At 37.0% G+C, this 288,358-nt stretch overlaps 4 protein-coding genes and 1 non-coding gene across 15 annotated transcripts; 3 read left to right on the top strand and 2 right to left on the bottom strand.

Annotated features, from left to right (window-relative positions):
* Positions 1 to 54,019: 54,019 nt before the first annotated feature.
* On the bottom strand, positions 54,020 to 144,892 carry LOC131155210 (uncharacterized). The gene is made up of 5 exons (XM_058108186.1): positions 144,882 to 144,892; positions 98,327 to 98,476; positions 72,520 to 72,677; positions 61,555 to 61,621; positions 54,020 to 54,329 (listed from the first exon to the last, which is right to left on the bottom strand). The coding sequence occupies exons 2-5, from the start codon at positions 98,456 to 98,458 to the stop codon at positions 54,231 to 54,233; spliced, it is 456 nt and encodes a 151-aa protein (XP_057964169.1). The 5' UTR covers positions 98,459 to 98,476; positions 144,882 to 144,892; the 3' UTR covers positions 54,020 to 54,230.
* On the bottom strand, positions 92,686 to 92,792 carry LOC131156934 (small nucleolar RNA R71). The gene has a single exon (XR_009137194.1). It is a non-coding gene; the product is annotated as a small nucleolar RNA R71 (small nucleolar RNA).
* Positions 144,893 to 182,192: 37,300 nt separating the features above from the next.
* Positions 182,193 to 210,950, top strand: LOC131155655 (uncharacterized). Of its 7 annotated transcripts, none has more exons than XM_058108927.1 (3): positions 182,246 to 182,704; positions 205,948 to 207,227; positions 209,221 to 210,950. In XM_058108927.1, exon 3 carries the CDS (start codon positions 209,231 to 209,233, stop codon positions 210,395 to 210,397), a length of 1,167 nt encoding a protein of 388 aa, XP_057964910.1. In that variant the 5' UTR covers positions 182,246 to 182,704; positions 205,948 to 207,227; positions 209,221 to 209,230; the 3' UTR covers positions 210,398 to 210,950. The 7 variants fall into 7 exon arrangements, with proteins under 7 accessions (XP_057964907.1, XP_057964910.1, XP_057964909.1 ...); XM_058108926.1 differs by lacking the exon at positions 205,948 to 207,227 and adding an exon at positions 191,520 to 191,677; XM_058108923.1 differs by lacking the exon at positions 205,948 to 207,227 and adding an exon at positions 182,915 to 183,002.
* A 2,762-nt stretch (positions 210,951 to 213,712) lies between these two features.
* On the top strand, positions 213,713 to 215,403 carry LOC131155654 (uncharacterized). Of its 4 annotated transcripts, none has more exons than XM_058108922.1 (5): positions 213,713 to 213,965; positions 214,082 to 214,172; positions 214,298 to 214,746; positions 214,859 to 215,117; positions 215,203 to 215,403. In XM_058108922.1, the coding sequence occupies exons 1-5, from the start codon at positions 213,960 to 213,962 to the stop codon at positions 215,220 to 215,222; spliced, it is 825 nt and encodes a 274-aa protein (XP_057964905.1). In that variant the 5' UTR covers positions 213,713 to 213,959; the 3' UTR covers positions 215,223 to 215,403. The 4 variants fall into 4 exon arrangements, with proteins under 4 accessions (XP_057964905.1, XP_057964903.1, XP_057964904.1 ...); XM_058108920.1 differs by having other exon boundaries at positions 214,292 to 214,746; XM_058108921.1 differs by having other exon boundaries at positions 214,079 to 214,172.
* A 40,023-nt stretch (positions 215,404 to 255,426) lies between these two features.
* Positions 255,427 to 284,696, top strand: LOC131155710 (F-box/kelch-repeat protein At3g24760). 2 transcript variants are annotated; one of them, XM_058109053.1, is made up of 2 exons: positions 255,427 to 256,729; positions 284,340 to 284,696. In XM_058109053.1, exon 1 carries the CDS (start codon positions 255,572 to 255,574, stop codon positions 256,706 to 256,708), a length of 1,137 nt encoding a protein of 378 aa, XP_057965036.1. In that variant the 5' UTR covers positions 255,427 to 255,571; the 3' UTR covers positions 256,709 to 256,729; positions 284,340 to 284,696. The 2 variants fall into 2 exon arrangements, with proteins under 2 accessions (XP_057965036.1, XP_057965037.1); XM_058109054.1 differs by lacking the exon at positions 284,340 to 284,696 and adding an exon at positions 256,923 to 257,380.
* Positions 284,697 to 288,358: the final 3,662 nt, after the last annotated feature.

Below are 288,358 nucleotides of genomic sequence, written 5' to 3'. Positions count from 1 at the left end.
GTGAGAATCATGTTATAGAAAGATACAATGAGTGATCTGACTTCATATTTATTTTTGAGTAAGAAAACCCAAGTTGCTCTAGAAGCATCATCAACAATAGTGAGAAAATATCTGTGATCATTGGAGGTTGAAATAGAAAAAGGACCCCAAACATCCATATGAACAAGATCAAAAGGATAAGCACATTTATTGTTATTGAAAGGAAAATGAATTCTCTTCTGTTTTGCCAAAGGACAAACAGTACAAGTTTTATTACAACAATGCTTAAGAAAAGGTAAAACACTGCTCAAAGAATGAATTTTTACATCAGAAGGATGTCCAAGTCTTGAATGCCAAAGTGAAAATACATTCGAAAAGAGAGAAGAAGAGCAAGCAGCAGAGAAAGCCTTAAGATTCTGCTTAGAAAAAAATGCAGTGGCTTAAGAAAGGCTCGAATCTTGTAATAAGTACAAACCATCATGCATTTTGCCCATTCCAATCATGTTCCAACATGTAAGGTCCTGTAGAAAACAGAATTGTGACAAAAAAACGAAACATATAGGTTGAGATTGATAAAAGATTAAAATCAAAAGAAAGTACACAAAGAACATTGTGAAGAATTATGTGGAAAGAAAGTTGAATGTTGCCAATGTGTGTAACAATAGATGCTTCTCCATTAGGCATCTTCACCGTAGTATGTGAGACCTCAGTATAAGAAGTTTACAACTGAATGGAACACACTATATGATCACTTGCACCAGTATCAATAACCCATGTATGAAGATCATATGCTTTTTCGTTAACAGCTTTAGCAAAAAAAACAGAATGCTTGTAATTACCTACAACAACATTTGATGGACAAGCCACAACATTAGCAGCATGGAGGTTTTGATCTTTAGGCAATTGTGAAGTGAACAAGAACCAATTAATGTCAAAAGTTGTTGATATTGGTCATGAGTGAAAGCTAGAGCTTGAGAAACAGACTTTGATGAAGCAGAATCAATAAATCCAGCAGAATTATTCCTTTGAATGAGGTCAATATTAGATGAAACTTGATGAGCAGTGGCATATTTATTGTTCTTGAACTTGAAACCTGGTGGAAAACCATGCAACTTATAGCATTTGTCTATGGTGTGACCTAACTTTCCATAGTGAGTGCATAAGGGCCTTTCTTTGCCTTTAAAATTGGTTCCAAAATTCTTGGTTGCTAGAGCAGTGGATTCAACTCTAACAACATTATGCACAGACCTCTGCATTTCTTCTTGAATGAACAAAGAATGTACCTTATTGATAGAAGGCAAAGGATCCATCAATAAAATTTGAGTTCTTACTTGAGAGAAAACATCATTTACTCCCATGAGAAATTTCATAGTGGACTCCTTAGCTTGAAGATTCTGTAATTTTTTATTAATCCCACACATGCACTGACCACAAGAACACTGAGGAAATGGATTCAAATTCTGCAATTGATCCCACAAAATCTTGAGCTGAATAATCTGTGAGTGACAGCTCTCCCTGATGAATCTCAGCAATTTGCTTCTGAATATTAAAGATCTTGGTCCCATTTCCTTGACTGAAAGTGTCTCGAAGATCAGTCCAGATTTCTAAAGCAGTATCTCTATAGATAATACTACCTTGAAGCTTTGGTGAAACAGAATTAATGATCCATGTACCTACCATATTATCAGCATGAACCCATGCTTGAATAGCATTTGGAGAATTCACTAATGGTGAAGATATGGTTAAAGATCCATCAATAAATCCTAACTTGTTTTTGGCAATTAGAGATTTCCTCACTGATCTTGCCCAGGCAGGATAATTTTCTCCCCCAATCAATGGTTGAGAAGTGAGAATTGCTCTTGGATTTTCACCAAGATGCAAGAACAGATCACTAAGATTATATGAATCTTGTAAAGAAGATGAAGTCTCTGTGTTGGAAGTATTAGCTGATGTTTCCTCCATTGAAGAAACTCATAGAACACAGTAACTGAAGAAAAGAAAACTCGAAGAAGATAACAATGGAGAACAAGAAGCTCTGATACCATATAAGAAATCAATCTTGATGAAAAAAACTGATTTCATTCAATGAATAAAAAATAACAATACAAAATGTATATATACATTCAGCTTAACAAATTCATGTATGAATCTGGTGAAAGAAGAAAAACTAATTAACTAACTAACAAAAAATATAAGCAGATTTTCTATTGCTGCTATACAAATTTAACTGATGAAGTTGTTTGGTGACTTTTCTGTTGGGCTGCTGCTACATCGGGTATACTGTTGTTGCTACTGCTGTTGTTAAACTGAAGCTGGCTTTTCATAGCATCACCAAATGGGGATGCAGAGAAGGATGCCACAGAAAATCTCTCACTTGTCAGAGATGGGTTCGATACGATAATCAAGACAAAGCAAGCAGTGGAGGTAGTATGCCCTAGCGTAGTCTCCTGTGCTGATATTTTGGCCATTGCTACCAATTATAGTCGCATGATATGGTGTTTTGATGCATAACATTTCTTAGGCAGGTGGTCCTTCATTTAGTGTGGAATTGGGGTGCTGCGGTGGCATGGTCTCCTAGGCATCTCATGTGGCTGCAAATTTGCCAAAACCCTCCTTTGATCTTAACCAACTCAATCCCATATTTGCCAAGAACAACCTTAGCCAAATAGAGATGATCGCCCTATCTGGGGCACACACAGTGGGCTTCTCCCACTACGATGTCTTTGCAAGCTGGCTATACTATTTCTCCTCCATTCAAGTTGATCCTTCTCTGGATCCAAACTATGCCCAATAGCTAATGTCGGCCTGTCCTAAGAACCTGGATCCCAGCATAGCCATCGACATGGATCCCATAACCCCACGAACTTTTGACAATGTATACTACCAAAATCTGGTTACCGGCCGGGCTTGTTCACTTCTGATGAGGTGCATCTCAGCCTACGGTTCGTGACTTTGCCAGCAACCCAGTTGACTTTAATGCTCTCTTCATTATGGCAATTGGAGTTCCATTGAATCATCTATCTCATGTTTAGTAAGGTTTTATGAGGTCCAATGATTGATTAACGCAAGTAGAAAGGCCAACCAAAGAATGTTTTCGGCTGTAAATTGCAGTTGGATCATCATAAATAAACTCAGTCTCTTCAGGTACAGACAATGAGTTCACTGGATCGCCAAATTGTGCTTCTACAGAAGCCTGAACTAGCAGAGGGCCAAATGCATCAGAAAAATCAAAATCATCATGATCTGAGTGGACAACTTTAGGGGGGTTTAGTGGAAAAAGTAACTATCTCTAGAATGCTTCGTTCAGATGGGTATTTTCCAGACCAGTTAGCTGAGAAGAAACCATGTTGCAGCAAGTAGAGAGGGATGGGTACAACAAATGACCAAATTAATCACTATGGATAAACCTCATAATACTCAGAGATGCGAACTCCTGAGGGTTTCCTATCAATGGCCTTAATCAGTAAGAAGTTCATGCATACAATTGGATTTATAAATAATTTTGGCAATGAGAAAAAAAAATCTAGAAGAAGAAGTCGTTCTTGTTTCCCGATTTATAGGAAACGATAGATGCTTCAGTAGTTCTTGAATTCATGAAGATTAAGTCGTCAAACCTAGGGAGTTTGGTGGATTCGATGACAAGAATCATGCATGCTCTGAGGGGGACTGAATATGGAAAGATCCTTAAAAACCAGTGTTGTGTAAAGCAATAGCCATCCCTTTGGATGACTATGCAATACTAGGCCGTAGTGGAAGTTTAAATAAAGATTCAATCCCAGATTTCTCCACAAATAATTGGCATGTTTTAGAATTTTCCATAGTTTTGTAAAGCAGTGCCATCATTCATTGCTCTTATATATTTCTTTGTCGTGAAGATGTCAACAGGAAACCGCAATGCTGAAGTTTATTTTACTGCCTTTAAGCCTTTGGCACTGAGGAAAGCGGCATCAAGACCATTGGAAACACAAGTGAGAGCATTTGAAGAAGGAAGAATTCTAGCTACCATATAGAAAAAATGCATCCGGAAGAGCCAATTTATGTAAGGTAGGCAAGAAAACAAGTTGGGTCTTTATGTATAGTTTAATTTATAACTGTCACAGCTAAGAAAAAAATATCACTTCCATTGAAAAGCTAGAAATTCATTTGGAGGCACGCTCGGTAACGAACTATTTGCCAGAGTAGAATGAATTGACTGGTGTGATTGGTCCCATAGTGGGTTTTGATTTGGAGTTAAGTGACATGACCATGGTCAAAGATGGAAAACCTCCTAGTTTCCCACACACGATGCCAACCATTTTTTTAAAAAGTTGAATGGCTTTCGAGGATCGACCTTCAACCGCGGTCACCTAAAAGGAATCAAACAAAAATAGCTTGAAGGACCCGAGGTGTGTATCAGGGGATCACTCCAATTCTTAAATTAGGAATTGATGGAGGTTTAGCTTGCAACAGTAAAGAAGAATGGATGAGAATTGTGAGAATGAGATGTTTACATCCTCTTGGATGTTGAGAATTCCACTTGTGAGCTTATCCCACATTGGAAAATTAAAGTGGATAATGGGTGCTTATATACATGAATGGACCCAAGACCCATTTAGCTTGAGCTTTTGGGTCAAATTGGTGTTCATCTATGTGTATCAAGCTCACCCATAGGCTCCTCCAGTCCTAGCAAGTGGTATTAGAGCCGACGGTTCATAACTCTGGGTGAGCGACATTATAAAAGTCGAGACGGGAAGCTAATTCTCCTAACGTGCTAACAGTTGGAGGACCAAGTGTGTGACTGAGGCCAATAAGGACCATCTAGGCTGCTGATGGATCCGAATAGGGTCAAGAAGTGAGAGGTAAGATTGGTTTGGAGACACGTGGAATACAATCTGAGCCACGTAAGACGCCAGTGGTAAGGCCCACTTGAGCAACTGTTGTAGAATTGTCCCATAAGGGAAACGGTTTCCGTTCAAGGGGGAGCAAGAACTCACAAGTGAGGGGGAAATTGTTGAGAATTCCACTTGTGAGCTTGTCCCACATTAGAAAATTAAAGTGGATAATGGGTGTTTATATACATGGATGGACCCAAGACCTAATTAGCTTAAGCTTTTGGGTCAAATTGGTGTTCACCTATGTATATCAAGCCCACCCATGGGTTCCTCCAGTCCTAGCAAGTATTGTTAGAGATAGAGCTAGAAGATAGCTAGGAGACAGCTGGAGACGCGTTGCAAGCTAGGAGCTTAGTCAGAAATGCGGTGAAATTTATCTCTCCATTAAACCTCTCCGTTGTAACTTCCATTTTTATTAATTTTATTTAATTATGATTTAACTTCCAAGCCCTATAAATAGAGGGCTGTGGAAGATGTAAAGTACAGTGCAAAGAGAGCACAGAGAAGCTCAGAGAGAGCACAGAGGAAGAAGGGAGGAAGAGAGAGAGAGAGAGAGAATTGTAATATTTTTTGACGATAGTGAATACTTGGTGTGTGCTCTGTGGACGTAGGTCGTTATTGACCGAACCACATTAAATCTTTGGTGTCACTTTGATCTGGATGTTCACAGGTTCCTAACAAGTGGTATCAAAGCTCGGTTGGAGTAGAATAGCTAGATTGGAAGTGATCCCGAAATTCAGAGCTCTGTCTAGTGGATAGAAACCAAGTTTTGAGGCGAAGAGAACCGTGCAAGCCGGAGCTCGAACGGAGCTGAGATGAAGGTTCACGTGCCCTCACGTGCCTTGCCAAAGCAATACGTCTCTCCACGCGCCAGTGACCAGTCCCTCACACGCCCAACGCGTTGCACGCGTCTTCTTCGCCCAATCCGTCTCGACCCGACTCAGTTCACTCCCATACCCGACCCTACAGGTGACTTAGACCCGGGTGAACCTGAGATCCAATCCCTGACCCGGATCTGACCCGTCACTTAGAATCAGCCACGTCAGCGCTGCTACGTCAACTGCCACGCCAGCTAGGCCACGTCAGCCTGAGGTGCCACGTCAGCATAGGTGACACGTCAGTAGGTGGGCCCACCCTGCCACATCATCAGTGTCCCACCTCTACCACGTCAACACCACATCATCAATGGGCCCCAACTCTACCACGTCGGCAAGGTGCCACGTCAGCGCCATGTCATCGGTGCCACGTTAGCAAGCTTGCCCAAGTTTGACCAAACTTTGACTGAGCTTTTCGAAGTCGTTTTGGGTCTGTTTTTCAAGCGACTTGAACCATTTCTAGGGTTTTTGACCATTCTAGATCCAACCAAACTATCCATTTAAGCTAATTCCATCTCTAAATCAGTGAATCGAGATGTCAAATGAAAAGAGCTCAAAAATCAAAATGTTCAATGGAAACAATTTTGGTTTCTAGAAGATGCAGATAGAAGATTATTTGTTTAGGAAGGAATTGCACTTACCGTTGAAGGGTAAGCCAACATCCATGAATGAGGACGAGTGGAAGTTGCTTGATCGAAAAGCCCTCAGAGCCATTAGAATGACGTTGTCGAAATCTGTGGCGTTCAATATCGAGCATATAAGATCCACCAAGTCTTTTATGGATGCGCTCTCTAATATGTACAAGTAGCCTTTAGCCGCAAATAAGGTCCATCTCATGAAAAGACTATTTACGATGAACATGTCTATAGGTGAGAGTTTCAGCAGGCATTTGAATAGCTTCAATGAGTTGTCTGATCAACTCGCCTCAGTCGGGATAACGTTTGATAATGAGATTCAGGCCCTATTGATTCTCAGTCAGCTGCCTGAAAGTTGGAATGGTGTCGTTACTGCCATCAGTAGCTCCGTAGGAAAATCGAAGCTTGTATATGATGAGGTCGTCAGCATGATTTTGACTGAAGAAATAAGAATGCAATCGAACCATGGCTCCACTTTGAGTTCAGCCTTGAATATGGAGAGTCGAGGCAGAGGAAACAGACATGGATGATCAAACAATCGAGGCAGATCTAGGCCCAGACGGTCTAAATCTGGAAATCCCAGAGGTACTCAAGACACAGGTTCCCAGAGCACAAAAGTTATTGAGTGTTGGAATTATGGAAAGACTGATCATTACAAGAACCACTACAGGAGTCAGAAGAAAGAATTCGAGACAAGGGCAAAGACAGAAGCAAATATTGCTTCTGAGAATGATAAGATGTTGATCTGCTCTTTGGAAAGCAAGCAGGAGTCTTGGGTCTTAGACTCTGGAGCCTCATTTTATGCCACATGATGCAAAGATAGCCTAGAGGAGTACACACCGGGTAATTTTGGTAAGGTGTACCTTGGCAACGATCAACCTTACCACGTAACCGGCAAGGGAGTTATGAATATCAATATAAACAGGTCAGTATGGAAGCTGAAGGATGTCAAGTATATTCCAGACCTGAGAAAGAATTTAATCTCAGTTGGTCAGCTGGCATATGAGGGATACATGACGAAATTCATTGGTGATGAATGGAAAGTTTCAAAGGGTGTACTAACGATTGCGCGAGGTAAGAAAATCGAAACACTTTTTCTAACCTCCAATGCCTCCATGTCTATTTCAGTTGCTGCAGGAAATGACGACAGCAATATCTGGCACCAACGACTTGGTCACATGAGCGAGAAGGGACTCAGGGTGATGCACTCAAAGGAAAAATTTAGTGGTCTACAGTCAGTGTAGATTGACATGTGTGAGGATTGTATAGTCGAGTAACAGAAGAGGATTAGTTTCCAGATAAACACCCATACCCCAAAGAAGAAGGGACTAGAACTGGTCCACTCAGAATGTGTCGGGACACAACAGCAGAATACCTAGAATCCTTAAGTGGAGGAACCAGTGGAGCAAATTGTCGCACCACCGTCTCCTACTTTAGCACCGGAGTTTAGAAGATCTACTCGGTCCCATATACCAAACAAAAGGTATATTGATTACTTAGTTCCTACAGATGGAGGAGAGCTCGAAAGCTATGATGAAGCATGTCAGGTGACAGATATGAGCAAGTGGGAGTTTGCAATGAAGGATGAGATGAAGTTCCTTACCTCCAACAGAATAGGGAAGTTGCCCAAAGGCCTTCACAACAAATGGGTGTAAAAAATTGAAGAAGAGCATGACGGCTCCAGAAGGTACAAGCCTCAATTGGTAATCAAAGGCTTTGAACAGAAGGAAAGGATTAACTACACCGGTATTTTTACACCAGTCGTGAAGATGACAGCCATCAGATTAGTCCGCAGGGATCGAGCTGACAGGAAGATGGTGACTACAGAGAAGCTGAAGTTGTGTTCAACTTCAGTCGATCTTCATACTTGAAGACACATATTTTGAGCACATCATTCATTCATGATACTAGTTGAGGAGACGTCTATGTCTCCAAGTGGGATATTGTTAGAGATGGAGCCAGAAGACAGCTAGAAACGCGTTGCAAGCTAGGAGCTGAGTCAGAAACGCGGTGAAATTTATCTCTCCATTAAACCTCTCCATTGTAACTTCCATTTGTATTGATTTTATTTAATTATGATTTAACTTCCAAGCCCTATAAATAGAGGGTTGTGGAAGATGTAAAGTACAGTGCAGAGAGAGCACAGAGAAGCTCAGAGAGAGCAGAGAGGAAGAAGGGAGGAAGAGAGAGAGAGAGAGAGAATTGTAATATTTTCCAACGATAGTGAATACTTGGTGTGTGCTCTGTGAACGTAGGTCATTATTGACCGAACCACATTAAATCTTTGGTGTCACTTTGATTTGAATGCTCACAGGTTCCTAACATCGGAGTATTTTTATAGTGATTGGAGGCATGCCCTATTTTAATTTAGTAATTATGGGTGCATTATTATGTTTATGGTGGGTTACTGATTAAGGGTATTATGTCGGGGTGTAATAGTGGTTTCCTAATTGCGGTCCCTTATGAATATGCCTCTTAATTTCGGGTATTTCAATGGTAATTACCCACACTAAGCTACAAATGACTCTACCCATGTGAGGAGTACAATTGTCTCAGAAAAAAAAAATATATATATATAAAGCAGAATAAAGGATTTCTAAAACTGTAAAGAATGTTTGCAACTTCTTACCAAACTAATTTTGAGATCTTAAAGGTGCTTTGTATTTTTATTTTATTTTTTATCAAATCTCTAAAAAGTCATTGTCCTTTGTCTTAGAAAATAATTACTAAATGTAAAAATATTAGGGTATCATCATATTTTATTTTTAAAATAAAATTAAAAATAGAACTTTTCGTTAACGACCAAACCCTCCTCACATGGGATGGGAAGTACTCTGCCTAAAAAAAACTTAATGGAAGTGCAAGAAGAATGATAAAAGGAAAGGGTAGAATGATGAAAGGGTAAGCAGCGTGGACCGCGGAAGGGGAAAAGCAACAGGGAAACGGTTGGTTTTGGTGGGATCTCTTTGCATGCCCAACGAAATAGGGAATAATACGGTCACTTTCAAATGGAAAATGCTTTTGGCGGAGGGTGGCTGATGATACCTTCGTGAGTTTTGGCCTTTGGGCGTCGAGTTTGCCACTGCGGAATCCACGACAAATCAGCTCAGCCAACAAACCTGTCAGCTCCCCCATCAATTTCCGAAATGTGTGCCCTGTTATGGAATGCCACATTGACAAGTTGCATCACAGGCGGGTCTGTGCAATTTCGTGTTATGATGACATTGCGACGCAAACGGGTCTGTGCGACACCATGACATGATGAATTAACTTATGAGGGTAACTAAAAGAAGTTACGAGTTGAATGAGCTAAACTGTAATAAATTACCGGTTAAGGTTTTAAGATATCCAATAATAGAATTGAAATGTGAATCGAAATCAATATAAATACCAAGCTTACGTTGATAATTCATTTGAATTTTTTGAAGAGGGGCAATAAAAATACAATAGAAACATATATTGTACATCTAAAAGTTCTTAACTAAAAAAATATCAGGTTGTTATCAAGAAACTAATTACATGGGTAAAATTTTTTTATAAGTAGTTGGCCTTATACGAACTAAATATATAACATAAAGAATAGCACGTCCCCAAACAGATAAAAGCAATTTGGTTCTCGTAATCATTGATCTAACAATGAGTTGAAGTTTCTTTATAAAAGATTCAGCTATACTATTTTGTATATGGGTATGAGTAATGGGATGTTCAAGATCTATTCCAAGTGACATATAATAGTTATTAAAAGTTTGAGATGTAAATTCACCAGCATTATCCAAACGAATTAATTTAATTAGATAATTGGGGAAATGAGCTCGTAATCTAATCAGTTGAGAAACAAGTCTAGCAAATGCACTATTACGAGTAGAAAGTAGAGAAATGTATGACCATCTAATAGATGTATCAATTAAGATCACGAAATGTCTAAATAGTCTAGATGGTGAATGTATTTGTTGACTCTATGAGTCCAATCCAGTTTTGATAATGACAAATCACTTGATATTTGACATGTGCATTGAGTTTGTGAACATAAACAATATTAAGCATGCACGGAAGGATAATAAATCATGGAAGCATTAAAGTAGAGCACACATATTTTGGCAAGATCCATGGAACTCAGAGAGTACGAGAATCAAGATGCAAGCAGCAAAACTCAAGCATATCTTGGGAATGGGTACTTAGATCTCATGTATTTACATTTTCGTATAATTTAATTTGAGGCTCAACATATACCTTAGTATGAATTTAGGACTCATGCATTTCATGAACATCATCAGAGGACATTCATGGACTTAGAATTAATGTCAAAACCCTGGAAAATGTTTTTATAAAAAAGTCAAAAAAGAAAGCAAAACAGATTTTTGAACTGGAAAATAAATATGCAAAAATTGGGGACTTCAGTTGACTAAACTTTAAGTTCGGTTGACTGAAGAATTTCCTCAGACGTCTGAAAATAAGTTCTGTCGTCTGAAAATTTTTGGGTGAAAAACAGAAACTGACAGAAGCACCTCAGATGACTGAACCTTGACCTCCGTCGTCTGAAGTCGACACTTTGGTCGTCTAACCCTTGACCTCGGTCGTTTGATCCTATGTCCAGGTTATTTTTTTCAAAGGATAAAAAGGACTTTGGTCGTCTGAACCCTTGACCTCAGTCGTATGAACTTGCTGGAAAGATTAAAAATTTAATTTTTATTGTGTAAACACACAAGTTATCTTTTGATCCAACGGTTGAGATCAATTCTAAGGGTAAGACACTATAAATACTGATTATCTAAACCCTAGTACGAAAGCTAAACACAAGAAGATCAACGTAAAGTGAAGAACACATCTTGTTGAAAAGAAAACTGAGATACTTAAGCTGATTGTTGTACGTTTGCCTATGCTCTGGTTTCTACATATCATCTTTGGGCAAATCACCTCAATAAATCTAAAGGGATCTCTATTATACATCTTGTGCTTCAACTTAATTTGAGATTTGGTTATTACATTTAATTTTGTTAGAGAATCTCATATTACCATCTGTTTTGATATCTTTAGAGAAACTTGATCTCAGTACTTGAGAAAGTTTTGTATTTGACCATTGATTAAAGTTTTTTTATTCAAGTGTATTCTTAGTTTAAAGCTGATATTTTTTAATACATCTAAACTATTTGAATATACTTATATCCTTATAAGTGCATAACTATCTATATACCTATTGAAGGATATTTTTCTGAAAATCAAATATTAAGTTTGTTGATCTTTGACATTATCATCTTAGAGATACATATATATTCATTAAGTCAATATTATCAAGATCACATTGAGTTTGAAATATTTAGAGAAATATTGTTTGTTTGACAAAGTGTGTTTGGCATCTTTGCAATCTACAAAGTTATTTTTATATTCAAAGATCTAACCTAAGATCTCCAAAGTATTGTTTTATACAAACATTTTTGAGAGATTTGATAAAAAAGGATTTGTGTGTTAAAGCGTATCATACGTAAACGATTATATCGTTTCATACATTCTGAGCTTCAAGTTATATCATATTTTAATGTATTAGAAATTTGAATTGTACTCACGAGCTTTTGTTTGGAAGCATTTTTGAGTGTTTACAGTTAGATTATATTCATGGTTTGGTGTGTAAACCGGGGTTTGAGGAGAAAGTTGTATCTTTTGTAAGCAGTGGAGTAGGAGGAGTTAGTTATACCTCTTGTGAGTAGCAGATTGTAAGGGAAGTTCCGTACCAATTTAAGGAGTAGGGATTTTAGTGAAATCCTTGAGTGGTTGCTCAAGGCGAGGATGTAGGCCGAGTTGGCTGAACCTCGTAAAAATTGTGTTTGTCTTCTCTCTTCCCTTTACTCTTTACTTTCAGCACTACATTTAAATTGTCCATATTGCATGTGTAGGTTGAATAACATTGCACACAATTAATTAGGTAATAAGAACACTTTGGTAAATTGAATTTGTTTTGTTATAAATCCCTGAGATTTGGATAGAGTCAAAGAATTTGAAAATACCCAATTCACCGCCCTCTTGGGATTACACCTAATTCAAAAGTATTGGTCTGCATATACCACCATGAATTCTTTATAAGAAACTAGGAGATTCAAAACTTACCTTTGAAATGGATGGTTTGACAATTAATTTCCTTTAAGAGCAAGCAATAATATGAAATCACTTGATAAAAGAATATTTTGGTTCAGTGGCTGACCATATGAATTATCAATGATTTTTTGCATCATTACATCTCCAAGATGTCCAAGATGATCATGCCAAAGTATAAATAACTTTGAGTCATTACACTTTTGGTGCAAGACATTATATGATTCAACTACTTCAGTCTTTGTATAATACAATCCAAAAGATAAAGTTAATAGTTTTTCTAAAATTTGTTTTTTCCCAAAAACAATAGAAGTAATATAAAGGAGTTATTTATTGCATTCATTTGTAATTTCAGTGTGATATCCATTGAATCTTAAATCTTTAAAGCTTAACATATTTCTTCTACTTCTACTAGAATATAAAGTTTCATCAATTTGTGAAAAAGTACCATTGTGTAACTTTATATTAGTTCTTCCGGAGCCTTCAATCAAATTTGTAGAATCATATATTGTATTAACATTTGTTGAAGATATATTCAAATAATGAAAATATTTCCTAACTTGAAGAATTGTGTATGTTTTAGCACTGTCAATTAAACAAACTTCTTCCAAAGACATCTTAGAATTAATCAAAATTTTAAGACAATTCACACTATAACGCATATTTTAAAAACTCATCATTATAATTGATCATAGCAACAATAAATACGATAATTTATTAATTGAAAATTCAAATACAATATTGCTTACTTTATATTTTAAAATAGTACATCATTATTTTCGTCTTTATTTACAAGGAAATCAGTATAACATCAAGATAAACAAAGTTGGATGGTCCAGCATCAAGGTCTATTGGAACAATATTATCAGCAAAATTTATTTCTACTTCTTTATTCTTTTCCTTTTCTTTTACAGAGGCTTATATAGATCTACCAAATGTCTGAGCGTACGACATGTACGCGACCAATGAATTTTTCCTTCACACTTGTAGCATTTATTTTCATGATGCCTTGATTGTTGATCCTGATCATTATCCCGCTTCTGGAGTTCATCCCTCTTCTAGGGGATTACAGCCTCACGTCAATGTTAATGATTATTTCGATCACGACCACGATCACGCCGGCAGTCTTGTCCTCGACCATGAGATATATTTATATTCACTTCAGGGAACAGGGTTGAAACAATTGGACAAATTTGGTGATTTTTCATCAAAAACTTGTTATTTTGCTCAGCAACTAAAAGACATGAAAGTCTAGAAAATTTAATAAATTTCCTCTCCCTAAATTGCTGCTGCAAGAACACATTAGTGTGATGGAAAGTAGTAAATGTCTTTTCAAGCATATCTTCATCAGTAATATTTTCACCATATAAATTTACTTTTGAGCTAATCTTATGCAGAGTTGAGTTATATTCACTAACTGTTTTAAAATCATGCAACCTTAGGTGCAACCATTCATGTCGAGCATTTGGTAAAATCACAGTATTTAGATGGTCAAATCTTCCTTTAAATTTTTATATAAGATAAGTGGTCGTGTCTTTGATAGTGAGGTATTCAGTTTTTAATTCTTCATCTAAATGATGACGATGAAAGATCATAATCTTTGTGCGATCCTGCAGGGATGCAATATTATCATCTAAAATAGTGTTTTCTAAGTTCATTACATTTAAATGAATATCAACATTTAGAATTTATGATAAATAATTATTGTTTTTTATTTTAAGGGGAACAAATTCAACTTTTCTTATGTTTGACATCTAAGTAAATTAATAATAATAATAATAATAATAATAATAATAATAATAATAAGACAATTTAGAAAAATGAAATATAAAAACTAAAATAAAACTGATTTTAATTTATACTCTTTAAGAGTATGATTTTAATTACAATATGAAAATGGGTAATAATTTACCACCTCTTTTGGAGATTAAATGTATTACATCATCTGGAGGATTAACATCTCACCTCTTCAGGAGGTTGATTTTAACCTCTCTTTAGGAGGTTAAAAATATGCTCTCTTCAAGAGGTAAATATTTACTATCTCTTCTAGAAACTAGATACGTAGCCTACTTAGGAGATCTATTTTTTCGAGAGATTAAATATATAAGCAGGAGATTTAAATATATAGCCTCTTCAAGAAGACTATCTTACTATCTCTTTTGAAGATTGATATTTTTAAAATTTTAAAAAACATATTCTCTTCTAAAAAATATTATACTATTGTGAAGTAAAAGTTATAATAAATAAATTGAATAAGATTTAAAGAAATATTTCAGATAGTTAGAGTCTCGTATGTTATAAAAGATGCAGAATAATAAATAGAGATGAGACAAAAATTTACGTGGTTTGACTATGTCTACTTCACGAGCGGATGAGATCAAAGTTCACTATCTTAGGAGAAATTATAAAATGATTTGGAACCAGATTTGTACAAAATATCTTTTTTCTCTTTATCTTTTTTTTTTCTCTAGTCCTTTTTATATGTTTACTATCTTCAAGTATTTTTCTATACATTGCAAAATGAGAGAGAGAACCCTTTTATAGGGCAATACATGATGGTGGAAGATAAACGATTGAAAGATGAAGGGTTGACCATTCATATCTTTAATAACACTTTATATATTTTTTTTTATCGAATATCTAAAAGGGTAATTGTCCCTTGTCTAAAAAATTAATTTCTAAACGTAAAAATAATGGGATATTTTCATAATTTATTTTTAAAATAAAATTAAAAATTTAACTTTTCGTTAACAACCAAACCCTCCCTCACATGGGATGGGAAGTACCCGGCCTGAAAAACAATAATGGAAGTGCAAGCAGAATGATGAGAGGAAAGGGTAGAATGATGAAAGGGTAAGCAGCGTGGACCGCGGAAGGGGAAAAGCAGTGGGGAATCGGTTGGTTTCGGTGGGATCTCTTTGCATGCCCAACGAAATAGGGAATAATACAATCACTTTTCAAGCTGCAAATGGAAAATGCTTTTGGTGGAGAATGGCTGATGATTCCTTCCTGACTTTTGGCCTCTGGGCGTCGAGTTGGCCACCGCCGGGATCCACGACAAATCAGCTCGGCCAATACACCTGTCAGCTCTGCCGTCCATTTCCAAAATGTGTGCCCTCTTATGGAATGGCACATCGACAATTTGCATCGCAGGCGGGTCTGTGCAAGTTCGTGCTATGATGACATTGCGACGCAAGCGGGTTTGACGACTCCATGTCATGACGAATTTAACTCATGAGTGCAACTAAAAAGATGTAATTTATGAGCTGGATGAATTCTTACCCTCACATGATTTTGTTCTTTTTTGTTTTTGGGTACGTCATCCCCCACAATTCCCAACTGCCCCTCCAGAGTTTTTCTTTTTTTGATCAATGTTGATATTATTTTATTAGAAATTATTTAAAAATAATATGAACCAAACTTCTTTTTTTTTCTTTCTAAATTGATGTGATCTAAAAGTCGATCATTGGACCGAGACGTGTTTAAAGAAAGCTCTCTAAATGAAATAGCATTTTTTAGTATCTCGTACATGATCATGTGGCCTCTTGACATAGTGTATTTGACTAAAACACTTTGGAAGAACCAGCAATTATTAGATGACATGATTTTGTTTTGATGAGAGAGCCACTTAGAGGATGCTATTTAGTATAGCGATTCTTTAAAAAAAAAAAAAATACACTAAATGGACTAGCGATTTTTGTATGGTCATGCATGTAACACTTTTTCATGGCCCATGCATGTAATGTTTTATATTACAAGGTCGGATCGGTTTAATTGTTTTTGACTCAATCAAATATAATGCTTTATATTATATATTCACATTTATTTTAAATGAATTGATAAAAAAAAAAAAATCATGGCAAAAAGCATAAATAAATAGAATTATTTGTAGAGAGACTGGTAAGATACATTTACATTGAATATAAAAGTATAAATTTCACTTTTTCATTTGTATATGCGTATATTTAGACAAAATTCAATATGATTTTGTATTTTATTTTAACCAAATTCACATAGAAGAATTCATTTTTTTAAAGATAAATTACCTAGAAAGTCATTTGCAAACTTGGACTCCACTCTGGCAAAACCTATGTGAACTATCAATTAGTTGGCTCAAAGTAGAATAAATCTAAAAAACTTATCCCCGTTAAAAAGGAAAAGCAAAATAATTTACAAATAATGACTTGATCATTCATATCTTTATATCAATGCTAATGAATATGTCCAACATCTAGAAAAAAAAAATAAGAATTAAAAAAACTAGGTACGTAATGGTTGCAGTACTTTCGCATAAACATTCCGTTTCTCTTTATTTCTATTCTTTTGTATTTTAAATAAACATAATAACAATTAATTAGTTGTAATTATTCATTTTGTTATTTATTTAAAATCTATTTTTAAGCTTCTTATTCTATAGGAATCATGATGTTGCCTCTCAACACTTAGGCACATGGATACTATTTTTCCAATGGATCATGTGACTCAATTCATAGAGCTATTAATTTGAATCTAGTAGGAGTCTAAGAACAAAGTAGTGTGTGCCTTTAGCATTATTTTTCTTCTTTTCATTTTCCTAAATTATGTCATATATTCGCAAGGTCTTTCAAAATTCTTGAAAGGAAAAAAAATTATCAAGTAACCCATGGCCCAATCATTACAAGAGTTTGGTCATAAAACATGGATATGCTGAAAGCAAGTCAACTTGAAGAGTCTCCACTAGACAAAAGAATTAAGGCTTTGTAAAAATATGTAGCGGATCTACTCTAACTCATCAAGGAAAAGACACGACTTGTTGATGACATTCAACCTACTCAAGAAGTTTCATAGAAACTAATTTTCATCAACATAATAGGGCAAGGAACTAACACTAAATCAGCAAATTTATCATTTTAATCTATGCTTAGTCTTAATTTCATGCAGATGTAATTAACTTACTTTTTGACCTTGTGACATGCAAGCTCATTTTGCCTATGTAAAATAGGGATTTTAAGAATACTTTTGGTCTCATTTTAGAAGATAGGGTGTCTCCTCTTTAACATTTGTGATTTCACATTGGCTTATGATAGGATTGGCAAGAGAATCCCACCGTGGCGTTTTCCTTTCTTCCTCTCTAGACATGGTGAAGTACTCTTTCTAATTCTAGATGGACAAATGGAAGTGGGTGCTCATTCATTTATTAGTCGATAATGAAACCTAGTTGCCTTTTCAAAACTTTTCCTTTTTATAAAGATATTTCAAAAATCTTCCATCTTGGTGGATTTTATATCAAATAAAATTCCCATTTCAATTCGTCATCCACTTTATTTTAATTACAAAAGAAATCTTTCCATTACTTCATTCTTTCCAAAACAAGTCGACTTTCGAATCCGATCTTCTTTAAAACCTTTTATTTCAATCAAATCAAATGTCATCTTTCCATCTTTTTAAATTCCAAATTTAGGGTTTCCTGAGGGTACCCCTTTTTCAAGCAAAAGTATACTTTCTAATCTTATTGTTTGGACTCTTGGACAATGATCTTTTATCGGAAGACCAAAAAGGGGATTCTTTCTTCCTTCTTTTCTTTCTTTTTGTTTAAGGCGTGCACGCACACACACACACACACATACATTTTCAGTGGTAGCCATTCTTAGAACGAGTGTTGATAGGGGTGATGGTTAATTGATTTCCCTTAGAATGGTTAGTAAACCATCTTGTGTATGCATAAATGTACTGCTAAAACTTTTTCTCTAATTCATAGAACTCATAGGGTTTTTTCTTTTATTTTCATTTCCAAAAAATAAGGGTAGTGACTCTACTTTTCAATAATTTCTATCTTGTCATTAGAGTCATTCATTTTCATGGATGTTCTTGTTTGGGGATTGCCATGCAACTCTCATTTGTCAGCACCCTCTAATAGAATCTAATGTCAGCATGCCCAATCATTACATCAACATCAAGGTTTATTAAGAATAGAGAGAAAAATGGCACAAAGATGATCCATTCACATCAATAAATCTTAAAAAAGAAAATATATATATATATATTTTCAAGTAACACTGGCAACTTAAGAAATACATTTGTAGGATGAATATGAAGAAAACTTACAAATTTTGATTATGCTATTTTTTGTAATGAAAATAAGAGGAATCACAAACTAGAACCAAATGTTGTCAAAAATAAAATCAGATGATATAAGAATTTTTAGGAAAACAATAAAAGGGATTAGGTTAAAATATTCAGTAAGAGTGAAGCCCTCTTGCCTTTATGTAGTAGATTTATGTACAAAGGAGCAAATTCCTTGAGCTATTATGGATCATAGAGAGAGAGAGAGAGAGAGAGAGAGAGAGAGAGATCACCAAGATGAGGGTGAAGTAAGGGGCCAACGAGGGGTGGCGATGGTGAGGAGAGACACAGTGAGGTAGCAATATGTAGTTTAGAGAGAGCGCGCCTAGGGCTTTGGGGATTTTAGTTGTCATAGAAGAGCTGGAATGAGGGGAAGGGGTTTATTTCAAAAATATTTAGATAATATTTAGCAATGTCAAAGCTTAGACGTTGCCAAGAATTAAAACTTTCAGTAGTATTTAGGCTAACCTTGCTTTTTAAATGTTACTAAAGACCAAATATTTAGTAGTGATAGTAAAAATTTAAAATTCACACTTAGGTCTAAATATTATTTTTACAGCTCACAAGGTATATATATATATTGTTTGACTCGTTGGAGGCTTATTACATCTAGGATATCTAATCAAAAGTAACATCTCCCATTTTGATAATATTTTTCTAGATATCTTGACTTTGAAATCATAACATATTCTAAAGTCCTAGTAATGCCTAAGAATTTGAATTTTTCAAGTTCTAATTTCTATTAATGTCCCATTGGGACAATTCGAACACGTTATATGTATTATGTATTATAAAAATGTAATTTCAAAGGGTGACAATATTTTAGAATTTTGTATTTATCCTCTTTTTAATTTAAAATTTTGAAATAGTTAACTCAATATCCTCTTTGAGGCCTAGTATAGGTAGCCACATATACACAAAAAAAAAAAAAGGGAGCATGCATTTGGGAACATGAATTTTTATATGACACGTGTCTTCTAAATGCGGGTATTTAATTTGAATTATTAGTTTCAAAACACACATGCTTATAAATTTTAGTTAGACAAATATTTAAGATATCATATAAATCTAATATTTTTCATAAATTGCGTACAAAGATGGATTTGTTTGCACCCCTAGGGTGTGGTTCAGGTGGTAGTGCAGCCTGCGGGAGTGTCTCTCACGAGGTCAAGTGTTCAAACCCTTCCAGACTCGTTTCCGCCACTGGACTCCTGAATTTACCCTTCCTTTAAAGTTATGGGGTTAACTTCAAGGGACGCAGAATTAGTCACGTGGACCATAAAACGGACGCGTGGTCTAAAAAAAAGAAGAAGATGGATTTGTTTGTGAAAAATTTATTGCTAGCTCTCCGTTGGGCATGCAGTGGACCAAAGGGAGTGGTCAATAAATACTATTACTTTTCTGCAAGATTTATTTATTTATTTTGAATTACGCATCGGGTTTCCATGTGTCTGTTTTACGGTTCACGTGACTAATTTCGTGCTCCTTGAAGCCGACCCCACAATTCCAAAGGGAGATAAATTTTAGAAATCTAGGGGCGGAAACGAATTCAGGAGGGTTTGAACATCTAATCTCGTGAGAAGCACTCCCACAATCCGCACTATCACCTAAACGGTACCTTGGGGTAACAAGATTTATTTCATCTAATGAAATATAGAGTACATCAGATACAAACAAAAAGTCATACAAGTATATACCAGCTCATCTATAAGAAGCTTTGGTTATAATGCATTCAATGTTCCTCCATGTATACCAGAGGCGGTAGAAGTATAAAAAGCCAAGGAGAGAAAAATAGGCAGAGGAAGAAAGGAAAAGGCATCTCAGGTCCTTTTCAGCTTCTGGTGGCCGGCCAGCCTTGCTTTTTGGGCGATAAGACGACGCAGAGTGACAAATTAACCACACGGAGCTTTTGTGTGATGGCGCATGTGAAGTGATTACGGACACAACCGCGAATCACCAGGTGCAAAGAATATGCTAGTCGTCGATCAAACGCAACCTCCATACAAATTTTCAAATTACTAAATGATCTTTCAATTGTGTCTAAAAATAAAGAGTCAAATAAAGTATTTAAAATTTTCCCTAGTCAATGATTGGTTGAGTGAAATTAAAGTGAAACTAAAGGATTAAAATATTTTTTATGTTATGAAAAATAGGCTATGGGAAATGCGGATGTCACGGTGTCTTCCACCCCAATAAATACATTGATATCCATAGTACCCTATAAAAGGGCACCCTATCCCTCACATTTGAAACACATATTTTTGCATGTTTGAATACTCACTTGCATGCTTGAAGTAAGTAGGGTATATAAAAAGAAGGTGAGAGATAAAAAGAAGATAAAGATACTTTATACAAGGTCGGTTCTATATCATATTATAATTCCTCCAATGATAGTAAAGTTTTAATCTTATACGCCCATGGAGTAGGCATAGCTGAACCACGTAAATTTCTGTCTCGTCTCTATTTATTTATTTTCTACATCTTTTATAATATGTTATCAATACGAAACTCTAACTAACTGACATATTTCTTTAATTCTTATTTAATTCACAAGACTCTAACCAACTAATATATTTCTGTATATTTATGCGGCCTTAATGGACGGTTTTATTTCTGTATTACATATATATATAAAGTACTAATCTGTAGAAGAGATGGTAAAATAGTCATCCTGAAGAGTTTTATATATATATATATATATCTCGAAGAGATAGTCCTCTTGAACAGACAATATATTTAAATTTCTCCTGAAAAGATAAACCTCCTGAAGAGGTATCCAATTTTCGGAACAGATGGTAAATATTTACCTCCTGAAGAGGGTATATTTTTAACCTCTCGAAGAGATGTTATGTTGACTTTGGTGCAATCCCAAGAGAGGGGGGTGAATTGGTATTTTAAAAAATTTATCCCTTAGGTCAATTATCCAGCACAAGTATTTCACAATCCTAGGGTCAATCTAGTACAGATAATAAGGTAAACTAATAAATGTAGCTATAATTTAAATTACTTAATTAAATCAACCAAGCATGCACAAGAAAGTGAGTAAAGTAAAAATAATACCAGATACGTTATCAAGGTTCAACAAAAGTGCCTACGTCCCCACCTCAACTCGCAAGCCCGAGGATTACCATTATTGCCCACTTAATGGGTGGAACGACATCGTTTACAATCAGGTCAAATTTTTAGGACTGACCTCAACCTTTACAAACTCTCTTTATTAGGCGAAGAAGGCCCTACCGATCCTTATGGGTTAGATCAAACCCCTTCATGCCACGCCTTAAATACAATCGATGAATATAAAATTTTGTGTACAATTTAAGCGCTTTTACACAGACATATATGTACCACAATACAATCCAAATAAATATGCACTCACGAATGATATGAATTTAATTGCTCAAGTGAGATTTGCTAAAACACTATTGGAGCTCTCAATAACAATGTATATATGTGTGTATACGTAAGAGAGACTACCTTTGATTCAAGACAAATAAAATCAGTATATATCAAAGGAACTTTGAATCTCAAAGTGAAAATCTCAACACAATATTTTCACTATAAGCACAACCGAGATTTAGGGATCAAGCTTGCTCAAAATTAATTTATCAAATAGTACAAGCAAGCTTTCGAATCTGGAAATGAAGATGCCAAGACTCAGAAGTTAACAAGAGTTCTTCTCAAATAATATTTATCAATCAAATATATTGAGAAAAATCCTAACTTTACTCTCCAAAAAAATTATCAGACAATGAGAGTAAAAAGCTTCAAGAGCAATATAGGTAACCTCACACAAGTGAGAATCAAACTCACTTTAACTTGCAATTAGTTTGCAAGAAGGAGCTCAAGAAAAAAATATAACTCTCTATTTTGAAAAAGATTTAGGAAGAATAAAATGAGAGAGTATTAAAAAATTTGGCATGGAAATATGAAGTATAAGCAATATGGGCTCAAGAAAAATCAGAGACAATTTTTGCTAATTATATTTCCAATTAGTTGCTAATCTCTCCAAATGAATGGGTGTATATAGATATCCTCAAAAATATTACCATTGGGGACATAGGATGAATTTTGTAAAATATTTAATGAAGGTTAATTAAAATTAACCTTGGTTTATCGTGGTAAAAATTATGACAACCCGAGAGTTTTGGACGACTGTACTAAGGGTTCGGTCGACCACTTTAGGAGCTTCATTCAACTGTGGAGTTTTTCAACAGAGAATATGGTCGACCGTATTCAAGCGATTTTGAACCGTTCGCAATTCGGTCGACCAAGGTAGGTTCGATTGACCATTTTCCAAGGTTCAGTCGACTAAGTCAGTTTTGAACTAGTGGTTTGGTCGACTAGGTTGTTGGGAGTCACCCACGTGTCAGCTCGGTCGACCGTAAGTGTCAAGTTCATTTTCGGACAATCGATCAAGTAGTCAACATGTTGACTCTAGTAAGTTCGGTCAACCAAAGCTTATGTATAGCTTGGGTTTGGTCAACCGAAACCACTTAAAGTGTGCATTTAAGTCTTGATTTTCATTTGAAGTCAACCTTATTTACATAAGTATAACTTCTGAGTTATAGTGTCACTCTCCGAACCAAGAAATGGGACCCAGGGGTGAAAATGTAATCTAACATGTCCCTGTATCATACAAACCATCCACAGATACAGTACAAAGGATGAGGATCCGACCTCGTGGGGTTCCCAGACACCCTATACATATCCAAACACAACAGAATATACGTAGCAGAAATACGATCATTCTATATACATACAATACCATACCAGAGTCTACACAAAGACAGAATTAAGGTTACATCAATAACGTTCAAATGGGTGCCCAACAAATCTCAAACGACAACCCACAAAATACAAGTCCTAGCATTTACCCAAGTGCTACTCGCAAGTACACCGGCCACTACACTCCCTACACTAGGATGCTAGTTCCGGTTACTCGAAGGACCTATAAAAATATATGTACAGTAAGGATGAGACACCTCTCAGTAAGGAAGAACACAGGTTATATCGGTGTGTGGCATTTGAGTGTTATCATGATACAACATACACACAGTTAAATGCAGTCCAGTACTAATTTTACACAGTGCATACAAGCACACACACATATGATCAGCAATCCCAGTATCGTCACACCCATCGGCCCGAAGCTGACCCGCAACATACAGCGTTGGCCTATAGCCAACCCGTGAACACAGCGCCACCAGCACATGGCTAGTCCCCGACTCCCATGGCATCGTACCGACGCTCAACTGGTGGATCCACACCCTTCGACCTGATATGCCAGAATAGGCTCACGCCCACGGATATAGAGTCGGACCTCTGCCAATCTATGGTCAGCGATTTCATATGCCCTCGGATATAGAGTCGGACACTCTCAGTACTTGGAACAATTCGGAACTGCGTTCTTACTAGCATTCAATCGATCATACACACACATGCATGCTCATATAACCAAACAAACCACACCCATTTGGTAATCTAAAATCATGGTTTTCCATACAATACAGTCTAAAACAAGTCAAGGGACAACCATCCGTATAACACAATATAAATCAACATATACGTTCGGTTTTCAACAAAACCAGGGATGCAGCCCGTCGCCCCCTTTTTCCCAAACTATAATCATAAAAAACCCATAGGTTTTTTCCATTAGATCCCCCCAAATGAGTAGCCAAAATACACATAGGACCGTGAACCACAGTTCTACCGAGTCCGATTTCAAAAATAACCGATATAAACACAATTCCCCTTACCTTTCCCCCAAATAGTAAATCCCGAACTCTAAGGCCCCTAAACAGCAAACCGAGTTCCAAAACCTACAACCAACAGTACAGAAGATACTCACAAGACTGTTTCCTATAAAACTACTAGATCAAAACTGAAAATCGAGCCTAACCTTGATTTTTCGCCAAAACCCAAAAATCTCCGAAACGGGATTCCAATTCGTATAACTTGTAGAGAATCCTTCCACGATCCTCATGGTAACATCAGATTTACGATTCTTGAGACGAATGGTGAAGAAATCTAGAGAGATAGAGAGTAGGGAGAGTTTTAGAGAGAGAGAGAGAAGATATTTGAGTTTTCTTAGCTTGGAAGTAATGAAACTTCTATTTATAGTCCTTTGACCCGGGCATCTTCGTCAATGAAATGGCGTCCTCATCTACGAATCTGTCATTACCTTCGTCGACGAAGCGGTGGCCTCGTCGGTGAGCCTGAGATCCCCGGTTTCCCAAAATCTCTCAGCTTCTCTTCGTCGACGAGCCTCTGAACTTCGTCGACGAGAGATACAAGGCCTTCGTCGACGAACTCTAGCTTCGTCGACGAAGCCTATTCAAATACCAATTTTACCCCTATCTTATTTACGAAGCCTATTCAAATACCAATTTTACCCCTATCTTATTTATTTAAACTCATATATCACGATTTGGATTCTTACAATCTCCCCTCCTTACAAAAATTTCGTCCTCGAAATTTGCCATCTCTCATCCACAAACTTGTACAACTGAATACATATACCCAATCCTAAGAAGAAAACTGGCGACTACTACAACACAGCCCCATCATACACATACACATATATATCCTGACTTATGACAGAGGAATACCATGGTTGATTTACAACCGTCACATGAGTTCACAATACACACACTCCTGACGACTAACCACTTATCCCAACCCAAAGTAGGATAACATACAAGTACTCAAAACAACTGCAGATACTTCCAGCGTATTTCCGTTTCCAGTTCCCAAGAAGCTTCCTCCACCTTATGATTTCACCACAATACCTTTACTAACGGTATCTCTTTGGTACAAAGCTTCTGAACTTTACGGTCCAGAACCTGAACAGGTATCTCCTCATATGCTAAAGTATCCCTAATTTCCAACTCATCATAGCTGATAACATGTGAGGGATCCAACACGTACCTTCTCAACATGGATACGTGAAACACATCATGGACCCTCGAGAGTACTGGGGGTAGTGCAATCCTGTAGGCTACTAGACCCACTCGCTTAAGAATCTCGAATGGTCCAATATACCTCAAGCTCGGCATGCCCTTCCTTCCAAATCTCATCACCCCTTTCATCGAAGCGATATGCAGAAATACCTTACCCCCCACCTCGAACTCTAAATCATGGCGCGAACATCTGCGTAACTCTTCTGCCGACTCTGAGCCGATCTAATCCTCTCTCGGATCAAACCCACCTTCTCAGACGCCTGCTGCACAAGTTCAGGTCCTAACACCTAACGTTCACCAACCTTATCCCAGCATAAAGGAGATCGACACCTCCAACCATACAAAGTCTCGAACGGTGCCATCCCAATACTAGCCTAGAAACTGTTATTATAAGCGAACTCTACCAGTGACATAAACTGTATCTAGCTACCACCAAAGTCTAACACACATGCTCGCAACATATCTTCCAAGATCTGTATCGTCCTCTTCGACTGTCCATCAGTCTGGGGGTGGAATGTTGTATTGAAAGTAAGCTTCATCCCCAATGCCTCCTACTAGACCATCCAGAATCGAGAAGTAAACCTCGGATCCCAATCTGAAACTATGGACATCGGTACTCCATGCATTCTCACAATCTCCTGCACGTACATATCTTCCAACCTACTCAGAGGATAGCCAACCTTCATTGGTATGAAATGAGCAGATTTCGTCAATCTATCTACGATCACCCAAATAGCATTCTGCCCATGAAGTCCTGGTGGCAATCCGGTCACAAAATTCATGGAAATATGCTCCCATTTCCACACCGAAATAGGCAAAGGCTGCAACGGCCCTGCCGGCCTTTGATGTCCAGTTTTCATCAACTGACACGTTAGACACTGCTCCATAAACTGAGCAATCTACCTCTTCATATCGGACCACCATAACGTCTCGCACAAGTCTCGATACATCTTCGTACTATTAGGATGTACTGTATATAAAGAACGATGTGCCTTCTCCAAAATCGTCCTTCTAATCTCATCAACGTTCGGAACACATAACCTGGTCCCAAACCTCAGCACACCTCCCTCAAAGATGTTAAACTCTATAGCCAGTCCCTACTGTACCTTTTCCACAACCTCCGCCAACTCTGCATCACTAGCCTGCGCGGCCTTTACACACTCAAACAAAGTCGGCTGGATCACCAAACTAGCAAAGAAAACCTTATGTTCACCAGACACCAACTCTATACCTGAGCTCTCCAAATCCCATCTAATGTGACACTGAGTTACAGCCGCAGGTCCTAACTTTCGACTCAATGCATCAGCCACCACATTAGCTTTCCCTCGGTGATAACTAATCGTGTAATTGTAGGTCTTAATCAACTCAAGCCACCGTCTCTACCTCATATTCAACTCCTTTTGTGTAAAGAAATACCTAAGGCTCTTATGATCAATGAAGATCTCACACTGCACACCATACAAATAGTGTCGCTAGATCTTCAGTGCATATACAACAGCAGCCAACTCTAGATCATACATAGGGTAATTCTTCTCATACTCCTTAAGCTGCCGAGAAGCATAAGCTACTACCTTACCTTGCTGTATAAGCACACATCTCAAACCTTTCAGAGACACGTCGCTATAAATCACAAATCAACCATCTCCTGAAGGGATGGTCAAAACTGGAGCAGTAACCAGTCGGTGCTTCAACTCCCGAAAGCACTGCTCGCAATCACTAGTCTATTCAAACTGCAGCCCCTTCCTGGTCAAACAAGTCAGAAGTCGAGATAGTTTAGAAAAACCTTCCATGAACCGATGATAATAACCTGCTAGTCTTAGAAAACTCCGAACCTCTTGCACATTCTCCGGCCTTACCCAGTCGACCACAGCTTCAATCTTGCTAGGATCAACTGATATACCATCACCAGTCACCACATGACCTAAAAATGCAATTTGACTCAACCAGAATTCATATTTCTTCAGCTTAGCATACAACTTCTTCTCTCACAGAATCTGTAATACTAACCTCAAATGATCCTCATGCTCTTTCGAACTCCTCGAGTATACTAGAATATCGTCAATGAACACCACCACGAACCGGTCCAAGTGCTCATGAAAAAATTTGTTCATCAAATCCATAAACACCACCGGAGCATTCGTCAACCCAAAAGGCATGACCAAAAACTCGTAGTGGCCACATCTGGTTCGGAAAGCTATCTTTGCTACATCCTCAACTCTAACTCTCACCTAATGATATCCTAACCACAAGTCGATCTTCGAAAAGACCCACGTCCCCTGCAACTATTCAAAGAGATCATCTATACAAGGAAAAGAATAGCGATTCTTCACAGTTACCTTGTTAACCTCACGGTAATCAATGCACATCCGCATCGATCTATCCTTCTTCTTTACAAACAATACCAGAGCTCGCCAGGGCGAAACACTAGGTCGAATGAAATTCCTGTCCAGTAATTCTTGCAACTGCTCCTTCAATTCCTGAAATTTTGCTGGAGCCATCCGGTGCGGAGCTTTAAAGATCGGTGCCTTGCAGGCAGCAACTCTATTGCAAACTCCACCTCATGATCTGGAGGTAAACCGGGTAAATCATCTAGAAACACCTCCGGGAACTCGTTGACTACCCAAATATTCTCGATTCTCAACTCATCCCGTGGCGGTTCCTCCACACAAGCTAGGTACCCTTGACATCCGTCCAAGAGTAGCCTATTTTCCTGTAGTGCCAATATAATATGTGGCGCTAAATGCACACATGATCCCACGAATTCATACTCCTGCTCCCCAAGAGGTCTGAAAACTACCACCTTCCTACGACAGTCGATCACAACATAACTGGAGAACAACCAATCCATCCCCAGAATGACATCGAACCCCAACATGTCATATACCACAAGATTCGCCAGTAGCAACTTTCCCTGAATTACTACTAGGCAGTCTACCAACATCGTCCCACAGAAAGATACACTCCCAGATGGCGTAGTAACAGATAACACCTCATTCATGACTTAGGTCTCAACCCCACACTGTCCAACAAAATTCACAGATATAAAGGAATGGGTTGCACCTGAATAAAAAAAAAACAGAAGCTTTATTTGAAAACAATAATAAGGTACCTGTCACTACGTTCCCTGCATGCTCAGCATCTGCTAGAGTAAGAGAGTATACTCTAGCCAGAGTTGTATTCATCTGAACAGTTCCCTGAGGTATCTGATTGCTCCCTCAGTTCACAATAGATGCAGGCACATCTCGCTTCGGTGCACGACAATCACGAAACATGTGACCTGGCTGGCCACAGTTGTAGCTGTTACCCCCAAATGACCGGCACTCACCATTGTGCCATCTGTGGCATCTGGTACAATGACCACTAGTCTGGCTCATCTGAGAATCCTGGCACTCGGTATGCCGATGGTAGCCTGAGCCCTTGTTCCTCTTTTTCGACGATCCCTAAAGAAATCCTGTCTGAGAACCAGAAGGTACTATCTTTTTCCTCAATTCCTGATCCACTTCATCCTCTCAGATACAGGTCTCAATCACCGTGGCTTTATCCACCAACACCGAGAACTCGCGAATCTGAAGCATACCCACCAATCTGCGGATATCCTTCCTCAGGCCCTTCTTAAATCTCCGAGTCTTTTCATACTCGCTTGAGATCAAACATGATGCAAACCGAGACAACTCTATGTACCGAGCCGCATACCCCTGCACCGTCAAACTCCCCTGAGTTAGAGCAAAAAACTCATTTGCCTTTGCATCACTTACAGCAGCCAGGAAGTATCTGTCAAAGAATACCTCCTTAAAACGGCTCCATGTCATCTCCTCAGGATCGGCTCTCTACTTCTCCAGCAGACTCACCGCAGTCCACCATCAACCCGCCTCCCCAAATAGCTGGAAGGTGGCATAAAGGACTCGCTACCTATCTGTGCTGTGCAGGACCTCCAAGATCCTCTCAATCTTCTCCACCCAGTCCTTTGGTATCATTGGGTTAGGTCCTCCAAAGAACGTCGGAGGATGCATGTGTGTGAACCTCTCAATGGTGCACCCCGCAGTAGTAGGAGAGCGCTCTTGTCTTCTCACACTCCGCCCGATCTCCCGTAACACCTGCATCATCAAACCTCGAGGCACAAAAGAAGACTCATCACTCACAGTCTCCTCAGAGCCACTTCCTAGGTTATTATTCTTAGGCTCCATTCTGCAGCATAATAGGAATCTATCAGTATCCCTCGACACATATAGTTAGCATAATGATCTACACTAATTGTGTTAACTACTCTCTGCTAGGTCCAGGTCTGTCCTATCACACCAGACGAAAGTCATCAATGATCTGCCCTGCTTTTACTAGAATCGTCATCCTAGTAAAAACACGAAATACAGTCGACAAATCCTGGTTTAGCAACCGAAGAACCCTCAACCAACTCTACCCATATCCAACATCCTATACTCTGGTATGTACTCACAGCTAAATCTAACCAAGTCTACAAGACCTAACAACCTGGTTAGCTCTGATACCAAGCTGTCACGCCCTGAACCCTGAAATCGGACCTAGGGGTGAAAATGTAATCTAACATGTCCCTATATCATACAAACCATCCACAGATATAGTACAAAGGATGAGGGTCCAACCCCGTAGGGTTCCCAGGCACCTTATACACATCCAAACACAACAGAATATATGCAGCGAAAATACAGTCATTCTATATACATACACCATACCAGAGTCTACACAAAGACAAAATCAAGGTTCCATCAATAACGTGTAAACGGGTGCCCAACATATCTCAAACGACAACCCACAAAATACAAGTCCTAGCACTTACCCAAGCGCTACCCGCAGTACACTAGCCACTACGCTCCCTACACCAGGACGCTAGTTCCGGTTACTCAAAGGACCTGTAAAAATGTACGTATAGTAAGGGTGAGACACCTCTCAGTAAGGAAGAACACAGGTTATATTAGTGTGTTTCATTTAAGTATTATCATGATACAACATACACGCAGTTAAATACAATCCAGTACTAATTTTACACAGTGCATACAAGCACACGCACACATGATTAGCAATCCCAATGTCGTCACACCCATCGGCCCGAAGCTAGCCCTCGACATATAGCGTTGGCCCGTAGCCAACCCGTGAACATGGTGCCACCAGCTAAGGGCTTGTTCAACGATCCAAACACCTTGAATCGTCCAAGAACTACAAGAAATATGAAATAAACGTTACGTGCAAGAACACTCTCAAATAGAGCAAATTAGTACCAATTCAGCATCATGTACTTCAAGAATTTAAATATCAAGATGAAATAAAATTGAAGCTGAAGATAAGATATCACCAATTCTTGTTCTAGATGAATATCAGCCGTAGTTTAGTAGAATTCTCCCAGCAAGAGTATGAGCAAGAGTGAGCTTTGTGAGAGATTGAAGGTAGAATGCTTGATTTATTGATTGTATGCTTGGTTATTTGATTTCTTGGGTTTAAAGGTGTATTTATAGACTTTTTAGGATGAGTTTCCTTATTTTCCAAATTAATTGGAGTTTTCACCAAGTTTTTATAACGTTCACATTTGAAAAACTAATTTTTAGAATTTTCCCGTTGAAGTTCAAAATTTGAATTCTCGTAGGGTCAGTAGGCTAGATAAGCAGCTGAGACCTTTCTGTCTGTAAAAAATTAATTCCATTAAGTTGTTAGTCAGCTGACTGAACACAGTTCAAAAAGTGTCAGTCGGTTGACTGATCTTAGTTCAAAATGGTTAGTGGGCTGGACAGTCCTCTTGTCAGTCGACTGACTAAACTCAAGTCAATTTTTTCAATCGACTGGACAGTTCAGTTTAAAGGTTTTAAAATGTTATGGAAGGTAAGTCGGCTGAGGAACCATAGAGCAATTTAGTCAGTCAGCTGACCAGTCATTTTTTTTTTTTTCAAAACTTCTATTTTTTTAAGCTTTTAAACTTTTTGTTATTTGAAAAACTTAAATGTGACTTTTCAAAAACATTTTCCAGGGTTTTAAAAAATTGGTCTCTAAGTCTTTGTTGCATCCTAATAAGCTTCAACATATTTCAAAAGATATTTAAAATATGAAGTACTTACATAAAGACTTCTTAGGAAATTTGACATTCTTAAGTGCTTGAGTTTTCATGCTTGTTTTCCTTTGAGCTTTCTTGCTTTGCTTCCAGCTTTGATATACTTTAAGCTCTTTGCTATCCATGCTCTTATACTCTTCAAACTTTGATAATTCATCTTGCTTTGGAGTATAAGCTTCCAATGATTCTTGTGAGCACTTGACCTTACTTTCTCATGGTTGTGTCTTGAAATGTCATCACTTAACCAAATATGTTAAGTTCCACTTGTTTGTTAGCATCAAAAAAGGATGTTAAGCCTTGTAAGATGAACATAATGTTTATAATAATACATTATCCTGACTTCTCCAATACCATACTTTTACATTCCTTTTTTTATTCCTTTCATTCTCATCACAACATATATATATATATATATATATATATATATATATATATATATATACATATACATTTATATGATAATATAAATATTACATCTGCCCATCCACTGCCTACGGAAGCAAAAGTAGACCTATCCAAAACTGTACACACCAGAATTCTACCTCTCAACCATCACTACATCATCTCCTCAGACATAACTATAATCCAAAACTCTAAACATTTATATACACAGATCCAGACTAACACTTACTCTATCTGTAATATCTATACCTCGTCTCTGACCTCCTAGGCCTAGTTATATTAACGGGGTGAGACACCTCTCAGTAAGACGGAATAAATTAGTGTCAGTGTGTGGCAATGAGTTTATATATATATATATACATACATATGATTCATTCCTTAATTAACTTAAATGAAATATCAATTTAAACTATACTCATACCTATACAATTTCATAGCACATATTCTTTTTGAGTTCATAACTCGGCTCAAAAGCCTTATTCATATAAATTGCAAGTTACATGATTTGTACACATATAAATCATTTGCTGAGATTGAGGCATTTAGTACCGTCGTCCCACAATCCAGCCATTCACAATCAGTTCACAATTCGCCTTAACAACCCTATGCATATAAAACCACAAGTCATATGATCTGTACACATATAATTCATTCGCTGAGATTGAGGCATTGTGTACCGTTGTCCCTTAATCTAGCCAATCATAATCAGTTCACAATTCGGCTCTTAAGCCCTATGCATAATTCCACAAGTTACATAATCTACACACATATTAACAATCACTGCATGATTGAGGCGTTTCGTGCTGCCGTCCCTCAACCAGCTATTCATACATTCATTTATCATGATTGAGGCATTTTGTACCACCATCCCTCAATCATACATTCATTTATCATGATTGAGGCATTTCGTACCGTTGTCCCTCAATCAGCTAATCATACATTCATTTATCATGATTGAGTTGTTTCTTACCATCATCCCTCAATTAGCTAATCATACATTACACTCGTTGAGTTTGAGGCATTTCATACCGCCGTCCCTCAAATCTGCCATTCATACACATACCTTAACAAACAAAAATATGTTTAGGTGAGCGTTTTCATCGTGTGGTTTTATTCGCAAGTTTCAGTTATCCTAAGCGTAATTTGTGTGTTATCATTAAATATATGTTTGATGGTTTAAGATTATATGTTTCATGTTCTATAAATTTTCTGATTTGCGTTTTACAATTCGCGTATAAGGTGAGGGTTTCTAAATGTATTCGTAAGTGGTAGAGGTACAGTGCCCAAGCAATCACATGAATACATCATACTATCATACTATAACTCTGTATGTAACAACATTGTCTTACTCTAGTTCTTTATAAAACACCATCAGACTGTAACTTTGCATTATACACTCTCATTCTATAATTTTGCATACAAACACAGTCATATCATTACTCTGTATTAAACAATGGCATATCATAACAAGCTACCACAACTACGATACTGCCAACATTCCCTAAGTTTGGTATAAAACATGCCTTGCTCTATATCATCATAAAATGTACTATCAAGCTTACTTATACTGTAACACAGTTATTTCTCATGCCCCACAATTTAGATGATAATTCATATTACAACTTATGCACCATCATATCGTTATTATTCTTTATCAATCTCATGCCACACAATTTGAGTATTATTTTATAATATAAAAATATGCCTGCGATAACATTATTTTTCTATTGAAAATAATCTTATAACAAATTGTAGGGCTTTACTCAATTTCAAAAAACCTATTTCCCAAAAATATACCTATAACAATATTAATCCAAAATTATCATATGCCTAACCATTTATAAAATCACGTATAACATTTATGTAATTAAAATCTTAATTTTAAAAGGTTTAATCTCAGAAAATAAGCTGACCTAATTTATTCCCCTTACCTGTTTACTAAAGAAATGCCTACATGGATCCTGAAACGATGCCTGCAGCGATCGCACAAAACCCTGTATCCAAATACCCTAACTTAATTAGCTCAACTCTGGAATAATAATCATTTAATATTTCCTAGGCCCACACATTCCCAATAACTGATTAAGCTTTAAAAACATCTTCCTTACCCTAGTTTTGGAGTGGTGCCTAGGATCCCCAAATAGCTAATCTGCTCCGATTAAACTGTAGAGAAATATCGCCAAGATCCCAAAATGACATTTGTTAGTCGATTCAGGCTAAATTCGAGGTAGAAATTGAAGAGAGAGAAAAGGAGAGCCACGGCCCTAGAGAGAGAGAGAGAGAGAGAGTTTATCATTTTTTCCTAAAAAAATGAGTTGTTGCCCTATTTATAAGCCCCTATCATAGACAAAACCGTCGACGGTTTTCCTGAAATCTTCAACAGTTTGGCTTTTAACCCAGCCAATTATTTACCGTTTTACCTTTACTGAGCCGCGATAACTCAAAACCGTCGACGATTTTCTGAGCTCATCCCAAACCGTCAACGGTTTGGCCTGTGCCAAACCAAATTTCCTCTTTTCTTTATTATTTTTATTATTACTATTTTCTGGGTCTCTACAAGAACAATCAAACCTATAATTATATCATACATCATGGTTGAAATTTATATTCTTTCTGACATGGCAGAAATAACATCTCCTATAATTGAAGGATTCAATGAGTTGGTTTTTAAACCCAAATTTATGGAAATAGGTATGATGACTTGGAGACAAATGTTGAAACATGAATATGAACTTGGAAAAGGATTGGGAAAACATCTACAAAAAATTACAGAGCCAATCACACTAAAGAGTCAACAAGATACATTTGGATAGGGTTTCCATCCAACTGGGAAAGATAAGACAGAAGCATACTTTCAACACAAAGAAAGAAAATTGGCTACAATTAAAGGAAGGGATCCTAATAAGCCTGGACTAGTGGTTCCTCACATCTGCTACATATTTCTAAAGCCCTAATTTATGATGCACCACAAATTGGAGACAATACTAGAAGAAGAGACTAATAGAACTATTCCATGATCAAATATACATCATCGTGGTTGATTAAAAGAAGCATTAGCTAGATGCTTCCGATTTTAAATCAGGGTTATGTGATAATTGGACTGCTAAGGTTTTGTATACCTAATTTTCTAAACAAAACTTATCTTAGGTTTTACCTATGCCCAAAGATAGATAATTCATTAACAGACTGGTCTTTCTTGCTTTTTTGTTTAGTAGTTCATTTTATCCTTGTAGAAAACCCATCTTGAGCCTAGAAAACATAGTTGATTGCAATGAAAAAACCTTACCAAACCTTAGTGAAGGAGTTGAGGAGTTAGGAACTTTAAAAAAGCTTTTAAGGTTGAATAGAATAAAAAACATATCAAGCCACACTCAAATGGAATAGAGGTGGTGAACTTGGGAACAAAATAGGCTCTACAAGAAGTAAAATTTGGTACTTTGATGATTCCACAAATCATATTGGAAGTAATGAAAATTTTCCATGAGTAAAGGATATATTCTCATGGTCTTACCAACACATGCTAGGATTAGAAACTGATATGGTAACTCGTCAGATACTAGTATAGCCAAATTATAAACCATTGAAACAGAAGCTCAGAAGAATGCGTCTAGATTAACAAGTGGAAATTAAAGAGGAGTCTAAAAATAGTATGATGAAGGTCTCCTAGAGTTATGCAATTATTTGGAATGGGTATACAACATCGTGCTAGTTCCCAAAAAGGATGGAAAAGTTAGAATGTATGTTGACTATCATGATTCGAACAAAGCTAGCCTAGAGGACGATTTTCCATTATTTCATATTGACATGTTTGTAGATAACACAAGAAAACAACTATTATCATTCATGGATGGTTTCTCTGGATATAACCAAATCAAGATAGTAAAAGAGGACAAAGTGAAAACTACATTTACTCAATGGGGCATATTCTGTTAAAAAGGGATGCCTTTTGGGTTAAAGAGTGTTGGCGTTACATATTAGAGTGATACACAAGGAACTTGAAGTGTATGCAAATGATATGATTTAAAAATCAAAGATAGATGAAAAACATCCACAAGTGCTAAAAAAAATTATTTGAAAGATTGAGAAAATGCAAGCTGAGATTAAACCCAGCTAAGTGCACTTTTAAGACAATGTCTGACAAACAGTTGGGAATCATAGTAAGTCAAAGAGAAATTAAGGTTGATACAACTAAAATCTCAGTCATAGAGACGACCTCCACCCATAAATTTAAAAAAAATAAAAGAAAATAAAAAAAATTACGAGGATTCTTAGGAAGATTAAACTACATAGCCTGGTTGGTAGCTCAGCTAACAGCTACTTATGAACTGATCTTCTTATTATTGAATAAGGATCATCCTTGTATTTTGGAATGAATATTTCCACCAAAATTTGAAAAAATTAAATAATATTTGAAGAATCCACTAGTGTTGATGCCACCAATATTAAGAGAGACATTGATCCTCTACTTAACTATGCTAGAGGAATATATGGGTTGCATGCCATATCAAAATGATGAAATAGAAAGGAAAGTAAAAAATATCTACTGTCTTAGCAATAAATTTAATCAATGTGAGTCTAGATACCTAGTAGTGGAAAAAACATGTTATGCTTTAACCTACATCGTTCATAAGTTAAGACAATGCATTTTGTATCACATAACTCACTTGATTTCTCGAATAGATCCATTGAAGTATATCATTGAAAAGTTGGCATAGTCAAGAAGAATAGCTTAGTGGAGTATGTTATTATCCGAGTATGGGATTGTCTACAAAGTAGCTAAGGCACACACGATTCTGGTCTGGTGCGTATGCCAATGGATGGGAATTGTAAGCATGGCAATCCCCCACACAAGATAGTTAAATTAGAGGTGGAAAATACTCTGAGAAGATGTAAAGATGAAAATGTAGAGTCTTCACATTTATTTTTATTTATTTTTGTTTAAAGAAACAAAAGAAGAAACCTAAAAAGGTCTACGATACACAGAACAAAGGTTCAAAAGTACATTTATGTGTAGGAAAGGTGGTAAACTAGCCATTCTAAGGGGGATTAGTTAAGTAGCACCCTACCAACGCCCGTTCCATGAACAGTTACCGCTATGTGTGTGTGTGTGTGTCCTAACTAAAAAATGAAGAAGGAACATAAAGAAAATAAGTTCCCCTTTTGGGGCATTCAATGAAGTACCACTATCCAAGAGTCCGAACAAGAAAGCTAAAAGCCCGGACATCCTCTTGTTTGAAAAGTGAATTTGGCCTCAAGCAACCCTAAATTTTGAAATCAGAGAAAAAGTTATATAAAAGGTTTTGATTTACTATCGTGATTAAATTCAAATATGACTCTTTCCTTTGAAATTGAGATTTAGGAAATGTCAACATCAAAATATCTAATTTCAATCAGGGAGTGGATGAGGTAGATGGGATTACTGATGAATTTTGAATTGATGGAAATTGTGGTCTCAATCCCCTGATTGGAGTTAGAGAATTTAATTCTAACAAGGTTGGAAAACACCTAATTGGCATTAGGTTTTAATAGAGATTTGAAGTCAATCAATCATTAAGATGTTTGCAAGTCTTTGGATTGGCAATCGAGATGAATGCGGTTAAAGTTAATCACTAATAGAGGTTTAACAATTAGATTTTTAATGACCAAAGTCAACTATTATATAGGAGATTTGAAAATTCTTTGATTATCAATCAGGATTTTTAATGAATGAGTCAACTCTTTAAGGAAGAGTGTTTGTCCCTTGACTAGGGTTAAGAAGGGAGAGGTCACCATACGGTGAGATCTCCCATATCATCATATCATCAACCGGGTTGAGATGCCCCGAACTAATCTTGAAGACATGCCAAATAAATACCAAATACTATAGTCAAACAGGGCACACATGCATTCAATGATGCAAACCTAAGCAAGATCTTCATAAGCTAAACTAACATACAATGCAAGCACAAAATTAGTATTCCAAATTAAACATGAAATGTAATCACTAATTTAATACGCACTCCCCATCATGATAAAGCATTAAATTAGACAAGGCAAAGATAGGACAACATCAACCCTAAGATATAGGTAGAAGTCCCACCATGATATCAAGCATGTGAGTGACTTGTACCTTCATCAAAATTACCCTTTTGCCAATTTTAAAAGGGGCCACCTTTTTCTTAAGCTATGGGTTATATGAAATGATCAAAGATTTCTCCCCCATCTTGCAAAACTAGAAACGTGAAAGCAACACATAGCCAGTTCTTTGTTTACTCCTTTAGAAGTCGTAGTTGCAGCATAAGGCTTAATTCCCTTGCTAAACTATACCATTACTAAGAGACATTATTCAAACAGCCAATACAAGCAAACATTTCCTCCTTTTTAATGCTGAATGAAGAGGTTACTAGAAAGGAGGTGGAAGAAAATATTAAAGTAGTAGTTAATGAGGAGAAAAGGGGATTAAGCGTGACACTTTTTAGCAAAGAGTCGGTATTAGTAGAATTCTCACAAAGTTCAATCCAAGGCTTAGGCTTTTTTACACAACGATAAGCCTTGTGTTGGTCAGTGGCTTGGTGGCTTACAAAGGCGGAGCATGTCAATAATGATAGATTGTGGGGTTTATAATTGCTTAGAGGTTGGGTAGAGACAGGCCATATGGATGCAGATTTGTTAGTAGGCATATTTATGAACAATCCTATAAACATATATATATATATATATAAAATATTTAAACACAAGGCCTATATTATTTTTAGCAGATTTAAATAGGTGACAAGATATACAAATATTAATCTTGTGTTTAAGCAATGAATATTTTACTATCAAACAATCCCAAGAAATTTAACCAAGAAAATACTCTTCTTGTATTAAAATAATTAATTAATCAATATCAATTGATATTAAACTATCTCAGCCGATTAGCTTAATTCTGAATTCATAATTTTAGCAGCGTTTGATTTACAATGGAAAGTTAAATCATTCAAAGCATCCACAAATCTATCTAAGCATTCATAATATCCTCAAGTCAATCTCAACATTGAACAATTTTGAAATCAATTTTAATTCATACACAGTAGTTAATAATCAATTTATAATTGCAGAAAAGTAAACAGATTAAGGGAAAGAAGAACACCCAGATTTTTTACAAGGTTTGGCGATCTGCCTACATCTTGCCTCAAGTAACCCGCTGTGAGGATTTTCCTTATACTCTCCGTTCAATAGGTGGAGTTTCCTCTCTCTTTTCAGTAGATAGAGATACCTCTCTAGCAAGAACACCCCTTTTGCTGGGCAACAATTCTATCCCTGAATCGCCAAATTACAATACGCAACACAACAAATTTTTGTATAAGCATAATACTCTCTAAGAATAGCATATTTGTACAATATAAAATCACTATCAACCTCTCAATAAGAAGATGTAATGAAGCTCAAGAGAAAGCTAGGGTTTTTTGGATTGGGATGATTGAAAAACGAAGAGCAAAACTAGAGTTTGATTTTTCAACAAATAAGAACGGCGCACAATAACTTTAGTAAGATGAAAACGATATGATTTTTGTGAGTCAATTAATTAGTATTACCCTAATGTGATTAGGGTTGCTTGGCTCATTCTAAAAATGAAGAGCGCAAAGGCTATCCCAAATATAAGAGTTCTGTCATGTAATATTTGGACCAAATGTCAGATCGTCTTCTTGGAAAATATAATTTAATTCCAAACTTTGTGTAAAACCCAAAAGAAAATAAGTAAAGAAATTTTTACTGAACATAATTCAGATTTGATTTCTTGGATTTTTGTAAAGAAAGTTAAACTCTGACTAAAAATTAAACATGCACGGGATAACTAAACAAATGTCAAACTCAATACCAGAACAACAAGATAATTAAACATTGCAATCATCCAAATAAAAACAAACTAAACTCATTAATAAATAAAGTTCAACCAAATAAAAGAACTAAATTTAATAACAAGTCCAAACTGGATTAAACAAAATAAAAAAACTAACTTTAATAGTAAAAACACCTAAAGAAATATTTATATTCCAACGAAAACTTTAAATAAAATAAAGACAAACTAAAATTAAAATAACAATGCTCAAACAAGAGTCTAAATGGAAGAGAGAAATAAAAAAAGATCAAACTAACACCAGTTAACAACTTAAAATAACAAAAAATAAACTGACTTTTTAATAAGAAAAATAGATCCAGATAATTATTCAAGATTCAAATTTAAAAAAAAAAAAAAAAAAGACTAAAGAGAGAAGGAGATATGAGAGAAAGATAGCTTGCTGCGCACGGCCTCGAAAAGAAAGACCTAAAGAAAAACTTTAAAACCCTACTTTAGTCTACTCTAAAAGCTGCCCCTAAAAGCATACCTACCCCCCTTTTTATCATCAATTTACAGCAGCCCTCGGAAGACTCCGGCGCCTAGCCCATCCGTAAGCATGGGTTCATGCATGCTCCCTTCACGTTGCATGGCTGGGTCAAATCGTGGGCCTATGACCCAGCTCATGGGCTCCTCTTCCAGCGCATCTCCACGCACGCTTAGTCTTGTCAAGCCCAGCTTCTTCACGGCCCGCTCTTGTTGGCAGCCCATGAACCTGAGGCCCTTCACGCATGCATGGTACTGTTCGCGTGGATGCTTTTAAGTTTGAAGCCCAGCACCCCACGGTTTTGCCATTTAATTCCCAGCTCACATATTGAAGCCCACGGCTGCCTCCTTGTGCAATCCGAGCCCCCTTAAGGCTCCAGCACAGCCCACGGCCTCGCTTCATTTAACCCAGCACACCTCTCTTTTGAACTTGTACGCGGCCGGGCTTTGTTCATCCTTCACACTACTAGTCTTTGTACACTCGTGGTCAAGTCACGCATGGCTTCACACGGCTTCCCACAAGCAGGATCTGCGTGCATTTTAATATCAACATTAATGTCTAAAATTTATCCTACAATGATTAAATACTTAAAATTCATAAATTATCGAATAAAAATTTAAATATTATAAATTAAGGGCAATGTTAAAATATTGAACATAATTAGGCATTTAATTAAAATTATAATCTTTAATATATGAATTTAAACGCCTAATTACGCAACTTTGACGCGTAATCATTGCTCTTAAATAGTAGGCTTTGAAATCTGACTATTTTCCTAGAGTTTGGAAACAATATATTCTTAAAATGGTAAGAAATCGCGCTGTTTAAAAACTTAGCTGCGAGACTTCAGTCACCCGAGCTTATGCATCAGTCGCCCAAACCATTTAGAAATAGAATATCAAAAACAAGAAGTAGCACTTCAGTCGCTCGAGCCTATGGCTTTGGTTGCTCGAACCTGTTTGGTAGCCCAGACTATCTGTCCAGTTGCCCGAACTTACACTGTCTGGACATTTTCACTGGCAGTATTAGTTTGGTCGCCTGACCCTAGAGTCTGATCGCCCGAACATACTAATTCTAGAGCAGATTGTTCAGTTTGTTGTGAAATTCAATGTTCTTTATTTCAAAACTTATTTGTGTTCTTTAAAACATATTTCAACTTTGAAAAGATATTTTTTGAGTTTTAGAAATAGGTTTCTAAGTCCAATTGTATCCTAAGAGCTTCATACGCAGTCTTAATATAAAGGAGTACTTACATGAGACTCTTAAAACAATACATATCAAATAAAAGTGAAGTCCTCATGTCCTTGAAGCTTTATCTTCATCCCATCTTCAGCCAATCCTCATTTAGCTTTTGTTCCTCATGTCTTTTAAGCTTTAAGTATGATTCAATGTGCTCGTGAGTTATGATACCTATAAATTAGAATCCTTAGTTTTTTATCATCAAAACAAAAATGAAGCCTTGTTAGGCCCATAGATAAGTCCAAGTTCATGTTGTTAACCCTAAAGTAAGGTGGACACGTCACTTTTGGAGACAATGCTAAAGGTAAAATTATCGTCATTGGAAAAGTCGGTAAGGAACCCTCTTTAATAATTAAGAATGTATTATTAGTTGAAGGTTTAAAGCAAAACTTGCTTAGCATTAGTTGACTCAGTGATAAAGGATTTGACATAATATTTAAAAAGGATAAATGCATAGTTAAAAATATAGAAAAACACGAGATACTCTTCATAGAAAATTGGGGTGAGAACGTATATTGCATAAACTTTGAAAACCTAGTATCTCAAGATGTAAAATTCTTTACGGCCTTAAATGAATCTAGTTGGCTATGGCATAGGATATTAGAACACGCTAGCATGGACCTCTTATCCAAGTTAGTTGGGAAGAAAATAGTTAAGGGCTTACCCAGCACAAAGTTCACAAAAGACAAAGTCTATGATGCATGCCAACTTAAGAAGCAAATCAAGACAAGCTTTAAAAAGAAGCAACTGATATTCACTAGAAAGTCATTAGAGTTAATTCATCTACATTTGTTTGGCCCCACTAAAACACAAAGTTTAGGAGGAAAGCAATATGCATTCGTCATAGTAGATGACTACTCCGGGTTCACCCGGGTGTTAAGAATTATTCTTATCCTCCAAAGACAAAGTGTGTAAAATGCTTACTGTTAACTTTGGTGTATTCCCAAGAAGGGGGTGAATTGGGTATTTAAAAATGCTTCCTAGGTTTAGCTAATCCAATAACTGTATTTCACAACTTAGGGTCTTTCTAAGCACATACCAATTGCGCAGATAATATGCAGAAATTAAATCATGCACAACATTCACAATATATCAAATGTGCCATACACGTGCAGGAATATAAAGTGCTAGAAATATAAAGTACACGCATGATATGTTATCAGAGTTCAGCCAATACTTCCTACATCCCCGCCTCAGCTCGCAAACCCTAGGATTACCATTATTGCTCACTTAACGGGTGGAAAGGCACCTTAATACGACCAGGTCAAATTACCAAGGCTGACCTCAACCTTTACACACTCTCCTTGCGGGGCAGAGAAGGCTCTACCGATCCTTACGGGCTAAATCAACGCTCCCTCAGGCCACGCCCTGAATACAATAGTGAATTAAAAATTTGTGTACAATTTAAGTGTTTCTAAACAAGCAGATTATGTGCCAATACGCACATGTAATAATCAATGCACATCAATATGATAAGAACTATAAGCTCAGAACAATGTGTGCTAACACTCAATCTTAGGTCAATATTCAATCAAGTATAGGAGTGTATTATCAAGCCTATCTTTGAAACAATATATAGATGTATATCTCAATCACAATTTAGGGTTTGAAAGATTTCCAACAACAATAATCAATATATCTCTAAAATTAACTTCTCAAGATTCTAGCACAATAGATATTTGAAAAATGAGTTTGTGAAAATAATTTTAGCGCAATCAAAAACACAAGCCTCGGAGTCTTAGACTCACAAACCTCAAAGTTTTCCCCATACAATGAAGTTATTAAATAAATTGGGGGGGGGGGGGGGAATTTTTCAAAAAACTCTCAATACAAAATCAATCAAGTAATAAATCAATGAGACTTTAAGCTAGTATATGACAATGTAAAATCACTCAAGGCACTCTCACCAAGCTAGATTTAGCAAAGGAATAACAAAGGATGCGTGTATAGGCTTTGTTTTTGGAAAAATGAGCTTTGGAAATTTTAGAGAATTCTCACTTAATCAAAATGCTAATCACTGACTAATCTAAGCAAATGAGGCCATATATATAGACATGGCACAAATTATGACCATTGGGGACACCAGGGGTATTATTAAATTTGTTTTAAAAGAGTTTAAGAAAATTAACCCCATTTAACCTCGGTAAAAATTAGGCCAACCCGAGAGTTTCGGTCTACCGAGCCATAAGTTCGATCGCCCGAATAGACACATAAGCAAAAAGGCGTTTTTAAAGCTTGGGTGCCCGTGGACAGGTTCAGGTGGCTGAACAAGGTGATTTTCCAAAATGTCCAAGGTTCGGTCGCCCATCCTCAAGTTCGATCTGCCGAACTTGCATGTTCAGTCACCCGAGGTTATTTTGAATGTGAAGTTCGGGCTGCTGAGTTGGTGAAAGGGTAAGCGTGCAAGTTCGATTAATCGAGGATGGTGAAATCCTTTTTGGTTCGGTCACTCGAAGTCAGGTCAACTGTTTGACCTTTCAACGGTTCGGTCGACTGAGGTGTTTTGAACACCAAGGTTCGGTCACCCGAAACCCTATTCATTTAGCACTTTAATTCTTGTTTTAATTCAATTGATTTCCTTGATATTATATGTGATTTTGGGGACAATATTACATGTAAGTGCAAGGACCTAAGGTTATTCTAAGGTCTTTGAAAGTACACCTAAAAACCTGGCATCAGTCGACCGATCCCTAAGATCACTCTACGGTCTTGAGCTTATAATCCTTACATGCATGATGCACATCAATTATTACAAATCATTCCTATTATACTATTACAAACCCGAATTAGACATAATATAAATTAAAATAAAAAACTATTCTGGGTTGTTATTCTTCAAATCACCACGTGCCACCATATGATTTTTCTACTTTGATCCTGCACACAAATTCGACAAACATTAAATACCTTATATTTGTCATTATCAAAAACGAGATATGATTCAAAAAGTCAACACTCACCAACTTGTGTAAGAAACTTCAAAATGAAAAAGGGTATGGTGTTTTACACATAAGAAGCGAAAGAGGTGGAGAGTTCAAAATAAAGATGTTGAAAACTTCTGTGATGTAAATGAAATATCACAACTTTTTAGCACCACGAACACCTCAACAAAATGGAGTTGTTGAAGGAAAGAATAGATCCCTACAAGAAATGGCTAGGACTATGTTAAATGAGCATAACATGCCTAAATACTTTTGAGTTGAAGCGGTAAACACTGCCTGTTATACAATGAACAGAGTCTCCATTAGGGTTAACCAGAATAAAACCCTCCACGACCTTTGGAAAGGAAAAAGACCAAATATTTCATACTTCCATGTATTTGGATGTAAATGATTTGTTCTAAATGATAAAGGGAACCGAGGAAAATTTTATGCAAAGTTAGATGAAGGAATTTTTCTAGGATATGCTTTAAATAGCAAAGTATTGATAGTCTACAACAAAAGAACATTATCTGTTGTAGAATCCATTCACGTCGTATTTGATGAAGCTAATCCATTTTCTTCTAAAACTGCTAATAATGATGATCTAGATATAAGAAAGAGTTTAGAAGAACTAGCAATTCATGAAATCAAATATGAGAGCATTGAAACCAAAGAACCATCTAATGATGACTCTCTAGAACAAAATGATTTTCCTGAGGAATGGAAATTCGTGAAGAACCACCCTAAGTACCAAATAATTGGCGAACCGTTATGAGGGTTGTCCACTAGATCTTCCCTTAAGAACCTGTGTAATCATTGTTCATTCCTGTCTCAAGAGGAACCTATGAACATTAATGATGCAATCACCGATGATTTGTGGGTACTAGCCATGAAAGAAGAATTAAACCAATTCGAGAGAAATAAAGTTGGGAAGTTAGTTCCTAGGCCCAATGATCATTTAGTGATTGGCACTAAATGGATTTATAAGAATAAAAAGGATGAAAATGGCGTCGTTGTCCATAACAAGGCTAGATTGGTAGCACAAGGTTATAATCAAGAAGAGGGTACTGATTTTGAGGGGACCTATGCTCTTGTAGCTAGAATTGAAGCAATTCGTATGCTACTAGCCTACACATCCCATAAAAACTTCATATTATATCAAATGAATGTGAAAAGTGCATTCTTAAATGGCTACATAAATGAAGAAGTATATATAGCACAACCCCCTAGTTTTGAAGACTACCATTTTATAAAGCATGCATTTAAATTGACAAAAGCCTTATACAGATTAAAACAAGCTCCTATAGCTTGGTATGAGAGATTGAGCGAATTTCTGTTAGAAAATGGTTTCTCAAGAGGAAAAGTGGACAGTACCATGTTTATTAGAACTAAGACTGATGATATACTTATCATTCAAATCTGTGTTGATGATATCATATTCAGTGCTCAAGATGAGTTTGAGATGAGTATAATGGGCGAACTAGCATATTTTCGTAGTCTACAAATCAAACAAGCCAAAAATGGAAATTTCTTAAACAATCCAAGTATATAAAAGAAGGTGGCAAGGCATTGGGAACCCCAATAAGAACCTCTATTAGTCTTGATAGAGATAAGTAAAGAAAACCAGTAGATTTCAAATACTACCGAGGTATGATTGGTAGTTTGCTCTACTTAATAGCTAGTAGACCAGACATTATGTGTAGCATTTGTATGTATTCTAGATTTCAAGCATCGCCTAAGGTATCACATCAAATTGTTGTTAAAAGGATTTTAAGGTATTTGATAGGTACTATAGACTTAGGTTTATGGTATCTTAAGGATACATCTGTTGAAATGATCAGCTGCTCTAATGCGTACTATGCCAGGTAAAAGATTGACCACAAGAGTACAAGTGGTACATGTCACTTCTTAGGGCAATCGCTGGTATCTTGGTTTTGCAAGAAACAAAGTTTCATGGCATTATCTACTGCTAAGGCTGAGTATGTTGCAGCTAGTAGTTGTTGTGCACAAGCGTTGTATATGAAGCAACAACTCAAAGATTACAATTTGAAATATGAAGTTGTACCTATAAAGTGTGAGTTAACACCAGCACTATTAACATATCCCAAAATCCTATATCTTACTTAAGTACTAAGCATATTGACATAAGACATCATTTCCTTAAAGATCATGTGCAAAAGGAACATATCACTCTTGAATTCATGAGCACGGATGAACAATGGGCTGTTATATTCACGAAACTTCTTCAAGAGGACCGTTTGATATCTATAAGAAGTGAATTAGGCTTATTGCATTCTTAAGAAATAATTTAAGAAGAAAGAGCTCATTAATTTGAGAGTTATGGACTAAATTTTAAGTTAACTCAAAACATTCAGAACTTCGGACGACCAAAGGGTATAGGTAAATTAGCATTAAGAGTGTTTAGAAGACTTCGGATGACTGAACTTACTGTATGATTGACCAACGCTTACTATGTTAAAGATTTCTGATTTCCAAAGTCAATTCGGGCAACCGAACGAAACGTCCAGGTGACTGAACTACACAGATATAAAAGTTGTTTTTCGCAAAAACCCCTAATTTTTTAGCACTCTAGCCACCTGGACCCTCTTTCTCTCTCACCCGAAGTTGTGTCCTTCCCTCTTCAAGCCTTCTCCCACTTGTTTTTGCCTCAAAACTTCATATCTAAGCCTAGATCTTGTTGTTTTCACTCGGATTTCTCAGTTTTCTCTTATCTTTTCTTTTAAAACCATGCCAAAGACGAAGCAAACTGCTAACAAGAACAAATCTTTAGGCCAAGACGATGCGAAGCACATTCATCGCTGGCTTTTGACTCCAGGGGCAAGGAAGATTTAAAACGAACACCTTTGCTCCATAAAACCTATACTTGGTAAGGTTTTAGATATGAACTTTATGGAAGCAAATTTTCCTAATATTCTTAGGATGTTCGCTGCTCTAGGTTGTGATCGTTTCATTACTTATCAACCCAAAGGGGTTTTCCTTAACCTAATTTGTTTATTTTACATGAATTTAGGAAGACAATGGAATATATATATATATAACCCAAATAATGTGTTGATTCTATGAGTCCAATCCTATTTTGATAATGACAAATCGCTTGGTATTTGATCTGTGCATTGAGGTTGTTGACAAGAACATTATTTAGCATGCACGGAAGGTGAGGAAGTCATGGAAGCCACGAGGATTAAAGCATATACAACCTGGCACAATCCATGGAACTAAAAGAGTAGAAGAATGAAGATGCAAGCGTCAAGTTCAAGATCGTCATAGGAATGAGTATTTAGAATTGATTGCATTTGCATATTTTATATGATATAACTAGAAGCTCAAAATATACCCTAGCCTAATCTTAGGGCACATGCATCTCATGAAAATTTTCTAGGGTTAGATATGGACTTAGAGACCTTATTTTGAATCCCAGAAAATGTTTTATAAAAGATCAAAGTAAGAGAGCAAAATTGATTTTGAAAACAAAACTGAAAATTCTGAAGCTGGTCTACCCAAACGATTGAGGTGTACCCTCATAATTCTGAAGATTCAACCTCAGACAACTGAAGTTTTACTTAAGATGTCTGAAGTATTTCCTCATAAGATTTAAGATTTAGTTCAGTCGTTTGAAGATTTATCTGATGAAACACGAAACAAGTAGAACACCCTTAGAAGACTGAACCTTCAGTTTAGTCGTCTGAGCTGGGACTTCAGAAAACTGAACCTACAGTTTAGTCATCTGACCCTGTGTCCATACTATAATTTTCAGTGCTTTAAGGAACATTAGAAGACTGAACCCAAAAGCTTAGTCGACTGAACTTGCAGAAACTTTAAAATTATGAACTTTAGCGAGAAAACACGCGGATTGTTTACTTATTCTAATTGATCCAAAGGTCAATACATAACCTAAGGCCGAGATTACTTATAAAAACAACTTCTAAACCCTAGTGCCTCACTTTTGGCATATGCTTGGGAAGCTTTGAACACTTTGTGATTGATCTTGAGAGCGTTAAACAAAAATACACTTCTTGCCTACACTCCAACTTATACACATCAAGTTTTGGGCAAATCATCTCAGCTTTTCTAAAGGAAATTCATTTACAAACCTTGTAAACATTATGTGGTGATTGAGGTTTGATAAATAAGTGATTGGTTTGTGATTTCAATATACACATATTCAAAGATTTTTCATCTCTCATACTCATAGTTCTACTACTTTTATTGAGAAGAAAAATCTTTGTGTTATTACTTGAAAAAATTTCTTTGAGAAAGTTTTTTACTAAAGGTTGAATATCTGTTGAGATTCAAGTATTTATTTTTCATTCAAGGACTTGATATTTTGGTATTGAAAATTAATTATTTGATTGAAAATCCTGAGAGCTTCTAAATACATATTCTTGAGGAATAATTTTTTGTGAAAAGTATTGCTTAAATCTTTGCAATATTTCAAGTCATATTTTTATTCAAATATTTATTCTTACAAATTACTTGATTGCTAGAACCAAAATCTAAGTGTTATTAAAGATTATTTTTACAAGGATCATATCTTTATATTCTTGCATCAAGTGGATTGTTTTAAAATCCTAAAATCTCCAAAGCATTTATTTATAAGAAATTATTTTTTCAGAGATATTAACTTGAAGGTAAATTTTGTGAAGCATATCATTCATATAACGATTTCATCGTTATATTCATACTGAATTTCAAGTTTTATCATATGGATATGGGTTAGGATTTTCTATTGTACTCACTAACTTGGTTAGAAGCAATATTGAGTTTTGTAGAATTGTAATACTGTAATCACAGTTCAGACTATGAACCGAATTTGAGTAAAAAGTTGTATCTCTTGTAAGCAACGGAGTAGGAGGAAATTGTACCTCTTGTAAGTAGTGGATTGTAAAGGAAGCTCCGCTCTAGTTAAAGGAGCAAGGATTTAGTGAAATCCTTAAGTGGGTTGCTCAAGGAGAGGACGTAGGCTGGGTTGGCTGAACCTTGTAAAACTGTGTTTGCATCTCTCTTACCCTTAACTCCTTTTTAATTTCCGCATTGTATTTAAATTACTTGTGTATTGTGTATGTGTTGAACACTTGTTACAACTATAAGTAATTGGGTAAAAGTGTATGCTTGACAAAGATACATATTAGATTGATTAATAGTGAAACATTAACCTCGTTGTTAGCTAACCTAAAAATTTGTAGTTAAAGGTTTTTTGAAATTAGATCTTAAAGGTCATAATCTTTTAAAAATACCCAATTCACCCCCTCCCCTCTTAGGATAACACTGTAATTCACATTTGATATCAGAGCGAGGTTACATACACTTAACCGTTATTTTTGTAAAAAGATCACATGGCACACATTAGTGTAACCCCATTCGGTGAGGGACACTCGTCTACTAGACCACCTATTTTTTTGCAGTGTAAATTACACCTACTGGAAAAGAAGAATGAGTATATATATTTTAAATGTTGATTGGAAAGTGTGGAAAATTGTATCTAAAGGATATCACGTTCCTATGAAAGTAGTTGACAAGGTAAATGTTCCTAAGACTGAAGATGAGTATACAAAGGAAGACTAGAAATCTGTGCAAATAAATGCTACTGTAATGAACTTGCTATTCTGTGCACTAGATGTAAATGAGTTTAATAGGGTGATGGCTTGTAACACTGCTAAAGAGATTTGGTAAAAATTAGAAGTCACATATAAAGGTACTAAGTAAAAGATAGTAGGATAGACATGCTTCTAGTGAATATAAGACATTTAAAATGGCTGCTGATAAATCTATTTAATCCATATACACTAGATTCACACACATTACGAATTCTTTAAATGCTCTTGATAAATCTTACCCTACTTATAAGTTGATCAGGAAAATACTTAGGGGATTACCGCCAATTTAGGAAGCTAAGGCTACTGCAATAGCAGAAGGAAGGAATCTGAAGGAGATGTCAGTTGATGAACTGATCGGATCACTCATTACTTATGAACCAGCAATAATTGAAAGGAAGAATGAGCAAAATAAAGCAAAAAAATTTACAGCACTTAAGGCATCATCTAACAGTTCCAGTGAAGGAAGTGATTCAGAATCAGATGATAACATGGCTATTCTCACTAAGAAATTTGGAAAGTTCATGAGAAAGAACAAGAAATACACCAGAAAATCCAAGGGCTCAAAAACAGAAAAGGGGAAGTCAAACAGAAGGAAGCAAAAGGATGATCTTCCTACGTGTTATAACTATAGAGAAGTTGGTCATATCAAGTCAGATTGTCCCCAACTGAAGAAAGCGTCTAAGAAGAAGAAGAATACACTAAAGGTTGGTTGGGATACTCACAGTACCAATAGTTCAAAATTTGAATCTAGTGATGATGAAATTGCAAATCTGTGTCCGATGGCTCACGAAGACCACTTAGGAAAGTTTGATATGAAATCGGATGAAGGTATCTTTCTAAGGTATGCCTTAGATAGTAAAGCCTACAGCGTATATAGTAAATGATCATTAACTGTAGTAGAATCTATCCATGTAGTATTAGATGAGTTAAATCTTTTCTCTAAAAAGACTAATGAGGATGAAATTGAGATAAATAAGGAGTTTGAAAACTTGTCTAATGAAAATGATTCAGATAAGAGAAATGAAATTAAGGAGCCATTTGCTGAAAACAATCAAATTGAAAATGAGATTAATCAACTAACTTGAGGATGAAAGTACATAAGGAATCACCTCATTGATCAAATAATAGGTGAACCATCATATGGAGTAGTCACACAATCCTCACTTAGAAATACAATTAGTCATTGTGCATTCCTATCTCAAGAAGAACCTAAGAATGTGAGTGAAGCAATCGAGAATGAATCTTGGGTGATGTCCATGCAAGAAGAGTTAAACCAGTTTGAGAGAAATAAAGTATGGACATTAATTCTTAGACCTGAGGATAAGACAGTTATTGGAGCAAAATGGATATATAATAACAAGAAAGATGAACATGTGATAGTTGTTAGAAATAAGGCAAGACTAGTAGCTTAGGGATATAACTAGGAAGAAGGAATAGACTTTTAGGAAACCTTTACACATGTAGCGAGAATGGAAGTCATTCGTATGTTTGTTAACTTATGCTACTTTTAAAGATTTCAAACTATATCAAATGAATGTCAAAAGCACATTTTTAAATGACTACGTAAGTGAAGAGGTATATGTAAAACAACCCACAGGTTTTGAAAACCATAAGTATCCCAAACATGTTTATAGACTAAATAAAGCATTGTATGGTTTAAAGCAAAGGAAGATCAAAGGGCGGGCCAACATAAAAAAATGAACAACCCGCCAAAGAACTTCACTTCCCAATCGCACGAACCATATCAAACTCTATCACACTAAGCCATTCTAATTTAAAGTCCAAAATTTTCTCAAAAAATTATGAAAAGTAAAAGCACTTTTAAAATCTCACAAGTCACAACAGCATCCTCCAAGAAAAAGTTGTATCTACAAACTGAACATAGGACAATTCCACACTACTCCTGCTAAACTTGAAACCCATAATCATGCCTTGCCCCTAATTAAGCTTGTTAACTCATTCCACTCAAATCACCTTTGTAAACAAGAAAGGACAAAGACGGTCCCCCTGCAGGCAGCCCAAGAGAGGCTATAAGCTATTCATTAGGCTGTCCATAAACAAAATCACACTTGTTCGCATAATAGAAGCAATTTTGACCCATTTCCACCAAAACCCTTCTAACAACAAATTATCCAACATATCCCAACATGCCCGACTGTAAGCTTTTTCAAAGTTCAATTTACAAGGAACACCTCTATTGCCCTTCTCTAAGCATCACTTACCACCACAGCATTAAGAACCAATAACCAACCCATCCTTAATAAAACCATTCTACACTAGTCTAAAACTCTCAGTTAACACCTTGTTCGAGATTTTATAAAATATATAGACTAAATACCAAATTAATGAGCCTATAGTCTCTGCCTTATAAGAGATATATTTCTTTGAAATAAGGACAATAAAAGTAGGATTCAAACTCCTCCCAAACACCCTATTACAATGAAATTCACCAAAGAATCTCACCATCACCCTTTTTTGTTGGGATAGAAGGGGTGGAGAGGAGAGAAACCATAAAGACCTAGAACCTTATTTCTCTCCATCTCCAACACATTTTCTTTGACCTCTTTAATGTCAAAAAGTTCTCCTGGATAAATCTTCGTAAAATAAAGTGATCTTCTCATCTAAGTTGCCAGTGATCTCTTAACAAAACACTAAGGTCGTCTGGCTCCTTAATGAAACTCCTCCATCTTTTCCCTTTAGTAACTCAATAAAACAATTGAGAAAAACAATCTCCCTCCTTATTCCATTTAGTATGGACAATTCTCTCTATCTAATATCCTTCCTCACAAAAATATCCTTCAAATAATTGCTTGACTGAATTCTAGCCCTCTCTTCATCATCCAACAAGCCATACCCCAGTGGAATATCAATTTTCCTTTCTTTTTGATAACCAAGAGTTTTTTTGTTCCAAATTTTCAACTTACGCTTCACAAACTTCAGCCTTTTCATGAATTTAAAACCTTCCCAACCCAGAATCTGAAAGCACTTCCACCAAGTCTCAACATTAGTCCCGAAAGAGTAATAATTGAACAAATATTGAACACAACAGTACCCAAAGGTTCAAGGGGCTAAATATTTATTCCAAGAAGGGCTTATTCAATCCAATCATACCACGTAATCCTTTAAAATGTGCATTCTGCACGATTTTTTCAGTTGCACACTTTCTTTCCTTCAAATCAACATTCATTCATGAGTTCGTCAGAAATTCTCAAATCTAACAGCACCAGGTAATAATAAGCATTACAAACCTATGCAAAACTTCTTGAGCAAGATTTGGGAATTGAGGCCTCTTTATCCACTGATGCCATCCAACAGACCATTACAAAGAGATATGTCCCCAAGATCAACTGAGATCAAAAAATCAAAGCTCCTCACACCCCTTTAAAAAAAAAATGACTTAGAGACTCGAATAATATTGAAATCACCCCCAAACAGCCAAACATCACCTCAGGCTACAGAACCAAAACACCAGCTAACCACTATCTTTAAAATGAAGCTCCTTTCTCTTTCCTTTTGTGAATAGGAATGCTTTTACAGCTAAAGATAACTGACCAAACAGAAAATGGCTACCCAACACCCCTAGTTGTGATTGAAAACTTAAAGAGGGTGAAGGACTTGCTCCTTCTACAACTGCAATCATTTATCTCAATTACAGTTCATTGACACGCAGCATATTATCCAGTGAAATGTTGTGCTTATTTTTACTGGGATATTTGTCACGCAACCTCAAATTATGTACGATACCTCAGATATTTTGAAACTGTTTCAACACTTTTCTGGTGTGTTTTTTGAGGTTCATTCCAAGCGTTTCATGTTTCTTCCATTAATAATAAACAAATTCTGCAACAGCTTGGATCAATATCAGATGAAAAGCAGTATTTAAGATGCTGAGACAAGATAAATATTTAAGAATTCATGCAGATGCTCTAGAAATCAAAATAGTTAATTTCAAACGGTCAATTTATAGTACATCAGCTGATATTCCAAATAGTGGAATTTAGGAATAGTCCATCAAAATTTTCAGTTACATGTCAATTCTATGCAAATGTGTAGGGGTTCTTTAAATGTGGTAGTTACAAATTATTATACACTGTATCCTAAGATCTGAATCAGGATAAAAGCCATAATTCGCTTTACAGGTCTTTGTACAACAACTGGAATTTGGGTATTCGCTCAGGAGGCAGTGGACAACTCACAATCAACTTGCCTTTCATAGCACCTCTAAATATTGCCTGCAAGAAAAATAGAGGAATTTTATGCACAATACACACACACAACACACACATATATTTTACTATAATTATCAAAACATAATGCAAAATTATTTATCAGATATCCATGGTTAAATCCAGTTTTTTCTCAGCTAACTAAGAAAAATATACAAAAAATGGTTTATGGTTTAAAAAAAACAAATGTTTTCACCCATTTTTCCAAATCCTAAAAAATTTATAGCAAAAGACAAGATTTAACTAATAGGAGAAGAATTTACCAAAAAAAAAGGAAAAAAACTAAATAACAACAAAGAAAGAAAAGGAAAAATCAAGTCAACAAATTCCTCCAATCTCACTGAACTTCTGGAAAGCTTACTCCCCCAAAAAACCTAAACCCAGCACATCACAAAGAGGCCATATAGTGAATATTTTCCCAAACCGGCATCCAATTCAACTTCTTCCCTGAAAAAGTCCATGGATTATGCTCCAACCAGAACCCCCAGAACACTACAAAGATACCACATTTCCATAATACAGCCCTATCCTTCCTCCTCCTAAAACCCACAATGAAGTATCCAAAAATTCCTCCACTAATACATGACAAACCCAACTATCTCCCAAACTATCAAATAACTTGTTCCAAGCCCTCCAAGTGAAATCACAATACAAAAAATGATAAGATGCTGTATCAAAATTGTTATAACAGAGCACACAAACATCTGGAGAAAGAGCCTTCAAAGGTCTCCTGATCTGCAACAGGTTATTGGTATTGATTCTATTAAGCATGACCAACCAAATAAAAGCCATAATTTTGGGGGGTACTTTAGCCTTCCAAAGGGGAAAATGGGAAATTGGAACGAGTCAAGAACTTATAAGGACATCCCTTCTCGAAGAAATATGACAATTATTCAATAAAGTCAATAAGGAATATAGCTCCACCAACTTTCTATTGTTAAGAGATCTTCTAAAATGAAAATTCCTAGAAGCCAAAGGACTAACCGAATCACCAGCAAAGAAAGAAATAACACTATTCTACCCTGAGCTCAATCAGAAGAGACAAGAAAAAGTTGTGGATAAGACACCATTCCTTAACCAAGGGTCTATCCAAAAATGAATTTAAGAACCCCCATCCCCACCTCAAATTTGGTGGGAGGAGTGAATAAGGGATAAATATAAGAAATAGATCTCCATGGACTTTACAAAGAACATCTTAAACTAGCACTTGTATCCCACCCATTTTCACTCAACCCAAACTTATTTCTAACTCCACGCCAAAGGGAAGAATCTTCTAGGAGAAAACGCCAAAGCCATTTAGCTAATTGGTGTTTTCAGACACCAACTTTACAAGACCCTTAGCCCACCCTCCAATTTAGACCTGCACACCTCTCCCCAACTCACTACATGGTCCCTATGACCCTTGACTCTAGACCACAAGAAATCTCTCATAATTCTCGCAATCTAACTAGAAATCCCCACCAGAATCTTAAAAATAGACAAATAATATAACAGGATACTAGACAGAAAAGCCTGAATATTAGTGATTCTATCCCCAAGAGAGAAAGAAGGCCCCTGCCAGCCATCTAAACGCCTCACCATCCTTTCCACTACCAACATCCAAAAGTACATAGATTTAGGGTTACCCTCCAAAGGGACCCCTAAATAAGTCAAAGGCTAATCCAATAAAACTACACCCCACATCAGATGATCACTCACTAGCACGCTTAATAGGAACATTAATAGTTGCTAAACCACTTTGCCCCATGTTGATTTTAAGCCCCTGAATCCTCTTAAACACATGGAGAAACACCCAAAATTCTCATATAAAACTAGCTATAAGCATCTAAAAATAAAATGGTATCATCAGCAAACTGAAGATGAAAAACCACCACTCCCTCTCTCTCCACTACCAACCCAACAACACGCGATCCACTGCCCTATCCACCACTATACTCAAAACGTCAGCTACTAGGACAAACAAAAAGGGTAAAGTGGGTCTCCTTGTCTAATACATCTCAAGGCACTAAACCAAGATTTAGGTTCACCATTCACAATTACCACGAACCACACATTAGACAGATAGTCCCTTATCCACCAATGCCTTTGCTCACCAAAAAACCCCTTTCTCACAAAGATTTTATCCAAGAAACTCCAACAATGTCATAAGCTTTCTCAAAATCCAATCTGAAAATGAAAACTATTCTTTCTCCTACGAATATCCTCCACACCCTCATTAGCCACCAAAATAGCATCCACAATTTTTAACCCCCCCCCCCCCCTCCTCCCCAAAAATCGCACTTTAAACACTAGACATAGTCTTATCAAGCACCGCACTCAACCTATTAGCCACTACTTTGGCGTTAATCTCATATACACTAGAAATAGGTCTAAAGTCCTCTATCTTAATAGATCTAGACTTCTTAGGCACCAAAGCAATCAAATTGGAAAAAATACTCTTGCTCAAAATCCCATTCCCATAAATTCAGTAGACTTTAAAAAAACATCCCTTAATTACATCACAGAAAATATGAAATATATATATATATATATATATATATATATATATTAAAGCAATCCGAACCCAGAGCCTTATCCCTCTTCATCCTAAAAACTACCCCCCTCATTTCCTCCTCATCAAAAGGTCTCACTAATCATCGAATTGAATCTCCAAAAATGGGAGTCCACTCTAACCCCTTAATCATCAGTCTACGAACAGCCTCCTCAGTATACAGGTTAATAATAGAAATTAGTGATCTTAGAGGTGATCTGACAAGGGTCAATAATAATCCTTCCTCTCCCCCCCCCCCCCCCCCACCATCCTACTCCCTAATCAAATTCTTTCTCATTTTCACATTTGCTAACCTGTGAAAGAAACTAGAATTACAATCACCATCTTTGACCCATTTAAATTGGGTCTTTCGCCTCCAACTCCTCATCTCCTCAAAAAGCACCCCTTTCAACTCATTCTTCAAAAAAATCTTTTTTGCCTCCTCACTTTCCGAGAGATTGACCTCCTCTTCCTTCCTATCCAAAGAGTCCAACACACCTAGGATGTTGGATTTTCTAATTCTAGCATCACCAAACACCCTCCTTATTCCAATCTTTTAATTTCTCCTTTATAAGCTTCAATTTCCTCGTAAATCCAAACCCTTCCCATCCCATCTTCATGTCCTCTCCAAAGGAGCTCCTCACCAACGGCTTGAAAGTCGCATGATCCAACCAAATATTCTCAAACCTAAAATGAGTAGGAGCCCAAGACAACCTACTAGATTCCAACATAATAGGGAAATGATTAGAAGCAGGGCTCAGGAGAACAGTTTGGGAGAGATTATAAAATTCGTCCTCCTACTCACTACAAAACAAGAACCTATAGCCACCACCCTAGCCCCCTCTCCCTCAATAGAGCAAGTAAAAGTAGCATTCCCCAAAGGGTGATCTCTCAAACCACACTCCCCAATAAGCAAGTCAAACTGCTGCATGAAAGCAGTTAATCAATCCCCACCTCCTCCCCCCCCCCCCCCCCCCAGCTTTTCTCCCCCGGAAACCTCATTGCATTAAAACCACCACCCATGATCCACATAGGGGAGCAAAATCCATAAACAGAGTAAAGCTCATCCCAAAAAGAACTCCTAAGGGTTGGTCCAAAGGGGTACGGAGGAAACCCACCACTAACCCCTCCCTCCCACTTCAACTAAAACAGAGGGAAAAAAACCCTACCAAATTCCCAAGTAACAAGATACCCCCTAAGTGCCCCGAGAGTGTAGAAAGCCCCAATTCCTACAACGACCATCCAAAATACTCCTAACACCCCCCCCCCCCCCAAACCCGAGACTCCTCTTCCAAACACCCCTACCTCGCACATTCCAACTAGTAATCTTCATATCTTAAAATGCTTACCACCCTTCCCAGTCCCCTTACAACCCTTATAATTAATCGACGAAGCCAGATTTTTTAACTCATTCTTAATTTTCTTCTTCTTCCTCACAAAATTTCTAGGGCTTAAACCCAACCTCACCTCATTAACTTAGGGCTCTACAAATTTCAGGCCTAGATCCCCAAGGATTTTTTTGGGTCTGTACAGTCTCTCTCACCTCCCCCCAACAGCTAAACCCATAGGTCTCCCTTCGGCAATAAGTATCAAAAGAGAAAAAGCTCTAGGCAGGGAGGGGAAGGATACCTTTATTAGTTTTAAAGGAACACAGATCCTCCATTTGAAAGTCTGTCTTTACAGAATTAAATCAACCCCACCCCCCGGGGGGGGCGGACACCAAAAGAAGGTACAGCTGAGTTGTCCACTTGAATGATATTAAGCTCAGGGTCAGAAGGCAAAGACCCCTCACCATGTAAAGCTATCATCTGGTCAACACTGTGACTAAAAACAGCTTTACCTGCTTTTGCAAATTCAGAATTCAAATGTTGACACTCTTTCTCCAGCAGCCAGCTGCTGCATTTTCTTTTATAGCATTACATTCTGACCCAAACCCTCCTCTTGCTCATCTATGATCTTCCCTTCAAAAATTTTTAACAAGCCACCCTGCTCTGCAAGTTCAAAATCAGCTCTCAGTTGGTCGACCAGCAGTTCCTTCTCAGACTCACAAATGCAGCTCAATATCGTCATCCAAATTGAAAGATGAACCATCTTCTAAATCCCCTTCTGACATAACCCACTTCTCCGTAGAAATTAAGCGCAAGGGGGAGAATTGGATTAATTTCCTTCAGAGGCCAAGAATCCCTTCATGAAAAATTGTTTTCCACCCTACTGTTCGAGGAAGCAGCATTTAATGGACACTTAGTAACTAATCTATCTCCAATCTTGATGGTTTGAGAACTTTGCCCAGCATTTTTATCCAATGCATCGTGCTCAAAATTCCCAAATCTCCCTCTTCAGCTCTACCATGTGCCTTCACGTTAGGTGGGCTTGAATGTCCAGCCACATTTAGAATAGAATACCTCCTTTTTACAACCCATATAAGCTTAGATTTCTTTAGCCAATATGAAATGGACATCTGAGCTAAAAGCCCATAGTGACCCAATCCTTTAGGCCCTCCGGGGGATTAAACTTTGAAAACCCTCCTTTGCCTGTATGTCGCATTGAACCAGAAGTCGCATCTCTTTGCATGTACCAACTTTGTTGCTGAAACAACTCTAAGCACGTCGGCAAAAGAGACACCTGTCCAGAGCCTCTGCAACATGCTTACCCCATCGCTAATCTCCACTGACCTTTGTATATTCATGGAACCACACTTGGAGCATCGCAATTTGACATTGTCAGCATCTACAGCTTTGTTCCAAACCATCAACATGTCCAAAAAGCAGCAAGGAAAGCTCACTACCCAGTGATCTGATCTCCCTCAGGGATGCACACATCATGACTCCTCCCTCCTATTATATCCTTCTTCAGTCGCAGACATCTGCCCCTGCCATTCGATAAGCTTCAAACTGAATAAGCCTCCCTCTTCTCAGAGATCAAAAACCCCTCGACCCACCTCAAGGCCTTGGTTTCCTTTGCCTAATACACCCAACATCCTCAAGACCCAAACAATCATTCTTCTTCAGCACAACGAAGGATACATGCTTACCTGCAAATTCCAAGATGCAAAATGTTGAAAAATCGATAGAATTCACATTGAACACCTTCCTTTCAACTTTAAAGTTTGAGTGACCGCCCATTACGCTTCTGCAATATCATTCACAATGCAGTAACCAAGTATAGAACTGTGAAGCGACAGGTGACGAGAAACGATTTCTGTGAATGGGTGGTAAAGTGACGGGAAAATGTTGGAAAAAAAGGTCCCTAGGGATAGGGCTTTAGAATAGGGAGAGCAAAGAAGACCAACATGCTTGCAAGCTTGAAGGAAGGAGACGTCGGGGAGGAGACCATTGCAACTCTCACATCCACCAAATAAAATAAATTGCACTGCAAAACGGATTTTTTTTTTTTTAAATACAGCCAACAAGGATGAATTTTTTCTTATCTTTTCTTTGTCATTTTACGTTCTTTATTGTTTTTTTGGGCATGTGGTGGAGGGGGGTTGAGGTATTTGGGGTGGGGAGGTAGGGGAAGTAAATAGTCATTGGAATTGGCACCTATTAGATGATTAACAAAGCATGCAACTATCGAGTAAAATGATTGAATGGAGACCTCCTCTATCAATTGTTCTTTTTCTCTGAAAATAATCATAAAAATAAATGTTCTTATTATTGGCCTTCTAGAAATGGTATTGCCTTCATCAGAGTTTGGTGGTCTATGCATATCCTAAAACTTGATTGAGATCCCAACCAAGCAACATAAACAATAAAAATAGTGAATACCAAAATTTGCTATGTACAAATTCATGGGCATTTTTAAGAGTCTCTGCCCATTAGTTTGTAATTATTTCCACAAAATTCCTTCTTTATTAAAACGCTAATGAGTTTAAAGCTCTACCAGACCCACAGCTATTTCAAAAATATAAACCTTTTTTATAAAAAATTCATAAATAGAGACACAAAGCTTTATTCCCAGAAATAACATTGGCAATCCCCAAGCCATCTTCTGTTGTGCAACACAACATGTGCATATAACTTGCAAATTTGTATTCCCAGACCCTAATCCATATCACAGAAAACCTTTCGAAACTCAGCAATAAAATGACCACTCTAACTGGAAGTTAAAACATTTGAGATGACAAACATTTAAAAATCAGAGACTTAACAAACTGCTACCTTCTATGGATCAATAGAGTTCACTCAATATAACAACTAACAAGGCTTCCCAATGTAATGAATGTACCAAGCATAAAAGTTTTAAAAAAACAAACAAACAGACTTACTAACCTTCTCAACCACCAGATTCTGTCACTCTTAATGTAAAGGGTTACCAAGAAGAGAACAACCAACAAATAACTCTTCAAACAGGACACTAGGTTAAAAGAGTGTCCAAATTCATAACGTCACCAGATCTAAAAGCTTGAAAAGCCCACTATTAGAGCAATATTAAGATGACCCAACTACTACTACAATGATATTGAGAGTTTATTCACTACGATTATATCAAAGTGGTCAAAAAAGACTCTAGCATGCGTTTTATTATGGCCAAATTTAACAGCAACTTATTCCATTTTGAAATCTGAGATTCAAAAAAGTAATTCAAAATTCAAACTCCTCAAAGAAAATTTGGAATTTATATAACAGGAAATGGCCAGATCAATAATCTATATAAATGCCAATCCTGGTCTCACTAATTCCTGCACAATCAGGAATAACATACCTCGACGACATCAATGAAGTCCTGTTTTCCATGAAATGCACCCACCCATTTAGTGTGATCTGCACTCCTGCATGCCAAGTGAAAAAAATGAAAATAAGAACTTGCGGATTCTCAAAAACATTTGCTGCATATATATGATAAGTTTCAATATATAAGAATCATGGCATGAGGGACAAGACCTAAATTCTTTATGGTGCATTATGAAAGTCAAGAGTGTTATACCGTATAAGCATAAAGCGCATGAGGAAATTCACAATATTATATTGCACACGCATAAAAAGAATCCAAAGGAGATTCCAAGTGCCAAATTCTGTCAAAATTTTTGTTTATCCAACAATTTCTTCAATCTCTGTGCTCCACATCTCATTTCTTATTGACTAAGTTAATTCAAAAGCGCTGATCCTACTGATAAAATTTTACAACGACTATACCTCTTTCATTTAGAGGGGTTGTTTATAGGGCAGAAACAGTGAAAACATATTTTATGTCAAAAGAAAATTGACCAATAAAGGAAGGAACACAAAAGTGTCCAGACAACCTTGAGACATAAAAAAATTAATCACTTACTACAGAAACCCCACTATAAAGCCCATACTTCATAACCGATTGAGCTCCTCAAATTGTTCAATAATCTTTGCCAATTCCTTTTCACTGTGCATGTTGTTGCCAGTTTATCAATTCTATTTACCAGCCCAATGGCCCACCAGGAAAAATCAATTTTAAAATGGAGAAGAACATGTATATCCTGAGAGAAACTAATTTCAACTCCTCTCTCTCTACAAGACCTAAATTCTTTAGAGTGCACGATGAAAGTCAGAGTGTTATACTGTAGAAGCATAAAGAGCACAAGGAAATCCTTTATTAAATGCCCATTGTGCTTGTGTGGGCTGCCTGATTCTCCATAGTTTATGTGTTATTCATTCCCAACATTGGCGTGCAATGGTTGTAGTGCATAGTGGGTGGTTTTGACGGTCTCTACAAAAAGAGCGATACTATTAATGTACAGATCACAGCCATCAAATTGGTAGGATCCTCCAACTAACTGTTGTGGTCTCAGGCCATGTATATTAACGCAAAAGGGAAGTTCAGGTATTTGTTGCATTCTCCTCCGTTTCTAGACTCAAAGGATTATGGAGATTGAATGAAAGAGAATGATATATAGCTTGTGTGTTTGTGGAATAGCATGGAGCCACAAATTTCTGTGAATATGATGTTTCATAGAACAGCCCAGGCTGCATGGAATGATCTTTGTGAAAGCTTCTCTCAAGATAAAATCCAAACTTGTACTTTTGACCTATATGAGAAATTTTTCAAATATGACAAAGAAATTAGGTCCATTAGCGAGTATTATAGTACTTTGAAGGGTATGTGGAAGGAACTAAACATCCATCAATGATCAACCAGTTAGTTCTAACAATGACGTGATTAAGAGGCAAAGGGCAAAATTTTTGGCTGCCAAGTTTTTGTCCGAGTTGAGTTCTGATATTCAACCTATTTGGAATCGGATTCTTTCCAGAGAATCCAAATCATCCATGAATGAAGCAGATGGTAGAATCCAACAGATCACCAAAGATGGCTCTCAATCCCTTGATAGTTCAACCATGTTTAGCACCACCTCCAACCATAGCAATGGAAGCATAGGAAGACGAGGACAGGGTTTGGAAAGTAGAGATAGTGTATCTAAACTAGGAGCTTTTCATGGAAATTTTCTCGCATTTGCACACATTGTTGCAAGCAAAACCATACTGCTGATCACTGCTAGGATCTCCATATGAAACCAACTTGGGCTAAAAAGTTAGTTGCTAAGGGTGACTTCATTGTTGAAAGTCCAACTGCACCTAGTCAGTCCACTGGGGACTTAAGTACATCATCTACCATGTCCCAAAAAGAGCATAACAATATTGTCACATGGTTCAACAACTCCAAACTCATTCTTCTACATCTGATGCTACTGTGGCCCATTCAGGTACAATCGAGCTTCTTGTCTCTTCATCGTCTTCACCCAGGGTTATTGATTCTGGTGCTTCCTCCCATATGATAGGTAGACGTAATTTATTTCAATCTTTGAAACCCACTACTTTACACTCTAAGATTACTCCTGTTGATGGTTCAGTAACACCAATTTCTGATTGTGGCAATATTCTCTCGTTTCCATATATGCTTCTTTCCTCTATCTTATATGTGCCTAAATTTCCCTTGAACCTATTATCAATTAGACAACTAACAAAACGTCACAACAATTTTGTGACCTTCTTTCCTTCTCATTGTGTTATTTAGGATCTCCAAACAAAGAAGAGGATTGGTGGAGGATTTGAGAAGGATGGCTTGTACTATTTCAGTGGTGATGGCGTTTGATCCAATTCTTGTCATACCACTTCCTCAATTTCTACTCATGGTGTTTTTCTTGATTAGTGGCATGCTCGTTTGGGTCATCCATCCCTTTAAAAACTACAAATTTTTCCAATCTAAAGTATGTTTCTCGCTTTTGGTGTACAATGTGTTAGTTGGGAAAGCATGTTAGGACTTATTTTCTATCTAGAATCGAGTCTCGCAATAAATCATTATTTATCTTATTCATTCAAATATTTGGAGTCTCATATGGAGTCAAGAATCTAACTATTCATCATTATTTTGTTTCCTTTGAGGATGATTTTCTATGTATGACATAGATTTTTTTGTTAAAACATAGTTCTAGTTTTTCAATGTATTTACACAATTCTACTAAGAAACAAAAACTCAGCTTGGCATTGGTATTCAAATTTTTCAATCTAATAAAGCACTTGAATTTGTTCAAAATAAGCTTGAATCTTTTTGTTCTACTAGGAAACAAAAACTCAGTTTGGCATTGGTATTCAAATTTTTCAATCTAATAATGCACTTGAATTTGTTCAAAATAAGCTTGAATCTTTTTTCTAGGCCAAAGGGATTATTCATTTAAAATCATGTATACATAACCCTCAGTAAAATGGAGTAGCTAAAACAAAAAATTGACATTTATTTGGCCAAATGAAATCCCTAAGTGCATGTTGTTTGCAGATGACATTGTGTTGATTGATGATAGGAGAAGCAGAGTGGAATCTAAGTTAAAACTTTGAAGAACCACATTAGAGTCTAAAAGTTTTAGAACAAGTAGGAATAAAACAGAATATATGAAATGTAATTTCAAAAATGTAAGGAATAGTAGTGGAGAGAAGATTAAACTTGATAATCAAGAAATTAATAGCACAAATAGATTTCAATATCTTGGATCTATTATGCAAGTGAAAGGAGAAATTAAGGAAAATGTAATACATAGAATTAAAACAAGTTGGGTAAAATGGAGAAGTGCGTCAACCGTGTTGTGTGACTGTAGAATACCCTTAAAATTAAAAGGAAAGTTTCGTAAGATAGATATAAGGCAAGCTATGCTTTATGGTTCAAAATGTTGGGCAACTAAGAAACAACATGTACAAAAAGTAAAAGTTGTTGAAATGCGAATGATAAGGTGGATGATTGGTATAACAATAAAAGATAAAATAAGAAACAAGTATATACACAAGAATTTAGGCATAGCATTAGTCGAAGACGAGATAAGGAAGGGGTGACTTAGATGGTTTGGGCATTTGAAACACAGACCCGGTATAGCACCTATAAAATTGAGTAAGTTATTATTTCTGGCATGAAAATGGGTAGGGGTGGACCTAAAATAACTTGGAATAAGGTTGTGAGGAAGGATTTAATAGCCCTTTGCCTAATAGAGGAAAATGTTGGTTGTTGTTGTTGTTGTTGTATTTGACATAGTATGCTCTCTCCTTCTTATGCATGTTTCTAAAACTTTTCAGACTAATGCTCTTCTTACAGCTTGTTTCTAGCACAAAATGATGCCCTCCTATGTTCTATCATGCCTCGTGTCTTAGATGGATCTATTTTGAGTCCATCAATGATTATTGATTCCCCCTCATGTGTTGATCCTTTCATTCCTTCTATTATCTCTCTCCAAAAATTTTTTTCTCCTCTTCCAAATCCATCAAATACTGGCAAAAATAAACAATTGAGGGTTTATGAACAACGAAACGCAAGCACAGACATCAGCTACCTCTTCTACCCATCACTATTTCAACTTTTGGTTCTAGGGATCCATCCTAGTGTAACTTGGATTTGTCCATTGCACACCAAAATGGTACTCGAACATGTACACGGTCCTTAGTTACTTATCCTAATACTCGTTATGTTTTAGCTATTCACCTTCCTACTCCTATGTATTCTTTTGCCTTGCCTATTTCCTCTGCTTCTATTCCTTCCTCGCATCTTGAAGCGCTTCCAACCATGGTGGAAGCATGCAATGGATGTAGAAATTGATGCTTTGACCACTCAAGGGACATAGGATTTGGTGGATCTTCCTCTGGGTAAGGAGTTGGTTAGGTGTAATTGAGTCTACATTATTAAATATCTTCCTGACGGCTCTATTGAACGGCTTAAGGCTCGATTGGTTGCCAAGGGGTACGCCCAAACATAAGGTATTGATTATTTTGGGACCTTCTCTCTTGTCGCTTTACTAAATTTTGCTCACGTGTTGATCTTGTTGGCAAGTAACTTTGATTGGCCCTTATACCAATTAGATGTGAGGAATGCCATTTTATACAGAGATTGCAGGAAGAGGTATACATGGAGCAGCCTCTTGGGTATGTTGCTCAGGGGGAGGATCGTAAAGTATATAAGTTGCATAAGGCTATTTATGGTCTTAAGAAATCTTCTTAAGCCTGGTTTGAAAATTTTAGTGCGGCAGTCTCTACATTTGGCTTCATCCAGTGTTGTTCTGATCATTCGGTGTTTGTCCAGTAAATAGAGACAAGTGTGGTACTTGTAGTAGTTTATGTTGATGATATGATCATCACTAGCAGTGACCAAAGTGGGACTGCAGATCTTAAGCTATGGCTTCAAGCTAAATTTCAATCAAGAACTAGGGTACTCTATGTTACTTTCTTGATATTGAGATTGTATGGTGTAGGAAAGGGTTGAGTCTATCTCAACGAAAATATACCTTGGTCTTGCTAAGTGAGACTGGTTCATTAGGAGCTAAACCAACTGATACTCTTGTGAATCCTAACATGAAGCTATCTGGGAATGTTGGACCAGAATTTGAGGACATGTGTCAATATATAAAGTTCATTGGCAAGACAATCTACTTGACTGTCACTAGATCTAACATATCTTTTGCAGTAGGAGTGGTGAGTCAATTTGTGGAAAACCCCAAACAACCACATCGGGATGTTGTTTGTAGGATTTTGCGATATCTCAAATGCTCTCCCAAAAAGGTTTGATATGTAAATGTAATTAAAAAAAAGTGAGATCATAGGATACTCTAATGCAAATTGGGTTGGCTCAATTGATGATTGAAGGACTACTACGGGATATTGTACATTCATAGGAAGTAATCTTGTTACCTTACGTAGCAAGAAGCAAACTACTTTAGCCAAATCTAGTGCTGAAGCCGAATACCGAGTTATGGCTCATACATAAGTAAGCTTATGTGGCTAAATTCACTTACGTCAAAGATGGGGTGCTTGGTAACAACGCCAATGGATATGTTTCACAGTGTTACTCAAGCTGCCATTATATTGCTAGCAATACAGTATTCCATGAGAGGCTAAAGCACATTGAGGTTGATTGTCATTTTGTGAGGGATGTAAAGTCTGTAGATCAGTAGCCAGTGAGGTAATGTTTTCACAAAGCCTTTATTTTTAAGCCTACCTTGTCTAATGGTTGTGACAAGCTAGGGTTGGGTGATATTTATCACCTCCAGCTTGAGGGGGAGTGTTAGAAGCAAGGTCTTAAATTTTGATTTCGACTCAAATTTTGAAGCTCCAAAAGTACGGAAATTTTGACGGAAATTTCAATTTCGATGTCAATTTCGAATTCGATTTGAAAAAATAACGGAAATTAGTAATAAAGCATGGAATTCTTTGTGAAACTTTAGAAATGGCTAACAAACATAATAATATAAGTTTTAGGACTAATATATTACAATTAAATACATCTATGTTTTGTAGGAGGTGGAAAACTTGTAAAATAGTATTTGTATCAAACATATTTGTAAGATGTACATTAAACATATTCAGTTAATACAAATAAAATTCATAAATCGTTTAAATATTATTTAGTATACAAATAATGATAGTTTAGACATGAATGGTTAAATAAAATGTTACTATAAGTTTATTTTTTCATATAATTTCAAAAGCACTTGTAATAATCTTTTGTTTCGATAAAATGAATAAAATAAATTAAGATAGAAATTTCACTTCACTCCTAAATTTCTCATTTGAATTCTGACGAAATTTCATCATATAGTTAAAATTTCGACAAGTTTCGCTAAAATTTCAAGATTTCGATAAATTTCGGATGATTCGTTGAGATTTCGACGAAAATTATGCAAGACTAAAATCGACAGCCATTTCGATTTCAAAGGTGATGGAAATCGGAAATTTCGACGGAAATTTCGACAATTTCGTGGAAATTTAAGACCATGGTTAGAAGAGAATAGGTTATTTCAGCAAATAGGATGCATGTGTGAGTATTTTTGTCCTCAATACTTTTATTTATTATTAATATATAAGACAGCAGACCGGGAGCTGTACATAAGTCTCCAGGAAACTGCCACCTCCTTTTTTCTTTTGCTTTCTTCTTTTTCTTTTCTTTTCTTTTTCTGTTCTTTTCTTCTTCTCTCCTTCTTCTCTAACTTTACAAAAAATTACTTATATCAAGTACGTACATACAATTAAGTGCAGTTTTGCTGAGCTCTAAACAAGTACTTACAAGGAGAACTTCTCAACCACCTCTTATTTAAGAGGTTTTGCACATGTAGGATGGCTTTTGCCACTTTTAAATGGTTATTACTGCAACACGGAACCTAAATGAGCCCTGTTGCTCGACAGATAGCGCCCCTTATAAAAAAACTCCTTCAATCTTCTAAAGACCTCCTCTCCCAACCTCATTCTAGAGACATACTCTTTCTTTATGGTACAGAAAAAAAAAAAAAACCTTAAATCTTCACAAGACAACCAACTTGACTGCCTTTTTTACATCTTTTATAAAATTTTTGGATATAAAGATTTATTATGAAAGAAGAGCAGATTAAGAGAAAGCATATATATGAGGAAGATGCTTCCTCCAAACAAACAGAGAAAGCAAAGTACTATAGCCCAACCAGAACACCAAGGGAAAACGAAAACAAGATTACAATTGAAGGTGGGGCATGTAATTTCATCTGACTAAAATGGGAGGAGGAGAACCCAATTCCAGAAAATCAACATTTCCAGCAAAGCCCACTTGAACAAGATGACTGAATCTTCCACTGAGCTCCCCTAGTTCCTACAGTGTTATCTAGAGATGACTGCATTTATTTATTAAAAGAAGTCAAATGGGTCATTTTTAATACTAATCTGCATTTTTCTCTTCTAGATCTGCTATGATATATTTTTTGGGTGGGCCACTCTGCTCAAATGCAGTGTTATCTTTTAGATTAAAAAACAAAATTAATAGAAGAAACGAGCAATTCAAAGGAGCAAAAATAATAATACTAATTATAACAAAATAAAGAATACAATTAAAATAACAATGTGCTTCAATCTTACCACGCTTACAACTGACCACCATTAAGACGACAAACAAAGAACCTTACTCCACATGAAATCAGGCATCAACACTAGTTACATTGCAACCAAATACATCACACAACTAATAAACTTCCAAAGCATTTTTCGCTTCCTTTTAACCTCCAAATCACAATTAAATCTTTGAAAGGGAAAAAAAAATTTCCAAAATGCCTGCTTCAAATGCTCCAAGAAAAAGGACAATGCAGAAACAAATGTGAATTCATTTCACCGCTTTGGAAACAAAGACTACAAGCATCAGGTGGCAAAGCTTTCGAAGGCCTTCAAACCTGAAGCCAATCATTTGATCTGATGAAGAACAGCAGACCAAATAAAAGCCTTTATTTTGGATGGAGTTTAACCTTTCCAGACTGTGGACTGCAAAGGAAACTGCCAAGTGTCAACCAGTAGTCACTGGAAATATGATCAAAAAAATATCTACAGGAAAACTCTCTTGAACCATCCAAAGCCTAAACTCTATGATCACAACGAAAAAGAATAAAAGAATCATCTGTAAAGTTGGGCAAGATCAGTTGCTTCCCCCTCAATTAGCTTCCTCCAGAAATAAAAATTCTAGGAAAAGATATCCCCCTCAAAAACCAAGAAATTATATTGGAGGATTATGGCTATTTGAAAAACAATAAAAACAAGGATACACCAGTAAAGAATGCAAAAAGGATTCACCCCAATCTGAAGATCTTCCCAGAAACAAAAAAAAAAGATGAAAAATCAGAGAAAAAAACTTCCAGGGAGATCATATTTGCTGCCGATCACCCTATTTCACAAGGGAATCACTGGGGATTAAAGCTCAAAAGAACAACTTCATGCCCTTTTACCCACCAGGACAATGTACTTGGAAACTAGACTTCCCAGCCCTAAACCAACCACACACCTTAGCTTACAACCCCTATCCCAACTAACCAAATTGTCCTTCTCATCCTCACCCACCCCTTGTTCAAAATCTCTCATCAACTTCTTTAACTTTAGAGCAATTGTCAGACCTGACAACAAATTAAAGGTAGAAGAAGAGGCATGGCTCGAAGGAATACACCCATTCAAGTTCTCTCATCAACTTCTTTAACTTTAGAGCAACAGTCAGACCTGACAACAAATTAAAAGTAGAAGAAGACAGATAGGCATGGCTCAAAGGAATACACCCATTCAAGTTAAAAATAATGTCCCTCTTCATGCATCCAATTTCCTAGCTACATACTCAACAACTAGATTCCAAAATGACTCAGCCCTAGGAACTAGGATTACCACCTAAAGGAAAACATAAATAAAAAAATGGGCCAACTTTAAGTAATGCACCCCCATTAAATTTACAAATGTGGATAAAAACCCTCTATCTAAATTAATACCCATCAAACCACTTTTAAAAAGATTAATCAGAACCATAGCCATATTATTCCCAAAATTTGTCCAGGAGCAAACCAGCATAGCAATCAAACCGACTAGCATCATAACTATCACTCTCTGATACATCACCCCTTTTTTCCTTCTCCCTCCCTTTGATAACTGACACATCTCTATCCCCCTTCTGACCACTCAGAGATTCCACAATACAGAATCTCCCTTCAGAAATTCTTAAGATTTTTTTCATTCCCCCATCAGAATCACCTAGCTTGGAATCAGAATATTTTGCTTAACCACATCAGCCTCCCGAAACTGCCTACGGCCATAAACCTTATTACAACTAGCATTTTCACACACCCTTCCCTTCCCACTAATCTTATCCCCCACATCATCTCCTTTAATCTGACAATAAAGTTAATAAAGTGGAGGCTTTTAGAGGAATGAGCCCAATTTGCTTTGTAATTTGATGGACGTCTTAATGAGGCTCAAGGTTCTATTTATTATATACAAGAATGCCGGGCATGTGAATAGGGTTAGTAAGGGGAAAGGAGCGCAGGTACAGCACAGGGGTCAAGGATCATTTTTGGAAGCATTCATTCTTGTAGCCTCAATAGGTCTGTTTGCCAGTTGGAGGAGAAGAATTCGAGCACTTCATTATTGTAGGCTAGGGTTAATGATGAATACACTCCTACAGGGCAGAAGAAAGTTCAGAATAGTAATGGTTCAGGTGTGTTTGGTAAGGTCTGAAGTCTTTGTGTACCCGGTGGAAGAGGGCTGCTGTCATGGCTAGATCAGTAAACATCCATTAGAAGATAGAAAGGATTTGAAAAAATAAAATAGGAAAAGAAACTATGTCCAGACTCAGATGAAGTGAAGGGCCAATACCACAAGGTTGCTGAACTTTACAGAAGACCCAGATGAACTACTGCAACTCCAATCAACCAAGTCATTTCCAGTATTCATACCATGATTTTAAAAACCAGACCACACCAGGCAGCTGGACTGGTTTCGATGGATCCTGTGGCTTGGCCGGTGTGGACACAGGACAAGAACCACATTGAAACAAACCAGTTCAGATCAGCCAACTCAGTGCAAACTGGTCCAACCTGGCCACATCCAGTGGGCCAGCCCAGTTGAGCTGGTAGCAAAATTGCCAAGGATTGGGCGCAGGCAGAAATTGAACCCTGGTCCTTCAGTTCCAATAAAGGGCATACTACCAAGGGGCCAACCTTCAGTTTAAGTTAAATGGAGAATATAATATATTTAAATAATTCTTCATATGGCTTAGATGTCTTATTTTTTATTTTTTTTACAAAAACCACTAAATTATTATTTTTAAATTATTTTTATTTAAACATAAATGTATATAATATTAAAATTATGTCACATTTTATGATGATGTCGCTGCTCCAAGTCTCCAACCACCAGGTTAAGTGGTTGACCCACTGGTCTGACAGCCTTATGAGCTCGCCAGGCTGGTCGCTGATCCGGGTTTTAAAACCATGATCGCACAAATTAACACTGGGCAAGTTTGCATAATCTAATAAACAAATAATAAATTATGCATAATTAAAAAATTATTACGCAATAAATTTATTGTATTCCTAAAGATTACGATGTTGCAAAGTGCTGCAATTAACGAAGAAGAAGAGGAGAAGGATGCCAAACAGAGGACTTCCTTAGAATCATCTGTTCATGCTGACTACTTTTGATAATAGGGTGTGCTGAACACCAGACAATTGTTTTCTTAATAAGAAAAAAAATTATATTAATGGCAAGAATTATATTAACAGCTGAACCAGACAGTACACAATGTAAATAATAAACCATGTACTATCAGAGCTATAGTAACAATACAGCAGAGCAGATCATGTTTCTGCAACGAATTAAAACAATAAACAGAAGAACAAAGAAGGCACTATAAGACGAAAACAGAAACCCAACACACAATACTAATTTCAGAAAAAAAGATTCAAACCCTGAATCCATCTTCATGTGATGAGCGTTGAAGAAAAAAACTGTTGCAGGTGTGAGAGTGACATCAAAGTACTTGACATAAACTTGAATGTCTTCTGAATCAACATCTACTAATGCTACAGTTGCAAATTTTGACACCTCCCGTGCTGCTTTGGAAAGCTGTATTTGTGAAAGAATAATATAAAATAAGATGAAGTGTTAATAATGACAACGGTAAAAAGTAAAGAAGAGAATGAATAACTGCAGAGATGAACCTATCACTCTGTTAAGTTAAAGCAATCAAGAAACATAGAAAAACAAATTTTAAAAAAATTGATTTTTCTTATATGCAAAACTAGCTAATGCATCTCCGCCTCTGATGCACTTAATGTACTAATATTTTCACACATAGTCGTTCCCAAGCATAGGTAAAGGAGGAGGGTTGTATTAGGCAGTTGACAGCTAGCGTAAAACTTGTCAGATCATTATGATATGAATGCTAACAGATTATTCTCCGGGGCATCTCCTACGAGCAACGCATAGCACTTATACCACCCAGGTATAGCAAAAACTGGGCGTGGGTAAGTTGCCCTGAAGCGATGCACCATGTCAACGCCTAGGTACAGTGTCAAATATACGAAGTTTCCCGCATCATTCTAGACATTGGCCAGTAAAGAAGTTAGTTCAGGAGACTAGGATTAGATTAGCAACTTGGAATATAGGGACACTTGTAGAGTTGTGGGTAAAAGCATGGAAATTATGGACGCAATGATTAAAAGAAAAATTAATATAATCTGCCTTCAAGAAATTAAGCGGGTAAGGGAGAAAGCTAGAGAAATTGAAAGATCAGGATTTAAACTTTGGTACACTAGAAAAGAAAAACAAAATATGGGGAAGGAATTATTGTAGATAAAAACTTAAAAGATAGCATTGTAGATGTCAAAAGAGTAGGGGATAGAATTATAAAAATTAAGATAGTTTTAGGCCAAGAGATAATAAATATCATTAGTGCTTATGCTCCTTAAGTAAGTAGGCTTAGCAGAAAACCTTAAGAGGCAATGTTGGGAAGATATGGATAGTATTATACAAGGCATATCGAAGACTAAGAAAATATTCGTAGAAGCAAATCTGAATGGACAGGTTGGAAGGGATAATAAAGGTTATGAGAGGATACATGGAGGCTATGGATATGGAGACAAAAATGAGTCTAGGGAGATGATCTTAGACTTCGCCATGTCATATGATTTTATTACAAGAATACTTGCTTTAAGAAGAGAGAACACTTAATAACCTTCAAAAGTGGACAAAATAAAGTCAAATATATTTTCTCTGAACTAAGAGGGTAGATGGTTTATCGTGTAAGGATTGCAAAGTTATCCCAGGTGAAAGCTTAACCACACAACATAGAGTTTTATTGTTAGATATGTGTATTAAAAAATGGACGAGAAAGTATAAAATAAACCAGTGTAAGAGAATTAGGTGGTAGAACCTAAAGGGAGAAAATATAATAAAATTTGAAGATAAAATTATCAAAGATGGAGATTGGACTATAGAGGATGAGGTAAACACAAACACTCATTGGAGTAGGATAGCTAGCTCTATTAAAAAGATAGCAAAAGAGATTTTGGGTGAATCAAGAGGAAGAATCTCGAATAGCAAAGAAAGTTGGTGGTGGGATCAAGATGTCCAAAAAAATGTAATAAAACATGGCAAAAATGTAGAAACGGGGAAAACTTTGAAAAGTATAAAGAAGCAAGAAAAGAAGCAAAAAAAGCCGTTAGTGAAACTAAATATAGATAATTTAATAATTTGTATGCTAGATTAGATACAAAAGTAGGGGAAAGAGACATATTTAAACTTGCTAGAGCTAGAGAATGAAAGAGTAAGGACTTAGGTAATGTAAAATGTATAAAAAGTGAGGATGATATTGTCTTGGTTAAGGAAGAAAACAATGAAAACATAAAAGAAATATGGCGAAGTCAGTAAGCTATTTAATGAAAACCAAGTAAAGGCTTAAACTTAGAATTGACAAATGAAGAAAAGACTAAAAATATGATATTTATTCACAAGATTAGAGTTAAGGAAGTTAAGTTTGCACTAAAAAAAATGAAAAATGGAAAAACTGTAAGATCAGATAACATCCCAATTGAAGTTTGGAAATGCTTAGGTAATAACGGGATTATATGGTTAACTAATTTATTTAATACAATTATAAAAATTAAGAAAATGTCAAACGAATGGAGAAAAAGCACTTTAATACCTACGTACACAAAAATAAAGGAGATAATCAAAATTGTAAAAACTATTGTGGAATTAAATTTATGAGTCATACAATGAAACTATGGGAAAGGGTAGTTGAACAAAGATTAAGGCTAGAAACAAAGGTCTTAGAAAATCAATTTGGCTTTATGCCTAGGAGATCTACTGTAGAAATTGTATACCTTATAAGAAGATTTATAGAAAAGTTTAGGGAAAAGAAGAGGGACTTGCATATGGTATTTATTGACTCAGAGAAAGTGTATGATAGGGTACCTAGCGAAATTCTGCGGTGGGTTTTTGAAAAAAAGGATGTATGTAGTCGGTATACTATTGTTATTAAGGATATGTACGATGAAGTAATGACTAGTGTTAGGACTACAGGTGAAGAGACTAGAAAATTTCCAATCATAATAGGTGTACATCAAGGATCTGCTTTGAGCCCTTATCTTTTTGCTTAAGTGATGGATGAACTAACTAGGAGTATCCAAAATGAGGTTCCATGGTGTTTGTTTTTTGAAGATAATATCGTCTTGATTGATGAAAATAGGGTGGATTAGAATCTAAGTTTGAATTATGGAGAGAAGCATTACAATCTAGAGACTTTAGGATAAATAGAAATAAGACAGAATATATGAAATATAATTTCAGTAATAGTAGGAAGAATATTAAAGACAAAGTTAAACTTGACGATGAAGAAATCAATAGCACTAGTCAATTTCGATACCTTGGATCTATTAAGTAAGTTGGAGAAATTGAACAAGATGTAATACATAGAGTTAAAGCAAGTTAGGTAAAATGGAGAAGTGCTTCGACTATGCTTTGTGATCGTAGAATACCCTTAAAATTAATAAATAAGTTTTATAAGGCGGCTATAAGACCAGCTATGCTATATGGATTAGGACGTTGGACGACTTAGAAACAACATATCCAAAAAGTAAAAGTTGTAAGATGAGAATGCTTAGATGGATGAATGGTATAACATTAAAAGATAAATTACGAAATGAACATTCGTGGTAAGTTAGGCGTAGCTACTATAAAAGATAAGTTAACAAGGGATGACTCGGATGGTTTGGGGGCACCTGCAACGTAAGCTACATAGTGTGCCAGTGAGGAAGAGTGAATTATTTACTGTTAGAGGTAGTAGAAGGGGTAGGGGTAGATCTAAAATAACGTAGAATGAGATAGTAAGGATTTAATAGTCCTGAATTTGTCGAAGGAAATTGTCCTTGATATCATAAATTGGCGGAAAAAGATTGATATAGTCGACCCCACTTAGTGTGACTTAAGGTTTGGTTTGTTGTTGTTGTTGCAAAAGTAGCTTAAGCATATCTGTCCATGATAACTAGCAGAATGCTTGTTGGCCATCATATCATTACTGATAGTGAAAACACTCACCCAAGATAGCATAATTAATTAAAAAACAAAAAAAGGGATGCCAACCTCTTGATAATTATTGTACCTTAATGGTTGTAAGAAAATGAACAAAGAATTCAACTATGATCCACAAACAGCCACGGATGCTTGGTCTGAACATGGATACAGGCAGACAAATACAACTCAAATCTACAAAAACAAAAAAAAAAAAAACAAAACAAAACAAAACAAAAACAAAACAAAACAAAAAAAACAAAAAAACAAACAAACAAACAAACATGGTTCTAGGCTTGTTTAATGGATTTATTACACTAGAAATATGTTTACATGTGTTTGTTTACTAGATTAATCATAGAAAAAGAAGAATTATTATAGATAATCAGTTCCTTGACAAGGAAACCACCAATATATTTTTATGCACTTTCCAAATGAATGAAGACTGACAATTTTTTTCAAATACCCAGGCATGGAAAGAGATAGTGCATTGATACAACAATTTTCAATAGGAAGATAACAGACAGCAGCAACCCGGAGAACAGTACGCAAATGAGAATGAGTTGGATCAAACTAATCTAACATAATATAAGCCAGGTCTGGAGATTAATTTGTCTAAAATGGAGTTTTAGGTATTCTTTATGCTCAGATGTTCATATCTATTATGCTTTGGTTGCAAGATGTGGTCTCTTGAGCAGCCCCTTCCCTTCTGGAGTATTCCCTTAGGAGAAAATCCTACAACCCATTCTTTTTGGGATCCAGTGCATAAGAAAGTACCTAGGAATATGGATGGAAAGGAGAATTTTTCACATTAGTGGGTCAGCTGACCCTCATTCAGGCCTGTCTCAATTCTATCCTCTTGAATTATTTGTCTTTAATTAGATTTCCAATGAGGGTGGCCCATGAGTTAGAAAAGATAACAAGGGACTTTATGGCCAGGTTGGGGAATAGGAATAGAACTCATCTTGCGAGCTTGGGCATGGTTTTCTAGGAGAATTAGAGAAAGGGAGGTTTGGTCTCCATAATTTAGTGCCTAAGAACATTCCTTGGTGACGGCATGGTTATCACTGTTTCTTCTAGAAGATGAGCCCCTCCTGAACAAAATGGGGGCATGCTGGAGTTGGGGTTAACATTACTGTGCAAGTCCTTGGAAGTTTGTGTCACAGGTTTCTTATCCACTTGCTCTTTCTCCCCATGTTTGCTATAGGATGGAAAATGGGAAGAGGGTGCACTTTAGGTCAGACCATTGGGTTGAAGGCTCCTTTTTCCGAGCATTTCATCGTCTTTTTCATTTGTCCAACCTGCATAATGTCCAATTTCTTTCTCTTTCTTTTCTAAATGAAAAGAAGAAGGTTTATTTAATCCATTTGCTGGCGATGTTGAGTTTTTCTCCTTGCTCTTTGGAGAGGGATAAAGGAGTTAGGTTTTGGACACTTTTGAAACTTTCCTTGCAAGTTTTTTTTTTCCACTCATTCAATGTATGTTCCTAATACTAATCCTTTTCTCCTTTACCCTTTGATTTGAAAAACTAGGGGTCTGTTTGGTATCATTTCTGTTTTCTGTTTTCATTTCTTTACAGTGAAGAAACGTATTATGAAAACATGTTTGTTTACACTGCTAGTTTTCTGTTTCTGTATATTGTGTCTTTTCTTAGTATTTGGAATAACTTGTTCGGTGATTTTGGAGACATTGAGTGTGTCCATCTTCTTTCGGGAAGTGTTTGTCTTCTTTGGCTTAGGGATTTCGGGAAAAAGAAGGAAAGAAGGCTCTTTGAAGATGCATGATCTTTGTAATTATTTGGTGTATCTAGTAGAAGGGCAATGCAGAATCTTCAAGCTTGTAATGGGATGGTTTTTCCTGCTATGTTGTGGTGTTCTATTGATGACTTCTAAGACAGATCTCTCTAATCGATTTGTAGATAGATTTGAGAACTTTTTTTGCATTGTGGTGTTGTAAAGTTTGTTCCTATCCCATTCGCTTTTTTTAGGATGTCCCATACTCATTGTAATTCCTTTATTCTCTCTTAATGTCTTGTTTATTTTTTTATTTTTTTAAAAAAGAAGAAAAAAAAAGGGGGTAAACTTGACCAAAACAGTCTTTGTAGATGATAGACATTTATACTCTCTCTCAGCTTTAATACATATTGATTGGAAACCAAGACTTTTGACAGTGCATCTACACAGTAATATTCAATAGGAAAAAGCAAACCAGCTTGGGGGCAGTATGGGAATGAGAATGAATTAGATATAATCTGACCAAAAATTATCTCTACGTAGTACAAATTTTAACAGTGATTTCTAATGCATGTTTTCTGTAACCGTGAGTCTTGATTGAGTTTCGAAAAGAAAAGCAGGTTGGCTTTATAAAAAGTAAAAAAACACAATGGCCAAAACAAACATGTTATCACTGCAAGTGCACAATATAATGCAAAAATTGCATTTTTTTTTTTTTTTTGATAAAAAAGAACATACATACATACATATATAAATATATATATATATATATATACAGAGAGAGAGAGAGAGAGAGAGAGAATATACAAACTAGTCAAGAATACGAAATCCTCAACAACGAAAAACCCAAAACAAAACCACAATGCAAGATTGCAATTGACTGGGGAAAAAAAAGAAAAAAAAAACCTTTTGTCCATCCATTTTCTTTTGTAGAAATAATAAACACCACATTGCAGTCTTCACCCACTATTTCTTCAAGAAAAAAGGCAATTTAAAACAGCTCCAGCCTCATTAGTCACTCAAATTTCTCCATTTACATTGATATTTTCACACTACAGGTGAATTTCATATATGTAATTTCAAAATCCCATAGTAAATACCCTCTCCATCATGTCCTGCCTTCTTTTAAGTTGTTGAAGGCAATTTGAGTTTCTTTGGGTTTATTTTATACTGAAAAGGAGGGATCATATGGGTTGGCAAAATTTCTGGTTGAGGGAAAGTCAATAATGTCCAAGATTTATCAGACGTAAGGGCAGAAGGGCATGGATAGAAGACATCTTATGCTGAATACAATTCAGACAGGCAGGTAAGAAAGTTGTCGAAAAGAGATAGTGATGGCTATTTTTATATTGAGGAGCATTTTAATAGGTCAAAGTTCGATTCAGGAAAGAAGATTAGCAAGAAACTATTAAGAAATTGGGTGATGAAAGTGTGATGAATTGCTTTGTTTGTGATGGAGGTCATCTTTTAGAAGAGTTTGTGATAGAAGTCCATCCCCTCTGGATGGTTTAGAGGGTGTTTCTGTATCCAAGGATGACGGAACAGGTAAGGAAAGATGGATGAAGGAGCAGACTGAAGCTAGTTTTTGCCTCTCTCCTGGTTCTTGTGGAGGACTCTAATGAGAAGGATTTGGAAGCTCAACTATCAGATGAAATGGATTTGTGGTTGTCAAACCAGGCAGGCAAAGGACGTTTGGATGGCAGTAAAAGTAACGCAAAGAAGGGAGAGCAGGAATTAGTGTGTTTGCACTTTGCAGTGCTCTATTAATTATGTTGACAAGGGGTTAAAAGGGAGATTTCTTCATTAGCTCATGTTAGATTTATTTTTTCCCCTTTTGTTGTGGTTTTGTTTTTCCAGTTTTCTGGCGGAAGATTACTTTTTCTTAATATATTTCTTTTTTATCAAAATTATATTGTATTTGTTTCCAATTAGTATAAATGAACGGTTGAAGTTTACTATTGCTGGGACTCTTAAGGGGTCTTTTTATAAATAGAAGCCGCTCATTTATGCAGCTCAACTTTCATTATCAATAAAATTTCAGCATTTGGCTTCCAAGTTATCTTAGGATGGGGTTTGCAAAAGTTGAAAAATATTGAATTAAAAATGCAGTTACTTTTGTGGCTTGCTTAATTGGAAGCTCATAGAAAGGCAATATTAAGTGACTTAAACCCTTCAACATACAATAGAATGATTCATATATAAACAATATGATTTAATGCCTTAACAGTACAATCTTCCCCCAATAGGAAGAAGAAGCTTCACCATCGAAAAATAACAAGCTTCCCAGATTACAGATTTTCTTAGCCATATTGCAACTTAGAAAATAAGTTATCTACAGAGCACAAAAATAAAAATAAATATATTTCTTTATAGAAAATATATATATATATATATATATATAAAAGCATTCTATGAGCAAAAACATTGCAACAGGCCTAGAACATCCAAAAATTAAAGGTCTGGTGCTGACTAAGGAAGGCCTTTTGATAGTGATATACCCCACATCTATTTGATAGAAGTTCAAACTTCACATAGAAAAGATTAAGCTGATTGTGTTGAGAATTTTCACAAAAACGAGGCTAATTCATATGATATGAAATCGGATCATGTGCCATATTTGAAGGAAAAGATGTATGGAAAAATTTGGAAAGAATTTACAGCACTTGGATTTTTTTTTTGGATAAAAAAAAAAAAGGAAAAACTGAGGGAGGGGGGAGAGAGAGAGAGAGAAATTACATGCTCGGTGAGGTTAGGGATAGGGGTGTACAAAAATTACTGGAAAACCAAAAATCGGATTGAAATCGAACCGAAACACATCTCAGTTCAGTCTTTTGGTTTGCAGTTTTGGTTTTAGTTTTAAAAGATAAAAAATTTTGGTCTTGGCTTCAGTTTCGGTTTTGGGCCAAAAGCGAACCGAAAAAACAAAAAACCAAATTAATAAATTATAACTGTAAAATTTTATATAATACTAATATTCAGAGTTTGCCGTACATTCATTGCTTATTTGAACTTTAGGGTGGCAATGTGGGATTATAATTTATATGTGAGGCTGCCCAAGCCCCAATGTAAGATTTTCAATGTGGATCAATGTGAAACTCTCAAGCAAAATGGAAATTGGAAAGGTTGGTTTGGTTGCACTGCGCTGCTGCTGCCTGCTGCACGCCTGCCCTGTTGGGCCTTCCAACCCATGTATGGCAACAGACCATAGCAGAGATTTAATCAAAAACCTCCTCAAAATCACAACTTTTTAGATACTCATTTCAGTCCTCACCCCAATTCCCCAATCCCATCTCCATGGCTACCGACACCACCCCCAAATTCCAAAACCCTAACTTCAGACCAGTCCCGCTGCCACTGGAGTTCCACCAACCAGAGGTCGCCATCTCGTCATCTCACAACGGCCTCTATTTCTGGAAGTTCATTATCGCCAGCTCAATCACAGGCTTCGTAGAGCACATGGCCATGTTCCAGGTCAACTCCATGAAGACCCGCATGCAAGTCCTCAGGTCGTGCCTGATTAAGTCGGTGGGCGTCCGGCACGCCCTCCAATCCATATTGAAATCTGACAGCCCCATCGGGTTCTACCACGGAATCGCCGCCATGGCTCTCGAGTCTCGGCACCGACCTGGCCCACACCGTGTACTTCTCGTGCTGGCTGCCTTCCAGTGTCTAGACACACCATCTCATCCCACACCAGTTGCAAATGGGAAGGGAATTAGTTTCCCTTCCTATAAATACCAACTCCAACCCCCCCCCCCCTCCTCTTTAGCCTTCAGCTTTACAAGCTCGGCCCATGTTTTGGGCATGAGCTGCAGGCCCATGGAGGCCAATGGTCCTCAAAAGTTTGTTATAATTTAAAATTTTAAAAACCAAAGTTTAACCGAACTGAATCGGAAAACCGGCAGTTTGGTTTTTTATAAACCAACAGTTTACGGCTTAGTATCAGTTTGTGAAATTTTAAAACCAAAAATTTTAGTTTGGTGTTGGGTTTTGTTAATAACCAAACCAAATAAAACCAATTACAGCCCTAGATAGGGAAACCTCAATATATATATAACAAGGTATAAAATATGAAAAAATAAAAATAAACCAACAATAATTAATCAAGAAAACCCCTCTTTAAACCACTTCCATCTTACTTCACTGAACACTTCAAATTTTCTAGTTCCTTTTGACCCCCACTTATGTTACTTTTACCACCATCAAGCCAAGTTTCATTCCTCTGGAATCAAACATCCGTAAGCCCAATTTACCCATCAAATGCTACGCTTCTAGATCCATTCCAAAAATCTCTTCCACAAGGTTAGGCAAAATTTCATCCTCAAACATTTGCTTTTCATCCATACCATCATTTTCAAAAAAATTTAGGGCCTGTTTAGTTCTCAAAAAATTTTCTAATTTCCATTTTTTGTTTTCCAAAAGAATTACAAAAAATCCAGTTTATATTTCAGTTTTGCAACATTCGTATAAAAAACAAACTAGAAATTAATAAAAGGTTTTGGCACTATTCATTTGTGGAAAATATTTCTACTTTACATTTTCAATCTTCCAAATAATTACAAAATGCTTTCTTGTTTTCCAATTTTCTAAATGTGCATAGGAAAGTTGAAAACACCTTTTTACTGCTGGCTAGATTTTGGATTTTTCATATAATTTTTGGACAATTGGAAAACAAGGTGTCATTTTTGCAATCATTTGGAAATTTAAAAAATAAAAAAAGGTGTCCATGAGCCACAAGTCTCCCCACTTTGCAAGGTAAAGGGAGGTTCGTCATGGTGAATGCAACCTTACCCCCATTTTTATGCAGAGAGGTTGTTTCGTTGAGCTTGAACCCGTGACCAACCGGTCACAAATAAGCAACCTTACAGTTGATCCATCAACCAAGGCCCACCTCAATTCTACCTTTATTTTCCGCAATTAAATAGGAAAAATAAGTCTGCATTTCTATATTTTTTTTGGGAAACTACAAAATGAAAAAAAAAAATTTTTCCACAGCTAAACAGGGCTTATTCCCCTCATCCTTTCCACTGGCAGTGGTGGCACAAACAATAAATTCCCAAGCAAATCAGATGAGTCAGAAAAATATCCATATAGTTCTAGAATCCCATCCAAAAGCAAATCCCCCCCTCACAATCAAAATCACTAAGCACTTTACTATCATTATGCAAAACATTCCCCCAATTCTTCTTTTCCTTACCATGTTAATCATCTCACTTGTATCACCTTTCTAAACAATTGGCTTTTCCACTATACATAAACTTCCTCATGTATCTCTCCTTGGAGTTTTTTTTTTCTCATTTCCTCGCCAGAAGTGACTCGCTTCACTTCAAACTTCTTCCTCATTTCAACACCCATCTACACTGCCTTCCCACAAGCATAGACTTTTTGGCCCCTAAACTTATTAGCTGATAGCTTCCTCACCACTAGATTTTCCCCCCGAATCTTGACCACACAAGCTGTTAGATTATCACTTTGCCTAAAAGCTTAAGCTGTTAGGTTGTGGGCCAACAATGTATATCAAGCTTTAACAGTCCCCCACACATATAAACACATGATCAATAACACCCAATTACAGGGAATACAATATTTTTCTTTAAACACGAAACATTAAATGCAGGCAACAAGACTAGAACCCAGGACCTCCTGGTACCCAGCTCTGATACCATGTTATATTACCACTTTACCTAAAAGCTTAAGTCGTTAGGTTGTGGGCCAACAATGCATATCAAACTTTACCACAAGCTTTTTGGTTCTTTATAGAAACCCCTATTTTTCGGCAGAAAATCCCACGAGAAGTTCTCTCCTCTACGCAGATTTCCTCTCCCACTGAAGGAACAGAATCATCAATCAAACCCCCATACTAGTTTGATATGAACATCTTTTTCTGTCTCATTCCCTTCAAAACTTCAAGGAATGTTGTTTCTTTCTTGTGAAGAGAAAGTATCCTCTTGGACTCCTCAAGTCTGCTTCAAATATGAACATTGCAATGTCACAGTTGAAGCTGGAGTCAGCTTTGAAGATGAAAGAAAGACTGATTCATGGCCTGCTTAAAGTTGTTTGAAGAACTGTGGGCCTGACTTCTTGTGGCCATGGTCATAAATTCCACAAAATTGTCAAAATTCCTACTGAAATTTCCAATTTCTGCCACCCTCAGAGAAATAGCAATCAATTTTTGTCTTCCAAAATTTCCCCAAATAATCCAAAATTTATCAAAATCTTGAAATTTTAGCAAAATTTGTCAAATTTTTATCTATCAAGGTTCTTTGAATTTAAATTTTTTATCCAATATTTCTCTCACAAATAATCTTCTTTTCTTATTGAATACAGATTATTACAAGAAGGATATGAATCATAGCAACCAAATTTTTAAATTGTATGAAAAACTAAACTTTAACTACAACATTTTATTTGACTAGCTATGTCCAAATGATCTGTATTTGTAAAACAAGTAATATTCAACTAATTTTGTATTTACCTTAAATTAATCGAATATGCTTAATATGATTAATATATTACATTATTGCCCCTTATGCACCATATACATGGCATTGATGTATTTCATTATAGTATTTTAGTTTTAAATCTTGCTTATTATGTTTATTAACAATTTCTAAATTTTCACAAAAGAATTCAATGCTTCACTACTAATTTCCATCATTTTTTTTAATCGAAATTGAGATTGATGTTGAAATTTTCATAATTTGGTAGCCTCAAAATTTTAGTCAAAATAGAAACTAAGACCTTGTTTGCAGGCACATCTTGAACAACCTGAAATGGGATTTGGTCTTGGTTCAGAGGAGATAAATGAGTTTGAAATCCCTCCATCAACTCAAAAGCCTTTTGGACTCTAGCTCTATTAAAAAAGGCATCCCTTGGCCACAAGGCTCCCAATTTGGCAAGGGTAGGAGGAGAGTTGTTACAGTGCACACAGCCTTAACTCGCTTCTATGCAAAGAGGTTGTTTCCTTGGACTCAAACCCATAGCTAACAAGTCACAAAGGAGCCACCTTACCATTGATCAAATGCTCCCCCTCCTCTTGGGCTCCAGCTCTATCATTAGAAATTTGGGTCTTACAATTTAAGTGGCCCAACTAAGGATTACCCAGGCCTCCTTCCCTTCAATATTCTAGCCCATGTTCAAAACTACTTCAAACTAGTTTTCAACTTGTTCACAAGATCGTCCCATCAGAGAATTAAGAAAGCCCCTCTTTTTTTCCACTATTTCACCTAAATCCAAAACAACTATGAGATGTCCACGCCCAAACCACTCAGTCTTTCATCACCCTATCTTACCCAAAAGAAATCCTAGCCACCTCCAACACCCTCGCATTTGCAGCCAGAACACTAGCCATCTCAATTGTGGGTTCTCCAGAAGAACATTATTGGCCGCTGGTGACGAAAGCCAAAGATTCTCCAGCATTTCCCGCAACAATGATCGCCAAAATGCTTCTTCTCTGGTACCATAACGTTATTCAACACACTATTTTGATACTGACTTCCTTAACCTATCTTCCTCCTCTGCCAACCCAACACAGCACTGGAAAAGGATTACCACCCTTCTTTCACCACCAGCACCAGGATGAAGAACCCACTAACACAGAAAATTATTCCAGAAAAAACAATGCCACCCATCACCTTTAACCCAATAGGAACAAACACCAAAAACCTGTCCTTTCCACCCAAGCCCTAATTCCAAAAACCTTTCGCACCTTTGTTGTATGAATTGTCATCCATGTCTCACTCTTCCAATATGAAAGCCTCAAAACACCCTACCTAATCTTCCAAAAAACAATAATACCCCATCAGGGAACCAATTTGCAACGACTGAAGTTAAATCTCAACCACTTATTACACACCTGATTGTGTTCAAAGTGAAAAGAGCACAAGCCTCACTAGCTCCAATCTCGGATCGACAGTCTTCCCAATGATGTGGATTGAACAACTGTAAACCCTTCGACTCATTCCCAATCACAGCCATGGCGTTCAGCAAGAGAAACACGAAGAATGGGGGAGGAAAATTTGTATGCCACGAGGGTACTGTTCCCCCTCCACTAGAACTAAGCCACTTACGCAGTTTGACCCTGCACAAGCATATATGGCATGGTTTGGTTTGATCGAAGGGGCACGGTACTCCCATTGCACCAAAGTTTTTTTTGTTTACAGAATGGGACAGGTTTCACGAGTGAGTGAGAGTGACAGAAAGAGAGAGTTCATCACATAAGGAAGTTCATTGTTCATTAATTTCGGCTTATGATGCTACCACTATAGTCATGTAATTTACAACAGATGAATTAGCGCAAAAAAAAAAAATAATCACATGCAAAGTTAGAGCCAATCTAGCTTTCAGAATAGTGAAACATAAAGTTCACAATGGATATGCCACTTTTTTTTTTCGAAAACCGACTGCTGATGAAGCTAGGTGAACATAATCAATGTGAAAATTATTAGCAACATGCACAAGCTTCTAGAAATTCATTCAGGCAAAGTAATCAATTACTCTTTCATTTGTGTCATTGTAGAACGAGATGTTGGAAAAATAGGAATAAGGATTTCAACTAATCAAGGGAAATGGTAGCCAAACTAGAGGAAAAGTTCTCTTCCAACGAATAAAAACTACTGCTCATGATACTACAGTCTACAGCATGGGTGATGTTCATGCTTCAAGTTGCTACAATAGCATCACTTCTTCTTTAGGTTTATCAAAGGATTTTTTTTTTTTTTTTTTTATTCTATTGTTTAGCTGCAATGGCTGAGCAGGAACTTTTAGTCAGTGGAGCAATGAATAATGATCAAACCAGTGATTGCTTAAATATAAAAATATAATGATTTTTTTATAATAAAACAAATCTATTAAAAAGAAGACATGTTACAGTGAAATAAGGATAAGAAATCCTCCAAGAAAAGAAGCACAAAAATGAAAAAACTAAAAAATTACATCAAAGCTGCTTTCCAATCCCTTCGAATATCAACAGAAAAAGACCCCCAAAAACCCCAAAAGAATGAGCCCAAAAAGAAGCAAGAAAAAATGACTTTCCCCAAAAGCAATCTTGGAGAAGTCTTGCGATCTTTCAAAACTCTAGCATTCCTTCCAAGTCTCTCTCTCTCTCTCTCTCTCTGTTCCCAAAACCACAAAACCCCAAAACTTCACCTTCAGGAAATCCTGGATGGTGGCTGGAGCTGCCCGATCCTCACCAAAGTACGAAAACAAATTGTTCCACATGTACCTCGCAATCTTAAAATGAATGCACATGTGGCTTATAGTCTCATTACTCATAGCAAAGTATACAAATATCTGGACTGAAAGCTTTGTACAGGCCTCCTTATCTGCAGCATATCATCCATATTGATCTTGTTGAGAAGCAAAGTTCAAGTGAAAACCACGATTTTAAAAGGAACCTTTGCTTTCCAACAGCTTTGTGTAAGGATTAGGATTTGTGGATTTTATAAGAGTGGAAAAGAAAGACTTTAAAGAGAAAGGCCTGAAGCGTCCCCAATCCAAATCCTTATGTCCTCCCATAAATTTGGCAAGAAAGATTTCAGCAACCCAGTAAACAAGTTAACTCATCAACTCTCCTTCATTTAGATTCCTAAAAAAGTGGAAATCCCATGAAAAAAAAAGCCCCCCTCAAAAGAATTAAAAGCTGATATTGGTGCATTGTGTACAGGGGAAATTCTAAACAAGTGTGACACCAAAGCTCCAACGAAGACTCACCAACCCAAATGTCCTCCCCAAAATGGATTGTCCCCATTGCCCGCTTTGAAACATGTGAGAGGCCAAAAAAAAAGGCCAGCAACATGGGAAACAAACTTCCAAGACTCGCATGAGTGGCATTACCACTCCTCTGGAATCCCACCCATTCCTATGCATTCCATACTTACTCTTTATTACCTGGTGTCATAGAGAATTTGATCTAGGGAAAACCGCCATATAGCAATTTCCCTTATTAACGACATGTTCTTAGAAACCACATTACCAAGATCTAAACCCCTCTCTAACTTATGCCTCTTAACAACATCTCAACTAAATAAATGATCCCTTTTATTCTCCCCAGTCCCCAACCACACAGAAATCTCTCATAATCTTCTCCAACTTTCCAGGCACCCTAATGAAATTTTTAGGAGGGATAGAAGATGACTAGGAATATTAGCTAGTGAAGCACTGGTGAGAGTGATTCTACCCCTCTAGCGAAAGACAAGCCTCCTTCCACCCCTTTAATCTATTCCACTCTCTCAATCACCGGATCCCACAAAACATCCAATAAATGGTTACACCCCCCCTAAAGGAAGACCAAGATAAGAGAAAGGCCAAGCTAAGGAATGACAACCTGCTAAAGATCTAAGAAATCTCAAGCTCCCTACTACACAAATTAATACCTGCTACACCACTCTTGGACGTATTGATCTTTTTATTTTTCTTTTCTTTTTTTTCTGTTTTTATTTATTTTTATTTTTTTATAACAGAAGAAGAGATTTCATTGACAAAAGGAGAATTTACAAAAAAAGATAAAAAGACCTCTCCCATCAAAATTCTGGAAAAATCCATAAAAAAACAAACTAATAAAATGAACAAAAAAATTGGAAAAACATAATATTCAGAGCAGAAGATTCCTCCATTCTCGTTGAACCTCCGAAAAACTGACTCCCTCAAAGCAAGTGAATTTAACAAACCATAAAGAGGCCAGGTAATGAACCTCCTCCCACACCAACTGCTCTGGACTCAACCCTCTTGAACCCTCTTGGACAAATTGATCTTCAACCCTGATATTTTCTCAAAGATTCTAAGCAAGGTTAGAGCCTTGCAAAATTTGAAAGCATTATTTTCAAAGAAAAAGATTGTATCATCCTCAAACTGAAGGTGAGACACCTCCACCATCTCACTTCCTATACCACTAATAAATCCCAGATCCTGGGTTCGAGAAATCATCCTACTAAGAACATCAACCACCAGAGTAAATAAGAAAGGAAATAATGGGTCTCCTTGCCTTAACCCTTGCGAAACACGAACCAATCCCTGGGCTTCCCATTAGCAATCACCAACATATTATTAGAGCTGAGGCACCCTCTTATCCACTTGCACCAAAGATTCTCAAATCCCTTTTTCCGCTTTCTCCAAAACCATGTCACAGGATTTTTAAAAATCCAACTTAAATATCACACCCTTCTTTCCTCTCTTTCTTGCATCAGCCACCACCTCATTGGCTACCAAAACTGCATCTCAGATTTGTATGTGTTTCACAAAAAATATATATATATATATGGGATTGGGCCAAAAGACACTGTATCCCCCAACAACTCTCCTAAAGCACCTTATAAACATGAGCAACCAAACTAAAAGGCCTAAAATCCTTCACCCTCCTGGACCTATCCTTTTTCAGGATAAAAGAAATGAAAGTAGAGTTGACCCTCTTACACACTACTCTCTGATGAAACTCCTCAAAAAAAAATTCATAATGTTCTCTTTCATCACATCCCAACTATCCTAGAAGAAAGGCCATCATAAAGCCATCAAGACTTGGAGCTTTATCTCTATCCATATCAAACATTGCCTTTCTAACTTCCCCTTTATCAAAAGGCCTCTCTAACCACTTACCTCCCTCTTCCCCAATCGGTCTCCAATCTAACCTATCCACAATTGACCTATTCCTGTACTCGTTCATATACAAATCCTTTAAAAAAATCAGTAACCTCACCCCCAATTTGTTTATTATCTCTCACCACCCTCCCCGACTCTTACCTCTAACTCCTTAATGAGACTTTTCTGCCTCCTCCCATTAGCCACCCTACGAAAAGCTTAGAATTACAACCCCCCCTCTCTAACCCAACTAACCCTCAACCTTTGACACCAACTCCTCTCTTACGTCAATAAAGGCACCTCAACATCATTATTAAGGAAAAACCTATTCTTCCTATCTTCCTCCCCAAAAATGCCACAATCCTCCAATCTGCCCAAACTACTTATTTCCTTCAAAATATTATCTTTCCTCTCCTTAATATCCCCAAACACCTCTTCATTCCAAATTTTAAGCTTAAATTTGACAATTTTCAATTTTCTCATAAGCTTGAAACCCTCCCACCCCTCAACAAAGCACTCCACCCACCAACCTCCACTAGTATCACGAAAAGAAGGATTCTAAAGCTGCAAATTCTCAAACCTAAAAGGTGCTGGTCCCAATTAAAAAAATTAGAATCCAAAAGAATTGGGCAACGATCAAAGGTAGGCCTAACCAACACCTCTTGCACGATATTTGGGAACCAATCTTCCCACACATCAATAAAAAAGAATGTACTAATACGAACCAATGCATGTCTATCCTCACTAGCCATGCACATAAAACTATCATGACTCAAAGAGACATCCCTCAAACCACAATCCCCAAGGAAAGAGTCAAAATATTTCATACTACCAGTCACACTTGATCCCCCAAACTTCTCCCTACCAATTCTAATCACTTTGAAATCACCCCCTACCACCCACCAAGGATTGCGCTAGCCAACTCTTCCAAAAAAAAAAAAAATCACTCCTCTAGGAGTGTGTTGTAGGGCCATAAAAATGTAAACACTAATCCCTAACCCCGTTAATCTCAATTAGCAGACAAAGAGAAGGAGCCTAATAAAAATCCTTAAGAGACGCCACAATTTGACCCCCTGATGCGTTCCTAAAATGCACTATTTTAGGCCCCCATTTACCTATGTTTTGTTCTCATTTTCCTCGTATTTATCATTTCTTATCATAGTTTGGAGTTATGCATAGTGTGTTCATGTTTCAAGAAAATAGAGCTAAAACCGAGGAGTTAAGCAATGAAAGAAGCCAAGGGAGCAATTGGGAAGCACAAGGCCCAACCAGGTGCTCAACCAAGTCCCCAAAGCCTTGATCCATCAAAGCAAACAAGACCTTGTTCGACCATGTAGTGCAACCAGCAGACACAAGGGGCGACTAGGTCACAAAATGAAGACTCCAAGGTGTTGACTGAAGCAGAGATACTGAGAGCTTCGACCATGGCGCGACCAAGGGATCCTAAAGAGCAACCAGGTCAGCTGAACATAAGTCTGACTGAAGAATTTCCCAAGAGTTTCGACCAAAGGCGTGACTAGAAGATCCTGAAGGTGCGTCCTAGTTGAGGATCACTGCAATTGAACCCTAGAATTTCCAAAGCATCTCGACCAGGGCAAGACTAGGGGAAGACTAGGGTGTGGCCTGATCGGCTGCGTTCGAATCCAAAACTTGTTTCGTGAGATTTCAAAACTTTCCTGATTTGAATTCAAATGCTTGTAAACCCTTTTGGGTATAAAATCAAACTTCATATAGGTGATTAGGGTTCCCCTTTGGCCCCTCTTCGGTTAGTGACAGACCTAGAGCGCCGTTGGGTGCCATTTAGATTAGGATTTACAACTTTCTTTCAATTCCATGTCTGGTTCATATTCGGATTCTTCGAAGGCCTGTGACAACCTTTGAGTTCTGAGTGCTACCGCGTAGCATTGTTGGTTTTCAATTGTAATCTCAATTGCTAGTGAGCTGCAATTGATATCGTTTTCAATACTTGTCTATTTACTCTGCTTTGATCAATTTTGCAAGTTAAATATCATGTCTTTACTTTCTTGCATATTTACTTCTCTGATTGTGATGAAATCCTAGGGGATAGGATAGCATAGCGAGGGATTCAATCACTCATACGTAATAGGTTGCGGTTCCTGTAGAGTGCTTCGTGTTCGCTATATAGGGTATACCCTGGTTCTCGATCGTGCTACGGACGATTGGTGCACCTTCGCTACCCTATACCACTCGAATGGTTCACTTGACCGTTTAATCTAGTACAAATAGTTGACCGAACATAGTTATCGCAAATGAGAGCGTAAGTTGGATTCATAATTTGAGACTTGCTTTCTAAGAGTAGTGTCAATATAATTTACTTCCTTTCGTAGTTAATAGAAACACCATCAAACTTTTCTTGCCATTCTTGTTTCAGCATAGTAAATTAGGCTAGAATTGGTAAACAACTGCATTAGAGTCCCTGAAGTTCGACACCCGTTTTATTCCCTGTTCTACTGAACTTGGGCTTCCTTAGGTTATTAATATTATTTTTGATAGTTAAAGACCCAAGCCTTGGCGAGCCTACCAAATTTTGGCACCGTTGTCGGGGACTCCGTTACGATAGTAATCCAATTTATAGTTTAGAGTACTACGTGTTTTTTTTTTTCTTTCTTTTCTTTTTTTTTTAATTTTTGTTTGATAATTGAAGTATTGATTGTGTGTTGCACGTGTATATGCTAGGTTTGCCCTCTTTGGATTCTGAGTTAGTGCCTATAGACCCTAAGATTGAGAGATCCCATTGGTAAATTAGGAAATCTATCTCTAGCCCAGAGTTAGTCGAGTCTTCTGAACCCAAAGTTATGGCTGAACGTCAACCGGTTCCCGCCTTTCATGACCTGGAACCCCATGCTCCCCGCCGACCTACGGCGGAAGAGCAACCTTTTCGGCCCCTTAAAGACTACTTTACACCCAATGCATACACCTCACCGTCATGTATCCAATTTCCGGATATTTAGGCGACACAATTCGAAATTAAGACTTCCACCTTCTCGATGCTTCCCAACTTTTTTGGGAATTCGATTGAAAATCCATACAAGCATCTTGATGAGTTTCTCAAAATCTGTTCCACCATTCGTATACCCAACTTTGGTGATGATGCCCTACGATTAAGGCTATTTACATTCTCTTTGAGGGACAAAGCCAAATATTGAATAAACTCCTTAGAACCGAACTTGGTGACCAACTAGGCCACCATGCAACACGAGTTCTTGAAAAAGTACTTCCCCATTGGAAAGACTAACCATCTAAGGAAGGCAATCACCAGTTTCTCACAGATAGATGGAGAATAATTTTTCGAAACCTGGGAACACTTTAGGGATCTTCTGCGTAAATGCCCTCACCATCAAGTCCCTAGGTGGCAATTAGTCCAAACCTTCTATGAAGGGTTAGCTGAGCGTGATCGGTCCATGGTTGATGCATCTTGTGGAGGTACTTTCCTCACGAAACACGAGAATAAGGCTCGGACTCTCTTTAAGACCCTCGCCGAGAATTCTCAGCAGCATACTATTGCTACACGTAGACCCTCCTAACCTTCTCCTTCCCATCCTAAAGAAGTCTACGAATTAGCCGTCGGCCATGACCTGGCACCCACCTTGCACACCATCGTTAAAAAATTAGATCAAGTCTTGTCCCTAGGACAATCACCTTCATCTGTGGCGTGTGTTGAAGTGTGTGTCATTTGCTCTGACCCCTCTCACACTTGCTATACCTGCCCACATGCGTCTCCCACACCTGAGTTTGTGCAGGAAGAAGTTAAAGCCACCCACAATTGGTACGACATGTCGTCCAATGACCCATTCTCCAATAAGTACAATCCTGGGTGGAGTAAACATTCTATCTACTCTTGGAGGCCACAAGCTCTGGATTTTTCAGCTCAAAGATCTCAACAACAACCAACAGCTCGACCTCCTCGCCCATTTCAAAACTCTCAAAGTCCTCTCGTGTCTGCCCCTTGACCATTGGCTTACCAGCAACCATCCCCTCCTCAACCTCAATATGATAGATGACGATGCTAAAAGCCCTTAAGGGCATTGAGGCTGATCGTCAAATTGATCGGCAATTGCTCCATTCCCACTCCCAACCTATTGCCAAGCTAGAAGCCACCATGTGCCAACTAGCTACATCTTTGAGTATGAGAGATGAGGGTAAGTTGCCAAGTCAACCTCTAGTGAACCCTAAAGACCAATACGGGGTAGAATGTGAGCCAACTGCTGGACCTTCGAAGTATCATGAGCAAGCCCAGATTGTGACCATTCTTCAGAGTGGTAGGGAGGTAAATAATTGGGTTGGGAAGAAGTTAGACCAAGGAAAGGGTAGGGACGAAGATGAGGGAAGAGCCCAATGTTGAACCATGTAGTCCTCCTTCCTCCAATCCGGTAATTGATACTGAGACACCTACCCTCTACAATGATGGAGTACTTCCCCATTATGTTCCTACAGTGCCATACCCTGCAACCCTCCATGCACCCTCAAAATCTAAGAAGGAAACCAATGCTGAGTCCATTATGGACACATTTAGGCAAGTCAAGGTCAATATTCCTCTCTTAGATGCTATCAAACAAGTGACTGCGTATGCCAAGTTCTTCAAGGACTTGTGCATCCAAAAGTGCAAGTCGAGGGTGCACATGAACAAAGAGTCAGGGTGACCGAGCATGTATGCTCAATTCTTTGAGGTCACATTCCTCCAAAACTTAAAGACCCACCCCAGCGCTGTCACCATCTCATGTGTAATCGGCAATTACACTATCGATAGGTCTCCTTTAGATTTAGGAGCGAGTGTGAACCTACTTCCCTACTTGGTTTACAAACAATTCAATTTAAGAGAGCCGAAGCCCACCCCGGTCACATTGAGCTTCGCTGACCGATCAGTGAAAATGCCCCGAGGTGTGATAGAGAACTTCTTGGTCAAAGTCGAAGAGTTCTATTAACCTGTTTGACTTGGTTGGGTTGGCAGGTTCCATATCCAAGACAATGAAGTCAACAGGGTAATAGAACTCTTCGACTTTGACCAAGATGTCCTCTATCACACCTCGAGGCTTTTTCACTAATCGGTCAGCGAAGCTCAATGTGATCGAGGTGGGCTTCAGCTCTCCTAAATTGAATTGTCTGTAAACCGAGTAGGGAAGTAGGTTCACACTCGCTCCCAAATATTAAAATCTTGAGCTTAACAATATGACAGGAATTATATTAGAATTTGTTTCTTTTTCCTAAAATCTGAAGCACAAAGTGTAAGAACAAATCTACATAGTAGAATTGAAACGATAGAAATACAAGGCTGACCTTGAAGAGAGCGCAATGGTGGGATTGAGGAAAACGGATAAGAAAGAATAAGAAGGGTATTGTTTAGGCTTGGTGTGTTGGAGACTAGAAAAGGCATGAGGGTTATTGAGGGGAGCTTCTCCTTAAGAGGGGTGGAACTTTTGGCTTGGATACATGTATATACAACAAGTCTTTTTTTATAATAAAAAAACATATATTAAGAGCAAAAGAAGAGACAAACAGTAGAAGATAAGGAATCCATAAAGAAAATAAAAACAAAAATTAAAAACCACTCCAAACCAAAACTACCAACAATCAAAATCACTATTACCCTCCACCCAAGATCCTATAAAAGCCTAAACAAAACACTACCTAAGAAGATACAGCAGCATTTTTTAATTTAAAGTAGAGAGAGAACTATTTTGATTAGTAGGCTAAACATCAATTTGTAGCATTGGCTCCTGACCATACCATACACAATTTTATACATGCAACCCCCCCACCCCGCAACCCCCCCCCCCCCGGCGGCTCTTTAGATATTTAAGATCACAAAGGGGGCAGTTCCCCACTCAAATCAACATGAACCTGCAATTGTACAGCTAAAATTTAATTTTTGAATCAAGGTAACCAATCTATTGTTTCTAGGGTTCTTAGAGATTGATTATATTACAAATAGAAGTTTAGGATTAAGTTTTCCCCTCGTTTCCCTCACCCAAACAAAAATAAAAAAGAAATTCAAAGTGCAATCGAAGCACATACTTGTCTTACCACATGCCTCTTTTCATTACCCTACTCTTCCTCCAACTTCATCAAGTGATAGCAGATGTGTCAAAGAATGCAAATTCAGTCTAAAAAAGCAACTGAAACATTATGCAGAATAAATTCAAATTCCGTTATTATAAAGGAAAAAATTTTAAATTGTCTTTTTTAAAGTTATTTTCACCAGTTTATAATTTTGTAGTTTCGGGAGTCCCAATCTACTAATTACATACTTATTGGTGTTATTTTATATTATAGTTAAAAAAACAAAAAAGACATTTCATTAATGAAGGAAGAATGTAGTCAAAGTACAAAAAAGAGCATAAGAAAACCTCCTAAGATGAAAGGAAAACAAAAAAGGATAAAAGTACAACCAACACAACCATCCAGTCTTGCTATAGATCTGAAAAAGCACACCCTTTAAAGCAATATGTTGCAAAAGCCCAAAACAAGGCCATATACTAAATCCTATCCCAAAGCAAAGGCCAGGTAGCCAATAAATCCCCTCCACCAATTTTGGGCAAGTCATCTTTGTACAAAAATGCCAAACAACTCACCCCAAACCTTCCATGAAAAGAACAATACAAGAAAATATGAGAAACAGATTGTAGACGAGCTGATCCACTGCTACGCCTCCCAATACCTATGAAGGAAATAGCCAACAAATCCTCCACTGATTTTGGGCAAGACGGCTCTGTACAAAAATGCCAAACAACTCATTCCAAACCCTCCATTAAAACTCTTCTGATAACAACATATCTCCTTGCTTCCTTTTCCTCCAAAAACTTTAAAAAGCAAGCAACAAAAAAAAGCTTTCAAATAGTTGGGGCAAACCCAACACTCACCAAATAGACTAAAGAACTTGTGCCATAATCCCAGTAAATTTTAGGAGTCCTAGCTTACCCTAGTAGATAATTGTTGGGCTTAGAAATCAAGACTTAAGTACTGTAGGAGTTTCTAATTTTGAGGATGTTTGGGAGACTTCATATTTCAAAATCTTGGGTGATCTTTAAAATTTTTTTAATCCAGGTGCAGATTTGAATCTTATTTGGCAACTATTTTGGTTATAAGAATTTAAAGAAGGTTATTACTACTTGTCAAGGAAATTACCTATAGTCTACAAATAAGAGCTACTGAATCCACATGAATTTGGACTTGGTTTTGGCAATTTATTAGAATATTAGGGTTTAATTGTCAATGTAGATGGTGTGCATACGTTTCTCCCCCTCTCATTCTAGTTTCTCTTCCCCTATTCTACAGTTCTGCTTCCTCCTCCTTCTTCCTTGCTATCATGCATCAAGATGGCATGAGCATACTCCAGCACACCACTTTTAATACTTGCTTAACCAAATTGATTCCCATATTAACAGCCGATTACCTTTGCCAACACATTTCATTAGAATTGGAAAGCAAATAAAAAAAATAAAATATGAATATACAAGCATGATTTGTTTTCCAATATAGGAAAAACATGATTCCTCAAATCCCAAGTCATCTGCTCATAAATTATAGCACCATCAATCCTAGATGCAAAGGTTGCCTTTAAGTCCCGCAAAAAGGTGATATTTAATACTATTAGAGGATCCCTTAGTGCTTCCAGAGCCACCCTAGGTTTTATTTGAGAAACAAGAATCTCTGTAGTTTATTTTGACATCATAGCAAGTATATATAATAAGCACCTTTGAAATTTGCCTCAAAAATAAACTTTGACTTGCAGTGTAGATGGAAAAAGTCAAACTTTGTCTCGGCTTTTCTTTATCAATCAATTCCATAAATTTACTAACCAACATCATTGCCTCTCTCTCTCTCACACACACACAAATCATGATTGTTTATATTCTATATCTATATACATATCGTATATAATGAGGATTCCTGTTCATTTTTTATTTCCTAAAATAGTTAATAAATAGATATTGGTTGAATTGTAAAGCTACTGCAATATAATTCAACATAGAAAAATCTATTAGGTTAACTGGCCCATAACTACTTTTGACTATTCCATAAATAATTCATAACTACTAAGTTATAAATCTTTCTTTGGTGTATAATGTATATGCTTTAACATCCGACGATATCCCCAAAAAATTTCTAAAATTGCAAGCAAAAAATTGCTATTATTTGACCATATCTGCTCAACAACTTGCAATAATTCATTGTAAGATAGAAAGCAAATGTTAAAGACATAAAAATAAAAGAATTTAATTAAATTATAGAAACAAACAAAAGTTAAATGAAAATATTTAATTAATTTTTAAAAAATAAACGAAGACAAATAGCCAGACGTAGTGTTTCTCCAATGAGTATTTTATAAATAAATTACATGAAAATCTCCAAACAAAAATAAATTTCATGAAAAGTATTGACTGTCATGGTAAAAGCAGTCTAATTGCTATGAAGTCTCTTCCTTGATATCATATAAACAAAGAGGGCCATTAGCAGCATGCAAACAGTTATAAATTAATCAATATAAGCCAACGCAATATCCACAAACACCCATCTAGCAAGCATTCAAGCAACCAGCTGCTAAATTGACATCCAAATTGTCGAATTTACTTTGCAAAGTGATCAGATAAAGAAAGTTGACGCAGTGATCAAACATTCTAATTAAATCCATTAAAATAGTATGCAGTGAAGGATTAAATTAGTCACTTAATGTTGAGGTTGCACGGAAGAATTAATTAGTCAGCTAATTTTCCTCAATAAAATAACAGACACCAGATCCCAAACTGATCAATTTCAACCATAATGACAATAATAATATGATCATGAAGATGAACGTGATGGTGGAGGCAACATATGTAATTGAAATCTCATCCCGGGGGGGGGGGGGGAGAGAGAGAGAGAGAGAGAGAGAGAGAGTACGATGTCGTCGAGCTGGAGACAGAGGAGGTCGGACGATCGGCCAAAGCGGAGGACGAGGACCTTGTCGATGGTGTCTCTGATTAATTCGTCCACTTCCCTCTTCTTCGTCAGCGTCCTCAACACATAGCTCATCTCTCTCTCTCTCTCTCTAGGCGCTTCACCTTGCTTTTAAGAATGTTTTGATTTTGCCCCCAGGGCTGAGCTCAGTTGGCAAGGACGGACTCCGGGATTTCCTTTCACGAGGTGAGCCTAATCCTGGCATCCCGGGTTCGATTCCTGCAGCGGGCGCCTGAATTACTTCTCTATGGTGGGTGGGGCTCCTGCTACAGGGCGTGGGATTAGTCACATGCCGGTGCATGCGGACTGTAAAACGGACGTGCGTTGACGGCTGTGGACACCCGGCGTTACCCAAAAAAAAAAAAAAGAATGTTTTGATTTTGCCCCTAGGGCTGAGCTCAGTTGGCAAGGGCAGACTCCGGGATTTCCTTTCACGAGGTGAGCCTATTCCTGACATCCCGGGTTCGATTCCTGCAGCGGGTGCCTGAATTACTTCTCTGTGGTGGGTAGGGCTCCTGCTATAGGGCGTGGGATTAGTCACATGCCGGTGCGTGCGGACCGTAAAACGGACGCACGTTGACGGCTGTGGATACCCGGCGTTACCCAAAAAAAAAAAAAAAAGTTTTGATTTTAATTGAGCCTAGCTATATATTTTAAAAATTATTATTTTAGAATAGTTATAAGTAATTATGGAATATTTTAATTGTAACTTCTTGCTTATGTTTTTTTTTTTTTTTTTGGGTCGTGGGAATGATGCTGCTTTTTTTAATTTCAATTGAATAAATGTTAAATGTTTAACTTTAGGATTCATAAATATTTTTAATTTTAATATAGTATTATATTTTTCTCAGTTTCGAAAACAAATACTCTAATTTGTCTAATAGCAAACTCTAAAACTAAATTACTATATAAACCATGTATCTTTGATATATAAAATTTTTAATTGATTAAGAATTTTATGAATTTAAGTTGATCTATATTTCATCAACTCCAAGTACAATTCAACTATATAATTTTTAAATAGAATTCTATTTTTCCATCTTCAAAAATAATTATTTTAATTTGCTTCATAATTTCTAATGAATATTTCAAAAAAAAACTTCCTATAACTTCTCACAAAATTTTCAAAAATGCCACTATAACTATTTATGAATATTTCAAAAATATCCCAATATGACTAATTATTCGAAAATAATTTTTTAAATATATTTATTTATATTGTGTTGCTTTGGAAACCAAGTGTTGAAATTTTATTGGTAGTACAATATAAAATAAGAGGTGAGAGCTAGCAACGTGTTATTTTGACCTTGCTTTCAATAATCCATACCACCCCCCCGAGCCCCAATATTAGGCGAAAAATCCATACCCAAAAGATTATTTCATTGAACCCTAAGCTCATCTAAAACAATAAGTTCAAGGTTTCTTCTTTAAGAACTGAAAACACCCATAATTTTTAGATTCATCATCTTTATGCTTCTCCTTCAAGAATGCAAAACACCCATAGGCCACAATTTTCAAATCCACCACTATATTCTTCCCATCATCAAGAACTAGCTCAACATATTCCTAATTTGGCATTACTTTATCTTTTGATAAATGTTTCTGCAATCACCACTTTTTGAGCGACTCCCCCCATCCGTCTCCAATGATATTTGTCGCCACCGCCATGACGGCCACCCTTCTCCACCATTGATGAATTGTGTGCAAAAACAACATCTATGTGTTAAAGATCTAGGAACAATAATCACACACACAAGAAAAATAAGCATACAAAATAAGAACACCAGATTTACATGGTTCAATCTAATCTAACATACGTCCACGGAGCATACCGAATATACTATAACCTATGAGAAAAATAAGAGGAGAAGACACACACTCAACTCAACTCTTCTCACACTTTTCTCTCTCTCACCTTCAGCACTCTCACACTCCTTGCTCACTCACTTCACTATATTCACATTCACGTACAATTGCTTCATTATATAGCTATATTGAATGGATAGGAAAGGAATGGAGTAATTGGGATATTTAATGGGTTATTTTAGCATGCGAGCATTATCATTCCAGCGCATGAAAGGTGGCTCCTCTGTGACTCATTTTCATCTGTAACTCATTCTCTTTAAGGCCATTTAATTTTTCGTTTCCATTTAATTCGTTTCGATTTTCTCCGTTTCCATTTCAACTTAACAATCTCCCACTTGGAGACAGAGATACTATCTCAATCAATATATAGATAATGATGTGCTCAAATCTGTCTTCAAGCATGAAGACTAACTGAAGTTGAGCACAACTTCAACTTCTCTGTAGTCACCACCTTTGTCAACATTTCTGCTAGATTCCTGCTACCTTGGATTTTTTCCAATGTCAACACTTCATCCTCTAATAGAGATCTGACTAAATGATAACGTAATCCAATGTGTTTGGTTTTGGAATGAAATGCAGAATTCTTTGCCAGATGTATCGCACTTAGACTGTTGTTGTACAAAACATTTCTTTCCTGATTTATTTCGAGCTCTGTTAACAAACGTTGAAGCCAAATCATCTCTTTACTGGCTTCTGTCACTACTACATACTCAGCTTTTGTAGTGGATAAAATAACAATCTTTTGTATCTATGACATCCAACTAACAGTCGTTGTGCCAACAGTGAACACAAATACGATAGTGCTTCTGCAATAATCAATTTCACCTGCAAAATCAGCATAAACATATCCTCAAATTATCAAATCTCCTTTGCTGAAACATAGGCACTTATCAATAGTGCCACGTAGATATCTCAAAATCCACTTCACTGCTTCCCAGTGAGTCTTCTCTGGATTTGACATAAACCTGCTAATAGCTCCCACTGCTTGACTAATGTCTGGTCTAGTACCAACCATGACGTACATGAGACTTCCAATGGCTGAGGCATAAGATACCTTAGCCATGAAGCCATTCTCTTCATCTGTCTATGAAGCTTGATCCTTGGAGAGATTAAAGTGACCAGCCAATGGCGTATTTATTGTCTTGGTGGTGCTCATGTTGAATCTCTATAAAACAGAACTAATATACTCCGACTGAGATAATCGCAACATTCCCTGTTACTTATCCCTAGAGATCCACATCCCAAGTATCTGCTTGGCTTAACCAAAGTCCTTCATGTCAAACTTCTTTGACATTTGCTGCTTCAATTTCCTGATTTCTCCTATATCTGCTCCTCTAACTATCATGTCATCGACATATAGCAATAGTATGATATAGCTAGAATGATACCTTTTGAAGTAACAATAGTGGTCGACATTGCACTTCCGAAAACCTTTTCTGCGTATAAAGCTGTCAAATTTTCTGTACCATTGCCTGGGAGCTTGTTTAAGACAATACAAGCTCTTCTTCTATATGCACACAAGCTCCTCTTTACCTTTTATTGAAAATCCTTTTGGTTGGTGCATGTAAATCTCCTCATCAAGATCACTGTGAAGAAATGTTGTCTTCACATCCAACTACTCGAGATGTAGGCCCTCTAAGGCAACAATGCTCAAGACTGATCTAATGGTTGTTAACTTCACAACCGGTACGAAAATGTCAGTGTGAATTCTAGTGTTATCCCAAGAGGGGGTGAATTGGGTATTTTTAAAATTAAGTCCTTCAAATTCTAATTTTGAAAACTATCAATTACAAACTTGCAAGCTAGTTAACAACTAACTCAATGTTTCACAATTAATCAATTTAATGTCATGCCTCGAACCCACAGGTGGGTCCCAGGTGTGAATATCGTAACCTAACATGTCTCTCTATCAATAAAACATACATGATACAATACTGAATGAGGGTACGACCCGGTGGGGTATACGTAAACCCTATGCCTATACATATACATGTCCATACTCATCCAATATGCAGCGGAAAATGTTCTTCCTATACATACATCAAACCATACCAGAGTCTACATAGAACTAGGATATACGTTCCCAAAATTACCGTATATGCTCCGGGTGTCTACAAAACCCAATACTAACAACCCGGTTACAAAAATCGTACCTATGCTGGTACTAAATGTAGCTAAACGACACCCCTGCTTCCTGACGCTAGAGTGCTAGTTTCGACTACCTGAAGGAACTGAAAACATTTTGTATATTCGAGGTGAGATGCCTCTTAGTAAGGAAGAAAGTAGGTTATATCAGTGTGTGGCATACGAGTGTTATTTCAGCGTAAAACATAACACCATACAATACGATACGATATAGTTCCATACAGTTCAATACATTTCAATATAGTTCCAATATTTTTCACAATCCAGTTCTAGTACATACGATACCCAAACATATGGTCAGTGTCGTCACACTCAAGCACCCGATACCCTGCAATACCAAAGCCTCACAGCGATACCATTGCCAGTACGGTGTAGCTCACAACTATTGGTAACCAAATGTAAAGAACATGCAATATTTCACACCCTCAAATATAGAGTCAAACACTCTCGCCCATGGTAATTAGCCGAGACATGGCGTTAGCGAACGGTAATTAGCCACCACTAGCTGATTCAACGTACGGTAATTAGCCGCCACTAGCTGATTTCACAAAACCTAGAACAATTTTGGAACTCATGTCCCTATACTCATCAGCATACGGTAATTAGCCGCCACCAGCTATTTTACAAAACCCTGGAACATTTTACATACAACAGTTCATTCCACACTTATTTGGTATACAACAAAATCATATCGTTTTTAGTTCAAGAATATAGTTTAATGCAAATATGGGTGCGGTCATCTAAATACTACAGTCTTAATACAACATAAGATTTCCCAAAAAAAGATAGAGATGATACCCGAAACTCCCAAATTTTTCCAAAAACTGTAACCCGAAAATCCTACATTTTCACCCCATAGATTTCCCCAAATAAGTAGCCAAAACATACAGACAATCGTAAACTACAGGTCTACAGATCCCAATTTTAAAAATAAACTGATATAAACAGAATCCCCTTACTTTAACTCGAAAACCAAAACACGAACTCTACGACTCCTAAACAGCAAACCAAGTTCCCAAAACCTATAAATCATGGTACAATACATATTTACAATTCCATTCTGCACAGATCTACCAAAATAGAAATGAAAATCGAGTCTTACCTCGATTTTGGGTCAAAACCCGAACACCCTCAAAACGAAGATTTGTTCCACAAATCACAAAGAGAATCCTTCCCTGATCCTCACAGTAACGTCAAATTGTCAATTCTAATGATGAACAACGAAGAAATCTAGAGAAAGAGAGTGTTCCCGCTGGTTCTAGAGAGAGAGAGGGAGAGTTTTGGCTTTCTTAGCCAAGAAACAATGAAATAGGATATTTATAGAGCTTTTGACTTGGCCAACCTCGTCAACGAGATGGCGACTTTGTCGATTAATCATCCATACATTTTGTCAACGAACCGGCTACTTCAGTGACGAACTCTATTTCAATATTAACAATGCATTCAGTATCTCTTCATCGACGAGACTCTGAATTTGGTGACGAAGTGCATGAGGGCCTTCGTCAACGAGGACCATGGATTTGTTGACAAAGCCTGCAAAATTTACCTTTTCATCCTTTTGTTATTTATTCAACTTACATACCTCGGGTCGTGTTCTTACAACCTATCCTCCTTATAAAAATTTCATCCTTGAAATTTGTAATCTCTCACTTACCAACTCACTACCTACCTAAACGCATACCTGACTCCAGGAAGAGCCAGCAACCACCCACATAGCAGCCCCATCCCATATACATACATACCCTCACTTATAGCGGAGGAATACTGTGGTTCCATACATACGCGGTCTCGGCACAATATTACAAAACTCTCCTAAAGACTAACCATACAATACTACGATGATAACAGAGTATTACATACATACATACCCATATTGACCCTGCTATCAAAACCACTACTCAGAACAACTGCGGATATTTCTAGCGTATTTCCTTCTCTAATTCCTAAGAAGCCTCCTCAATCGCGTGATTCCGCCACAGTACCTTCACTAACGTATTTCCTTAATACGCAACTTCTAAACTTTACGGTCCATAATTTGAATGGGTATTTCTTTGTACACCAAAGCATCCCCAATCTCTAAGGATTCGTAACTAATCACGTGCGACGAATCCGACACGTACCTCCTTAATATGGATATGTAAAACACATCATGGATCCTTGAGAGCGCTGGGGGTAGCACAATCTTGTAGGCTATAGGACCCACTCATTCCAGTACCTTGAATGGTTTGAGATACCTCAGGCTCAGCTTGCCCTTCTTCCCGAATCTCATCACCCCTTTCATTGGAGTGATTCTCAAAAATATCTTACCCCCAACCTCGAATTCCAACTCACGGTGGCGAACATCCGCATAACTCTTTTGCCGACTCTGAGCCGATTTAATCCTATCTTGGATCAAACCCACCTTCTTAAACGTCTGCTGCATGAGTTCAGGTCCTAAAACCTGATGTTCACCAACCTCATCCAATATAGAAGAGACTGACACCTTCAACTATACATAGCCTCGAACGGTGCCATCCCGATACTAGCCTAGAAGCTATTGTTATAGGCAAACTCCACCAATGGTAGAAACTGAATCCAACTACCATTGAAGTCTAATACACAAGCCCGTAACATATCCTCCAAGTATCGTCCTCTCTAACTGTCCATCGGTCTGGGGGTGGAATGTTGTACTAAAAGTAAGCTTTGTCCCCAGTGCTTCCTGCAAGCTCTTCCAGAATCAAGAAGTTAATGTCGAGTCTCGATCTGAAATAATGGACATTGGTACCCCGTGCATTCTGACTATCTTCTACACATACAAATCTGCTAGCCTACTCAAAGAGTGGCTAACCTTCATCGGTACAAAGTGAGCAGATTTGGTCAATCTGTCCACGATTACCTAGATGGCATTCTTCCCGTGTAGTACTGGTGGTAACTCGGTGACAAAATCCATGGAGATGTGCTCCCATTTCCACTCTAGAATAGCTAAAGGCTGTAACAGCCCTGCCAGCCTCTAATGTTCAGCCTTTACCCATTGACACATCAAACATTGCTCCACAAATCGAGCAATCTTCTGTCTCATGCCACTCCACCAAAAGGATTCGCACAAATCCCGATACATCTTCATACTACCCAAATGTATCGTATACAAAGAACGATATGCCTCCTCCTGAATCGTCCTCTTTATCCCCTCGTCGTTTGGAACACACAGCCTGGTCCCAAATCTCAGCACACCTTCCTTAGAGATGTTAAAGTCTGCAGCCAACCCTTGCTGCACTTTTTCTTCTATCCTGACTAACTCCGCATCATTAGCCTGCACAGCTTTAATTCTCTCAAATAATGTCGGCTAGATCACCAAGCTAGCAATGAAAGCCTCATGATTACCACCCATCAACTCCATGCCAAGAATTTCCAGATCCCGTATGATATGATGTTGGCCTACTACTGCAAATAATGTCGCATGCTCTGACTTCCAACTCAACGCATCAGCTACCATATTAGCTTTTCCCTAGTGATAGCCAATCGTGCAATCGTAGTCCTTGATCAGTTTGAGCCACCTCCTCTACCTCATGTTCAACTCCTTCTGTGTGAAAAAGTATTTGAGGCTCTTGTGGTCCGTGAAGATCTCACATTGTACACTGTACAAGTAGTGTCTCCAGATCTTTAACGCATATACTACTGCTACCAACTCCAGATCATGCGTGGAGTAATTCTTCTAGTACTCCTTAAGTTGCCGAGAAGCATAAGCAATTACCTTACCCTGTTGCATCAGCACACATCCCAACCCCTTCAGTGATGTGTCATTGTAAATCACGTAACCACCATCCCCAGATGGAATGGTTAAAATCGGACCAGTGACCAGTCGGTGTTTCAACTCTTGGAAACACTACTCACACTCATCGTTCCAAACAAATTTCACACCCTTCCTCATCAACCGTGTTAGAGGACCAGATAACTTAGAAAATCCCTCCACAAACCACTGGTAATACCCAGCCAGTCCTAGAAAACTCCGAACATCCTGCACACTCTTCGGTTTCACCTAGTCAACCACTGCTTCTATCTTACCAGGATCAATTGAGATGCCACCCTTCGACACGACATGGCCTAGAAACGCGACCTCATTCAGCTAGAACTCACATTTTTTCAACTTAGCATACAACTTCTTTTCCCATAGTACCTAGAGTACTAGCCTTAGATGGTTTTCGTGCTCTTCCGAACTCCTAGAGTATACCAAAATGTCGTCGATGAACACTACTACAAACTAATCCAAGTATTCATGGAAAACCCTGTTCATTAAGTCCATAAAAACCACTAGAGGGTTAGTCAACCTAAAAGGCATGACTAAGAACTCGTAGTGGTCGTATTTGGATCGAAAAGTAGTTTTTGAAACGTCCTCAGTCCTAACTTTCACCTGATGATACCCTGACGTAAATCGATCTTCGAAAAGACATGTGTTCCCTGCAGCTGGTCAAATAGATCTTTTATACAAGGCAATGAGTATCGATTCTTCACTGTTACCTTATTAATCTCACGATAATCAATGCACATTCGCATTGATCTGTCCTTCTTCTTCACGAACAATACTGGAGCTCCCCAGGGCGAAACACTAGGTCTAATAAAGCCCTTATCCAGTAGTTCCTACAACTGCTCCTTCAACTTCTGAAGTTCTGCTGGAGCCATTCAGTATGGAGTTTTAGAAATTGGTGCCTTACCTGGTAGCAGATTAATAGCGGACTTCACCTCACGATCAGGAGGTAAACCAGGTAAGTCTTCCGGGATTACATCCGGAAATTCATTAACCACTCGAATATCTTCAAGTTTCAAATCATCCCGAGGTGGTTCCTTCACACAAGCTACGTACCCTTGACAACCCTCTAAGAGTAACCTTCTGGCCTTTACAGCCGATAGAATCTGTGGTGTCGAACGCACACACGATTCCATGAACTTATACTCCTGCTCCTCAGTAGATCTGAACACTACTACTTTCCTACGACAATTAATCACCACATAACTAGAGAATAACCAATCCATCCCCAATATGACGTCAAATCCACACATGTCGTACACTACTAAGTTCCCTGGTAGTAGTCTTCCCTGAATAACCACTGGGCAGTTTCCTAAAATTTTACTACAAATCATTACACTCCTAGTCAGTGTAGCCACAGACAACCACTCATCCATTACTTGAGTTTCAACCCCACACAGTTTCACAAAGCTAGCAAATATAAAGGAATGGGTTGCTCCCGAATCAAATAAATCAATAGCTCTATTCGAAAGTAATAACATGGTACATATCACCACGTTCCCACCATGTTCTGCATCTACTAGAGTAAAGGAGTACACCCTCATCGGAGCTGTGTTTGCCTGGTAGTTCCCCCGAGTCACTTCCACGGTTTTGGCTATATGCAAGCATTTCACTCCTCTATGCCTGACAGTTTCAAGACGTGTGCCCTAATCTGCCACAGTTGTAGCAATTACCCCAGAACAGTGGGCATTCACCATCGTGCCATTTACGGCACCTTGCGCAGAGGATGGATCCCCCTGAGAACTCTATCGCTCGGTATTCTATTGATACCCCGAATTATAGTTCTTCTTCTTCTTCCATTGTCCCTGTCAAGGACAATGGAAGAAGACTAGAAGATACTGGGCTCTTTCTCTGTTCTTGTACCACCTCATCTCCCTAGAGATCGGTCTTAACTATGGTGGCTTTATCCACCAGGACAGAAAACTCTCGGATCTGCAACATCCCCACAAGTTTGTGGATGTCCTTCCTCAGACCCTTCTCGAATATCCGAGCCTTCTCATACTCGTTTAGGACCAAGAACGGCACAAAATGAGATAACTCGATATATTTGGAAGCATACCTTTGCACCGTCAAGGTTCCCTACGTCAGGCTTAAGAACTCATCGGCCTTCGCGTCATGAGTGGAAGCCGGGAAGTATCTCTCGAAAAATACCTCCTTAAAGCGGCTCCATGTCATATCAGATGGACCGGCTCTCTGCTTCTCAAGCAGACTCATAGTCGTCGACCATCTTTCCTCTTCTCCTGCCAGCTAGAAGGTAGAATAGAGAACCTTCTGCTGATCAGTGTAGTGTAGAACCTCCAATATCTTCTCGATCTTCTACACCCAATTCTTTGCCACAATCGAATCGAGTCCTCTCGTAAATGTCAAAGGGTGCATATGGGTGAACCTCTTTATAGTACAACTCGTAGTAGTAGGAGAATGCTCACGTCTCCTAACACTACGCCTGATTTCCCACAAAACTTGCCTCGTCAACCCTCGAGGTACAAAAGGAGACTCATCACTCGCAGTCCCCTCAGAACAACTATCCAAGTTGTTATCCTTGGGCTCCATTCTAAAGGTAAGATAGGAATTGGTTAGAATTCCTACATCGTACATAGTTAACACAATCATTGAAAACTAATCATGTCAACTACTATTCTAACGGGTCCAGGTCTGTCATATCACACCGACACCGACTTGAAACCATCAATGGTTTGCCGTGATTTTATTGAAATCGCCATTTTTGGAAAAACACAAAACACCGCCAACGAGTCCCCATCTAGCAAAAAAACAACCCTCGACCTACTCTACCCATTCACGACCTCCTATACTCTGGTATGTACACATAGTTACGCCTAACCAAGTCTACAAGACCTAACAACCTGGTTAGCTCGGATACCAAGCTGTCACGCCCTGAACCCGCAAGTGGGTCCTAGGTGTGAATATCGTAACGTAACCTGTCTCTGTATCAATTAAACATACATGATACAATACTGAATGAGGGTATGACCTTGTGGGGTATACGTAAACACTATGGCCATACACATACATGTCCATACTTATCGAATATGCAGTGAAAAATGTTCTTCCAATATATACATCAAACCATACCAGAGTCTATACAGAACTAGGATATATGTTCCCAAAATTACAGTATATGCTCCGAGTATCTACAAAACCCAATACTGACAACCCGGTTACAAAACTCGTACCTACACAGGTACTAAATGTAGCTAAACGACACCCCTGCTTCCCAACGCTAGAGTGCTAGTTTTGACTACTTGAAGGAACTGAAAACATTTGTATATTCGGGGTGAGACGCTTCTCAGTAAGAAAGAAAGTAGGTTATATCAGTGTGTGACATACAAGTGTTAATTTCAGCGTAAAACATAACACCATACAATACGTTACGATACAGTTCCATATAGTTTAATACATTTCAATACAGTTCTAGTATTTTTCACAATCCAATTCTGGTACATACGATACCCAAACATATGGTTAGTGTCGTCACACTCAAGCACCCGATACCCTACGATAACCAAAGCCTCACAGCGATACCATTTCTAGTACGGTATAGCTCACACCTATCGGTGACCAACCGTAAAGAACAAGCAATATTTCACACCCTCAGATATAAAGTCAGACACTCTCTCCCACTGTAATTAGCCGAGACATGGCGTTAGCGTATGGTAATTAGCCGCCGCTAGCTGATTTCACAAAACCTAGAACAATTTTGGAACTCATGTCCCTATACTCATCAACATACGGTAATTAGCCGCCATTAGCTGTTTTATAAAACCCTGGAACATTTTACATATAACAGTTCATTCCACACTTATTTGGTATACAGCAAAATCATATCGTTTTTAGTTCAAGAATACAGTTTAATGCAAATATGCGTACGATCATCTCAATGCTACAGTTTTAATACAACATAAGATTTCCCAAAAAAGATAGAGATGATACCTGAAACTCCCAAATTTTCCTGAAAACTGTAACCCGAAAAACCCGCATTTTCACGCGATAGATTTCCCCAAATAAGTAGCCAAAACATACATACAATCATAAACTACAGGTTTACAGATCCCAATTTTAAAAATAAACTGATATAAACAGAATCCCTTTACCTTAACTCGAAAACCAAAACACAAACTCTACGGCTCCTAAATAGGGAACTAAGTTCCCAAAACCTATAAATCACAGTACAGTAGATACATACAATTCCATTCTACATAGATCTATTGAAATAGAAATGAAAACCGAGTCTTACCTCGATTTTAGGTCAAAACCCAAACATTCTCAAAACGAAGATCCGTTCCACAAATCACAAAGAGAATCTTTCCCTGATCCTCGCAGTAATGACAGATTGTCAATTCTAATGACGAATAACGAAGAAATCTAGAGAAAAAGAGTGTTCCTGCTGGTTCTAGAGAGAGAGAGAGGGAGAGTTTTGGCTTTCTTAGCCAAGAAGCAATGAAATAGGATATTTATAGAGCCTTTGACTCGGCCAACCTCGTCAACGAGATGGCGACTTCATCAACGAATCATCCATACATTTTGTCGATGAACCGGCTACTTCAGTGACAAACCCTATTTCAATATTAACAACGTGTTCGATATCTCTTCATTGACGAGACTCTGAATTTTGGGGAGGAAGTGCATGAGGGCCTTCGTCGATGAGGACCATGGATTCGTCAACGATGCCTACAAAATTTACCTTTTTACCCTTTTGTTATATATTCAACTTACATACCTCGGGTTGGGTTCTTACATTTAATGTGTATCTTTATCAAGCATACAATTTTACCCAATTACTCACAAATGTACCAAGTGTTCAATACATACACAATAAGCAGATAAATTCAATGCAAGCAGAAATTAAAAAGAGTTATGAGAAGAGAGATGCAAACTTGATTTTTACGAGGTTCAGCCTACCCCAGCCTACGTCCTCATCTTGAGCAACCCACTCAAATATTCAACTAAAATTCTGCTCCTTTAATTGTGACGGAGCTTCCCTCATAATTTGCTGCTTACAAGAGGCGTAGCTTCCTCCTCAACCCCGGTTCACAGTCCAAATCGTGAATACAAAATAATTAATTCAATTTCTACAAAAGTCAAAATGCTTCTAACCAAACTAGTGAGTACAATAGAATTCCTAGTAAATAATCATATGATAAAGGATGAAACTAAATATGTATGTAATGATAAGATTGTTATATGAGTAATGTGATGCTTCACAAATCTACCCTTTAATCAATATCTTCAAAAAATAATTTTCATAAATAAATGTTTTGGAGAACTTAGGGTTTGATTTTAGAGTACTTTATGCAAGAATATAAAATAAGGTCCTTTTAAAAATAATCTTGAATAGTACACAGATCTATGTTCTTGCTATCAAATAATTTGTAAAATTAAATCTTTGAATAAAAATATGACTTTGAATATTACAAAGATTTAAAGAAAATATTTAAAAGATATTCCTCAAGAATATGTATTTAGAAGCTCTAAGAATTTTCAATCAAATAGTTTTTGAAATAACCAAATATCAAATCTTTGAATGAAAGTAAAAACTTGAATATCACAAATATTCAACCTTTAGCAAAGTCCTTTCTCAAATAAATTTTTCAAGTAATAACACAAGGATTTTTCTTCCCAATAAAAATAGTAGATATATGAGTATGAGAGATGAAAAATCTTTGAGATATATATATATATATATATATATTGAAACCACAAACCAATCATTTATCAAACCTCAATCACAAGATGAAATCCCTTTAAAAAACTGAGATGATTTTCCCAAGAGTATGAATGCAGTAGAGTGTTAGCAAAATCTTTGGAATGGAGGCACACTTAGCACAAGATAACAAGATTAGTCTCTCTAAAGTGTTTCTTCTTATGACTTTAGGGTTTAGGGTATGTTTAAATAGTGTTCTCACTATCAAATTAAATCCTGGCCGTTGGATTATTTAAAAATAAAGGTTTTCGTCTGTATTTGCGTTGAGAATGTCATTTTATGCTGCGACCTTCATCGATGAATGGGTACGTTCGTTGACGAATGTACAACACTTGTTCGTCAATGAGGTCATGAGTTCATCGACGAGAGCACTGTCTGAACTTTTTGGGCTCTCGGTATTTTTTCGTTAACGAGAAAAAAATTGTTCATCGCTGAGTGGCCTTCTTGCGTTCATCGGCGAGGCCATGGGGTTCATCAACAAGACCTCTAAAATTTGCCTCTAAAAAGTCATTCAACCTAGAACTAATGTAAATGAATCTTTCATGAAATGCATGAGTCCTAAGGTCAGTCTAGGGAATGTTTGAGCTTCGAAGTATATCATATGACATGTGTAAATACATTCAATTCTAAATACCCATTCCCATTGAAGATCTTGAACTTGAAGTTTACTTCTTCATCCTTTTATTCTTCTAGTTCCATGGATTGAGCCAAGTGATATGTACTTTAGGTTCCTCGTGGCTTTCATATTAAGCTTACTGTTCATGTATTCTAATCATGATCCTATTCACAAACTCAATTGCATAGGTCAAATACCAAGTGATTTGTCATTATCAAAATAGGATTGGACTTATAAAGTCAATAGTTAGTGTAGTCAATTCCTTCCTTCTGCTCGAAGTCTTTGACTACCAATTGGGCTTTGTACCTCCTGGATCCGTCATGCTCCTCTTTGATCCTGCACACCCACTTGTTGTGAAGAGCCTTCTTATTTTTGGGCAACGTAGCTAGTTCCCACGTTTTGTTGGAGTTAAGGGACTTCATCTCGTCTTTCATTGCAAGCTCCCACTTGCTCGAATCTCCCGTCTAGCATGCTTCATCATAGCATTCAGGTTTTCCTCCATCTATAAAAAGTGAATAATTCATATACGTCTTATGTGGTACATGCTACTGAGAAGATCTCCTAAGCTCTGGAGCTAGAGTAGGAGACGGTGGTGCGATAATATGCTCCACAGGTCCTCTTCCTGAGGAATCTCAGCATTTTTCTATTGTGTCTCCTCTACCTAAGGATTCTCGGGGTTTCGTTGTTGTGCCCCGACACCTTCTAGGACATTATCCAAGTCTACATAGGTTGTTTCATTTTGAACTGATTCTGCGGGTTCTGTTGGTTCTGTTGTGTGTTTTTCTTTGTACATCACCTTTTCATTAAAGATCATATCTCTGCTTCTGATCACTTTCTTGTTTTCATCATCCCAAATGTGATACCCATACTTATCTTCATCGTAATCGATGAAGGTGCATTTTCGGGACTTTGGATCAAGCTTGTTTCTGAAATGATCATTAACACATATGCTACATAACCAAAAACTTTCAAATGTGAAAGTCTCACCTCTTTTCCATTCCATACCTCTTCTAGTAGATTGTTGTCCAATGGTATTAATGGACTCATGTTAATCAAGTATGTTGTTGTATTGATTGCTTCTGCCCAGAACTTCTTTGTTAAGCCTAACTGCATACGCATGCTTCTAGCTTTTTCAGTTAATGTTCGGTTCATCCGCTTAGTTACACCATTGTGCTAAAGCGTGCCTAGCACAGTTCTTTCCATCCTGATACCATGCTCATAGCAGAATTTCTTTAACCCAATATCATTATACTCACCACTGTTATTGGTTCTCAACTACTTGATTTTCAAACTAGTTTCATTTTCAACCATTTCTTTCCAAATCTTAAAAGCATTAAAGACATCAGATTTGTATTTCAGGAAGTAAACACATACATTCCGAGAATGATCGTCAACAAAAGTCACAGAGTAATTCCTTCCACCTAGGGATGAGATGGTCATTGGTCCCCATACATCTGAGTGGACTAGTTCAAGTCTCTCCTTTATTGGGGTGCTAACAAATGTTTGGAAACTAACCATCTTCTGTTTCTCGAGTATACAATCCCCGCACATATCAATCTCTACTCACCGTAGATCACTCGACTTTCCCTTTGAGTGCATCACCCTGAGTCCCTTCCCACTTATGTGACCAAGTCGTTGATGCCAAATGTTGCTATCGACATTTCCTGTAGCAACTTAAATATACATACATGCATTAGAAGTCATATAAAGCGTTCCACTTTTCTTACCTTGTGCAATCGATAGTGCACCCTTTTAAATCTTCCATTCATTGCCAATGAATGTTGCGATGTATCCCTCATCTACTAGTTGACCAACAGAGATCAAGTTCTTTCTTAGGTCTGGAATATATCTGACATCCTTCAGCTTCCATACTGACCTGTTCATCTTGATCTTCACAATTCCCTTGCCAGTTATGTTACAAGGTTGATCATTGCCAAGGTATGCCTTATCAAAGTCACCTGGTATATACTCCTCATCTACAATTGGCATGCAATGAGGTTTCAGAGTCTAAGACCCAAGACTCCTTCTTGCTTTCCAAAGAGCATATCAACATATCATCTTCTTCTGAAGCAATATTTGCTTTTGTCTTCGCCTCATATTCCTTTCTTGGACCTTTGCACTGGTTTCTGAAATGACCTAACTTTCCACAGTTCTAGCACTCATTGTTCTTTGTGCCCTAGGAACCTTTGGGATTTTTGGATTTGGATCGCCTGGACCTATATCTGCAGCGATCGTTTGATTAGCCATGCCCACTTCCTTTCCATGAATCTATCCCTCGGCTTTCCACCTTCAATGTTGAACTTGAAGTGGAAGCTGTAGAGACCCGAAGAATTATAGTAATTAAATAATAAAAAAAATGAGAGAAAAAGAATTTTTAAAAGGGATTTTAGTAGGGTCTCGTTGACGAGTGCAGAGTGCTCGTTGATGAGCAAACCTCTTGGACTCGTTGACGGGGATGCATGTCTCGTTGCGTCCCCGTCAATGAGACATTACCAAGAGGGCTGGTTTTAGGGCCTAAAACTCATCAACGAGGAATAATTGTTTGTCCATGAACTCCCTTCATGGGCTCGTCAAAGAAGTGACGTGTCTCGTCAACGAAGCCCCCTGTATAAATATGTCAAACTCGGGTTTTTCAATAGAAATTCATGTAGAAGGTATTTCTCTCTCTATATTTTTGTCCCCTCTACCTTCTCTCTAGATTTATGGCTCTGATTTTTTCCAGTTCGACGATCGGAAGCCGCCATGCTACTCCTGGGAAGATTCTCTTCAAGTCTAGCAGAGTTGATTGTTGGTTAGGCTAACTTGGGCAATATCCCAAAATCTAGGTAAGTTGGTCATTTTAGGCTTTATAAGTTATTTGGTGTTTCTGAACTGAGGAGAATATTTTAGGTAGAATAATACTGAAGTATTGTTGGGAAAAATACAATTTCAGGGTGTTGAGCTGAGGAACACACGGGTGTAAGTTTGGAATATTTTGTGGCCTTCTCATTAAGTCAAGTAAGGGGATAATACTTTTCATGAAATTATTATGAATTAAACAATATTTATTTTTAGGAAAATATGTATGATATAGAATTATGTTTGGGAATATTGTTGTTGAATAGGGAAATGATTTTAACACATTTTATATGGAAATATGATTTCAGAATAAATTATGAGTTTATAAGGCTATGTATATTTGTGTGACATGAGTACGATATTTCCATGAAAATTATGTTAATTTGAAATATTATGATTTCTCCAAGAAAAGCAAGTTATGACAATTTTCAAAAAAACCATAAAAATAGCAAGTGAACTATGGTATTAAAATATTATGTTAAACAGTACAGAAATATCAAGATTCAGTATATTATGTTCTATGCCAATGCAGATGCCATGATATATACGATATGATATGTCGGCGCAGATGTCGTGATTACATGTTATGAAATATGCCGGCATAAATGCTGTGATTTTTACGTTATGGAATATACCGGCGTTGATGCTGTGATCATTTATGATATGTAAGAAATCATGAAATATGTTTACATTATATATTACTTTGAATTACGAAAGAGCTATGTTTTAATATGAAATGTATTATATGTTATCAGAACTTGGATAGCTTAGTTCAGTTTTATGAAGCATAGTACCGTAGCTATATGTTTATGATTATGAATATGTTAGTGCTACCACACATCTTACTTACAAACCTATATTTGACTTAGCATGGTTGGCCAGCCATTGCTAGGTCCTGCCTTTGGGCTGCATAACCCTGTCATGTGGGGGGTAAGACATGACAAAAGCTAGCTAACTATCTATCTTGGGTAATAATTCAAGTATGATATGATTATATAAGATGACTTCTTAGTATAGAAATTTAGTATGACATGCTATGTTATGATAAATCATGTTTTATATAGTTATGATACAACTGTTATACTAGTTATGAATTATGTACTTTTTATACATATATCACAAAAAATACTCATGTTGCCACACACTGATATTAATTTGTCTCCCTTATTGAGAGGTGTCTCACCCCAGCACTACAAACATTTTAGGAAATCTAGGTAGGAGAGTAGATAGAGCCCCGGTGCAGTAGAAGTGGTGTAAGCTACCCTGTCTATAGGGTAAGTGGATGAGCTAGGAATAGATGGATTTTTGGGTGGAGACCCTAGGAGTACTTTTCGGTCTTTTTGGTGGATGACCGTTTTTATATGTATATGACAGATTTAGTAGAACCTTGGTATGATTTCTATTTATGGCGTGTATATGATTTTATGTTTTCCGTTGCTTAGGTATCAGAGTTTTATGACAGATATATCCTTGATACCCATGGGTCTAGGTTGACCATGACTATGATAGCTTAGTTGGATATTATGTATGCTATTATATAGAGAAAAAAAATAAGAAAAAATAGGCAGGTTGTTATAGTTTGGTATTAGAGCCTAGGTTGCTAGGTTTTGTAGAATCTAGAGTGCAGCGGACACAATACCAGAGTATAGGAAAAAGGATTTGAGGTTTTGTTCCGCAGTTTAGAGGCAGGACTTCCGTGGTGATTTTTGTGTTTTTTCTAGGGTGATGATTTTAGGAAAGTCATAGTGAACTATTGTCGGGTTATGTTTCTGAAGTGTAGAACTGAATCTTGAATTAAGATAAGAATAGTAGGGAAGAGGGATAATATGAGTTTTGGTTAGATATGTAAATTATAAGGATATGGTCCCTAAGCTATGTTTATTATCTTTTTAGGATGGACCTAGGTAGTGGCAGTGCTTGTGCCAGTGGTAGTGAGGGTGCAGGGCCCTCAGGGGTAGGTGGAGTTGATTCAAATGCAGTATTATGTAGTGTGGCTCAGCAGGTCATGGCTGAGATCGCACAGAGCTCTAGAGAGTAGGGGGTCCATCTGCAAGCAATGGGTGCACGATAGAGAAATTTATCAAGATGAATCCTCTAGCATTTTCAGGACGAGTAGATCCTCCAGTCGTCGAAAACTCGATACAGGAATTAAAGAAAGTTTTGATAGTTCTGTAGTGCACGAAGGAGCATAGGGTTTTATTTGCCACCTATAAACCAACAGAAGAGGCTGAGAGATGGTGGGCTGCAGTGAAATTATTGGAGGAAAGGAGGGCGGTGCCTATAGCTATGATCTGGTGCTGTTTTAAAGATTTGTTTTTTGAAAAATACTTTTCGGCCACTATCAGGGAGGCCAAAGTGGAGGAGCTCCTGAATCTCAAGCAGGGACAGCAGTCAATCCAACAGTATGCAGTGGGGTTTATAGAATTATCCCGTTTCACTCCGTACATCATACCTGATGAGGCTAAGAAGGTGAGGTAGTTTGAAAGAGGTTTGAGGCTAGAAATTTATAAGTAGGTAGTAGTGTTCAAAGTGTAGGACTTTGCTGAGTTGGTAGACAGAGCAGCTGTGGCTGAGGCCAGTGAATGGATAGGTGTAGAGTAGCAAGGATAGAGGAAGAGGTCCATGCTTTCAGGTTATCAGTAGCGATCTAGTTGGAGCCAGTGGAGAAGAGGTAACTATGGTAGGGGACAGAGGCAGGGGACGAGAGGTCGTGAGACTTAGGGTATACAGACCTGCCCAGATTGTTAGACATGTGGCAAGAAAAATTGGGAGAGTGTCGAGTAGGGAGAGGCGTCTACTACCGCTGTGGTGTACCAGGACATTTGATATGAGATTGTCCTACACCACTTGGTATCACACCTGCTCCCATATTGCATTGAGGAGGTTATTAGGTGTCACATGGAGGCAAGCAGAGGAATGTAGCCCCAATGAGAGTTTATGCTTTGACACCGGGAGACGCGGAGGCCGCAGACAACGTAGTGACAGGTACCTTTACTGTTTTCTCATATCAAGCTAGTGTTTTATTTGATACAGGTGCCACCCACTTTTTTGTGTCTTCGAGGGTATGTTAAACTAGCTGGTGTTGAGACACATTTATTAGATGTTGAATTGTCAGTAGCAACACCGACAGGGTCAGTGGTGAGGTGTCGTAGGGTGCTCAGAGGTTACCTAGTATAAATTCAGGGGAGAGTATCACCAGCTGACCTAATTATGCTAGATTTACATGGATTCGATATAATACTGGGCACGGACTGGCTGACTACTAACCATGCTAGTATCAACTTTCATATGAAAGAGGCAATTTTTAGACCACCAGGAAAGCTAGAATTCAGATTTTGGGATCGCGGGTGCAATCCCCACCTCAATTAGTATCAGCAATGTACACGAGGAGACTACTTCTGGATGGATGTCAGGGGTTTATGGCTTATGTAAAGGAGGTGACAAAAAATGAATCCAAGCTTGTTAGTACAGCAGTGGTTAAGGAGTTTCCAGATGTTTTTCTAGAGGAATTACTTGGGTTGCCTCCCAACCGTGAGATAGATTTTGCTATCGACTTACTCCCAAGGGCGACGCCAATTTCTAAAGCTCCTTACCGAATGGCTCCAATAGAATTAGGAGAATTAAAGGATCAGTTGCAAGATTTATTGAATAAAGGGTTTATCAGACATAGTGTATCTCCCTAGGGAGCTCCAATTTTATTTGTGAAGAAGAAAGATGGGTCTGTGAGAATGTGTATAGATTACAGAGAAATAAAAAAGTAACAATTAAGAACAGGTATCCTCTGCCTTGTATAGACAACTTATTTGATCAACTTCAGGGTACACGAGTCTATTCCAAGATCGACCTCAGGTCAAGTTATCACCAGGTGAAAGTTAAGACTGAAGATGTTTCAAAGACAGCGTTTAGGACCAGGTATGAGCATTATGAACTTCTAATTATGCCATTTGGTCTAATGAATGCTCCTGCTATATTCAAGGATTTGATGAATGGAATCTTTCACTAGTATTTAGACCAGTTCGTTGTGGTTTTCATTGATGACATACTGGTCTACTCAAGGAGTTTTAAGGAGCATGGGATGCACATGAGGCTAGTTCTTCATATGCTCAGGTAAAAGAAATTGTATGCCAAGTTTAGAAAATGTGAATTCTGGTTGGAGAAAATTGCGTTTTTAGGATATATTATATCAGGGGATGGAATTTCTATAAATCCCAGCAAGATAAAGGCAATAGTGAATTGCGTCAGATCGAAAAACGTACAGGAAGTCAAGATTTTCTTAGGACTAACAGGTTATTACTGACGGTTTGTAGAAGGATTCTCAGCATTATTAGGGCCTCTAACACGACTAACTAGAAAGAATGTCAGGTTTGAATGGGATGACAATGGTGAGAAGAGTTTCTAAGAACTGAAGCAGAGGCTCGTTGCAGCACCAGCATTGATTATTCCATTGGGAGGTGGGGGTTACATGATCTACTGTAACACATCTTTGAGGGGGCTCGGATGTGTATTGATGCAGCAGGGCAAAGTAGTAGTATGTGCCTCTTGACAATTGAAAGAATATGAAAAGAATTATCCCACTTACGATCTAGAATTGGTTGCAGTGGTCATGCACTGAAGATTTAGAGGCATTGTCTGTATGGAGAGAGATGTGAAATATTTTCAGATCATAAAACTTTAAAGTACTTCTTCACACAGAAGGAGTTGAATATGTGGTAGAGAAGATAGTTGGAATTCATCAAGGATTATAACTGTACTATCAGCTACTATCTAGGTAAAGCAAATATGGTGGTTGATGCTCTGAACCGAAAGTCCATGATAGCAGTATTGTCAGTAGCAGAAATGTAGCGTTTAATCCAGATGGACTTGAGAGGCTTGGCGTGGATTTAGTAAAGATTGATTCCCAGGCATTGATTGCCAACCTAGTGGTGCAGCTTATGATATATGAAAAGATTAAAGCAGCCCGGAAGAATGACGTAGAATTGACGGAGTTGATAGAGAAGGTGCAAGGCGGACAGGGAGAGGAATTCAATATTTCTGACGAAGGAGCTCTGAGGTTCCGTACTAGGCTGTGTGTGCCTGCAAATGTGGATATCGGAAGGACAATCCTTAGGGAGGCTCACAGATCCTTATACACGGTTCATCTGGGCAGCACTAAAATGTATAGGGATCTGCGAGAGTATTTCTAGTGGAACAGTATGAAGAAAAAGATTGCTGAGTTTGTGTAGTAGTGTTTGACGTGCCAGCAAGTTATAACTGAGCACCAGAGGCCGACGGGCTAGTTATAACCACTTTACATCTCGGAGTGGAAATGGGATCACATTTCTATGGACTTTGTAACTGGTTTACCGCTGGTACGATAGGGGCAGAATGCTAGTTAGGTGGTCGTAGATTGACTGACGAGGACCGCTTATTTTATTCCTATTAAAATCAACTACTCCATGGACATACTGGTAGAAATATATATTTAAGAGATAGTACGATCACATGGTGTGCCAGTGTCTATAGTATCTGATCGGGACCCATGTATCATGTCAGGGTTTTTGAGGAGCTTGTCGGAGGCTCTAGGGTCTCGGTTGTCATTTAGTATAACATTTCATCCTCAAATAGATAGGCAGTCAAAGAGGATGATTAAGATATTAGAAGATATGTTACGGGCATGTGTGCTGGATTTTGGGGGTAGTTGGACCTAGTATCTGCCGCTGGTAGAGTTTACATATAATAACAACTATCAAACGAACATCAACATGGCACCTTACAAGGTGTTATATGGTAGGAGATATCGTTCTCCTCTATACAGGGATGAGGTTGGTGAGAGGCGAGTTTTGGGACCAGAAATAGTGCAACAGGCATACGATAAAGTCCGACTTATTAGAGAAAGAATTAGAGTAGCTCAGAGTCGGCAAAAAAGTTATGCAGATAATCACCATTGCAAATTGGAATTTAAAGTAGGAGACCATGTGTTTTTTAAAACAACGTCATTGAAAGGTATTATGAGGTTTGGGAGGAAAGGTAAGCTGAGCCCTAGGTTTATTGGCCCTTTCGAGATACTTGAGAGAGTGGGGTCAGTTGCCCACCGGCTAGCCTTACCACCAGTTTTATCCAGAATACACAATATATTTCATATTCTATGCTAGAGAAATACGTCCCAGATCCCTCCCACGTAGTCAGTTATGCAGGAATAGAACTCAGAGAATCATTGGATTATGAGGAGATTATAGTGCAAATCTTAGACAAGAAAGAACATGAATTGCGTAATAAGAAAATTCCATTAGTAAAAGTCTTGTGGAGGAATCATGCAGTGGAAGAAGCTTCATGGGAGCTTGAAGAAGAAATACGATAGAAATACCCCGCACTTATTTAGTCAGGACTAGCGGTAATCAGGGAAAATGCAGGTAAGTAAACTAAGTTTATTTTGTGTAGGTTGGTTAAGTACATGTAATAATTTTCTGTTAGTAGGTAGTGTTTTGGTTTTAGGGAAAATTTTTTTTTATGTATATGTAATATCTCAGAACCCTAAATGTAACCATGGTATTCCTCCACCATAAGTGAGGGTAAGTAATAAAATAAGTAGCCCATTTTTGCCCAAGGATGGTGTTCAATACAGATTGTAAATTTCGAGGACGAAATTTTATAAGGAGGGAAGAATGTAGAGACCCGAAGAATTATAATAATTAAATAATAAAATAAAGGAGAGAAAAATAATTTTTAAAAAGGATTTTAGCAGGGTCTCGTCGACGAGTGCAGAGTGCTCGTCGACAAACAGGCCCCTTGAACTCGTCGACGGGGACGCGTGTCTCGTCAATGAGACATTACTGAGAGGGCTGATTTTAGGGTCTAAAACTCATCGACGAGGAATAAGTGTGCGTCGACAAACTCCCTTCATGGGCTTGTCGACGAGGTGACGTGTCTTTTCGACAAAGCCACCTGTATAAATATGCCAAACTCAGGTTTTTCAAGCGAAATTTATGCAGAAGATCTTTCTCTCTCTATATTTTCATCCCCTTTACCTTCTCTCTAGATTTCTGGCTCCAATTTTTGCTGGTTCAACAATCGGAAACCATCATGCTACTCTTGGGAAGATTCTTTTCAAGTCTGTTGAAGTAGATTGTTGGTTAGGCTAACTTGGGCGCCATCCCAAAATCTAGATAAGTTGGTCATTTTAGGCCTTGTAAGTTATTTGGTGTTTCTGAACTGGGGAGAATGTTTTAGGTAGAATAATGCTAAAGTATTGTTGGGAAAAATGCAATTTCAGGGTGTTGAGTTGAGGAACACACGGGTGTAGGTTTGGAATATTTTGTGGGTTTCTCAGTAAGTCAGGTAAGGGGATAAATTAAGTCAGTACTTTTCATGAAATTATTATGAATTAAACAACATTTATTTTCAGGAAAATATGTATGATATAGAATTATGTTTGGGAATACTATTGTTGAATAGGGAAATGATTTTAACACATTTTATATGAAAATATGATTTCAGAATAAATTATGAGTTTATATGGCTACGTACATTTGTGTGGCATGATTATGATATTTCCATAAAAATTATGTTAATTTGAAATATTATGGTTTCTCCAAGATAAGCAAGTTATGACAGTTTTCAGAAAAACCATAAAAATAGCAAAGGAACTATGGTTTTGAAATATTATGTTAAACAATACAAAAATATCAAGATTCAATATATTATGTTTTATGCCGACGTAGATGCCGTGATTACATGTTATGAAATATGCCGGTGTATATGCCATGATTTTTAAGTTATGGAATATGTCGGCGTTGATGCTGTGATCATGTATGATATGTAAGAAATCATGAAATATGTTTACGCCAAATATTACTCTGAATTACGAAAGAGCTATGTTTTAATATGGAATGTATTATTTGTTATTAGAACCCAGATAGCTTAGTTCAGTTTTATGAAACCTGCTATTTAACTGGGTTTTTTTTTTTTTTTATACTGTAAAAATTACAATGCTCTGATACCAAACTGGATTAAACCCAACCATTAACCTAAGCAGCGAGAAGCAGAAATCAAATAAACATAACCGTATATAATTATATACAATACCAGAGTGCTAACATGTTTCCCAAAATATACACATATGATTGTTTCCCCATATATCCTCAACTGGTGAGGGCTATACAAAAATACTCCCAAAAATATACTCACTCTCTACTGATAGGGCAGTATTGAAGCCCCTCTATCTGCGAGCTTGGTCTGCTCGCCTACCTGGATCACCTGAAAAATGTTAAAGTAACGGGATGAGCCAACGCTCAGTAAGATATTTGCTAGTGTGTGGCAAATGAGTTACAATATTATGAAAATTTGTTACTATATAATCATGTATAACTGAAATTGTAAATATAGTACAAGTAATAGAAACCACTACCATTTTCATGTTGCTTAACATATCTGTATTTTAGGTTTCTACTCTAAATACTTTTAATATAGATAAGTATATTTTCTATCTCAGTAAATCTGTATATACATAATAATAACTAAAAACTTCCATGTGGATAACTGTGTGTCATGATTTAACCCCACATGATAGAGTTGTGCAGCCCATAGGCGGGATCTACCCTGGTTGGCCGACCAGGGTAGATCACTATACTCCCTCAGTCAGATCGGCCATTCCTCAACCCATATCTGATGGGGAGCTTGTCCACGTCTGGGCACGATCGACCTACTATCATGTATTGTCTAAATAGGTGGTTACACTCTAAACTGAAATATCTGCAGCTACGGTATCGTGCTCTGTAACCGTATGGTCCAACAGGGTCTGATACTATATAAATTTCTCTATATACAACTATCTGATTTATCATGATTGTGAAATAACTATATTAACCATGACAATAAAATAAACTGTAACTGTGTCAACTGTATTTCTGAACTGAACTATAATCTATAAGTCATGGTACTAGAAACTGTATAATTATGGTATTTTGTAATTACTATAAAACATATTCACTGGCTGTATATTCTGTAAAACATACCCTGAAAATGCTGTAAAACATGCTTCTGTACTATATTTATATTCTCAAGCCACACAATGATTTAATACATAATATTTATAATTAATAATTTGTGTAATGTACTGCTGTGCATAATAAACTGGTAAAAATATACATTTCATACTAGAAATCATTTTAAAACTACCTAGCATAACATATCTCCTTTACCTGCTTTCTGCTAAAAACCCCCTACTGAGACGGGTCGTACACCTGTAGGATTCTCCACCCAACACCTTGAAAACCATATATCCCAGAACAAAACGTCACTATTTCTACGTCTATAGCATTTCCTACAACTGCTGGAAAGTCAAATATTGACTAAAAGGCCTTACCCTGATTCCGGGAAGAAATTCGACTCGATTCCACCAACGATCCGCTCCAACAGACTTGAAGAAAACTCCGCCAAGAGCATCATGGTGCCTCAGATTGTCGATCCGGTGACTGAAAGGGCTAAAATAGGAGAGAGATGGAGGAGAGGCCATAGGAGAGAGAGAGAGAGAGAGAGAGAGAGAGAGAGAGAGGAGAGAGAGCGGTACTAATTTTTTGCGTTTAACCGAGGTTTTGCACTATTTATATTGTGGGATTCGTCGACGAGCCACGTCACCTCGTCAACGAGTCCTGTAGAAAGCTCGTCAATGAATCTGCACCCTTGTCAATGAATTTCAGACTTCCTAAAAATCCTTTCCCAATATCTTCTCATCAACGAGACGGGACCTCATCGACGAGGCCCTGAAGAACCTTCGTCGACGAAACCCCGGTGTTCATTAACGAGGCCTAGGAAATTTTCTTCAAATTATCACCTCCAAAATGCAATGTCGACGATGAAGTCGGCTGCCTCTTTCTGTTACTGTTTCCATTTTCCTTTCTCTTTATTACTTAAATATCATATTCTTCAGGTCGTTACATTCTCCCCTCCTTATAAAATTTCATCCTCGAAATTTACTATCTATATTTCCTTCTATCATCCCATAAAGGCAAATGGTCTACTTATTTTATTACCTGCCCTCACTTATGGCAGAGGAATACTGTGGTTACACGGGTAGTTCTAGGAGATTACAAATATAAAATAAATTCTCCCAAAACCAAAATACTACCTATCTAATACTCTAAATTACATTTACATTGTACAAAACAAAACTATCACTACTTTAATTACATATCACTACTATGACCCACTAAACAAGTGGGGATATTTCCGTATGATCTCATCTTCTAGCTCCCATGAAGCCTCCTCAATCACATGATTTCTCCATAGAACTTTTACTAATGGTATCTTCTTGCTGCGCAATTCTTGTTCTTTTCTATCTAAAATTTGTACTAGAGCTTTTTCATATGCTAAAGCCTCACTAACTTCTAGTTCTGCATGGCTGATGATATGGGAAGAATCTAGGACATATTTCCTTAGCATGGAAACATGAAATATGCCATGAACTCGAAATAGAGATGGCGGTAAAGCTAACTGATAGGCTACTGGCCCAATCTTCTCAAGTATCTCAAATGGGCCAATAAACCTAGGGCTCAACTTACCCCTCTTCCCAAATCTCAAGATCCCCTTCAGCGAAGTTATTCTCAGAAATACATGATCACCCACTTCAAATTCCAGTTCTCGGCAGCGAGTATTCGCGTAGCTTTTCTGCCAACTTTACGCTGCACTGATCCTATCTCGAATAAATCGAATTTTATCACACGCTTACTGAATTATCTCTGGACCCAAAACTCGCATTTCACCTACTTCATTCCAAAAAAGAGGAGATCGACATCTCCTACCATATAAGGCCTTGTAGGGTGCCATGCCGATGCTAGTCTGATAATTGTCATCATAAGCAAATTCAACTAGCGAAAAAAACTAAATCCAGTTACCTCCAAAGTCTAGCACACATGCATGAAGCATATCTTCTAATACCTGGATTGTTCTCTCTGTCTGGTCGTCTGTCTGAGGATGGAATGCAATGCTGAATGCTAGCTGAGTCCCCAATGCCTCTTGCAAACTCCTCTAGAACAGTGATGTAAAACGTGGATCACGATCCGAAACTATGGATACCGACACTCCATGGGGTTAAACAATCTCATATATGTAAATCTCTGCTAACCTGTTCATAGGATAGCTGAATTTAGTGGGTAGAAAATGCGCTGTCTTTGTCAACCTATCAACCACCACCCAGATGGCATTCTGGCCATGCGGTGCCGGCGGTAACCCAGTAACAAAATCCATGGATACGTGGTCCCACTTCCATTCAGGAATGAAAAGTGGTTGCAACTGACCTACCGGCCTCTGGTGCTCAGCCTTAACCTACTGGCACGTCAAGCACTACTGTACAAATTCTGCTATCTCCCTTTTTATGTCACTCCACCAGAAATACTCCCATAGATCCCTATACATTTTCGTACTACTAGGATGAATAGTGTATAGAGATCTATGTGCCTCTCCTAGAATCATTCTCCTGATACTGTCATATGCAGGCACACACAATCTAGTGTGAAATCTCAAAGCCCCATTATGAGAAATACTGAATTCCTCTCCCTGACCATCTTGTATTCTGGCAAACACCTTTACTAACTCTGGATCATCTATCTGAGCAGCTTTAATTCTCTCATACGGTGCAGTCTGCATCACTAAACTGGCAATAAGCGCCTGAGGATCATCTTTTCTAGCTCCACACCAAGTCTTTCCAAGTCCATTTGAATCGGGTGCTGAACTACCGCTGCTAACTGTGCTGTGTCTCCGGAATTACGGCTTAAAGCGTCAGCCACCACATTTGCTTTACCTAGGTGGTAACTGATGGTGTAGTCGTAATCCTTGATAAGTTCTAACCATCTCCTCTGACGCATATTCAGCTCTTTCTGTGTGAAGATATACTTTAGGCTCTTATCATTAGAAAATATTGCACATTTCTCACCATATAAGCAATATCTCCAGATCTTCAGTGCATGTATAACCGCAGCCAATTCTAAATCGTGAGTAGGGTAGTTCTTTTCATATTATTTCAAATACCTAGACGTATATGCTACCACCCTACCATGCTGCATTAGTACACAACAAAGCCCTTTTAAAGATGCGTCACTGTAAATAACATAACCATCACCTCCCGATGGAATCGTCAGAAATGGTGCAACGACGAGTTGCTGCTTTAATTCCTAGAAGTTCTTCTCGCACTCTTCATCCCACACAAATCTGGCATTCTTCTTGGTCAACCGCGTGAGTGGTCCTGCCAAAGCCGAAAATCCTTTCACAAATCGACGATAATAACCTGCCAATCCTAAGAAACTCCTAACTTCCTGCACATTCCTCGCCCTGGCCCAACTCACCACCACTTCAATCTTGCTGGGATCCACTAATATACTGTCTCCTGAGATCATGTGGCCTAAAAATGCAACTTTCTCAAGCCAGAACTCACACTTGCTAAACTTGGCATAGAGTTTCTCTTCCCTGAGCGTCTACAGTACCTGCCTCAAACGCACCTCATGATCCTCAAAACTCCTCGAGTACACCAGTAAATCATCAATGAAAACTACTACAAACTGATATAAGTACTAGTGAAAAACTCTATTCATAAAATCCATGAACACTGTTGGGGCATTTGTCAAACCAAACGACATAACGAGGAATTCGTAGTGCCCATACTTGGTCCTCAAAGTTGTCTTTGCAACATCCTCTGCCTTTACCCTCACTTGATGATAACCTGATCTGAGGTCAATGTTAGAATATACCTGTGTACCTTGGAGCTGATCAAACAAATCGTCAATACGGGGTAGAGGATATTTATTCTTAATAGTAATTTTGTTGATTTCTCTATAATCAATACACATCCTCATAGACCCGTCTTTCTTCTTTATGAACAACATTAGAGCTCCCCATGGCGACACACTGGGTCGTATAAACCCCTTGTCCAGCAAGCCTTAGAAATAAAGCTTACGATAAGGAACCTTAGAAATCAGCGTGGTCCCTGGAGGTAAATCTATAGGAAAATCCACCTCGGCACAGGAGGCAACCTAGGTAACTTCTCTGGAAAAACATTTGAAAATTCTCGTACCACTGGGGTGCTGTCAATCTTCAATTCACTTTCAAATACTTCTTTCACAAATGCTATAAACCTTTAACCTCCGTCAAGGAGTAATCTGCTCGCCTGCACAGCTGACAACAACTGCGTTGGAGTACGTACCCGTGAACCAATGAATCTGAGTTCCTACGTATTAGGGAGTTTGAAAATCACCTTTTTCTTATGACAATCAATGCTGGCGTGATAGGCAACCAACCAGTCCATACTTAGTATTATAACAAACCCACACATATCAAATATAATCAGATCAACTGGTAGTACTTTTCCATGAATTTCTATCGGATAACCCCTAAGTACCCTCAGACATCTTATCACTGACCCTGATGGTGTAGCTACTGTTTCCATTTTCCTTTCTCTTTATTATTTAAATATCATAATTCTTCAGGCCATTACATGTTTATGATTATGAATATGTTAGTGCTACCACACATCTTATGTAGAGTGTGAGAGATGGCAGTCGATGTGGCTTTATGGGAGTGTCATAGTTTTCATGGTAGTCCGGCACAGGTGGAACAGGCCCATCGTACTTACAGACCTATGTTTGACTTCGTATAGTCGGCCAGCCATTGCTAGGTCCTGCCTTCAGGCCGCACAACCCTATCATGTAGGGGGTAAGACATGACAACAGCTAACTAACTATCTATCCTAGGTAATAATTCGAGTATGATATGATTATATAAGTTGATTTCTCAGTACAAAAATTTAGTATGATACGCTATGTTATGATAAATCATATTTTATATAGTTATGATACAACTGTTATAACAATTATGAATTATGTACTGTTTATATGTATATTACGAAAAATACTCATGTTGTCACACACTGATATTAATTTGTCTCCCTTACTGAGAGATGTCTCACCCCAGCACTACAAACATTTCAAGAAATCCAGAGAGGAGAGCGGATAGAGCCCCACAGCAGTAGAAGTTGTGTGAGCTACCCTATCTATAGGGTAAGTGGATGAGTTAGGGTCAGAAGGATTTTTGGGTGGAGTCCCTAAGAGTACCTTTCGATCTTTTTGATGGATGATTGTTTGTATATGTATATGACAGATTTAGTAGAACTCTGGTATGGTTTCTAGTATTTATGGCATGAATATGATTTTATGTTTTCCGCTACTTAGGTATCAGAGTTTTATGACAGATATATCTCTGGTACCCATGGGTCTAGGTTGACCATGAATATGGGAGCTTCGTTGGATATTATGTATGTTATTATGTGGAGAAAAAAAATATGGAAAAATAGGCAGGTCGTTACAGAAGCAGTGTTTGACATCCTAATCTCTTCTATCAAAATCATGCTGATGACTTCATCAAAGTTCAGCTTTGATTTTCCTACGGAACTACTGATCACAGTAATAATACCTTTCCAACTTTCAGGCAACTGACTAAGAAACAGTAAGGCACGGAACTCACTATCAAACTTGATTTCAACTGAGGCGAGTTGATCTGACGGCTCGTTGAAATTATTTAGATGTCTACTAAAACTTTCACCTGCAGATATGTTCATGGTAAATAACTTCTTCATTAAGTTTACCTTATTGGGGACTGATGGTTGCATATGCATGTTGGAGAGCGTATCCATAAGAGACTTGGTGGTTGTCATGTGCTTAATATTAATGACAACAGACTTTGCAGCGTCATCCTGATAGCTCTAAGAGCTTTTCGATCAAGTAACTCCCACTCGTCCTCCTTCATGGAATCTGGCTTTCCGTTCAATGGTAAGTGCAACTCCTTACCAAACAAGTAGTCCTCGATCTGCATCTTCCAGAAACCAAAGTTGGTATCATTAAACATCTCGATCTTTGAGCTATTTTCATTTGACATCTGGATTCATCAATCTAGAAATGGAATTAGCTTAAACGGATAGCATAGTTGGATCTGTAATGGCCAAAAACCTTTGAAATGATTCAAGTCATTCGAAAAAAGGACCTGAAATGACTCTGAAAATCTAGTCAAACTTTCTAGTCAAAATCGATGAACTTTCCGTTAAACTTAACAGAATATTCTCCAACTTAACGGAATATTCTAACGTCGTTACTGATGACATTAATTAATGTCGTTAACTAAATGCTGACGTGGCAGGTGGGACCTAGTGATGAAGTGGCACTATTGTGGCAGTGGGGCTTAGTGCTAACGTGTTTGATGGCGTGGCCGAGGGGCCTAGTGATGATTGTCCTAAATTATACCAGATAAAGTCCCAGGGAACTAGGGGGTCACAATGGACAGCCTAAGTCCCACTTTCCTAGACAGATTTTTCTTTAGACAGTAATTAGTACAATATAGCTTCTAGGACCTCCGATCTGGCAACTTTGCTCTGATCTGGCAATTTTGCTCTAATCTGGCAACTTTGCTCCGATCTGGCTCCGATACCACTTGCTAGGGATCTAGGAATAATAATTACACACATAAGAAAAATAAGAACACAAAATAATAACACCAAATTTACGTGGTTCGGTGTCTAATTTGACCTATGTCCATGGAGCACACCGAATATACTATAACTTGGGAGAAAAACAAGAGGAGGAGACACACACTTAACTCAACTCTTCTCACACTTTTCTCTCTCACCTTCAACACTCTCACACTCCTCGCTCACTTGCTTCACTATATTCACATTCACATACAATTGCTTCATTATATAGCTATATTGAATGGATAGGAAAGGAAGGGAGTAATTGGGATATTTAATGGGTTTTTTTAGCATGTGAGCATTATCTTTCCAGCGCATGAAAGCTAGCTCCTTCGCGGCTCATTTTCATCTACAACTCATCATCTTCAAGGCCATTTAATTTTTCGTTTCCATTTACTTCGTTTCCATTTTGTCTATTTCCATTTCAGCTTAACACTACAAAATCGAACTAAAAAATAGAGAATTAAATTCGTCGAAAACAACTTACCACCTGAACCCATGAAATTTGGAACCAAACTCACCACCAAAAATTGAAATCACTAGAGATTGAAACCGCCACAAAGCATAAGTGAACTAGAATCCATAATATTGAAGCCATGAAATTGAAATTATTAAAAACCAACTTATCACATGCTGGTAAAGCATGATTATAACATAAAAACATAGTATTTAAAATCTAACTTACCAAGAACTAGTAATACATGATTAGGTGGCACTTTATCATAGCAGAGATTAAGAAAAATTATATTGAAATAATTAAATGATAAATGCTGTGAATACATAACTTAATCATGGCATAGAATTTTAAATTTAAATTGAAATAGAAATTGAAAGAGAGTGGTGAATACATACCTACAAATTGCCTTTTAGAAGTTGGATTTGTCATCCTTTTTCAATTAAATGAAGAATTAAATTATTAAAATGAGAATAATGTTGAAAATAGAGGAAGAGGAAGAGGAAGAGGAAGTTAATGAAAAGAATGGTGGGGGAAGTTGTGGGGACGATTTTCTATCTATTTAAAAAAGAGGGAAGTTGAGGTCAAAGGGTAAGTGTATGTAAATTAGGTTATAAGATGAGGGGGCATCTTAGGAAATCTAAACACTAGACCAATGAAGGGAATCTCTTTATAATAGTAGAGATAAAATTATGGATTTATAAAAAAAAATATTTTTATATTTTTATAATAAAATTTTTATATATTATAAAAATTAATAATATTTGTTATCATAATTAAATTTATATTTGGTTCGCAAAAAATTTACTACTTAAAACAAAGAAATAGATATTCATATACTAAAATTTCGGAATTGTTATTACTTCTTTGTTTGTTATTATGTACTAATAAAAGTTTCACGTTATTTTTTATTTAATGTGACATTATTTTTTATATATAACTAAAAATAGTGACTAATAATAACTAATATATTATAAATAAATTATTAATAAGAGTAGGCAACTCACAAAGCAATATAATGTAAAATGCGAATATTCAAAAAAAAAAAAAAAAAATTTCGCAATCAATGCTAAAGCCTAGAGGGACCACTCTTTAATTCCCATCTTCCTTCAAGTATGTGGATACAAGATTCAAACACTTGACAAACAATACCATTCTTCATGTCAATGGTTTGAATTATAAGGAAATATTATAAATTATTTATAAAAAAATTATATTTTGTTTCAAAGTACAAAATATAAACATAAACATAAACATAAACATGAGATGCTTAGCTACAGAGATTGTTAGACGTCGTAGCCCGGGAGTAAATACGTGTGCCCCGAAGTGGATATACATTGTAGAGTCAGAGGGGGTGTAGCTCCCCGACCCTCTAGGTGGGCCTAGAGTGCCACTAAACATACATACATACATACATCTCTCTGATACCATACATGTAACGACCTGTTTATCTTATCATATAATAAAACATATTTAATAACAAAGTCAAACTAAACCCATGGGTAACGGGGACACATCTGACATTCACATCGGAAACCTAAGGAACAGTAAATATAAATCACATTTTCAAAACCATAAAATAAAAATACCAGAGTCAACTATATTTCCTAAATAGCTGTGTGTATGTACAATCTCCAAAAATACAAAAATACATATAAACATATCTAGGAACCCACAACACACATCTACTGTCCCTAGATCAAAACTTAGCCTCCTAGTAGGGTAGTACTACTAACTCAACGGCAGCCTCGATCCATCGGTCTTTCTGGGTTTCTTGAAAATTATTTAAGTTCAGGGGCGAGACACTTCTCAGTAAGGGAAAATAAACTAAATTCAATCGTGTGGCAACAAGAATATTTGATGCAATTATACATATACAGTACATTTCATATACTTGAAAACATTCATCATAGCATACTGAATAATTATATACTTTCGTATTTTCTAATAAATCATACAGTTCATAAAATGTCTTATATAACTGATAATACTGAAAATTCACCCAGGATGTATAGCCAGTTGATGTTATATTACCCCCCATGATGGGTTGTGCAGCCCGAAGGCGGGACTCAACAATGGCTAGTAGACCACTGCCGAGTAAAAAATGTCTGTAAGTATAATAGACCCGCCACACCCTAGTCTGGACTGTCAGGTGGACGTCCACAACTTTACACTAAAAGCCACATCGATTATTCATCTCCCACCCCCTTTTGGGGTGGTTAGCATAAGTCTAAACATAATATCTGATCTGTATACCAACGAGACCGTGCTCCTGTATCATACATCATACGGCCTTGCGCTGAAATCATACATCATACATGGCCTTACGCCGGCTATCAATCACGGACTTGCGGTGAACATTTCATAAATATCATTCTGAATAAGTAAATTATTTATCATGTATTTTGAAACCATAGTGTACTATAGTATTTCACAATTCCTGAAAACATATTTTATTCATAAATTTTCCATATCATAATACTTATCATGTAAAATAATATTCATGCCACACAATCCTGAGTAAAAATCATACATTTCATTCTAAAATCATATTTCCTATATAACAACACTATTTTCCCAAATATGCATTTTTTCCAATAATTTTCAAATATAATACATGCTTTTTATAAAAATTAATTTGCTAATAGATAATAATAATTTGCATGGAAAATAACTGCTTTAGTTTATTCCCTTACCTGATGCTAAGAAGAAAACCCCCCTAAAAATCCACTCGTCTTGCACCCGCTATAACAACCTGCTATTTAAATGGTTTTTTTTTATTATTTTATACTATGACATTTAACATACTCTAATATTATACTAGGGTAAACCCAATCATTAACTTAAGCAGCAAGAAAAGAAAATCAAATAAACATATCCACATATAATTATATACAATACCAGAGTGCTAGAATGTATCCTCAAAATATACATATATATATATATATATATATCTGTTTTCCCAAAACACCCTCAACTAACTAGGGTTATACAAAAATACTCCCAAAAATATACTCACTCTCTACTGTCAGGGCAACACTGAAGCCCCTCTATCTGCGAACCTGGTCTACTCGCCTACCTGGATCACCTGAAAAATGATTCAACACTAGGATGAGCCAACGCTCAGTAAGACGAAATATGCTATTATTAGTGTGTGACAAATAAGTTACAATATTATGAAAATTTGTTTCTATATAATCATGTATAACTAGATATGTAAATACAGTACAAGTAATAAAATCCACCACCCTTTCCACGTTGCTTAACATAACAGTATTGTAAATTACTATTCAAAGTACTTCTAATGTACATAAGTATATTCTTTGTTTCTGTAAATCTGTATATATGTAATAGTAACTGAAAACTTTCCCTGTGGATAACTGTGTGCCATGATTTAACCCTTCATGACAGGGTTGTGCGGCTTGTAGGCGGGATCTACCCTGGCTGGCCAACCAGGATAAACCACTATACTCCATCGGTCTGATCTGCCCGCCTCAACCCATATCTGATGGGGAGCCTGTCCACGTCAAGGGCCTAGGTGATCGACATGCTACCACGTATTATCTAAATAGGTGGTTGCACTCATAACATAAATATCTATAGCAACGGTACCGTGCTCCGTAACTGCATAGTCCAATAGGGTCTAATACTACATAATTCATCTATATATACAACAATCTGATTTACCATGATTCTGAAATAATTGTAATAACCATGATACTAAATAAACTGTAACTGTAATCCATACGTCATGGTACTGAGAATTGTATAATCATAACACTGAAAATTGCATAATCATAGTACTAAAATTCGTATAATCATGGTACTGAGATTCGTATAATCATGATACTAAAATTCATATAATCATGGTACTAAAATTCGTAAAACATATCTCCATACTATTTCCATATTCTCAAGCCACACTGAAATTTTTAACCATATATATATATATATATATATATATATATAAATGATAAATTGTATAAATTCCAACGTGAATAATCATCTGTTAAATACATGTAATTTATACTGAACATAATGAAATTGCCTAGCATAGCATATTTCCCTTACCTAACTACTAGAAAGCCCCTATGGTATACTGGCCTAACACCTGGAGGGCCTCCTATATAACACCCTGAAAATAACGTTTGCCATAACAAAATATCAGTATTTCTTCACCTATATCATTTCCTATAACTTCCATAAGGCCAAAAATGGACTAAAAGGCCTTACCTTGAATTTGGGACGAAATCCAACTTCGTTTCACCAACGATTTGCTCCAGCAAACTTGCAGAGAACTTCGCCAGAAGCGTTGTGGTGGCTTCAGATCGTCGATCCAGCGACTGGTGGGGCCAAAATTGAAGAGAGAAGGGAGAGAGACCGTAGAAGAGATAAAGGAGAGAGAGAAAGAGCACTGAAAATGTGATAAAAATATGAGTTTTCACTATTTATAGGGCCAGATTCGTCGATGAGACATGTCACCTCGTTGACGAGTCTTTCAGTAAATTCATCGACGAACCTTACCCTTTGTTGAAGAAATTCAGAGAAGCCCAACCCTTTGCTCGGTATTTTCTCATTAACAAAATAGGACCTCGTCGACGAATCCCTGTATTCATCGATGCAACCTAGTAATCCTTGTAATTTTCTCTTTTTGTTTCTGTTTCCATTTCTCTCCCTCATTATTATTAAAATACTATTATTCTTTGGGTCACTACATCTGCAGGGTTCCCTGTTCAACACTCTGGATTCAACAACTCTTAAAGCTAAAATTGAGTATTTGTCCGTGAATAACCTTTCCTATAACTATGGGAAGAGCAAATTTGGCATAAAAAGCCTTACCTTAAACCAAGGATGAGTTCCAACTCAGCTCCACCAACGATCCGATCTGGCAGACTTCTAAAGAACTTCTCCAGGTGTGTCGTGGTGGCCTCAAATCGTCAATCCGGTGAACGACGGAGCCAAAATCGAAGAGAGTGGATAAAGAAATCGTAGAGAGGAGAGAGAGAGAGGGTTTGAACATCGAAATTCCACTGAAAAAATGAAGTTTGGCCTTTCTATACACTAGCCTTCGTCGACGAGTCACGTCACCTCCTCAACGAGGCCAAGAAGGCTTCTCATCGACGAACTCTCCTCCTCATCGATGGAATTCAGATTTGCCAAAATTATCCTCTCGGTATCTTCTCGTCGACGAGACGTACCCTTATCGACAAGCCCACAATGCAACGTCATTGACGAACGTAAAGCGTTCGTCGATGAAGCCTGCTACCGCTTTTATATATTTTTCTATTTTCCTCTCTCTTATTATTTAAACACCATTATTCTTCGAGTCATTACATTCTCCCGTCCTTATAAAAGTTCGTCCTCAAAATTTACTATTCATACAACTTATCATCCCTTAAAGGCAAAACGGTCTACTTATTTTACTACTTACCCTCACTTATGACGGAAGAATACCGTGGTTACATTCCAAGTCCTGGGAGATTACATATACCAAAAGAAAATTTCCCCCAAAACTAAAATACCACTTACTAACTAAAGTATTACATGTACCTGCAAAAGAAATAGTACATATTTACTTACATTTTCTAATTACATTTGAACTTCGTGGAACAATTGTGGGTACTTTAGTTTGATCTATTTCTCGAGCTCCCAAGAAGCCTCTTTAATTGCATGATTCTTTCATAGAACCTTTACCAAAGGAATCTTCTTATTACGTAATTCCTATTCTTTTCTATCTAGAATCTGCACGTGTACCTCCTCATAGACTAGTGAATCGCAGAGCTCTACTTCACCAAAATTGATTATATGAGAGGGCTCTGGGATGTATTTTCTTAACATATAAACGTGGAATACGTCGTGCATCTTGGATAGCATAGCCGGTAAAGCTAACCTGTAGGCAATCGGTCCCACTTTCTCTAAAATCTCAAACGGACTGATGAACCTAGGGCTAAGTTTACCCTTTCTTCCAAACCTCATAACTCCTTTTAATGGAGTTATCTTCAGAAATACATGATCCCTAATATCAAATTCTAATTTCCTGCGGCGATTATCGACATAACTCTTCTGTCTGCTCTGAGTTGCACTAATTCTATCCTGGATAAGCCGAACCTTGTTGTACGCCTGTTGTACAAGCTCTGGTCCCACAACTCGCCGCTCACCCATCTCGTCCCAATACAAAGGAGATCGATATCTCCTACTGAATAAAGCCTTAAACAGTGCTATGCCAATACTGGCCTAATAACTGTTATTGTACGCGAACTCTACCAGCGGCATGAATTGTGTCCAACTACCCCCAAAATCCAATACACATGCTCGAAGCATATCTTCTAGTATCTGTATCATCCTCTCAGTCTGCCCGTATGACTAAGGATGGAATGTCATGCTAAATGATAGCTGAGACCCTAAAGCTTCCCATAAACTTCTCTAGAACTGTAAAGTGAAACGCGTGTCTCGATCTGACACAATAGATACTGGCACCACATGAGAATGAACCATCTCCTGAATATAAATCTTTACCAAACGATTGAGGGAATAATTGATCTTGATAGGGAGAAAATGGGCGGTCTTGGTCAACCGATCTACAATCACTCAAATCACATTCTGGCCATGCAATATCGACGGCACCTCTAAGACAAAATCCATAGATATATGGTCCCACTTCCACTCTGGGATGAATAGTGGCTGCAACTGACCTACCGGCCTTTGGTCCTCAGTTTTTACCTGCTGGCACGTCAGATACTGCACTACATACTCGGCTATCTCTTTCTTCATACCACTCCACCAATAAAACCTTTGCAGATCCCTGTACATTTTTGTACTGCTAGGATGAACTGTATACAAAGATTTGTGAGCCTCCTCCAAAATAGTCTTTGTGATGTTAGCATCAGTAGAAACACACAATCTGGAACGGAATTGTAAAGCCCCATCACCTGAAATGCAGAATTCCCCTCCCGGACTAGTCCGCACTCTATCTATCACCTCTGCTAATCCTGGATCTTCCTTCTGAGCGGCTCTAATTCTCTCCTACAGAATAGGTGGCACTATTAAACTAGCGATACATACTGGAGGATCACCCTCTACCAACTTTATGCCGAGTCTCTCCAGAGCCATCATGATCGAATGCTAGATCCCCATAGCCGCCAATGCTGATTCCCCAAACTTCCTTCTCAGTGCCTCAGCTACCACATTTGCTTTCCCTGGGTGGTAACTGATAGTACAATAAAAATCCTTAATTAACTCTAACCACTTTCTCTATCTCATATTCAATTCCTTCTGAGTGAAAAAGTACTTCAAACTCTTGTGATCGAAGAAAATTTCACACTGCTCGCCGTACAGGTAATGCCTTTAAATCTTTAATGCGTGTGTAACTGCAGCGAATTCAAGATCATGGGTAAGGTAGTTCTTCTCATACTCTTTTAACTATCTGGACGCATACGCCACCACCTTGTCATGCTGCATTAATACACAGCCAAGTCCTTTCATGGACGCATCACTGTAAATGACATAACCCTCCCCCCCTGACGGGATGATCAGTAGTGGTGCTGTGACTAGCCTCTGCTTCAGTTCCTAAACCATTCAAATCTGGCATTTTTTCGGGTCAATCGTGGCAGAGGCCCTGATAAAGCTGAAAATCCCTCGACAAAGCGATGATAATAACCAACTAACCCCTAGAAACTCCTGATCTCCTGAACATTCCTTGGTCTAGCCCAATTCACTACCGCATCAATCTTACTGGGATCCACAGAAATTCCATTTCCTGAGATAACATGCCCCAAAAACACAATTTTCTCTAGCCAGAATTCACATTTGTTGAACTTTACATACAACTTCTTTTCCTTGAGCATTTGCAAGACCTGACTCAAATGTATCCCGCACTCCTTATAGCTCCTCGAATAGACCAGTACATCATCAATAAAAACAACAAACAAACTGATCTAAATATCGATGAAAAATCCTATTCATCAAATCCATAAATATCGCGGGACCATTTGTCAAAACAAATGGCATAACAAGGAACTCATAATGCCAATACCTGGTCCTAAAAGTCGTCTTCAATACATCTTCTGCTCTTACTTTTACTTGATGGTAGTCTAATCTGAGGTCGATCTTAGAATATACCTGTGTACCTTGGAGCTGATCAAACAAGTCATTGATACGGCGTAGAGGATACTTATTGTTGATGGTTACTTTATTAATCTCCCTGTAATCTATGCACATCCTCATAGACCTGTCCTTCTTCTTCACAAATAATACTGGAGCTCCCCACGGAGATACAATAGGCCGTATAAAGCCCTTATCAAGTAAATCCTACAACTGATCTTTTAATTCTGCCAACTCTATCAGCGCCACTCGATACGGTGCTTTAGAGATTGGCGCTGTACCTGAAAGTAGATCAATAAGGAAATCTACCTCACGAACAGGTGGTGGACCTGGTAATTCATCTGGAAACACATCTGTAAATTCTTTCACCACAGGCGTATTGATAAGCTTCAATTCATTTTCTGACATTTCCTTCACAAAACCAACAAATCCCTAACAGCTACTCTGGAGCAGCCTCTTCACCTGAACAGCTGAGACCATCTGAGGTAGAGGCTGCACTCGTGACCCTGTAAATTTGAATTCTGGTTTCCCTGAAGTTTTGAATATCACTTCTCTTGTGTGGCAATCTATAACGGCAGAATTAGCTGCTAGCCAATCCATGCCGAAGATGATATCAAACCCATGCATATCCAGCACCACTAAGTTACCAGATAAAATCCTTCCCTAAACATCAACTGGACAACCACGGAGCATCCTACTACATCTCACTATTGACCCAATCGGTGTAGCCACTAATAATTCAACTTCTAGTGACCGTGTTTCAACCCCACACAATTTAACACACCCCACAAATACAAATGAGTGTGTGGTCCCTGAGTCAAAAAGTGCAATAACTTTAAATAAAAACATATTAACCGTACTTGTCACCACATCACCGACTGTCTCAGCATCACCCGGCATTAGAGCAAAAACCCTAGCTGGAGCCATATTTCTTTGCTAGCCTCCACGTGGCATCTAATAACCTCCTCGAGCAGGTCTAGGAGCAGGAGCAGCACCGATCGAAGCCAGGCAATCCCTTATTACATACCCTAGCTCCCCACACCGGTAGCAAACACCTCGCCTAACACGATACTCCCCTAGGTGTCTCTTCCTATAAGTCGGGCAAGATGGAAGTGGCTGCATACCCAGCACCCTCATTTCCACTGGCCTGGGCACTACTGCCACTAGGGTCCATCCTGAAAAAAAAACCAAAAAAAAAAAAAAAACTTAACTTAGAACCCCTATCACTATAACATATCATCCAACTAGTATAGTATTTCCTTAAATAATCTATCACTCCTAATCTTAATTCAAGGTTCAATCCTGCAACCTAGATACCCAACCCAACGACAGTTTATCATGACTTTCTTGAAATCGTCACCCCAGGAAAATCACACAAACCACCACGGAAGTCCTGCATCTAGACTACAAAACCAGACCTCAAATTCCCTTATCCTACACTCTGGTATTATTACTATTGCATTCTAGAGTGTACAGAACCTAGTATCCTAGGCTCTGATACCAAACTGTAACAACCTGCTTATCTTATCATATAATAAAACATACTTAATAACAAAGTTAACCCAAACCCATGGGTAATGGGGACACATTTGACATTCATAGCGGAAACCTAAGCAGTAGTAAATATAAATCACATTTTCATAACCGTAAAATATAAATACCAGAGTCAACTATATTTCCCAAATATCCATGTTTATGTACAATCTCCAAAAATAAAAAATACATATAAACATATCTAGGAACCCACAACACACATCTACTGTCCCTAGATCAAAACTTAGCCTCCTAGCAGGGTAGTACTACTAATTCAATGACGGCCTCGATCTGCCGGTCTTTCTGGGTTTCTTGAAAATTATTTAAGTTCGAGGGTGAGACACTTCTCAGTAAGGGAAAATAAACTAAATACAGTCGTGTGGCAACATGAACATTTGATGCAATTATACACATACAGTACATTTCATATACTTGAAAACATTCATCATAGCATACTGAATAATTATATACTTTCGTATTTTCTTATAAATCATACAGTTCATAAAATGTCTTATATAACTGATAATACTGAAAATTCACCCAAGATGTATAGTTAGTTGATGTCATGTATTACCCCCCATGACGGGTTGTACAGCCTGAAGGCGGGACCCGACAATGGCTGGCCTACCACTGCTGAGTAAAAAATGTCTGTAAGTATGATGGGCTCACCACACCTTGGTCCAGACTGTCAGGTGGACGTCTACAACTCTACACTGAAAGCCACATCAACTATCCATCTCCCACCCCCTTGTAGGGTGGTTAGCACAAGTCTGAACATAATATCTGATATGTAAAGCAACGGTACCGTGCTCCTGTAACAAAACTAAACTAACATCCGGGTTCTGATAACATATAATACATGATAATATACCATTTAACGTAAACAAATTAATGTCATTTTCTGTAGTATCATAATACATACGGCCTTGCACCGATTACTTTCATATCTGTGGCCTTGCGCCAAAATCAAACATATACATACGACCTTGCGCCAAAATCATACATCATACATGGCCTTGTGCCGGTTATCAATCACGTCCTTGCCCCGAACATTTCATAAATAACATTCTGAATAAGTAAATTATTTATGATGTATTTTGAAACCATAGTGAACTGCAGTATTTCACAATTCTTGAAAACATACTTTTTTCCTAAATTTGTCATATCATAATACTTATCATGTAAAATAATATTCATGCCACACAATGCCGAGTAACATTTGTATGCTAGGGCGAGACACCTCTCAGTAAAAGGAATCATATTATCATCAGTGTGTGGTTAGCATGAGATTTCGTGTGTACATATACTACTAACATTTAAATACATTTAATTGACATTTTAAAATCTGCATTACTGCTCTGTAAATCTGAAAATACATACTACTGGCTTAATATAACCCTTTATATAGTAAATATGCTCATATATGCCTAGAAGATATAACCTGGTCTATAGGACTAGCGTCATCACACCATCACATACACGTGCGACATGCTTCCCCCCATGACGGGTTATGCAGCCCTAAAGCTGGACCTAACAAATAGCTGACTGCCTAATGTTAAGTCAAACATAAAGTAGTACGATGGTGCCTACTCAATCTGTACCCGAAAGCTGAGTCATCCAGAATTACTCCCTCGGATGGGGCCTCGGAATCTCTCCTTTGGGGAATACTTTACCCAAGCCACCAGTCGCCTTTCCCATCCACACTCTATCTGAGCTGTGTGGTTGCACCCTTACATACATATAGTTACGGTACCATGCTCTAACCATGAGATCATTATAACATGGCTCTACTAATATATGGAAATTTACATCACATAAAACTTTAATCATCATTCATTTCATAAAAATGTAGTATAACATACTCTGTACATAATTCTGTGAAAACATCTGCTTGATACTGACTCAATAAAACCAGTGTATCATATCCGTCATAACTGGCTCGGTAAAAACCAACATTCCATAAACTCGGAATTCATCCATCACATCTCATCTCTTGGCATATAGCCATCATATTTCATATCTCGGCTTATAGCCATTACATTTTAGTATTACACAAAACCTGCTTATTTAATGCCAATTAAAAACTATACTCATGCCACACAATTTTCATCTAGTAACTTATACATAACTCATATGCATGAGAACATAAATATTGCTGCTAAAACTGGGGTGTGAATATCTCTAGGTCGTTATTTTATTAAATATAGATATATAGCTAAATATGGGGAAAATGGAGATTATCAACCCTACCGTCTTTGGTTGGTTTTAGAACAAGTCTATAGTTCGAAATAACAGCTTTCCAACCAGTGAAAATGTTCATAAAGACCAATACTATACTTTAAAAATATCATACTTAAATTTAAACGGTTAGTTTTTGAAAATAAAGTCGGTTAACCAAACCCTAGGCCCGGAAACCCTTGAAAAGCCGTAACTGTTTATATAAAAACCGTTTTAACATTTCATTCCGTTAGAACTCATAAACATAACTGACATAATATAATCCCCTTACCTATTTCTTGAAAAACAACCCGAGATGCTTCAAAACTGAAACCCAACTTTTCCTCGAAATCAAGTATCCACTCTACTAAACTTGTAAATATTCACTTCCTGATCCTCGTGGTAACTTCCGATCATTGAAACGGGCAACGAACAACGAAAGATCGATGAGACAAAGAGAGTGTGGGTGTAGGTTCTAGAGAGAGAGAGAGAGAGATTTTGATTTCTGAATAATGAAGCAATTGAAAATCTATTTATAGACCCCTTGACCCGGTCAAATTCGTCGACGAACCACATAAGGCTGTTCGTCAACGAACAAAGATCCTTGTCAACAAACCCTAAACCTGATATATTTCGGACATTCTAGATCTCTTCGTCAATGAAGCTTTGAATTTCGGCAGCGAACCTCAAAAGGGCCTTCGTCGATGAGAACATGAATTTTGTCGACAAAGCCTGCTGAAATCCCCTTTTTCCTTTTCTTATTTAATTTCCTTATTTTCTTGATTCGGGTCTCTACAAGGGGAGTGATTGACTCTTTTTTCATATTAAAAAAATCTCTCTGCAAACCAATAGTATTGGCAAAATGGCAAGAAATTATATCACAATATACAAAATATAAATCATGCACAAGACAATAAAATAAAGAGTAGGGGGAAAAAATCAACATCGGGATTTTTACGTGGTTTAGCTCCAAGCCTACGTCCACGCCTTAGCACCAAGCCAAGGATTCCACAATCCGCTGTCAACGCTCCTTCCCCGGTGGAGCAAGCTTTACAACTCGGGCATACAACCCTACACTTGGGAACAAATCCCTACTTGCTCACAAATAGCCTTTACCAAGCAGTTCACTAAGAACCCTCACAATAGTTCACAAAGAACCTTACACGAAGTAGATGATTACAATGAGAATGCTCCTTGAATGAGCAAATATTAAATACAAAGCAAACCTCACACTTCTCTCTCAAGAATTGTATCAAACAAGATTGGAGAATAAGAGAGATGAGCACTTGTGAATATGAACTAAGATGCAATGTGTTAAGTTTTGGAATCAAGGATATTTTTCACTATAAGCTTGTGTAAAACATCAAAACCATTGTTAAACAAGTCTAAGAACTTGTATTTATAGGCAAAGTATGTAAAGACTCGAAGAATTATAGTAATTAAATAATTAAAGGAAGGAGAAAATGGGAATTTCAAAAATGAGTATTCAACAGGGTCTCGTCGACGAGCACAGAGCGTTCGTTAATGAACAGGCTTCTTGGGCTCATCGATGTGGATGCGTGTCTCATCAACGAGACATTACCAAGAGGGCTGATTCAAGGCCTGAAATTTGTCAACGAGGGGTAAGTGTTCATCGACAAACTCACTTCATGGACTCGTCGATGAGGTGACCTGTCTCGTCTATGAATCTGCACTTTATAAATATGCCAAATTTGGGTTTCAACGAGAAAATTTTCATGCAAAGCTCTCTCTCTCTCTCTCTAGGTTTTGTCTCCCTCTCATTCTCTCTAGATTTGTAACTTCGTTCTTCGCCGGTTCGACAATCGGAAACCACCACGTTACTCCTGGGAAGATTCTCTTCAAGTTTGCTGGAGTAGATCATTGGTTAGACCAACTTGAGCACCATCCCAAAATCTGGGTAAGTTGGGTATTTTAAGTTTTATAAGGTATTTGGTATTTCTGGACTGAGGAAAGTGTAGTAGATGGAATAATACTGAAGTTTTGTTGGGGAAAATGTAAATTTCAAGGTGTTGAGCTAGGAATACTACATGCATAATTTTGGGTTAGATTGTGGGCTTTTTAGTAAGTAAGGTAAGGGGATAAATTAAGTCAGCATTTTCATGAAATTATTTATTATTATACAACATTTATTTTCAGAAATTACGTATGATGTAATATAGTGTTTGGGAATACTGTTGTTGAACAGGGAAATGGATTTTACACTTTTTAGCAGAAAACATGATTTTAGTTCAGATTTTATATTCAGAATAATATTAACATTTGTGTGGCATGAGTATGATTTTCCCATGTAAATTATGTTATAGTGAAATATTATGATTTCCCAAGATAAGCATGTTATAATAGTTTTTAGAAAAATCATAAAAATAGTATAGGAACAATGGTTTTTGAATAATACGTTAATAATACCGAAATATCAGGATTCAGTATGATATGTTTTATGCCAGCACGGATGCCGTGAATTATATGATAAGATATGCCGACTCATACGCCGCCATTTTTTTACGATATGATATGCTAGCGCAAATGCCGTGAATTACATGTTATGATATGTCAACACAGATGCCGTGATTTGTGTTGGCATAAATGTCGTAATCATGTATGTTATGTCAGAATTCATGAAAATATGATCATTCCAGATATTTTTATGAAATATGAAACAATTATGTATCAGTATCATGAAATGTATTATATGTTATCAGAACCCAGATGGCTTAGTTTAGTTTCACGAAGCACGATACCGTATCTATATGTTCAAGATCATGATTATGTTAGTGCTACCACACATCTCAAATAGAGTTTGGGAGATGGTGGTCGATGTGGCTTCATGGTAGTGCAGATGTCCCAATAGTAGTCCAGACCAGGCGGGGCAAGCCCATCGCACTTACAGACTTATGTTAACTTAGCGTGATCAGCCAGCCATTACTAGGTCGAGCCTTCAGGCTGCACAACCCTGTCATATGGGGGGTAAGACATGACATCAATTAGCTATCCATCCTGGGTATTATTTCAAGTATTGTACAGTTATATAAGATGATTTACATGTTTCAGAAATACAGTATGATATGTTATGTTACGAATAATTATGTTTATTCAAAAATCATATAGAAAATTTTTACCAAATATGATTTATGAACTGTTTATATTTATCGCAAGATTACTCATGTTGCCACACATTGATGTTAGTTTATCTCCCTTACTGAGAGCTGTCTCACCCTAGCATTACAAACATTTCAGCAAATTTAGGTAGAGAGGCAGACAAAGCCCCGCAGTTGTAAAAGTTGACTGAGCTACCTTATCAGAAGGATAAGTAGTTAAGCTAGGGTCAGATGGGTTTTTGGATTGAGACCCTAGGTTATCTTTTGGGTATTTTTATGGATGATTGTATATATATGATAGATTCAATAGAACTCTAGTATAGTTTCTTGTGTTGTATGGCATATAGGCAATTTTATGTTTTCCGCTGTTTAGGTATCAAAGTTGCATAACAGGTATATCCCTGGTACCCGTGGGTCCAAGTTGATCGCGACTATGACAATTTAACAAGATTATTATGTGAAGAAAAAAAAAGTGCTAAAATAGGCAAGTCGTTAAAGTTTGGTATCAGAGCTTAGGTTGTTAGGTTCTCTAGACTCTAGAGTGCAGCGGAAACAATACCAAAGTATAGGTAAAAGGATTTAAGGTTTTGTTCGGCAGTTTGGAGGTAGGACTTCCATGGTGGTTTCTGTGTCTTTCCCGGGGTGACGATTGTAGGAAAGTCATAGTAAACTATTGCAGGGTTGTGTTTCTAAAGTGTATAACTGAATCTTGAATTAAGATAAGGATGTCAAGATAGAGGGATATCATGATTTTTGGTTAGATACGTAAATTATAGGGATAGTGTCCCTATGTCATGTTTATTATCTTTTCAGGATGGACCTTGGGGGTGGCAATGCTCATGCGAGTGGTAGTGAGGGTGCAGGGCCCTTGGGTGAGGGCGGGGCTGAGTTAGATGCGGTACTACATAGTGTAGCTCAGCAGGTCATGGCTGAGATTGCACGGAGCTTTAGAGATCAGGGAGGCCCATTTGCAGGCCGCAGGTGTACGACAGAGAAATTTACCAAGATGAACCCTCCGACATTTTTAGGAGGAACTGATCCTACAATCGCCAAAAATTGGATGCAGGAAATAGAGAAAGTATTGGAGGTGCTACAGTGCATTGAGGAGCAGAGAGTCTTTTTTGCCACCTATAAGCTGACGGGAGAGGCCGAAAGATGGTGGACTGCCGTAAAACTATCGGAGGAACAGAGGACAGTGCCTATAGTTATGACTTGGTGCTGATTTGGGGAATTTTTCTTTGATAGATATTTCCCAACCACTACTAGTGAAGCCAAAGTAGAGGAATTCCTAAATTTGAAGTAGGAACAGCAAACAGTCCAGCAGTATGCGATGAGGTTAACAGAGTTGTCTCGCTTCGCCTCATATATTGTTCCTAATGAAGAAAAGAAGGTAAGACAGTTTGAAAGAGGTTTAAGGTGAGAAATTTATAAATCGATAGCAGTGTTGAAAGTGCAGGACTTTGCTGAGTTGGTAGACAGAGCAGCTGTGGCTGAGGCCAGTAAGCGAATGGGTGCAGAGGAGTAGAGACAGAAGAAGAGGTCCATTCTTCAGGCTTTCAGCAAGGATCTAGTTGGGGCCAGGGGAGGAGAGGAAATTATGGCAAAGGACAGAGGCAAGATACTGCGGGCCATGAGGTTCAAGGAGTGCAAACCTACCCTTTATATCAGACAAGTGGGAAGAGACACGTGGGAGAGTGTCGAGTGGGGAGAGGTGTCCGTTATCGCTATGGTAAACTGGGACATTTGGTGTGAGATTTCCCTACACCACCTGGTGCTGCTCCTGCTCCTAGACCTTATCGGGGAGATTATTAGGCACCCCGTGGAGGCCGGCAGAGGAATACAACTCCGGCGAGGGTATATGCTTTGACGCCGGGAGACGCGAAGATTGCAGGCGACGTCGTAACAGGTACCCTTACTATTTTATCATGTCATGCTATTGTTTTATTTGATTTAAGTGCCACCCCTTCCTTTGTGTTTGCGGGATACGTTAAATTGTCTGGTGTTAAGATAGAGATGTTAGATGTTGAATTATCGGTAACAATACCGACACGGTCAGTGGTGAGGTGTCATAGGGTGCTCAAGGGCTCTCCAGTAGAAATTCAGGGGAGAGTGTTACCAGCTGACTTAATTGTGCTAAATGTGCATGTTCGATGTAATACTGAGTATGGGCCAACTGGCAGCTAACTATGCTAATATTGGCTGTCATCTGAAAGAGGTGATTTTCAGACCACCGGGGAAGCAAGAATTCAGATTTGTGGGGTCACAGGTCCATTCCCTGCCTTAGTTAGTGTTAGTCATACAGGCGAGGCGATTACTCCTGAAAGGATGTCAGGGGTTTATGGCCTATGTAAAGGAGGCAACAAAAAATGAATTGAAGCTTGTCAGTACACCAGTAGTAAAGGAGTTTCCAGACGTTTTTCCAGGGGAACTACCTGGGTTGCCTCTCAACCGCGAGATAGATTTTGCTAATGATTTTCTTCTAGGGATGACACTGATCTCTAAAGCTCCTTACCAAATGGCTCCAGTGGAATTGGGAGAATTAAAGGATCAATTACAAGATTTATTGAATAAAGGCTTTATCAGACCTAGTGTATCACCTTGGGGAGCTCTAGTTTTATTTATTAAAAAAAAAAAAAAGCGGGTCTATGAGAATATGCATAGATTATAAGGAAATAAACAAAGTAACAATTAAGAACAGGTATTCTCTACCCCATATAGATGATTTATTTTATCAGCTTCAGGGTACACGAGTCTATTCTAAGATTGACCTCAGTTCAGTTTATTATCAGGTGAAAGTCAAAACTAAAGACATCTCAAAGACAGCTTTCAAGACCAAATATGGGCATTATGAATTTCTAGTTATGTCATTTGGTCTAATGAATGCTCCTGCTATATTCATGGATTTGATGAATGGAATCTTTCACCAGTATTTAAATCAGTTCGTTGTGGTTTTTATTGATGACATACCAGTATGCTCGAGGAGTTTTGAGGAGCATGAGATACACCTAAAGCTAGTACTTCAGATGCTCAGGGAAAAAAAATTGTATGCCAAGTTTAGAAAATGTGAATTTTGGTTAGAGAAAGTTGCATTTCTGGGGCATGTTACATCAGGGGATGAAATTTCAATAGATCCTAGCAAAATAGAGGCAGTGGTGAAGCCGAGGAACGTTTAGGAAATCAGGAGTTTCTTGGGACTGGTAGGATATTATTGTTGGTTTGAAAAAGGATTCTCAGCTTTATTAGGGCCTTTGACGCGACTAACCAGAAAGAATACTAGGTTTGAATGGGACAACAATCATAAGCAAAGCTTCCAAGAATTGAAATAGAGACTCATCACTACACCAGTATTGACTATTCCATCGGGAGGTGATGGTTATGTGATCTACTATGACACATCTTTAAGAGGGCTCGAAGGTGTATTGATGCTATAGGGCAGAGTAGTAGCATATACCTTTAGACAATTGAAAGAATTTGAAAGGAATTATCCCACCCATGATCTAGAATTGGCTGCAGTGGTTCACGCATTAAAAAATTGGAGGCATTATCTGTACGGAGAGAGATGTGAGATATTTTCAAACCATAAAAGTTTAAAGTACTTCTTCATGCAAAAGGAGTTGAATATGTGGCAGAGAAGATGGTTAGAACTCATCAAGGATTACAATTGTACTATCAGCTACCATCTAGGTAAAGCAAATGTGGTGGTTGATGCACTAAACCGAAAACTCATGATAGCAACATTGTCAGGAGCAGAAATTCAGCGTCCAATCTAGATGGACTTGGAGAACAACTCATTTCATCATTACAATGATATTTCATCAATTCAATACTCATTTCATCTCATAAAAACATATACATACCTCATTTCAAATTATTCAACATTTCTCAATAAAACATTCCCACATTTCATAATTCATCATTTCTTAGAAGGTACTTTTCAGTACATATCACTTTTCACCATCTTTCATATTTCAAATCTCATATTTCAATACATATTTCATAGCCTTATTATTCTCAATGTAAATCATTTAACTCAATTTCAAATATATTTTAGTATAAATCATATGCCACACAATTTTCATATGATATTCATATCATAATAAATTTCAGGTAAAATATCATATTTCCATTTCTCATATTTCTCAACCAATAATTTTCAGAGAAGACTACTATAATTTATTCCCCTTACCTGGCTTACTGAGAAGTCCACTAACACCTTAAATCGTACACTCCTCAGCATTTGCAGCTCAAAAGCCTAAAATCCACATTTACCCCACATTATTCAACTAAACTCCCAGAATATTATCATTTAATATTCCCTAGACCCCAAACACTCCAATTTAACACTCCAGTTATTAAAACTAATGTTTAACACCCTTACCTTCGTTTTGGAGTGGTGCTCTGGAACCCTAACTTCAAAATCTGTTCTGCCTAAGTTGTAGAGAACCTTCCTAGGAACCTCATGGTGGTTCCTGATTGTCAATTCGAGTTTTAACGAAGTCTAAATTGAAGAGAGAAGGATAAGGGTTTGGTAGGATTTTAGAGAAAGAGAGAGAAGAATTTTATTTGATTAATGAAATGAGGCTTTCGGGTTCACTTATAATGCCCATTGTAGAGAAAATCATCGACGGTTTTCTTCATTGTTCATAAAATTGTCAATGATTTGGGCTTTAACTTGCCCATTTATACTGTTTTGCCTGTTACTGGACCGCAGTAAAAAGAAAACTATCGACGGTTTTCTGCGGCCCTTACGAAACCATCAATGGTTTGGGCTTCCCAAACCGAATTTCCTCCTTTTCTCAATTATTTTTATTATTTTATTTTCACGAGTCTCAGCATCAGTTGACTGACCTGCTACGGGATTGAATGAAAATGCAAGCGTTGGCCTAACTAGGCTTTTCAATTTTGTTTTGATGATAACAAATGAAGATGGTTTAATATGTGTTGTTGAGTGATTTTATTTTAGGTATACATAACTCAACACTTACATTTGTCATGGACGCAAGCTGAAAATCAAAGATAAATCAAGAGAAAGCTTCACTGAGTATATTAAAGACAAATGAAAAAGCTTAAAGATCAAAAAGGACTTGAAGACAAGAGGATCATCAAAAGACTTGAAGTTTCAACACTCAAAAGTCATATTTAGAAAAGTTGTTTGTAAGTACTTCGTATCAAATATAATTTAGAAATTATAAAGCTCTTTAGCGGATATTTTTAGACTTAGAGACCTATTTTAAAATCCCAAAAAATGTTTTATGAAAAATCAAAACAAGAGAGCAAAACTAAAATTGAAAAACTAAAAAGGAAAAACAGTAAATGGTCTACCCATACGACTGACTAGAAACACTCTGGTTCAGTCAGCTGACTAACAGAGAAATAACAGAAAAATCAACTGTCCAGCCGACTGACTCAATAAACATAAATCACCCAGTCAACTAACAGTACCCAGCCGACTAACCCAAAATGAACTGTTTCTCGCCAGCCGATTGACTCTTTCCTGAATTAATTTCTAGGAGACAGAAGGGTATCAGCCGCCTGTCCAACCGACTCACAGGTTTTGACTTTTTAAACTCTAATAGGAAAATTTCAAAAATTGGTTTTTCAAATATGAACGTTATAAAAACTTGGTGGGCACTCCAAGTCACTTGGGGAACAAGGAAACTAATCCTTAAATGTCTATAAATACTCCTTTAATCCCAAGAATTCAAATATCTAAGCAATTACTCAGCACTCTTGCAATCAAAGCCTACAATATCTCAAAGCTCTCTATTGCTCACACTCCATCTGGGAGAAAAGTTCTGAAATTGTTGTTGAATCATCAAACCACGGTTCATACTCTAAGTTTTCTCAATCAACGAAACCTTTGGTGATCTCTAATACTTAAGCTTCATACTTTCTTTATTATTATTTGATTGAAGTATAGTTTGCACTCTAACGTGTACAACTTTACTCTGTTTTGAGAGTTTCTTTGTACTCAGATCATTGTAGCATTCTCATTGTATTGTTGATGGTTCAAAGATTGTTTGGATCATTGTACCAAGCGGGGATTGATCGCTTGGAGAGGTTTCTCTTCCTGAAAAAGAGGGAATATTGTAAAGGCTTGCTCTACCTGGAAAAGAGCACACTTAGTAGAATCCTTTGGTGGAATTGACCTTAAGCGAGGACGTAGGCTAGGAATAAGTCAAACCTCGTAAATCTCGGTGTTCTTCTCATCTTTACTCTCTTTACTTTCTGCATTATATATTGTGTATGCTAAGTGTAGGTTGCACGGCTTAAAATCCATATTCAAAGAAGACTCTTAATTTTAAAAAGTACATTTTAATTAACCGTTTGTGGAAACCCATAAGGGAGTACGTTGGTTAATTTGCAAAAATCTTGATTAAGAGAAGTACAATAAAATTTCATTCAAAACAGGGTTTACAAACAACTACAGGGCTACTACCAAAAAGCATACCATTCTTGAATGTTTGATTGATTTTCATACTTTGGGTGGTTGGATTGTGTTTCTAATTTTTCAATACTTTGTGGTGTGATTTGGTTGTGATTATAAGATGATTAATTTACTTTCTTGTTGTTGCATTAAAACAAGTAAGAATTTAAAAAGAGGTTAAATTTTTAAATAATCCAATTCACACCCCCCCCCCCCCCATAGGAAAGCTATTCTAATTTCAATTGGTATCAGGGCCTAGTTATAGTAACTCTTAACAAGAAGTTATAAAAAGATCTAATGGCACATATAGGAGTAGCTCCCTTCAGAGAGGGCCAATCCTCAACCCGTCCACCAATTTTTTGTAGACATAACTATACTTTTTGGAAAAAAAGAATGCAAATTTATCTTCAACACATGGATTGGAAAGCTTGGGAAATAGTTATGGATGGAGATCTAATTCCTACTGAAATAGTGGATGGAAAACAAATTCCTAAAGAGAAAAAGAATATGACCGATATAGACTATAAAATGTTTCAAATAAATTCAAGTGCTATAAATGTCTTGTATTGTGCTTTAGATGCTAATGAATTCAATAGGGTCATGACCTGCAAAATGGTCAAAGAAATTTGGGACAAGTTAGAAGTAACGTATGAAGGAATGGTAGATGTTAGAGACAATAGGATCGACATGCTAACAAGTGAGTATGAAGCATTCAAAATGAATTCAGATGAAACAATCACTAGTATGTATAGTAGATTTACTCACATAATAAATTCTTTAAGTATGAAATGATTAGAAAAATACTAAGAGGCCTTCCCTCCATACGGGCAACAAAGGCCACTGCAATTACGGAATGTAATAATCTTAAAACCACCTCACTAGATGAACTTATAGGTTCACTACTCACCTATGAAATGACATTAAAAGAAAGAAACCCTGAGCCTAAGCATTAGAAGTTCTTTACCTTAAAAGCATCTAGTAAAGGCTCAAGTGAAGATGAAAGTGAATCAAACGACCTAGACCAAGATGAATTAGCATTCATCACTAAAAGACTTAGCAAGTTCTATAGGAAAAATAAAAGATTCCCTAGAAAGTTTAATAAAAAGAAATCTTTCAGAAAAAGGGGAAACTAGTAGGAAAGAAAACAAAAGTAAAAAATGATTCTCCTATATGTTGTCATTGCAAGAAACCAGGGCACATCAAGCCGGACTGCCCTTTACTCAAGAAGGATAAAAAGAAGAAGAAGGAAGCCATGAAAGCCACTTGGGATGATTCAAGCTCAAGCGAAACGGAGAACGAGTCAAGTGGACAAGAGATAGCAAATATGTGCTTCATGGAAAACGATGAAGAGGTAAATTCTTACTACTCCTCAACGGAATCTAGTAATGAATCTTGTGATGAATTTTGCGATAGCATGCCCTCCTATAAAGAACTACAAGCTGAGTTATTTGCCTTACATAAAAAAATTATCAAAGTCTCCAAAAGAAACATAACTTTGAAAGAGAAAAATGAAAAATTAATGAAACAACTTGAATCTTCTAAATCCATTGAAAAGGAGAAAGTATCTTGTATTGAAAAGTTAGAAGAGAAAATAAAATATATGACTCAAGAAATAGGCAAAATACAAGTAGATGATCTAAATAAGAAGGATTTAGAAAGAATTGAACTTAAGAAATCGATAGAGGATAAAGAGAAAACCATTTATAACTTTACCAAAGGAAAAGAAAATTTTGAAAAGATGATTGGACAACAAAGATTACATGAAAATAGAGAAGGAATCGGATATAATGGAAAACAAATAAAAGAAGTAAAAAGTTATTCATGGGGTATTTTGTAAAAGAAGCAAAGCACTATGCCAGTACTTCTTCAACCAATATGCATAAACATACTACTTGCTACATGTGCAAGAATAAAGGACATGTGATGTTCAATTGCCCACTCAAAAGAAAATATGTTAAAGTTCAAGGTGAATGGAAAGCAAACAATGGAACTAGAAATAATTCAAAGAAAGTTAAGAAAATTTGGGTTCCAAAAACTAACACCATGAATCCTTTATTGTAGGTGTGCTTTAGGACAACACCATCAAGGGAAAAGTGGTACTTGGACAGCGGGTGTTCAAGACACATGACCGGAGATAGGACCAAGTTTACCACACTAAAACAAAATATGGGGGATACGTGACCTTTAGTGACAAGGTCAAAAGTAAAATTGTTGGCATTGGTAAAATAGGTAAAGAACCCTCTCTTACAATTGATGATGTGTTGTTGGTAGATGGTTTAAAACATAATCTTTTGAGTATTAGTCAATTAAGTGACAAAGGTTTTGAAATAATTTTTAAGAAAGACAAATGTATTATTCAAAATCCTAAGAATGATGAAACCCGTATTCATAGCTCAGAGGGTAAATAATGTATATTGTATTAATCTTGATAACCTAGTTAATCAAAATGTGACTTATTTGGCTGCCATGAATGAAACAAGTTGGCTTTGGCATAGGAAACTAGGACATGCATATACGGATCTATTATCTGAACTATCTAAGAAAAATTTAGTAAAAGGATTACCAAATACAAAATTTATAAAAGACAAGATTTGTGATGCATGCCAAGAAGGAAAACAAGTCAAAACAAGTTTCAAAAAGAAGAACATATCAACTAGTAGACCCTTAGAACTCTTGCGCCTAGACTTATTTGGTCCTACTAGAACACAAAGCCTGGGAGGCAAACAATATGCCTTTGCGATTGTAGATGATTATTTAAGATACACTTGGGTATTATTCTTAGCAAATAAAGATGAAGCTTGTAACATGCTAATCACTCTATGCAAGAAACTAATAAATGAAAAAGGCTATAATGTAACTAACTTTAAGAGTGATCAAGGAAGAGAGTTCAAAAACAAAGATGTTGATAGATTTTGTGATGATCATGAAATAAACCATAACTTTTCAGCACCTAGGACTCCACAACGAAATGGAGTTGTAGAAAGAAAAAATAGAACCCTCCAAGAAATGGCAAGAACCAGGATAAATGAAAATAATTTACCTAAGTACTTTTGGGCGGAAGCCGTAAATACAACTTATTATATTATAAATAGTGTATCTATTAGATCAAGTCTAGATAAAACACCCTATGAACTATGGAAAGGTAGAAGACCCAACATAACCTACTTCCATGTATTTGGATGCAAATGTTTTATTCTCAATACTAAAGATGTTTTAGGTAAATTTGATGCAAAATCTGATGAAGGTATCTTCTTAGGATACTCCACAAATAGTAAAGCCTATAGGGTTTATAATAAAAGAACTCTTACTATCGTTGAAGCCATACATATAACTTTTGATGAATCAAATCACTATGTCAAAGAAATTAAGAATGATGAAAGAGAAGATATCTCACAAAAAGAAGAAAAACTTGAAATAAAAGAAGAAAACAATGATGAAACTTCGAATGAAAACTTCATAGAAAACCAAGAACTTCCAAAAGAGTGGAAATATGTTAAAAGTCATCCAAAAGATCAAATTCTTGGAGAACCATCAAAAGGAGTAACCACTAAAGCATCACTGAAAAATATATGTAACCATTATGCATTTTTATCTCAAGATGAATCCAAGAATATTGAAGAAGCCTTAAAAGATGACTTTTGGATTATGGCTATGCAAGAAGAACTAAATCAATTTGAAAGGAGTCAAGTATGGCAACTAGTTCCTAAACCCATAGAACATTCAATCATAGGAACCAAATGAGTTTTTAGAAATAACAAAGATAAAAATGGGGTAGTTGTTAGAAATAAAGTTAGGCTAGTAGCACAAGATTATAATCAAGAAGAAGGCATTGACTACGATGAAACCTTTGCCTCCGTAGTAAGAATGGAAGCAATTAGAATGCTCCTAGCTTATGCAGCCCATAGAGATTTTAAGCTATATTAAATGGATGTAAAAAGTGCGTTCTTAAATGGAATTATAAATGAAGAAGTTTATGTTAAACAACCTCTAGATTTTGAAGACACAAAAAATCCCAATCATGAATTCAAGTTAACAAAAGCTTTGTATGGTTTGAAACAAGCTCCTAGAGTTTGGTATGAGAGACTAAGTAAATTCCTACTAAAAAATGACTTTTCAAGAGGAATGGTAGATAGCACTTTATTTATTAAGACCAAAAACAAAGAAATGCTCATTGTCCAAATATATGTGGATGATATTATATTCGGAGCTACAAATGAAGAACTATGTAAAGACTTTGCCACATGTATGTAAAAAGAATTTGAAATGAGTATGATGGGGGAGTTAAATTATTTCCTAGGGTTACAAACTAAACAAACCAAGAAAGGAAGATTCATAAATCAAACTAAATATATTAAAGATATGCTTAAGAAGCTTGATATGGAACAAAGTAAACCCTAAGGAACCCCTATGAGTACCTCAACAAGCCTTGATAGAGATGAAAAAAGAAGACAAGTAGACACAAAACATTATCGTGGAATGATAGGTAGTATATTTAACCACTAGTAGACCCAATATCATGTTTAGTGTGTGCATGTGTGTTAGGTTTCAATCAGCACCTAAGGAATCACATCAAATAGTAGTTAAACGAATACTTAGGTACTTGCTAGGCACACTTGATCTAGGCTTATGGTATCCAAAGGACACTGACTTTGAAATGATAAGTTATACCATGCTGATTATGACGGATGTAAAATTGATAGAAAAAGTACAAGTGGTACATGTCACTTCTTAGGTCAATCTTTAGTATTTTGGTTCTCAAAGAAACAAAACTCCATAACCTTATCAACTGGCGAGGCTGAATATGTTGCGGGAGGGAGTTGTTGTGCATAAATACTATACATGAAACAACAATTAAAAGACTTCAATCTAGATTATAAAATAATACCAATAAAGTGTGACAATACAAGTGCGATAAATATATCAAAAAATCCAATTTCACACTCAAGAACCAAGCATATCAACATAAGGTATCATTTTCTAAGAGATTATGTTAAAAAAGAAGACATAATTCTCGAATTTATAAATACAAATGATCAATGGGCTAATATCTTCACCAAAACCTCTCTCAGAAGATAGATTTATAAACATTAGAATAGAGTTTGGCCTATTGCACAATAGAGAAATTGAGTAAAAAGACAAATTTAGAAAGAGTTCACAGTTAGCTGACTGACTACAGACTCAGCCGACTGGCTGAACAAAGAAATAAAGAGGAGCATTGCAATCAGCCGATTGGCCCCAGACCCAGTTGACTGACTGAGTTGCGGTGTCTGACACAGAGAGCAGTCAACCACTAACCCTGAAGTCAGCCGACTAACTAACGGAAAAAACCGAACTTTATTTATAGAATCACGAGTCATTCGAGTTCTCAACCAACTAACCTAGGGTTTCTCCTCTTCCTTGCCTTCGACCTCTTCCTCTCCTCAGCTCCTTCTCCTCCAAAAACCACCAAATCCCATCTTCCAATTCTGAAATCCATCACTCCTACCTTCATTCTTCCATTGAGATACTTCAAAATGTCGAGGATTAAATCTGTTGGAAACAAGAAAGCGTCCACCTCGTCTCAACACATTGAAGATTCGGCCATTAAGCAATGGCTTGTGACTCCACATGCCAAAAGCTTCTACCACAATCATTTAAGCACGACGGAACCTCTCCTAGGTAAAGTTCTTAATACTTCCTTCTTCACCTCTGATTTTCCACATATCATTTCGTTATTCGAAGCCCTTGGATGGAAAAATTTTGTACTCTTTCAAGCTAAGGGACACTTCCCGAGCCTTATCAACATTTTCTATGCCAATCTTGTTAGAGAAGAACACGGGCTTTCGACAAATGTAATGGGAAAATCTATATCTCTTACTCTGGAATCTCTTGCTAAAATTTTTAGAATTCCCAATGGCGAGTTTGAATGTCCTACTTTGGGCACGTCTTGGATTCACGACCATGACTTCACTCCGAAAAAATTTCTTCCTTTGGTATTAGACCACGCACTTGTTTCTTTTGAAAGCCCTCCATTATATAAGCATTTAAATCTTCAGGCACAAATTCTACAAAAAATCATTACGTATAATATCCTCCCTCAAGCAGGATCCCATGCCTATATATCATATGTCGATTGCTTTGTCCTCTGGTGCTTGCTCAAGGGCAAGAAACTAGACATACCGAGCCTCATGCTCAAATGGATGCTCTCACATATAGAGGCACAGCGAGTTACCCTTCCTTACGGAGGAATCCTAAATATGCTCTTTGCAAAACTACAAATATCCTCATCCTCCGATCTTTTTGTAAAATGTACCCACTATGATATTTTCAATTCTACAACTCTTTGGTTAATGGGGTATGAAAAATATGATGATAGATGGATTCTTAAGGGTAGCGGAAGTCAAGCACATCCACCTCTTTCTGTACCGGTCCTTTTGCTTGGTTTAATCCATTTTACTAACAATTCACAAGCTTTATAAAAAACATGCAAACGGAAATCCAATCTCTTCAAATCAACTTCTCAGCTCTTTAAGCGAATTATTCCTCCCTTGATAACCATTTGGTTCATATTGAAAAACACTTAGCCAGTTCTTCTCATCCAACTGATCCTATGGATATTAGTTCCGCTCCTGCTAGTAATGTTGGAAGTGATGAAGAGGATTCCAAAAATGGCGATGATGGTGATGATGATGAGGAAGACACAAAAGAGGAGCATGGTTCTAAAGAAGGCGCAGATGATGAATTAGGAGAAGAAGAAGATGAAGCTGATGATAACTAACATGTTTATGAAAAATCTAATTTCGTTTGTATTTTCTGTATGTAATATGATAAAACACTCAACTTGGTCATATTGCTTGTTTATTTCCCCTTGTTTTTTATTGATGTCCAAAGGGGGAGAAATTGTGAAAAGCAAAGATGAAGTATGACTTTGATGTATTATCTATATATGGAATAAGACATTGATGTGTGTATGCAATATGGAATATTTATGGAATGTATATGACGTGTATATGATGTGTATGTGTATGATGTATATGGAATATGGCATATTTATGATCATGAGCATATTGATATTTATAACTTTGAGCACATGTTAAAAGAATGCATATAGTAAGGGGGAGTTTGTTTTATCCTTATCTTTACTTCTTATTTGTCATCATCAAAAAGGGGGAAATTACTGGCCTAACTAGGCTTTTCAATCTTATTTTGATGATAACAAATGAAGATGGTTTTGTTGGACTTACAAGACTTAACATCTTGTTTTGATGCTAACAAACAAGTAGAACTTAACATGCTTTGTTTAAGTGATATATTTTCAGGACTCAATGATGAATGCAAGGTTAAAGAATTCATGAAAGCTTTTATTTCAAAGAAGGATTATCAATATGAAGCTTAAAGCATGGATTCAAAAATGGATTTAAAAGATAAAGCTTGAAGATCATGAGAGCATGAGGATTAAAGAGAACTTGATGAAAACTTAAAGAAAGATGAAACAAGCATAAAGACCTCAAGGAATTCAAGAATTGAAAATTTGAAAGAGTTTATAGGAAATTTCATGTAAGTACTTCAAATAATTTCAATATGGATACATGAAACTCTTAGGTTAATTTATTGGACCTAGATACATTTGAACATACTTGGAAAATATTTTTATGAGGCCAAATTTTTTTTCAAAAATGTTAGAATCTTTTTTGGAATCAAAAGCACCAAAAAGAGGATTTTCCAAATGCTATTAATTTTTCTATATCCGCATTGAGGTGCATTTTTCTCAATCAAAGCCTCTTTATTTTAAAACGTATTCAACATAAAAGTTGTATTATTTTCTCTTAGCTATCATTTGACACTATGATCATCAAATTTGTAGTTACACAGAAAAAGTTATGACTAAAAGACTGTAGGGTGCTTGAAATTGACACCAGCATTATATTCTACCAGTAGACTGCTTAAACCATGACAAGCGCCTGGGTGGTCAAGCCAGGCAACTGATTGTGTCCTTGGAGGTGACTGACTGTGTCCTTGCAAGCGACTACCAACCTATTACCCCTTTAAAAATAATATGGCAGGTGACTGTCAGATTGTGGCAGGCGACTGCCATGAATAGAATTTTAAAAAAACCTCAACGGAAACATTTTTTAAATGATTTGCTTGGGGCTCAAACTTTGTGAAAAATTGGGGAATACTCCAAGTCACTTGGGGACTAAGTTACATACCCTTAAAGTCTATAAATAAGCCTCAAAGATCATTAAATCAATATACCAAGAATTCAAATTCAGCAAAAATTCAAATTCTCTCTCAATTATTCTCAAATTCTCAAGGCTCTCTCTTGCTCTTAACTTGCACAAATTCAACTGAGTTTTTGCTGATCTTCTTCCACCGGAATTGTGCTACAAATTCTAAATCTTTCAATAATGGAAATAATTAATCGGTGATATACTTCATTGAGCTTCAAGTTAATTTCCATATTGTTATTTACTTTGAAGTATATTATAGTTCTAAATTGTTGTACTAATCAGCTCTTTTAAGAGCAAATTCTTTGTACACAAATATTTGATTTGTATCTTGTAGACTGACGATTCCAAGTGTTGTTTGGATTGTTGGCTAAGCAAGGGGATATTGTTTAGAGAGGCGAGCTCTAGCCTAGTTAAGGAGTGACCGGATGAGGGGATATCGTTTGGAGAAGGCGGGCTCTAGCCTTAACCAAGGAGTGTTGTAAAGGTATTGTTCCGCCCGTCAAAGGAAAAGGTTTAGTGAATCCTTTGGTGATTTTCCAAATATGAGGATGTATGTTGGGTATAAGCTGAACCTCGTAAAAATCTCCGTCTCACTCTCTCTTTCCCTTATTCTTTATTTTCAGCATATTTAAATTGTGTGGATGGTTTAATTGATAATCATATATATTACGTAATATAGAAATCAAGTAAACTTGAAGTCTAATTTTAATTTGGGTTGCGGAAACCGAAAGGGAGTACGTTGGTTATACCATACCTTGCGGAAACCATATGAGAGTACATTACTTAGTGAACAGCCCAAGGATAAATTAACTGAGAGTTTAGTTGAGTTTTGAATATTGAGAAGAGTGTAGATATTGTGTTTATTGGATGTTGTATTGCATATCATATTGAAGAAGCAAAACAATCAATACAGGGCTTTATATCAGCAAGTACAAATTTTATATATACATGGCTTATATAAACAAAAAAACTATTTTAAGTGCTGCAGGTAACTTGTGCTTGGCAAATCATTTGGTTGTTTGTTTTCAAATCATGGATGATTGGCTTGGTTACTTGAATGATTGGTTTGGTTGCTTGGTTGTTTACATAGTTGTGTTGATTGATTGAATTAAAAGAACTAAGTTCCTGAGTGATTAAAGAATTAAACAAACAAGTCAAGAATCAGCTCAAAGAAATAAAAGAAGGTTAGGAATTCTTAAAAGGAATTAAAAAAATTTTTATAATCCAATTCACCCCCCCTCTTGGGACTACACCTTGCTTTTCAATGGGTATCAGAGTGGGGTTATAGAAAATCTTAATTAGTAGCTATAAAAAGATCTAAATGGCTCAATTAGGCATAGCTCCCTTTGAAGAGGGACAATCTTCAACTAGGCCACCAATCTTTTATGGTTTGAACCATACCTTTGGAAAAAGAGAATGCAAATATATTCTCAATCTATGAATTGGAAAGCATGGGAGGTTTTCATGGATGGTGACCAAATTCCCACTGAGATAGTTGATGGAAAACAAGTCCCTAAGGAGAAAATTGATATGACAGACTTAGACTATAAGATGCTGCAACTAAATTCTAGTGCCATGAATGCTCTATATTGTGCTTTAGATGCAAATGAATTTAATACAATAATGACTTGCAAATCAGCTAAGGAGATATGAGACAAATTAGAAGTAACATATGAAGGCACTATAGATGTTAGGTATAATATAATTGATATGCTTACAAGTGAATATGAAGTGTTTAAAATGAGCCCGGATGAATCCATAACTAATATGTTTACTAGGTTCACTCACATAATCAGTTCCTTAAATGCACTAGGAAAAATCTACACTGCTTATGAGATGATTAGGAAAATTCTTAGAGGGCTGCCACCTAAATGGGAACCAAAAGCCACTGTCATAATGGAAGGAAGAAATCTAAAAACCACTTCCTTAGATGAGCTTATAGGTTTTTTACTCACATACGAAATGACAATGAATGGAAAGAGTGGTAAAACCAAAGCCTAAGACACAGTCTACAAATCCTTAAAAGAGAACTCAAGTAGTGAAGAAGAAATGGATGAAGATGAAGTATCCTTTATATCTAAAAACTAACAAAAATTCTAACAAGGAAAAATAAATTCAAAAGAAAATCCAAATCTAAATTAGATGATGAAGAAGAAGAAGTTAGCAAGAAATCAAAGAATAAAACTCCTACGTGTTACAATTGCAACAAAGCTAGACATATTAAACTAGAATGTCCACTACTAAAGAAAGAATCTAATAAGAAAAAGAAAAAGGTCATGAAAGCCACTACTTGGGACATGATGAGTACAAGTAGTTCAGAGAATGAATCAAGTGACCAAGAGGTTGCTTATACATGCTTTATGGCTTGGGATAATGAGGAAAGCTCCTCATCTAAATCTTTAAATAATTCTTGTAGTAATGAATCCGATAATGAGAGCATGTTATCTTATGAAGAACTTCAAAATGATTTATTCAAAGTTCACAAGATGCTAGTTAAAATAACTAAACAAAATACTTTATTGAAAATATGAATGAAGGAATAATGAAAGAGTTAGAATTCCTTAAGGCTGCAGAAAGAAAAAATGATTCTAGAATCAAGAAAATAGAAAGTAAGAATGAAGCTATGGCAAAGGAGTTAGAAGCTAAAAATCTTGCTAAAAGTGAAAAAGATTTAAAAATTAAAGAACTAGAAAGCAAGAATGAAAAGATGATAGAAGACCTTCGATCCCTATCCTCTATAGAATATAAAATATATATATATATATATATATTTCTGAATTAGATGATAAGATAAGAAAACTATCTCTAGAATTAGAAAAATCACTAAAGAAGGTTGACAACAAGAAAGAGATAAAGTTAAATGATCTCAAAAATCAAATTAAAGATAAAGAAAAGATCATTTATAACTTTACAAAAGGAAAAACAAACTTTGAAAAAATGGTAGGCTCCTAAAGAATATCTCTAAACAAAGAAGACATTGGATTTAATGAAATTGAAAATAAAAAGAAAAGGAATCTTTACACGGGTTATTTCTCAAAAGCCTCCAAAGATTATGCAAGCACATCCCTTAATGCTTACATTGACACCATATGCTATCCATGTAAGAAAAAGGGGCATATAAAGTTTAAATGTCCATTTAAGAGAAAATGTGTGAAAACTAAACAAATATGGAGAGTTAAATAAACATCCTTTATGAAACCAACCGGACCCAAGAAAGTATGGGTACCGAGATGATAGACTAGTTCATAAATGAAAAACTCAATGGATTAGGTCTTTCCCTTTAAAAATTGAGAAAGTAACTTAATTCATGATCAACAAAACAAACTAGTTAAAATAGAAAAACTTAAAGAAGAGTTTAAGATAAGTTTGAGAATGAATGACTATATGAGATGCTATATGCTTACATGCCTATATGATATACTACACGATATGCTTGACTTATATTGAAAATTTATGGATCACTATGTTGAAAATTTTAGTATTAGATTATTGAGTATAAGCATGAATTTTGATGTGAGATTAATTTTTTATCATGCATGCTATTGATGAATTACATGGATAGACTTACTGCTTTTTATATTGATATCCATGAGCTATGAGAGATATAATGGTTATATTGGTATCCATGAGTTGTGTATAATGTGATAATGACTTTGGTATCTATAAAATCTTTGGTATCCATGAATATTTTTGGTATCACATTTTAAAAATTTTAATTGGCATCACAATTTTTTTTTTTAAAAAAAAAGCTCATTTAGTATCACAATCTAAAAGATCAATTGGTTTTTTAAGCATGACAAGAATAATTATATCTATGAGCATGGTATGACATTGATGATATGAGCATAATATTGATATTTGATACATAATGTGAATCAATATTTTGAAATATAAGACGATGAAAACTTGAAGTCTAATTTTGATTTGGGTTGCAGAAACCGAAAGGGAGTACGTTGGTTATACCATACCTTGCGGAAACCATATAAGAGTACATTACTTGGTGAACAGCCCAGGGATAAATTAACTGAGAGTTTAGTTGAGTTTTGAATATTGAGAAGAGTGTAGATATTGTATTTATTGGATGTTGTATTACATATCATATTGAAGAAGCAAAACAATCAATACAGGGCTTTATATCAGCAAGTACAAATTTTATATATACATGGCTTATATAAACAAAAAAACTATTTTAAGTGCTGTAGGTAACTTGTGCTTGGCAAATCATTTGGTTGTTTGTTTTCAAATCATGGATGATTGGCTTGGTTACTTGAATGATTGGTTTGGTTGCTTGGTTGTTTGCATAGTTGTATTCATTGATTGAATTAAAAGAACTAAGTTCTTGTGTGATTAAAGAATTAAACAAACAAGTCAAGAATTGGCTCAAAGAAATAAAAGAAGGTTAATGATTCTTAAAAGGAATTAAAAAAATTTTTTATAATCCAATTCACCCCCTCTCTTGGGACTACACCTTGCTTTTCAGGTTTAATATGTGTTGTTGAGAGATTTGTTTTAGCATTGCATAACTCAACACTTACATTTGTCATGGAAACAAGCTTGAAATCAAAGACAAATCAAGAGAAAGCTTCACTGAGTATATTAAAGACAAATGGAAAAGCTTAAAGATCAAAAAGGACTTGAGGACAAGAGGATCATCAAAAGACTTGAAGTTTCAGCACTCAAAAGTCATATTTAGAAAAGTTGTTTGTTAGTGCTTCGTATCAAATATAATTTACAAAATATGAAGCTCTTTAGTGGATATTTATGGACTTAGAGACCTATTTTAAAACCTTGAAAAATGTTTTATGAAAGATCAAAACAAGAGAGCAAAACAAAAATTGAAAAACCAAAAAGGAAAATCAGTAAATGGTCTGCCCAGATGACTGACCAGAAACACTTTGGTTCAGTTAGTCGAATGACAGAGAAACAACAGAAAAATTAACTGTCCAGCTGACTGACTCAATAAACATAAATCGCCCAGCAGACTGACAGTACCCAGCCGACTGACCCAAAATGAATTGTTTCTCGCCAACCGAATGACTATTTCCTGAATTAATTTCTAGGAGACAGAAGGGTGTCAGTTGCCTGTCCAGCCGACTGACCTTGTGAATTTACACTACCCAATCGCCTGTCTAGCCGACTCACGAGTTTTGACTTTTTAAACTCCAACGAGAAAATTTCAAAAATTGGTTTTTCAAATATGAATGTTATAAAAACTTGGTGGACACTCCAAGTCACTGGGGGAATAAGGAAACTAATCCTTAAATGCCTATAAATACTCCTTTAATCCCAAGAATTCAAATATCTAAGTAATTACTCAGCACTCTTGCAATCGAAGCCTACAATCTTTCAAAGCTCTCTATTGCTCACACTCCATCTGAGAAAAAAAATTCTGAAATTATTGCCGAATCATCAAACCACGGTTCATACCCTAAGTTTTATCAATCAACGAACCTTTGGGGATCTCTAATACTTGAGCTTCATACTTTCTTTATTATTATTTGATTGAAGTACAGTTTGCACTCTAACTTGTACAACTCTACTCTATTTTGAGAGTTTCTTTGTACTCAGATCATTGTAGCATTCTCATTGTATTGCTGACGGTTCAAAGATAGTTTGGATCGTTGTACCAAGCGAGGATTGATCGTTTGGAGAGGGAATATTGTAAAGGCATGCTCTGCCCAGAAAATAGCACACTTAGTGGAATCCTTTGGTGAGATTGACCAAAGGCGAGGACGTAAGTTGGGAATAAGCGGAATCTCGTAATTCTCGGTGTTCTTCTCATCCTTACTCTCTTTACTTTCTACATCATATATAGTGCATGCTAAGTGCAGGTTGCACGACTTAAAATCCATATTCAAAGAAGACTCTTAATTTTAGAAAGTACGTTTTAATTAACCATTTACGGAAACCCACAAGGGAGTACGTTGGTTAATTTGCGGAAATCTTGATTAAGAGAAGCGCAATAAAATTTCATTCAAAACAGGATTTGCAAACAACTACAAGGCTACTACCAAAAAGCATACCATTCTTGAATGTTTGATTGATTTTCATACTTTGGTTGGTTGGATTGTGTTTTTAATTTTTCAGTACTTTGTGATGTGATTTGGTTGTGATTATAAGATGATTAATTTACTTTCTTGTTGTTGCATTAAAACAAGTAGAATTTAAAAAGAGGTTAAATATTTAAATAATCCAATTCACCCCCCCCCCTTCTTGGGAAAGCTATTCTAATTTCAGCAAGGATTCAAGGTTGTTTCTCAACGAATGCTTATGGAACCTTAAAAAAAGGTTCTCAAGCAATTTTAGGTTGGTTTAAGAAGAATCTTAACATAATAAATCGTTCAATAGCTCGGTTTGATTCACACAAATTCATATTATACCTTTGAAATTCCTTAATCAAGCTTTGAAGTTGTAATGAAGTTGTTGTATTCTTGGGATGGTCCAAGCAAATACGAAAATCACCACGAACTTTGAAGAATGCCTTGATGATTTTCTCCAAAAGTTAGAACTCTTTTGGAGTACTTTGTGCACACTTTGATATATTGCTATATATATATATATGTGTGTGTGTGTGTGTGTGTGTAGCAACTGAAATGGATATTGTTGGCCGTGGGGAGTAACCTGGGGGTGGCTGTGTGGATGATGGATGGAGGATGTGAATGATGGAAATAAATAGTATCGCTGGATAGATATTGGTCTCACATCAACTGATCTTCGGGGAGAACGAATGTAGCCTCTCGCCACTCAATCACAAGGATCGGAACAAGCTTAGACAAGCTCACAAAGACAAAGTCTTTAACTGAAATTCAATATTACTTAATGTCTGGCTTTTAACTTTTACAATGCAGATACATATATATATATATATAGAGAGAGAGAGAGAGAGAGAGAGAGAGAGAGAGAGAGAGAGAGAGAGAGAGAGAGAGAGTTGACATGGGGAAGGGAAGACACAAATATAACTACTTAAGCTAGCATGGGGGGACAAAATAAATGAAAACAAACAATTCCCATGTAAGCATGGGAGACACACTCTCAAAACTCACAAATCATAATACAACACAAAACTCACTAGACACATTAAGTAGCTCAACTTACAAGTCACATAAATTCTAAGCACACTTACAAGCTAAGTTGACTTGCAATATTACATTAAATAAAAATATAAGTCAAAAGGGATGCCTAGCCATGTGGGGCCCAATATGAAACCGTGTGGGGCCCATAAGGGGTCTTGATCTCAGAATTGCTTCAACATCACTGCTGGGGTCTTTCTCACACTGAAAATGTCTTCTAGATACTCCATGAATTCCTGTGAAGCAATGAACAAAAGAGACATTTGGAGGTCTTCCATGTGTTAGCATGTCGGCAAAGGAATCATGGACTTTCGAGGGTCGTCTATGCGTTATAACATCTGCAAAAGAAATGTTGACATATGAAGGTCGTCCACGTGTTATAATATCTGAAAATGACATGGGCAACGTATTCTGATACCCATCATCTCTCTTGGGCCCAAAAGAATTCTTCTCCAAAGAATTAAAGGCAAAGTGCTGGGAGTAATATTCAGGGTTAAGATGAAGGAGTTCTTCATTAAAATTCCAGCTTCTTTCGGTAAGTGGCTCATCTCTCCACTTGATCAAGAATTTATGGTATGATTCTATTTGAGTGAACTTTGCCTTGTCATCCAAGATTACATCAAGGGTCTTGGGTAAGGGTAAGGGTAAGGGTAAGGGTAAGGGTAGAGGGAAAGACAATTTCAAGCTTTCAGGGACAAAAGGAGTGGGGTCACCTGCAGAAGGTTCTTGAAAAGAAGATGCTACAAGAAATGGAGTTAGATTTTCAACATTGAAAACATTGCTTATGCTAAAATCAACAGGAATATTAAGCATGTAAGCATTATAACCAGTTTTCTTTAAAAATTTTAAAATGATCCATCTTGTTAGCATGCAACTTCATTACCTTTCCTACCGGAATCTACTTAGGATGAATACAGAATATAACCATATCACCCTTTAAAAATTCTTTGAACATGCAATGTATATCAGCAGAAGATTTATAATGTTCAAAATTCAAATTAACCTTCATTCTCATTTTAGAGTGTAGATTGTGTCAATGCAAAGCATCAGTCGGCTCACTCACTTTAGACTTAATTGGTAGTGGAATGAGATCTACAGACTTCCTATTCACTACTTCAACTCTCAAACTCTTGTGAACAAAGTCATGTTCGTTTAATTCATTCACTTGTTTAATCAACTCCTCATTTTCTCTCAGGTTCACTCTATGGTGTGATAAATGAGGTAACGATGAACTAGGAACAAGATATGTGACATGTGGAATCTTTCCCATGGGAGGTAACTCACTAGATGGTTCAGATAGGTCATCCTTAAACTCAGATGGTATGGATGATACTTCCAAGGGTGTTTCTTTCTTAGGAAAGGGTATTTCAGTCTCCTTAGGAACATCCACCAACACTACCTTGATATCTTGACTCTCTTGCTCACACAGCTTTTTACTTATGGTGTTCAAGGATTCACCACCAGTTTCTCTCTTTTCCTTCTTATTTTTCTCATAATCTTCCCTTTCAAGTGCCAAGTCCATAGGTGCTTTTCTTTTGTCCATAGGTTGTTGTACTGGGGAATTGCTTTCTCAGGAGGTGACTAAACTTGATTGCGCTGGTCGGGACTTGTCATAACTCTGTATCTTTTAGGAGTATGCCTTATTAGAAGAGCTATCAAACCGTTTTCCTATAGGCCTTTTAGTCATTTGCTCAAAGTTATATGCTAAATTATAGGTTTGTTAAAGGGACTCGATGTGATGTGGAAACAATTTACTCCTCAGTTCAGGCTTTAATCCTAGGCTGAATCGGGAGATCTGTTGACTAACAGTCACATAGACATCACATCTTATAGACAACTCATCGAATTGACTCATGTATTTTAAAACAATCATGCTGTTAGCTTTACCGTGATCCCAAGAGGGGGGTGAATTGGTATTTTTAAAATTTATCTCCTAGGTATTCCTCCTAACAGCAGTATGTTCACAAGCCTATGGTCAATCTAGTGCAAATAATGTAACTATACTAGAAATTAAATAAAGCAGTTTAAACAATCACACAAGTACTAGAAAGCAGTAAAGAAAGGATGACACGCAGATATGTTATCAAGGTTCGGCCAACTGTCTACGTCCCCGCCTTGGCTAAACAGCACAAGGATTATCACAATAACTTGCTCACTTAAACGGGTGAAGCAGCACCTATACAAACCAGGTCAAATTATCACAGGGCTGACCTCAACCTTCACCAATCCTTACCGGACTGGATTACCGCCCCCTCAGGCCATGCCTAGAATCTCTCAGATATACAATCAAACGGTACAATATATTGGTGCTTTCACGTAAAGCAAATTTGTACCACAAATGCGCATAAACACAAACATAAACACCACAGATGACTTAAAATGTAAGCTCTGTGTGGTCTAAATATTTCAACTCTCAACTATGTTTTCTATCAGTGTAGTAAGTACGTGAGAGTGTCTAACAAGCAATCTATGTATCTCAAGGTATTTCAATCAAATATGTTCACACAGAGTATCAGATAAGCCTAAAGAATATCAATCAATAGAATATCTCAATCATGGAAGTATGTATATGCTTGGATTGCAAAATATATAGGATCTTTGTTTTCAGCAAGAATATTTGAGTGAATAAATATTGCAACAAAGATGTTTCACCTCAAACACAGATATCTGCTCAAATGGTTTTCAAAATAAAGAGCAATAGGTATTTGTAAATGATTTTGAAAATATATCGCAACCAAAAGCAAAAATGGGCTTCTTAAGATATTGCAACAAATATGCAATCTCAGAAGACCTAGTAAAGTCTTCTTAGGATGAACTTATTGGCTAAGTACCCTAAGAATCCTTTTGGTTCAGCTCTTAATAAAATTATATCAATCTCACAACCAAGAGAGAGTGAACCTTCCTATCTAAGCACTCAAGAATACTTACAAATGATTTTACGAGTATTGAATGTAAGTTAAAGTGTATTTGGAAGAGTGTGAGCAAATGAGAATCAAAAAGAAAGTATTTTTGCTAGAGAGATATTTTCTTAATCTTTTTGCTAATCGATGCTTAATCCACCAAATGAAAGAGTATATATAGACATACTGAAAATTTTAACCGTTGGGGACCTATTAGGGATTATTGGAAAAGTTTAATGACATTTAAATCAATTTAACCCTGTTTAAAATTATTAACCGCGGTAAAAAAAATAGGAGCAACCCGAGAGGTCCGGTCGACCAGGACTCAAATGGCTCGATCGGCCAGGGGACTTTTGAACTGAAAGGCTCGGTCGACCGGGCCTTTTTGAACTGAAAGGCTCAGTTGACCAGACCACTGGGAATTCTCCCAAGACCCTCTGGTCGACCAGGTAGTTGGAGTACAATAGTGGTTGGTCGACCGGGAGGTCAAAATGTTGACTCCCAGGTGGTTTAGTCGACCAGGGTCAAATGAACTACAGGGTCTCGGTCGACCGGGACCTTGGTCAACGGTTGACCTAGGTATGGTTCGATTGACTAGGACAAAAATGAACTGATTTGGCTGGTCGACCGAAAGTGCACCAAGTGTGCATTTCGGTCCCGTTTTGAGACAATCAAGCCCTATTTAAGTGCCTACCAATCATATGTGTATATGTGTGTGTCCTAGGGTCACTTGGGTAAAAAATAGAGGCACCAAAAAAGTCTGGTATCGGTCGACCGAAGTGAATACCCTAAGGTCTTTCTAAGGACAGTTTTGGTTTGTATCTGGTTTGAGCTTACAAATTAAACCATGCATGTGTTGTGTGTGCTTATTACAAACCAAATAACCTAATTTACTATTACAGACAAATTCCACTAAAAGTTATTACAATTAAGAGCATGAATTTGTCTTCAATCTTTGAGCTTTCACATGCCATTGATGATATGCTAATATGAACCTACACATGAACTAGATATTTATTAAATACAAGAGTATTTGTCATTATCAAAACCAGGGCGTGACTTATAAGGTCAACACATGCTACCTTGACACAAACTGTAAAGTTGATCTATAAGGTGCTCTCTATAACTAAGGGGTTCATACTTCTCCTTTAATCTATCCTTCATTAGATCCTAGTGCTCAATTGGTCTATGATCTAATCTCACTTCTTGCCTCTTAACATTTATCTAATGGAGTTTGGCTTGTCCGGTTAACTTCATTTATTCAAACTTAACCCGATGAGGATCAGTCATCTTATACCAATCAAATTAGGCACCCATCCCAATCAACCAATCTTGGAAGACTTTAGGATCCTTTTATCCATAATAGGTGGGGGTTTCTATCCTCATTACATCCTTGTAAGAATCACGATGATCCCTTCGATAAGGTCTCCTAACATGAAAATCATCAACGTCATAGTCCTCATCATTCCAATGGTAGGCATATGGCTCATGGCGTGGGGGTCTCCTAACAAAGTCATCTTGACGATTCAATCGCCTTTGTGGAAGGAGGGGAGGTCTTTCTCTAGGAGGCATGGGTGGCTTTCTTTCAACATTAATCCTACAACTTCAGTAAGGATTCCTAATTTGAGTAGACAACTTAGGGGTTGGGAAAGGATTTAGACACACTAGGTGTTGACCTTATAGGTCATACCCGGTTTTGATAATGAAAAATACTTTTTGTATTTAATGTCTATCAAGTTTGTGTACAGACTCATATTAGCAAGATCACTTGATGGCATGTGAAGACTTGAAGTCTAAAGTCCTTGAAGACTCATTTATTGTAATTTACATTATGTTCATTTTAGTTTTGTAATAGTAAAATAGGAAAAGTCTGTAATATTAATGCATATCATGCATGGTAAGAACTACAAGCTCAAATAACCTTAGACAAGTCGACCAATGCCATGTTTTTGGGACTAACTCAAAGACCTTAGAAAGACCCTAGGTCCTTGCACATATACATGAATTTGTCCTCAATATTACATATTAATTAAGGGAAATGATTGAAGTGAATAGGACATAAAAGGCCAAATTTGTGCGATTTCGGGTGACCGAACCCTAGGTGTTTAAAACACCTCAGGCGATTGAACCTTTGACTAGTTAGAAGGTTGACTTGGTTTTGGACAATCGAACCTAAAATCACCGTAGCGTCCACAGGTGACCGAACCTTGATTATGACTTTTCCCACCAACTCGGTAGCCCAAACATCACGTTCAAATTTGCCTTGGGCTACCGAACACATGTGTTCGGCAGATCGAACTCAGGATCGGGCACCCAAATCGTGGTCTTTTGGAAATCGCCTTCAGTTTAGCAAATCGAGCCCATATTCAAGCACCCAAATTTCAAAAATTACTTTTCTGAGTGTGTCTGTTCAGGTGACCGAACTATGGATCGGGCACCTGAAACTCTTGGGTTGGTCCAATTTTTAACTGAGGTAAATAGGGTTAAATGGGGTTAATTTTCTGAAACAATTTTAAAACAATTTTAATAATTACCCCTATGTCCTCAACGGTCATAATTTAGCCGTCTTCTATATATAGGGGCTCGTTTGCAAGGATTAACATAGGATTAGCAAAATAGATTAAGCAAAATTCTCTGAAAAATCCTAAGCCCTATTTTCTTATACAAACCTCATACACTCAAATACTTCCATTCTCTTGAGAAATCAAAGCATTGTGAGTGTTTGTTGATTGTTCTAGTGTGCTATAATCCCTCTTTTGCTCTTGCTTATTTGATTTTTGTTTGAGGGTAAAGCAAAGGATTTTTCCCCTTGATTTTATATAGTAAATCTTTGGTTGGGAAAAATCTTATAGCTAAGTGGGTCTTTGCATTATTATTGCAAGACTCATTAGGGCTTGTATTTTTGTATGCAAAAATATTTTTTAGAAGCTCATATTTGAATATCTCTTTGTTCTTTAATATTGAGAAATTTATTTTTGAGACATTCCAAATTTCCATTGGTACAAATCTTTGAAACCCTAAACCTTGATTGAGATTTATCTTTACTTAGTTTCAAAGATTAGCTTGTTAGTACACTTTTGTGCTTGATTGAATATTGACATAAGATTGAGTGTTTAGAACATGTATAGCACATAGCTTATAGTTCTTATCTTATTGATGTGCATTGATTGATATTAGTACAAATCTGCTTTTGTAACAAGCATTTCCGTGTACGTAAATTTTTTACATTTGTTGTATTCTAGGCGTGGACCTTAAAAGGGAGACTAGCCCCATTGAATAGTCCCGGATTGACTTAAACCTAGTTTGGAAAGCTAGGTGCACCATCCTGGTAAGGTGTAGGTTGAGGTCAGCCCCGTTAATTGACCTGGTTGTAATCGGTGCTGCTCCACTCGTTAAGTGAGCATTAGTGGAATCCTTGTACTGATGAGCCAAGGCGGGGACGTAGGCACAGTTGGCCGAACCCTGATAACATATCGTGCGTGCACTTTATATTTTTGCAATTTATTTTTCGTACTTTAATTTTTAGCACATGTATATTGTATGCTTGATTCATTATATGTTGAACATATGTTGATTGGGTTTATAATTGCATAGACAAACCCTAGGTTGCGTAATACTGCTAATTTGGAAAAACCTAGGTAGGACAAAATTTTAAATACCCAATTCACCCCCCCCCTCTTGGGAATACACCAAAGCTAACACTAGGGAAAAAAATTTGGCGGCTAAGGAAATGGGACTTTAAGGGTTTAGCCTATTCTAACCTAAGCTTTAACCTAGGCTCTGATACCAAAATGATGCAGGACGGGGTGGTAACACCCCAAAGATGATGTATGACAGGGATGGGTGACCTAGTCCTACCAATTTCAACCCTCTCAAGCAAGCATATGCAGTCAAACACTTTAAATTAAGAATTTAGTTAATCAGCATAAACACATAAACCATGTTATATTTCATATGTTCCAGGATTTTGAAAAGATGTATGATGCAGTTCAGAAATAAGTCCCAAATGATTCTTTTAGAAAGATATCAAGTTAAAATGCGAGAAAGATGCTATTTCAATTTTTCAAGAATAAAATTCAAAGCTTAGCAAACAATATTCCCAGAATTGATTTTAAAGTTAGCAAGTATCAATAATGAATTCTAATAGCTTATATATGCTCTTTTAAACATGGAAGTTCAAGTTTCAATCATGGGCTTACACAAGGTTAAGCAAGGACTCAAACAATGTGAAATAATATAAATTTTTTAGAATCTAGGTAACTACAGTCGATTGTGGATCAAGGGTCAATTGCCTGGAGAATTTAAAAACATATTTTTGGAGTGGCAGTGTTAGGTTAGTCGACTAACAAAAGGACCTTAGTCGAATGATTGAGATTTTAGACAAAATATCGTGAGTCAGTAAAAGGTCAGTTGACTGACCTGTTACGGTATTGAATGAAAATGCGAGGATTCAAGGCTGCTTCTCAACGAATGCTTATGGAACTTACAAAGGTTCTCAAGCAATTTTAGGTTGGTTTAAGAAGACTTTTACCAAGGTAAATTGTTGAATGACTTGGTTTGATTCACACAAATTCAGATTATACCTTTAAAATTCCTTAATCAAGCTTTGAAGTTGTAATGAAGCTGCTATATACTTGGGATTGTCCAAGCAAATATAGAAATCACCACGAACTTTGAAGAATGCCTTGATGATTTTCTACACAAGTTAGAACTCTTCTGAAGTCCTTTTTGCACACTTTGATATATTGATATATATATATATATATATATATATATATATATGTGTGTGTGTGTGTGTGTGTGTGTGTGTGTGTGTGTGTGTGTGTGTAGCAACTGAAATGAATAGTGTTAGCCATGGGGAGTAAACTGGTGGTGGTCGTGTGGATGAAAGATGGAGGACATGAATGATGGAAATGAATGGTATCGCTGGATAGATATTAGTCTCACACCAACTGATCTCCGGGGAGAACGAATGTAGCCTCTCGCCACTCAATCACAAGGATCGGAACAAGCTTAGACAAGCTCACAAAGACAAAGTCTTGAACTAAAATTCAATATTACTTAATGTGTGGCTTTTAACTATTGTAATGGAGATATATATAGACTTGACATGGAGAAGGGGAAGACACAAATATAACTACTTAAGCTGGCATAGGGGGACAAAATATGTAAGGCCCCGAACCCACCAAATGGGGCCCGAAGGTTTCGTGTTTCAAACGCTTGTTTGTGATACCATACGCTACAATCATGCAGCGAAAATTAAATAAGCAACCACAAATTAAATACCAGAGTCTATCTATAAACCCCTAAAAATAACAGCATTTATCTGATTATATTACAACCCAGTACTTAAAAACATAAACTAAACATAAACTATTTGTATAGTCGCCCCAAAAATTCACCAAAATGAAATACTACTCTGCTGATAGCTCTAAGCTCCCGATGGACCTGAAAATATAATCATCCACTAGAGTGAGACACATTTTAGTAAGGAAGAATAAATCATAGCAGTGTGTGACAGAGTGTTTAAATAATACAAAACATATATTCATTTGTATTTCATTGCAATGACAGTTGCGAAAATGCACCATTAATAACAACACTGACCTCTGATATCAAACTCACATTCATAATTAATTTTAATGATAATACCCAAGAATAGGGAAGATTACCCGCCCATACAAGTAGCTTTCCTCTGCTCGAATATTAGTATCAGGGCACTCACCTTACTCAGTAAGTCATCAGGCTATGTATATAGGCAAAGTCTCCAAGAATAGGGAAGATTACTCGTCCACACAAGTAGCTTTCCTTTGCTTTGGTACTAAACTGAAAATAACCATGACACTCACCTTTCTCAGCAAGCTCTTAGTAGAAAGTTTTACTTTGCCATAAATATACATACAATTAAATTCATATACCATTTATCTTACCAGATCACATTCCATACAAGTTATCTACAAAGAAGAACACTATCCACACAAGACTGGTCCACATAGGACTCACATCCACATAGGACTATTACACAGAATATACGGTCCACACAGGACTGGTCCATATAGGACTATCACATAGAATATAACATGGCCCACACATGCACCAATAGCCACCAGTACCAATTCCCATGACCTACCTATAGTATATCAGTAGAACAATCTCCTCAGGCCTACTAATGCTCTATCATAATATATAATGACAATATACGAACTCCTCAGACCTGCCAACGTATATCGTGATTACATCTAGACAATATAATGACCTCCTCAGGCTTGCCAACGCTATATTGTGATACACACGAATAACCACGCAAAATGACTTATACACACACATCACATTATTCATCACATAGTAATCTCAAGCAGCCAGTATTCACAATCCAACAATATACTCACATCCAACCCATGTTCACAATCCAACATTATATTTCATCATTCGGTTTTCACAACAGCCAATTAAATTATGAAAGTTATATTTTTGCCACACAATTTTATCTCATATATATTATATATCAAAAGTCATCATTTTTTTTTCCAAATATCTAGTCGTTCAGATAAATCGTACATACATATATATATATATATATATATTTGTATACTCAAATTAACAGGTTTAAAATTAATAAAAACCTACTATAATTAATTCCCCTTACTTGGTTTCCTAAGTTTATGCCCACGGAAACCCCGAAACAATGCTTGCGGCACTCACCTGAACTCTAATTCAAAAACCTAAGTTTATCAACTCAAATCTCAATAAAACAATATTTTATCATTCCATAAGCCCTATATACTCCATATTAACCATTAAACCAATATTTTAATACCCTTACCTTAGTTTTGGGATGATACCCCGGAACCTCAAATCAAAAATCTGCTCCGCGTAGGTTGCATAGAATCTTCCCATGAACCCTGCGGTGGTTCCTGATCACCAATCCGGGCTTAATTGGAGTGAAAATCGAAGAAAAATTGAGGAAGGGTTGTAGGGTTTTTAGAGAGAGAGAGAGAGAGAGAGAGAGAGAGAGAGAGAGAGAGAGAGAGAGAGTGTTTATATTTGTATGTTTACAATTGAACTCTTAGTTTCCTTTTGTTATTTTCAGTACTGCCAAGAAAACTGTCACCGATTTTTCTATCTCTTAGAAAACCATCGTCGGTTTTCTATTTAACCAGACAAGATTTACCATTTACCCGTTATTGACTCGTGGTAAAACCCCAAAATCGTTGCCGATTTTTCTTCCTTTCTAGAAAACGATAGCCAATTTTCTCCTGAACAGGCCAAAATCCAAAATTTCCCAATTTTCTTTTTATTATTATATTTTTCGGGTCTCTACATTTTTCCCCCCTTCAAAAATTTCATCCTCGAAATTTGTTATTCCAACATTTTGCTCAATTTAAAAGCTGACTAAACACATTCATACAGTTCAATTAATTCAAATATATATATATATATATACAACATCAAATCACCCAAAATTAAACAAAACTATCACTTATTCAAACGTAAATATATATTACCCGCGCCTTTAGCATTGCCCCCCTCAGTCATACCAAGCATATAAACACGTGTCGGGCTGCCACCGCCACGAGGTACCGAGTTATTTCTCTTATTCTGATCAAGAGCGGGTGCATTGCTCGATGGAGCATGACAATCACAAGCTATGTGGCCATGCTTGCCACACCTATAGCATACAATATTCCTGCCCCGACATTCCCCCCTATGCCTCCGATTACATCTGGCACAAAAGGGGCAGAATGAGTTCTCCTAGTAGTCTCGATCAGCCATATCCGATCTCTAACCCCCAGCATCTCGATCTCCCCTCCAGGAATCTTGTTGAATATCGGTATGTGAGCTGGAAGGTATGGATCTCTTCTTCTATTTTGCTTTTGCCTCACTCTCCTATATACTGACCTCAATTGCCATGGCCCTGTCCACCAGCTCAGAGAAACTCTGAGTCATCAATGCCACCACCTGAGCGCATATCCTCGACCTTAATCCTCTCTCAAACATCCTAGCTTTCAGTGGCTCGCCCAGGACCGTGTGTGGAGCGAAATGTGATAACTCCACAAACTTGGTTGCATATTGTTGCATCATCATGGACCCCTGGGTCAAATGTAGAAACTCCTCTACTGTAGCCTCTCGGGTGGCAACCGGGAAGTATCTGCCAAAGAAGACCTCCCTGAAATGGCTCCAGGTAATAAATGTATACCCTGGACGCTGCTCCTTCACTAGCTTTGTTGACCTCCACCACCTCTTGGCCTCCCTAACCAATTTAAAGGTGGCATATTATACCTTCTGTTCCTCAGTACAGTGTAAAACAGTCAGGAGTTCCTCCATCTCCTGAATCCAGTCCTCAGCTACAATCGAATTTGCACCTCCTTCAAAAGCCGAAGGACTTGTTCAGGTGAACTGCTTAAATGTGTAGCCCCCAACTGCCAGTGGTTGACCCTGCTCTCTCCGAGTTTCCTTCCTAGCATGACGTGTTATGCTATGCAGCACCGCTGAAACATCAACGTCATCCTCACTGGAGGTATCCACGTGTATATCTCCTCTAATATCAACATCCTTCCCCCTAGGATCCATCCTAAAGACAAAATAAAAATAAGCTTATAATCCCTCATTTATCATATCTGAAACAAGTTTAACATGAAAAGTTACTATAACATATAAGTTCTAATCCACAATTCATTCATAACGTCTTACTACAGAATCATAACACCAACACCACAACATGCTAAATCGACGTACCGTTCCAACTTATGTGCCTCAAGTTCCGGTCTCTCATCCCATAAATGAAACCATTAATGGATTTGCCATTGTTTTCTAGAAATCGTCACCCTTGTAAAAATATGAAAGACCATCAAAGGATTATTGCCTCCAAGTTTCTAAACCACTATTCCTCCTAACCTACTCACTCTTATCCTTATCCTAACTTGAACCTATGCTTTGGTATTAATTATCCTTAAGGCTCTAATACTAACTGTAACGCCTCGAACCCGCCAAGTGGGTCCCGAAGGTTACGTGTTTTAATCGCATGTTTCTGATACCATACACCACAATCATGCAGCGAAAATAAAATAAGAAACCACAAATTAAATACCATAGTGTATCTATAAACCCCTAAAAATAACAACATTTATTTGTTTATATTACAATCCAGTACTTAAAAGCATAAACTAAACATAAACTGTTCTTATAGTCGCCCAAAAAATTCACCAAAATGAAATACTACCCTACCCAGAGCTCTAAGTTCAATCTCTTGATGGACATGAAAATATAATCATCCACTAGGGTGAGACATATCTTAGTAAGGAAGAATAAATCATAACAGTGTGTGGCAGAGTATTTAAATAATACAAAACATATATTCATTTGTATTTCACTATCAACAACAACTAAGAAAATGCACCATTAATAACAACACTGACCTCTGATATCAAACTCACATTCATAATAATTTTTAATGATAATACCTGAGAATAAGGAAGATTACTCGTCCATACAAGTAGCTTCCCTCTGCTCTAATACTAATATCAAGGCACTCACCTTATTCAGTAAGTCGTCGGATTGTGTATATAGGCAAAGTCTTCAAGAATAGGGAAGATTACCCGCCCATACAAGTAGCTTCCATTTGCTATGGTACTAAACTGAAAATAACCAGGGCACTTGCCTTTCTCAGCAGGCTCTTGGCAGAAAATTTTATTTTACCATAAATATGCATACAATTCATATACCATTTATCTTCCCAGATCACATTCCATACAAGTTATCTACACAAAAGAACACTGTCCACACAAGACTGGTCCACATAGGACTCACATCCACACAGAATATACGGTCCACACAAGACTGGTCCACACAGGACTATCACACATAATATACAGTCCACACAGGACTATCACACAGAATATATGGTCCACACAGGACTATCACACATAATATAACGTGGCCCACACAGGCACCACTAACCACCAGTAACAATCCCCATGGCCTACCCGTAGTATATGAGTAGAACAACCTCATCAGGCTTGCCAATGCTCTACCCTAATATATAATGACAATATACAAACTCTTCAGGCATGCCAACGTATATTGTGATTACATCTAGGCAATAAGACGAACTCCTTATGCCTACCAACGTTATATTTTGATACACACAGATAACCACACAAAATGACTTATACACACACATCACATTGTTCATCACACAGTAATCTCAAGTAGCCAATATTCACAATCCAACAGTATACTCACAACCAGCCAGTGTTCACAATCCAACAACATATTTCATCATTCGATTTTCACAATAACCAATTAAATTATGAAAGCCTACTATAATTAATTCCCCTTACTTGATTTCCTAAGTCTACGCCCACAGAAATCCCAAAACGACTCCTGCGGCACTCACCCAAACCCTAATTCAAAAACCCAAGTTTATCAACTCAAATCTCAATAAAATGTTATTTTATCATTCCATAAGCCCTATATACTCCATATTAACCATTGAACCAATATTTAATACCCTTACCTCAATTTTGGGATGATACCCCAGAACCTCAAACCGAAAATATGCTCTATGTAGGTTGTAGAGGATCTTTCCAAGAACCCTCTGGTGGTTCCTGATCGTCAATCTGGGCTTAATCGGAGTGAAAATTAAAGAAAAATAGAGGAAGGGTTGTAGGGTTTTTATAGAGAGAGAGAGAGAGAGAGAGAGAGAGAGAGAGAGAGAGTGTGTGTGTGTGTGTGTGTGTGTGTGTGTGTGTTTATATTATTATGTTTATAATTGAACTCTTGGATTCCTTTTATAACTTTCAGTACTGCTGAGAAAACCGTCGTCGATTTTCTCCATCTCTCAGAAAATCGTTGCCGGTTTTCTATTTAACCGGCCAAGATTTATCATTTACCCGTTACTGGCTCGCTGTAAAACCCCAAAATTGTCACCGGTTTTTCTTCCTCTCTAGAAAACCATCGCCGATTTTCTCCTGAACCAGCCAAAATCCTATTTTTCCCAATTTTCTTTTTATTATTATATTTTCCAAGTCTCTACAAAATAATTAAAACAAACAATTCCCATGTAAGCGTGGGAGACACACACTTTCAAAACTCACAAATCATAATAAACACACAACTCACTAGACACATTAAATAGCTCAACTTACAAGACACATAAATGCTAAGCACACTTGCAAGTTAAGTTGACTTGCAATATTACATTAAATAAAAATATAAGTCAAAGGGGATGCCTAATCGTGTGGGGCCCAATATGAAACCGTGTTGGGCCCACAAGGGGTCTTGATCTCGGAATTGCTTCAGCATATCTGCTGGGGTTTTTCTCACACTGAAAACGTCTTCTATATACTCCATGAATTCCCATGAAGCAACGAACAAAAAAGGCATCCGGAGGTCTTCCATGTGTTAGCATGTCGGTGAAGGAATTGTGAGCTTCTGGGAGTCGTCCACGCGTCGTAATATCTACAAAAGAAATGTGAGCATCTAGAGGTCGTCCACTTATAACACTGAAAATGACATCGGTAAAGTATATCGATCCCCATACACTCCCATGTTGAACCAAAAAAACAAAAAAAAATAAAAATAAAAAAGAAAAATCCCACTGGCGCTCTCAACTGAGAAAAGAATTTGCTCGCGGTGATTATCTCCGAAAGTTCGTCCCTCATGTTTTCTGAGTTTTCTCCTTTAGTGCACCCGGCGGATTTAAAGAAAGTTCCAAGTACTCCTGCCGTCTCAATTCATGCCGCCACCTTCATAATTTTACACATTTGAGTAATTTCCATTCAAAAACTATAGTTTCGTTGCCTTACCTTTTCCCTGTGTTTTGCGGATTCTGCGAGCTCTCTTGCAGGTAAACATATCAATTGAATCCTCGAGGAATCATAATAATTCCACTTGTTATCGCTTTATTATTGGTTTTCATGTGCAATATATATTTCTTGTTGGTGGAATTGACTTTTTTGATCTCTTTCGTTCACTCTCCTTTTTCCCCACTTTCCGATTGACAATTTTAGTTGTTATGATGATCTGTCTTCAACATTTTTTTGTTTATTCCTTGAAGAAGCTGGAATCTTGGGATACGCAAGGATTAGGGTTTGGCTGAAATGTTGGGAAGGGATTGATGTATTAGCGTACTACTAACTTGTGCTGTAAGGGTTTTTCATTTTCTTTTCTTTTGGGGTTGAGATAAACTGTACACATTTGAAATGGAAAATGGGAATTTTAGAACTGCCACTTTAGTCACAACATTTTATAAAATTTCTGACTTCTCATAAACTTTCATATTTCATTCCTTTTCTTTTGTGCTTGTGGGGGGGGGGTTTGAAAAAATGTGTATTTGAAGGTACATGTATTGATGTTTTGTTTTCAATATGGTCTTATATATTGATGGAAATCAGTGCAGGCACATGGGATTGGTGCATATGCATTGGGGATTTCTCATTTATATGTGATTTCATCTATTATCTACATTGTAAACTACCAAGAAAGGTGGTTCCCCCTATTTGGCCTTGTAGTTTACTTTCCCAAAATGCCCGCACTGCTGCTGACCCAAACAAATTAATGTACTTGTATAATGCCCTCACAATTGCTAATCAAAACCATAAAATGTACTCTTATAACTGCATTCCATATTGACTATATCACTAGTCTCTAATCTCTAATCTCTAATAATAGAGAGGGGATTCCCAACTTGGTGTAGTTTTTTGAATGTCAAAGACATTTCATAACTCCTCTCTTAATAAAATTAAAATACCCTTGAGTTCTTGCACATTTTCTTCACAGTTAACTTTTTAAAACTAAAAACTATACTACTAGACAAAGGATTCTTCCAACTTCGTCTAGTTTTCAAATGCCCAATGTCTCTATAACTGCCCCTTAACTTCTCTCCTAATCAAACTAAAATACCCTTTTCTTGCCTATTTTCTCTACCATAATTTTTATGAGACTAAAAACAAAAATTTAGGAAGTTGTGGTGCTCACAGCTAGTATTAAGGGGACAACATGTGTGCTCCATGGCTAGTACTAAGAATGAGGATTCCCACATTTTGTATTGATGTTTTATTTTCACAAAAATGGCCTGAAAATTGCTATCCAAAACCAATGTACTCATGTAATGGCTGTCCATATTTATTTTTTTGATTGATAAATATAAATAATATTAATGTAGAAAAAAAGTACAAGATTGGAGAACTAGAAATCCTCCTAAAAAGAACAAAAGAAAAAAGTTAGAAAAAAAACTGAAGTCTGTTCTGAACCTTGAAAAGGAAATGACCAACATATCCTCCACCGACCCTGAACAAACCCAACTTTCCACAATAATGCCAGGGTCTGACCCAAATCCTCTATGAGAGGAGCAATGCAGGAACAAAAGAGAGGCACAATTCAAAACTATCAAAACAGAGAACACATACATCTGGGGATAAAGTCATAAAAGGTCTCATTCTCTGCAGCATATTGTTAGTGTAACTGCTTTCCATATTAAAGTAGATTGCCCATCATTTTTAATTTTTACTAATTAAAAAGAGACAGTAGTAAAATTGAATTTTCTAGGAGTGTGTGCCAATGGAAGATGATTCTCCTTTTTATAGTTACTTTAGTTTGATTTTTAAAATTTATAAAAAAATACCTGTGTAACAGTTCATATTCTTTACTAAGGAAGAGGGTATAATAGTTTAAAAGAACGATATAGTTACTCTTTTTAGAACTTAAAAATATAGAGGCTTTTTCTCCCCAGGAAAGGTGAGAAGCATTGGCACAACGGAAATAGTACAAAGGAGAAGAAACATAGGGTAAGGCAAACTATGTTATCATAACATTTATTTTTCACAAGTATAACTTAACCCAACCCCTCCACCCCTCCCCAAAAAATAGAAAATAAAAAATAAAAAATCTCTAAGCATCCAAGAACAACTGCAACAGAGAAATAATATAGTTTGAGGCATTGGATTTTGAATTGGAAGTTTGTAAAAATCACTCTTCTCACAATTGTTACTATTTGTTCCAATATTTGTAATTGCTGAAAAATTTATAACATATATTGAAAGTCGGTCGTGGGTTCTTGAGCGCTAAAATGTGGTGCCCCTTATTTGAATTTTTTGACTGGGCAAATTTGGGGCAACCTGGTCAATTGACGAGCAAATACCACGTGCCCCAACTCGGTTTGTCATTTTAGACCCATGGATTTGGGCCATGGATCTGAAGATTCTGAGCATAGTTTTAAAATCTGATCTGGTCCAGTTGGTCAGTCGGGTTTCAACCAAAATCAATCACTTGGTCTGTTCATTCCACGATGAAACTGGGAATTAACTTGATCTGGAGTGAAGTCATCTAACTCAGTACATCCAAGCGTAAACAGGCCAGACCCGATAGAACAGCAGAGTTGACAGTTACAGAATTAAAGAAATTGGTAAAATGTGAAGGCAGCAACTAGCAAGGCTTGAACTCTACCCATCTAATGCAGAAAGATAAGCAGTTAGCAGAATGGCACAACTCAAAGAGGGGAAATACTGAAATTGAACACTGTATGATGTGGTTGTACACATTTATTATTATTTTATTTTGCAAACCATTCAATTGCTATACACTTTAAATAATATTTCAAAATAAATTCATATATGAAGTGTGGAAAAGCACATGCGTATACATATACATGATAAAATAGTTTTAGGCTATTTGTGGATTTTGCTCCAAGTTCATTTGTGGCTTATAGAGGATTATCTCTAAACCCAATGTATATTTAATAGTTCCTCTTTTTTTTTTAGATCCCATAGGCCGCCTATTTGGCACACATATTTTAGGCATAGATTTAAGAAGGTTTAGGAAATAGTGTGTGTATGAAGAACTCTTTGTATTTTTTAGTGACTTTGTTTAGTATTTTGTAATTATGTGTTTAGTTGGGTTATTTTTGTTAATGTGTTAGTTGTAGTAGTGCTTTTAGTGCAGGACATGCAAGTTGATGGACAGTCATTGTTTGAATCAATTGCAGTTACCCTCTCTCTCTCTCTCTCTACCACAGGGTTTCTGCTGTTCTTCTTCCTTCATCTTCTTCTTCCCCATTTCTGTTCTGGTTCTGTCTGGCTGCTGCTTCTTGTTCTTGTCGTTGTTGTTGTTTTAAATTCTTTCAATTCGCCCTACATCAAACTGGTATCAGAGCAAATCACAATCACCATGCAGCCATTCAAAGTTGAGAAATTGCAAGCACTGTTCACCTGCAACTTTCCAGAAAATTACAATTGCGCCCCTGTTCTTGAAACCCTAATTTCAAGGCATTAATCGACAAAACTTCCTTCACTTGCATGGTGCGGCCCCATGCACCACTTGCAGGTTCCCCAACTGACCCCCTTTCAAGTTCTCACATCTCCACCCATTTTCTGGTTAGACCACAAATCCCCGCCTTCGATCTGCCACCTGCTGGAAAATCATCACCAGAGGACACATCGCCGGCGGTGCATGTGCCTCACGTGCCGGCAATCTGAGTGGGAGATTTCCAGATTGTTTCCTGCTTCCAAATTTGTGAGAAATTACTTCCAACTGCAATAAATTGGGTTTTTTGTTGAAGTGAAATTGGGAAAAATTCAAGTGCCAGTGCAAGTTACATGTTTGAAATTTGGAGGATTATTTCACCACCAACACTGCATTCAGACTTCATTTGCTGTAATTTGTGGTTTTTTTTTTAAATAAATTTGGTGGAGACTTTGAGTCTCCAAAACATATTGGTAGACCAACTCAGCCCCTCCAACGTTTGAGGAAGGTAACTTTGAGGAGTTTAATGATGTAGGGTAGCATGCCCCACATTTCCTTAGGCAAGGTTGGGAGGACTATGGAGATGCTACAAAGGGTCAAGGTAGATGTGTGTGCCTATGATGGGAAATTAGACCTAAGCTCATTTTTAGCTTGGGTAGCGGAGATGGAGGATTTCGTTTACCGGTATTGTATACTGCATGAGGACAAAATATGGTTTGCCAAGATGAAACTTGTAGGACCAGCAAAGAAGTATTGGCAAACTATGCAATGAACCCTGGAACAGTTGGGTGAGACTCCTATTACCTAGTGGGAAGCGTGAGACAGCAATTGAAAGAAAGTACATCCCCCATTCCTTTAAGAGCCAGTTGAATGAGTTTTTGAACCATAAATAGACCACTGTTGCAGCCAGCTTCATTGATCGATTCGAGAAGCTGATGCTTAGGAAGATGTTAGGCGAGAGGTTGGCTTTTTCTCACCAAAATCTTTAGAGGTAGCTTGTTAGAAAGCTCTTGCCATTGAAAAGTACTTCAAGAACTCTCGTAGGACTTCATCTGAAGTGAGTGAGTCTCATCACCCCAAATCCTTTCCTCAGCCTAGGTCTACCATCCCTCAGTGTGCACATAGAGTTTTTCAAAGAAAATAGAGTCACATCATGTTGTTCACTATAGTGGACCTAGTATTCCTCAGGCTAGTAGCTAATCTGTGTAGTGTCCTTGTTGCCATGCTAGAGGTCACATTGCTGCTTGTTGTCCCCAATGAGCCATAGCTTTAGAGTGTGAAAGTGATACCTACTTGATTGTGAGAATCATGTTGTAGATGTTGTTGTGTACTTGGGAGATGAGGGTGAGCTTGTTGATGATTTTGAGGAGGATGATTGCGATGTCAGTGTAATTAGGTGTGTCTTATCCACTAACGTGGATAGTGAGAAGTGGAAACAGACCACTCTTTTCCACACTTTCATTCGTTGTGGAGATAGGACATGGAAACTAGTTATTGATGGGGGTAATAGAATGAATGTGATCTCCAAGATTGCTCTAGGAAGATTGAACCTTAAGGGAGGGCCACATCTCATGCTTTTAAGGTTAATTGGGTAAACAAGACAAATCTTCCAGTTATCGAAAGGAGTGTTGTACCCATCCTAATGGGGGGTTATAAGGATAGGGTCTATTGTGATGGACTCCTGATCGATGTGGTCCATGTGTAGTTAGGTGACCATGGTTATTTGATGATGATGTAACAAATCATGGTGGGGGAAACACTTATGTGTTTAGGCATAAAGATGAGAATATCATCTTAATCCTACCAAGCCCACCCCAAGGATCCTAGTTTAAGGAACAAGGTAGCCCTTTAACTCCTTGCCCAAAGAAGCATTCGCTTGTCTAATTATAGAGCTTTTGAGTGACAGAGCTTGGAAAACATGTGCATTTTATTTGTCATAACTCGAGAGGTTCATTATGAGGATTCAGAGTTTTCATGTGAGTACCCAATTGAGGTTATAAGAGTTGCTTGTTGAGTTCATTGATGTTGTGCCCAATGAGTTACCTCGTGAGCTAACACCCATGTGAGACATTCAACATGCTGTAGATCTCATTATAGGTTTACAATTACCTTATTTACCACTCTATAGGATGAACCCTAAAGAGCATGCTTAAGTGAATAGGTAGGTAGGAGAACTCCTTAACAAGGGCTTTGTGACATAGCCTTAGCCCTTGTGCTATACCAGCTTTTCTAACTTCAAAAAGGGATGGATCTTGGAGGATGTGTGTGGATAGTAAAGCCATCAACAAAATCAGCATCACATGTAGGTTCCCTATCTCTAGACTTGAGGATATGCTTGGCATGCTTGCTGACTCTAGTTGGTACTCTAAGATTGATCTCCATAGTGATTATCACCAAATTATAATTAGACCAGGAGATGAGTGGAAAACGTCTTTGAAGATCCATGATGGTTTATTTGAGTGGCTTGTCATGCTCTTTGGACTCTCCAATGCTCCCAACACTTTTATAAGGGTTATAGCAAGTTCTGTAACCATTCATAGGAAAGTTCCTAGTGGTCTACAGTAAAACTTGGGAGGAGTTCTTAATACATCTTCATGAGGTCTTTGTCACCTTGAAGGATGCAGTGTTGTTTTCTAACCTCAAGAAGTGTAGCTTCTTAGTTTAGTGAGATTTTTCTTTGTTTTGTGATCTCCGTGTAGGGAATAGCCACTGATCCAGAAAAGGTTAGCCATTAGAGAGTGACCTGAGCCTAGGACTATTATTAAGGTTTGTAGTTTCCATGGCCTTTTTATTTTTTATAGATGATTCACAGGGCATTTTGGCACCATCATGGCTCGTATTACTAAGTGTTTGAAGAAAGGAGAGTTTCATTGGACCCCATCAGTAGAGAGGTGAAAGAGAAGATGATTGAAGCACTTGTAATTCGGCATTTGGACCTTAGTAGAGTTTTAAGGTTGCTTGTGATTCCTCTGGGTAGGTATAGGTGGGGTCTTGAGTTAGGAGGGACATCCTATAGCATTTTCCAATGAAAAACTCTTAGATGCCAAAAAGAGATGTAACACATATAATAAAGGGTTTTATGTTGTAGTGCAATCCCTCCAACATTGGAGATATTACTTTTAGCCCAAGTTTTTGTACTCTTTCTACCACCTTGTTTTGAGATATCTGAGCTCGCAAAAAAAGTTAAAGTGGGAAGTGTGCTAGTTGAATAGAGCTCCTCAATGAGTACGAGTACTCTGTTTGTCTGGATTTTGGGCTTATCTTTTAGGAGCTGTGTGAGGGACACACTGTAGAGATTTTGTTGATTTCATCATCCATGGGTGTTACCTGGTTAGAGGTATTGGTTTATTCATTCTCCGTACTTTGTTAGAGATCTTTTACTTTTGGAATTGTATGTTAGAGGGTTAGCTGGTTGCCGAGGGAGGATAAAACCGTTGCCTTAGTTGAGGATAGGTTTTATTGGCCTTCCTTAAAGAGGGATGTTGCTAGGAAACCTGTTAGTTAGCCAAATCTAAGAGACACAATTGCCACACATACCTTGGGGAGACCTATATGGATTTTGTTCTTGGACTCCCTAAAACAGCATGGGGACATGATTTCATATTTGTTTTTGTTGATAGATTCTCCAAGATGGCACATTCTATCCTATGTAATAAGACTTCTAATGCATCTCATGTAGCTAAATTGTTCTTTACTTCTAATGCATCTCATGTTGCTAAATTATTCTTTAGAGAGATCATCAAATTGCATGGATTGCGAATCTTTATAGTGTTTGATAGGGATGTTTAGTTCTCTAGCTACTTTTGGAGCACAATTTGGAAAGTTTGGGACTCACCTGCTGTTTTCTTCTGCTTGCCACCCCTGAACTGATGGTCTGACTAAGGTTATGAATCGTAGTCTTGGTGACCTACTTTGGTTTGTAATGGGAGAAAAATAGGGCAATTGGGAGTCTGGGACTTGGTGCTACCTACTGTTAAGCTTGCTTATAATAATTCTGTGAACATGTCCACAGGTAAGAGTCTTTTTGAGTGTGTATTCGGTTACAAACACTGTGCACCAATTGATCTTGTTCCTTTGCCACCAGATGCCCATATTTTTGAGCCTGCTGAGTCTTTTGTTCATCACATTCGTGAGTTGCATCCTGAGGTTAGGAGAAAACTTGCTATGGGTAATATGGGTTATAAACTTGCTGCAGATGTGCATCTTAGAGGTAGAAAGTTTAATGTAGGTGATAGTCATGGTTCGCATAAGACCTAAATGTGACCCTAGAAATTCATATAGAAAGCTCCATGCCTGTGCCATTGGCGCTTTTCTTATCCTTAAGAAACTTGGACCTAGTTCATATTTACTTTCCTTACCTACACACATGACCATTAGTCCAGTTTTTAATGTAGAGGATTTGACACCTTACCATGGCACTTTTTAGCCTCTTGGTTTGCCATTTGGTGCTCATGCAGGTTCAGCAGCTCCTTAGCCCCCCTCTAGTCCTCAACCACAGGAAACACTGGATTCTATCTTGGATTATGAGTTCTTGACGTCTTTCACAGTGTATTTCATCGCTACTTGGTTCAATGAAAAGGTTGTCCTGAGTTGGATGCTATGTGGCTTGCTGAGTAGAGTCATAACTTGCTGGAGTCATATTTACAGTCCCACTCTGCGGATCAGAGTTCCTTTCAGTTGTGGGAGAATGATGGACCATCTGTATCCCATAGACTGCCCAGTTGGCACATGTATTTTAGGTGTAGGCTTAAGAAGGTTTATGAAATAGCATGTATGAGGACTTCTTTGTATCATTTAGTAACCTCCTTTAGTATTTTATAGTTATGTGTTAAGTTGGGTTATTTTCGTAAATAAGTGTTAGTTGTAGTAGTGGTTTAAGTGCTGGCCATGCAAGTTAATGGACAACAGTTGTTTGAATCATATTGCAGTTTCCCTCTCTCTCTCTCTCTCTCTCTCTCTCCCCCACAGGTTCCTGCTGCTGCTGCTGCTTCTTCATCTTCTTCTAAATGCTCTCTCTCTATCTAAATTCTGTTACTGTCCTACATCATTAAGTTAATAGATATAATATATGATAAGTTCTATTTATGCTGACAGAAATTTTATGTTTAGTTTTTGTTATTTGATTCATATGTAATAGGTTGAATTTTGAACCCACCCGCATGTAGCATGTGTATATTTGTAATAATTATACATAATTTGTCTATTTTTGGACGACTTGTGGTACTTGATTTGAATTTGACAATATGTTTGTCCTTGAACTGTATCTCAATGCTATGGTGGTTTTTATGCTCCTTTTATCTGGCATACTGACAATTTAGCATTTTTTACTTTGATTTAGAGTACATTCTTTTTATCAGTCGCTGTATCCTCTGACTATTGCAAATTTCCCTAGCATGTGCATGTGACCATTCCATGTTTTGCAGCATAACTGCTGGTTTTGGGGTTTTCTGGTGATATTTCTGGCTCGAGGAATAGCCCAAAATTCTTTATATGCGGCTGTCGGTCTTCTAGATTTTTCGGATTCTGTATAATGCCTTATATATTACATGCTTTTGGGCATAAATCATCTATAAAGCTGAAGGTTGGTTATATAATTTTCAAGTGAGAAAATTCAACCATTGAAGACAATTCTGCATAATTTACCTTGTTGCTGGAATTTTTCTCTGCTGTTTTTTTTCTGTTAGCAATGAATTCAATCTGAAAAAGGCTACTGTTGAAAGAAAAGGGAGATAAAAGGAAGAAAAAATGTATTGTATGTTAAAGCCTGATATACAATTTTGTCCCCCCAACCTAACAGCTTAAGCTTTTAGGTAAGGTGGTTATCTAACATGGTATCAGAGTCAGGTTGCCAGGAGGTCTTGGATTCTAGTCTTGTTGCCCTTGTTTCTTGTCTATCTGTTAAGAATGATCTTTTTCCCTATAATGAGTGTTGTTTATTGTTTGTCTCTCTCCATTTTCTGTTGACTGCACGTGTGGGGGAGTGTTAAGGTCTGATACATTGTTGGCCCATAATCTAACAGTTTAAGCTTTTAGGTGAAGTGGTAATCTAACAGCATATGCAAAGCGAAAGAAATGGTGTACTTGTGTTTTCTTTCTGAGCCAAAGTATGAAAGCAAAAGGGTAGGGTAGGGAGGAAAGAAATTAGAACCTGGATTTCAGGCAGGCCCTTTGTAGGGGGGTGGGGTTGCAAGTTGGGGTCAGGTTGCTGCTCGAGCCTTACATGCCAGGGTCGATGATGTGGCATTGCATTTGCAGCCTACGTGGCTTTGGGTCCTGGCCATCTGGGTTTATCTGGTATTGGGTTGGGTTATTGTAAAATAAAAGAATGGGCTTGAGTTGATCCTATGCTTTAGGACAGGCTTGGATAATGTTTAGGGTATGTGGCAGGGCAGTTTTGGCGTTGAGCCTTGCAATAAAAGAGAAGGGCTGGTTGAGTTTAAGTAAAAGAAAAAAAGTTGGTTCTGGTTAATAAGCAGGACCTTGATATGGGCTTAATGGATCTAGGTCATTTGAGGAGAGAAGTCCCACGGAGTTCATTAGCGCTTGCAGACATGTGGCTTCAGTAACATTTTCCTGCATTGACCTTTGGCAATTTGTCAGATCGAAGGATGACTATTGAACAACTATTGAACATGATGGTGCTTTCAGTGTTGTCTGGAAATGCACATGAAGAAGAAAAGGCTGTTTGGGAGATTCACAAGAATCCTTAGTTAGAATGGGATTCCCAGTCTGGCTTCAAGCAGCATGTGTTGGTGCGTAGGCTGTTTTCTGATGAAAAATGATGGGAGGGAAAGGCTGAACAGTGTTCTTTGAGGTTGAGAAGGTGGTGGAACTGTCATGGAAAATTTCCATTGAGGTTCAGAAAGTTACAGGAAACAGAGTTACTGTTGAACTTTTTATTTTTTGGAAATTACTGGCTGTTTAATGTAATGATTGTTGATTGTTGAGGCTAAAGAGGGGAAGAAAAGAGCGATAGTGGAGTTGATTAAGGATGGAAATTATGATGTTCACAATGGAACTTGCAGATGAACAGATTAAGAGAGAGAGGAAGAGGAAAATATTGAATGGCAATATGGTGGGTCAGAAGTGAACAAAGAGAGTTTGAAGCTTTCTTATTGGATGATATAGAGTGAAGAAGAGAGGGAGTGAAGAGAAGGAAGAAGAAGAAGAAAGTGCATCGATCATGTCTGTGTGTGTGAAAGAGAGAGAGAGAGAGAGAGAGAGAGAGAGAGAGAGAGAGAGAGAGAGAGAGAGAGAACACAGAGATACTATTTTATACATGGTTTACTCAGTCAGTTTACACTGGAACTATGATGAAAAAGGCATAACTGTACTTATAAATATAGGGGCGTGGGTGTCTTAGTGTATATGTTGCTTTAACACTTGTCCGTCCCTCTCTCTATTTTCCTCACTAGGGGTCTTATTTTTTTTTCCTAGATGACAAACTGAACTTGGTACCGAGCTAATGCATAGGAACACATCGGAATGCCTTCAGAGTGTGTTTGTACAGTTGACTTATCTTCGAGAAGAGCTGGCGATAATGTTTGTATGGATGACTTTGGTTTACTGATTTAAGCACATGCTTTGATTTGACTGATTTTTGGTGTTATTTTGATGTTGATCTCAAGTTGTTTCACTAGGTTTGCCATTTGCTTGGATTGTTGGAAACCTGGGTTGGGAAGCTTTGTTCTCAGATCCGAGGGATTTTTCTTTGCTTTCTTGGTCCAATCCAACTCAAAACCATATACTTAGATGTTTTTCATAATTCACTATTGGTATGGTGTGTGTTGGGGGTATTTTTTATTTTTATTTATTTATTTTTATTTTTTATGTTTTGATATTACTGTGATTCTGCCTTTTTTTTTTGTTGGTGCATTTGATTCTTGTTGCTCAGTACTTCATTTTTGACTATTTACTATGCCGAGATCATTTCAGTACTGACTGCGATCAGTGTGTGGCATTGTTGTGGGTTTTTCCCTTTTACTTTGTTGTGCTTTGACATGTCAGAAGGTTGTGTTTCTTCTTGTGGGTATGGTTTGTATAGGGATTCTTGGAAATGATTCTTCTCTTTAGATTTTTTTGGACAAGTTGAAGAAAAGAAATTATTGGCTTGGTCAGTGTGTGTTATCAATTTAGGCCAGTGACTGTATGGTCACCAAACACAGGAAAATAAGAAGCTGGAGTTAGATCCTAGTTATGGTTAGTAAGTTGCTGAAAAATGTTGGTATTGTCTGTCTTTTTACTACGTGATATTGCTCAGGAAATTTGGACTGATGTAGCTCAGACTGAGTCACAGACTTGTAATGATGATTAGGATTATGTTGTTGTAGATCTTAAGTTCGTCTAGCAATTGTTGGCATTGCAAGTCCCTCCCTCTTCTTCTCTGGTCTGTTATCACAGATCCTCTCTTTCTTGGTCTCTGTGGAGACTCTCCTCTCTGAAGCCTCTGCTTCTCATTCTTCCGATGCCGGCCTTGATGTCTCACAGAATTTTCACCATGTTTTCCGGACTTTGCAGCTTTGTTCATTAGAGCCCTAGAGGGCCTCATGATCTCATCCTCCCTTTCCCTTGACAGCAAGCCTTGTTTGTCAGAACCCTTGGGGACCTCAGGACCCTTTCCTCCCCCTTCCTTGATTCAAGGAGGGTGAATTGGTGGTGGATGAGGGGGCAATTGATAGAGGCATTTGCAACATTTTTAAAGCCTTGTACACTGAACCAAAGTCATGGAGACCAATAGTGGATGACATTATCTTTAGAATTTGAGCCCCTCCACATTCGGTGGCTTGAGAGGCCTTTTGAGGAAGAGGAAATTGTTCAAGCTCTTAAGACTTGCAATGGGGATAAAGCCCTGGTCTCGATGGTTTTAATACGTCTTTCTTCCAAAAGAACTAGGACCTTCTCAAGCAGGATATCATTGGGGTTTTTTTGAAGATTTTCATCGAATCGACAATTTTGTGTCTAGCATAAGCTCAACCTTCATCTCCTTGATTCCTAAGAAATAGGGGGCTTGCAACTTCAAAGACTTCTGCCCAATCAACTTGGTTTACAATTTGTGCAAAGCCCAATCCAAAGTCTTGGCTGCTATGCTCAAGCATGCAATTTCAAAGGTTGTTGAAGCTCCAGTGCGCTTTCATTGCAGGTTGGCAAATCATGAGTGCTGCTCTGATTGCCAATGAATTGTGGATACCCACATTAAGAGTGGGAAAAGACGAGGGTGTGCAAGCTGGATGTGTAGAAAGCCTTTGACTGTATTAACCAGAATTTTCTGCTGTACATTCTCAGAAGAATGGGTTTTGGGGATTCTTGGTGTTGACGGATTCATCAATGTATCTCTACTCCATCTTTCTCGGTATTGATAAATGGCTGCGCTATTGATTTCTTCAGATCATTTTGTGGTTTGAGGCAAGGTGACCCACTTCTCCCATTTGTTTATCTTGGTCATGGAAGTGCTGAGTCATATGATAACCAATGCAAATGATGCTGGTGGCTTGCTCAAGGGGCTTAGCATAGGAAGACAATGATGCTATGGAAAGCATCTCCTTTTTGCAGATGACACTCTCATTATTTGTGAGGATGATTTGGAGCAAATTCTTATTCTTGGATCCATCCTCCTTGGTTTTGAAGTGGTTGCAAGCTTTAAAAGTAAAACTGGGAAAAAGTGAAATCACTTCAATGGGGATTTGTGATCATGGACATTTGCTTGCAAGTCTCCTTGGCTGTAAGCTCTGAGCCTGCCCTATTACCTATTTTGGTCTCCCCTTAGGAACTAGGTTTAAGGATAAGGGTATTGGAATCCCATTGTTGGTAGTGAAAGAAACTCGATGGTTGGAAAAGAAACTTTTTGTCAGAATGTGGTAGACTCACTCTCAGTAGAAGTACACTATCCAATCTCTTGATTTCCTTAATGTCTCTTTTCCCTATCCCCGATTTAGTTGCCAAGAGATTGGAGGGCTTCCAAATAAGATTCCTTTGGGGAAACATAGGCGAGATTTTCAAATATCATCTTGTTAAATGGTGGGTGGTTAAACGACCTTTGTAACTGCCTTGGCCTAGATCCCTTATTATCTTTAGTAAGGCCCTTTTTTGGGAAATGTCCTTGGAGATTCATGATAGAAAAAATCATTTTTGGAGGGCTGTCATTGCTATCAAGTATCCATCATAATGGTTGTACCTCTAAAGATTCAATGGAAGCACATGGTATAGGTGTTTGGAGATATATTAGAAGTGGATGGGAGAAATTCCTCTCTTTCTTATCTACTTTCACATGGGGAATAGGGAGGATATGTCCTTCTGGCAGGATATTTGGTGCGACAAATCTCAACTAAACTTATCTTTCCCTTCCATCTTCAGACTAGCTTGCGATGAAAATGCTCTCATTTGCCAACATGTGGAGTTCACGAGTCATTGAATTGTTTGGAATATTCCTATGAATAGGAATGCTTTAAATTAGGAGTTTGATATTCTTACAAATTTTTTTCAATATCAATGCCATACCAATTCTGATGAGCCCAAATGAGTTTTGAGTAAGGATGGGAACTTCATGATCAGCTCATTCTAGCACCTTAGCTCCCCGGCTGAGAGCAACTCAAATTTCCTTGGAAACTTGTATGGAAAACAGCTGCCCGTACTAAGGTTGTTTTTTGACATGGGAAGCTACTATTGGTAGGATCCTTGCCTTGGACAATCTTAGAAAAAGGTTTCTCTCTTGTCAATAGATGCCTTTTATGCTTGGAGCAGGAGAAATCATTTTATCACGTCCTTCTGCATTGGTCATGGAACAAGAAATTGTGGGATTTAGCCACCTCCATTGTAAATCAAAAGTGGGTTACAACTATGGTAGAAGGTGAATTGTGGGCTTGGAAAGGGATCAAATCAAATAAGGAAGAATATCCCTTTGCATCATTGCCTTGCTATTTTATGGGCGGTGTGGAGAGAAGGGAATAAAAGAGCTTTTGAAGGAACTATTTTTCCTATTCAGACTGTCATGGACCATTGGATTGCAATGATATCTAGCCAGTATTCTGAGCTAGTGAGGAGGGACCCCTTTGTAATCCTTGATCTTCTTGATGCTTTTCAACAAGGGATGTCTCTCTCTTGTTCTTTCGTACTTGGGTGTCATCCCCTTGATGCCTCTTTCAAATAAATTTTCTTTTTGCTAATAAAAAAAAAAAATGATGATTAGGCTTATGAATTCAAAGAAGGATACAAACTCATAAAAAGAAATGATCATTTCTTGAGATTATGCAGACATTTTTTTACGTTAGAAGGAAGAAGAGTTTATTACAATGCGAGAATCACATAGCAGGTCTTCCTATCTATTTATGACATCTCACATACATCTTAATGATTGCCATACTCTTACCAAATAATGCTCACTGACATGGTATTAACACTAAGAAACTAATAATACTCCCCGTGGATCATGGATATCATTTGATCCTAGCTTGTTACAAGTGTATTAAACCCAAGCACACCTCAAAGGTTTAGTAAAAACATTTTGACATCATGTTAGCGGTTGCAAGAAGCTTTTGCACAAGCTTCTCTCAAACAAAATGACAATCAACCTCAATGTGTTTTGTCCTCAAATGAAAAACCGAATTGGGAGCAATATGAATAGTATCTTGATCATCACACAACAACTTAACAAGTTGGGAATGTGGAAAACCAAGTTCTTTCAACATGTTCTTTTGTGAAACTAGTTGGCATGTAGTATAAGCCATACACGTATACTTGGACTAAGAATTCGATGGTGCAACTACAATTTGTTTCTTACTTTTCCATGATATCAAGTTAACACCAACAAACCCACTCTGCTTGTTGGCCTTCTTTTAGAGGATGACCCAACCCAATCTGCATCTGTACATCCATGAATGCTAGTGTTTCCCAAATCCTGACAAATCTCTCCCATGTGCACCCTTGGGGTACTTAGGAAAATCAAGGAACTAGCTCACAACACTTGTGGTGAAAGATATGTTTGATCAAGTGATTGTGAGGTATTTTAACTTCTGAAAATTCTCTGGTATTATTGGGAGGATCAGTCAACAAGTCATCCACATTTGGCAGTAATTTGTTGTTAGGATCCCATAGGTCTATCAATAGGTTTGGATCCCAACCAATCTCATCTAGAAGGTCTAGCCGTCTAGGACAAACTTACTCTATGATAGGATAATCCCCAAGATCTAGATACTTCTGTGCCCAAAAGTGTTTTGAAATGTCCCAAATCTTTAGTTTGAATCATTAAAGGACAGCCCGACGCACAAAGCTCCTGCATATGTGGGATCCTAGGAAGGGTGGAGCACAATGGGTCTATAGTACGTAGCCTTACCGTGCATTTTTGCAAAAGAATGTTTCCATGCCTTGAACCCATGACCTCTAGGTCACATGATGACAACTTTACCGTTGCGCCTAGGCTCCCCTTCCTCTAGTCTAAAACATTGTCAATAAAAATGCTGTAAGTGTTCTACGCCTAGACTATCATCACTAGTAATAATAACATCATCCACGTACACAACTAGGAAAGTCCTACTAGTGACTATATAGTAGAGAGTGATCTACTGCCCATCTCCAAAGGCCAAATCAAGCATTACTGCCCTTTAACCTACCAAACCATGCTCTAGGAGACTGCCCTAGGCCAAATATGATTTTTCATATGACATGCCAATGCTCATCCTTTTGGTCAACAAACCTAGTTTGTTGCTCTGTATATACCACCTTGTGAAGATCATTATGTGGGAACGCATCCTTCACATACAACTGATGTCAAGGCCAATAGTGGTGGTGGCTAAAGAGATAAAAAGGTGAACAAATGTAAATTTACGACTGGAGAGAATGTGTTGGAGTAGTCTAAGCCATAAACTTGAGTATACCCTTCCCAACAAGGCGGGCCTTTAGTGAGCTACATGAGCATGGAATTGACTTTCATTATGTGCACCTAGTGACATCCAACCACACACTTATTAGGAAGCGGGAAAAGCTCGCAAGTATCATTTCCCCCTTCATCCCTTGTAGCTCTCAACTCATAATGGGATGAAGTTTCTGACATAAAGTTGGAAGGGAAACACATGATATTGGCAATAGAACACTAATTTGAGGGTGACAAGAATGATAATGAAGTTAGATTTGAGTTGGATTTTACCTTTCTTAACAATATTAGGAAGGTCAATCTCATCAGAGATCAAATCGCTGGACAAGGAAACTGAAGGTGCAATAGTAGGATTTGTAAGAATCTCCTCCCTCCGGTTGTTGTTGTGCATACACTTGCAAATTATGATGATGTGAGGACAAGAAGGACTCATTTGAGATAAAGATTTAGGAGAATGACTAGGTAGAGACATTACACTTGAATCTTGAGGACTAGGTAGAGGACAAGCTTATCAAGATTGATAGGACTCAAGGAGTGGTGTGAGCTCAAAGTAGGTAGCATTGGTAGAGAGAAACAACAAAAATTAGGACTATAACATTGATACCCCTTATAAGTATGAGGGTTTCCCAGAAGAATATGCTTACTGCATGTTTGGTACACAAGGATGAAATGGAATCTAATTTATATTACTTGATATGGTCACTCTTTCCATTCAAATTTTCATTCCATTCCTTTCCTACCACATTTCATTTTGCAAACTGAACATACTGTGAAGGGCTAGGGATTCAACTTATCAACCCTGGAGTTAATCAATGAGCGTATGAGGAGACAATAAGAACAATGGAGCATAAAGGAAGTGAATAGAGTATCTATTTTACCACCGAGGATAGAATATGGCATTTTATTGACCAGGGAGCAAGCAATGAGCATCGCACTAGTCCAAAACTTTTTGTGAACATTCATATGATACGACAAGGCAAACTTAAGGATATGTGTGTTTTCCTCTTTGCGACTTCATTCTGTTGTGTGTGGTGGACACAACATGATTGATGAATCATTCTAGTTTTGGTCATATTGGTAGAAGTGGGTGCTAAAGGACTAGTTTGTATTATCACTTCAAGTATTCTGGTGGGTAAATTAAACTAAGTCTCTACTTAGGAACAAAAAGCACAAAGATCTTATATTGCTTAAAGCAATATTTTATTAAATAAAGCCAAGTCATCCTTGTGTAGTCATCAATACACGTAACAAAACCCAACTTTGACACAACACGACTTGGACCCCAAAACATTAGAATGGACCAATGTTTTGAAAGGTGTTTTTGAGGCGCGCCTCAGTGCGTTTTGGGACAAAAATGCCTCAAGGCGTATGTGTAAAGGCGTAAATCCAAGAAAGCGTTTGCCTCAGCCAACAAAGCGTACGCCTCAGCCAAAAAACCATGCTTTTTTACGCCTCATGAGCAAGGTGTACGCCTTTTGGTCTCCTGCGAAGCTTCTTCTCCTCTGCTTTGTCACTGAAGACTTCGCTCTCTCTTTGAAGCTTGGACGAAGCTTGACGAAGCCTCTACTCTCTCTTTCGAAGATTCGACAAACCTTGACGAAGCTCGGCGAACCCTCTGCTCTCTCTTTCGAAGCCTAGACGAAGCTCAACGAAGCCGACGAACCCTATGCTCTCTCTTTCGAAGCTCGGATGAAGCTCGACAAAGCCTTTGCTCTCTCTTGAAGCCTCTCTCTCTCAGCATCTGCTCTCTCTCTCTCTCAAGATCTGGTCTCTCTCTCTCTCAGCATCTACTCTCTCTCTCTCTCTCAACATCTGGTCTCTCTCTCTCATCATCTGCTCTCTCTTTTTCGAAGTCTCACATGTCTTAGTTCTTTATTTGTCTCTCAGGTTTTTGTTTCATATTTTAATTGTTTAAATTAAATCTTGCTGCACCTGCTGAAATGTCTGAAGCTGATTCAAGGGGCAAAAAAAAGATTTTGTTTGGAAATAGTAAACACATAAAAGTTTTTCCCCATTATTCTAACATTTTTCTCATTTTAATACTATATATATAATTTTTTATTTATTAATTATTTTAAAAAATATTCCCAAAAGGCTTACGCTTCAACGCCTTGAGGCATACGCCTCGCCTCATGGAGGGTAAAACGCCTTGCCTTACGCCTTCGCCTTTTAAAACACTAGAATGGACTAACATAAGAGGGTTGACAACAATTTATTGACTTGAAACAAATAGAACATAAGAGTGCTTTCCCAAATGACAAGGCTCACACCCCAAACTAGACATATAACTCAAATGATGATGATGGTTGTAAAGTCCACCCAGTTGCATGTCTGTTGTCAATTGTCTTCCATGCCTTAAAATAATGAATAACAACAGAATGAGGAAGAAGTTTATAGAACAATTCATGAATTTTGTAATCTAAATAACTTACTTGAGATTAAGGGAGAATATGATAGACAAAGAGATTTAGGGAGTGTGGTTTATTGCCACCATTCCCCTAATTGTAGTAGTGGACCCACTGGCAGGGTTAACATGATGTTAGTTGCATTCTGGATGGTGGAAAAGAAATTGGTTGTACATGTCATATGGTTATTAGAAGTGGAATCTATGACCCAAGGACTGGTGGGAGAGAGACCAGAAGAAAATAAGCCCTAAGGTTGTCTATCTGAACTAGGGATGCAATTGGAATGGATGCATGCTATGATGTAGTAACTTTGAATACTTACCCTCTCATATTGACATGGTATGTTGCTCTCCCGTGGTATAACACTTGAACTAGTACGGGTGGAATTTGTGGTGGCTGCAGTGGCAAATTGTGGTGACCTACCACAAAAATCCCAACGCAGCTCTATGAAATGACCACCGCTGCCCCCTGCTGCAGCCCTGTGTGTCAACAATGAGTACACTTGCATTGGGCACCTCTGTCACGTCTGCTTCTTCCTTTGCAATTACTGAACTACCCTGGGAACCTCTGCTGCTACATGGTTGATTGCCAGAATTAATTTGTGATGAATGTAGACTTCTCCCCCTTAGTGGAAATCGTAACTCCTACTTCTTGGGAGCCGGTACTCCTACTTCTTGGGAGCCGGTGCTCCCTTGTCTTTTCAGATTCTCTCTCTTGCATAAGGCATCAACTAATGTTTTTTTAATTCCTTTGAGGGCATCTCTTTCTTGGGATCTTCATTTCTTTAGAACTCTCAATGAGAGAGGTTGAGGATATGAACATGTTGCAAATGTTGGATTCTTTTGTTCCTTGAATGGGTGGTGACTCATGTATTTGGACTGGGGATTCGTTTGGTTCATTGACCGCAAAATCTTTTCTTCCCCAATTGTTGAAAAGATTGAGTCCTTATTTTCCCTTGAACCATCTTATTTGGCAGGCCAACGTTCCTTGTAAGATCAGGTATTATGTGGACTCTTACTCTTAATAGGCTTAATACTAATGATTTGCTGCAATTGAGGAATATTTGTGTCATTTGTTTGGAAGTGAGCGAGACCTGTGATAATTTGTTTCTCTATTCTTGGATGGCTAGGCAGCTTTGGGTTTTTCTTGTCTCAGTGTTTGCGAAGGCTCTGGTGCTTCCCAATACTATAGATGTTTTTGTAGCTGGTGCAGTATGGAGGGCCATTAGAGGCTTTGGGAGGAGTAAGAGGGGAATAGCTTTACGGAGATGTGTAGTTTTTGACATTTTTTTGGACCCTGTGGGTTGAAAGGAATGCAAGTATCTTCAATGACAAACAAAGTCCGTGCATTTTCTTTGGAATAGAAATACTCTTTGGGCTTCTTTTTGGGCTCATTCTTTGGGTTTCCTTCAAGCAATTTTGTTGTTGGATCTTCAGAGGGATTGGAAAGGGGCTTTGGTTTTTGTTTTTGTTTTTTTGCTTATGTTTGTATTGGGAGGATTAGATATCCTCCTTTCTCTAGTATATATTAATGAATTTCCTTTTCTACATAAGAAAAAAAAGAAGTTGGGATAGAGGTGAGGAATGTGCGAATGAGTGATGGAGGAGACATGAAGTACTCAAGAGTAAACATCAACAAAAGAAGGCAACTCTGCACTACCAAGAATTTGAGATCGAATTGGTTCAAATTTGGGTTTCAAAACCATTATGACCAGAGGAACTGTCATCTGCACTCTTTGCATTTGCAGCTATGGATATCAGCTGTTCATAATGTTGGGTTCATGGAATACTTTATCGAAGTGAAGTACTCAGTGACAATTTTGTCTCTCCTTTGCAACTTTAAATACTCCAATGGCGAGTTGTATGAATGAATCAAATTTCTAGAATATAACAGTTTAGCATAATCCTATATCTCGTTAGCCATGTCAAGGTGCATACGAATTCTAGCAATCAGAGGTTCCATGGAGTTCCGCAAAAAGTTAAAATCAATCCGTTGTTCTGGTCCCTGGACCCTGGACCCTGGACCCTGCACCCAAACTTACTTCTTATTAGATATGCTTTAGCCACTTTTTGAGTATGCTACAACTAAAACTATGATTTTATAAGATTTATTTTATTTTAAAAATGTTTCAATAAGAAAACACTAGCATAACTACCTATGATCCTCATTAAATTAAGTTGTATAATCTTTAAATGAAGAAGCAAAATCAATTACTAAACAATTTTTTTTTTTTCAATTGAAATTAATGTATTCATTTTTTTACTAGTTATATTATTCTCTTAAGTTGGCAAAGTTGTTGAACACTATAATAAAAATTCAGCATATCCTGTTGCAAATTTTACAATTTACAAAAAGAAATAAATTGTGCAATCACAAGCCTTAAGTTGTACAATATTTTTTTAGGGATAAATGTCAACTAGGACTGCTGGCATTGCTTCCACTATCATTAAAAAAAATATAAAAAAAATTTCTTGGTAAAGTAAAAAATACACAGTCTCTCTCTCTCTCTCTCCCTCTCCCTCTCTCTCTCTCCAGTCTCCATCCTTCCGAATCACAGTCCATTTGACCTTGAATTACTTGTTTGTGCACCATCAAGATCCATTAGAAGATTCCAGCCCTCTGCTTTGCAACAATTTCAATGGTGTTACTTGTATTATTCAATTGTTTCCTTGCAAAAGAAAGACTGTAGTCAGTTTGATTCTTTTTACAGGTTAATTTTCAAAATTTTCTGAATATTTCCATATGATTTTGGCTCTGAACTGTTAACAAATCTGGGTAGCTACTTTTGGTAATTTGAATCACTACCCCCATCGATCTAGGATGCAGTCAACCCTTGAACCAGGAAGCAGAAGATCTTGTGAGAAGGATTAGTTGAAGTGCAACTACTGTGGGTAGATTAGGCATGCTAAAGAGCATTGTTGGATTCTTCATGATAATCCTACTTGGGAGTCTAGGGGATATGTGATCATACTGGTGATGTGCGGTTACATCCACCTTTCTATGACCTTTAGAGACTTCCTCACACTATCAAAATGGTGAAGCTCTATCATTTTACTGGAGTAGGTGCAAGCTCTTAGGCGTATGGTAAGGCTTGATGTTCCTTTTGATATTCTTTTTCAAGTGGTGCTACTTCCAGTTTTTTTGCTTGTGCAAGTATTTGCTTTGCATGTCCCATTCTTTACTCCCTGGATCATGTTTTGAGAGCTACAGATCATATGAGCAGTTTTTCTGATCTCATTTCTGCTTATGCTCCTTGTAATGGTGATGAGAGTAGCGAAGGGTACATTGTCCTTTCTGTTGGGCAAAGATTGCATTGTTTCTCCTCTGTATCACATTGTTCTGTGTCACATGTTCCAAATTTCTTTGCTAACCTACTCTTTGTTTGTCATATCATCAAGTAATTAAATTGCTCTTTCTTTCTTTCTTATCAGACAGCGATTATGTTCTCCAGGAACTGGAGACAAGGAAAACGATTGGGTAGTCGTAGGGCTGTGTGGTCTATAGGACATTGGTCTTCCTTGGTGAGACATGTTATCCATTGGAGGTTCACTTCAAGTTTCTAGTCAATCTGCTTCAGAAGAACTTCACCAATAGAATAGGTGTTGGGGGCGTCCTTGTTTTGGTGTGAGAAATTGTTTCCTAGTTTATCCAAACAGTGTAGACTGAATAATTTTATTTGTGATGATTTGAATTTGCCAAGCATATATGTATTTCATATCCAAGTAGTAATAATAGATGTGGTTCGCCTGTTGCACTTGTTCATTCTGATATGTGGGGATCTTGTGTGATCTCAAGTTTCAGATATTATTGGTTTGTTGCCTTTATTGATTGCTATTCACACAACACTTGGTTTATCATGTCACTCAAAAACAGTGTTTGCTTGTTAAAAAGCCTTCTGTAGAATTACTGCTACTCTGTTTGATACCAAGATCAAGCTTCATGAAAGTAATAATGGGACTGAATACATTTGAGAGTTCGGAGCATCTCTCTCTAACCATGTTTAACAAACTAGTTGTCTTGTAACTACTGAGCAAAATGAGGTGGATGAGCAAAACATTGCCATCTTCTTGAAGTTGCTCAAGCTTTAATGTTTACGATGCAGGGTCTTAAAGCCTTTTGGGCCTATGCTATACTTATTGATCAGTTGTATGCTATTGAGGGTTCTTTAGTTCAAATCACTTACTGTTCTTATCAATCATTTGTATTGTTCGTGATAATAGACCTTCTTGAGGTAAGCTTGATCATGAATCCCTCTGGTGTGTCTTCATTGATTATTGTACAACTCATAAAAGGGTAAAAATGTTATAGTCCTCCTTCTAGAAAAGTGTTTGTGTGCATGGATATTACTTTTCTTGTATCTGAAGCAATTTTTGTTCTCACATGATGGCTCTTTAGGGAAAGAATAATGGTGTGGAAGAGATGTCTGCTATTGTTCTCAATAATAAATGTTTTTCATCTTGCATCTAGGACAGGTGTTCAGTCTTTGTACAGAACACCTTATTTCTTAATTTGTCTTGTATAATTCTTTTTCTCTTTCATACCGAGCTTTTGTCTTGTCTTTGTTTTTTATTTTTGTTCCTGAAGGTTGGAAAGAAGCAATTGAAAACCTGACACAAAGCAGATGGATCAATAGAGAGATGCAAAGAAAGACTTGTTTTCAATGGATTTACTCACACCTATGGCATTGATTGTGAACAAACCTTTGCTGGTGCTGCAAAAAAGAATTCCATCCAGATGCTCCTTTCATCTGCTGCTATTTTCGTAGGGAAACTTCATGAAATGGATGTAAAGAATGCCTTTCTCTGTGGGTATCTAGAGTAGGAAGTGTATATGGAGTTTCCTCGAAGTTTTTCATCCTCTACAAGTAAAGGAAATGTGAGTAGGCTGAGAAAATCTCTTTATGAGTTGAAGCAGTCCTCTAGGGCTTGATTTGGCAGATTTCAGGAGATGTTCAAATTTGGACTGAGACAGTCTTGCAGATCACACTATATTCATCAAACAAGTGAGCAGTAAAGTCAATGTTCTAATTGCTTGTGTGGATAACATGGTAATATCAGGATATGATGTTGAAGAGGCATCTGAAATCAAGTGTCACTGGGCTAAAGACTTTGAAGTCAAAGAGTTGGGCCCACTATGTTACTTTCTAGGAATAGAAGTTGCCGTTATCTGAAATAAGGAATTTTAATTTTCTAATAGAAGTATATTCTTGATATTCTTGAAGAAACAGGAAGGTTGGGTTGTAAACCCGCAGATTCTTCTATTTTCTCAATAGACTCAGTAATGGTGGTGTTCCTTGTTAGCCTTGTTTAGCTGCCATCCACTAGATCTTGAGTTATTTGGAGTTAGCTTTGGAAAAAGGAATTCCATTTTCAAAACATGGACATTTGAAGATAGAGGCCTGCACTTGTGCAGATTGGGTTGGCTTAATGAAAGTTGTTCCATGACTAACTGCTGGAATTTTCTGGGTGAAAATTTAGTAACCTGGTGAAGCAAGAAGCTGGGAGTAGTGGCTAGATCCAGCAGAGGCATTGGTCGGAGTGATGGCTCATGAAGTTTGCAAATTTATGAGGCTTCAAACCTTGTTGATGGATCTTGGAATAGTGGACAATCAACCTGTGCAATTATATTGTGACAATAAAACTGCTATCAATATTGCATACATAGTTGTTAGAATCTTACAACTTGAGATTTGATTCATGAGATTCGTATCAATTCCACACCAAATCAATTTGAATCTCATGAGCAAATCTAAAAGCAATTGAGTTGTTGCCAAAACTATCAATTCACCTTGTGAATCTAACGAATCAATCTAAATCTATTGATTCACATGATTCTGGACCTATATATGCCGAGAGACCCAATTGGTAAGAAGCCTTTTTTTTTTTTCGCACTATTTCCTTCCATTCCTTGTCTATGTCAATTTTGTGCTAATTAAGAGGTGAAAATAGAACTTTAGTTTTTGTGTTGGCTTCACAAAACTATTGTTCATTCTGGGAGGAGTATATTGTTTTGCCATTGACTCATCGGCTGAGGTGGTACTCATGTTTCATTGTGTTGTTAAGATACAAAAGTTAGTTTGTTTTAGTAGTATTATCATTTTAAAATTATTATTTTTTAATTCGAGAAAGAATATGCATGAAATATTATTTTTTTTAAATTGTTCTTTATCATTTTACTTATTGTCATTCCCTTATTCTTTCTAGATTGTTGATAAACACCAAAAGTTCTATTTTTTATTATTCTTTCTTGATTCCTTCACTTAAAATTAAAGTTCATTTTTTTATTAATATTTCTTGACTCATTCCTTACTTTTCATTTGTTTATAGAAAGCATACATATGTAATATGTTTTTTTTTTTTTTTTAATTTTCGAAATTAAATGTATTCTACTATTTTTTCTTCTTGTTGATATACCAATATATGAAGAATTGATTTTGGAAATCTGTACCGAATCTTATGATTCGATTCAATTCAATTTGATTTGATTCAAATCTTGATTCTCAAAATTGGAATTTCAATTTATGTTTCAAATCTTTGATTTGACAACTATTTTGCTTATAAACCAGTTCAATATGATAGGACGAAGCACTTTGAGATTGATACACTTGTAAAAAGCTTGGTTGTATCCATTTTTTCAAGTCTGGATAGCAGTAGCTGATATGTTCACTATGGGTCTTGGTAGCTAAGGACGTGTTTGATATTATTGTTATTTTTTGTTTTTTGTTTTTGCTTCTCCACAGTGGAAAAACAAATTATAAACGCGTTTATTTATGTTGTCAGTTTTTTGTTTCTGTTACTGGTTTTCAGTTGTTTGTTAGGAAATTGAAAACTAGATTTTATGATTTTTAGTTATTTTGGCAACTTGTTGCTAGAAATTTAATATTTAGAAATAGTTTTTTGGGATTAAATTATTCATTTTATACACTTTTAAATTAAAATCAAAATTAAATGATCATATAAATTTAAATATAATTAAAATAAAAATATATATAAATTTTAAAAAATAATAATAAAGCCAATTACAAAATACTTTTACTATTTTTCATTTGTCATGTCCAATAAAATTTTTATTGTAATGTAAATTTTGAAAGTAGAACAATTAAGTAAAATAATTATAATAAAATTTATTTTTATTAATTATTTTTTTAATGTGTATTATTTGTAATTTTATTATTTTAATCATATTTTTATAATATTATTTGATTTAAAGATGAAAATGAGCATTTTTTTAGTTAAGTTTTTAATTTAATTAGTTTTATAAATGTTAACCAAATAGGTTGCTAATTTCTAGTTTTTAGCTCTATTTTTCTTTTTAGTTTTTAGTTTTCATTTCTGGTTTCTGTTTCTCTAATTTTTTCACAGTGATACCAAACGGTCCCCAAGTTTTCCATCCTATAGTGAGCAAGTTGTGCATGGGAGGTATCTATGCATCAACTTGAGTTGGGGGGGGGTGGGGATTGGAGCAAGTTTAGGGACATTCTGGAATAGAGGAATAATTTTATTTTTCACATTAATAATATAAATATGTGTGTAACACCCCCCCCCCCCCCCCCAACCCAACCCAACCCAACCAAACCACTGAAAAAAAAAAAAAAGGAAAAAAAAGTATTATATCAAGTAAGGGACTAGAGAGCTTAAAGAAAGGGGGGGGGGGGGGGAAGGGGAAGATTTATCTATTTCTCAAAGTATAAAAGAATGGAAGGGTCTATTGGAATAACTAGATGTCTATTTATTCAGATACCTATGGTTCCTTTACTTTGTCAAGTGTTCATTATCTCATCTATATTTATTGTTCATTGATTGATTTAGGTAGTAGTATTTTCATAAAACAGCATACTAATTAGTTAAATGTTTTTAGTGCATACAAGATGGCTGGTACAAAACGGAGGAAATGCAGTGATCCAGATGTCATCACTCTCCACAAGGAATTGGATGAGGTCTTGTGTCCAATCTGCATGGAGCATCCACACAATGCTGTTCTCCTCCTGTGCAGCTCTCATAAGAAGGGTTGCCGATCTTACATCTGTGATACAAGTTACAGGCATTCAAATTGCCTGGACCGGTACAAAAACTTAAGGGCTGATGTTAGGAATGGTTCTTCACTACCCCATTCTTTACCAAATAACCAACTTGATTCTAGTAATACTTCTGATCCAAACCTGGGTCCAGGAACGGGAACTGATTCAACTGAAGCTCATCTGACTCACCATCTAAATGGAAGTGATGCTGAGACGTCAGTTGGATTGCTCAGTTTACCAAGTGAAAATGATATCCCTCCTATAGATGGGCATTTAGAAGTGCAAGGAGAAGAGATTTTGGGAACAGATGATTCTGCATCCATATGGGAAAGGGTTGATCTTGAAGAACCCAATGTGGAAAATACATCAGAATTGAGATTGAGCCTGAAATGCCCCTTGTGCAGGGGAGCTGTACTGGGCCGGGAGGTTGTAGAAGAGGCCAGAAAATACTTAAACCTGAAACCAAGAAACTGCTCTTGGGAATCGTGCTCCTTTGTTGGTAATTACCGGGAATTGCGTTGGCATGCCAGGAGGATTCACCCGACAGCTCGACCTGCTGACATTGACCCCTCGAGGGAGAGAGCTTGGCGAAACCTTGAGAATCAGAGAGAATATGGGGACATTGTGAGTGCTATTCGCTCAGCAATGCCAAGTGCCTTTGTGCTTGGTGATTATGTTGTTGAGAATGGGGGTATCCACCCAGGGGAGATGGAGATGAGGTCAAGTGATTTTAATAGTTCATTGTGGGCTACCTTTTTTTTATTTCAGATGATCGACTCCATTGAACCGATAACTGAGCCAAGGGATCGATCGAGGGCTTGGATGAGGTATCGGCGCTCATCACGAGCTTCATCACAGCGCCGATTTGTGTGGGGTGAGAATCTGTTGGGCCTTCAAGATGATGAAAATGATGATGAAGACATGAATATGCCAAGTGATGAAGGTGGAGATGAATTGCCACTTCCAAGAAGGCGTCGGCGTTCGGCTTGGTCCAGGCCTGATGCAGAGCAGTCATGAGAGCTGACAGCTTAATCATGTAATCCAGCAGTTTTGGGGCATGGATTGAATTTAACTTCTACCATTGTTAGCCAGATTACTTTGGACTGACTGCTCCTCTCAGTGTTGGGGTTCATTAGCATGCAGCAAATGGCTACCTATTCATGTTCATGGAGAACCAGCAGCCTCGTGGTGGCGAGGAGGGTGTATGATTGGACGCGTAGTCTGTTTGCCACACGTAAAGTCCTTGATGCCTGGAAGAGAGTAAGCAAGAAGGAATCGGGAGAAAATGCAGTATGCTTAAAATAGTGATTGTTGTTGCAGCATTCAGTCATTCCCTTGCGTACATTGGATTCAATATTTTTCCACTTTATTACACAACTATCGAATTTGTGTTGTGTGTTAAATCATGTTGCTCATTTTCTCTGTCTGTTTATTACTTCTTATTTGTATGCACTTTCAAGCATATTTCTCACATTTGGATGCAATGGCTTGACCTACTTTCCTTGCTTCTCATTGGCTTGTTGGGAAAAAAAATGCATTGTGGTTAAATCAGAGTGGTTTTTTTGGACTATGATGTGCCTGGATTCATGGTGTTGTATACCAATAGTTGGAGGAGTTTCATGCTCTATTTAGATCAGGAAATTTGTTTGGGAAAATGAGAGAAGAAAATAAAAAGTAAATGAATTTTGTATAAAAAATGAATTATTTATATTTTTCTTAATAGTTTTTCCAGTTTTAAGCACGAAGTTTTTGGGTTGGAGGTGTTCTTGTTTGTGGGCTCAGAACAACGTGCAAGATGTCATTAGTAGAGCCTTTTTGTCACAGATTTTGGAGGGAGACGAATATGAGGTTGATGGTGAATGGTCATGAAAATAGTTAAAGAGCATAGCACAAATATTTTTTAAATTATGATTTGGATAACTGCAGGAGATGGAGATCATGAAATATTTTATAACTTTATTATTTATTTGATTGCACTATTTTTTTTTTTAAAGAATTTTCTTCAATCTTCCCACCACCAACTCTTTTACAAGGAAGGGTAACTCAAATATATTGTGGCAATCCTATCATTAGAACCTACACTAAACAATACATTTTTCTTAGTGGGACTAAGGATTGGTTTTGTTGTTGTTAAGTATTAATGTGATATCTGACAATTAGTAGATTACAAATCTCACCTGAATGAATTGTTCCTTCTAACCTAGTGCTTGAAAGCATGAATTTTAAGTCTTGAATTTGTATTTTTATAAATTTGAATAGAATATAATATAGAATTGTATTGAGTTTTCTTAACTTCACACAAATTTAAATTCAAAGTTTGAAATCTATATTCTTAAACACTATTTAAGATTTTTCTTTTTTTAAAAAGAAAAACTTATTTTGTGTAATATCATTTTGTTTGCAATTTTTTCATAGAAAAATATTTTATTGAAAAATGAAAAACATTTTTTTTTATTTGGTTAGTGGGATGTATGTCAATGAATTTTAGAACTATTTGGCAAGTTGTGATATATGAAGGGGGAAAAAAATAAAAAGTACTCGCCAGGGTGGTTTCTCAATGTAGAATTTGAAATTTATCAATTACAGATTTCACTTGTATGACTCCAAATGCTATATGTAATTGCTGACTCCAATACTACATGGAAGGACCAGCCCTTCAATTCTTATTGCAAGTTTCCTTTCTTTCAATTTTTTTCTTCTGTTTTCTCTTTCTTTGTCCGCCCATTTTACTTTCCTTGTTTAATTTTTTCTTCTTTTCTTTTCTTCCTGCCTTCTGCCTATAAAGTTTTGAGCATCTGAAACTGTTAGAAAAACAGACGGAGAGAACGTGGATTGGAATCTCTCCACAAAGGCAAAAGACATGCATACCAATATAAACGGTGAACTGCAAGGCCAACCCACAGAATAGAGTAGGGTATTACATCTTTAATTACCACTCACTATAAGGCATCTCTCTCTCTCTCATTAATTTGATTGTATTCAATACTGTATCATCTCCAGTAAAATTGTGTCCGTCCATAAGCAATACGATCTCCGATCAATAACTTAATTGTATTGAAATAGAGTGTTATTTCCAATAAAATTGTGCCCATAAGCAGTACAATATTTATACAAGTTTATACAGCATGATTTTAGTGAAAAAGAGAGCATACTTGTGACATCTAATTTTTTTCATGAAGCCACGTCAACCTCAAACTAGCAACGGTGCGAAGAGTGATACGTCATCCCACCTGGTTAGGGACTCTGGCCTCTTGTTTCTTTTATTAATTAAGTAGTGTTTATTTAATTCTTCCTACCACAACTAATAATAATAATAATAATAATAATAATCAGAGGATGATATTGCTTAATTACTGGGCACCATGTGAGCCCACCAGAGGTCACTGTTGGTGCCCACTACAGCCAACTCTACTTGACAACATGCAGTTTCCACGCATTAAAAATTCCTCCTTCCCCACATGCTCAACCACCCTACATAATATTTGTATTGCACTGCAAAAAGGTGGTAATGAGAGAGAGAGAGAGAGAGAGAGAGAGAGAGAGAGAGAGAGAGAGTTTACGCCTTACACACATGACAATTATATTTTAGCTAAGCTGTTAGCTAGTTAACTGGTGTGGAGTTTTATCCTTCATAGAATCTTAAGTTGCAAGAATAGTTCCTTTTCTTTTTTCTTTTTCCTTTTTCTGTTTCTTAATATAATACAATTTATTAGAACGGACAATCTTAAATCTGAGTAAAATATGGTAAAGCTAGATGTAGGATCCAAGTTATGCCACAACCCTAACCCCTAAATAGTAGGTGTAAAGGCTAGCTAGTAAATGTTGTTGTCATTGTTGCTGCTGTAGGCTTTACGAGCTGTTCTTCTTTCTTTCCTCATGTTTTTTAAAATTTTGACTGTTTATTTCCTACTGGCCAATTGTTCCTTGTTCCACGAAAGGGACATGGCTTTGGAAGCCAATTATCATAATTTAAGGAGAATCTCTGCAAAATATTTAAGCCAGAATGAATTCTAAAAATGTTCGGCCACAGTACTTCAAATTCATACTTTTTCAATACAGTCTACATGTAAAACTGCACTTGGCTTCAGAATCTAACCATGAGACAAGTCCAATTAAGCAGCTCTACTGGCATTACATGCCCTAAAAAGGTGGCCATTCAGTTGGAGGACCATGCACCTCAATTGATGGTGGGCTGCCTGATGTACAAGTGTATGATGGATGGAAATGCCACGTGGTTAAACCCATTATCCCCCATGAATTATGTCCAATATTTCCCAAATCACACCACATGATCATCTTATATAATAATCCTCATACCCAATGTATTATGTAAGAATCACAAAGCCAACCAGCCCCTGCTCACTGCCCAGTTGTATTCTCACCCTATTCCTAGATTCAGTCCAAACTCTCTCATGTGTCTTCATCTTCCCACAGGCCTCAGAGGCTAGGATAGGAATCTTTAGTATACAGACAGCACAGATAGATCTCCAGTGTGCTGTCCATTTGACCAATCTCTCTCTCTCTCTCCCTCTCTCTCTCTCTCCACACTATATAGCTGAGTAAATCATCAAGCACATACATGCAGGTGAGCCTTGTAACTGATCTTACAATTAGTGGAAGCTATCCATGTATTGCATTCACATCAAAATTGATGTCCCTTTTTTTTTATTTTTTATTTTTATTTTGTTGAACTTATAGCAGATCCTTCAGTGGCTCTTTAAAGGAGCACACGAAGGGAATGCAAGGGTAATAAGTTCTTCCAGCCTAAACGAGAAGAAGGAATGTACTAGAGGTAAGAGAGAGAAGTCTTTGATTATGTATCACCCATTTGCAGTTTTGGAAAAGATTGACCTGATTTAGTGTTTACAAAAACCATTTCTTGTGTACTGATTCTTTTGTTTATCTTTTAAGCTGAAGAAGCTGAATCAGGAAGCGTACTTTTGTTTAAGAAAATCGGTGAAAAGGCATTGAGTCAGAGGAGATCACGTTCGTTCACTGTTCTATTAAGAAGAGACAGAGCAGTGGCTTCCTTCTATAGCACTCACAGTTTAAAGAGGTTGGGAAGGATTTACAGAAGAAGAAATTGGATCCGTCTGATGAAGATGAAGAAAGAAGATATAGCTGGAGGTTTAGGCATGGGTAACAAGTTCGATTCATCAGCTGTCCATACAGGAAATAAGGTTCTACCAATTAGCGACGCAGCATTATCACCTGCAAGTGCCAACACCAATGACCAGTGTGAGCAGTTGAAAAAGAAAGAAAAGCTGAAGGAAGACAAAACCAAAGCCCTTTCCAGAATGAAAGAGCTGTTGAAATGGGCTGCGGCTGCCAAATCTGAAATGGGAGGAAAACACATCAGCCGAAAGGTGAATTTTATTAACCCATAATAAATGCTGAAATTGGCATGGGCATATTATTTTGGTGAACTTTCAACTTTCAAGTACTAATGGTTTCCAAATTGTTTTATATGCTTTCCAGGTCTTAAAGTTTCGCAATCGAGGAACTCTAAAAGAAGTGCCAAATGATGATCAAGCCAGCTGTGACTCTCCAAAGATCAGCTTCAGATGGGATGTTGAAAGCTGCTCCACAATTTCTTCAGCTTACTCATCGATTACAATGGATTCTTTGACGAAGCATGATCGGACTGACACCAATCTGTGTTTGATCTCCACTCCTGTCCATGACAAAGATCAGTTCATTTTGAGAGCAGGAAATTGGATCACGACAGACTCTGAATGTAAGACATGATCACCATCTTTCTCTCCTCATCCCTCCCTGTCACAATCTGTTCATCTCATATGTTTTTCTTTTTCCATGAACAGTTGTGGTTCTAGAGCTTTGAAGCAGAGAGATTGGATGAGATCTTGCTGGTTGTTCATTGTTGGATTGCAATTATTGGTGGATTTTAAATGTTCATATGTAATTTTTCTGTATTGCGAAAGATCAAATTATTTAATTAATTGTAAAATCTAATTCAAGGATTTTGATTGTATCTGTCTATGAACATGGCCTATTTGGTGATCTAACCAATCTTTTCAATTTCCATGAAGGCATGAAATCTTACTATTGTCTGGGGTAACTCTCTCCAATATGATAGTGCGTGAATGACTAATGGGCTGACCCAAAATGTGGTTCTAATTAAGATTGGCCGTTAATCATAGTGCGTTGTTGATAACTTAGCAGGTGGGTGAAGCTCTAATGGAATATGTATATATATATATATATATCCTATTGGGTCTTGGCCCAACCATGTATATTAGTGTAGAAACCCAAACCCGAAAAATAGAAGAAAATAAATATAAAAGAGAGGAATAAAGGAAAATAAAAGAAAAAGGAAGAAATTCAGCTGACAGGACCAAAACCGTAGATGGTTTTTGTGAGCAGAGAAAAACCGTTGCCGATTTTGGGTCAATTGGTTGAGTCAACGACAAAACCAGCAACGGTTTTGTGGGAACAGGGGAAACTGGCGCCGGTTTTCTCCTGGGCCTACTCACCTATAAATAGAAGTGAGCTCATTTTTTAAGGAATCTCAAATTTTTCTTCTTTTGGAGCTCTGCTAGGGTTTCGATTATTTTTCACGAAAAGGCTCCTATGGGCTCTCTCTTACTCCCGGATCACTCTCTCCCTTCCCGGCTCATAGGATCTCATAGTTTCACCGGTTTAAAAAGTTAGGGTTTCGATTTTTCCGTCCATTTCGGTTTCTTTTTCAAAATCAGGTAAGGGAATTAAGTTAAGTCAGCTTTTTAATGAAATGGAACCTTTTGAAATGTTTATGAAGTAAGTATAATTATGTTTTCAGTTGAAGTTTCTAAAATTATCCGTTCAAAAGATTTGTTTTCAAACTTAGGATATACATTATGGTATTTTCAGTATAAACGAATGGTGGGAGGCTTGGTTTTATGTTTTAAACTGTGTATGTTATGTTTTCTTGGTTGCCTACGACTATATTCAAAGTATAGGAAATTATGTCGCAGGTGAATGATATGTATGTACTATTCTATAACCGAAATGATGAATGTTTGGGAAATACTGGAATTGTTTGTGAAAAATGCAGGAAGATATGTATGATGGCTGTGAGGGCTGAGTTATATATGTATGATGGCCGCAAGGGCCAAGTTTTATATATAAGATGTCCTCGAAGGCTGAGTCTTATATGACGGCTGAGGGCCGGAGGTTTTAAATGACAGGTTTTACATGAAATGAATATGAAATATGCTTTTGCTACTTAAATTGCATGATATGCTTTAGGAAACCTGAGGACTATTATGTTATAAGCACGGTACTGTTGCTAGGATTTATGTATGTGGCCATGTGCACCCACATTGTACTACAAGAGTGGTGTGGGTGGTTTCAACCGATTAGCCTCGGTAGAGGGTGTACCTTACCTGGAAGCTTGGACTTGCAGGACATGGTAGGGCAATCGGAGCACGCAACCAAGTTGCGGATGCCTATGTAGTCGGAGTTAGACGTGGATGTATGTTGACTTTGCCTGGGTTGATCACCCCAGGCTTAGTCCAACCTTCAGGTAGCACAACTCGGACCATGGGAGTTTATACATGACTGTTAGTCCCAGGGAGTGCCTTTTATGTATATCTATATATTTATGTAAATGATGTTATGTAATTAATGAACTTTTTATATTAGGAAAATGAAACGAGTATTTCCAACTGTATAAGTATGTATGATGTAAAGACAACTATATTCGGTTATATGAAGAATGGATGTTGTTCTATAAATACTAATGTATGCTGTCATACACTGATATTAACTTGATCACCCTTACTGAGAAGCGTTGCACCCTAATATACAAATCATCTTTTTAGGAAATAACAGGTATCGTGCTTAGTAGGATCAGGGGGTGAAAGTTAGAATAGTCTTTTTGTGAGGATCTGTATATTCTCAGTTGTATGTAAATTATGTTGTAAGTGTTTGGACTTGTACAATGGTCGTATGAACCGAACTAGTTATCCTAATTGGGTCGGATTGTAATATGGATGTTTGAGAACTTATATGTATGAAAGGACTTAGAACTCGAGTAATGTATGTTTGGTGAATGTTTCATTACTTCCGCTGCATCTATATTTAATGATTATGGTATCAGGTACACATATGTCACTAAAGTAGCACCCTGGGCCCACATGGTGGGTCGGGATGTTACAATAAGAACCCATCATTCACTCAAAATTTCCAATGTGAGACAAACTCATAAGTTGAATTCTCAATAGATTGATCACATAATCACTTGGTTAGTTACTTGAGACAAAATTGGGAGGTCATTATAAACTGAATATTGAGGTCTGTCTCTGATTAGGCTTTATATTGACATGTACCAATGCAAGGATACATTGTGCCAATGCCATGTGATATATGCATATATGGAGATGTTATGGGTACACAGGCCAGCTGCATACACCGGAATCGATATGATTTCACTATGTGTATAGATAATAAATTTTAACTGTGGCGTGAGAGAGAGCAAGCCCTAGCTCTCGCGATTCAGATTTGCAATGGTGGCGATGACCCAATCCCCATAGCCTGCATGTCATCGCGCGCACAACGCCTAGCTTCTCCTGCCCCCTGCCCTCCCTCCTCATGATTCACGACCAACTCTGTAGTGCTGCACCACCACCAACCTCACTCTCTGACTCATTTTCGCGTTCACCACCCCACTGCACTCTTGTGTGAGACGCTGTGCGCATGACCACCATTGGCTACGCTACTATTGATCACCACACAAGCCACCCCGCTACCCTCACCTATGCCAGCTGTGGTCATCGATCTTTGGATTTGGCGCTCTGTGGCCCTGTACACCGAAGTAGAGGTTGCAGAGGGTGGCCTTTCTGGGATTTGCAGAGGAGGTTTACGAAGACGGTGGTGGGACGATGGTGAGTTCGGGAAATCTCGTGATGACAACGACGAGACTCTCAGCCCTTGCAACGACGACGACTAGGTGCTGTTTCGGGGTTTCGTAGAAGAGAGTCAGACGGTGCCATTTTCAGGATTTGCAGAGGAGAAATCCCGAGCCTCCTTCTGCTATGATAATTTCGCCAGAGAGAAGAGTCATCAGTTGCAACTACGGTCGCCCACTTCGCCGCTTGCTGGTTTTCCATGACTTTGAATTTCGGCAAGCTTTCTTCTGCCGGTACTATGAATCATTCTAAATCAGGTATGTCTCTCTTCCATTCTCATTGAAGTAAGATGCTTAATATGTAGGAGTTGATGGCGGCGCCTACCGGCCCTCTGGGGGATCCTCCACTAGTGGGGCCTCTTTCAAAAGGTGGTTCAGGACCTTTATCGTATTCCCATGTAGTATCACGTTCTAATGCTAATGTTGTTAACCCGTCACCTTCCTCTTTCAAACTAGCTATGAGATATCCAGTTGGTGTTGATGGAGATATTGGTTTTATATTCTCGAAGGCTGAGATGAACAAAGTGGCGGAAGATTTTCGGTTTGCGTTGGTTTTGAAATTTTTGCGATCTAGACCATCCATTGATGTTATCCGTTTGAATATCATAAAGTCGTGGGGCCTTTCGAAGATCCCTTCTATTAGTTTCATAGATAATTTTCATGTACTGGTTCAGATGAAGAATGAACGAGATTTTCTTCATGGATGGTCTCGTGAAGGAAGGATTTTGGCTGGATTTCCATTTCATCTTTTTCGATGGACAAAGGATTTCAACCTAAAGTAGGAACCATCCTTGGCCCCTCAATGGTTATTTCTCCCTGGTCTTCAGATGCACATGTACAAGCTTGATTGCTTACAAATTCTAGCCATGAGGTTTGGTTAATACCTGGGAATTGACAATGCTATGCTTAATTGAACTAGGGCTACGGATGCGAGAATGTGCGTGGAGGTGGATTTATTGGCAGATCAGGTGGATGCTTTCCTGATTGTTGTTTCTACAAATCAGAAAATTTGACAGAAAGTGAGGTACGAAAAGCAAGGATTTTATTGTGAGAAATGTCATAGATAGGGGCATTCAAAGGTGGTATGCCGAGGGGGTGAAAGGAAACAGAAAATTGGGGATAGAAGTAAAGATACAGAATATGGTAGACAAGAAAATCAACAAGAAGTTTGGCGTGTGAAGAAATTGGATAAAGGGAAGGAAGTTCAGAGAGAATTGATAGATCCATGCGTTGTTAAAGAACCTGTAGAGGGGGCTCAGGCTCAAAAGGGTGCAACGACATCACAAATTTTGCCAATGGTTGAGACAGTTCCGCAACGTGAGATGGAAGAGGGGGAGTTTGTTCCTGAAGATCCGAGGCCTGAAGAGGAGACTTTGCAGCGAAATACAAATCAGTATGAGATTGTGCAGAGGGAGGAGAATGTTGAATCAGTCTTGGGTGCTCCTGACGCTGATATTCTGATAGTGGAAGATGGCATAGTAGTGCGTGATCAGTTGATGACGTCTAGTAATATGGTTACAAAAATCTTGGAACAAGAGTGTACCTTCATGGCTAGGTGTGTCCCATATAATTGTGAATCAAATAGGGAGGTGGAGACAAATACTTTAGAGAAACTCCCTTTGGAAAAAGGCTTTTGTTTAGATGATGATTTACATGTTCCGATTGTTAAGTTGAAGGATATTAATGGGCAAAGTGAGAAGAAGTCTTAATGGGTTATTACCCGTCCAAAGAAACTTGATTTATAATTAATACAATTCTAGTGTGGAACGTGCGGGGTTTAGGCATGTCGAAAAATCATTTACATAAGTTAATGAGGATTTTTCGCCTTCTATTTTGGTTCTTTTAGAGCCATTTTCTGATGAAAGTCTGATGTCGCAATGGGCTGATTTTCTAAATTTTTTGAATTTTTGTGTGAATCCTTCAGTGGGGGGGGGGGGGGGGAGGGGTAAAATTTGGATATTTTGGGAAGAGAAAGTACACTTTAAGTTACAACATATGTCTGATCAAGTTATTTCGGCTATTTTTAGTTCAGTGGACCAGATTTTCTTGGCTTCTTTTGTTTCTGCTAAATGTCGTCAAACAGATCACCGAAAAATTTGGAATGATTTGAAGTTTGTAAAGAGGGATGATTTCCCTTGGTTAGTGGCGGGAGATTTTAATATCATCTATTCATAATCAAAACGTATTGGTGGTCATATGAGGCTGTTATCGGCTATGGAGGAATTTAACAATTGCTTGGACAACTGTGGTCTTATGGATTTGGTTGGTACTAGCAACATGTCTTGGTGTAATGGTCACAGTGGTAATTCTCGGAGTTGGGCAAAACTGGATTGGGTGCTCTATAATTCGAATCTTCTCCAGGTTTTGCCAAATATTTATTTTAAGTATGGAAAGAGGAGGACTTCAGAACATAACCCATTGATTATTTGATTTCATAGAAATCTGCATCGGTATGTTCCTTCTCCCTTCAGGTATCAGAATATATGGAGTACGCACCAGTCTTTAAGTCTTGCATGGAGGAAGCCTGGAGGGAGGAGTCTTATGGCTAGGGTTTAGTTAGACTTCCTGGTAAATTGAAACATACGAAAGTTGCAATTCGAAATTGGAACAAACAGGTTTTTGGACATGTACAGTGGAACATTAAAAAATTGGAGGACAGTATAGAGGCTCAGCTTCAGGAAGGGTATTCGCCAGAAATGGAGGAAAATTTTTTCCTTACTAAATTCGAGTTGGAAGCATGGGAAAAGAGGGAGGAGATTCGTGTTTCTCAGCTAGCCAAAAAGAAATGGTTGGAGGCGTAGGATAACAATACAAAGTTCTTTCATGCATTTGTGAACCAAAGGAGGAAGAAGACTATGATTCATTCATTGAAACTTCCAAATGGAGAAGTGTTGGATTCTATGGAGGCTATTCATGAGCGTGCAGTAAGGTATTTTTGAACTTTCTTAACAGGTGTAGGACCCAATCGAAAAGCTAACCTTGTTGATATAATATCTCCTATGGTTTCTGAAGAGGAGAATATTGATCTTTTTCGTGAACCGTCTGAGGTGGAGGTAAGGGATGCTATTATTTCTATCCCGAGAAATAGTAGCCCAGGTCCGGATGGTTTTGGCTCGGCTTTTTTTTTTTTTTTTCAGGATTGCTAGGATATTGTAAAAGAAGACGTGATCGATGCAGCTAGAGATTTTTTTGCTGGGTCTCCTCTTGCTAGATTTTATTCTGCACCTTAAATTGTTCTAATCCCAAAATTTCAAAATCCTCAGAGTTTTGATAAGTTTAGGCCTATTAGTCTTTGTAGTGTTATCTACACAATTTTTTCAAAAATTATTGTTGCAAGGATGATAGGTTTATAGTCTGCATTGATTTCTCCAGAATAGGGAGCTTTCATTCCTGGTAGAAGTATATTTGAAAATATTTCTTTGGATTCTCTGCATAAGAAGCCTAATGGTAGAAATGTAATGATCAAAGTGGACATGGCTAAGGCATATGATAGGGTCGATTGAGATTTTTTAAATTTGATTCTAGAAAGCTTTGGTTTCTCACGAAGATTCTGTGGTTTAGTGGCGGAATGTGTTTCCTCTCCTAGATTCTCCATTATGATGAATGACACTTATAAAGGTTTCTTTAAACCTTCTCGAGGGCTTCACCAAGGAGATCCTTTATCTCCTTATCTATTTGTTATTTTAAAGGAAGTTATCTCTCAGCTTCTAAAGAAAAAATTTATGGAGAATAAGATAGGGGCTTACTATCATCCTCATGGGGCGCCTTTGGGATCTCACTTTCTCTATGCCGATGACGTTCTTATTTTTGCCAATGGAAAGAGAAGTTCCATTCAAATGCTTATTAAGACTCTGAAGAAGTATGAGGATTGGTTTGGTCAATTGATAAATAAAGAAAAGTCAAGTATTTTTTTGTCAAAGAGAATTGCTTTTGCTCGGAAGAGATCTCTGTTAAGGACGACTGGCTTTGCGGAAGGAGGTTTCCCTGCTACATATTTGGGTGTTCCTTTGGTGTCGGGACGTTTTACGGCCTGTATTTTAGAGCCCCTAGTTGATAAATTGAGGAAAAAGATAGCGAGATGAAAATTTAAGCTTTTATCTCAAGGGGGGCACCTACTTTTAATTAAGCATGTATTATCATGAATGGCGGTTCATCAATTGGCGGTATTGGACATTCCTAATACTGTCTTCAAAAAGATAAATTCTATGTCATCGAAATTTTTTGGAGTGGAGTAAATGACAAAAGGAAAAGGAATTGGTGTTCTTGGTCTAATATATGTAAGCCTGTTTGTGAGGGTGGTTTGGGTGTTAGGGATTTGGAGGAGGAAAAAAAATCATTGCATATGAAGTTTGTGTGGAGATTGTTAACTATGGATAATATGTGGACTCAATTCTTTAAAGCCAAGTATTTGTATAAGAAACACCACTTAAGAGAAATGAAACTAGAGAAAGGAACCAGATTTTGGAGATCGATTGTTCGTGTGATTCCTGAAGTTTTAGAGCATGTCCGTGTTCAAATTAAAGAAGGGTCAGCTTCTTTCTGGTTTGTTCGTTGGTTAGCCTATGATCCCCTTTGTGCTAAGGTTCAGAAAATTAGTAACCATAAGCTACGAACTCGAGATTGTTGGGATTGAGATGGGTGGAATGTTGATTTATTAGTGGATTTGTTGGGTGAAGATCAGGCTGAGGAAGTAATGAACTCTGTTATTTCTTGCAAGGAGGATGTAGATACAGTAATTTGGGAACCTTCAACAGATGGGAAATTCACCACGGCAAGTGCTTGGGAAATTATAAGGGAGCATAAAGAGGAATTCTCAATTGCAAAATGGATCTGGCATCCTATGTTGCCAAAAAGGGTGTCAATTTGTATGTGGAAGTCTTGGTTCGCTTGTCTTCTGGTTGATATTCGTATTAAAGAAGTAGGTGTCCAGATGGCCTCTCAATGTGAGTGTTGTTCAAATACCAAGATTGAATCTCTAGACCATGTGTTTTGCACCGGATCTTTTGCTCAGGATGTATGGAAAAAAGCAGCAGTGGCGTTGGGTGTTAGTTGTATGGCAACGAGTACTTGGAAAGGCAGAGTTAATGTCTGGTTTAGTTGTACAAAACGGGCCTCACAGTTAGGTATTTTGGTAGGTCTTATACCTAGTCTCATCATTTGGAGACTCTGGACTCGTCGATGTAGAGTCAGGATGGAATCAATTCATGATTCAGTGATAACTGTATGACTTGATATTAAATATTGGCTGAGATCCATTTCAGACAAGTTAAATAAATGTGCACCTACTTCTTACACGGATATTGCAGTACTTTGTGCTTTGGATATTCAAGTAAAAAATGTGGGGGTTCGTCTTACTCGTGTAGTCAGATGGTGTAAACCTGAGATAGGTTGGGTTAAGTTGAATGTGGATGGGAGCTGTAAAGGTAACCCAGGTAATTGTGGTGGTCGAGGCGTGATAAGAGATGAAAAGGGTTTATTTAAAACAGTTTTTTCCTCATTATTGAGTCATGGAACGAATAACATGGCTGAATTGAAGGCCATTATTTTAGGGATTAATCTGTGCAAAGATCTCGGATTTGATCAAGTGGAGATTGCATGTGACTCTATTTTGTTGGTTCAGTGGATAAATTCTGGGAAGTGCTCGGTTTGGAACTTATGGGAATTGTGGGAAGAACTTATGCTAGCATTGAGAGACATACAGTTCAAAGTGGAACATGTTTATAGGGAGGCGAATAAAAGTGCAGATTTCTTTGCCAAACAGGGTGAATCTGGTATTTTTCGATCATATAGTTGTTAGGATGATCTTCCTCAGCAAGTCAGGGGAATGATTCGATTGGATTTTTTGGATTTTCCTTCTTTGCGCTCATGATGTGTTGTGTTATTTTCTGGAGTTTTTTTTGTTTTCCACTTTTAGTGGTTTAGTTTCTTAGTTTTTTTTGTTTGGTTGCTGGTGTTTGGTTTTTTGGTTTGGTTTATGTTGGTTAAGTTAGTTTTAGGGTCTTGGAGTTTGCTTTTGTTGTCCCAAAATCTCAAGATTGGAATCACGGTATTCCTCCGCTATAAGTGATGGGTTTTCTAATAAAGTTAGGAGGTACCACCCTCTTTTACCCAAAAAAAAAAGTGTACAAATAATAATTATAACTACCTTATTTAATTAAAATACAAATATATAATAAAATTATATTGACTTTGGCATATACATGCGGTGTACCTAATATTTTCCCGCGTATGCGCCATAATGTTTAAAATTGCACCAATGTGAGGCTACTTTTGTCTAAAGACAAATACGGCAACTAAAGTTTCCTTCCTTTTTCAATGTGGGAGTAGCAACAACTGCCACCACCTCCTTGGCTTCTTCTTCTTTCATGCTTTGAAAATCAAACTTGATTTTATTTTGGGGGGAAAAAAAAAACCTAGAGCAATTTGAAACCATTTTGTACTATGCTAGACACTAAAGCAACGTTTGAAGTTCTTCACATAAATAAAGGCGTCTCACTACTGATCCATCAATTAATGGCAAAGTATCAAAGTCATTTAAAATTGCATAGTTAGACAAGTCCTTAAACTAGCAATCTTAGTTAACTAACAAATATGTCACATAATGCCTTCATTTTTAGAAGTTAAACAATGTAGAAGTAAATTATAGTGGTGTAGGTAGTGTGCCATTCATGGAATACTTTCCAACCGTGCCTGTGAACCAAATTTCACTAGAGTTGTCATGTGTTGATTTTAAACTCCTTGATGCATCGTCTATGTGCATCATGATTTTTCCTTTCATTGATTCGATTGATTTGTCCTAGTTGTAAGCCCTAATTTTAGTCTTTAATTTATCCTCAAATAGAATCTTAAGTTTAGCCTCAATTGATTTTCCTTTGCAATACCAAAAAAGTATTTTTTTTTTTAGTGATGAATTATTAGTGCCTTGTAAACCATCGTAGTAATGCATTTTTATTATTTAAGAAACACAAAATTGTCACTAATAATAGAAATACTTGAGACAATATAGAAATAATCACTGCTGAATCAGTATTAATGATAAAAATGGCACCATCATGACTAAAACGTTCATTACTAAAAGTGCAGAAACTATGGCATCACAATTTGACCTTTTAAGTGTTGAAATTTACGGTACCCAAAAAATCTTACTTTGTCAAATTAGCATTGTTCAACTATTCAATTTCTTTTGGAACTAAGTGTCTAAATTAACCATATAAGGTCCAAATCTAGTGAGATCTATTCAAACATTTCTATGGGGTCAAAAAGGAAGTGTCGGAGCTTGTTGTATTGAATTTTTTTTTTTTTTTTTCTAGTTTTAAAGATGGACACTTAGAATCAGATTGAGTTTTTAATAGTAGTTTCTTATATTTTGTTATATTCTTTTGAAATTCTTTAGACATTATTTGTTAATTTTATGTGAATTTCTTTTATCAATTATTTTTTTAAAGACTTTTCAGTGTGCTCTTGTGGTCATGTGATGATGACGATGACGATGACGACAACAATAATATTCTTTTTGATTGTTTGTTCTATAAGTCAGGTCACCATAATTATGACATCATAAAAAATTATAACCTTTAAACATATGTATATATTTGTTTATGAACTATATTCAACAATTTGTTTTTATGTATCTTCTATTTTTATTTTTTAGATGATGAATGAATTAAGAATTGTTGTTCATAGATGAATTATGGAGATTATATATATACATAGTTTAAAAGGAATTATAAATTCCCCAAAAAAATTCAAATTGGTAGATAATTAGGAACTTGTTAAGAACTGTAACTAATAAGGGCAAGAGCTATAAGTGACCAATCAAATTCATCACTAATATAGAGTCGCGGTTCGCTATTTGTCACTATAAGTTTCCTATGTTGATACATATTAGTGACTCCTAAGAACCATCAGTACTATTATTTAACCTTTAATAACGTGTTTTTTTTTAACTGTCACTAATAGTCAAGTTTTAGTGACGACTATTAATTTGTTAATAATAGTCAAGTATTAGTGCTAGTTTAGCATTTGTCATTAATAATATACTATTAGTGAGAGATCCAAAACCATCACTAATAGCTGACCCACGTTCTAAGTGGAAAGCCTACATCTGGAAGATAGTTAATTCATGAGAAATAAAGAAATAAAAGAAGAACAAACAGAAAAAGGAGGTAAGTTCAATTGTTCACACTAGGTATGCTCTCTTTCTCGAAAAAGAACAAGAAAAAAAAAAACTCTCCTTTTTTCATTCCTCCAAACCTATTCACTAACTTAGGGATGGGACCTCCTAAGTCAAATTTTGTCCTTGTAAATCAGAAGTCAATGCTTCTTCATCAGCTTTTTTTCAATCAACCTTTAAAACGCCAGTTTATTTTCAAGCATATGTAGACACTTCAATTTTAACCAGACATTTCTAAGAAGACCGGGCATAGTAAAAGTTGACTTTGAATCCTGGGAATTGGAGGACCCTTTTTGAAAAATTTGATTGAGTCCCTTATTGAAAAATCTGATTGAATCTCGAGTCTTGATAAGTGAATCCCGATTTATTTCAAAATGGAACCCTTTTTCAAAATTAAGTCCTTAAGTCTCAAAAACATTGAGTCCTTTTTTTTTTCAAATTCAAGTACTGGTTACTTTCAATTGGGTCCCTTAATTTCAAAATTAATTTCTTTTATTTTTAAAAGTAGTCTCGATATTTTAAATTAAGTCTCGGTATTTTTTTTTTTTTTTAAATTGAGTCCTTTCAATTTTAATTTTAAAACTGAGTTCTTCTAACTTTAGTTGATAGTTCCTTAAATTCCAAAATTGAGTTCTCTTATTTTTAAATTGAGTCCAGGTCTTCTCATTTCTGGGAATTTAAGGTCATATTTTGTTACCGGCTAATCCTTGCGCGAGATTGCTCAACTTTGATATGGGATTTTAGTCAAAATTGGAATGCATGCACGAGGTCACATATTTTATTAAAAGGGAGGGGCACGTGCCCAAGGTGTTGAGGTACAGTGGGTGTTGCAAAATGCCTTCTGTTGTAGTGTCTAGGACCCGCCAAAACACTGGCACAGGTGCGACTGCAAACTGGAAAAAATGGTGAATTTTGAAAATAATATTTTCATGAAAATCATGGTGTGATGGAGTCGCCACTAACCTTTTGAAGTATGTTTATAACACTTGATTACTACCCAATAAAGGGTAGAATCGGTCTGCGTCACAAGAGTCGGTTTTGGGAGTATGGTTACGCGAGGGGAAGGTATTAGCACCCCCTATGCATCTGTTCTTACGAACGACACCTAATTAATCAAAAATTATCCCAAAATAAATCTAATAAGCCTTAGAAAATTACTCCCTATCAAAAGTGTAAAGAAAATGCGCAAAAAAAATAAAATATATTATAAGATATTCCCTCAAAACTGGGACATACCATACTTCGAAGAGCTTAATGCCTCCCTTTGCAATCATCGGGATCGAAAAATCGAGAAAATAGTTAGGAAAATACACTCTTGGGATTTTGAAATTTTATAGAATTTTCTAAGTACGAAAAATAATATTTCGAGAGGTTTTGAAATTTATTCGGGATGAAAATAATTTTCTAGGTCTCAAAACATTTATCTATATTGCATTTATTTATTTTATATTATTGATCTGTAATAATGCATGCATCTGCATGATATGGATTGATTGCTCAGACAACCTTGGATTGATCTTAGGGACCAAACCATTCACATAAAACCTTTTTCAAAATTGCCTAAATCACATAAAGATTTTAAAAATAAATTAAGGTAAAAAATTAGGGCTTACAAATTTGGTCGACTGAAGTTGGATTTTTGACTTACATTGGATTTTTGATTTAATTAAAAAGCCTCCATCAACTGACCCATTCAGTTATAAACACCTCGGTCGACTGAACACACTGTAGGCCAAAAGTCAACTTGTTGACCATGCTCGGGCGACCGACCATAAAATGAGCTTACCTTTCACGGTCGACTGAACCTTGATATTAACTTTTCCAACGTCCCTGGGCGACCAAACTTGTAGTTCGAAAACGCCTCGGCCAACCGAACTAACGAAGGTTCGCAAAATTGCCTTTGGCAACCAACTAGCCATTTGCTCAGCAACTCGAAATCTTAAATTGTTTTAATTAAATGCTCTTGAGGGCTTAGCCGGTTGAAGCATTTGCTCAGCAAACCGAACTGCATGATTTGTCGATCGAACTTTATTTTGATCAACTGAACCTTTTTGTTTGGCCGCATAACCAAGTACTTAAACTTAATTAATTTGTCATTAAACTTTTTCAAAAATACCCAGTGTGTCCCTAACGGTTATAATTTCCTGAAAAACTATAAATACTCCCTCATTTACTTCGATTAGCAAATAATTTTCTCTTAAGTATTTTTAATTCCTTGTTAATCAAAGTTCCCCCACTTATATTTTTATTGCAAAAATCTTTTTGGGGTTATATTTTATACTCTCTATTTATCTTCTATTCATTCTTTGGGAAAATCTTTTTGAAGAGAACATTTTATTTGGACATTTATTTGATTGTCTTAGATCATTACTCTCATTTATACATTCATCTTGAAAATCATTTTTGGAGAGTAAAGACTATGTTTTTTCACATAGTTTCTTTTGAAAAATATTTTTGAAGAAACAATCAATCTTATTTGAATCTTTGAGTACCTATCATATGTATACTTTTTAACTCAAAGATTATCATTTTTATTATTTGCAAAAGGTATTTGAAAGCAAAACCTTAGGTTCTCTTACTTAGTACTGAAAATATTTTTGGAAAAGTATTTTATTAGGGTTCAAATCTTTGAAACATTTTATCATATATATCTTGCTTCAAAGATTGGATTTTTGTTTTGAAAAACACTCTCACTCTACTGAGCATTATTTCATATCATATTAGAGAGTGCATTGAGTTTTAATGTGTATATTTTTGCTTGTATTTAGAAGCATTGTATTATGTACAAAAATGATTTTTAATGTATTGATTGGGTTTAGCCCGAAATTAAATTGGGGAGTCTCATCCCCGTAAGTGATTGGTTTGGTTCAGCCCAAAAATTGAACTGGAGAGTCTCTGCACCGTAAGGGAGATCAATTGGGCCCAGCCTGGTAATTGAGTTGGAGTTTACCTCGCCCAGTAAGGAGAGGAGGGATAGTGTAATCCTTGAGGGGTATGCTCAAGGCGGGGACGTAGGCTGGTTTGGGCGAACTTCAATAACAAATATCGTGTGTCTCTCTTTCTCTATTTCATTTACTTTCTGTACTTTAATTTCCATATGTGTATGCTTATTTATTTACTGGTATAATTATTTGCATGCACACATTTGAGTTAAATGAGATATGCCGCACGTGTATGTTTGAACGTATAACTTCGTCAATTTTCATACATGCTATTATATTGAATGTGATATGAACTGTGGTGAATCGGTATAAATGTTTAAATTAATCGAAATATTTTTAAAACCTAATTCACCCCCTCTTGGGATCACACCAATTCCAATACCCTATCTTAAATATTAAATTCATCACGAGTAAATCTGCTTATATAAACACATCTTATTATAAACAATTTATTAATTTATTACCTTCATCCATTTTCTTACTTAGATTGAACAATTACTTTTTGTTACCACAATTCAAATATTACTGGATACTCTCCCAATTACATTTTGGGTTTACAAGTTTTAATTAATAGGTTTGTTACAATTTTTTTCCCTAGCTTATGTGTCATGACTAGTTTTTTTTTTTTTTTCACTCATGAATTCTTTATAAATTTTTTCTTATCATAAATTCTTACTTATGTTATAAAATTTGTACTTATATGCTATAGCCTCAAATGACAACATACAGATGCAAAATCTACTTACAAGTTATGAATTTTTATTTTTATAATTAAAATTTTTTGATTCAAAAATATTTACACATTCATGTTAGGTCATAAAAAAATTATTTCATTTTATTTCCCCAAACATTAAACAAACATGTTATGTGTGGTCATATGATAAAGTATATATATTATACATTTTGTTGACTTTTTGAATCCGATCCCTATTTTGATATTAACAAAGTACACTAAGTATCTTATGTATGCAATTAGTGTGTGAACATGTTTACATTTCAACACGGATATAAGATACTAGCAAATAGAAGCCATAAAGACGCATGAAGCTTATCTCAACTTAGCGTATTCCATGAAGTGAAGAACAAAGGAGAAGACATATATTTCATTTTGTAAATGCATTTTAGTTTATATATTGGTATGTAATAATGCATATCATGCATGGTATGATTAAAAGCTCAATACGACCATAGATTAACCATTAGGGACCTAACCTTTCAAGAAGAACTTTTTTCATAAAAAGATAAACTCATAAAAGGTTTTTAAAATGAATTTGAGGTCATAATTAGGACCAAAATTGATTTTTACATAGACCTCGGTCGACCGGTCTGTTTTTATTTTAAATGCTTAGCCGACCAACCTAAGGGAAGGCCGGTTGGTCCATATGTGAGCCGACCTACCAGTGTTCCTTGGTCCGGTTTCTAAGGGTCAGCCAACCGGCCACTTAGTTCAAATATGCCACGGCCGACCGACCTTCATGATCAAAACCCTAATATAAAATATGCAATAATCAACACCCTAATAATAGTAAGCAATAATCAAAACCCTAATAATAATACTCAATAATCAAAACCGTAAAAATATCACATAGATAATAACACCATAATATCACAATAAACAAAACCCTAAAAATAATATTACAATAAATACAATAAAAATAACATTCAAATAATCACAACCCTAAAAATATTACATAAATATGAAAATAATCCAAACACTAAACATAATATTACATAAATACAATAACATGAAAATAATTGAAACTCTAAAATGAGACAATAATCAAAACCCTAAAAATACATGAACAATAATAACATGAAATAATCAAACCCTAAAAACACATAAACAATAATAACATGAAAATAATTAAAACCCTAAAAATAATACAAAAAACGACATGACACAATATATTGATGATAATCGAAACACTAAAAATAATACAATAACAACATTATGATAATCAAAACCCAATATTAATATCATATAAATACAACAATAATAACAATATCAAATCATAACCAATAATATCACCTAAATATAAACATGATCACGACAACAATATAAAATAATGAACAATAATATCACACAAATAAAAATATGATAATGACAGCAATATAACATAATAAACAATAATAGAATATCTGCATGATAATAATAACAATATAACATGATAAACAATAATATTACATAAATATATACATGATAATAACAATATAATAATCAGTAATAAAATATATACATGATAATAACAACATAACAAAGACAAGAAGAAACATAAATACCATTAAAAAAAAAAATCTCACTTTTGGAGAAGGAAAAGGAGAAGAGGTCGTGAGGAAGGTTGGAGAGGGGCTGGGCTGTGGCTGAGAGCGGGTGAGGAAGGTGATCATGGGGGGATGAGTGCTGGACTGGTGTGAGGCTGAGAGGGAGGCTGCTGTGTGGTTGAGTGTGTGCATAAGGGCTTAAAGAGGGGTTGGAGAGGGGTTGTGCACTGTGTGAGCGTGGAGAGGGAGAAGGTGAGGTTGTGGTGGAGGGAGAAGATGAGGCTGTGGTGGTGTGTTGAGAGGGTGAGGCTATGGTGGTTTGTGCACAGCTGCCGTTCCTTCTCAGCGGCAGTGTCTTTCCTATGTGGTGCCCTCCTTCCTCTTTTTTTCTTTTATTTCCCCCCCCCCCCTTTTTTTTTTTACCTTGCGGTCGTGTGTGTCTGCTGTCCTGTGCGTGCAACAGCTTTATAGCTGCTTCCTTCTTTCTCAGCCATAGTTGTCCTTGCATGGCTCCTACCAAGTCCCCAAATGTTGCCCTAGCCTTCCTTGCCTGACATTTTGAGTGCATGTTTATGGGCCAAACTCTCCATGGCCCATGCAGTGCTCTCTCTCTATGCATATATTTATTAGCATTGCTTTAGCCCATAAGATTTCATTTTTTTGTTGCCCAATTTTTATCATCCAAAAATAAATATCTGGTTACAAAAAAAATGATGAACTTAATTTCTGACAAAAAAAGGACTCAATTTTAAATGGACCCAATTTTAAGGACTCGATTTTTATTTCGAACGGGACTTAATTTTAAAATAAGAAAAGAACTCAATTAAAAAAAAAAAAACTCAATTTTAAAATAATAGGGGTTCAAATTTAAAATAACAAAGACTCAATTTTAAAATAATTTGAACTCAATTACAAAGGCTAAAGACTCAAATTTCTGAAATATAAAATTAAATCCCTCTTCGTGTAAATTACCAGATTGTTACAATGGGTTCCCTTATCGAGAAAAGAGAGGTCTAGTTAAAATTGGGTGTTTATAGTGAGGAAGAGAGGTGGAAAAATGAAATCGAGAGAGGTATGTTTATGTAATGCCCCAAAGGATGCTTGAGAGCTCGGTGAGGAGCAAGAGTGGTTAGGTGAGAAAGAGAGAGAAAGAGGGATCCACAAGAGCTTGTCTTTACTTTTGCAAAATATGAAATTTAATTAACTCGAAAACAAAAATTAAAAAACACTTGGAATTTTAAAAACTAATAACTTTTTTTGAAAATTTTAGAATTATGCAACAATATTTGGCCCATAGACATTTTAAAAATTTTTTTCTATATGATGCCATGAACAAAATAAGGTCTCAACACACAACTGATTTGACCAAAAGTTTCTTAATTATAACCTTCTTGTAACTTTAGCTTAACAAGTGCACTCAGCTTTTTGGCTTATAGCCAATAAAATAAACATGCAGAAGCATAACTTACTGAAAAAAAAAACACAAGTTATCGAGAACATAAATTATTTTACTAATAAAAATGAGTAAACATACATATTACACAATGCTTATAAAGTTAGATAGTCAAACAACATGTGCATCACTAGGGCATTGACTAGTATTATAAAAGGGATATTCATTTTCACAATTACTTTTTAGCCTCATTTTTAAAAATCCATAAAATGTCACTATAAGTGCCTAAAACAAAAGAGAATGCACAACATTATTAGTAATTAAATGTCATATTGACTACTTACAAGATTACACACTACAAGAAAACTGGTTTTTAGTAACGAAATTATTAGTGACGGATTCAATTTCGTCACTAAAAGTGGGTATTAGTGACGGTTTTAGCAATTGTCACTAATACAACACTATTAGTGACAGATTTGAAACTGTCACTAATAGTTTTGTCACTAAAAACTGAAAAAGATCGCAAAAAAACATTTTTCGCACAAAAATTACCTCAGGAAAATATTAGTAACGATTTTTGTGGTATTAGTGACGAATTAAATTCGTCACTACTATTACTTTAAAAAAATAAATAAATAAATAAATTTCACAATATTAGGGATGAATCTTCAAATTCATCACTATTAGCCCCTTATTAGTGACGGATTTGGGAGTCGTCACTAATACTTCTTTTATTGAAAAAAAAATTTATTTCACAATATTAGTGACGAATTTGTAGATTCGTCACTATTAGTCCCTTATTAGTGACGGATTTGGGAACCGTCACTAATACTTCTTTTATTTAGAAAAAATAAAAAAATTATTTTAAAATATTAGTGACGAATTTGGAGATTTGTCACTATAGTCTCCTTATTAGTGACACATTTGGGAGCCGTCATTAATACTTCTTTTATTGGAAAAAAAAATAGAACAAAATTTATTTCGCAATATTAGTGATGAATTTGTAGATTCGTCACTATTAGCCCCTTATCAATAACGGATTTGGGAACCATCACTAACACTTCTTTTATTTTAAAATAATAATTTATTTAAGAGTATTAGTGATGGTTTTGAAATCGTCACTAATACTCAAAACCCTAAATCCCTTAACTCCCCCCAAATTCCCTCCTTGCTTTCCTTTTTGCTCCTCCCACTTTCTCCCAATCCTACTCCTCGCTCATCCTCCCTCCTCCCTCTTGACCTGCTCCTCGCTCATCCTCTTTCTTCCTTCTTGGCCTATTCCTCCCTTTTTCCTGCTGTTTCCTCCCTCCTCCTCTCTGCCTGCTCCTCCCTCTTGCTTCTCGCTCATCCACTTTGCGCGCAGCAACATCCTCCCACCACTAAGTCTCGGACCGCCACCCAACGTATCGCCGCTTATACATTTCCACTGTCATCCCCTCCTACCACTGCCATCTCAGCTGCTCTTAGGCAACCTCCTCTTCTTTTTCTTCCACAAAGGACTGCATGTGTGTGTGTGTGTGTGTGAAAGTGTGCACGCGCGCATGTGAGTGTGTGTGTGACTCTGTGTGTGTGTTTCTGTGTCTGTGTCTGTGTGACAGTGTGCCTATGTGTGTGTGTGGTAGTTTGCCTCTGTGTGTGTGTACAAAAAAATATTTGTGCATATGATTCATATATATATGTAATATCCATTATATTGATCCATATGAATTCTTTGGTCTGTCAACTGAGGAGATGAAATGATATTTGTCTTGAACTGAGGTGGGATATTAAAGTTGTAATAAAGTGTTCAATGAGTATGGTTTGTGTCTCAATTCCTGGCATGATGTCCAGGATTAGTGTCCTTCAAATTACGTGTTTGCCCCTTTAATAATGATTTGAGGGTTGGTTTTTCAAGCTTGTTCTAATCATTAGGGCTAACACTAAAATCCCTTGGCATATCGCTGCCTGCCTCTTTGGAATTGATGGAGACAACTTCTTTTTCTTTTTCTTGTTCAACATAAGAAAAAGTATGAAACAAGCACACGTATACAACTTAGTATGCTACAAATAGGTATTAGGAAAGTGCCCCAGGTGTCATCAGTAATATATTCTCAACCAGAATTATTGGTCATCCACTTTCTGATTCAAGATTTGGTTTGTTGATTCATTTTTTCACATGCCCATAATTAAATTCTAGTAGTAAAATAGTTTTATATTTTTCATAATTGGTACTCGATCAATTGGATAAGCTTTAAAAGATGTAGTTATCAATTGGAGAAAACTTCTATAAAATTAGTTAAAACTCCAATATTAAATATATGCGAGTTGTATTTCATACCTTATGAATCGTAGTTATACATACCATCATGTTCAACCAACTTAATTTACACACTCATTCACACACTAAAGAACCCAAAAAAGGAGCGCAGCCCATCCTCCTTTATCACTCAATCTACTACCACAAAAAATGTTATTAAGTATTAACTAGCAAAACCAAAAATCATCACTAATAATGTTACTTTTCGATGACGTTTTTCTATTCATCACTCACTAAACCCTTTTGTTACTAAACGTACATTTCCCTTCCCTGCGTTAATGATGAACTCAATTAATTAGTAACGATTTTTCAATTATTTGTAACCAAAAATCTTATTGTCACTAATAGTCTAACTCTTATATATATATATATATGATGTGTTTGTGTGGTGTTGACGAAGGTTAGTTATATCTTGATTTCTACTATATAGCACCAACCCTATCATTGGTATAGGAATCGGCTGCCATTCCTCCGCAACATTGAAGCGATTGCGTTGCTGCACTTAAGATGGCTCTTCTTCTTGGTAAGCCTCATCACTGCAACTTTTCTTCTCCCCCATATGCTACTTCTTTATATCATCCAAGACTTCACACAGGAATTTGTTGGCCACTGTCAGTCACTCTTCAATTTCAGTTCCTTAAGGTAAACCATTCTGGCCTACTTACTAGCAAAAAAAAGGGGTCATTTTGATACCAACACGTTTTTGCTAAATTGGTACTAATAAGTAGGCATCTATGTTTAGCCCCTCTTTTTTTGCTATTGTCCACCACCATGGCACTTGAACGTTTGGGACAAGTCTGTTATCTCCATACTAACAACACTCTAAATGTCATCCAATACACAAAGTGTCAATTTATTCATCTCCTTCTTTGCCAAGACCGCAACCCCCCACATTTTGTGGTTCTTCCTATGTAAGGGTTTAAGAGATTTCGTCTGAAGCGTAAGCCAAGACAATACAACTGCTGTAGCGGTTACTCGTGTCGGGCCACATGCCAACGCGTACAAATCTTTACTCACCTTTGGTTCTTTATTATACATGACTGTCATCTATTAATTAGAAATAAGTTTAGATGAGTAAACCATCAATATTGAAAATATACATTGCTTACAAATCACATAAAATTTGTTACTTACACGACTCCCACACTAATTGACAAATTCCTTCTTATGTCTTTTGTCAATATTCCTTTCATTTTGGGCCAGAAGTTCAGCTTTATGTTTGCTATATGCAATAATATTACATGTTAATGTCAACTAAGCATATATACATACATACATACATACATACATACATATATATATATATATATATATATATATATGTGCATATGTAAATACAATGCAATGTAAGGAGTTTGAAACCTCGTACTCCATATATGGAACAATTTCCTCACAATTATTGAGGATGTAAAAATGCGCCTTTCTTAGGTCGTCCATATTAACGAAATCATAAATTCATGCATTGAACGGCTGAACACTTCCTCGAAATATAGAGATGCTAGGTTCTTCATCTTCGACATTAATAGCATGAATGTCTGCATTTCGCTCATCACAAGTGAATCTCGTCTCAGTATCATGTAGATACATTGAGCAAAATGCAAGACATTCACTGTCAATGTATGCCTCAATGATTGAACATTTCGGTCGTGCCTTATTGCACACATACCCCTTCAAAGTGGACAAGAACTTGTGCATTTTACATAGCATTAATGACTTCTATGTACAAATAAAGTGAGGAAATCATGTGAACATTATAGAAAGACTTTATAATTTACCTCTCAATAGGATACATCCAACGAAATTGCACCGGTCCTCCAATATGGCAACTCGTAGAAGATGCTTGTTTTTATCCAATTCATCTCCCACTTAGCATGTTTTCTTTTTTTATTGGTCAGTGGTTTCTCAAATTTCACATCTCTGATCAACCTGAGCTGGATTAATATCTCTTCCCCACTTAGTCAGTTTGGCTACAACCTTCGTTCAAGTTTTCCATTAAATCTTTTGACGCCATGAGTCCTCCAAGGATGTCCATGTCGTAGAAAATGATGATGACATATAAAACATAACTTGCATCCATGCTTCAAGGATAAGGACCCAGCATCCTTATTACAGACTGGGCATGTTAAGTAACCTTTTGTGCCCCAACCCAACAGGTTGTCGTAAGCGGGGAAATCATTAATTGTCCACAACACTACAACATGCATCTGAAATGTTGTCGTGGTTTCCACATTAAATGTCTCCACTCCTTTTTCTCATAGTTCTTCCAACTCGTCAATTAACAGACGCAGGTAAACATCAATATCATTACCAGGTGCCCTCAATCTGGGAATAAGCAAAGACATATAAATGAAGGGTTCTTTCATACATCGCCATGGCAGCATATTGTATGGCATCATCATAACTGGCCACATGCTATACGGGTTGTTCATGTTAATGAAAGGATTGACCCCATCTAAAACAAGGTCAAGCCTGATGTTGCAAGGATCACGAGCAAACCGCGAATGCATTTTATCAAAATCAGCTCAAGATTCGGAGTCCGCTGGATGGCTAAGGGTGTTTCCATCTTGAAGACGTTTCTTTTGATGTCATCTCATATCTGTAGCAGTCTTTTTGCACATGTACAATCGTTGTAGATGCAGTATTAATGGACAATATTGTAAAACGTTTTGGGGAATTTTTTTACCCTTCTTTTGATTAGTTTTATACCTTGGTTCACAACATTCTAGGCACTCGTTCGCATTTTCATGTTCACCATAAAAGAGTACATAATCATACCTACACGCATGTATTGGAGTGTAACCGAAACCCAATTCACGCATGTATGTCTTCGCCTCATAAAAATACTTTGAAAGTGTTTCACCATTAGGTAGTGCCGCCATAATGAGGCTTAAATACATGTTGAATGCACTTTGAGATAACCCATGTATTGTCCTTGCATGAAGCAACTTTATCAGGAACTCTAATTTTGAGAATTTTGTACAGTTTGGATATAGGGGCACCCATGCATCCCTCATGAGATTAGCAAATGGTTTACCGAGTCAATTTAACGTACTAGGATCTCAAGGTATGGTACCTTCTGAAGTAGATCCATCACCAATACGTGCCACACTGACATCGCCCGTGTCCACTGTAATCCCCCTTTGCAAGTCACCTAACATTTCAATTAACTCTTTCGAATGTGTATCACCACCTATTATATTTGCCCCTCATCTTCATCATCACCATCATCGCTCTGAATTGGGTAATATTTACTGTGGAACACCTGTGTTGTGTACCTTTTCTCCATTCCAAAATCTAATAAATGTGAATGGAACAGATCAATGTGTTTGAATGTTATGTTTTGGCATTTCTTGTAAGGACACCTTATTCTACAGGCTTTGTCTGCACAAGAATACGCAAACTCTATGAAATCATGTACCCTTTTCATGTATTCTAGAAAAAACGCAACTCGAGTGCTCATCCAACTCTTATCCATGTTTATTAATAACCCTATAACATGTTCAAGTAAATAGTGTTGATTAATTATATTCTCATAATGTCTATGACGCATGCATCATGAATCCTAAAATCAACAACCTTTTGTCTAAAGGGTACGAATCCTATCCCATTCAAGTATGTTGCATTTACATTGCAATCAATCGCTCAAATTCCTTCGTCATAGTCATTAAAAATTTCTGCAGCATCTCTATATGGCTCCCCAAGTACACGAGATGGGGGAAATGAACATGTTGCTAGTTTTCCATCACTAACAAATTGTCACGACGCCCCACTATGCACCTTGAGAACACAAGTAGAGATATGCTCGAAATATATAATGACAATGAACAAAGGGTAAACGATGACAACAATGTAAATACAACTTCCTAAACTGCCCACATTGGATAATCCAAGAATGGTTGAAGTACAAACATTACTAATAATAAGTGAAATAATAATTAACATGTTCAATTGATTATTAGTCAACAAAGTATGACTAATAATCAATTGAATTTCAATAATTGTTTTATCTCACATGTACGATGAGGCATGAATGTATAGTAAGTGAAATAATAATTAACATGTTCAATTGATTATTAGTCAACAAAGTATGACTAATAATCAATGGAATTTCAATAATTGTTTTATCTCACATGCACGATGAGGCATGAATGTATACTAGCCATTCTTGAATGGGTCTAAACTTCAATAAACACAAGAAATGAGAGTAATTAATTTGGCAGTTTACTTCATTTGGCATTTAGTTCTTGGTCTTTCACTATATTTTATACATTTTTGTTCTGAACATTTTATAACCGTGCACAATCTCAAACAATTGCATTTCCCACCAGTCCAAGAAAACACACTATTTTTAGAAAAATGTAATGATATGGTGAAGCACAAAATACAAGTAGAAACCAAAAGGACCATGTATTTTCATTAATTTTAGAGGCAATACAATGTACATGGAAACATCAAAGTATGCGTACATCCATTCAAAAGCATGGTAAAATAGAATACAAGAAAAAACAAATAAAATAAAATAAAAGCAAAGGGTGCATGAGTGCAGTACATAAGCAAAAGAGAAAGTGCATCAAAAGATCCCAAGCATCCAATCTATTCTAATCAGAGTCAAAATCAGAATCAGAATTGGCCGAGCACGGTGAGGCGGCTACTACTTTAGCGGCGTCTTGGTCCCGTGCCATTTCCTCTAGAATACAAGGCAAGTTAGGGGTAAGAGGGGAGGGTGGTGATCCACATGGCCTGAGGTCATGGTGTGGCACCAGCTCATCAGGAATGTCTGCCGGAGGCCCCATGGCAAAATCATGTGGCATGGTCGACCTAATCGTATGGAACAGCACCGAATGAGTAGCATGTCCTCTATAAGCCCTGAGGTAACATTCGGGGACTGCTCTATAATGGGTGGCGCAACAGAACGTGTCGGGGCAACAGCACATCCTCAAGAATCACCCTTGGTGCTCTCGTCTCATCCGAAATCCGTTTGTGCTCACTCAGGGCCGCTCGACCCCTAGAAGAAGACTCTCCCTTTGGAGGGTCCTGGACTCTCCGCTGCTTGGCAGTAAGTCGTGGCGAGTGGCCATGCTTTGAGGTAGCTCAAGGCTTTGTTTGCGGAGGCATTGGCTAGGAAATACAAAACCCTAAGATTTATGTTGAAAACAAAATTTTTTTCACAGGGGCATACTTAACAATAATATTATGAGAAAATATTCATCCATTTACTCTAGAATTTCTCTAGTGTTTCATATTTTCTTTGGGTCTATACAATCTTTGGTGTGTGCTCAAGTTTGAATGTTGATAATTTAATATGGCTTCATGATTTTTTACAAAACCAAGGTTTTACTATAATATACTAGTCATATTAAATATTCATATTCAATTAATATCAATGAAATTCACAAATCAGTTGAGTATTAGTCATTATACAACTACAATTAATTTAGACATAAGACGTCCAATAAAATGTTGTGTCTAACATCTCAAATTTCATTTTTACTTAAAATTTCAAAAGTTTAAAAGCTATCATCCATATACTTCTCACAATAATCTTTATTTTCAATGGAAAAAAGGATTTGAAATTAGGAATAGCTTCCCGAAAGGGGGGTGAATTGGCTTTTAAAAATTTCTTTTAATTCCTTTTGAGATACCTTAAACTTCCTTTATTTCTTTTAACCAATTCTTGACTTGTTTGTTTAATTCTTTAATCAATTGAGAACTTAGTTCTTTTATCCAATCAATAACACAATTAAACAACCAATCAATTAAACAATCTCTTCAAGCCAAACAATCAATTTATTTGCCAAGTACAAGTTAAACAACAAACAACCAAACCAAGATATAAAGTATTCAACACTTTGATAATATAACAACTCAAGATGGTTGTTTGTTTATATTTTCCAAATTTGAACCAAGCCCTGTAGTGAATGAGAATTTATGCTTGCTGATGTAAAGCCCTGTATAGATGAATCAAATCACTCTTTCCAAATATTTAGAACTCAAATAAACTCTTGGTAAATTTATTTTTGGGATGTTAACCAAGTAACGTACTCCTGTAAGGTTTCCGCAAGATATGGTGTAACCAATGTACTCACTTTCAGTTTCCGCAACCCAAATCAAAATTAAACCTTAAGTTTGATTGATTTCCAAATATATGTAGTTTATATGATTTTCAAATTTAAACCATCCACACAATTTCAATATGCTGAAAATAAAAAGTAAGGAAAAGAGAGAGTGAGACGGAGATTTTTACGAGGTTCGGCTTATACCCAGCCTACGTCCTCACATTTGATAAAACCACCAAAAGATTCACTAAACTTGTTCCATTGACGGGTGGAACAAACCTCTACAACACTCCTTCACTAGGCTAGAGCTCGCCTCTCAAAACGATGTCCCCTCGTTCAGTCACTCCTTTAGGCTAAAGCCCGCCTCTCTAAGCAATATCCCCTTGCTTAGCCAATGATCCAAATAACCCTTGGAATCTTCAAAGAACTATAAGAAAAAAGATATAATCTGTGTACAAGTATACTCTCTCAAAGAGCAAGTTAGTACAATTTTAGCACTACGTACTTTGAATGTAAAATACCAATATGAAATACAATGAAACTCAAGTATAGAATTCACCAATATCATTCTTAGATAAGGATTAGAAGTAGGAATTCAAAGGAGGAAGAATTAGCACTTCAGAATTTCTCAGCAAAATAGATTTGCAATGAGTGAGCAAGAGAGCTTTTGGAAGAACAAGAGTGCTTTCAGCTTTACAAGTAGATTTTTCAATTCTTGGATGTGTTTTGATTTGCAAAACCATGTATTTATAGGCTTTCAAACTTGTTTCCATGTTGCAAAAGTTTCCTAAAGTGTTTCCCAAAATTTTAGAAAGTTTGGAGTTCAAACGGCTATATTTTAAAACATTAGAATTTAAAAAAAAAAATTCATTAAACAGTGTTCAGATGATTGAAGGTTCAAGTTCAGTCATCTGAAGTTCCTTAAACCCCTTTTAAATAGAGCTGGATACAGTGTCAGACGTCTGAAGTAGGGTTCAGTCATCTGATGTCACAAGTTCAGATGACTGAAGTCGCAAGTTCAGTCGTCTGAACTGCTACTGCCTTCTGTATATTCTATCCAAAAAATCTTTAGATGTCTGAACTTAATCTTCAGACATCTGAAGTCATCTGTTCAGTCATCTGAAGTCCCTCCTGTGAACAGTGTTTAGCTGTCTGATAGCAGTGACCCTACTTCAGTATTTTAGCCATAACTTATTATTTATAACTCCACATTAGGTGTTCTTGGTGTCAAATGAAATCTAAGAGAAAATCATACAACTTTCATGTTGATCACTTTTCAAAATAATGAATTTTTGATAGTGAAAAATGCACCTGAATATGGCTGTATAAAAACTGACAGCAAATAGAAAAACCCTTTTTGGTGCTTTTTATTCCAAAAATGATTATAACCCTTTTAAAATAATTTTAGCCTGAAAAATATTTTCCAGGTATTTTAAAAGTATCTAGGTCTAAGTTAACTTAAGAGCTTCAAAATATTTCAAATGATATTTTAAACATTAAAAGTACTTACATGAAAACTTCTAAAACTTTTCTCATTCTTAAGTTTTCATGTTTTGTTTCTTCAAGCTTCCATCTTTTCTTCAAGCTTTCATATTCTTTGAGCTTTATCATTTTGCTTTTCTTTGGCTCTTTGGACTTTAATATGCCTTGGCTTTCAACAACTCATTCATGTCCTCATATTCTTCAAGGTTTCATATATCATCTTTAAATCCATGCTTTGACTTATTTAAGCTTTATTTGATCCTTATGAGTACTTTGACCTTGCTTTCTTATATATGAGCCCTGAAATAACATTACTCACACATATATGTTAAATTTCACTTGTTTGTTAGCATCAAAACAAGATAACAAGATTTTAAGCCTTGTAAGGCCAACGGGATTTGTTAAGATGACAATATATTCTCAATAAATACAAACACTACTCCAATATCACAAAAATAATATATAACACTTTAATTTCAGCTACAACTAAAAAAAAAAGATTTTCAAGAAAACAAACTAGAATTACACATTTCAAAGACCAAATCAAAGACAAAAAATATATTAGACATAGTAAAGCAAGTAATAGAAGCTTAATTCAAACCTCTATACTCCAAAAATAATTTAAAAAAAATACCAAATCATACACACACATACATAGTCACACACACACACACACACACACACACACACACACACACAGAAATTCATCAATAAGGGTATGAGTTCATCGACGAACTCCCTTCTTGCCTTCGTCGACGAGATGACGTGGTTCGTCAACGAGGCCATGTGGCCAAAGGTTTATAAATAGCAAAAAATCGAGATTCAGTGAGAGATTCATTTTTCTCTATTTTTCTCTCTCCTGCTCTGTTTCTCTCCCCTTCTCTTTAGATTTCTTACCCCATTTCTCCCCGTTTCGATGATCATAAGTTGCTATGTTGATCCTGGGGGGATTCTCTACAAGTCTGTTGGAGTAGATTGTTGGTTTGACCAACTTGGGCACCATCCCAAAACCAAGGTAAGTAGATTATTGGGATATTTTCAGTATTACCAGGCTTACTTGAGTTTAGATTTTGTGTTGTATGGAAATATATTAGTGTTTTTGTGGAATAAATTAGGATGTTATGATTTCAGGACTAGGGTGTTTTTGGGACCCTGTAGGCATGGGTTGAGGACCCCAGTGAATATTTCTAAGAGCCCAAGTAAATTATAGTTCAGAAAATTATGAGTATGTAGGTTTAGAGAAATATAGTTGATTTATTGAAAATATGTATATATGTACTATTTCAGGATTTTGGGGATAGTACGCTGTGAGCGTGAGGATAAAGTTGGAGGCGAGCCTCCTAGCCAGTTAGGTAAGGGAAATAAGCTATGCCAGATAAATTAGAATTTTTTTTTTTACCAATAAAGATAGTATAAGATTATAGGTATTTTCAGAATAGATATTACACAGTTATGCAAAATATATTTAATGAGTTATTAGCTATTGTGTGGCATGAGTAATATAAGTACAGTACTGAATTTATACAACTTTTACAAAATCATGAATAGGTATACAATTTTTATAGAACTATGATAAACAAAATATACAATTATTTACAGAGCAGATTATATAGTATTTATTTCAAAGCTATGGTTATCTAATATTTTATAGAATCATGTATTTACATAGTTTAACATGGTTTAATAGAAAGCATAAAATACAGTTTTACAGTGAGCATTTTATATACAGATCTCAGAGCCATAACAAACAGTTATATAGTTTTATAGTTAATGTTCAAAATAGACAGTATAGTTAATACAGAACAATTATTACAGTGTTATAGCTATTACAGTAGAAACAGAATCATGGTGAACAGTAAAATACATGTATATACTAGAGTAGTATATATATATATAGAGTATCAGACCTTGATGGACCATTACAGATCAGATTATGGAGCACGATACCGTAGTTATACAGTGGAGAAAGTGCAACCACACATCTCAATTAGAGTGTGGCATTTTATGGTCAATTGTGTCATTGGAGAGACTGCAGACTCCTTGGTAATCTGATCTAGGTGGAGGGGAGCGATTGTAGTGCTCCCTAGATAGACCCAGGTTGAGGGGCCAATCTCGTACCTTAGTGAAGTTATAGTTGACTTATCCTGGAGGGTCGACCAGGATTAAGTCTCACCTTCGAGCCGCACAACCCTATCATTAGAAGATTTGAATCATGACATACAATTATCCATCCAGGGAAGTTTTCATATTTATTATATATGTATAGGAAACAACAGGATTACTTATAGCTATTAAACGTATATTCAAATAGAAAGTTCAATAAGAGATGTATTTTAAGAAACACAAGTGTGAGTTACACTATATATTATTATTACATGTCATTTTAGATTCAATTAATTACAGTATATGTATATAGTTTGAAGAAACTCATATGTCACACACTGGTAATAGCATATTTCGTCTTACTGAGCGTTTGTCTCATTCCAGCAATTTAATATTTTCAAGTGATCCAGCTAGACAGGCAGACCAAACTCATAGATAAAGGAGATATTAGTTCTGCCCTGTTTATAGGGTAAGTAGTTTTTGGAAGAGATGTATTTTTGTATAGATCCTAGGGTATTTGGACTTTTAAACTAGAGTGATGTACATAAGTGGTGGAAATTCTAGTATTGTGTTTCTAGTTGTACACTTTATTATTATTATTATTATTATTATTATTATTATTATTATTATTATTATTATTATTATTATTATTATTATTATTATTATTATTATTATCATTATCATTATTATTATTATTCTTCTTGTTGTTGTTGTTAAAAAAAATGGCATAAAAAATCAGGTCGTTACAATTTGGTATCAAGGCCTAGGTTACTAGGTTATGTAGATTCTAAAGTACAACGGAAAACAATACCAGAAATTAGGAATTGAATTTTAAGAATAATAAAACAGATCAATGAGTTAATGTTGAGGAATTAAGATGAAATTTAGGGTTCTGTTCTACAGTTTTGAAGCAGGAACTTCAGAGTGGTTTCTGTGTTTTTCCTGAGGTAACGATTCCAGGAAAACCATAGTAAATTATCATCAATTTCTATTTCTATACGGTAGAACTAGACCATAAATTAGAAATAGGAGGTATAGAGATATTTAATTAGAATAGCATTATGAGGTAGTAGCGCCCACGCTAGTGGAGATGATGGAATAGGACCTTCGGGCACGGGAGGTGGGGATTCATATAAGGTATTGCATAGTGTAGCTCAGTAGGTCATGGCTGAGATAACATGGAGATCCAAGGAGTGGGGTGGTCTGTTTATAGCACAAGACTGTATGATAAAGAAATTTACAAAGATGAACCCTCCATTATTTTCAGGAGCAGCTGATCCCACAGTTGTTGAGAACTGGATGCAGGAAATAGAGAAGATATTGACGGTGCTTCATTGCACCGATGAGCAGAGAGTCCTCTGTGCCACGTATAAGTTGGTAGGAGAGGCTGAGAGATGGTGGACGACTATGAAGTTACTGGAGGAGTAGAGATCCATTTTAGTGTCAATGACTTGGGCCCAATTCAGGCACATATTCTTTGACAGATACTATCCTACCTCGGTTAGAGAGGCTAAAGTACACGAGTTTCTAAGCTTGTCCCAGGGATCAATGACAGACCATCAGTACGCGGCGAAATTCATCGAGTTGTCGTGTTTTTGCCCTTATATTGTCCCAGATGAAGCTAAGAAGTCCAGAATGTTCGAGAGGAATTTGAAGCGGGACATTTATAGATAGGTGGCAGTACTAAAGATACAGGATTTCTTAGAGGTGGTTGATAGGGCCATAATAGTAGAGGAGGGTTTGCCAAGAGAGACTGAGATATAGAGCCAGAGGAAGAGGCCTGCACCTTTAGGTTTTTCGACGGGTTGTAGTTAAGGCCCTTGGACAGGAAGTAGATTTGGTGGGGGTGAGAGGTAGAGGACAGGGCATAGTGGATTTCAGGGTGGGCAACCTTATCCCACTTACCCCAGATGTGGACGGAGAAATCCAGTTGAGTGCTAGCTAGGGGAGAATGTCTACTACCATTGTGGGAGACCAGGCCGCATGGCTCGATCATGTTAGGGGCCGCCGATTCATGCACCAGCTCCTAGACCATACCAAGGTGGTCATCAGGTGCCTTGTGAAGGTCAGTAGAGGAACACGGCGCCGGTGAGGGTCTATGCATTGATGCCAGGAGACGCCAAGACTGCTGGAGACATTGTCACAAGTACACTTACTATATTATTATATAAAGTTATTATTTTGTTTAAAATAGGTGCCACCCATTCCTTTGTATCATTGGGGTATGTTAAAGTGGCTAGGCTAGAGGCACAATTGTTAGATGTTGAGTTGTCTGTTGCCACACCGATTGGATCTACTGTGAGGTGTAGGAAGGTACTTAGGAACTTTCTAGTGTGCATTCAGGGGAAAGTACTACCAGCTAATCTTGTGATACTAGATATGCATGGTCTTGATGTGATATTGGGTATGGATTGGCTGGTAGCTAATCACGCCAACATAGACCGCTATCAAAAAGAAGTGATTTTTATACGCCCAGGTGAGCAAGAATACAGATTTGTGGGTACACATATGTATGCCTCGCCACAGCTAGTGTCAGCTATTCAGGCGAGGAGATTACTTCTGGGTGGTTGCCAGGGACACGCTACCTACATAAAGGAGCTGCCAAAGGAAGAAATGAAATAGGTAGACATTTCAGTGGTTAGATAATTCCCAGATGTTTTTCCAAAGAAGATACATGGCTTACCACCAGATCAAGAGATAGAATTTGCAATTGATCTGCTACTAGGGACGACACTAATATCTAAAGCGCCTTACAGAATGGCTCTAGCAGAATTGAAAGAGTTAAAAGATCAATTGCAGGATAGAGGTTTCATCAGGCCCAGTGTGTCAGCTTGGGGAGCACCAGTTTTATTCGTGAAGAAGAAAGATGGGACCATGAGGGTGTGCATTGATTATAGAGAAACAAACAAAGTGACGATAAAGAATAAGTATCCTCTTCCCAAAATCGATGATCTATTTAATCAGCTTCAGGGGACTCAGGTCTATTCCAAGATTAATCTCTGGTTATCACCAGATGAAAGTTAAAGCAAAGGAAATTTTGAAGACAACTTTTAGGACCAGATATGGGCATTATAAGTTCCTTGTTATACCATTTGGTCCGATGAATGCACTGGCAACATTTATAGACTTGATGAATCGGGAGTTTCATTAGTATCTGGACCAGTTTGTTGTGGTTTTTATAGATGATATACTGGTGTACTCAAATATATTTGAGGAACATGAGCATCATCTGAGACTAGTGTTACAGGTATTGAGGGAAACAGAGTTGTATGCGAAATTTAAGAAATGTGAATTATGGTTGAGGCAAGTCACCTTTTTAGGCTGAGGCCAAGGAATGTTCAAGAGATCAGAAGTTTTCTAGGTATAGCACGGTATTACCAACACTTTGTAGATGGCTTTTCCAGATTATTAGGTTCTTTAACACGGATCACTAGGAAGAATGCGAGGTTTGAAAGGTCTGATGAGTGTGAGCAAAGCTTCCAGGAGTTGAAGTAGCGGTTAATCACTGCCCCAGTGTTAGCTATTCCATCGAGAGAGGATGGATTTAATTATATACAGTGATGCATCCCAGAATGGACTCAGGTGCATGTTGATGCAGCATGACAGAATTATTGCAAATGCTTCAAGGCAGCTTAAAGAATATGAGAAGAACTACCCGGTGCATGATCTAGAGTTAGCTGCAGTGGTATATGCTATAAAAATCTGTAGGCATTATCTATATGGTGAGAAATGCTAAATCTTCATGGACCAAAAAATGTTGAAGTATTTCTTTACCTAGAGAGAGTTGAATATAAGGCAGAGGAGGTGGCTAGAGCTTATTAAATATTATGACTACACTATCAGCTACCACCCTAGGAAAGAAAATGTGGTGGTTGATACATTGAACAGGAAAACAGCAGGAGCAACGGTGTTAGTAATGGAGATTCAACACCCTATCCAGATGGATTTAGAGAGATTAGGCATGGAGTTGATAGAGGTTGATCACCAGGCATTCATTGCCGACCTAATGGTACAGCCTACATTGCAATAAAGAATTAAAGCCGCCCAAAGGAATGATCCAGAATTAGTAGAGCTAATAGAGAAAGTGTAGGATGGACAGGGGGAAGAATACATTATTTCAGATGAAGGGGCTCTGAGATTCTGTGCTAGACTGTGTGTTCCTATGAACGCTGAGATCAGGAGGACGATTTTAGAGGAGGCTCATAGATCTCTATACACCATGCATCCATGTAGTATTAAAATGTATTGGGATCTACGAGAATTATTTTGGTGGAGCGTCATGAAGAGGGATAATGCTAAGTTCATGAAGCTGTGCTTGATGTGCCTTCAGATAAAGGTTGAGCACCAGAGACCCGAGGGATGGTTGCAACCACTTTACATCCCTAAGTGGAAATGGGATCACGTCTCCCTGGATTTTGTGATAGGGCTATCGCCTGCGCGATAAGGACAAAATGTCATATGGGTAGTCGTAGATTGGTTGACAAAGACCACTCATTTTATCCCCATCAAAACCAGTTATTCTATGGACAGGCTAGTAGAGTTGTACATTCAAGAGATAGTTCGCGATCATGGTGTGCCAGTATCTATAGTCTCAAACAATGACCCTTGATTTACGTCATGATTTTGGAAAAGCTTTCAAGAGGCTATGGGGTCACAGTTAGCATTTAGCACAACTTTTCATCCTCAAACAGATGGGCAGATAGAGAGGACAATCCAGATACTTGAAGATATGCTACGAGGATGTGTGTTGGATTTTGGGGGTAGTTCGACCTAGTATTTGCCGCTAGCTAAGTTTGCCTATAATAATAGTTATCAAGCCAGTATTGGGATGGCACCTTACGAGGCTTTATATGATAGGAGGTGTCGTTCTCCATTATACTGGAATGAAGTGGGAGAAAGGCGAGTTTTGTAACTAGAGTTGGTGCAGTAGGCGTGCGATAAAGTCCAGCTTATTAAAAATAGAATCAGTGCAATTTAGAGTCGGTAGAAAAGTTAGGTAGATATGCACTGCCAGGAGTTAGAATTCAACGTGGGAGATCGAGTGTTTTTGAAAGTAGCTCCATTGAGAGGAGTTATGAGATTTGGAAAGAAGGGTAAGCTAAGCCCTAGATACATTGGCCCATTTGAGATACTTGAGAGAGTGGGGTCAGTTGCCTATAGGCTAACTCTACCACTAGTTTTATCTAGAATTCATGACGTATTTCATGTTTCCATGTTGAGCAAATACGTCTCAAACCCTTCTCACGTGATTAGTTATGTAGAGATAAAGCTCAAGGATTCATTAGCATATAAGGAAGCACTGGTGCAGATCTTAGACAGGAAGGAACAGGAATTGCGTACTAAGAAAATTCAATTGGTAAAAGTCATATGGAGGAATCATGCCATAGAGGAAGCTTCGTGGGAGCTTGAGGAGGAAATTAGATAGAAATACCCACACCTATTTAGTGGAATATACCAATAATCAGTATTGTTTAGATAACAAAATTTTTATTTTATTCAGTACAAAGTGATGAATGTATAGTTGTATTTTAGATTAAAGGGTAGATAGTGGTTTAGTTTTGGGAGAACTTTTCTTTTATGAGTATATTTGTAATCTCCTAGAACTGCTTTTATAACCACGGTATTCTTCTGCCATAAGTGAGGGTAACTAATAAAATAAGTAGCCCATTTTCCTTAATGGATGGTATTCAATATAGATAACAAATTTTGAGGACGAAATTTTATAAAGAGGGAAGAATATAATAACCCGAATAATTATAGATATTAAATAAAAACGAAGTAAAGAAAAAGGAAATTTCAAAAGGATGCAAGCGTTCGTCAACAAATTGCCTACTTGGGCACATTGATGAGGACACGTGTCTCGTCGATGAAACAAAACCGACAAGGGTGATTTTAGGGCCTGAAATTCGTCGACGAACTTCCTTCTTGCCTTTGTCGACGAGATGAAGGTTTCAAAACCATCACTAATATTCTTCAAGAAATTATTTCTATTTTTTTAAATAAAAGAAGTATTAGTGACGAATTTTCAAATTCGTCACTAATAAGGGGCTAATCGTGACGAATCTTTAAATTTGTCACTAATATTGTGAAATAATTTTTTTATTTTTTTAAAATAAAAGAAGTACTAGTGACGGTTCCCAAATCCGTCACTAATAAGGAAATAATAGTGACGAAATCGAACATTCATCACTAATATTGTGAAATGAAATTTTTATTTTATTTTTTTAAAAATAAAAGTAGTATTAGTGACGGTTTTCAAATATGTCACTAATAAGGGAATAATAGTGACGAATCTTCAAATTCGTCACTAATATTGTGAAATGAAATTTTTTATTTATTTTGTTTAAATAAAAAAAGTATTACTTACGGTTTCCAAATTTGTCACTAATAATGGAATAATAGTGACGAATCTTCAAGTTCGTCACTAATAGTGTTTAATAAATTTTTTTTAAATAAAAGAAGTATTAGTGACAGTTCCCAAATCAGTCACTAATAAGGGGATAATAGTGACGAATTTTCAAATTCGTCACTAATATTGTGAAATGAAATTTTTTTTTTATTTTGTTTAAATAAAAGAAGTATTACTAACAATTCTAAATTCATTACTAATAAGAGAATAATAGTGACAAATCTAAAGTTTATCACTAATAATGTTTAATAAATTTTTTTATTTTTTTAAATAAAAAAAGTGTTACTGACGGTTCCCAAATCTGTCACTAATAAGGCGATAATAGTGACGAATCTTCAAGTTCGTTACTACTAATGTTTAATAATTTTTTTTTTTTTTTGAATAAAAGAAGTATTAGTAATGGTTCCAAAATCCGTCACTAATAATGGACTAATAGTGACAAATCTTCAAATTCTTTATTAATATTGTAAAATAATTTTTTTTAAATAAAAGAACTATTAGTAACGGTTCCCTAAACCGTCACTAATAAGACACTAATAGTGACGATTGTGTAGAACCGTCACTAATACTTTGAAAAAAAAATTTATTTATTAATACAATAATAATATTAATGGTTTATTAAACGTCACCTTTTACTGACGCATTGAAATCGTCACTAATATCTCAAGAATTGTCGCTAATATTTTCTCGAGATAGTTTTCGCGCGAAAAGTGATTTCCCGCACTTGTTTGAGCGGTGGCAACTGGTTTTTAGTGACAAAGGTATTAGTGAAGGATGAAATTTTGCCACTAAAAGTTCAGTATTAGTGAATGATGAAATTTCGTCACTAATACTGAACTTTTAGTCACGAAATTTATCCTTCACTAATACATCCATCACTAAAAATCAGTTTTCTTGTAGTGACAATAACAGTTCGAACATGGAAAAGAGACGGCCGACCGGCCTTCAAGGACAGTCGACGAAACCTACAAAGGGTTCAAAATCGCCTTGCAGACCCACACTTTCCTCAGCCAATCGAGCCTCTTAGAAAATTTAAATTTTGACTTGGCCCGGTTGACCGTTGAAGCCCTGGGTTAACCGAACCTCTTGAGATTTTAAAATTTCAGCGCTTAAAATGTGTTTAATTTTAATTAAACAAATTTTAAAATTCCTAATATGTCCCAAACGGTCATATTTTTAGAAAACTTATATATATCCCCTCATTACTCATTTCTTAACAAGGAATTAGAGAGAAAATCCTCCCAAAACAAATTTTTGTTCTTCATTCATTTTTACTATCCTTTTCATTATTTCTTTGAAAAATCTTGCAAGAGAGCATATATTTTGGGTATATACTTCATATCAAAAATCTTTTTACTCTCATCTTTTATTCATTGTTCACATCATTTTTACAGAGTAAATCAAAAGTTTCTCCATATATTTTCATTGATAAATATCTTTGGAGATAACTTATTTCTTACTTGTGAATCTTACACATTCATTGCAAGATTTAATAGCTCACTTGTTATTCATTGCAAAAATCATTTTGAGCTGACACCCTTTATTTTCTTAAACTATATTTTTAGAAATCTTTGTTGGAAATATTTTTGTAGGGTTTAAGATCTTTGAAGTATTTTTTGCATACTCCATATTTAATATCAAAAATCATATACTCTTCTTTGGGCATAAACCATTTGAAAGAAAAACCCTAGGTTTTCCTACTTTTTCATTGAGAAATATTTTTAGGAGAAAATTTTTATTAGGGATTAATCTTTGAAGTGCTTTATCATATCCATCATTTTAAAAGATTGTTAATTTTATTTTGAGAAAATAAACATATTCACTTGAGCTTCATTTCATATCCTGTGTGAGTGCATTGAGCTTCACTGTGTACACATATGCTTTTTGAGAAGCATTTCATTGTACGAAAAATTACATATTTATTGTATTCCTGACGTGTGGTCAGAAGAGGGAGACTAGTCCTGTGAAAAGTCCTAGGTTGACTCAAATTCTGTTAGGAGAGTCTCGGATATGCTCAGACCCAGTTAGGTGAGGTGAGGTAGCACCGCCGCGTAAGGTGTGGTTATAGGTTGGACTCAGCCCTATAATGTGAGCTGGGGTATTCCTCGCCCCGTAAGGAGAGGATGTATTAGTTGGGCCCAGCCCAGTAATTTGAGCTAGGGGTATTCCTTGCCCCGTGAATGAGAGGTTGTAATTGGCGTCGCTCCACCCGTTAAGTAAGCATTTAGTGGAATCCTTGAGCTGCGGCTTAAGGCAGGGACGTAGGCAAGTTTGGCCAAACCCCGATAACAAACTTTGTGTCGGCCCTTTAATTCTTTTTTCTTTTCCCATTTATTTTTTTGCACATGTATGATTATATTTGATTTACCGTGAATGTTGTGCATGTTTTAAATAATTTTATATTTTGGTTATTGTGTATCCTTTGGGAATACTGAGATTGTTTTAAGTGTTTAAATATCTGTTTAGTTGAATACTTGTTGAATTAACGAATGCTTAGAAAAGACCTTGGGTTGTGCAATATTGATTGTAATTTGGATTGAACTTAGGAAGAAATTTTTAAAATGTCCAATTCACTGCTCTCTTGGGAATACATCAATTTCATCACATCGTAATGTATTATGTATACTAGATTAATGTGTTTGCACAATCAAGAATGTATACACATAGATAATTAAAATTGCAATAATCAATTAATAACATATTTTATTACACTAGTAATTAAACAATTTAAAAAAATAAGGTAATTATATAAAATGTAAATTATTAGAAATTGTAATAATAAGTAAGACTATATTTTGGAAGACTATAGACACTAACACGTTTTGTTGTATCAAATGTAGGATTAAAGTGATACGAGAGGCCAAAAAAGAAAATTTGATTGATATAAAAATAATGCAACACGATTGAAGAATTAAATGCACATGGAAGAATTTAAAATTTATGTAAACTACAGTTGATAATGAATAGACCCGTGTGTATTTAATACATTGTTACATATATATATAGGTTGACCCTATGGGTCATATCCTATTTTGATTATGACAAATATTTAGATAATTTTAAATACCCAATTTACCCCCCTCTTGGGGATGCACCAAAACTAACAATATATATATATATATATATATATATATATATATAGACATACACACACACACACATTAGAGATTAAGTGCTCATATAATTATATTTTTCATATTTTTTACCTATTTATTTTCATTTTTTACAACTATAATACTAACTATTTAAACCTATAATTTTGAGAGATTTGCTATTTTTATTAATGTATAGTCAAAGTAGCATTATTTTATTAAAGTTTAAATTTATAAAATAATATTCAGTAATCTTTTTTTTTTTATTGTTAAAAAATTATAACAATATTTAATAAAAAATTATGACAATATATTAAGTTGATTTAATACTTTTGAAAAGAAGAATATATATATATATATATATATATTTATTTATATAAAATAAATCTTCTAATAAAATTTCCACGCATTGCGATTAATACCTAATATATATACTAGCCATAAGCACATGCCATGAGCGTGCTCCACGATTTTTGAGTGATAATTATAATAAAATAATTCTTTAAAAAATAAAAACTAAAAATAAATCATTTTAAAGAATATTATTTTTAAAAAGTTATGAGCGATTTGAGGTAGTTAAAGGGACTTTTTTGAATTTTTAACGAGTAATTATAAGGATATTTTGGGATATTAAAAACGATCAAAAAAGGGGAATCCCTTTTCTAATAGTAGATTAATACCTAATATGTACTAGTTGTGGCATGCACGATACTCCGGCTTTTGTGTGATAATTATAATATAATAATTTTAAAAAAAATATATATATATAAATATTATTTTAGAAAAGTTATGGGTGATTAGGGATAGTGATAGGGACTTGTTCAAAATTTGTATGAAAAATTATAGGAATTTTTTGACGTGTTAAAAATCGGACAAAAGTAGGACAATTCGCTTTGATAAGTAAAAGCGTCTGCGCTGACTGCTGAGAACTAAGCGGGAGTCGGGCAGGCCATCTCTACGCACGCGCCCAAACCTAACGGTCATCACATCCATATTCCCTTGTCACTCTTCTTTCTTCCTCGCACTGCTTCTGGGAAGAAATACATTTTCCATCTCTCTCTCTCTCTCTCTACAAATGGAGTGGGAACGCTTGGGCTCGGACCTCACCGAACTGATCCTCTCCTATCTCCCAATCCGATCCATCGTCCGTGCTGCCGCCGTCTGCAAGCTATGGCATTCCATCATCTTCTCCTCCTCCTTCGCCGCCCGCGTCTCCGCTTCCAACAAAAACCCCTGGTTCTTCCTCTGTGGCCAAAACAACGTCTTCCTCAAGAGCAACCAGGCCTTTGCCTTCGATCCCGACTCCTTCCACTGGATCCGCCTCCCCTCCTCCCTCTTCCCCCATCACCTCTTCTTCGCCGGCTCCGGCGGATTTCTCTTCGCCGCCGCCTCCCACTTCAGCTACGCGCCCCTCCTCAAGCCCCTCTGGCGCCGCACCTCCCCGCTCCGCTTCTCCCGCTGCGACCCCCTCGTCGGCGTCTTCCGCGATGCCTCCGGATCCTCCAGATTCATCGTCGTCGGCGGAGTTAGGTTTATTGGCTGTCTTATCGACATAGATGACAGACTGGCCGTTGAAATCTACGATCCCCGTATCGATTCTTGGGAGCTTTGCCCTCCCTTACCCGCCGATTTCCGATCCGGCAATTCGTCGCAGTGGTTGTCTTCGGCGCTGTTCGGGAACAAGTTCTATGTGTTTGGGATTTATTCGAGTTTCATCTCGTCGTTTGACCTAAACAAACGTTTTTGGAGTGAGGTTCAGACGCTTCGGCCTCCTGGGGTTATGTTTTCCTTCTTGATCGCTTGTCTGGACCGGCTTGTTTTGGCCGGGCTCTGCTCTACCCCTCGTGGGCCGTCGGTTAATTTGTGGAGTATTGATGAGCGAACGATGGAGTTCAGTGAGATATCAATAATGCCTGAGGAGTTGCTTTGTGGATTGTCCGATAGCGATGGGGATGACAATTTTGCAGCCTTGAAATGTGTGGGGTTGGGTAATTTTATCTATGTGTTCAATCAAGAGTATTACAAGAGTTACCCAGCTTGTGTTTGTGAAATTAGCAGTGAGACTGGTAAGTGCAGCTGGAGGAGAGTCCCCGACTTGCCGTCTCCTGTAAATCGGTTTCACAAGGTGATCAGCTTTTGTTCCGCAGTTCCTCTTACTAATATTCTCCGATGTGAAGCTGAAGATGCTGAATGTAGCCAAGGCCTTACCTGACTGATGAAACTTGGTTTCTTGGTATGAATGATCTTCCAAATCTCCTTCTGGCATGCTTGATTAATCACACTATCCTTTTTTGCCAACACCATGATTATAAATTTATAAGCACATTTGTCACAATCATAATTCCATCTGAAACATTTTGTAGCAAATAAGTTCATAAGAGCCTACACATTTGGACAAGTCCATTTATTGCTTCTAATTTATGCAGTCAAATATCTTGAATTGCAACTTGCATCCTCATGGAATCAAACCCGTATTTAAGGTGATACTTGTGGTGGTGGTGATTGTGCTAGGTGTCCTACTCATCCTGGAGGTTGCCAAGGACTAATTAAAAAAAAAAAAAATAGTACTGATTTTATGTATTTTTGTTTGTATTATTTTCCCTGGTTCCTGTGCATCGAATCACTCCTTGTCATTAGATGAATTGCAGCGTTTGGGGATCATTAGACCATAAAAAATTGTGAGGTAGGACATCCCCCTAGCATTATTCATAATTATTAGGTAGGTGCATCTCATCTTCTATTAATATCACTAGGGTGTGACTGCACTGTGCAATGCCAACGACTTACTTCACCACATCTTCCTTGATTGAACTCAGACTGAAATTGATGTAATTTGCATTGATAATATTGAAAGGCCATTGATTATTTTCTTATTGCCTGTAAATGTGAATAGTGTGCCCCTTCACTGTTTTGTAAGAATGGATTATGTGAGAGGGAAGAAGTAAAGGAAGAGAAACCAGAAAATTTGAGGGTACAACCAAAAGACCCTTCTACAGACTATGCGAGTATATAGGCTCCTAAAACATGACTGCTACCCCAACTACCCCTAAGAACAAAATAGAAGATAGTCGACAGTAGACCTTATTAGACATAAGAAGTAACTGCCTTGCATGGACAGAAGTTAAGTGAACTTTTCAGGTAAAACTGATATAAATCAGGGAATTTAGGTGAGTTAGGTTCCATTGGAAAGATCTGCGAGTCTTGTTTGCACTGTACCAAAGGCGATTGACTTGAAGCTAGAAAGTTTTAGCCATTTTCCCAAAATTGGTATGACCTATCTCCACTACTTCAATGGCTTACTCATAAATGTAAAGAATTGGACCAAATAATAGTTATTTAGTGTAACTTACTTGGGAAGTAGAAGGTTGGAGATATGATTAGCATGGCATTTGTATAGCTAGAAAATTTTGAATTTTTTTTGGGAACATGAACATGTACCATAATTGCACAAATATATATAGATTGAGGCCAGAGAAGTGTTCCATTAAATGGCTAATCAATTTGGTGGTTTTCTCAAATATGATCATAATTGTCTCTCTATTTGGTTTCAAGTTTCAATATAAAATGGTTTATGAATCTATGCACACACACACAAAAATAGCTTTTAATGGCTTTTTTCCTATCCTCCATTACAAATTTAGGCCTCTTATTAACACACATAGAGGAAAAAGTAGAACTCTTATACCCTAAGGAAATTACAGTAGAATCTCCGCTCCTAAATTTATGATTAATTAATATAATGCTCTTGGTTTATGCAATTTTTCCAATTGTGATAGTCATTTTTTTTTTTCTTTTCTTTTTTGGTTCTGGTGGTGATATAACTAATTAGTGTTACCTAGAAAGCAGAATGTTTTGATTAATAGGATCATGGTATGGTACATGCTCTAAACTGTGGAACATTAAGGGTATACCTTTTATTAATATTTTTTATCAGCAAAAGAAAGTTTATTAAATGGCATTAAGGGGATGCCACCCATGTACAAAGGAGAGAACAAAAATATACAAGGAACAAAAAGGGTGTCAAGGAAATCAAGGATTACATTAATATTCCTCATCATCAGCCCACTATGCCAATTTGAAATCATAGTTATCCAGTGATCTTTGATGACATGAAGAGGTGAAACTTATCCTTCAAAAGCTTTCCTATTTCTTTCCCTCCACACTGCCCAAAAAATGGCGAGGGGAATGAGGAAACAGCCTTCTTTCTATCCTTACTGGAGTGGATCCCTTAGCTCGCCCCTCCACAATTTCAACTGTGGCCCACTTTTGCTTGATCAGGAATGGCCATATTCCTGACTAGAAAAATTTCTAGTCCAAGAGCAGTGCAAGAGAATGTGCTCAACTGATTCAGCTTGCTTCAGGCCTAAGAAGCACCTATTAAAAAGAGGCAAGCCCTTGTCCTAGAGGTTACCAATGTGAAAAAGCAACCTATGTGGGGGCTGCAATTTCCAAATGAGTTTCCAATGGAGTTTGCTGCTGTTTTTTCTCTGTTGGAGAGATGAACTGTTTATAGAAGGATCTGACTGTAAAGTTCCCATCCAACCGTAAGGATCCTAATCAAAAGCATCCTTAACCAGGGGGATATTTCAAAACATCCCATGATGAGTGAGCTCAAGGTGCTGGCTAATAAGTGCATCCTTGTCACATGTCAGCAGCTAGCCTGAAGATGGAAGGGTATTTGCTGAGATGGCACTTGCCACACCAGAAGATATCATGCCCAAAGGACACATTTTCTCCATTCCCCACTTGAATGGAGCTCCATTCAAATCTTTTAGGTCCCACCATTATGACGAAGAATGCATTTGGTAGTAATGACTTACCTCCAAAAATGATTTTTCTTGCATGAATCTCCATAGCCATTTGCCCATGAGTGCCTTTTTGAAAGTGTGAAAAGATTTAAGACATAACTCTCCCTTATGCATGGGTTGTTTAACCAATAACCATCCCCCATTTGTCTAGATGATATTTAAAATCCCCTTCCCCCCTCCCCTCCCCCCCCCCCCCCGCCCCTCCAAAAAAAAAAAAAAAAACCCCCACAATAGAGATCTCCATTGAATACCTTCCAATCTACGGGCTACCAATAGGGGATAGGGGAAATACACGTAAAGTAGATCAGGAGGTTGGATAAAGTCTTTTGGTGAGCATTGGTCTTTATCTTTGAATTGGTAATACTTTTTCCACCTATCGAGTTTTCTTTCAAATCTTCCAACATTGGCATCTCTAACTCCCTTATATTTAAAGTTGGCTCCTAGACTCTCTTATCCTTAAAGTTGTCTTCTAGAGGGAGACCAAGACAAGTAATGGGAAAAGCCCTCGACTTACACCCCATATGGCTCAGGCTCACATTCGCAAGTTCCCACTAGAATAGATTCACCTTCACCCAAATTGACTTTTAAGCTTGAAACTAATTTGAACTCAAGGAGAATGCATATGAGATTGAGGATTTGCTTAGGATCACCCTCACAAAAAATGATAGTGTCATCTGCAAAAAGGAGGTGGGAGACAATCAACTGACCAAATTTGCATTTCCTTTTTTATGCTAAAAGCCTTGAGCAAGCTCCTTTGGTTGGCTTTAGTGGCTCAACACTTACATAACTGTGATAAACAATAGAAGGGAGAGGAAGTACCCTTGTCTTAAACCACGAGATGATTGGAAAAAATCTATAGGGTAGCCATTAATAGGTATTGAGAAAGAGGGGGTAGAATTACAATGATGGATCCAATTACAACATATTTTCCCAAAACCCATTCATCTGGGAATGTACTGCAGAAAATTCCAATTCACATGGTCAAATGCCTTCTCCATGTCTAGCTTGTAGAGCAATCCTCTTTTCCTTCCTTTAATATAGGCATGTACAACGTCATTTGCAATCAGAGTTGCATCCATGATCTGCCTTCCTGCTATAAAAGCATACTAGTGTTTTCCAAAAACTTCTAAAATTGTAATTTTAAGCCTTGCTGTGAGGACTTTGTAAAGGAGCTTATACAATCTGCCAACTAGGCTAATAGGGTGAAATCTTTGATGTTGCAAGTGAAGGGGCTTGCTGCGGAATAACCCTAAGATATGACTGTAGTGTATACAGATAACAAAAAAAAAAAAAAAAAAGTATCTTGCATTCCCTAGTTAAACAAAAATTTGATCTTTCAAACCCGGATCACAATAAAAATTTGATCTTGCAAATCCTAATTACGTGATTAGTATCATACCTGCGAGATTTCTCTGATTTGATCTCGAATCTGCAAGTAGAAAGAAGAACTCCCAAATCTGCAAGCACGAAGAGGAACTCGCGGATCTATGTGATCGAAGAAGAACTCTTGATGACGACCAGGGATCTTCTACTATATTCCTCAAACACGCTTTGCTCCTTGGAGAGTGGACTTGTTAGCGGTGGCTAAGGTTTGCTTCTCATAAAGATGTATGCCTTTGTGTGTGCGTTTTCGTCTAACCCTCGCCGCTGAATGGAGCGCGTGTATATAGGCTACAACAGGGACCTCTGGGCAAATATGACTAGGGCTTCCAATGTAATTAAGAATTCCCAATCCGACTCAGATTAATCCTTAATTATGTTAATTACAATTCATACCACTAAAGAATTATTATTGCACTCCTTGTCAAATTTGAAATTAAATTTCGATCTCCTATTATTAAATGCTTATTTATCTCCTCTTTAATTAATTGACATATTAATTCCCTGAGACCTTCCACTTAACTTATTTGATGTGTCAGATTCAAAATCCACCTGTAGGCTTTGATACAATCAAAACTTATAAGCTTCCTCAAGAGGATATCATCAATCTTGATACCAGGATGTGGATTCCATCAATAATTAATATTCACTATACACATAATGTCATTACCCAACTCACTGAGTTTATTGACCCATAAAGAATCTCACTCTTTTACGAATCAAAGTAATAAACACTACATGCACGTGTCTAATAATCATATCAGGATTAAGAGCATAAGCACTCATAATAATCATGAGATATTAATTGTTTTATATAGTCAGTATAAAAACAATTACCTCAAGACGGTCCTTTTTAATACACACAAAGTGTACTAGTACAAGGAGTTAGAACTATATCATTCCCCATAGTTATGATAGACCTATTAAAACCTTGTGCTACAGTCCTACCAATGGTGTGTCCAATTTCATTTAAGACTGTGAACAATAAACTTATATTCTATAAGAATTGATGATCTAATCTTCTGTTTGTAAGACGTACTCTATACACTAGATCACCCACTATATAGAATAAAAGACACACATGCATAATCATTAAATAGATAATGTTAAGCAAACATTGCTCACAAAGATTCTCATTAAAATGGAATAACTGATGTTATTAATAAACAATAAAACTGATTACAGAAAGCATGTCTTTCAGTATAAATCTCTAATAATCTCCCACTTATACTCAAAGCCATGTTGCCATACATCTCACCCCCATTCCCTCTACATGACTATCAAAAGTACTAGCTGGTAAGCTCTTTGTAAACGGTTTTGTTAGGTTGCTTGCCGATGCAATCTTGGTCACCATCACATCACCTCTCTGCACGATATCTTGTATCAGGTGATACTTACATTCGATGTGTTTTGCCCTCTTGTGGGTCCTTGGTTCCTTTGAGTTAGCAATCGCCCTGCTATTATCACAGTAAAATGTAATAGGCGATTGTACCGAAGGCACCACTCCTAGATCCAATAGAAAGTTCTTGAGCCAAACGACCTCCTTGGTTGTCTCAGAGATTGTCACATATTCGGCCTCCATAGTGGAATCAACAACACATGATTGCTTGATACTCCTCCAACTAATGGCTCCACCTCCTAGGGTAAACACATTTCCCGATGTTGATTTTCTGGAATCCTTATCTGATTGAAAATGTGAGTCTGTGTACCCAATGAGTTCTAGACTATCTGCTTGATAAACCAACATATAATCCCTAGTCCTTTTTAAGTACTTGATTATATGTTTTACCATAGTCCAGTATTCCCGCCCGTTAGACTGATATTTGCTAACCATGCTTACGGAAAAACAAATGTTAGGTCTAGTGCATTGCATAGCATACGTGAGACTTCCTACTGTTGATGCATAAGGAACTGCCTTCATGTTCTCTACCTCAATCGGTGTTTTAGGACACTGATCTTTGGATAGAGAGATTCCATGTTTGAAAGGGAGTAACCCTTTCTTGGAATCCTACATGCTAAAACGGGCAAGAATCATATTGATATAAGTAGCTTGTGATAAGCCCAACATCCTTTGCTTGTGATCACGCAAAAGCTTGATCCCAAGGATGTGATTAACTTCTCCCAAGTCCTTAATGTCACTGTTCGGATAACCATACCTTAACCAAAGATAATACCCCCACATCGTTTTCAATGAGTAAGATGTCATCCACATATATCACCAAGAATACCACCACGTTTCCATCATGCTTTTTGTATATACATGACTTATCAGGGCATTGATCAAAACCATAAGATTTAATGGCTTGATCAAAACGGATGTTCCAAGACCTAGACGCCTGCTTAAGTCCATAAATGGACTTCTTAAGCTTGCACAACATGTGCTGTTGACTTACTGCTGCAAAACCATCTGGGTGCACCATATAGATGCACTCATCAAGACTTCCATTAAGGAAAGCTGTCTTGAAATCGACGCTGTTCCAGGAAGTAGATCAATAATAAACTCTACCTCTCGATCAGGAGGTAGTCCCGACAAATCCTTGGGGAAAACATCGAAAAAATCCCTCACTACTGAGATTTCCTCTAACCTCAACTCCCCTTCTAATATTTCCTTCATACAGGCCACATATCCATGATAACCCTCTAACAACAATCGCCTCGCTTGAATGGCGGATAACAACTGTGGCGGGGTACGCACACAAGACCCCATAAATTTATACTCTTATCCCCTTGAAGGTCTGAACAGTACCTCCCTCTGATGACAATCTATACTGACATAGTGAGTAGCTAGCCAGTTCATCCCTAGTATCACCTAAGACCACCAGATTAGCTAATAAAGACATCCCCTGAATGTAGACTTAGATAGTTCTTGAGTACCTTCCTACGTATCCCTACAGCCCTAGTCAGCGTAGCTACTGACAACTAACATCTAACGAGTTTCTAACCCACACAACTTAACAAATTTCTAGGTGATAAAAGAATAAGTTGCCCTTGAATTAAACAAAACAATAACTTGATATGATAGTATTAAAACAATACCCGTCACGACATCTCCTGTTGCCTCAGCATCTCTTGGTGTCAACGCATTAGCTCGTGTTGGGGCGACATTCCTTTGATGTTTGCCTCAGAGTGCTTGGCAACCTCCTCGGTATGGTCTAAGAACACGCGCAACAGCTGATAGTGCTTGGTTGTCTCTCGCCATATGCCCAAGTTCATGGCACTGATAACAAGCAGCCATCACCCTGACTCGACATACTCTTGAGTGTCTTCTGTAGCATATGGGACAAGAAGGGGGCATTTGCCTGCCTGGTACTGCCTGATCTCCCCCTCCCTATTTTCATCCTCCTCTACTATCTTGTCTCCTCCAAGGCCCTCAGCTAGGTCCTTCTTGAAAATCTGGAGGCGTAGTCCTTTTCCTCTGATTCTGTGCCGCAGTGCCTCTCTATAGGTCATTCTCAACCACTATAGTTTTATCAACTATCTCTGAGAAATTCTGGGTCTGAAAGCCTATAGCCTGCTTGTATAATCCCCGACTTAGGCCCTCCTCAAACGTCCTCACCTTCTTTTCCTCATGTAGCACTAGGTATGGAACAAAACGGGACAACTCGATGAATCTAGTAGCATACTGTTGCATCGTCATATGTCCCTGTGTAAAACTCAAAAATTCTGCTGCTTTTGCACTCATATTAGTAGTAGGAAAGTACCGCTCTAAAAATATCTCCATGAAACAGCTTCATGTCATCGCTTTAGGTTGAGGCCTCTTTTCCTCTAACATTATTGCCGATCTCCACCAGTGTTTAGCCTCTCCCGTCAATTTAGTTGTAGCAAACAAGATCCTCTGCTCGTCAGTACATGAGTGGATTGCCAACATTTCTTCAATCTTCTGGATCTAGTCTCCAGCCCTGAATGAGTTAGCCTCTCTAGAAAAAGATGGGGGTTTCATACGCATGAACTGCTCAATCATGCAGTTCCGCTCCCCTGAATACCTGGCTATCTCTGCCATCACCTACTGGGTGACGCTGCATAACTTTGCATCAGGATCTCCACCTCTCGTACTGGAAGGTCTTGCATCAACACCTTCAGCATATGCACTACTATTCCTTGAATCCATCTGGCAAATGGTATAAAATAGTCTTAGAACTCTCTCATCATAACTCACTAACACACCCAACAAACTAAAACCCACAATATATTTTGCTATAACCATTTCTCTTAACATTCTCAATCCCCATTTAAGACTCAATCCTACCACTTAGAAACAAGAATCAGCGACAGTATCCATGGTTTTTCTGAAATTGTAACCTTAGGAAAATCACAGAAACAACCATGGAACTCCTACTTCTAGGTTGTAAGATAGAACCCTAAATTCCAATCTCATCTTCTAACAATAACTAACTCATATCTCGTCAATATCCATCCACTATTTTCATCAAAATTCATTCCTATACTCTGGTATCGTATTCTGCTGTTTACTAAAGTTTGCAGAACCTAGAAACCTAAGTTCCGATACCAAACTGTGACGCCTCGATTTTCATACTATTTTTTTTTCTTTATATAAATCATAAATCGATAATATTCAAATCACACATCGGCCATATCAGCAACTCTAATACCGTTACACATAACTCGACCCGAAGAGGGTAGTGGGTAATCATTCCATTATATAAAGTACATACCTAACAGTGGAAGACCATATATACACACCATTCAGAATACAAATAACCAGAGTACTAAACATCTATAAACATATATATGCATATCTAACTCATCCCCAAAAATCAACCAAAACAATAGGGGAATCATACGTCCTTAGATCAAAACACTCACCCTATCTATCAGGGTACCGACTCCCCTCTACCACGAAACTCTATTACTTGGTCTTTTTCGGTTCTTTAAAATATTTAGATATTTGGGTGAGACACATCTCAGTAAGACGGAATAAATTATTTACAGTGTGTGGCAGTATGAGTTTCATTATATCATAACATATATTCATTTCAATAATAATACCATCTGAGAAAAATATTCCAATTCCACATTTATAGTCATATAGATATACAACACAAGCTTTTAAAAGCTTTAATTTCATTTTCAACTTGATCACATACAACCCAAGTTTACCAGCGAAGTTTTCGAGAATAGGGAAGATTACCCGCTCATACAAGTAGCTTCCCTTTGCCCTAATACTGTTTGCATTCTTGCCCAATTAACTTGGGTTTAGCTACAATTGATACTTATTAGAGCACTCACCTTACTTAGTAAGCTCTCAGGCGGAGTGTTTTACTCACGCTCTTTCATTACCCACTGCATCTCACCATCCAGCCCATGAGTGTTCTCGACACACAGTGCATAGCGCATCTGTAACTCATAGCTGTCTTGAGGATTTTCCATCATACCATGCTTCCCCCCCTTGGTCGAGGTCGCTCTCCATATTCTACACCATGCTTCCCCCCATGGTCGAGATTGTGCGGCCTGAAGGTTAGACTTAACCGTGGTTGATCGACCCGATTAGATCAAAATAAACAATCCATATACTCGTTTGCAGTACAAATGACCTGTCATATACCCTGATTCGAACTCAGGGGGCAAAACAACCCTTCACACTGGCTCATTTGAACTATCATGCCACACGCTCCACGAGTCCGTGTGGTTGCACTAATCACCACTAGCAACGGTAGCGTGCTCAATATCACAATCCATCCATTAGAGTTTTTATTTCCACATATCATCATTCACATATCTCATTCACATTCCAGTATTCACAATTGTAGTATTCACATTGCAATTTTTCACATTTCTATATTAACAATTCCAGTATTCATATTTCACATTCATATTGCAGTATTTACGTTGCAATAATCACATATTCATATTCTTATTTCAGTATTTACATTGCAACATTCTCATTGCAATTTTTCACATTTCCTGTATTCACATTTCAAGATTTACATTGCAATATTTTCATTACCTGCATTCACAACTCATTTCATCATTTCAATGGTATTTCATCAATTAATACACATTTCATCTCATAATAACATATATTTATATCTCATTTCACGTTATTCGACATTTCTCAATAAAACATTTCCACATTTCATATTTCATCATTTCTCAGAAGGTACTTTTAGTACATATTAATTTTCATCATCTTTCACATTTCAAATCTCATATTTCAATGCACATTTCATAGCCTCATTATTCTTAATGTAAACCATTTAACTCAATTTTAAATACATTTCAGTATAAATCATATGCCATACAATTTTCATCTGATACTCATATCATAATAATTTCAAGAAAAATATCATATGCTTATTTTCACATATCAATTTTAATAATAGTTCTAAAAATACTGTTATAATTTATTCCCCTTACCTGGCTTACTGAGAGGTCCACTAATACCTTAAATCATACACTACTCGGTGTTCATAGTTCAAAAGTTTGAAATTCATTTTTTCCCCAAATTATTCAACACAGCCTCCACAATATTAACATTTAATATTCTCTAAGCTTTATATACTCCAAATTAACTTTAAAACTCCAAAACACCCAACTTACCCTGGTTTGGGGATGGTGCCCCGGAACCCCAAACTGAAAATCTACTCCGCCTAAGTTGTAGAGAATCTTCTTAAGAACCTCGTGGTGGTTCCTAATCATTGATTCAGACTACAATTGGAGCGGAATCGTAGAGAGAAGGGAGAGAGAATTGTGGTTTTGGGAAAGAGAAAGAGAGAATTTGTTTTGTTATAAGAAAAATGACTTGCGAGATTTCCTTATAGGGTTCACTGTAGGGAAAACCATACGGTTTTCTACACTGTTCACAAAACTATCGATGGTTTTGACTTTAACCTGCCCCTTTTTACCGTTTTACTTGTTACTGAGTCATGATAAAAAGAAAATTGTCGACGATTTTCTGCGATCGTCACCAAATCGTCGACGATTTGGGCTTCCTAAATCGAATTTTCCTCATTTTTCCAAATTTCTTTTATTATTATATTTTTCGAATCTCTATAGTATACCTAGATTCTCAATTGGTATCAGAGCCCTAGGTTGCTGAAAGACAATCCTCTTCTAGACCACTTATATTATGCGGTGTAAACTACACTTTCTGGAAACAATGAATGAAAATATACTTGCAAATTATGGATTGGAAAGCTTGGAAAGTAGTCACACATGGTGACCTCATCCCCACTAAAACTGTGGATAATAAATAAATACCTAAGGAAGAAAAAGAGATGACTGATAACGATCTAAAGATGCTACAAGTAAATTCTAGTGCTATGAATGCACTATATTGTGTTCTAGATGTGAATGAGTTTAATAGGATTATGAGATACAAATCAGCTAAAAAAATATGGGATAAACTTGAAGTAACCTATGAAGGAACGGTTGATGTAAGAGATAGTAGAATTGACATGTTCACTAGTGAGTATGAGGCATTTAGGATGAACCCTGATGAAACCATCACTAGTATGTACACTAAGTTCACCCAGATAATAAATTCCCTCAATGCCTTAGGAAAAAACTACTCTACATATGAGATGATCTGGAAAATCCTTAGAGGACTTCCATCAATTTGGGAACTTAAGGCCACTGCAATTACGAAAGGAGGAAACTTGAAAATCACCTCCCCTGATGAATTAATAGAATCGATCCTCACATATGAGATGGTGATAAATGAAAGAAATTTTGAAAAATAACAAACATAGGAAATCAATAACCCTTAAGGCGGCAAAAGAAAGTTCTAGTGAAGAAGAAGACAATGAATTAGATGACTATGATATAACCTTCATTACTAGAAGACTTCGAAAATCCTTCAAAAAGAATAAGAAGTTCACTAAAAAATTTAGAGGTTCAAAATCTGATAAAGGGGAAACAAGCAAAAAGGAAACAAAAAATGAACCCTTTAAATGTTATAACTGCAAGAAAGTTAGACATATTAAACCTGATTGTCCATTGCTAAGAAAGATGCTAAGAATAAGAAAAAGGAGGTAATGATTACATCGGATGACTCAAGTTCAAGTGAATCAGAGAATGAATCAAGTGATCAAGATATGACAAACCTCTGCTTTTTGGCAAGAGATGACGAGGTAAATACCTACACTAGCTCATCTGAAGAATCTGGCGATGAATCATGTAGTGACTCGTGTGAAAGTATGCCTTTATATAAAGAAATTCAGGTTGAACTATTTGCTTTGCATAATAGGTTTATAAAAGTAACTAAAAGAAACACAGTATTAAAAGAACAAAATGAAAAGCTAAAGAACTAATTAGAAACTTCAATATCAACAAAAAAAGAAAAGGATTCACACATTGATGATCTTATGAGTAAACTAAACAAGATGTCTCAAGATTTGGTAAAGTTACAAGTAAAAGATGATAATACGAAGAACTCAGAAGTATTTGATCTCAAGAGTAAAATTATAGAAAAATTAAAATTATCTACAATTTTACTAGAGGAAAAGAAAGTTTTGATAAACTAGTTGGATCACAAAGGATGTCTTTGGACAAAGAAGGAATAAGATTCAATGGAGTTGAAAATAAAAGAAAAAAAAACTTATACATGAGATATTTTGTAAAGGCATCAAAACATTTTGCCAATACCTCTTCAATAAATGTATATGAACATACCACTTGTTTCTTGTGTAAGAAAAAAGGGACATATAAAGTTTGAATGTCCATTTAAAAGAAAAAGTGTTAAAATTAAGAAAGTATGGAGAATCAAAACTGAAAATAAACCTGAATTAAGTAAACCTAAGAAGGCTTGGGTATCGAAAGTAACACTTTGAAACCCTTCTTATAGGTGTGCTTTAGGACTACTTCATCAAAAGACAAATGATACTTGGATAGTGAGTGTTAAAGACACATGACCAGAGACAAATCAAAATTTACCACATTAATGCAAAAAGATGGTGGACATGTCACCTTTGAAGACAATGCTAAAGGTAGAATTATCGGTATCAGAAAAGTAGGTAAAGAAACCTTCTTAACTATTGATGATGTCTTATTAGTAGATGAGTTAAAACATAATCTACTTAGCATTAGTCAATTAAGTGATAAAAGATTTGATGTAATCTTTAAACAAGACAAATGTATAGTTGAAAATCGAGAAAAACATGATATCTTGTTCATTGCTAATAGAGTTGACAATGTGTATTGCATAAATTTTGAAAATCTAATATCTTAAGAAGTCACATGCCTAACAGTCATGAATGAAGTCAGCTGGCTATGACATAGAAGACTTGGACATGCTAGTATGAATTTATTATCTAAATTAGCTAAAAAGAACTTAGTCAAAGGTTTGCCTAACACAAAGTTTATAAAAAACAAAATTTGTGATGTTTGCCAACTTGGGAAGCAAACTAAAACATGTTTTAAAAGGAAGAACCATATTTCCACTTGTAGGCCCTTAGAACTTATCAACTTAAATTTATTTGGTTCTACTAGAACACAAAGTATAAGAGGAAAGCAATATGCTTTCGTCATTGTTCATGACTACTCCAAGTTCACCTGGGTACGCTTCTTGGTCTCTAAAGATGAAACTTGCGAGATGTTAGTAAACTTGTTCAAGAAGCTCCAAAACGAAAAAAGGGTATGGAGTTCTAAACATAAGAAGTGATTAAGGAAGAGACTTCATGTAGAGACCCGGTGAATTATATTAATTAAATAATAGGAGGAAGAGAGGAAAAGAAATTGAAACTGGAAATTCAGTAGGGTCTCATCGACGAACAGACTTCTTGGACTCGTCGGCATGGACACATGTCTCATCGATGAGAAGATACTGAGAAGGCTGTTTTCGGACCTGAAATTTGTTGACAAAGAGTAAGTGTTCGTCGACGAAATTCCTTCATGGCCTCTTCAACGAAGTGACGTGTCTCGTCGACGAAGATACGTGGCTAAGCATTCTATTTATGGCCAAAATGACCCTTTTTGCGAGAGAAATTCTCTCTCAACTCCCTCTCTCTCTCCTGTATGACTCCCCTCCCCTTCTCTCTAGAAATCCAGGCCGGTTCTTCGCCGGTTCGATGATCTGAAGCCGCCACGCTACTCCTAGGAAGTTTATCTTCATTTTTGCTGGAGTAGATCGTTGGTAGGGCTAACTTGGTCACTATCCCGGATTCGGGGTAAGTTGGTTTTCTTAGGCTTTTTAATGAATATTTGGTATTTCTGGAGTTGTAAGAAAGTAGTATTTGGAAAAATGTTATTTTTAGGGAGTTGAGCAGAGAATCCAGCGGGTGCAGGGCTAGTTGTTTTTGGGGTTTTCCAGTGGTCAGGTAAGGGAGTAAATTAAAACAGTAATTTTCTATGAAATTTATTATTATTTAATAGTAGATTAATTTTTAGAAAACATGTATTATGTATGAGTATATTTGGGAAAATATATTTGAGAAAATACTACTGTTACACAAGAATATGTTTTTAGTATAAAATGTTAGAAAATGTAATTCTAGAACAGATTTCATGTTTTATTCAATTTATGTGGCATGGATATTATTTATGTTAAGTCGGATTTATAGAAAAAACATGTTTACAATTATTTTCAGGAAAAACATGGATAATATAGGAAATTATGATTTCAGAACTTATGATAAACAGTACATTTATTCAGATTAGTATGTATGAAATGTTCGGCTCAAGGTCGTGATTGATAGCCGGTACAAGGTTATAATTATGCACTTTATCTGACGCAAGGCCGTGTTTACTATGATATGTCAGAATTCAGAGAAATGCTATCAATCTAATTTTCATATTAAACCAATATAGATGTATATGTACTATAAGTTATCAGAACCCGAATGGTAGTTTAGATCAGTATTTAGAGCATGGTACTGTAGCTATTTAGTTCAGTTCATACTTGTACTACCACCCCTGCCAGTAAAGGGAGTGAGAGATGGATAGTCGATGTGACTTTAGTGTTATGTTGTAGACGTCCCCCTGGCAGTTCGGACTAGGGTGGGGCAGACCCATCGTACTTACAGACATATTTGACTTGGCAGTGGTCGGCCAGCCATTGTCAGGTCCCGCTTTCAGGCTATACAACTCGTCATGGGGATAATACATGACATCAGTTAGCTATCCATCATGGGTATATTTCATAATATCAGTTATAGCAGATAATTTTATAATAACAGAAAATCAGTATGATTTAATACGCTTATGATCATATATCTATTACTCAGTTATTATGTTACCAGTTTTTACTAGGCATGTATCACATACTGTTTATTTATTATAATACAAAAATATTCATGTTGTTACACAACTGTATTTAGTTTATTTCCTTTACTAAGAGGTGTCTCACCCAAACTTAAAATATTTCAAGAAACCAAGACAGATAGGCAGATCGAGCTCTATATCGTGAGGGGCAATTTATACTACCCTGCTAGGAGGGTGAGTTTTGAATTAGGGTTAGTTGGTTTTTGATATGTGATCCTAATTTTTATCTTTTAATGTTTTGGGGATTATATATATATTTACAGAATTATTGTGGATTGTGAGTAGCTCTGGTATTGTTATTATGGATGAATTTTATTTTTACCACTGCTTAAGTGTCCGTTGTGTATGACAGGTGTAACCCTGTTACCCACAGGTTCGGGTCAACTTCGCTATATCATTAGTTATTGGTATCATGGTATTTAATATGATTGATTATGTAGTAAATCAAACAAGTCATTACAGTTTGGTATCGGAACCTAGGTTAGTAGGTTCTGTAGATTTTAGAATGTAGCGGAAACAATACCAGAACTTAGGATAAAGGAAGTTAAGGTCTTTTTTGGTAGTCTAGATGTAAGACTTCCGTGATGGTTTAGGTGTCTTTCTTGGGGTGACGATTTCAAGAAAGTTATGGTAAACTATTGTCGGGTTGGGTATTTAGGTTGTAGGATTGAATTTTGAATTGAGATAAGGGAAGATAAACCATTTAAGGATATATAATATACTAGTTAGATGATTTGTGTGGGGTATGTTGTGGTAATAGGGTCCTAAACTAAGTTTATTGTCTTTTTAGGATGGACCCTGGAAGTAGTAGCACCTATGTTAGTGGTAATGAGGGTGTTGGACCCTCAGGTGCAGCTGGTAGCGACTCAGACGTAGTACTACGCAACCTGACTCAACAAGTCATGGTTGAAATTGTCTGGAACTCCAGGGAATAGGGAGGTCCGTCTGTAGGCTACATTAGTTCCATTAAGAAGTTTATCAAGATGAATCCTTCGGCTTTCTCAAGAGGAACTGATCCTGTGGTCGCCAAGAACTGGGTGTAGGAAATTGAAAAGGTGCTGACAGTACTCTAGTATACGGAGGAACAGAGGGTGCTATTTGTTATGTATAAACTGATAGGAGAGGCCGAGAGATGGTGGACGGCAGTGAAGCTCCTGAAGCAATGGAGAATAGTGCCTATAGAGATGACATGTGATCGGTTTAAGGAAGTATTTTTCGACAGATACTTTCTAGCCTCGTCCAGAAAAGTCAAGATAGAGGAGTTCCTGAGCCTGAAGCAGGGACAGTAGACAGTGCAGCAGTACGCGGCGAGGTTTATTGAGTTATCTCGTTTTGCCCCGTACATTATTCCAATCAAGACGAAGAAAGTAAGACAGTTTGAAAGAGGCTTGAGGCAAGAATTACATAAGCAGGTATCAACACTGAAATTGCAAGATTTTGCCGAGTTGGTAGACAGACTATGGCAGAAGCTGGAGAGCGATTGAAGGCTGAAGAGTAGAAATAGAGAAAGAGATCCATACCTTCTAGTTCCCAGCAGGGGTCCAGTCGGGGTTCGTGGAAGAGAGGTGGTTACTATAGGGATTGGAGGTAGGACTCAGGGAGTCGTGGGTTTCAAGGTATGTAGTCATTCCAGCTTGTTAGACTTGTGGGAGAGGCACCCGAGGGAGTGTCGTGCTAGGCGAGGTATTTGCTATCGATGTGGGGAGCCAGGGCACATGATGAGAGATTGTCAGTCTTAGATTGGAGTTGCTCCTGCTCCTAGACCTGCTCGAGGAAGTTATCAGGCACGTTGTGGAGGTCAGCAAAGGAATACAGCTCCAGCAAGAGTTTACGCCTTGACGTCGGGTGATGCTGAGACAGCCGGTGACATGGTGACATGTATGGTTAGCATGCTTTCATTTAAAGTTATTATATTGTTTGATTTAGGGGTCATACACTCGTTCGTATCTATAGAGTGCATTAAATTATGTGGGGTAGAAACACAGTTGTTAGACACTAAACTGTTAGTAACTACACCGACTGGGTCAATAGTGAGGTGTAGTAGGGTGCTCTGAGGCTGTTCAGTTGATATCTAGGGGAAAGTTTTATTTGCTAATTTGATAGTGTTGGACATGCACGAGTTTGATGTAATATTCGACATGGATTGACTGATAGCTGACTTTGCCAGTATAGACTGCCGGTTAAAAGAAGTGATTTTTTGACCTCTAGGAAGACCAGAATTCAGGTTCATAGGGTTGCGAGTGCAATCCCCGCCTTAGTTAGTATCAGCCATCCAGGCGAGGAGACTGCTTCTGAATGATTGTCAAGGATTCGTGGCCTTTATTAAAGAAATGTCAGGGAATGAATTGAAGCTTGCTAATACGCCAATGATGAAGGAGTTTTCAGAAGTCTAAAAAAATGAGCTACTCGGTTTACCTCCTAATTGCGAGGTGGATTTCCCTATCAATCAAGGACAGTGCCAATCTCTAAAGTTCCTTACAGAATGGCACCAGCAAGCTTAAAGATCAGTTGTAATATTTATTGGATAAAAGATTTATGTGACTTAATGTATCTCCATAGGGAGCTTCGATATTATTTGTAAAGAAAAAAGATGGGGCCATGAGGATGTATATAAATCACAAGAAAATTAATAAGGTAACAATCAAGAATAAGTATTCTCTACCCCGTATAAATGATTTATTTGACCAACTCCAGGGTACACGGATTTATTTCAAGATTAACCTCAGATAAGGTTATCATCAAGTAAAGGTAAAGACAGAAGATGTATAGAAGACATCCTTTCGAACCAGGTATGGGCATTATGAGTTTCTTGTTATGCCTTTTGGTTTGGCGAATGCTCCTGTAATATTCATGGATTTGATGAATAAAATCTTCCACCAATATTTAGACCAGTTTGTCATGATTTTCATTGATTATATATTGGTCTATTTAAGGAGTTATGAGCTGCATGAGGCATATTTGAGACAGGTTCTTCAGATGCTCAGGGATAAGAAGTTATACGCCAAGTTTAGAAAGTGTGAGTTCTGACTTGAGAAGGTTGCGTTTTTGGGGCATGTTATCTTAGGGGATGGAATTTCTGTGGATCTCAGTAAGATTGATGTAGTGGTGAATTGGGTTAGACCGAGGAACGTCCAGGAAATCAGGAGTTTCTTGGGAATGATTGGTTATTATTGTCATTTTGTTGAGGGATTCTTAGCGTTATCAGGGCTTCTGACATGGTTGATTAGGAAGAATGTTAGGTTTGAATGAGATGACAGCAGTGAGCAGACCTTCTAGGAATTGAAGCAAAGGTTTGTCACGACACCGGTGTTGATCATCCCGTCAAAGGGTGAGGGTTATGTTATCTACAATGATGCGTCCTTGAGAGGGTTCGACTGTGTATTGATGCAGCATGGTGGGGTTGTAGCATATGCTTCCAGACAATTGAAAGAATATGAAAAGAACTACCCTATCCATGATCTAGAATTGGTTGGAGTAGTACACGCATTAAAGATTTGGAGGCATTACTTATGTGGCGAGCGGTGCGAGATATTCTCCGACCACAAAAGTTTAAAATACTTTTCTACTCAGAAAGAACTGAATATGAGACAGAAAAAGTGGTTGGAGCTTATTAAGGATTTTGATTGTACTATTAGTTACCACCCAAGGAAAGCAAACGTGGTGGCTGATGCACTGAGTAGGAAATCTATGGGACCAGCACTAGCAGCTATAGAGGTTCAGCACCTGATCTTGATGGATCTGGAGAGACTTTGTATAAAATTGATAGATAGTGATCCTCAGGTATTTATTGCCAACTTAGTGGTGCAACCTACATTACAGGAAAGGATATAAGTTGCTCAAGAAGAGGATCTAGAATTAGTAGAAGTAATAGTCAGAATACAAGATGGTCAAGGAGAGGAATTTGGTATTTCAGATGATAGAGTTTTGTGGTTTCGTTCTAGATTATGCATTCCTGTTGATGCAAATATTAGGAGGACCATCCTAGAAGAGGCTCACAGATCTTTATACACAGTTCATACCTGTAGCACGAAAATGTACAGAGATCTACAGGAGTCTTACTGGTGGAGTGGCATGAAGAAGGAGATTTCTGAATATATAGCTTCATGTTTGATGTGCCAGCAGATTAAGGTTGAGCACCAGAGGCCGGTGGGGCCGTTGCAGCCACTATTCATCCCAGAGTGGAAGTGAGATCACATATTTATGGATTTTGTTTCAGGTTTGTCGTCAGCATTACATGGTCAGAATGCAATCTGAGTGATCGTGGATTGTTTGACAAAGACTGTCCATTTCATTCCCATTAAGATCAACTACTCCATGGACACACTGGTGGATATTTATATTCAGGAGATAGTTTGTTCTCATGGTGTGCTAGTGTCTATAATGTCATATCAAGACTCGCATTTTATGTTACAATTTTAGAGGAGCTTGTAGGAAGCTCTAGGGTCTCAGTTATCTTTCAGCACGACGTTCCATCTTCAAACGGATGGACAGACTGAGAGGACGATCCAGATATCAGAAGATATGCTTCGAGCATGTATGCTAGATTTTAGAGGTAGTTGGTCTTAGTTAATGCCGCTGGTGGAATTTGCGTATAACAATAGCTATCAGACCAGCATGAACATGACACTATTTGAGGTGCTCTATGGAAGAAGATGTCGTTCTCCTTTATACTGGGACGAGATGGGCGAGTGGCGAGTTGTGTGGCCAGAGTTGGTGCAACAGGCGTATGATAAGGTTCGGCTCATTAGAGATAGGATCAGTGCAGCTCAGAGTCAAAAGAAGAGTTACGCTGACACTCGCCGCAGGAAACTGGAGTTCAATACTGGAGACCATGTGTTTTTAAAGATAGTTTCGTTAAAGAGAGTTATGAGATGTGGAAGGAAGGGTAAACTTAGTCCTAGGTTTATTGGTCCGTTTGAGATTTTTGAGAAGATAGGGCCTGGCTACAGGCTAGCTTTACCACCTGTTTTGTCTAGGATACACGACGTATTCTATGTCTCCATATTGAGGAAATACATCTTAGATCCCTCCCATGTAATCAATTATACTGAATTAGAGCTTAATGATTCACTAGCTTATGAGGAGGTACTAGTTTAGATTCTGGACAAGAAAGAACATGAATTGCACAGTAAGAAGATTTCTTAAGTAAAAGTTCTGTGGAGAAACCATGCGGTATAAGAAAATTCTTGGGAGCTCGAGAAACTAGATAAGATAGAAATATCCGCACTTGTTCAGTGGAGTTCATTTGTAATCAAGAAAGTGTGAGTGATTATGTAATATTTCTTTTGTAGGTTAATCAGCACATCTAGCAGTTTTGTTAGTACGTAATGTTTTGGTGGGGGGAGAATTTTATTTTATGTGTATATGTAATCTCTTAGAATCTTAAATGTAACCACGGTATTCCTTCGTCACAAGTGAGGGTACGTAACAAAATAAGTAGACCACTTTTCTTTAAGGGATGGTGAATCGTACATATAGTAAATTTCGGGGACGAAATTTTTATAAGGGAAAAATGTAGAGACTCGGTGAATTATATTAATTAAATAATAAGAGGAGAGGAAAAGAAATTGAAATTAGAAATTCAGTAGGGTCTCATCGACATGGACACGTGTCTCTTTGATAAGGACACGTGTCTCTTTGACAAAAAGATACTGGGAAGGCTATTTTTGGACCTGAAATTTGTTGACGAAGAGTAAGTGTTCATCGACGAAATTCCTTCATGGTCTCGTCGACAAAGTGACGTGTCTCGTTGACAAAGACACGTGTCTAAGCATTCTATTTAAGGCCAAAATGACCCTTTTTTCGAGAGAAATTCTTTCTCTTAGCTCCCTTTCTCTCATGTACGGCTCCCCTCCCCTTCTCTCTAGAAATCCAGGCTAGTTCTTCGCTGGTTCGACGATCCGAAGCCGCCATGCTACTCCTGAAAGTTTCTCTTCACTTATGCTGGAGTAGATTGTTGATAGAGTTAACTTGGACACCATTCCAGATTCGGGGTAAGTTAGTTTTCTTAGACTTTTTAATGAATATTTGGTATTTCTGGAGTTACAGGAAAGTAGTATTTGGAAAAATATTATTTTTAGGGTGTTGAGCGGAGAACCCAGCGGGTGCAGGGTTAGTTATTTTTGGGATTTTCCAGTGGTCAGGTAAGGGAGTAAACTAAAACAGTAATTTTTCATGAAAATTATTATTATTTAATAGCAGATTAATTTTTAGAAAGCATGTATTATGTATGAGTATATTTGGGAAATTACTACTATTGCACAAAAATATATTTTTAGTGTAAAATGTTAGAAAATGTAATTCTAGAACATATTTCATGTTTTATTTAGTTTGTGTGACATGAATATTATTTCACGTATATTGTATTATGTTAAGTCAGATTTACAGAAAAGACATATTTATAGTTATTTTCAGGAAAAACATGGATAATACAGGAAATTATAATTTCAGCACTTACGATAAATAGTAGATTTATTCAGATTAGTATGTATGAAATGCTCGGCGCAAGGTCGTGATTGATAGTCGGCACAAGGTTGTAATTATGCACTTTATCCGGTGCAAGGCTGTGTTTACTATAATATGTCATAAATAAGAGAAATGCTATCAATTTAATTTTCATGTTAAACCAGTATAGATGTATATGTACTATATGTTATTAGAATCTGGATGGTAGTTTAGATTAGTATTCAGAGCATGATGCCGTAGCTATTTGAATTCAGTTCAGACTTGTGCTACCACCCCTACTAGTAGAGGGGATGGGAGATGGATAGTCGATGTGGCTTCAGTGTAGCATTGTAGATGTCCCCCTAGCAGTCCAGACTAGGGTGGGGCGGACCCATCATACTTATAGACATATTTGACTTGGCAGTGGTCGCTAGCTATTGTCAAGTCCCGCCTTCGGGTTGTATAACCCGTCATGAGGGGTAATATATGACATCAACTAGCTATCTATCCTGGGTATATTTCAATACTATCAATTTTAACAGATGATTTTATAATAACAAAAAATCAGTATGATTTAGTACGCTTATGATCATATATCTATTATTTAGTTATTATGTTACTAGTTTTTACTAAGCATGTATCGCGTACTGTTTATTTATTATAATATAAAAATGTTCATGTTGTCACACAACTATATTTAGTTTATTTCCCTTACTAAGAGGTGTCTTACCCAAGTTTAAAATATTTTAGGAAACCCAGACAGATAGGTGAACCAAGCTTCGCACCATTAAGGGCAGTTTATACTACCCTACTAGGAGGGTGAGCTTTGAACTAGGGTCGGTTGGTTTTTGATATGTGATCCTAGTTTTTATCTTTTAATGTTTTGGGGATTGTATATATATTTACAGAGTTTGTTATGGATTGTGAGTAGCTCCGGTACTATTATTATGGATGAATTTTATTTTTACCGCTGCTTAGGTGTCCGCTGTATATGATAGGTGTGTCCCCGTTATCCACGGGTTCGGGTCGACTTCGTTATATTATTAGTTATTGGTATTAGGGTATTTAATATGATTGATTATGTAGTAAATCAAGAAGGTCGTTACAATTCAAAAATAAAGAAGTTGAAAAATTCTGTAATGAATATGGAATAGCCCACAATTTTTCAGCTCCTTGAACTCCTTGACAAAATTGAGTTGTTGAAAGGAAGAATAGATCACTCCAAGAAATGACTAGGACTGTGTTAAATGAACATAATTTACCTAAGTACTTTTGGGCTGAAGTGGTAAATACCGCATGTTATGTGATGTATGGAGTTTCTCTTAGATCAAGCTTAGAGAAAACTCCCTATGAATTATGGAAAGGAAGAAGACCTAAGATATCTTACTTTCATGTATTTGGATGTAAGTGTTTTGTATTAAATGATAAAGAGGACTTAGGAAAATTTGATACAAAATTAGATGAAAGAATATTCTTAGGATATGCATTGAATTGTAAAGCTTTTAGAGTCTATAACAAAAGGACTCTCACAATCATAGAATCCATACATGTAGCCTTTGATGAAGTGAATCCATTCTCAAAACTACTGGAGATTGAAGAAGCTGAAATTAAGAAATTCTAGATGACTTAAAAATTCAAGAAGTAAAGGATGAGAACAAAGAACCGAGTTTTACTTCAGATGATAGACCTCTAGACCAAACAGAACTACCTGAAGAATGGAAGTTTGTGAGAAATGACCCAAAGGACCAAATCATTGGTGAACCTTCACGAGGAGAATCTACCAGATCCTTATTGAAAAATTTGTGTAATCACTATGCATTTCTATCTCAAGAAGAACCCAAAAATATAGATGAAGCTTTAAACGATGATTCATGGATAACAACCATGCAAGAAGAATTAAATCAGTTTGAAAGAAATAAAGTTTGGAAATTAGTTCCTAGACCTGCTGACCATTCAGTGATAGGAGTCAAATGGGTATTTATGAATAAAAAGGATGAAAACGGAATTGTTGTACATAACAAGGCTAGACTTGTTGTTCAAGGATATAATCAAGAAGAAGGAATAGACTATGATGAGATATTTGCTCTCGTAACTAGAATGGAAGCAATAAGAATGTTATTAGCTTATGCATGTCATAAAGAATTCAAACTTCATTAAATTGATGTGAAAAGTATTTGAGGATGTTCATTACCCATATTGTGTGTTTAGATTAACAAAAGCATTATAAGGACTAAAACAAGCTCCTAGAGCTTGGTATGAGCGTTTGAAAGGATTTCTATTAGAAAAATGGCTTTTCTAGAGGAAAATTGGATAGCACGTTGTTTATTTAATCTAAAAATGAAAGATATGATTATTATTCAAATATATGTGGATGATATCATTTTCGGTGCTACAAATGAAGAACTATGCAAAGACTTTGCAAAGTGAATGCAAGATGAATTTGAGATGAGTATGATGGGAGAGTTGACTTAATTCCTATGACTTCAAATTAAGCAAGTCAAAAATGGAACTTTCATAAATCAGTCAAAATACTTAAGAGACTTGATTAAGAAATTCGATATGGAATGTGGAAAACCTTTAGGGACCCCTATGAGTACGTCAATAAATCTTGATAAAGATGAAAAAAGAAAATCGGTAGATATGAAATACTACTGAGGTATGATAGGAAGTCTATTTTACTTAACAGCCAGTAGACGGGACATTATATTCAGTGTATGTATGTGCGCCTCGTTTCGAGCAGCCCCTAAGGAATCACACCAAATAGTCGTCAAAAGAATCTTAAGATATCTAATTGGTACTATCGACTTAGGTCTATGGTATCCTAAAGACACATGCTTTGAAATGATTAGTTATTCAGATGTGGACTATGTTGGATGTAAAATTGATCAGAAAAGCACAAGTGGTACTTGCCACTTTCTAAGAAGATCTTTTGTATCTTGGTTCTCCAAGAAACAAAATTTTGTAGCCTTATCTACTGCGAAAGCCGAGTATGTGGCAACAGGTAGCTATTGTGCACAAACACTCTATATGAAGCAACAATTAAAGGATTTTAATTTGGAATATTCGGTTGTACCTGTAAAATGTGATAATACCAGTGCCGTTAATATCTCCAAAAATCTCATATCTCATTCAAGAACCAAGCATATTGATATTAAGCATCATTTCTTGAGAGATCATGTGCAAAAAGAAGACATTACACTTGAGTTCGTAAATACAAGTAATCAATGGGCTGATATATTTACCAAACCTCTTCCAGAAGACAGATTTATATCTATAAGACGTGAACTAGGGTTGTTGCATAGTAGAGAAGTTGTTTAAAGAGGAAATTGGATGAGTAGCCAAGTAAATATTGAAGGACAAGCTCGTTAGGCGATTAACTTTTGAGTTGTAGTCAACTGACTCGCTACTGTTTGGAGAAAATATGTAGGGGTACACTAGTCAGGCGACTGATGTATCGGGCTCAGTCGACTGACTGACGGTGGTTCAAACACCAATAGTGCGCAAAAACCTAACTTTTCAAACCCTTAGTCTCCTGACTCTGTTTTTCTCTTCTCCTACACCTGTTCTCCTTCAATCCCAAGTGTTCCTTTACTCAAAATCCTCCCTTTAATCTTTGAAAAACCTTATCCTACTTCATTCCCACAAGATTTTCTAGGGTTTCACCGGTTGTTCTTACTCGAAATCACCATGATATGAACTAAATCAGTTGGAAACAAAGCATCATATTCCAAGTAAGATGATAGCACCTCAGTTGAACAATGGTTGGTGACTCCACATGCTAAGCAACTATATCAAACTCATCTTCATTCAACGGAACCTATATTTGGTAAGGTCTTGGATACTACTTTCTTTGAAACAGATTTTCCTAATTTCCTAATATTTTGCCTATGTTCAAAGTACTAGGATGGAAGAAATTCATTATGTATCAAGCTAAAGGATACTATCCAAACTTGGTCAAATTGTTTTATGCTAATATGGTTAAGGGAGACATGGTCACTTCTATCGAAGTCATGGGGAACTTGATTGCTCTTACCCCCCAAATGTTAGCCAAAATTCTAAATATCAAGCAAGGCGAATTTGAGTATCCTCAAACTGGTCCATCATGGATAATGGCACAGAACTTCACTCCTCAAGAATTTTTGCCACTAGTTATGACAGAGGACCTCGTATACTTTGGACACCCTCCACTTTACAACCAATTGAACTTGTAGGCTCAATTTCTACAAAAGCTCATCACCTACAATATTTTGCCACGAGTAGGTTCACATGATTACATTTCTTACTTAGACTGCTTTGTAATGTGGTTTCTACTCAAAGGAAAGAAGTTGGATTTGTCGAGTTTAATTATGAAGTGGATGATCACTAGGGAAGAAGCTCGTCGCGTTATTCTTCCATATGGTGGAGTGTTGAATTTCATTGTTGTACATCTGGGTGTATCCACTCCTCCATCCATGTTTATAAAGCTACAACACTAAAAAAAAAAAAGGGTTATGAGAAATGGGACCAAGAATGGGTTCCTAAACATGGTCGACGCCGCAGATAAGCTCCTGAACTAGCTCAACCTCAGGTTCAACAACCAGCTCAGCACCCTGCTCCTCAGGTAGATGCACCTTCATGGTTCATTGCTTATCATCTTCAGTTTACTGATTTCAGTGTGGAAATGGGTTCTAGTTATAACTTCCTTCAAGAAAATTATGCGTCTCTTCAGGAAAACTTCACTTCTCTCGATCTAAGACTTGGCTAGATTGAACAACACATGACCGGCACATCCTCTTCACATGGCAAGGCTCCGATGGAAGCCAGTTCTTATTACTTATTTGTTTAAGCATGCTACATGATATTTATCTTTTGCTTATGGTTGCTCATTGTCTTGGTACTTGTATGCTTGTCTTGATATCTTACTCTTTTTGATTGATGTCAAAATGGGGATAATTTTTGGGTAAAAATTGAGCATGATAATACATACCTAAGCATGAATATTGCCGAATATGAATTGCTAAATATTGGCTCACTATGAATTAAAAATTTGAGCATGATCCTAAATTCTGATATGATGTGATATTAAGCATGATATTTATAATAATCTTTGCAAAGTAAGTCCCAAGAGGGGGGTGCATTGGGTTTTAAAAGTTTCTTTTAACTCCTTTTATTGATTCACAACTTATTGTAAGTTTAGTACTCAAACAAAGATGATTTGAATTATAATATCAGCTAAAAATCAATATTCACTTTTAAAACTTTAAAAATGAGCAAATCAACTTAATCTTAAACCAATGTCAATTAACACCCAACCAATAAATTGTTTCAATTAACACAAACCAATTATTCATACTGTAATTGTAACGACCTGCTATTTAACTGAGTTTTTTTTTTTTTTTTAATACTATAACATTTAAAATGTTCTTATACCACACTAGATTAAACCCAATCATCAATTTAAGCAATGAGAAACAGAAATCAAATAAACATAACCATATGTAATTATATACAATACCAGAGTGCTAAAATGTTTCCCAAAATATACATATATGTCTGTTTTTCAGAATACCCTAAATTGGCTAGGGCTATACAAAAATACTCCCAAAAGTACTCACACTACTATTAGGGCAATACCAATGCCCCTCTATCTGCGAGCCTGATTTGCTCGCCTATCTGGATCACCTGAAAAATGTTAAAGTAATTGTGATGAACCAACACTCAGTAAGGCGAAATATACTATTACTAGTGTGTGGCAAATGAGTTACAGTACTGTGAAAATCTATTACTATATAGTCATGTATCACTGAATCTGTAAAGTACAATACTAGTAATATAAATTTTCATCTTTTACCTATTGCTTAACATTTCTATACTTTAGGTTTCTATTCAAAATACTGCTAATATATATATATATATATATATATATATATTGTTTTTGTAAACCTGTATAAATATAGTAATAACTGTAAACTTCCCTATGGATAACTGTGTGTCATGATTAACCCTTTATGACAGGGTTGTGCGGCCCGTAGGCGGGATTTACCATGGCTGCCCAACCAAGAACAAATCACTATACTCCATAGTCTGATCAGCCATTCTCAACCCATATCTGATGGGGAGCCTGTCTACTCGTGGGCTTTATGCGATCGACTTTTATACCACGTATTATCTGAATAGGTGGTTGCACTATATATACTGTATGTAGCTACGGTACCGTATTCTATAATTGTATGGTCCAACAGGATCTGATACTATATAATACATCTCTATATACAACTATCTGTTTTACTATGATTCTGTAATAACTGTATAAACCATGACGCTGTAGAAAACTATATCTATATCAACTGTATTTCTATAATTAATTGTAAATTTGTATGTCATGGTACTGTAAAACTGTATAATCATGGTATTTCTGTAATTGCTGTAAAATACATTCACTATCTGTATATTCTGTAAAACACATCTTTGAAAAATATTGTAAAACACGTTTTTATACTATATCTATATTCTCAAATCACATAATAATTTTAAAACATATTAATCATACTTGATAAACTGCATAAGTCTTTGCTGTAAATAATACTCTGGTGGAACATTTATAATTTTATACTGAAATCATACTCAAATAACCTAGCATAGCATATTTCCCTTACCTGTTTCTTGCTAAAAATCCCCTACTATAACGGGTCCAACACCCGCAAGGTTCTTCACTCAACACCTTGAAAATCATAAATTATCATAAGAAAACATTAATATTTTTACGACTATTCATTTCTTACAACTGCTGGAAACTCAAATTCCGAATAAAAGACCTTATCCTAGATTTGGGATGAATTTCAACTTTGTTCCACCGACAATCCACTACGGTAGACTTGAAGAGAACTCTGTCAGGAGCATCGTGGTAGCCTCAGATCGTCGATCCGACAACTGACAGGAACGAAATCGAAGAGAGATAGAAGAGGGGCCGTAGGAGAGAGAGCGGCGCTGTATTTTTGAATTAATCCGAAGTTTTGCACTATTTATACTGCGGGATTCGTCGATGAGTCACGTCACCTCGTCGACGAGTCCTGTAGAAAGTTCATTGACGAATCTGCACCCTCGTTAACGAATTTCAAACTTCTCGAAATTCCTCTCTTGGTATCTTCTCGTCGACGAGACGGGACCTCGTCGACGAGGTCCTGAAGAACCTTCGTCGACGAAACCCCTGTTTAGCCTGGGGAAATTTCTTGGAATTATCACCTTCAAAATGCAATGTCGTCGACGAACGCAAGTCAACTGCCTCCTTTTGTTACTGATTCAATTTCTCTCCCTTTTTATTATTTAAATACCATTATTACTCGGGTCGTTACATTCTCCCCTCATAAAATTTTGTCCTCAAAATTTACTATCTGTATTTTCTTCTATCATCCCATAAAGGCAAATAATCTACTTATTTTATTACCTGCCTTTACTTATGGCGGAGGAATAGCGTTGTTACATGGGTAGTTCTAGGAGATTATAAATATAAAAGAAAATTCTCCCAAAACCGAAATACTACTTATCTTATACTCTAAATTACAATTCCACTATGCTAAACAAAATAAAATTACTATTACTTTAATTATACATCACTGCTATGACCCACTAAACAAGTGGGGATATTTTTGTCTAATTTCGCTTTCAAGCTCCCACGAAGCTTCTTCTATTGCGTGATTCCTTCACAGGACTTTTATCAACTGTATCTTCTTATTGCGCAATTCCTGTTCTTTCCTATTTAGGATTTGTACTGGAGCTTCTTCATATGCTAAAGCTTCACTGACTTCCAGTTCCACATGGTTGATGATATGGGAAGGATCTGAGACGTATTTCCTTAGTATAGAAACATGAAATACATCATGAACTCGAAATAGAGATGACAGTAAAGTTAGTCGATAGGCTACTGACCCAATCTTCTCAAGTATCTCAAATGGGCGCATAAATCCCAAATCTCAAGATCCCCTTCAATGGAGTTATTCTCAAAAATACATGATCACCTACTTCAAATTTCAGTTCTCGGCGGCGAGTATCTGCATAGCTTTTCTACCGACTCTACGCTGCACTGATCTTATCTCGAATAAGTCAGACTTTATCGTACGCCTGTTGTACTATTTCTGGCCCCATAACTCGCCTCTTACCCAGCTCACTCCAGTATAAAGGGAAACGACACTTCCTACCATAAAGTGCCTCATAAGGAGCCATACCTATGCTTGCCTGATAGTTGTTGTTGTAAGCAAATTCCACCAATGACATATATTGAGTCCAACTACCCCCAAAATTCAAAACACACGCTCGCAACATATTTTCGAGTACCTAAATGGTCCTCTCTGTTTGACCGTTAGTTTGAGGATGAAAAACGGTGCTAAATGGTAGCTGAGTCCCTAGTGCCTCCTGTAAACTCCTCTAGAACTGCGATGTGAAACGTGGATCACGGTCCTAGACTATGGATACTGGCACTCCATGGGGTCGAACAATTTCCTGTATGTAAATCTCTGCTAACCTATTCATAGGGTAGCTAACCTTAATAGGCAGAAAATGCGCTATCTTTGTCAACCTATCAACTATTACCTTGATGACATTCTGACTATGCAGCGTCGGCGGTAGCCTCGTAACAAAATCCATGGATACATGGTTCCACTTCTATTCAGAAATGAAAAGTGGCTGCAACTGTCCTGCCGGTCTCTGGTGTTCAACTTTAACTTGCTGACACGTCAAACACTACTGCACAAACTCTGTTATCTCCCTCTTTATACCACTCCACCAGAAATACTCCCACAGATCCTTATACATTTTCGTGCTGTTAGGATGGACTGTGTATAAAGATCTGTGTGCCTATTTTAGAATCGTCCTCCTGATATCGTCATCTGCAAACACACATAATCTGGTGCGAAATCTTAGAGCCCCATTATCAGACATACTGAATTCTTCCCCCTGACCATCTTGTATTCTGGCTATCACTTTTGCCAATTTCGGATCATCTCTCTGAGCAGCTTTAATTCTCTCATAAAGTGTAGGTTCTATAATCAAATTGGCAATAAGCGTATGAGGGTCAACTTCCACTAACTCCACACCAAGTCTTTCCAAGTCCATTTGAATTGGATGCTGAACTACCGCTGCTAGCTGTGCTGTTTCTCCTAATTTACGGCTCAAAGCATTAGCCACCACATTTGTTTTACTTGGGTGGTAACTGATAGTATAGTTGTAATCTTTGATAAGTTCCAATCACCTCCTCTACCGCATGTTCAACTCTTTTTGTGTGAAGAAATACTTTAGGCTTTTATGATTAGAGAATATCTCACACCTCTCACTATATAAGTAATGTCTCCGAATTTTTAGTGCATGTACAACTGTAGCCAATTCTAGATCATGAGTAAGGTAGTTCTTTTCATATTCTTTCAACTGCTTGGACGCATATGCTATCATCTCACTATGCTGTATCAATACACAATCGAGCCCTTTCAAAGACGTGTCAGTGTAAATCACATACCCGTCACCTCCTAATGGAATCGTCAGAACTGGTGCAGTAATGAGCCGCTGCTTTAATTCCTAGAAGCTCTGCTCGCACACTTCATCCCACACAAATCTGGCATTCTTTCTTGTTAAAAGCGTGAGAGGTCCTGATAAAGCTGAAAACCCTCAACAAATCGTCGGTAATAACCTGCCTGTCCCAAGAAACTCCTGACTTCCTACACATTCCTCGGCTTGGCCCAATTTATTACCGCGTCAATCTTGTTAGGACCCAATTTTCAATTACGATCGGGTCATCTCCTCCAGCAAAGGAAGGAGGCTTCATCCGCGTAAACTGCTCGATCGAACAGCCACGCTCCCTAGAGCTCCCGGCCATCTCAGCCATTACCTGCTGAATGACGTTACGCAATACAACATTTGTATCTCCTCCACCTATGCTAGAAGGTCCTGGCCTATCATCCCCAGCATTCGTGCCACTGCTTCTTAGGTCCATCCTGAAAACAAGAAACACACTTAAGTTCCTCATCGCCTACGCTAACCTATCCTAT

This window comes from Malania oleifera, chromosome 5 (assembly GCF_029873635.1).
Source record: "Malania oleifera isolate guangnan ecotype guangnan chromosome 5, ASM2987363v1, whole genome shotgun sequence".
In the NCBI taxonomy this organism is placed as follows: Eukaryota; Viridiplantae; Streptophyta; class Magnoliopsida; order Santalales; family Ximeniaceae; genus Malania; species Malania oleifera.
Note: the sequence above shows the minus strand (reverse complement) of the source record. Positions and strands in the feature narration are given on the sequence as shown.

Coding starts and splice junctions, on each gene's coding strand:
- LOC131155654 (XM_058108919.1), top strand. Junction 214,747..214,858: donor GAAAACACATCAGCCGAAAG/GTGAATTTTATT, acceptor TATGCTTTCCAG/GTCTTAAAGTTTCGCAATCG. Junction 215,118..215,202: donor GATCACGACAGACTCTGAAT/GTAAGACATGAT, acceptor TTCCATGAACAG/TTGTGGTTCTAGAGCTTTGA.
- LOC131155655 (XM_058108924.1), top strand. CDS start 209,231: ATGGCTGGTACAAAACGGAGGAAATGCAGTGATCCAGATGTCATCACT.
- LOC131155710 (XM_058109053.1), top strand. CDS start 255,572: ATGGAGTGGGAACGCTTGGGCTCGGACCTCACCGAACTGATCCTCTCC.
- LOC131155210 (XM_058108186.1), bottom strand. CDS start 98,458: ATGAGCTATGTGTTGAGGACGCTGACGAAGAAGAGGGAAGTGGACGAA. Junction 72,678..98,326: donor GTCTCCAGCTCGACGACATC/GTACTCTCTCTC, acceptor TCACAAATACAG/CTTTCCAAAGCAGCACGGGA. Junction 54,330..61,554: donor ACTTCATTGATGTCGTCGAG/GTATGTTATTCC, acceptor TTTTTCTTGCAG/GCAATATTTAGAGGTGCTAT.